Source organism: Melospiza georgiana, chromosome Z (assembly GCF_028018845.1).
Source record: "Melospiza georgiana isolate bMelGeo1 chromosome Z, bMelGeo1.pri, whole genome shotgun sequence".
Taxonomy (NCBI): Eukaryota; Metazoa; Chordata; class Aves; order Passeriformes; family Passerellidae; genus Melospiza; species Melospiza georgiana.
The window spans coordinates 72,592,788-72,794,842 of NC_080465.1; the positions used below are offsets into that span (position 1 = coordinate 72,592,788).

At 43.6% G+C, this 202,055-nt stretch overlaps 2 protein-coding genes across 3 annotated transcripts; one reads left to right on the plus strand and one right to left on the minus strand.

Annotated features, from left to right (window-relative positions):
* Nucleotides 1–17,533: 17,533 nt before the first annotated feature.
* PDZD2 (PDZ domain containing 2) lies at nucleotides 17,534–153,757 on the plus strand. 2 transcript variants are annotated; one of them, XM_058044247.1, is made up of 24 exons: nucleotides 17,534–18,012; nucleotides 86,227–86,629; nucleotides 99,967–100,109; nucleotides 100,751–100,883; nucleotides 103,005–103,172; nucleotides 115,742–115,853; nucleotides 117,779–117,927; nucleotides 118,590–118,709; nucleotides 121,221–121,335; nucleotides 123,062–123,135; nucleotides 123,303–123,522; nucleotides 124,562–124,679; nucleotides 127,102–127,234; nucleotides 130,038–130,119; nucleotides 131,060–131,163; nucleotides 131,928–132,093; nucleotides 133,233–134,023; nucleotides 135,184–135,328; nucleotides 137,368–140,941; nucleotides 141,423–141,540; nucleotides 144,565–144,666; nucleotides 147,001–147,271; nucleotides 149,184–149,318; nucleotides 150,682–153,757. In XM_058044247.1, exons 1-24 carry the CDS (start codon nucleotides 17,534–17,536, stop codon nucleotides 150,846–150,848), a joined length of 8,022 nt encoding a protein of 2,673 aa, XP_057900230.1. In that variant the 3' UTR covers nucleotides 150,849–153,757. The 2 variants fall into 2 exon arrangements, with proteins under 2 accessions (XP_057900230.1, XP_057900231.1); XM_058044248.1 differs by lacking the exons at nucleotides 99,967–100,109; nucleotides 100,751–100,883; nucleotides 103,005–103,172.
* A 10,168-nt stretch (nucleotides 153,758–163,925) lies between these two features.
* PMAIP1 (phorbol-12-myristate-13-acetate-induced protein 1) lies at nucleotides 163,926–164,531 on the minus strand. The gene is made up of 2 exons (XM_058044417.1): nucleotides 164,480–164,531; nucleotides 163,926–164,125 (listed from the first exon to the last, which is right to left on the minus strand). Exons 1-2 carry the CDS (start codon nucleotides 164,529–164,531, stop codon nucleotides 163,926–163,928), a joined length of 252 nt encoding a protein of 83 aa, XP_057900400.1.
* Nucleotides 164,532–202,055: the final 37,524 nt, after the last annotated feature.

Genomic DNA, 202,055 nt, shown 5'->3' on the forward strand with positions numbered 1-202,055 from the left:
TATGGTGTTCTAATGGGAGAAGGGAAGCTGGGAGCAACCTGCCTATCCCCAGGAGAACTGCAAGGCTGGAAACCCCAGGGATGAGTAGCTGAGATGGGTTAAACAAGGGCTTAATTTTTACTTTGAGAAACGCTATTACCTGGTGTGTCAAGTCTATTCAAAATAATCCAAAATATCTCTTGGCAGATTATGGTTTTAAGAAATCCCATTTAATTCTGCTTCTTTCCTTAATGGATTCCTGTTACGGTTTACACTTTTAGGCTTTCTGTAGAAGCAGGGCAAAATTTCTGTGTGTTTTGTCTGTGGGGAATAGAGAGTCCATAAATTAGCTATTTCTTATGGGAAAGCCTGCAGTGGCAATTCCTGTGGGACATTGTTCCTCTCAAGGGACAACATCTCCTTTTCAGGCTTGGCTCCTGCAATGCACGTTGGGCTTTTCACATCGGGCTGAGGACCGGCAGCATGAGGATGTGTGGTCATCAGCCTTGTCTGCAAGAACAGTGTCAGACACCCAAACTCTTCTGATTTTTAAGGCTGAAGGTAGAGAAAAAGGCAAAAGAAAAGAAAATATTTGGGGATTTCTTAGTATAGTGCTCTGGAACTTTCCCAGGAATTTAAATATTATATTCCAGTGAATATGTCTCTTTAAAATACTGGGTATTCCCAGTGGCGGAGAATTCCAATTTTTTACTAACTCTACTTTATTGTATTTTTAAGGTTTTCCATCTTGAGGCTGGGCATCTGAGTTCAGTTTTTGTTTTATGAAAAAAGCACTGGGACATTTAAATAATTCAAGGGAGAAATTATATGTGCTCAGCAAACAGATGTCAAAAAAAATGAAAGAAGCTTAAAATCTAGGCCTCCAAAGTCACTTCCATATATTTCCTTTTTAAAGAATGCATTTTTAATCAGCTTTTAGAAACAAAGTGCTGTGCTGACATATACATACTTAGTGTTTCATCATGGGACAGAACAAAGAAAGTGAAACCAAAGTTACAAACTACTGTATTATAATATGCTAAATAAATGCTGTGATACCAAATTGACTCACCTGACAAAGCCCAGAGTTACAAGACTGTTGTGTTGTTGTTTTCCAGATGATGTGAAGATAATTGAATGAGTTTCTATGCTTTGTAACAACAGAAGTTCATACAAGGGCTCTGATGGCTCTGGTAAAATCCAAAAGGGAATTCAAGAAGAATACCCTTTTCCAGGAAATACAGCCACTGTTGGCATTGCAATTTGTAATTACAATTTCTGATTTACAATTTTCTGACTATTTCATAGTCTCGTTCAGCACATTTTCCTAGAAATAATTTCAGTGGTGATTGTGGTGTGTCTCTGCCTCCCTGCACACAGCACAGCTGTAGGAAGGCTCCTGCCCTGGGTATCGTCTAAAATGTCAGCCAAAATATGAAGAAATGCAGTGATCTGAAGGGAGTCCTGCATGTTTTAGTAGAATAATGGATGAAAAGTAGGTGAAGACAGACAGAAGAGGACCTTGCCCTCCTGAGGTTGGCGCTGGAGGGGTCAGCCCAGCTGCTTTTGAGGCTGCTGATAAAGCTGCTGTTGCCACACGGTTTTCTCGGTGCTGCCACGTCATTAGTTTGCATTTGAGTTTGAGGGTTTCAGTCCTGGTTGAGCACCTGGGTGGAGCTCTGGACAGTCTGATCTCCAGGGGCTGCGGGTTTTCCTGGGGTGCCTGGGAGAGCAGGCACAGTGCAGGGTGTCCACTGTGCTGCTACCTCTCCCCTTGGGGAAATGCCTCCACATATCGCAGTTTCCACTGGGCTTGGAGCCAGCTGAGGAAGATCTTTGAAGATGACTGAATAATCCAGTGAGGGACAGAGGCAGGACACCTTTCACTGGCACCTCTAAGGGCGGATCACGTTCAGTGGAGCAAATCTCCTGCCACTCACTGCCATCAGTGTGAAGGTGATTTCTGTGTTTGTCACCTCTCCTCCATTTTCATTTTGGTGGAGCGGATCGCTCAGGTTTTATGGGGTCTTTTTAAAGTGGTGTGTGACACCCTGCTCCTCCTCTCTTTATCCGCCCTGCCCAAATTGAACCACGCTAGCAGTATTGCAAAAGAGATGCTGTTTATTCAGGTCCATGCTTGCTTGTTGCCAGAACAGGAGAATGAGGGACTAGCAAAGCAGAGAAGGTTGTACCTGCTTTCTCTGGCACTGGAAAGAATTACACTTTGTCATGCTCTGGCTTTCCTGGCTCCTGGGTTGTGAATGCTTGCTGACAACTCTTTGTGAGCTTTCCTGCTTGGGAAGAGTGGTTCTTTCTGCAATTTCAGAGTATTTCCTTTTCTTGGTTGTTTTTCTTTTTGGCTCTGAGTCTTCCCTGCCTGCAGGTTGCTCATAGTAAAACATTAGTCACCAGTAAAACTGATTTTTTTTCATAGATACATTGTGCAGTGATATGGCTATGAAATATATTTCCTTCCACTTTGACAGCATCTTAATATGTTGCTTGGGATGCTGTGGTGACTTTGAAGCTGAAAGTGTTTAAGAAAAGTATTTTCCAATACAAAGAGTTGGGTTGAATTTTCTAATGCTGAAATATATGCTGAATATTGATATAGGTAATAGGGTCTTTGGGAATATTCTGGTGACAACATATACCTATTTCAGCTCTTGATCCCAAGCATGTTTCTAAGCACATGAAGAAACAGATACATTGTAAGTCTGTTGATATGAGCAATATTACGTAGTTCCTTAAGTGTTTGAAGGATTAATACTTTAGTTTTTGATAACTGCACTTTTGCCTATGCTGCACTTGCTTTTTTCTTAAAAATATCCCCAAATGTGTATTTAATTTATAATATATGAGCACAATATTGTAGTAGCACTATATTTAGTTTTAAAAAGTCTGCTTGGTTTAAATAAGGCTCGCTTTGAGGCTTGAGCTTAATGGTAAATTTGGGGGAAAAACAGAGGTGTGTGGTAGTTCTGTTTTGTGTCTTTTCTTTTAGTGGCTATATCCTGTTACAGAGAATGATTATGATGAGAGCTTATGTGGGGGAGTCATCTTGTTGCATGTTCTTAATCTCTGACCTGTCTCTGAAAGCCTGCCTAGCTTCTTTCAGATATGATCTGCAGTTACACCCATCTGAACAACATAATACATGAAAGTGCAGATGATGTGTCTTTAAGTCCAGTGTGTGATTAATGCACCAATACTGTTTGGGATAGTAAAGATTATTGTGTGTGTTTGCTCTGAATGGACTCCCTCTTTTGTTCCTTCAGCCCAGTAAGAACATTGACTCAGAAACTTGAATATTTAAGATGCCTGAAGGCAAGACTTTGCTCTCCAGGCTTTGCTTCTTGTCTTTGTAGAGATGATGACTGCATATAAGCACATGATTAGATGAAGCATTGAATCATTATTTATAGAGCATAACATTTATTTATGTATTTTTAATTGGGGCTCAATTCAGCACTGAAGTCTTTTAAAGCAGCAAAGAGATACAAAAGAACTACCACGACAGCAACTTCTGTGTATGAAACCTTTGTCTCGGACTTTGTGCAGATTTAGTGAGATGGGATGTGGTGTAAATGTGTAGAAAATGAGTGTCCTGAACAATACATGGTGGTGACAGCGTTCCTGAAGACTCTGCATGTCTGGGCTGCAGTATCTGGACTCTGATGAGCACTGTGTGCAGCCTTCCAGGAAGGCAAGCGTATTCTGACTTTCTCCTGAGAGCACAGGCTCTACTGGCTGGGGGTAGGTCCTGCTCTTATGTCAGCAAATACTTCTCAATTATCAAGGTAAAATCCCCCTTATATTCTAAGAAGCTTGCTCTATCTCTAGTTGCACTCTCCTCTCCTTTTCCTTGACAGATCATTTTCATTTAGGCAAAAAACTCTGTTTGAAAGTCACTGGACCAAAGATTGCAGTGATTACCTCATCTAGTTATTTCTGGAACCAGAGTACCATCCTGGGCTTGCTTGTGTGGAACATCAGAAACAGCCATAAAATTCAGCTGCCTCCAAAAGCACAATCACACATTGCCCAAGAAAGGTCAGAAGAGGCTTGGGAGGCTTCCAGATCCATGTTCCAAGAGGTATGGGTGCAGAAGGACATTGCTGCTGTGGTCAGTACTGGGGCAGGTCCTGTGTGATATCTTAATCAATGATCTGGACAAGGGGAATCAAGTGCCCCCTCAGGCAGTTTGCAGATGGCACCAAGCTGGGTGTGAGTGCCGATCTGCTGGAGGGCAGGGGGGCTCTGCAGAGGGATCTGCCCAGGCTGGATCCATGGGCCAGGGCCAATTGTGTGAGGTTCAACCAGGCCAAGTGCTGGCTCCTGTCCCTGGGTCACAGCAGCCCCTGCAGCTCCAGCTGGGACAGTGGCTGGAAAGCTGCTGAGTGGGAAAGGCCCTGGGGGTGCTGGTCAGCAGTGGCTGAACATGAGCTGGGGGTGCCCAGGGGGCCAAGGAGGCCAAGGACATCCTGAAAGTATCAGCAATGGTGTGGGCAGCAGGAGCAGGGCAGTGACTGCCCCTCTGTGCTGGGCACTGCTCAGTTTTAAGTTCTGCGGTGCAGGAGAGACACTGAGGTGCTGAAGTTGGACTCAATGACCTTGGAGGTCTTTTCCAACCTAAATGATTCTATGATTCTATGAAAGAAATGGATGCTGTGGTCAGCATCTGCAGCATCTATTCCCTGAGAGGTGATAGCTCTTCTTCCAGTGAGCTTCTACCCGCAGGGTTAACCTTCAATTTGGGAAAGAAAAATTCAGTCTGGTATGCATGCTTTGGGAGGCTGCTGTAGGGAGTTCAGCTGGAGGTTAAGAGGACAGAGGCAGCAATGACTGTGTTATGGTTCAGTGGTCTGTGTCCTTCAGAGGTCACAGATGAACCCTTTGTGCCTCAAGAACCTCTGCATTGATCTGAGAGCATGAATGGGAACTAAATTAAAACTGCAGAAACTGAGCCTCCATCTATGGAAATCCTGCTGTTGGCTGTGGATGAAGCCTTGTCCTGGTTTTGGAGATGCATTCCCTAGAGGAGGTGATGAACAGTCAGCTTCATGTGTGTTCTTGTCTGTCGGGGCTATATGAAGGAAAGCTGAGCTCTGTTGATGTCTTCACACCAGCCCTTCATGGAGAAGGAGTGAAGTGTATGCAGTGTTGAAGGGAAGTGCAGGTATTGCCTCCAGGTAGATATTAGTGGTAGAAATGTAAACTGTTACCTGAAAGTCCTGTGGTTTTTCACCTACTGGATGAGTGGGAAGTGAAAGAGCATTGGTGCTGATGAGTAAGTGAACGGTGTTACAGGATCTGCCTGTCATTGTCTAGGGTAAATTTTGGGAGGAAACTTCTGAAGTGGTCTCTAGAAAGTAAATTCAAGCTGCCCCTCTTCGAGAATAGTGGAAAAAACTGTTTATTTAACAGGCAAAGTACTCACAAACATGAAAAAAATGAACAGCATTAAACAATGGGACCTCTCCCTGTTCTGCAGAGATGGCAGACTCAGAGAGAGGGCTTGTCATGGGCTGTAGCTCAGCTCGCTCAGTCTCTCATCCATCCCTGTGGCGCTGGAACGCAGCGTCCCAGCCCCGGTGTGAGCTCCTGGTGCCATTCTGGGTGTTCAGGCCTGAGCAGGGCTGATCAGTTCCAAAAAAAGGAGAAACCACAATCCAGGGAACTTCTCTGCCTAAGCCAGCTAAAAACTGACTAAAGGCAAAGGAGAGCTCTGTCCCCCGTCTGTCCGTGCTGCATACAACGCAGTCTGTGAGCAGGAATGCAAGAGAGTGAGTGCAGTTTCTGCAGACAAACCATGCATTTCTTCCCTCTCCTTCCCTCTCAGAACCTGTCTCAGAAGTGCAGAACTTATTGCTGGGCTAAACAGGTGAATGGGGATATGGTGAATTCAGTATCATGAAGTGATATGAGGTATCATGAAGTGGGGATATGGTGAATTCAGCATCATGAAGTCACCCCAGGACACTGCCAAAGCCAAGACAGAGAGGATCTTCTCTGAAAGTCCTTTCCTAAGCTCTACTTGGAACACTTGCTTGGGAGCACTCATAGCAGGCTGTTAATTAGTGCTCAGGTCATCAGATTAGAGATGATTAATGGATTTTGGGAATAGCGATGTGGAAATATGCCTTGTTATATCTGGTAGCAATAATAATAAAAATATTGTTTGTCTTAATTCAGACTTATGGGAAAATGGAAAACTATTTATATATATATTTATGTATTTATTTATTTATTTAAAATTTTAGCCTTTCCAGTAACATGGTGACATCCCATCAGTCCACCTTCCAAGTGTATTCATTTTGCAGTGTTGTAAGCTATTTGTTTTCTTGGTGCTTATCAGCATTTAATTTAAACAGTTTGTTGGGGACATTTGTTTATTTAATATAGAATTGCAGTATTGGAACATGAGATGTTTGTGGTTTGTTTGTAAGACTAGATGGATGACTCCTGCAGACAATGCAGTCCAAATTTAACTTGTTATTTACATTTTCGTGTTTTATGAATAAGTATTGCAGAGATCTTTCCCAAAGGAAGTTCTTAAGAAGAGTGGAAGCATTTAAAAATAATTACAGATCTACTTTTGTACCTATTTTAATATAAGTGTTTTTTTCAGAAAGATCTGGAGTGTACAGTAAATTTCTATAGAGTGCTCAAAACATTACATGGAAGGCCAGTCCCTCAGGAAGCCTTGCAGTTGAGACATTTGGGGTTTTCACTATAAAGTAATAGGTAAATAGGGGTTTGTTTCAAAGTCATACAGTAGTAGGTGACATTAGCAAGGGCCTTTAAAAACTGTGTGACTTATTAAGGTGCCTAAATGTAAATTTGAAGTTCTAACTCTGTTACTTATATCCTTATGCCTGTAGTTGTGACTAGTCTTCTATGTGAAAATTTTGTTTGTGTGTGTGTGTGTGTGTGTGTGTGTGAGAGAGAGAGAGAGAGAGAGAGAGAGAGATAGATAGAACTGTGCTATTTTCAAACTTGGAAAAGGGATGTTTCTTGGAATCTGCATACTTAAAATTAGATTTCCTCTGTGGTTACATGATTGTGGAGTAAATCCAGAAAAGCATCTCTGACTAATTATGTTACTGCAGATTTTTACTTCTATAAATTATGTCAGAAATGAATTCTGAGTACTCTGAAAATTCATAATGGTGCTTCCCAGCATCAGCTCTGAACTCTTCAGCAAGTGGAAGAGATCCAAAGGATGATTAGGCATGTTGATGTACAGAGGAGGCTGAATAATTGCAGAACTAGATGGGTACCATTCTTCAAGAAACTCTTTAAATACAGTTCTTTCATCATTGAACAAGCTTGCAATAACTTGGTTCCTTAAACATTCTTTTTTTTCTGCTATCAAACTGAATAGTCTTTAAGGGCTTAGAGGTAGATTAGTTTTAATGATCTGACAGCTAAAGAAGTCTGCTTTGATATAGGCTGGGACACTAGATCATGTGAGAATTAGGTGATTTTTACTCCTGTCTGAAGTAAGTTGTTTCATTCTGGTTTAAATGAATGCAAAAAGGCAAGCCTATCTTACTTCAATACTCAAAATTATGTTGAGAATAAGAATATTGGCAAGATTTAGAAAATCACTTAGAAATTGCAAAGCTTCTTCATTTTCCCACCTGACCTGGACTTGGAGAGGAGGCTGCTGGAGATAGTTTGTGTATAAAGAGGGTCAGGACGAAAGAGAATAATTTGATTTTGCTATAGGGCTTCTGTATCAGTATCAGAAAGAGTTTTAGATTTGATCCTCTCGTTAATAATGGATGGCCAGATGGATACATCCTCCTCTGCTGTCTCTTTTTAATTCCTCTCAATGATGGTGGAAAATGCAGCCCAGTGGTTTGAGCCCAGCTGTCTCTCCAGTTTAAAAGCCCACTGTGTCTGTCTCTGAATCTCCTCTTGCAACACAGCAGTGTTGGTATGTTGAAAAGTGCACTTGGGAGGTTTCCTTAACAAACCAAGCAGGTCAAACAACCTTGTTATTTAATACACAAAACTGTGAAGCTGTATCATTGCAGTCCTGGCTCAGCATTTTATTGCCATCTGCAACCCAACTGGCTTTGGTTATCCCTGCTTTCAGAGCAGGGCTGCCTGCATGACTGTTCACCATCCCAAAATACATCATATTTGCTGTCCCCAGAGGACACCAGCCTCTTAAACACAGGCAAGACCGCAAGGACGTGCAGTGAGGGAAGGGCTTGTGCTGCCCGAGATGGGGTGGGAACTGGAGCTTTTGGTCAACACGAGGGTTCAGTGCTTCATTGTTAACTGCTGACAGACAGCAGATGTGTTCTTCAGCTTTCATCTGTTCATTTAATTTTTAGTACTATCATTGAAATCCCACCATGTTCCTGGTCCAGTGGGAAATACTTTCTAGGATATCATGATCCCCGATTTCAGGTATAATTTCATTTGATATGTTTTGGAAATGTGTCTCTTTTTATGAGCTTGCTTATGTTGTATGGAAATAAGGGGAAGGAGGAAGTGGATGGCTTCAGAGCTCCAGAAGGAATAAGCCAAGAGGCACTGGTTGGTTTTGTGGGAACAGAGGCAGCTCCTCCTGAGCAGTGCTGCTGACAAGGACATACCCTATGGCCTTTGAGGTAACCCTGGTAGTGGAAGCTGCTGTGGACTTCACACTGTCCCTGGGCAGAGAGTGATCCAGTCCTGCAGTGCACTCACACCATCTGGAGCAAGGGTGGAAGGAATGAGGAGAGCCTCGCTCTCTTCCCGTGATGCCAGTAGTGGGGGCACATATTGTCCTTATGAAATTTTCCAGTGCCCCTGAGCCTACAGGGAAGCTTCAGATGACCATGCCTACTTTCTTGTAGCTCCATTTCCTCTTTACAAAAATGGGCACAATCTCATTTCCTTAAGGAAAGATTTTGCTAATTGCCAGTGTTATGGGTACTGTGAGAGCACCTGGAAATAAATAACTCCTCTAGAGAGCTATTTGGTGGCATGATTTTCAAAACAAATCCAAGCATATGGTTAGGTTTTTACCCAACTGTTGTGCCCCCCTTTAGAGTGTAAGATTTTCTGCAAGAATTTCGCGTTTCCATGCTTGGCTGTTTCAGTGCCCTCTTGGTGAACTGTTCTTTGTTCTCAGGGCTTGCTAGGGCTGATACTGTAAATGTCTTGGCAATTACTAGGTTTGATTTAGTAAGTCTAGATGTTTGCACAGGCCTTTTGATCTTTAATATAGTGGACATAAATACTTGAAAATCAAAGCAGTTAAGAAAGCATTGCAGGGAACCTGTCTGCAAGAATTGATACAGTTTCACCACTGTTTTTATTTAGCTATGCTATATTCGATTTTTTTCTGTGCCCAGTTTGCCTGGTTAACTGGTTTAAAGCAGATTTCATCTGATCATATTCAGATACCTCTATTTTACTTGGCCACACATTTTTTAGGCAATGGAGCAGAAAGTGCACTTGAAAGATGTCAAGCATCTAGTCTGAAAATAAAGACCTACAAGAGACCAGATAACTATTTTCTCCTTAGAGGGCCTGTTCTTCTCCTTTGGCCAGAAATTGAGCCCATGGTGACAATCTCAGATGAGGATTCAGCTGATGTTAAAGAACAAAAATCCTGGTTTTAATATTCCTGTATTCCTGTTGTTTACTTGTGGGGAGGTCAAACCTGAGGCTGTGGTTTGACTGTGCAGAAAATCCAGCTTTAGGGCTCCTACAGCTGTACTAAAAGCATTGAGGCCATGAAATATAAAATGCTGACTGCTAGAAAACTTCCTGTCAATTCAAATTTGTTCAAAATCTCTCAAAGCCTCCCAGCGTAAGATTTAAATTTTTATTGCCAGGTCAAATATCAGAAGTCTTCCTATGGCTAGCATAAAGCTGACCTGTAAATGTGCACTCTGGCTAATTCAGCAGAAACATAACTGTGTGCCTGGATCTGATTTGTACCACTGGGTAATCCAGAATAAAACTGATTTGCTGCTGTCCTGAAGGATTTCAGACCTCAGACCATGACAGAAAAACTATCTTTAAATAACAGTGTGTCTTTTAGTGAAAACCCTGATTCAGTTCCAAAGTGGTTTTCTTCCTATTGATGCTTTTTTTTCCCCTATTAGTTTCTAACTAATAAGTAGGAGCTACACTTGAATAGAAATTAGTACATTAATGTCTTTTGCTGGTAGTGGATTTATTTCTCTGGTGCTGAAGTGCCCAGATGACTTTAGGAAAACAAGTACAATGCCTTCATCTATATATATAAAAAGATTTACGGTATATGTCAAACATAACCTTTAACACAATTATAAAGTCATCTCACTCAGGGGATGAAAACAATTTTTGGAATAACTGTATGTATGTTTTTCTGGAAGTTTTGGTCAGGCTGTAAATGCCAAAGGGGTTATTCTGGAGGATTGGGTCTCAGCCATTTGCACAAATCACCTTTCAAAAATCAGTAATGGGACATTTTAATGACCCTCTACATTTCTGTTTCCCCCTATGAGACAGTGATTATAGGAGCTCTTTACATCATTCCTTCGAGGACAACATAGGAAGAAAAAGCTCAATTTGTCAGAAAAGAAAAAAGCTTATTGTTTATGCACTGAATATCCACATATGCTTTTTGACAGTTCCAGCCTCAACGTATTTAAACAAAATATTTTTATTTTTCCATAAGCAGTCATTTAAGACAGCTTTTGTGCTGCCTTAAGAAAGCCTCAAAGAAGGAGCCTCTCTTCACCTACATAACGTATGTTTAGCTTAGTATTTTGAACAAAAAGGCTGGAGATGAAGGAAGAAAGTGTATTACTTCCTGAGCCATAACTAAAAACTTTCACTGAGGAATGGAGAAGGAGATAGCCAGTTTATTTACGTGGGTGGTATTTCAGCCTTTGAGAGCACATCTTACGTGGACGTGCGGGGTGGAACAAGGGCAGGTAAGAGCTGATTTTTCTGGCTGTAAATACTCCAGGGAAGAAGGTGAGAAGAGCTGATAAACACTAAGAAGAGCAGAGGGCTGTAGAAGCTGCATGTCTGTGGGTATAAACTGATTATGAATACATTTAAGCCAAAATATAGGCCATTTCCAACTATGCAAAGTGTTGGGGCAGCTTTCCAGCAAAATATCAGAGATGTAAGTGTTCTTTACTTCTATTTGAAATTCAATGAGTTTTATTGATTAGAGTGTGAAAAAGTTGCTGTGATAGCTGGGGTCGGGATTTGATGATGATGCTCAGGAGGATCTTTGTGGCTGGTGGCACAAGGAAGGGGACTAGGCAGCTCTGCTCACCAGGTGCTGGTGTGGCACACCCTTGGGAAGAGGCATGCACCCAGGCTGCAGCCATGCAAAGTGGCTGGTTGTTTTGTGGTTGGATGGAAAGGTGTGGGACTTGGCTGTTGGCACTGCTGAGTGAGAGGGGACCACGCTTCTATCAAGGTTTTTGCAGCATCTTTTTGATCCTTTGAGAACATCTGGCCAAAAAGCTTTTCTTCTTGCAAAGAAGAGCACCTGTCTTGTGCTGTGGGTTGGCTCTGGCTTCAGTCCATGGGCTGCCACAGCAGTGGAGTGTAAGCCTGAGCCCTAAAACCAGTACTTAGCATGGTGAGAGTCTTTTAAAGATTGAATCCCATGAAAGGCTGATCCCCTTTGTGGGTCCTCCTCAAACTGAGTGGTCTTACTGTCTCTGCACCATCATTTGAATGGCATCAATTGAATAGATCCTTCTATTTGAACAGGATTAATATTGTTTCCATATCATACTCAGTATATTAATTGACATTTCCCACCCCAGTTCTTTCCCAGCTGAGATGTTCTGTGCTTGCAAATATCCTCTCTGCAAAATCTTAGTTCATTTTATCCTTGAAACTGCTAATGAAAAATCTCAACAGACCACACTACTGAGATGTAGGTAAGGTGGGAGATTTAATTACCAGAGAGTGTTAATCAGTAGTCCTCAGAGGGATTCAGAGCAACCAGGACAGAATCTCTTTGGTGGAAAGCTGTCCCCAGGAACAGGGATTCCTTTTCACAAGACAGGGGACTTTGGGCCCAGGGGGCTGCCCGTTCCTAGTTCTGCCTTTTTTTATTCCAGACAATTCCAGTGTGGGCATAAAATTAGAGTATTTTGTATATAGGTCTGTACTCGATGCAAGGCAGGTGGGGTGGTCTGGCAGATCTGTCACCTACAGCAAGTAAGCAAGGTGGTGGTGACTCCATGAAATTTTCTCACATGGGTCTTGAGTCTATTTTGTGGAAGTCAAGAGTAAAAATAAATTTCTTCTTAGCATTGAGGTTTCCATTTTTATCAGGCAGGTCTATTTTTTCCCTTGACGAACAGCTTACCACCTTTCTATTTTTTGCTTCTATGGCAATGGACACCTGAGCCGCTCTTCTCCCCAGCACAGAGGCTTTCAGCTCAGTGCTGTGTTGTCTGTTACATTTGGAAGGAGTATTTCCTATTTATGCTTGTCTGGAGTAATTTTTCCAAAGCCAGAAGGTTTTGTTTGAGAATATCAAATCCCTTGAAAGTACTGTATAATTATCTACATGATTAATTTAAGTGTCTGCCGTGGCTCTGCAGTGAGCTCAGGGGCATAGACAGGCAACCCGCAGCCTATCGATGCCCGCAGCTTTTCCTGTGGGGAGAAGGAATGGGGTTTTGAAGGCTGCCTGCCTCCGGCGGCGTGGAGGGGGCTGTCCTCCTCTATCTCTGGAGGGATGTGTGTGCATGGAGGGGGAGAGCCCTCCAGCAGTGCTGCTGAATGAATGATGGATGAGTTTTGCGTGGAATGCAGATGCCTTTGAACACCCCAGACGGCTAACTGCAGGATTGAAGCTGAAGTCAACATCAGTGCCCTTTGCCAATGCAGAGAGGAGATTTGGAGACTTGACCTACAACTCTGAGCTGCTTTCAAGGAGCCCCAAGATCTCCAGGGACCCTGGCAGTGCTTTTGATCTGGGGATAGTTGGCAAAAAACAGTCCGTAACATGTCTACCCAGTGTCAAAACTGATAAACAGCTGAGAACAAAACCTCTTAAGTTTTTAGGCAAAAGGGGCCTCAAAGAATGATCTGGTCCAATCTTCTCTAGAGCTTGAATGGTTTTCAACCCTGTATGGTCAGTGAGAGCTGTACCTTTAGCAAAGGGTGTCATTGTCACAAGGGTGTCATTGTCATAACTCATGGGATGATATCCATTAAATGACCTCTTACTGGACTTTCACTAGGACAGAAAATGATGTTGAAGGAAGTAAAAGAGGGGTTGAAATGAAGAGATCTAATGTCTCCCACAATCCAAGAGATATTGGCTCCAATCATTGTTCATGGCAGTCTCTGACCTTCTGCAGAGACCATGAGTGTTGGAGACTTCAGCACCTGAGATGGTGCTCCCCAGGGTCTTGATTTTCTTCATCCTTCTGAGTCTTACCTAACCACTACTCTAAATCTACCTGGACATGATTCACATACATTACTCCATCATGGACAAGAGGAGCAGACTGCTTTTCTCCTCATGGTCACGGTGGGGCATTGTGAAGTACATGAGGACCTTTAACTTGTGCTCTCACACCCTACCTGCAATACTTTTTTGCTTTTTAGCAGACCCTAATTTTTTCAGTATTTCCTAGTAATTCACACTTCCAAGACTGGCAAATCGTGTCAGAACTCTGTTCCAACGGGGCAGTTTTGCTGCTGAGACCTTCCCATCCCTGTGTGAGGCTACAGAAATACTTAATATGCCATGTTACCTTTGTTCCCATTGACTCAGCCTGGGACAATGACCCTCCAACAGCAGGAGATTGACAAGAATGATTCCCTATAAACCCTGGAAAATGTTCAAAGCCAAGGTGGGTGGGGCTCTGTGGTGGAAGGTGTGCCTACCCATGGCAGGGGGGCTTGGGACCACATTCCTTCCTAACCCAATCCATTCTGTGATTCTGTGAAAATGCTGCATCTCTTGACAAAGATTTGCCACATAGCCAATCCTTTCTAAGTGAGGTATTCCTTTTGTAGTACTCTGCATTTGTCCTTGATGAAGTTTACCCTAATTTTTAGATTATGTTTTTCTGATTTCTGCCAAGATATTTTAGATGCTAATCCTGTTCTCCAGTGTGTCTGCAGACACACCCAGCTTTGTGTAATCTGCAGATTTAATATGTGTACTCGCTTTCATTGTCCAGGTCACTAATGAATGTGCTGAGCAGAGCCACACTATATAGATCCAGCAGAGCTCCACTTTCAGTGTCCTTCTGTTTCACAGAATGTCATTAATAACTACTCCCTGGGTATGGATTTGTAGAAGTCTCATTTAATCATATTTCCCTAGTATATTTATGAGAAAGTTGAGACAGTGACAAAAGCTATAATAAAGACCAGATAAATGATATTCAACAACGTCTCCATTATGAAAAGAAATTAATTTGATTTCACGATTTTATTCTTGCCTCCTATGTTTGCTGCTGCTTATATTTTTGTTCTCTTCCACATACATGCAAACTCTTTCTATGTTTGATTTGGAGCTTTAAGGATGATTGAGGCTAGATTGACTGATGTCACATTTTTCTGCTGCTTCTCTTTCGACCCTTGAAGACAGCCACTGCATTTGCTGTTGTCCTTAATTTTGGCCCTTTACTTTTTTGAGTTCTCACAAGTGACCAACCCCCTTACTGTTTGAGTATTCACAAGTGACCAGCCATCTGAGATGGTTTTAGCTGGTTTTGTAGGAAATTTAAATGGTGTTTTTTCCCACTCTGCTGGACTGGAAATGCCTGAATTGAACTAATGTCCTACTCTGTTACAGGCAGAGAAGAGGATAGTGTGCCTCTGTACTGATATTGTGTCACACTGTGTACTAATCCCCTGTGCATAGTTGGTAATTTTAACAAGGACTAAAGAAAACTCAAACCAGTGTTGCCTCTTTTGGTGTCATTTTTCAATAACTTTCTCTCTGAGCAACATTTTTAAGAATTGCCTTCTTGGTATTAATATGCATATAAAGGGTAACTTTTTTTTAATCTTCTGCAAGTTTCATTTCATTTTTTTAGCCTGATGTTTCTATTATTTTTGCCTATGTGTTCACACTATTTTTTTAAACTTGGGCTCAGTAACCTTTTAGTGTTCTTTCTTCTTGTCTTTGAGGAAAATAAAAAGCTCGTGATGCTGCCAAGTCTTCTGATCCTTCTTCATTGAGATGCTATTGTGCTTGTGCCTTTTAAGCACAAAATATTGTTTCTTCGAGAAACTACAGCTCACCTTGATTTCTTTTTCCTTTCAACTCTTCTCCATGAATTCTCTCCTAGCAGGTTTTTTTTTAATGTACTGAAACCAGGAATTTCTGTTTTGCTGTTCCCAATCCCTTGGTTTTACAGGCATTCTTACATGAGTTTCTTTTCACCTTCTTACCCCCAACACATCTCTCTTTGGAGGCACTTCCCTGCTAATTCCTTGACCCCGTCCATTATGTGATAATGTTGCTCTGAAGGCACCAGGACTTTCTATTTCTTACTATTTTCCATTCCTGGTAGAATCTTATGTTTCTACTTTCCCATTACCATTGAGTCAGCTGTTATCAGGTTCTTGGTTTAGAGTTTGTTGTGCCTTCTCCTGTGTTTGTTTTGTGCTTTCTGCCTTTATTATTAACCAGATAATTTAGCAGTTCTTACTCTTCCTGCGTTCTGGACCTCAGAGCAAATATACACATCATCCTCAGTATGCCAAGACATTCTGCCTCTACTTTTTCTTTGTTGGTCCACATATAAGCTATGCATTTTTAGATCAATATTACAGATCTAGGTCTTACTACAGTAAGTTCCAGTTATGTCAATTAAATCATTGCTTTTGTCTTAAATATGAGATCTTAAATAAGACTTAAGTTCTGTGGTAAAACCTCCACATATTCACCAGTTTTGCATTAGGTATCTAAAATGTTCAGAGGATTTAACCTTGTCTCCTGATCAGTCTGTGTTTAAAACCTCTTGTTTTAGACATGTGCCTGAGCAGTTTCTCTCTTCATTCTTCCCCTTTTCTTCCCTGTTTTGCCTGCCCTGAGCCTAACTCAGAAGTCCCTCTCACTAAGCAGGGGGCCAGTTCCTCCTTTCCCAGGCTGATGTCTATCCCTGTTGAGCCATTGGTGTAACTCCAGCCTCTTGGTGAAGATGCTGGTGTCCTCCTGTACAAGCATGACGTGGAACTGAGCTGCTGTTGTCCCTGCCTGAGCTTTCTTGGGGTCACTCCTGTCCATCTAAGTATTGCCCCACAGCCAAGGAGGTGGCAGAACTTTGGATACAGCTTCTGGGCAGCAGCATTTTGCAGGAGTCTTCCTCTACCCTCATTCTTTTGGGCTTATAAGCTCTTCCTACAGCTTTTCTACCCAACACAAGCCTTTCATACACATGTGCAAGAACAGACCTACAGGCTGCTAGCTTGAAGCTGCTGCTTTCTTCAGTTTTCCTGGTGCACAGCGCACTGAGCATCATCCACTGCTTTAGAAAATAAAGCCCTGGAAGAATCTGGTCAACCAGACTTCAGTCATGTCAGGGGTTTTACTTGTTTCATAGATCCTAATGATCCTGGCAAAAAACCCTGTCTGCCCTGTTGCCTGCTAACCCCTGGCTCCCACTGACTCCTGGCTGTCTGTGTGCCTCCCTCTCCAAACTGCAGGAAACTGGGGAATTCACTTGCCCTACTCTTTTCCCAGGAAACCGGACAGTCACTTCTTTAGATGGTTTACCCACAAGGTGGCTGTGAGCCACTGCTGCCACGAAGGCAGGGACCCCATTGGCGTCTTCACCGTTCGCGTTTGCTGCTGCCCATCCCTCAGCAGCTTGGTGGGGAGCTAAGTCTGGGAAGAGACCGGTTTAAGCCTTTCCCAGCCCAAAATCACTGGCATGGACGGCAGGGCTGTCAGCTTCAGTCGCTGGTGAGGCCGGTGCCCCTCCAGCGGCCCTTGGCAGGAGCGTCTCCCCCGCTCCGGTCAGAGCCCCGGAGCTGCGGCAAGAGCATCCCCTGGGCTCTGCAGCCCGCATTTCAGCGCCAAGGTCAGGAGCTAATGGTGACCTTTTATTCCCTTGCTGCGGAGAGCAGCTGGTGCCCTCAAGTGGTAAATCGCAGGAGGAGAGCGGCCAGGCCGTGCGAGCCGGCCCTGGGCCGCCGGGCCGGGGCTGCGGGGCGCCTTCAGCGGCTCGGACACTTCTAACCACGCTGCTTTATCCTTGCAGGACGAGACGCCGTGGTGATCGTGGCGGGAAGGACGCTTTGTTCCCGACGGAGCGCGGACACCGGCGGCAGGCAGGCCTGGACAGCCAGAGACCCTCGCAAACTTGACCCACCAGCCTGTTCAAAGGGCCGGTGCAGCGCCTGGACACCACACATCCTTCCTTGACTGTGTTTTTGGTCAGCTGGAACCCCCCAGAAATCTCCGTGAGACTAGATGGGGCTTGCTTTGGGCCTGCAGCCCCACTCCGGCATGTCCCCAGGGGCTGCGGGGCGCCGCGGCGGGCGACAAGGGAGCCGAGTGGGGCCGGGGCTGAGGTCGTGAGGGGATGCCCAGGGAGGGACAGCGATGCCCATCACACAGGACAACGCGGGGGTCTTCCTCTCCCTCCTGTGCCAGTGGCTGCAGAACAGCCGGCGGGAGGGGGCCGAGGGAGCCGAGCAACAGCTCTGCCGCTCGGCCGTCCAGAAGCTGAGCGAGTACATCCAGCTCAACTTCTCCGTGGACGAGAGCAACCTGCAGCCAGGGAGCTGCGGGACTTTGGATACGGAGATCTGCACCATGTACCTGGCCCAAGAGATGCGGAAAAATGAAGTCCTGGGCTTGAGCTTTGGGAATATCCCTGCTCTGGGGGACTATGGGGAGAAGCGTCGGGGAGGAAAGAAGAGGAAGGCGCATAAGGGGCCTGTGCTCGACGTCGGGTGCATCTGGGTGACAGACTTGAAGAAGAACAGCCCGGCCGGGAAGTGCGGGAGAGTGCGCCTGAAAGACGAGATCCTTTCTCTGAACGGGCAGCTGATGGTCGGTGTGGATGTCACCGGAGCAAGGTAAGGGTGACAGAGCAGCAGCAGCTGCCTCTGGTGCCACATGGTGCAGGGCACAGTTGGTACTGACAGAAGTCAAGGAGAAGAGGTTTTGACCTTTGCTTTCCAGCCCCTGAGAGAGCCCTGGGTTCGTTCTTAAAATTTTGCAGAAAATAACTAACAAAATCAAATTGATAATTAGCCTACATGTGCTACTCACACTTCTTCTGGAAAATTTTTTGGGGTCACTGGGTCAAAAGATTGTAAGTCATAATCACCAGAGGGGCTGCACTAAAGCAGGAGCCCTCCTGGGTTTGTATAAAACTGTTTTCTTAAGCAAAAATGAACACAGATGCAGCAGCACTGGAATATTTTTACAGGTGCTCATATTTTTTGTTGAATTATTTCAGTTGAGGGAAGCGTTTTTGACAGCTAAATGTTGTCTGAGACTTTCTCAAAGCAAGACATTTTTGTGTTTTCCAGTTTGGAACAATTTCATTTTAATAAATTCCCTTTGATTCTAATGCATTGGCTCTCTTCTAATGTCTCTTGACCCAGAAAACTGGAAGTCTTTAAGAGTTCAAATCAAAAATCAGGATTCTTGCAATGCTACAAATTATTCTTGTGGCTTTTTTTTTTTTTTTTTTTTTTTTTTTAATTCAGCTATCCCGTGCTGTAAAATCAGTTATTGTCCCAGTTTTGCTCTTTGTGGGCTGGTAGACTTTCTCACATTGCCCTTTGCAAAGGCAAAACCCTTTCTCTGGTGTAGATGAGCATGTAAATGTTCATTCATACCTGAGGTTACAATGTACCTGAGGCAATGAAATCCTCCCCCTCTTGCCAAAAGGGAATTTATTTTGGGGGTGGACACTTGGGGAAACCCAGCAGGCAGGATCACTTCACTTGAATGTGTCAGGAGTTTGGGCTAACCATCACTCTCAATTCTGACACGTGGCAGAATAAAAGCAGTGACTCCTCAATCTGTGGGTGCTGGTCAGCTCAACCTTTTATGGTTTTACAGGTATGACAACGACCCTCTGTAATTCCTAGCTTGTGATTCAAAAAGTGTGTACATATTGGTACTGTGGCAGTATCAATCAGTGGCACCTCCAAATTTGAGAGGGTTTATGGCAAAAGGCAGTTAGTTTGCTGTTTCCCCTTTGTTAGATGTCACTGTTTCCAAATACAAGGGAATTGCTTGCAGTGGGCAGCAATAATGTTATCTTATTGATAATGCAAAATGAGAGACAATAGCCAATGAAGTTGGAAATATTTGGATATCTGTCCTTTTTGGCCTGTCTCTGAAGGCTTAATTTAGGGTTTGTACCTTTTGGAAAGCTCTGTTATTAAACCAGCAACCTGTGACTGCAGCTAATGGGAACCAAGTGCTCCATTTTCCTTACTTTTTTTGGCCGTTACAAAGGCAGAGTTTTGGTAGTGTGGAGCTACTGTTGTTCTTAAAATCCTGTTTTAGAATATTCAACATCCAATTTAGGCCAAAATTTAGGACATTTCCTGCTTTATTTTCAGCATCCAAAGCATCCTTGCCTAACTTGCTGTTTTCTGCTATTTGTCAAGGGTGATAGTGATGGATGACAGCTTGGGACCTTGAGGATGCTCCCAGTTTGGAGAGCTGGCTTTTTTCCTATCAGGGAGCTGGCTGGCAGCTCCTGCCCCATGTTCCCACAGTGTGCGTCTGGAATGCTTCAGGATGCTTTGAGAGTCTTTCAGGAGCTTTCCCCACTGGGGTGCTCAGAAGGGACATAATTCTGTCTAGCTTTACAAGAGGCTGAAAGACAACATCAGTTTGCCTTCTGGAAAGACTGCTTCCAAGAGGAAGCTTTCCTAGGGAATTCCATATTCCTGCTGCTATGGTAGAAGTAGCAGGGCCCTTTTCCCCTTGTTTTTTCAAGGTGTTGTTGGGGCAGGACAGTGCACTAAATAGTAGTTCTGACTCAGTTTCTGGCCCTGGCTGAGTGAGAAGCACTTCCAGGTCGATACAAGGGGCTCTGACTAGTGGTGTGATTTACTTTGTGGAGCCTGCGCATGGTCAGTGAAAGTAAAATACTGCCTGAGCTCCTCCAGCACCAGGTTGGACTGGGCAAGCAAAATCACTTCTTGTGTGTTTATTCCACACTTGCCAAGCTTGCCAGGGCAGCCCCATCTTGCCTGATGAAGGAGTTTTTTGTGCTGATACTGTGGGGAATCTTCTGATTTATTCCCTTAACAGTGGAGGATTTGGCATGGGGGTCTCACAGCTCTGCCATTTCCCACCTCTGCAGCACGGTTTGCAGAAGTGTTCTCACAGACCCTGGACTTCATGTAACCTCAGCTCTAGCTCTAGCCTGCCATCCAAACCCTCCCCTTTCCAAGGGGCTAAACTAATACGCCAGAAAACAGGAGAGAAGAGGTGAGGGCACACAGTCCCTTCTGCTGGCTGTCCTGTGTGTGGATGTGGTCAGCCTCTAGAGGATGCAGGGGCAGATGATGGGAGCTGGAACAGATTGGACAGCCCTGGACAGACAGGGCTGTTTTGGCACCTGCCTGGTGTGCCTACACATCCTCCTGTCTCAGAGTGGTGATGGGTCAGACACAGTAAGAGCAGGACAACACTTCCTGGAGGAGCCAGCTGTGAGTACCACTCATCTGTCTCTCCTTGCTAGGAAAGCTGAATATGACTTCTCTAAAGAAAAGTTATTTATTTAAATTCCACCTGATTTCCATGTAAACAGCAGAGACGGGTTGATTATTGCTGAACTTGTTTCTTTTATTATTTTTTCTTTCTTTTCATTTAGAGAAACATTATGCAGTAATAAAATCATCAAAGCTCTTTGCTTAACAGGGTATTATTACATTAGAGAGGAATAATGTAGGTGGTGTCATTTTTGGTGATGTTAGTGTTTGAGGGAAAATTATTGCTCTCTTTAGAGTTAGCAAATTGTGTGTCTATCAAACACAATTGCAGGGAAATGAGCTGTATTGGAATACTGAACAAAGGTTAGTCAAAACTCTGCCTATTTATTTATCTTCTGTCTATACAACTGTATCTCCAAAATATGTGGGTTATGTTCCCCCAGACAACAACTTCCTATGTATTTTGGATCTAGTCTACTCATTTTGGGCTATTACTCACTTATTGAACGAAGGCTGTTAGTGTTTCTACAGATGACAGATGAATCCTTCATTTCTTGAGCATAACTGAATGGAGCTTCATTGAGCAAGTCCTTGGAGCACTGCAAAAAAAATTATTTTTCCATGAATATAATTCAGTTTGAAATATTTGATTATGAATTTCATCAAGCATAGCTGCAGCGCTTGGACACAGCTACCATATACATTTAATCTTTAAAATCAGTGTTAAATAGATTTTCAAATGCATGCTTGTAAAAAGCAGAGTAAGATACATTACCAGTGTTGACAGTGTGGTAGAAACATGAGTTGTTATTACTATAATTTTGTCACTGAGAAAACCCAACCACTCCTTCAAGATATCATCTTTCTCATTGCCAAAAATTACCAAACATTGCAATATGTGGGAATACAGTCAGAGAAGTGGCTGGCTTCTTTTTAACCCACAAACTGGAATTACTTCCAAAAAAACGAAGAGAGAAATATTTTGACAGCCATACCTTTGCACAGTGCTTTCTTAGTCTCTCCTCTTCAGTCAGTGTCCAGGGGGAGTTGCTAAGGCTCCTCCTCAGAGTAGATATGGCATGCCAAATTTCAGGGAATTCAGTTTATTTTCGGAGGTGCTGAGAAATACCTTCAGGAATCAGGTCTGCAGTGGGGAGGGAGCTTCAAGTGCCACTACTGAAGGCAAATCTTTTACTTTACCTGAAGCCGAGGGTTTTCAGTAGAGCCAGGGTCTTTCCTGAATGCTTGGTGCTGCTGCACATCCTATGTTCATGCCTCCAGGATAGCTGGAACTGTGAAGATAAAGTCCTGATCCTCCTCACACGTCAGTGCCACTAGTAGGTGTGTGATGTATGAACATTCTAAGCGCAGTCCTGCCTCTCTGTAAGTGCTAGCAGCTGATTGCAGAGGACAATTCAAAATGTCCAACAAAATTGCAGGTCTCAAAATGTGCGTAGCACTCTGTGCTGCCTGCTGTGGCGGTCATTAACAGTCCTGGGCTATGCTGGGTGAAATCTTGATGTTCTTTGTCAAAACAAGGGTTCTTGCTGGTGCTGGAAACAAATCCTGCAGTTCTTGGCTGTAATTAGAGAAAGATTCTGCCCTGAACAGGGGTCTTCATGAGGGCAGTCTTCTTTGTTCCTGTGCTCTGAGCCCTGCAGACAAGGAGCAGACCTGTACCTGCAGAGCAGTGCATGTGCTGTGGGGCTGGGAGCAGTGAAGTATTTTCTGTGTCTGAGAAGAGCTGCTCAAAAATCTGAGTGTGATTTGAAAACTGTTTTGTCTGAAGACAAATGCTTTTCAAGGCACTTTTTTGTTGAGATCCCCTTTCCTCAGAAGTTTGAATGGGATTATTTTTTAACAATAAACTGCTTTGCTCCTGCAATAGGAATATTTTCTTGCTGGGAGAAATATCCTTCCCCTCCAAATGTGGTCCCTCTTTGATATTCAAGTGCTCCAATGTTGCATTTTCCATGAGGCACTGCTTCCTACCATGCTGTGTCGAGGTGCTGTCACTGCCCCAGGAGGCTGGCTGTCCTTGCCATGACTACTTGGTCCCTGTCCTGGCAGCTGCAGTTGTCTCTGGAGCATTTGCAAGATTTTGTTGCACTCTGTTACTTGTCAGTGTGTTCAAAATGCATCCATGTGCCCCTGCTGATGTGTGGGGATGGGATACTGTGGGAACCCCCTCAGCACATCAGCTGCAGCCCTCCAGGACACGTTTTGAGTAACAAATCCATACCTTAGCTGGGTTGGCTGTTGGAGTGTATGAATGCCTGTGTTATGGTGGAAGGGGGTAGTTCAGGTCTCTCTGCCTGTGATGGGATTGTGTTTCATTGGAATTTTTGGGGATTTATCTTCCCGGCAGTGCAATCTCCTTTATACATCCTTTTTGTAACAGAAAAATCACCCCAAGAAAACCACCACTGGTCATCACAGAAAGCTTTGTCTAACAGCACCCCCACCTCCCAGGCACATCAGGTTGCATGGATTGATTGCTCTGCTTTACTGTGTTTCCTCACCTCCTTCCTAAAGCAAAAGTGCTGCCAACACAAAGTGCTGCTCAGTATAAGCAGCTGCTTTTCCTGGTGTTAGTAGGGCCTTCTCTTGGTTATGTCCACAAGAAAATATTTTTGTTTTAATAGGAAAAATAATGGAAATTTATCCTGTCCCTTTGCCCTTGGCCAAGGGGCAAACATTTCTGTGTGAATTCCTTGTTAAAATATTAACAGCACTGACTACACAGCGAAAAATAAATGCAGTGGTCCTGGAGACTGCAGCCTCCAAATGCAGTCTCAGGGAATAGAGTTCTCATGACTGACCTAAAAAATACCCCCAACCTGTTGTGGAATTGAATTAGTTTCTTTTTTCATATCATATTACCGATCTTCATACTGTTAAGTGATGGATCAGGGCACAGAGGTTGAAACCTTGGCCTTGTTATCATGGACAAGGATGAGAAGCCTGTGCTGATGTGCCCTCCAAGCTGCCTGGTGGAAAATAAGCAGCACATAGGGATTTTGGCTGAGTTTTTTCTCATCCTGTTGAACTGCTGTGAGCTGGGATACAGTAAATGTGTGCTGAACCTGCACAAAATGAGAGAAAGCCTGTGGGTGTCTAACATTTGCAAGGCACAGCCTAAGTCTCACTGTGCTCCTGAAGTCTGGAGCATGCAGTCCCCTCTGAAGCATGGCTGCTGTATTTTACACTGATAGTGGATATAAATCCCCTGCTTGATAGTGGATATAAATTCCTCCCTCTCCCCTCCCTTTAAATATAGCAGGACTAAGAGACTAAGAAAGAGATGTTTTTCTTCCTTTCTTTTATGTTTCCTGGAAGGTATGAGCAGACTTAGCCACACGTGTTGAGAAATAAATTGCTCTGAAGAAATGAGCTTTATTCCAAATCCTCTCTTAAGAGCCAAAGTCTTAAATAGAAGGTCACTAATCCCCAGACTCAGCAGAGATCATTTAGCTGGTTTGTCCTCTTTGCTTTATTAATCTGAGTGTGTGTTCACTCGGTTTCCCCTCCTCACCCTCCAGTTCCTGCCGTCCCTCTCAATTTCCCCAGGCCAGGATATTCTGTGGAGGCACAACTCATTCCCTTGTAGGAGTGGCCATTAGCAACATCCCATTATCACAACTGCCTCCTTAACAGACTTTCTGAACCCCTCATCTGCCTCAAATTTTAATCTTGCTTAGCTTCTTGCTCAGACAAGTTTTATCTAAACCCCATTAAAAATGGTGGAAAGACTTCCACTGATTTAAATAGCTCACATCCTCTATGTATTTGCATGTTTGTCCAAAAATTTGGGGATCGATATGCCCATCACTGCCTCCTACATAGTGTCAGCACTGAACAACAGAGCTGGCCTCTCTCTAGAAATTGTGATTCCCCAGGAGCAAACATGTGTAACTAGACAACATCCTCAGGTTATCTGCCAAAATTGCTCCCAGCCCTGCCTCTGCATGCTTGCTTTTCAGAAACATTGCATCAGGCTTGAAAAGACTTGGACAGTGGTTGGTGGTGTTGCCTTAGGAGGTGTAAAAACTTCAGGGGTTATAGAGAGGGTTTTTTCTGTGCTTTGTTTTTGTTTTAATGAGGGGTGAAAGTTCTGATTAGAAATCTGTACTTTGCTGCCCAATGTATGGCTGTGCCTCTCCATTTAATTTGCTGTTCTGACCACGCTGTAAGTACAAGAGAACAAGCTGTAAGTACAAGAGAACAAGTTTGGGAGGGAGCTTTGCCCTCTCTGCTCTTCCCTCCCTGCTCATCCTCTGTGGGAACAGCCTGTTTTGGTGAGTCAGCCTTGTGCCTTGTCATTTACCTTGATTCCAAAGTGCCAGCAGGATCCCTTTTACATCCTGAGTGGGGTTTTCAGCCTGACACACAGCAAGCATCTCATGCTCTCAGGTCATCTGAAAGTACAGTCAGGGCGCAGCAGAACGTAGCTAATTGGCAAACTGCTGGAATGTGCAAAATACGAGTTGCTTTTTTCCACTGCTCAGCCAAGTAACAGGTGAGGCCTTCAGCCACAGCATCAGTTATTTTCACAGCCTCTCCAGCAGTGTGTTTTCTAGCACAGAACAGTGCTTTAGCCATCAATAATTAAAAATACAGATGTTCAAAGACACAAGCAAGGAACATTCCGTGCCCATTATTCCTACTCTTTCTGTAATGCTTATGCCCAAACACACCAGTTTGCCATGTGCAGTCATTCACAGCATCTTCTAAACTGTAAATGTGACTTTCTCTTCATATTCTGGGAGTCCAGAATTTTGCACAAAGCAGGCTGTGGGGTAAAGATTGGTTTTCTTGAGACAGAAGCTCTGAGCTGCTGCAAAAGTAGGAGGTGACTGGAGCCAGGCTACTGAGTGGCAGTGAGAATCCCGGGAGGTTGTTCTTTTCCGTCTGTACTGACTGATGTGCCATGAGCCCTGCAAAGGCACAGCCTCTCCAGTCCTCATTCAAATAGTTTTTCTTACAGCATGGTCTAAGTGAGCAGCATTCTCATTCTTAGATGTCTTTTGCAGCTGCTCTGCAAAGCAGGACAGGATCATACCTGCTTGGCAACCTCTGGGTGTGACTGTTGCTGTCCTGAAAGATGGACTAGAACTGAACTGTGACCCTCCAGAGCTAAAAGCATTAACAGCGATGGCAGCTTAAAACCCACTTATCCCCTGTCACTGGAAATCTGGCCTGGACTGGAAAGGACAGAAGCAGGGAGGGTTGAAAAATGGTGAACATCTTTCAGAGACAGTTCCATGGTCAGAGGCTCAACATCAGCCTCAGAGAGATGGTTTGTCAACATGAACCTGCCATCTATGGACGTAAGTGAGAGGATAAGTATAATAAACAGAGGTGAGATCAGCAAAGAGACAGGGATATAGCCACAGAGACAGCTGTTGCAGTGGATGGCTTTTGGGATGGGATTTTTTTAAACATGGAAAGCTCATTGCTTTTTTTAGCTCATGTGACACTTGCCTCCAGCTCCAAGCAGTATCACATGCTCCTTGAAACTTATTTTTCTGTCTCCTTTTTATCAAATGTGGGCTAAGAGGCAAAGGGCATATGTATCAACTGCTGACTCTGCAGTACTGCTCACTGTTCTTGCTTCTTTCTCTGGGTAAAGTGTATGTTGTTCAGCAAGATCATGTGAGCCTTGGAAGGAAAACATGTTTAACAGACCAGTAACAGGAAAAAGATAAGTTGGCAGGCACTGTGACAAGATTTGGGGCAGTTCAAGAATACTTGTACCTTCCAAAACAGACAAGAGTAAGGCAAATGGTGACTATTAGCAGCAAAATTCACCCTAGAGCATCCAAGACTCAAGAATCCCATCCAACTGAAGCCTCTCTAACAAAAAATGTGAGAAACTAGAGGTAAATGGAAAATGGATTCAGGCTTTTTCAAAATAAAACAGTATTGTTGAAACATGACTGAAAGAGGTTACTGTTACAGCTGATGCCTAAGACTCATTTCTATTGTTTAAAAAGGTGTCAAGGTCTGGTTTTAACCCTTCTCCATAGTTAGTAGTATAGATGACCAGATGATCTTAAAAAACACAAAAAAACCCAAACCAAACAAACAAACAAACAAACAACTTGCAAAATAAATACTTGATTAATGTAGTAATAACTTTGACCTATGTTTCCTATGCCATTATTTGACCATTGGAATAGGTTCAGGCTAGCAGGGTAACAATTTGATGAAACAAAAGTCAGGGAAGTCTTCCTGCCCATCCTTCTACAGTTTGACCAGTGTCTCTTTTTGCCATCATAAATAATTACTAAGTGCTTGCCAATTTTTCATAGCTGGGCTATTTTTATTCTGGTAGCAAAGAGAAAAAATCAGACATGTGGTAGCCAGTAAATTCTGTGGTACCATCTCTCTGAATATGGAGCCCTAGGCTAGAGGTTGGGGAATTCTCTCTTGAAAACTTGTGGATGACAAATGGAGCCAAACCAGTGTGTGATGTTCTCAGTGAAAATGGTTTCTAACAAACACTAATTGTTCTGCTGAAAATGACATTTCGTGTTTTCATCTCTGGAAGAGTTCTACTGAAACAGATTTTCCTCGGTTTCCTCTAGAGGGCAATGTCATATAAATATTTTAAGCAATTTCTTGGTTCTGTCAACCGGGAATTTTAGTCTGTCTTATCTAGGAATTTGCAAGACAGCAGTGAAAATTGTTTTTTTACACGCTTTTAAGATGTGTATATACGTAATGTAATCTGATTCTCAGGCTTGTAGAGTGCAGTAGCTAATCCCTTTAAGAAGCAATAAATATGTTGTGCATTTTGGGTAGATTTGGCTATTCTGGAATGTGAAGAAGGAACTGCTGATGAAGATTTGACTCTCTTCTATACCTGTGCAGCTTCAAGGACTTCTAGGAATTGCCCCTTATATGACAGTTGTAAAAAAGATTATAATCCAGTTGTCTAAGAATGAAGTTATCAGTTGTTGTAGTTTATGTCTGTAGCTGGAACTTCAGAGCAGAGGACAAATCTAAATACCAAGTCTAAGTGGTTCATAAGACCTAGGAAACAGAAAGGTATTGTGTTATTTATTTCCATAAAAATTTATGTGTATATTCCTGGGTTTACTAACTGTATTGCTTGTTTGATGGATGCTGGTAACAGCACAATTTCCAAATTATTTGTCCGCATAAACAGCTGCTAAAATTAGTATGACTCAAAGGTGGTCACTCTGGACCTTAGTAATTTAATTTAAGGGACATTTTTAGTCGCTGTAGTATAAAAATGGTAACTGTAGATAAAGGCTGTTTTCCATAAAGCTCGGGTGTAGGATTTGAAAGATATTTCCATGGGCATAAATTTATTTTCTGTCACTTGTATCATTATCTTCCTTCGTTCTCCCACACTGACATTAGGAAAAGGAAAATTTGCTCTGGAAATTGCAACATGAAAATGGCCTTTGGGAAATCTTTTTACAGTGTTGTCTCCTTTCCTGTCCTGATGGCCACTAGTCCTTTGGAGATTCACCATAATAGCTTTACAGGATTGTCTTGCAAATCCCATACATTTACTGAATTTGTGTGTTTACATTCTTGATAAAATATTTTTTCCAAAGTAGTAGCAGGCAATCTGCAGTTGTCAGGTTCTCTAAATGAATAAACCTGTTAGTTTGTTTTTCCCCAAACAGGAAACACAATTAATTGAAGTAAAACACTTATTCCCCAAAGTGCTTAATTTTGAAAACAATGGCCTGTGAATAAAAAAGCAGTATTTGCATTAGCTTCAAAGCCTGCAGGCATTAGGTACCAAAGTAAGATTTGCCGTCTACTTCTGAGTAATAGCAATTCTAAGAAAAATCTGAGGTCTTTGGTAAGTTTTAAAAGCTTAAATAGGTGAAAATTGCTTTTAAATTATTGCTGCTGGCCAGGCAGGACTTTTTCCTAAACTCTGCCTTAACAGAAGTATGATAAGCAGTTTGCAAATGTTAAGTTCCTGGAAAAATTTTTAGAGACCTGAGAGGAAAGTAAATATTCTTAGTTTCTTTTCTTCTGCTGCACGAGAAGCTTCGTGTTTGAACCTTATATTCATCACCACCTTCATTTAGGGCTTGTGTTTAGATCTCACTCTCTCTAAATTAGCTGGCAGCTTAATGCTTAATCACAGGGGGATTATTCCTTGCCTGGCTGAAGGGAGCTATGTTAGGGGCTGTGGGTGTGTGGGGAGGTTGTTCACTTTGGGCTGGGATCCCTGTTGATGGGCAGCCCAGGGAATGTCACACCTGCATGGCTGCTGTCACACCACCAAGGCTCACAGCTTCGTCCTCCCCTCGCCCCCTCTGCCTTCCTTGTGGTGAGTGCTCTGCAGTGCAGCTCTCTTGCTGCTGTGCTCAACCTCTCTGACAACTCCCTAACACCATGGGCTTTGCTGGAATGCCTTCCCACTCCAATTTGCCTTCCAAATTTCCTCCTGCCTCTGCATATCTGTCCCAGCTATACACTAAATAGTCTAATCCTCGATCTGGTATTCTGTTGTGGCCTGCATTTGGAAAGTAAGTGGTGTATACAGCAGAGCAGAAAATTATTTAGTAATCCAGTTTTATCATGGTGAGCTATGTGGTTAAAATACATCGGATTTCAATAGTTCACCAGTTATGCTGTGGAGAAAGAAATAATTGTTAAAAAAGGTGTACAGATGCCACATGGATTAGGAGTTAATAGCTGGTGTATGGAATTCTAAATCAACAAGGGTTTACTACAGGGCTGTGCCTTTAAAAGGACTCTATATTATATGGTGGATGAGAAAGGTGGAATATCAGTGCCTTATAAGAATGATTTTGTGGCTTAAATGTTTTCTCTGATGACCTGGGAAGCAAATTGTAAGCTGTGGAAATGAATTTAGGCAGTGTCCTCGCTAAGAAAAAAATCATGCAAGTTAGAGAAGTAAACATCTCTCTTCAAACAGGTAGATTTCAGATGAGGTTCAAAACAAAAGAGGTAAATGACAAGAAGGTAGAAAAAATTTAGGATGGAAGGAGGACTTAGAAATTCATTAATCCTGGCTGAATGAATAATAATCAGAAATGTTTTGTCCGATATGTAATTAAATTAGATATCATTATCTGTTAAAACCATTCAGCCAGCTCTAATAACCAAGGAAACCAATCCTGAGTCCAGGTGTTAGTTCCCACACTCCCTGAGGTTTTCCCGGCCTCAGGGATATTCTCTCATTTAATGATAGTATCAATAATAGTATTAAAGAATATGAAAAGTAATAGGCTCCCTTTTAATATAATCTTCAACATGCAGAGCAGCACACCTGGGATGCGCTGTCCATGTCCTGCATCAGGGGGAATCATGCGTGACTTTGCGAAGACAAGAGGAGATCTCCTCTAGATTAAAAATATCATATACCGTGCTGTATATGGAGTCATAAGCTGGTGTAAGAATCCAGCATGAACCCAGTGTAAAGAACTAGTTTAAATTCCATGTGAAGTTTTGACTTCTTCACATTTTAGTGGCATTTGCTATTTGCTTGTAGCTCATGCTGCTGTCTACAGTAGGGCCATGCTGATTCCATCTTCACCTTCCATTTCTCTTCCATGTGCTTCTATTTTAAATCATTGACTTGTAAGTTATGCTTTCATAAACTGTATATGACTTAGAGCTATGTATCTACCTCCTGTCAGGGTCTCACAGCCTAATGGATAGCATGTGTGGACTTAAGAAGTGTTGGGTCCTGGTCAAGCCTTTTCCCCATGCTGTGAACAAGTTATGGCCTTGGTGACAGGGAGGTGATGACAGCAGCTCACTTTCTGCAGGGGCTTGAGCTCTCGGGGCACTTTATTAAATGCTGGGTTTTATGGCAGAGAGTTTCTTTCCAGGTTCTTGCTTGTCTGGTGCAGGGTTATAAAGTCAGAGCACCTTCACAAGGGCTAAAATTCTTTGAAATACCTGTTTCTGCAGAAGTACATTTGAGCAATACCAAGAAGCTCTAGCTTAGGAGATACCTGTCTGGTTATGAATTTAGCTATTATCCAGTCTTCCCAACTATCTCCAAGAGGTGTCTGTGTACAAGAGAGAGATTTATTTACATGTAGAGTTTCCTCGAGTAATGACAGAATGGAAAAACTGAATTCTGTTTTTCCAAGGCCTTGAAGCCAAAACCCTGTTCTTTCCTATGCCTACTGCTTGCTATGTGGGGGAAAAAATCCAAAAACAAAACCAAAAAATCTCCTCAGCCTTGTTTTTGTCGCGGTGATCTAGCCAACACACAGCTTAAGTCTGATTTCCTTATACAGTATTTGAGATTTTCTGTGAACTGAGAAGGTCTGAAGCCAATCCTGCTGGAGCTGCCAGTTATCTGGTTGGAGTGCTTGCTCCAGTTTATAAAACTTTGCATATTATACTTTACAGCGTTATCTTTTAGAGCTGAAACAGTGAAAAAGTCTCAAAGGACTGAAGACTTTGGATGGGGTTTTATTAAGGAAAAAGGGGCCACTCTATAGCTTTATTGGGGAAAATGTGATTTAATAGTTTCCTGTTTAACACAACTCTTATTTTGTGAGGACTTCCTTGCAAGTATGAACAGGCTAATTGGGAAGCTGAGGAGGAACCGGTACCAAAAGGTAAGCATGCGAGAAAGAGAATAACAGGATTAAATATAACCATGTTAATTCATTGCATGGCAGACACATACTGGGAGCAGCCTGGTAATGCAGGGGCCATTCTGCAACCCCAGCTCCCAAACTTTACCCTCTCCTTCATGGTCACTTCACATGTCCCCATTGCTTTGTGGTCCCCAGTTTGCCAGTCAAGGAGCCCATGGGATATGTGCAGGAGTGATGTGGGAGTGTCAGGTGCAGACACAGGGAGGAAGTTTCTATGTAGTCCATGGGGTTTCTGGGGTTCCTCAGGCTCCTTCTCTGAGGACCAACTTGGTGAATGGAATGGGACAAAAAAGTGAACGTGAGGTTGGGCTGAGAGTTTCCTTTTTTGTCACGTTTTGCTGCACACTCTTTCAGCAGCATTCATCAAAGTAGCCTGGAAATTGTGTCCTGGAGAAATAGCTTGATTGAATATATAAGTTTTAAACTTAGCATTGCTCCTATTTTTCCCCAGGTTGCCTGCATTTGGAACTTTTAACCTTTAGATTGTGCCAATTGATCAAAATGTTCCCATATCATTACTAAAGCTTGATTTTTATTTTTCTTCTCTTTCAATTGATGGCAAAATCTGCTTCTGACTTAGGAGGAAGACTTGGAACCTTACCAAATGAAAACCTGAAGCCAAAGAAGAGCATTTGTTGTTTGAAATACCCCTTCTTTCTTAGTACAATCAAAAGGCAAACTATTTTTCATCCCTTGTAAAATGGTTACATATTCATTCAGGGGGAAGGAGGTGAATCCCAAGTGTAGGAGAGAGGGGAGCAGTTCCTGATTTTCATATGTGTAAGCATTATGGCAAGGCAGATTGATTAACTTGAGAGGTGACTCTTGGTTTATGACCATGTAAAAGGAGAATTGAACCTGCAGGATGCATTCTGAAATATGGTCAGCTATCACAGATTGGTCCATAAGAAAATATCACACCTCAAAAAAAAAAAAGCTAAGGATAAGTCATAAATCTTCAATCCAAAAAGATTAAGATATAGCCTAGGAAAAAATCCAAAAGGGATCAGAAATTCAAGAAGGATCCTGCCCATGGAGCCCATAGGCACAGTGTCTGAGATTTGCAATCAGTACCAGATGCTGCTGATACGTGATGTGGATCTTGTAACAAAGAAATGCTGGACCCATTCAGCCCAAGCAGGAAGCCTTGCAGATTAAATTTGTATTAGTTGGAGCCTGTAGATTGCTTTTGCAAGCAAAATTGAGCCTGGGTGTTAAGATGATCTGGATCAAGAAACCCAAATTAGGTTTCCTCCTTAAAGAGGAATGAGCACATTTTGGCACCAGTTTTCGTAACGGTTTTAGAAAGAAAATATTTGGAAACAGATGCAGTATGTTTCTGTATATTAAATCCAGTCTGTGAAATAAAGCTACTCTCTCTGACTGCACAGAATGGTCAGAAGACTCCTGGAACAAGATCTCCCCTAAATTTTATGTGTGTTTTAAGGAAGAATCTTTGAAACATTAATAAGTGGTGAGTGGATGGCATATTCTGATATGTGCTGGAAAGTATGCACAGATGAAATGCAGGATGGTTTGCAATGTTTAAAAAGCAGACAAGATCTGGGCTTCCACTTGGAATATCATAAGGATCACAGCATATTACATTAATGGAGGCTATTCTAGCATAAAATAAAAGCCACAATCTCTGCAGCCCTGGTCTAGGACACTGGGGTGGGTAAATAAAATAACTCCAGGGTGGAGCACAGATTGCTGGAGGGGACAGCCTCTGTTATAACCTACATTAATTTTGTAGTTAAAGAGAAGGGAAAAGTGTTGCTTTCATGGGAAATCCTAGTGAGCAAACACATCTGGGCAATGGATTGGGAACTTGGGAAAGTTAATTCCTGAACTGAGAGCTTGTGTGGCCCTACCTGCTACACAAGTCCTGCTAGCTGGGGTGCTGGCAGTGCAAGTAGAGCCTAAGCATACTACTGGGTGTTTGCAAGGGGGTAAGACACACTGTTCCCTGGTCTGCTTTGAAAACACACAGTGCAGAACTTGTGTTACTCACCTTGAGATGTGCTTGGGAGTTATGCACTCCCAGCAGCCTTCTTTAGCAGGGGTCTTGCTACCCCTGGCCCAGCATTATCCTGCAGTCAAGGTAGTGACAGGGGCTGGGAATTGGCACCAGCCCTCCTCTCCATGGCCCTTCCCTCTCTTGTCTTTATCTTATGCTTAATCTCCCTTATGCTTTTTCTGGGATGTGTGGTCATGTTCCATTTTGTGTCATGGCTAAATCACTTCCGACATTGCAAGTGAGGGAAAGCAGGGTGAGCACCTGGAGGCACCATCCTGGCACCATTCTTACACCAGATTGCCAGCAACATCTTGATGGGCTAGTTGCTGTCTTGCCCAAATCAATTTCCTCTATTAGTTTTGGAAATCCCAGTATGAGACCTGAACAGTCACAGGTGTGCAGAACCCTTCCATTCTGCAGCAGCACCTTGCTACCTCCAGATTTGGGTTAGTGGGTCTGAGGTACATTTTTCTCCTCTCTGTTGACCCCTTTGGGATTATAATGAGATGTACATCATGTTCTGTGTGTACAGAGAATATTCAGATTGCTGTTCTTGTGCAAAGGAAATAAACCACCCTGATAGCTGCATTCCCCTAGGCTCCTGAGCACCCCGTGCCACATTTTACACTCAGCAGAGCTTAGTAGAGTTAAAAATAGTTCTTGTTGTCAAAATATTTATTGGTAGTAAAAATGTCCTTAGTATACTTTGTGAAGTGGTAATCTTTGGACGTAACAGGGTAAGGAGAAATCAGAACATGGTCTTTAATGCTGAAAAAAAAAAAAGAGTTTGTCTTAATTGCACAATATGGGAGAAAGTTTAGGAGCAGAGACAAGTGCATCACCTTGGGGAGGGGAAGAATGGAATTTAAATGGAGATCTAAGGGTGAGTGTGTAATGTAAGATTCTATATCTTTGTTAAGTATTTTTTCTTCAGAGCTTGAAAGTTTATCTGGAAGAAAATGTCTGACTATGTGTAGTGGATGAAAGTCTTGCTGGGAGTCTTTGAATTCAAGGCACGGTAAAGCCTGGCTTTTCACTTTTTATTTGATTTTAGAGGGTAATGTAATTCTAAATTTGGCCTGCAAGTTATAATTTCTAAAAACAAGCTTAGATGTGTGTTTCCACCCTGGAAAAAAAAACCACTCTTAGTGATAACAGATTGTTTTAAGCAAATGCATGTTCCTGTGTAGTCTCAGAACTGGGCCATACACTGTAAAGAAGTGAATGTATTAAGTGAACAGAAATTTAAATTAAAACAGAGGACATTAGTGAGAAAAATGCATACAGTAAATAGGGATTACAATGTGACAGACAGCTTGATGATTTTTTTCATTCTAATAACTGTAGCTGGAGTTAAATGTAGCAGATAAGGTAAATTGCTTAAAGGCCGTATGATTTCTGGCTTATTGCTCTCTGTTTTACTTCAGCAATACCAGTACATTTCATTATATCTGTTTTCTGCTCTCCAACCTCAGCTATTGCTTTGTGTTTTGAAATTAAATACAGTATACTTAATGCCATGTAAATCACCATTGTTTTGAACTATGTGATATCGTATTGTTCTGGCACTACAAATTTACCTGAATTAGAGAACTGCTGAGGGAGAAAGCTTTATCTAAATTTACAGAAGCCTCTAAATAAATTCTACAAGCACATAAGGAAAATAATTAAAAAGTGAGGTCAGAGCTATATCATATAGATACATTGCATCATGGCTTGGAGTTTCGTGGAATATGCTCTAGAAGTGAGTATTTTTTAATTTATATAATTGATTTTTAAAAATAACGGCTTATAAATAAACTGCAAATGCATAAAATCAGCTCTAATATGATTGCTTACTAAATATAAATGTTTCCACAAACAGCTCTGCCCTCAGAGCTCAACCTCTGGCTAATGGAGCATATTTTGAAGATCATTTTCCAGAAAGGGGCTTGTGGGGAGCAGTGGGAGGGGGTTATCAATGCAGTCATCTTACCTTACATCACTGCAAGGAAACTAGCAAGCAAAAAAAGAAAAGAAAAAGAGTCTACTGGAGACTAGTGATCTTAAATAACATTTTAAATAACAATTAGCCTTAACATAGGAAGTCACAGTGTCAACCCTCTGGGACAAAGACCCTATGTCTGTGTTTTCATTAAAAACTACTGACTGCATTTTGAGTGCTATAAAAATAATAATTATGGACAAGTTAATAGAAAAATAAAATTGAGAGGTTCAATTTCTTGACAGCTCTCAATGGATTCCCATTCTCAGTTTCCTATGGATTGCTTTCCTTTTAGGATTTTACCTAAAAATCCCTGTGTTCTGTTGTAGAAAATGTCTCTGACTGTAGCCCATGTAAGTAAGGAGCACAGATGAAAATCTTGCTGATACAAAGAGGCAGGGCATCAGAATATCTCTCAAAAATCAGTGAAAAAGCATTTAATTTCCTACTACTTGTATGGTGGCAGGAATAAGTGAGTGTTTACAAATAATTCTAGTTTAGGTCTTGTAAAGGCCTGTCTGCCTGCAATTTGCACATAAAACCCCACTAAAGATTAAGGACTGGGTTGTTTTCAGCCAAACTTGGAGCTACTTGGATTTTTTTTGGTCATTGGAATTGTTCTGCACACCCCATGAACTTGCAGCCAGCACAAAAAGACGAGGGTGTAACTCCCAGCCGAGCTCTGGGTGGCTCCAGGGGCATGCTGGCTGTGAGCTGTGGTATTCAGCTCTCCAGGGCTGTTCATAGTAGCTGTGTGTTGGAGCTTTTAAACTTCCATTTTTTAAAAGACACAAACCAACCCAAACTACTTTTGTTTTGCTTGTGTGCAGAAGAAATGGAGAGGGAAAGGTTTTCTCTGTGGCAGTCCTCTCACAGTGTAAGAGCATGTGGTGCAGAAATGGGGCTTTCTGGAGGTGGTGGCTTCAGAGGCTCGGGAAACTCAGTGGCCTGAATGCACAGACTGGCCGAGTGAGCTGTGAGGGGAGCCACAGAGATCAGGGAAGGGATTTTTGTATTTACACTGTCACAGCTGGGAGCAGATTGTGGCTTTTGCAGTCTTTGACTCCGCCCTGGCATGCTGGATGCCCATGCAGTATTCACTCTCTTTTGTGTAATTTTTGTGGTTTTTGGCTGAGTCCTGAAGACTGTTGTTTCGTTTTAGGAAAAAAATGGAACATTGTATTGTTGTCCTGGCTTATATGTGGTCCTGGTGGATGCTTATTGTGTTTTTAAAGGAATTTCTTTTAAATATGCACATTCATTTTGATGCCCATTAGATCCAAAAGTCTTGGATCCTGGGAAGATGATGTATAATTAACTTTATCTTTGTGTGTTGTGTGTCAGGCATGGCAGACATCTAGTGTCCAGGACACAGCAATGTTGAAAGAATGCAAATGTCTATGACTGCTGTAAAGAACAAATGTTTCTGGTGCTTCCAGCTTCTGCAGATAATGCTTGAGATAAGGTAAGGCTTAAAAATAGTGCAGTTTAAGGTATTTAGGAACAGAGCTAATATTTAAGAACTTTTCTCAGTTGTTTCCTCGAAGTGTTAACTTCTTATACTCAGACATTAGTGAAACGATTTTAGTGACATTTATTTTGTGCTAATGTGGCCCTGTGGTGATTTGTGCTTTTTGTTGTTTTTCTGAATGTGAATCGAGAATTTATTTGTACAGAGACAATCATAAGGAAAGAGCCAAAAATAATGGCAGTCCCAGAAATGCCATGCAGTATTGCCACTGTGGTGTGGCATGGGGTCCAACTGCACCTTGATTAGCTAAGCACTGAAGTGGCTTTTTCTGTAGCTTTCTTTTGACTGCCTTGGGAAATGGTTTCATCAGTCCACCATCCTTAATTTTCTTAATTTTTTATTTTTGTACTCCTGAAATTCAAGCTAGAAATTAATATGATGCCCAACTCTGTGGGGCAGAAGAGAATGATCTGTGCTAAGTAGTTCTTCTTGCATATGTATGAAGCCAATTTTCTTTAGACAGATTTCTTTAGATAAATCAATGCTTTATCTTTATAGAACTGTATGACTCAAATCCTGTTTTGGCTTATAGCACAACAGATTACTTTGAAATGCACAGCTGCGTGTATGTGCGTAAAATATGTAAATGCTATCAATATTCTTTAAAATAAAAGCTAAGAAGATTTAGGGTCCTATCCCCCAAATTTCAGTGGGATGTTGGCTCCTAAACAGACCCAGAAAAGCCCTGCACAGCTGTCACCAAGCTGGGAGATGTCTGATAGTTCTAGACTTTCCTGATGCCCAAGAGGCAGTTTCTCTTCCAGGTGCTCTCTTCCAGGGTGCTTCAGTCTTGCCTGAGCCTGAGCAGCTCATCTGTCTCCTTGTGCCTTGGGGACCCTGCATGCCATTTCCCTCTCCACTGTGCCTCCTCAGGCCAGTCAGCAGGAGAAACCACCTTCCCACTCCCTGGGCTGCTTCTGCCAAGGTTTTACCAGGCAGGACTTTGCATTTTACTTTGCATTTGAATAGGAAGTTTGGGTCATATATTGTGGCCCATAGGAAAAACATTTGCTGGATCCTTCTGGACTTCCAAGTACGATAGGAGATTGCACAGAATAACTGCTGTGGTCTCTTTTCACTTTATGACTATAGCATAAATAGGTAGTGACACCAAAGGAGGCACAAAGGAGGGTGTGATTCCTACTCCAAAACTCTTTTGTATTATTATAATAACCAGGTCATGGGCAAAACGCAAACAGTTTTTGGGTGGGGATGCAGAACAACCTCTCCTCCCACATTAATGTCCTGAATTTTGGATTCTGTTTTGCACAGAGGAATACATGTAAAGAAGAGGTGATGGGGAGGCCTTAGGCAGGAGTCATCTGAGAGCTACTTATTTTCCTAGGAAAATAATGTTGGTGAACATTTCTCTCCTCCTGCACAGAGGCTATGGAATTTTCTGTCCATATCCTGGATGAATTTCCCAGCCCCTCTGCTGCTCAGAGGATGCATGCAGCCATCACAGCCTCCTCTCACTGTGCTCAAAATCTGGTCTCTGCTTTTAAAATGAAGGGGTTTATGAGGTTTTTTTGGGGTTTTTTTTTTTTTTTTTGGTTTTTTTTTTTTTTTTTTTTTTTTTTTTTCCCTCGGGAGATGTCAGGCTATGAATCATGGTGGGAAGGGAGGCATTTCCTGGTTAGCGGTGTTGAGCCCCAGAAAGTTGCACATCCCAAGGATTGAAAGCTTCCCTTTGGGTTAGCTCTAGGTATGTTAACTATTGGTATGTTTCATTTTGGCACCTATTTAACTGCCTGTGCTCTCGGGGAGCTGAGGCACTGACATCAGGCCATGCATTTTCCTCCAAGGAACACAGGTTAGAAGCTCTTCTGTCTCCTTCTGAACTCCTGTCTCCCTCTAAACTCATAGAAGGCTGAAGATCACGCTGGAAATCCTGAAAAACAGGAGGGACAGTTATTTCTCTGCAGGGTAGTACTTCGGGGAGCCAGAACTGCTGTGGGCAAAGCTAAGGTGTTAACAGATGGCTTGAGTACAGCATGGGACTCAGCGGAAGAATTTAATCCCTGTCCATCTTGATTACAGCTGTGATCTGCTCACTCCTTGGGCAAATATAGGAGCATATATATAGGGCAAATATACCTTTCCCCCCCAGTTATAGCAGCGGGTTTTCTACCTGTATATGGCCAAAACTTCTGTATCAGGAGATGGCCGTGTCCACAGCTGTATAGTTTAGATGGTAGAAGTAGAAAATATTGGCCGCTGTTAGGTCTGCCGGGAATCGGCTGCCACACACCTGGAAAATGGCCGTGAGATGTTAAATGACAGCCTGTGATAAAGACACTTGGCTTTGGCACAACAGGGCAGGCTCTGGGGAAGGAAACAGCTCCTGCTAGGTTTGTGGAAGCAGCAGTGGGGATTTTAATTTGGATGCCGGGAGTGAGAAATATTTTCAACGCGGGGGGGGTGGGGCGGGGGGCGCATACCCAGGGCACCTCTCAACAGGAGCCTGGTTTGGGTGGAGCAAGTGTGAAAAGCACAATGTCTAGAGCAGGTCCCGCCGGAGAGCGACCTGTGAAGGTGCCCGAAGGCAGCGCCAGGCTGCTCGGCGCATCCCCGCGGCGGGCGCGGCCGGGGCTGCGGGCGGGGTGGGCGCCGGGGCGAGGGCCCGGCTCTGTCCCCGGGCAGCGGGCGGGGCGGGGGGGTGGCCGTGCCCCGGGGTCACCGCTCCCACCTGCGCGGCGGGCGGGGCGGGGCGGGGCGGGGCGGTGGCTCGGGCCGTGCGTGGCCGCCTGCAGCCGCGCCCCGCGCCCGGGAGGCGGCGGCGCCGCCGAGGAAGGTGCCTCCCCGCCGGCAGCAGCGGCAGCGGGAGCGGCGGCAGCACTGCCAGCGGCAGCAGCAGCAGCAGCAGCCCCCGGCACAGGCACAGCCACCGGCACAGGCACCAGCGCAGGCACAGCCACCGGCACAGCGCGGGCACCAGCACGGGCACGGGCACCAGCACGGGCACCGCCGCCGCCGCCGGCGCGCACCGGCTCCGCGGCTCGGCGCCGGCAGGTGATGGAGCGGATGAGCTGGGGGGGCGGGTGCGGGCAGCAGCCGCGTCGCCCGCCGTAGCGGGGAGGCTGAGCCCGGCGGAAGGACGGGAGGCGAGGCGGGCAGCAGCGTGCGGCCGCAAGTTGTGCCGGCGGCCGGAGCGGGGCGGGTGTGCGGCGGCCCGGGGGGACCCGGCTGCGGCTGCCGCGGGCCGGAGGGTCCGAGCGGGCGGCGGGACTCTCCCCACCCCGTGCTGGGGGCCTCGGGCTCGGGGCTGGGCAGAAACTTCATTTGGGATCTGGCAGGAGGGTACGCGTTCCCGTGGGGACAGGACTCGGTTCAAAACCACTAAACAGTTCGTTTGGAGAAAATCTTTACAACGCCAGGCACAAACTGCTTTCCTGTAAGACACACGAGCACCAGATTTTTAAAATGAAAGCGCTGCTGAAAGCCTTGCAGAGGAGCTTCTCTTGGCAAGCCAGCGTACTGAAGGCTTTTAATAAGGAAAATACAGTCTTTCAACTGGATGCAAAAAATAGAGCTGAATTATTACTTCCTAAATCTATCATGATTCCTGGCTTTCTGTTAGGAGAGCTTTTGGTGGCGTTCAAGTGCCACAACCATCATGTTCCTTAAATATCTCCTAATCCCCGAGCAAACAAAAGTCTGTTGGTGTTTAGTGTGTTTGGTACATGTAGGTCAGAACTGTACTTCATTTTTATTTCATAGTTTGCGGTGATACAAATCCAGTGCTTCTGCTCAGCTGAGTTTTGGCAGGGTCCTCTCTTGCAGCGGAACTGGGGGACCTTCTAAATGAAGCTAACAAATAAAATATGCTTTGAAATGGAATGCAGATGGGAAGCCTCTTAAGTATTGTGTTGCACAACAGTGCGCTGTGTGTGCATTTGGCTCACGGAACTGGGGTTTGCGAGTGCATCCACAATCTGAACTGGACCCTGTGCTGTTCAGAAATATCGTGCATTAGTGTCTGAAACAGCAGCAGTTCTGATGATAAAGGTTAATTCATCTCTCTCCTGACAGTAGTTTTGGTGCCTGACACCTCTGATCAGCATGTTTCTTAGAAATTTGTCTATGTCCTATTTTCGAATTCTGAGATATTATTAAATTGTGATTAAGAGGGATAACTGGTGTTTGCAAGCTCATGTGGGTGGTGGCTCAACTTTTTAAGAGCTGTTTTGTGAGTTATGCAGCTGTCCCTTGTATTGTACAGCACCTGTGAATTGCCGTTTCATACGGACTGATAGCAATCGACTGATAGTAACACCCTCAACAATGGAAATTGAGGCTCGCTATCCCAATTTCTTTATCCCTGCATCGCACCCTTTCTTCACAGTAGGGAGTGTCCCTTTGGCTCCATCTCCTGGCTCAAAAAGAGGATCCCCCTTTTTTGAGAGGGTATGGAGAGATGGGAAGCCTGGGTGATATTGGTAAAAAGTGAGTGAAAAGGGTGATGAAGGCTTTTTCTTCATCTTGAACTGCGTGGTCTTGGGATCTGTTACATCAAGGTCCCTCCACTCTGGTGGAAGCTGGAAATTAGGTTCTCACTTTTATTTCCTGAAAAGAGAGCATGTCTCCTATGCTACTTCTTATGTCTTGGAAAGATTTTTCACTTAGTGACTAAATATTATCATGGTATTTAGAAAATCATAATTTAGAATTTCTTCCCTCTCATGGATCTGCTCTCAACAGAAGGGTTAGTCATCTTTCCTGATACATCTCTCTGTGTGATCTTTTAGTGGAAATGTGTTAATGATATATCTTTTATGTCATGATTTTTCTGCATGGTCAGGAAAGTGTCTTGCCTGCAAATTATTAATCCACTTGAAATAGAAAACCTGTGGTGCTGTGGAAGGATCTTGCTGTGATTTAGCAGATGTATGACTATGATTGACTTTGTGTGTGAGCAGAAGGAATCCTATTCTGCAAGTACAGTGAGATGGCAGGAACTTTCCTTTGTGGAGCATCTTTTGTGTGCCCTCTCTTTGGTGGAGAACAGCTTCCTTCAAATGCCAGAGACAGGAGGGAAAGAGCCTTAGCCAGACTGTAGAACCAGGGTGCTTGTCCTGCTTGTGACATCCAGATTTCTGTATCCACCCACTGTACCCTGAAGTGGAAGGGGGGGAAGGTGTTGGGCTGTTCTGTCACTGATGGATGCTTAGTGTTTGAGGTGCTCGTGGGGATAACAAAGCAATAAGGTGTAACCTCCTAGTGCTGGCCAGCTATATGAAATTGGGAAGATTTCTCTTGTTTCTGTATAGATGAGCTCTGTGTTCCAGCAGGTGCCAAACAGTGTGTCAGTGCCATGTAGTGCTTCGTTGTTATTGCCTAAAGCACGATAAATCACATGGGTTTAAGTAAGAATTTACAAAGACAGCATGGCGTGGCCCGCGTGCTGCCTGTGTTATTTTGTTTGTGGGGCACTCTCAGTAGAGGTGTTTCTAACTGTACCAATGGGCAGCAGCTCTCTCTGCCGTGGAGCAGTGTTGCCTCTCTGCTTGCTGAGGCATTCCTTCTCACACATGCAGTCTGGCAGCAGGGGCACTCGGCCAAGGGGATAGATAGCTCCCATGAGCTCCAGAGGCTCACAGCTTCTCTCTGGTCATCCAGAACCCTTCCCCTGAGGCTGGAGATTGGCGACTCTCTGAAATAATTTTTTGTCTGCAGAGTGCTCTGGGGGGGGGGGGGGAAAGATGATTCTCAGCCGATTAGCTCTGTCTATCTTTTAATGTCTGTGCTTAGCTTTTTACCAACCTTTGGGCTTGATAGGATCACAGAGCCACTAACACCGGCCCTCCAAGGCTCAGCTGAATTATTTTCTGACTTATGTATCACAAAGAGATGCATCAGCTCAAGAGATTCCAGCTGCAGAATGTGTGTGTGTGCAGCAAGCCTTGTTCAGATGTTATTTCCTTAATAAAATTGCTCATTTGGTGTGAAGGGTTGTTGGCTGGTTTGGGTGTTAGGTTTTTTTCTACACTCTCTTAGCCTTGGGATACAACAGTCAAGTTTTCTTCTCTCTGGCTGGTTCTGTAAGGTAATTTAAGGTCCACAGTGTTGGTAGAATTGTGATTGCAGGGAACTTGAGGTGGTAGCCTGTTTGACATGTGTGGGTAGGAATGGATGTTGCTGTGAGTACTGCGTGTTTGCTAGGGACTGCAGGAAGGCAGCAGCCCCTGAGGAATGCTGGCTGAAAATACTGGCTGCAAGCATCCTAGTTAGGTTTGAGTTACCTGAATATGCCCTGACTTCACACACAGACTCAGACACATGCACTTTCATTCAGTGTAGGCCGAGATTTCTTCAGAGTCTTGTAATTTTTCTTCTTCCCTCTTCCTCTTTCTCCTCCCCCCAACCTTGCCCTGTGGTAGCTCTGGTGTAGAGGCTGGGTTTGCAGCAGAGCCTGCGCTGCCTGTGAAATGGTTCACAACTTGTGGAGCTGGATTTGGTACCTCTGCTCTACCTGATGAGCAAGAAACATTTTGCTCATCATGGGAATGTTATCACTCATGGAGTAGTTGCACTCAGTGTTTTGCTAGGCTAAAGACTTGTAACAGCCTGAGACTGCTAATGAGGAATAATATATTCAGTTAAAATACACAGTGGAATTCTATTATAGGCCAAAATGTAGTAAATGATGAAGAGCTTAGTCCAGGATTCAGGCAAAATGTTGTCTTTTCTGCAGAGTGCTTTGTGAATGTTGATAGTGAACAGTGATTGAAGTCACATGAGCCACAACCTGGCACAGATCCTGGTCTGTTTTTCAGAATTGTGGAGAACTGTGTCAGAAACACACTGACTTGAGGACACAACCTCAGTGCATCTAATGTCTCAGAGGCAGATCTGCAGGACTAGTGGTTGTGGGAAGGTGGTCACAGCACTCTGTGTTATCTCAGCTCAGGTCCAGTAGATCCCTAAACCTTAGGAGAAGGTGGCTCTGCTACCCCTAGACCTGCATGGGATGCAGTGTGGCTGTGTTTGCTCAGCCCTGCACTGGAGTGAGCTGGCCCAGGTGTGCTGGCTTTGGGGCATGTCATATCCATGTCATGTTTTGTTTTTTCATATGCAAATCTCCTCCTGACAATAAGTGATTGACTAAAACTAATGTTATGTAAATCCAATGTAAATCTGAAACATAAGTTGAGCACTGCAAAGGGAAGACTGTTACTGTGGCTGCCAGCATTGCTTTCTGAAAATTTAGATCTTCACTGGTGTAGTTCACTTGTCCCACAACATCTTGGTTTGTCCCACATGTCCCAAGAGCATGAAAAAGCTCTTGGCTGCAGATGAATTCTGCAAAGAGCTGAAATTTGCAGTAATTTGCAGAATTTGACCTTTTGTCTCAAGAAACCGTGTTGTGGCTTCCAAGTACTACTGTGAGTATATACAAAATAGACAGGGAATGTATCTCCAAATCCTTGCAGCTGCTGGTGAACTGGGAAAGCATTGAGGGCAGTGTTGATGTTGCTGACACAGGAATTGTAGAGAGGAACAGGAATCTTGTCCTACTGAACAGGAAGGAAGCTTATTTTCAAGTTCTTGTCCGTAAGGATGGTCAAGAATGCTTTGGTGGGGTCAGACTTATGTGCTGTTTGTTCACAGATTATCTTGCAGTCAACTAATGATACCAGGCAAAAGACCTTTGTCCTTTGTCTTTGAACACTGACCTTCCTCTTTTGGGGCAGGATATTTTGTGATGTGGGTTGATCCAGTTATAGCTCTGGTGCTCTTTTAGGTCAAAGCTGAAAGGGGTGGGGATGCAGCAATGAAAGCAAAAAGTTATTGGGATCCCTAAACACACTGACATGTAGGAAACAGCTTTTAAAAGACCCTTTTAAAATATGAATGAACGTGAGATGTAAATGACTTGCTAAGAGGCCAGTTTCCAGAGACAGGATAACCATAGGAGACTGCTTGGCTTATCCTGTATATTCATCCTATTGGCCGAAGTTCCTGGCTTTTCCCAGATTCTTTAATGTGAAAATATTTATTGAAATTGATGTCTTGATTCTGTAGGTCTTGACCAGTGACCTAGGGAGAAGTGTGACATGCTGAACTGATACTCAGGCTTTTTGTGGTTGAGTACAAAACAGATTTGTTTATTGACCGAGTGACATCTCCGGTGTAAATTCCCCATTGCTTGGTTGATGATGAGCCAACTGGTAAGAAATTGGGGAAAGTTGCTTTCTTAAGCAAAAGGAAGTTACTTCCTGTATCTCTTCTGGGAAGAAGGCTGTGAAGGATGTAGAAATGTTTTGTGCATGAAATCACTTCAGTTTTTTCATGTTGTTCATGAAATGTAGGTGAAAAACATAAAATGCTTTTGGTAGGCACCACTCGCTTAGCAAGACCCAACAATGATGCAAGACCTAAAACTGTGCTGCACTGCTGAATTCCCTGTGCTGATGTCTGAATAGCAGAGTAGGGAGTAAAGAGTGGAAAAGGGCTTGGGAATGGAGTTCCATTCCTGTAGGGTGGTGGATACATCTGTGAGAGAAAGCAACGGAGAAGCTCTGAAAAGTGCCTGCTAGCAGTGCAAGGAAACTGAGACAGGTAGGATGTGTCTTGTTTACAGAGCAGGTGTCTGTCCTTGCAGCAGCATTTTCTGTCTGCTTGAGATATTGCTGGGCTCTTCCAAGGGAGCTCAGAAGTTATGGGGCTTCAAAGGGAAAGCTCTTTCCAGAGCACTCACTCTCCAGCTGGACTTAAATTATTTGTGATTTACCCCAATCTGTAAGAGTGTGTCTGCTCTTTCCTAGCTGTAGGCTCTGTTTTAAGCTTTGGATAAGGATAGTGTCTCATCTCTTCTCATGTCCATCTGCTGCAATCCTTTAAAAGTGTTGCTTTCACTTAAAAACCATGATGTGCCTTCCATGAAGCAGAAGTTTAGACCAGCCAAGATGGTCTTTGAGGTTATCCTCCAGCAAAGAAACTTCTAAAGAAGCTGCCACTCAGCCATGATACTTGAGCAGCCTTCCAGAAACAGCTGCTGGGGATGTAGAAAGCTAAACTTTTCATGGCTGAAAAATTAGTTTTGCCATTAAAACTAAAATTTAAGAGAGTGCAGGTGCCTGCAAAGTGCAGCAGCTGGCTTGAGCAGCCAGGCCCCTTCTGGAGGAACAGGGGTAAATAATTTTATATTGTCTTGCAGGAGCTCAGCTGCCCTGTGAAAACAGTGCAGAATTGGTCAAAGCAGTTATTTGTGTTTCAGGTGAATTGCAAGAGAGTGCTCAGGGAACATGGGAACACATACTGATAGTTTTAAGGACACTTCAAAGAATTGATTATCATTTAATTTGGAACTCAAAAGCTATGATATACAAATAGTTTCCACACTGTGTTCCCATTGCTTAGCAAAACCTCCTACTAGTGCTTGGTTAAGAGCAGGAAGTTGTTGTCTTTGGTGTTGCAATTATGACTTTCAGAATTCTGTCTAATGAAGAGAATGTTGGATCTGCCATCCCAAAGATGCAGGACAGTGAAAGTACCAGATTGTGATCTGAAGAATAGAGGGAAATTGGTAATTTCTGTTTGTACAAACTGTGTAATTGACTTATGACTAATTGTATTCTCATACATAGGGAGTTTAGGTGACCCAAAAATACCCTATGTTTTATTGTAAGGTTTGAAGCTTGAGTAGAGTACAGTAACTGCAAATATATGAAGCCCCTCTGTGGGCAGAGTATTTGGCTGTAGGAAAAAAAGTCTGAAATGAGCTAGTTGTTCTGTTTGTGTCTTTTCTAAATCTAAGGTGGTGGTGGAATGGTAAATTCACAGAAGAAAGGCTACCTTGTAGGGGTAGTTCTCCTTCCTTGCACATCTCCTGTGGCAGAGGCAGTAGGTAATGGAAGTGATGTGGAGTCTAATTTCTATCCTGCTACAGAGGCATTTTGAGATGCAGCAGAGATGCCTTCTGCAGAGATGCTACAGAAGGCGTAAACATCCACAGGTCTCTATACTGCAACATATGGAGAAGGTGTTTTTATATAAATATTTGAGAAAGATGTTTTTGTGTTGTGTGGATTTTCCAGGCACCTCCTCCCTAATCCCACTTCTGATGCAATGCTCGTGCACTCGCCTCACGCTCACTTGAGTGTCTGCAGGAACACTGTCTGGAAGGGTAATGTCAAAAGCATCAGTCATGGGTCTTTATACTGATTGACATTAATTAGCCTCTATGTTTTCCTTCTCTCACCCTTGTCCCCTTTTTAACTTCATGTTTTTCCTTTGAAATAGAGATTAATTTGGAGTAGCAAGATAGTCAATTGCCCTTATTTGAACCTGCCTGCACTCTTAATTTTGTTGGGCAGTGTTGGGGTATAGTGAGGGAGTTCAGCCATGAGGGTGAATCATTTGCTATCATAGTGATGGTTTCTAAAGCCCTCAGCCATCAACCACCTCCTTTCCTTTAGAAGTGTGTATCTTCTAACTAATTTTGAGAGACCTGCAGTGCTTTTCACCAGCCTCCCTTTGTTGACTTTTTTAAACTTGATTTGGGCATAGCCTCAAGTTTTCTGGGGAGAAGTTATCCCCTTTTCAACTCTATAGAGATTTGGGAAGCCAGAGTAACTTTGGCTACAAAGCAGTAGTGTCTGTGTCATGAGTGTGGACTCTCCATACACTTAAACACCGTGTCTCTGGGATGACAGCACAAGACCTGGGGGAAGGTGGGGGAAGGTCTGGGAGGTTCTGGGGTAGCAAAGCAGCTCCTGAACCTTGTTTGGTGAGCTCACTGGGCTGTAGGTGGTGAGGATGTTTATTATTAGGACCAACGTTGCATTTCTTGCATGGTTGGCCATGTTTTTGGCTGTCTTTAACAATCATCCTGTAGAGTTTCAAGTACTGAACAGTCAGTATCCTACCTGCCTAATAGGTTTTTCTTCTTTTTTTGCAAGCCTCTTTTCAGGTTGCAGCCTAAGCCTCTTCTTAGGTGGTTTGTACTGCTGTATCTTTCCTTTTTCCCCCTCAAAGAGTTTGCTCTAGTAGCAAAGCCATTGCCTTTGTGTCTCATGGGAGAGGTCATCCTGCTGACCTTTCCTTGCACTATTCCAGTGTCACATAACCTTTCTTGAACTCTGCAACCTGAAATTGCAACATTGTTCCAGCTGAGATCTTACTAGTGTTTTGCATATTTTCCCATTCCTCAGTGAGACCTCGAGCAACATCTGTCTTTTTTAAACTCTTGCCATGAGCCACTAAACCATCCAAATCTTTCCCTTTCTATATCACTTCCAACTGTTGAGCTTTCAAGCTGCAAAACATATTTCTTTAATCCTGAAGTGCATGACTGCTCTTGGCTTTATTACAAGCTGTACCTCCTGTCAGTTGTTTTAGTCCTCAAATGTTCTGAGTACACTTCTGCCCATCCTCTGAGTTGACAGACTTTCTCAGCTATACGTTGTCTGCAGATTTCATTCACAGTCCCCTACTTTTCCTATCAAGGGAATTAGTGGAATTGCTAGATAAGACTGGCCCAAGGCAGATCTTTTAGGAAATCTGTTTATAGTTTGTCTTTCTCACCAGAATTTCAACATCTGCACAAGCTGCCCTTCTTCTGCCTTTTGGGAGGTGGAGCTTGGTTTGGCTTTAACCCTGGTCCTAAATAGTAAACAGGATGCATTCTGGAGCTGGGCTGGTGGGGGATCCACACGCAGGCAGGCATGTGGAGTGTTGGCAGCAAGAGTACTTGTGTCAGGGCTGTGATGGTAAATATTTCCTCTTGGACAGAGAAAAATGGCTTTGTGTTCTGCTCTGTAATTATCAACACTTAGCAGTTCCTGGAGAAGGTTTATTTTCATCTTCGAAAACAAAAAAAAAAAAAAAAAAAAAAAAAAAAAAAAAAAAAACACCCCAAAAAAACCCCACACAAACTCAGAAAAATAATAGATACATGTAACCAATGATTTTAATATATAGTAGGAATGGCATTTTGAATTTATACTCTTATGAACTGTAGCAACGACCAGAGCTGAAAATATCAGTTGTGTCATCTCTAGGCATTGAAGGCATAACTGAAATAGAATTGTCACTGTCTCACTTGCTTATTTGAGTGTGTCTCTGGCAGAAATGGTCTTGAAAATCTTGATCTAGTCTTTCTTTATGGTTAGTGCCAAAAGACCAGAATAGATCATCTCTGTGAGCCTCACAGAAGCCCAGTTCAAGTTGGGAGAGGATTACTGTGGTCTCCCAGAGCTTTGAGCAAGCAGCACAGCCGTTTCTAAAAACATCAAATGCACCAAGTGGGTCATTATAGAATGGAAAAAAAAAAAAAAAGCTATATTTTGAAGCATATGTTATATACGCCTAAACTGGCCAACAATCTAAATTATTAATGGAGGACACAATCTAAGGCGTTAGCTTTATACATTTTGTGAATAGATGTGTCATAGAGAGAAGTCTGTACTTGCATGATATTCACTAAAATCAGTGTTTGAGGAAGGTGAAGTACTACAAACCCACTCTTAACTGCTATGTTTTCTTTGTTCAGTGGCTTTAAAGCACACCTGGAGAATTCTAGCACATAAAAGGAGCAAGCAGGCCATTCCTGGGCCCGGAGGGGGATTAGGAACTCTGTGACATCTGTGAGATGTTCAGCTGATGCAGTGAGAATCTGGACTACACTAGTTTGAAAATGAACAGCATTTGCTGTCCAGCCACAAAAATCCATATGTGACAACTTGCTCTCTGTGGGTGTATTTGAAGAGACAATTTAGAGTTTTGTCCTTGTATTAGTATCTGGAGGAGGACAGATCACATCCCAAACACATCTTTTTCTTTTAAAGGATTATCTAAAGGTAGGGTTAAAAAATTTATATTTTTTCAGCTCCTGTTCCAGGATGTTCCCTGCTGCTGTTCTGCACATATTTGCTCGTCAGAATGCCAGCGTTGGGTTCACAGAATCTCTGTTAAAGTAATGGAAATGTCATGTGATTGGTTGTTACTATTTAGTCAGTTGTGTGTCAGTTGTACAGTGTACGGTTTCCTTTTTTTTTTCTCTTTAATGCCTCTTGAAGCCTTTATGGGGGCTGATCCCTTTAAGTTGCATGGCAGAGGGTTTTTATCACTTAGTTCAAAAATTTTCTGCTTGAAGTTCAATTACTTTCCACAAGGTGTGGAAAGCCCCAGTTCTCTGCAGGGGTTATTTGAGGGAATGTTTGTACTTTGGGTGGCCAGTATAAGAGGCTTTGATCCTTAGATCTGCTGAACTGTGAAACTTGCGCAAAAAGTACTTTCCAAACATGAGCCAGTTTTTGTCCTACCACCTGGATACACCTGGTTTGTTAGAGGTAATGGAAGAGGAAAGGCTGCATGGGGATGACTGCAGCTGTCTGTCTGACACTTTTGGCACTGTCCTAATTTTTGGTTCTGGTGCTTTCTCCTATTGGAACAGATTTTTGAGACCTCACTACCACAGCTGTGGCGTTGCGTGGGCTGCATAGCTGCATACCAGCCCGGGAATGTTAAACAGGGTTATAATAGATTCTTATTTTCACCTCGTGATTTAAAACAAACTCTCCAACATGTGGTTGTGGCTTGTGTGTTGTCACTTTACAGCACTTGCAGTTTCAAAACAGATGACTGGAATCGCAGTGGTTTTTAAGAGCGCACTTGCTTTTTCCCCAGGGTTTTCCTCCTAGTGGCAAAGTTCCCTTCTTGCTACCTCCAGTCCAGCAGGGGCCCAGGCAATCTGTCTGGGCATGCAGTGCTTCTGTTCCCCAAAGTCTCCACTGCAGAGCTGCTGCTCAAAAATTAACTATTTCAAGTATTTATAGTGCTGCACATGAGTTGCCTCTGCTGCCAGCTCAGTGAGGCTCCTGGTCCTGTGGCAGTACATGGGGAGGAGGCAGCAAAGCTGAAGATGAGCAGCAGAAATGTTGAGTTTGCCTTATTGTGCAAAGATTTACAGTGTTTGCTGTTGTGTATCTTAGCCTCAATTAAAGTGCGCACTTAGGCATGGCTTGTTTATGTAAAGCATGCCAAATCTCCATTGCTGAATTTACAGGAGAGACACAGGGCCAAAGTCCTGTCTTAGCTACCATATAGGATTTTCCTTTAATGAGGATAGTGAAGTAATTGCTTATTGGGACTTTGGGACCAGATCCTCTCCTAGAATAAATAAAGCTAAGCTCATTTAGAGCAATTGAGCATTAATCTCTATAAGACTTTTCCAAAGATATATTGCAGTGAACATAACAAGGAAGAGAGCTCATTATTTTCCAAGAGAAGTGACAGATGAGAGTGCATTTCCACTCCACAATTATCATCGCTTCCTTTTTAATCACATCACTGGAAACATCGAGTGGCCACTGCAATGGCAGTATTTGTGAATGGAGGCTGGATGTATTCAAAACAGCATGAGTGCAGCAATTTTTCTTTCTTACAGTGTATCTTGCCAAATACCTAATTTTCAAAGATTAGAGTCCTGGAGCGCGGAGCTGAGGGTCTGATTGGCTGGAGGACATTCACGGCTCAGTAATGAAACACTGATGTATAAAATGGTAATTGATCCCTGGAGCTCCGTGAGCACTGAGCCAGATAACATTATGTGCAGATTCCAGCACGGCAACAGAAACCATGCAAATGTTGGCACAAAGGGTTAAATGTGAGATTAACTAACCATGTTCTGCAGAGATGGGGCTAAAATGAAATGCACCGTTTAAAATATTTGGGGTGGTTCATCAAAGAAGAGGTTTTCCATGCAATTCTAATCTCTGTATGTTTGTTTCACAGATGCAGTCAGAGGTGATTTCTTCTTTAGAAAGGACTGCTGCAATTTACTGCTAAGTCCAAGCCTGACCAGTCACAAAAAAGTCACTTTGGAAGCTAATGGTATTTTTTAATGCACCTGGATCTGTTGTATGTTACTTCTGCATACTTCTTTTAAGAGTATTGCTTGCTGAGGAAAACTTTTTTTTTAGTATCAGAAAGGCTGCTGCAGTACTTCAGTTCCAAAATAATTAAAAATATAATCCCCACCCTGCTGCTGTTTTTAGGCATTTGTGTTTGGCTTGTATGACTCGTCCCTCCATGCAGTCCTAACAGAACTGGTTCTGTGTGGGTAGTTAAGCAAGCAAGACATTGCAGTTGTGATGATGGATTTTGTGCCCCTGGGTACACTGGGAGGCTGAGCTGGAACTCCTCTGTGGTTTCTGATCTTCGTGGAGTAGTGGTGCTTCTGTTGTCCCCATGGGCTGCTGTAATTGCAGGTTCAGTACTTCCCATGTTTGTTGCTGTGCTTGCAGACTATCCAGACTCCTTTCTGCCGCACTGAGGGAATAAGGGTCACTTGAATAAACTCCTTCTTTCGTGTGTGGGTGGGGATAGCACCTGTGTGGTTTATGCAGAGGCATCTAAACTCTGTATGCGTGAATCCTAGTGCAGAGGCTGTTTGAGAGTGTGCTCATTGCAGGCTGGACTCCACCATACCTCTGCCGTACTCCCCATCTGGTGCGTGAGCTCACTGGTGCGTACAAAACATTTCTGCAGCCCTTCCAAGGTAATAAAAGTCATCGGCGTGGGTGGAACAAACATCCTTCCTTCATCTAAAGCTTGGAGAGGTTGAAGGTAGGATAGTAGCCAGCCCCTGGTGCAGGAGAAAAAAATTGTGCTTGGGGCAATCAGCTAATCTTTGCCAATTCTCTACACTACTTTGGACGAACTTTCTTTGCTTGCAGAGTATTTGACTGAAAGGAGTTTCCTTGTGCTGGTAATTCTGGAAAATGTGAAGGTAAATTGGTATGTGTTTAGAAGGGTAAAACTATTTGATTCCCAGAATCCTGGAGACCTCAGTCCAGCTCCCTGCCAGCCAGGGCCATGTTGTAGCCAGTTGGGTGGTAGAAATTCCTGATGGATGAAGTGACAGTCCATTTTCCAAGCTATTGGGCAGTCTCCAAGGTGGATTGCAGGATCTTCTCTTGATTTAATTCATCAGTTGCCTATTGTTTCTGAAAACAATTGTTCAGTTCTTCATTTTAACCATGGCAAGACTGTAAATTAGGTTGCATGCTTCTTTTCTTTTTGTTTGCGTTGGTTTGCTGGGGGTCTTTTGGTTGGTTGGTGATTTTTTTTGTTTGTTTGTTTTGTTTGGCTTTTTTCTTCTTTTATTTTTCCCTTTTCTTTTTTTCCTGCCTTGTTGAGTCATAAATCTGGTGGAAGTTGGTAATTCTGCCTCCCCTGTAGCTGATCTCTGGAACAGGCGCTCCAGGGTAGTGATCATGGCACCATGTCTCTCAGAGTCCAAGGAGTCACTTAATTAGTTAAAACTAAGGCAGTTTTGTGAGGAGCTTGGTGATCTGTATGGACTCCTTCCACGTTGAAATGTTCTGTGATTCTCTGTTTACTTTAACTTATGCTTGCTAGGATTTGCATGTACTTGTAGATATCTTGTGAAATTACAGGCTGGTACTTCTGTGGACTTCCTGTCTATTCAGCATAACCCACAAATAGGGCATCCTGAGCTCAAATCAGTTCAGGTAGTTAAAGTTAAGTGCTGCTACATGAGTTTCACTCTGATCTTGGGTGTTGCTTACATAATTTTGGCCTAATTTTGTGGGGAAATGGGGTTTAAGCATGCTGCAGGTAGTGCTGGTGTCCTGTTAGGCTGCCCTGTTTATGAGCCCAGGAGAAAGTCCAAGTGGAAATTGTTACAGTGGGTGCAGTGGATCTTCAGGTAACTGGTGAGCCTTCAATGAGCATAAAAGCCCATGTGCAGAGCGGGCTGTATGATGCCACAACCTAAAACCCCACTTTTGCAGGCAGGTGAAAATGCAGAAAGGCACCTGGGCAGGTTGGTAGAGCTCTCTGTTTTCCAAGCTGCTGGAGTTGCAAGAGGGCTGTCACCTCTACAAAAAAGTGCAAATGGCAAAAAATGCTTGCCTCTGTTTGATTCATAGTCCCCCTGTATTTTTCACTACAGCTGTTGCCTGTGGGGTTTTGAATTACTTGGTTTGGAGAAGAGCTGGCCACATGAGTGTCTCACTGACTCTCCCTTTCCCGTTCTGCCTCACTGTGTTGTGCTGTTGGCGTTATGAACATCCCAGGATGATGCTTAAATCCAAATAAACAGAGTTGCCATGGCAATTAAAAGAAAACTGGAGAAGCACTTTTGTCGTTCTCGTATAATGCCTTGTATGATGCCATGTTCATAGAAACTTCACCTCTGAGTAGGATAATATAGTTTTTTTAGGAGAAATCATGAAATTAGAATCTGATGGATAACCACCTTGTGGTGGTGGAATTGTTGCTCTTCGTGTTTGCAGCCTTTTGGTGCTTCACAGCCTCCCAGAGCTCTGGGTGCACTGGGCAGGGCAGGTTTTCTTTGGTTTCCTTGAACATTTGTTTTGGGTAATTTTCCCCTCCAGGCTGTGCCACTTGCTGTGATTTGTGGTGGGTCACTTCTAGTCTGCTCAGTTAAATGAGCAAAATGTCTCTGTTTTCTTCTCCTGACAGCACCATGGCCATCACCAGCTGACAGATGCTCATGAAGTTAGGTCAGTGGTGCTCCACTGCCAGATGATTGTAGTTAAAAAAATATTTGTAAGTGGCTAGAACTTTTTTTGTATTCTTTGCATATTGATTGATTGGTTTTTAGCTGAAGCCAGTACGTATTTTAGACAGATGAAAACCAGATTTTTTGTGAGCATTCTTCTTGTGTCTGTTTGCTTTAAGAATGCTTTTAATACTTGGCTCAAAGGAATTTAATCTTTTTTTTTCTTCAGAAGATGATCGTTTTATATCATGTTGACCATTAAAGCTAATACAGGTGTTCAGAGTGTATGAAAGGTTTTTTATACATACATTTTTAACACAAAAATACCTTGCATGCCAGCAATGCCATCAGCTTATTCTCTCCCTTTACCTTGTTCTCAGACCATTTCAGTTCTTTAATCTTTTACAGATGTACCTCCTTACAAGAGGATTTTAAGTCTATAATTTGTAATAAAGTTCTATTTTCTTTATATATTATCTTGGCAAAAGCACACTAAATATAAACTGGGGAAATTAAAAGTATAATAAGTAATTAATGATAATGGTTTAGTGTAGACATCATAGAAGTAACGTACATGTTAATTTTAGAATGTTTCCTAAAATTTGACCATGGGCTAATTGCTGGAAGTATTGGAAAGATTTGAGTATGAAGGAGAGTAACAGTGACTATGTAACAAAATTGGTGAAAATGTAAAATAAAAAATGGTGGGGTGATCATCATCCATTAGTAGAATACCTCTATGAGGACTATCAGGGACTTAATGCAGAAGTTGCTTGATGAAGTTTGTTGTGTGGTAGGCCAAAGGTCAGTCTCAACAATTGCAATGATCTCTCCTGGCCTCAAAGCCTTGAATTGAGTAGCTCTAGTAATGTTTCTAGCAGTATAGGACACAAAATATGGAAAGTCCTTATTCTGAAGAGTTTGCAATGCAAACAAGAGAGATATGGAATAAACAGGATGCGCCAGAGAACTCCAGAGAGGAAATGACTGGGATGTCATTGTTTGTGAAAGTGTCATCTGTGAGAAAGCACTGTGGATTTATAACTTTGGGGCATCATGTAAGAAATGAGCAGAGAGGAGGACTTGAAATGGGTGTAATTATGCATAGGAGGAAGAATGACAAAAAGCATTTTATACTTTGAGAGAAAAGGGGAATGGAAAAAACCCCATGAAAATAGGCCAGTTGCAGTCTTTGCCTGACATATGGGAGAAAACTGAACAAAGGCTGCTTGGACTTTAAATAGGGCTGACTCAGTCTGGACTTCCAAGGCAAGGCTGCTGAGTGAGAGCTTTTTGCACCAGGAAGTGTCTGTGATCCTGTGGTGTCTGGTACCCAGACTGGTGACGATGCTGAGCTTTGGTCTGCTCCGTCATTCAGCCCAGATTCTGCTGGCAGGACTGAGTTCAGACTAGGCAGGTACAGCAGTCGTCTTATGTGTTAGCAGGGGGAAAAGATGAAAGTGGTGACTGTGTGTCCTGGTGATAGAAGTGGGTGAAGGACAGGGTTGATACCTGTTTGGGCCTGAGCAGCTGAGATTGTGTCCCCAAACCTGGGCTGTGGCAGCCAACTCTAGGAATCCCCATTCAAAATAGTTACATCTTTGTCCATTTTAATATTAAACTGAGAAAAAGATGTGACCCCTTCTAAGTGTTTAAAGATCTACTATGGCAGCAGGGAAGTACAAGCAGTGCATTTGGTGTGGCATGGCTTCTGTTTCCTGCCAGCATGTGCTGCTCCAGGTATGCATGGATATGTACCTGCTTTGTAAATACAGTCACAGGTTTGTGTGCAAAGATCAGACCCATGTGTCTGCCAGGTGTGAACTTGGCCGGGATCACTTGCCTTGCTGGAACCAGGGGACAGGATTACTCTTTGTATTATAAAGACAGTTGCAGTCGGTATTGTTCTGTTTAATATATCTTTTAAATGGCAGGGATTCCACATGATAGATTCTTTTTTCTGTGTGCACTGAAAGCATTTTAAAAACCGTTTAAATATAATCCATATTAATTTGACTGTACGGACGCCTTTTTAAAAAGCACTGAGAAGAAAGAGAGAAGACTTTGGGAACATGCCATGTGCTGCCTCCCATCAGATGCCAAAATTTGTTAGCAGATGAGGCTTTTGGATATTTTCTTGGCGGTCAGGGGGTTCAGAGCAGTTTCAGTGCAGGATATGATATTCCTGAGAATCCTTTATGTTTGCAGCATGATGGATTGCTCTGACTGGAAGAGATGAGCAGTAGCACAGGCATGTCTCCCCCTCACCGCTTTCTTCCCTGGGTGTTGGAAGACCTGCATGCATGGGTGACTTGCAGGGATGGCCAGCATTTGGTGTGTGTGAACTTGGTGACCATTACTGGAGGCTGGGGAGAGCTTGGTGGGTGATGGCAGGAACAAAATTTTCAGACGTGACAATAGTGAAGATTCTGGGCCACTTAGCAAGTACACATGAGAAAGGAGTCCAAAAATCTGTGTCTGTGTGTAGACAGGCAAGTTTTGGGTGACTGTCTCCTGAGGGTGGGCTCTGAGATCTGCTTAACAGTTGCTGGTTGAGGTTTTGATCATTGTGATCAAAAAGGATTCGATTTGGCTGCTCCTCTGGCCTCTTGCTGCAGCATTTCACTGAAGAAGGGCATTGGAGCTGGTGAAGGCTCTGGAGCACAAATCTGGTAAGAAGTGACTGAGGGAGCTGGGGGTGTTTAACCTGGAGAAAGGGAGGCATCAGGGAGGAACCTGATCCCTCTCTGTAACTACCTGAGAGGAGGGTGTAGTCAGGTGGGGATTGGTCTCTTATCTCAAGTAACATGTGACAGGATAAGAGGAATCAGCCTCAAGTTGTTCCAGAAGAGGTTTAGATTGGATATTAGGAAAAAAGTTCTTCGCCAAAGGAGTTGTCAAGCACCAGCTCCCCAGGGAAGTGGTGGAGTCACCATCCCGGATGGAGGCGTTTGAAAGAAATGTAGATGCGGCACTCAGGGCTACGATTGAGTGTTGGGCTTGGCAGTCCTGGGTTAATGGTTGGACTCAGAGGGCTTTTTCAACCTAATTAATTCCACGATTCTTTATTGGCCCTGTGAGAGGAGCCCTATTCATGTAACATTTATTTGGTTCCTGGCCTATAGCAAAATTGGTTAAAATTGAAGCATTATTGATCATAAGTACTACATTATTTTCCTGGATCTTTTTCTCATCCATGCAGAAAAATGAAATGCTGCATTTTTCATTTTCCCCCCTGCATTACATGGTTGTCTAGTATCTCCTGATCTTTTGAAGTCCTGCACTCTGAAGACCTCACAGCTGAAGTGCTAATTTGGCCTTAATCCAGAATTTTGAATCAAAGTCCCATTACGTTGCTTCTTTGTTAAAGGAATGAAACCTGTGTTTCTGTGAGACCTGGGCTGGGCACATAGTGTGGATGCTGCTGCCAATGAGAGCAGGGTGGAGGGGTCCCCTTCTCCCCCAGCTGCCAGCTGCTTGGCAGAAGAAGCAGAAGTCAAGGAGTAGGCTAAAGTGGAGCCTGAAATGTCCTCAAAGCGCTGGAGAGGACTTTTGGCCTGGTTATGGCTTTTTAGCTAAAGGGAGAGTGTCTTTTTTTGGCAAGGCAAAAGTCTAATGAAACAGGTCAGATCAATCCATCTGCTTTTTTGCTAGAAAAGCAAAATTCAAATGAGACTCGTTATCTGCACAGTTTATATATTTAGGAGTTGCGTTAATTATCCTCATTAGCTTAGTTTCTTGAGAGAAATGCTCTTGATCTTACCCCTTGTGCCAGAAATACAATCTGGAACGAGTCTGTGAAAATAAATAACACATTGGTATGGTTCATGCATTGACTTCTGAGTGCCCTGCTTGGGCAGCATCTGTCATTGTGATCATTCCTGTCTCGCCTTGTTGGGACCTTTCAGATTATCTTTCCTGGACTTCAGCCGGTAGGAGCTGCCATTTAGCAAATCAGTCCACGTGGTTAAGAGGTACTGCTCTCTGATAATACTCCGTGCAGCTTACACTTGTCAGGCACTGGAATCTATTTACTGAATTCTTTTCAGACAAGTCGTTTTTGGCACTTTGCAAAGTTTCTTTCCATGTGTCCTCACTGGCTGAATGCTAATTTATTCAGAAAGGCTCAGCTCCAAATGCACGAGACAGTATTTTCAGTGTTTCCTACTGTCTGGACAGCAATGCATTTGGAGAATTCATGCCTCTTCTCTCCTTTGTGTCCTTAATTTCTTTTGCTAAATGTGTGATGATGTGACACAGACACTTCATACACTTACATTAAATGGCATTGTATTGTGATGGGAAAATCAATCTCCACTCATAGCCTCTCCATTGGGTAACACCCGATAAGCTCATTGTATCTATACAATAAATTGACTTGAAGTGCCTTTGACAAATGACATCTCTGAATTTTCTAGTCTTTACTGATTCCTCTAGCCTGGAGGATACAATGAATTAGCTGATCTAAGCTGAATTGTCCTAAATATCCTGATTATTTCTACTGTCTGAACCAGTAGTGGAAACAGAGGAAAATTGTAAGGAGAAAGGGATAGAAATTATAGGGTATGCAAAAAGAGAGATTGTCAGGTCTGAAGGACAGTTGTTTCCATTTAGTCTGACCTTGTGTATAAAAAGTAGCTGTAGACCTTCTTGAGTGATGTTTGAAACATATAATCACTTAGTCCAAGCTTTGGGATGGGGTTTTGCTCTCAGTTCCAATTCCATAAGCAGCTCAGATATCTATCTGCATGGCTCTCAACAATGCAGCACCCGATTATTCACGGTGGATTAATGAGATGCAGAAATTAAACCAAGGAAGTGCTTTTGATCTCCTTTACAATCTAGGAAATAAGGCGCAGTGTCCCCTACTCCCCTTCCCCTGGGAACTGCTTAGTTTGAGTGAGAGTCACATTTAAAACGTGTGTAAGCACCAACAAGGGCTTGTGTGCTCTGCCAGCACAGAGCTCTGTCCTGCCATGGCACCGGGTGTGCTCACAGTGACGTACCCACACGGCCTGGATTCGGGCTGTGTTTTCCAGGGCATCTGTGCAGCAGCACGTGCTCGATGCCACTGCCCTCGTGGCTGGGTCAGGAAGCTCAGTGCTGATCCTCATGCCTGGACATGCTGCGGTGACTTGTGAACTGCGTGTTCTTAGTTAGACCTAATTCCCCACAGGTCTGATCAGTGAGGTGATCTCTGGGTGTGCCAGCCAGTCATGTGCATACGCACAACGGGCACAGTGTGCAGATGAGCTCTTGTGACCGCTCTTTAATTATAAAAAAAATAGTTTAAAAGTGGTTAGAGGAGGCCACGCCTGGCTTTGTTGGGGTTGGGTCTCTGGGACTGGGGCAGTTGCTCATGGGCAATTGCATAGAAGGACCTTGTTAAAGCCTTAATCCAAATGTTTTTCTTTCATGGGGTGGATTTTGCTTTTTTGTTGGATTTTATTTTTTTTTAATGAGAGGAAAGCTAGATGCATCCTATTAATTAGCTCTGGATGTTTCATTGCATCTGATCTGACTCATGCTCCCTCAACACAAATTTCAGACCTTAGGTAAAGAGAAAATCTTATTTCTTGGGAACCGGGTCATTGACATCAGCTAGGAAAGGAAGCAAAACAAAGCTTTTGAATTTAAGGAACTCCTCCCAGTGGTGCCTTGTTCTTAACTGGGCAGTGTTTTAGCAAGGCAAGGTGTTACTAAATCTGTCTCTTGCGTTTGGAAATCTTTGTGAGATGCTACTAGTCAACCAGGTTTGAGTTTGAAGAAAAACAGGCAATTAAGTGGGGAGGCATCAGTTTCCCCTGCCTACCACAAAGAGCCGGCTGATGTCCCAGTAAATTACAGCTGTCGGGAGGTGGTGATTCATCTCTGCAAGCAGCACAACAAGTGGGAGAGCAGTTGTTTGGTGAGAGCCATGTTCAGGCCTCTTAGCACACTTACTATTTTCCTGTAGAAACTTGGGACGGATTAGCACATGATGTTCTTCCTGGTGCCTCCTGAGAACTCTTTCAGAGGGAAACAGGAATATCGTGTTTTTCCTCCCTTTCCCTTGATCACTGCCACGCTTTCTCACCCTGCCCATGTGCTGATGCCACTCTTGGCATGGGTGGATGGTCAAACAGGTCAAGGGACTAGTGCTGTTGAAAGTAAATTCTTTGTGCTTACACTCCCAGGTTGGGTTTTTATACATCAGCCCGGTCTGGAAGTGAACTTGAGACATCATCTGATCAAACGTTTTGCGGGAATAGGAGACTGGATGGGCTTTTCTATCTAGCACTCTGCATGCTCACATCCTGGAAACCTCCAGCAATACGGACTCTCCCACATCCCTGGGAGGCTGCTTTTTTAAATTGCATCATATCCCTGGTTTGCTGATGGAGCAGCTGTGTGGCTATGGCACATAGATGGGAATGCAAAAGGCACAGCACCATGGTGGCACTGATTCTGCTTGTCCTAACCTTGCTTCTGCTCTTAGCTCTGCTCTGGGTTTGCTGAGTGGTCTCAGGCAGTGGCTGTAATCCATCACAGGTTTCTCCATGACAAGTCTAATGCTAGTGACCTGTGTGAAGCAGAGGGTTGCATCCAGCTTTAGTTAATCCAGTTTAGCATGTGGACTAATAAGGGCTGAGAATTGAGCCCAGTTTGTTGGTGAAATTCTTGTTTGTTTCTTATCTCCTCATGACTCTGGGGCCATGGGTAAGCCCCATCTGTGTGGGACATACATTCACATTACATCCTATTGCAGGGTCTGATGAAAGCTGGAACAGCTTGGGCTATCAGTTATGTCCGTATAGGGGACTCAGGACATGGAATTGTGTGAATGGTGTGCAGTGATGAGAAGACATCATGGAAACCCTACCTGACTGTGAAAGTAAGTGTGGCTGCTGTGAAAATAGACCAAACAAATTGGATTACACTTGAGAGGAAAGTGCTCTTATTCACTGCTGAGTAATGAGCAAAGTGAATTTTGGGCTGTGAATATCATGATGTGATTTATTAGTAGTCACTTCCATAGTGGTTGTCATCTACAGATCTAAAGCGGCAATTAGTATGAAGGCACAAAAATATTGTTCTTACTTTATTGAGGCACAAAGCCCTCAAACGACCTGCTGCAGGGCCTTTCATGAGTCAGTGGGGTTGGGCATGATGTCTGCTTTGAGGAGGATAGTTTTCCTGTGATTGGTTTGTGTCTGCTGATGTGATTTGATTAATAATTGTGAACATGACTTGAAATTTTGTGGAGTGGGTCGGAGCATTGCCAGGACTTGCTGACAGTAGAGGCTAATTCATGCTAATCTGTAGTCTTGGTATGGTTTAATCCAATTCATCTTGAGTAACATGTTTCTCCTTTTAAATCCTGGTGCTCCTTTCTATTGCTTTAGTTAACAAATAGATAACCTGCATGTTTTAATAGAAAACACAAAAAACCCTCAAGCCTTGAGAGCTCTGTAGGTGTCCTAGCTGCTCTTAGTTTGCTGCTTTGTTGAAGTTGGAGCTGGTTTTCCTTCTTCTCCAATTAAGTCAGATAATTAAATCTCCCTTTTTTAGTCATAGCCAGCATTTTTAATCCTGTAGCTCAGCCTGTCAGAGTAAGTCCTCTACATTTCTCCACCCAGCAGATCCGTAGTAAACATGGCATTAAACCAAATCCCATGCTGCTTCTCTCTGTTAGTCTGTCTTTTCTTGACCTGTGCTTTTATGCTGTGTGTTTCCTGTGCTAATGGTTATTTTATTTAAATGCCAGATGCACTGTGATTATACTTTTAGCTCAAAGTATAGGGAGGGTTTTTTTAAGTGTTAGATTTAGTTACATGTACTTGATATTTAGAGTACAAGCACAAAGCTGTTTTGACTAAAGCTGCCTAGACCCCATTTGACAATCAAATAAAAAGCTGGAAGTTTCAACATGTCTTCAGCAATACTAATTGCTTCCCCTCTTCTGTATTCATTTCATGTCTTTGTTTGATGGTGAAAGCTTTTAAATCAGCCACTGCATCTTACCTGAAGGGTGCTTTGCAGTTGCTAAGTGTAGGTGTAGGGGATGATGATGTGACAAGGAGCCGAATTGAAGAACTTGAAGTCTCGTGGGGCTTTATGCATGATGCTTGTTGACTTCGATGTACCAAACAAAATTTGAAGGCACTACAAATAATGCTTCACTTCATGGATAAAGAAGTACAGACATCTCTTCCCACTTGGATGCTGTTCTTGTTCAGGATTTCTGAGCTGTTTCTTCTTCCATACCTTCTCCTCATGGAAGCTGCTTTTGGAACTAGATTAAATCGTTATTTACTAGCTTCATTTTCAATTAAATTTGAATTTGCTGTGTAAAAGACATGAAGATGTACACAAGAGATTACTTAAATGAAGATGTGCAAGAAAACTCAGTGCAGTATTTGGATTGCTTATGGCACTTGAAAATGAAGACTTGGGCTCTGTAGCTGCAGTAACCTGGCTCTTTGCATAGAGTGGTTGGCACAATTTTATGCTTATTTAGTAGGCCTTATTTCATAGGCCTTCTTGCGAAGCTGTGGCCTGTGGCAGCAGAATAAGTAATGGTGTGGGCAAGGCCATACACTTGTGGCTGGAGTTTACAAAGCCAGCCTGAGCACAAGTGCATCCAAGATGTCTGTATCATGATGTTCCCAGCTCCTGTTTGTGTCATCAGGGTGCCTTTTTGACAAAAGGCTGGGATGTACAGGGGTTCTGTATGTTTATTACGTCTCATTGATTACTGTCTGTTCTGAAGACAGATTAATAATTTGCAAAACAAATTGCTGGGGAGGGGGTGTGTTTGGGGAGTGGTGCTGGTGCTGTGTGTTGTGATGTGTGGAAGAGATCCAACAAGGCAGGCAGCTGTCTGCCATATAGTTAGAATGAGGTTGGGTCAGCGGGGCAGATTTAGACTTTCTTCTTGTCTAGGAAAGAAAAAAAATAAGAGTTTGGAACAAGGAGAGAAGTAAAAATAAGAAACCAAAAGAATTCTCCATTTTTGGGGACGTTGTTCCAAATGGGCAGTACTGTGAAAGTAAGAATTGGCTTCTGTGTTATGTGTATTGGGAGAGAGTTTTCAAACAACTGTCTTGGTATCTCATGCTCTTTCTTTCCAGAATTTTGCTTTTTTTTCAAAGGAATGTTTTCTTTTCCCTCTTTGCTTAATTACTGTTTTCTGTGAGGAAAACCTCAGTGAGAATCAGTAGCTCAATTTTAAAAATGAAAAAAATCTTTGAAAAACTGTAATTTTAAGGGTTTGGATGGTGGGGATTAACTTTTGCTTCCAACCTAAAGTGATTTCAGGGCTTTTGCAGGCTGGGTGTACAGCTTGGGGCTACCATGGACCTCCAGTCAGGGGAAGCCCTGATGCCTGGTTATTCAAGGATGCAGGGAAGAACACACCTGGGAGAGCCTTGCCTGTGTATGTGCCGCTGCAGTTGTGCAGCACAACTGTGCCAGGTGCTTCTAGAAATGACACTGCACTGACGGGGGATTATTTGTGCTATAGAAGGGAAAATTTCTGGGCCTGGAATGTACCGTGAAGGAGGGAGTAGACAGGGAACTCCACAGGGGCTTTTTTCTGCCCTGTATTTTCTACAAGAGAAAAGCAGACCTGAAGCGTAGCTGCGACTAATGGGATCCTGAGCTGAACTTTGCAGCTTTCCCCTGTGATCGCGGCAGACTGGCCGAAGCTCTGCTCTCGGAACTGGCTGATTTCAGGGCGTGTCATTGATTTGTTCTGGATGGTGGCAATTCCTCTGACTTCACTGCAGTTTTTAAAAAAGGAGGGGTTTGTGTTTTTCATCCAAAACAAAGCAAATCCACAGCAAAATTGTGTTAACTGCATTGTCCCTGAAATACAAATAATAAATGCCCCTGGTTTTTGTTGAGGAGAAAACCAATGAGCTTTAGTTCAGGCACTGTTAACTTGCTATCTTTTTATTCTCCACAAAAAATTATTCAGTTCTGATTTCACAGAATTGGAGGTAAAATTTTGTTCTAATTTTAGAGCTAAAATTCTACCATTTTAGTTATACAGGCACTGTTCATATCATGCTGCAAAGAAAATGTAAGAACTTGAGTGTGCCTCTGTAGTTATTAAATGTTTGCCATTGGGGATAAAATTGCAAGGAGGAGGAAAAGCCAGGCTGAGCCAGAGGGTGATCAAAAGTCCAGAAGGTCTCAGAAGCCAGTGTGCCTGGGAGAGTATAAAAATGGGACACTGATGTCAAAGCCATTTTGGTGCTTTAAGATGTGCCATCCTTGAGTTCAAGGACCCTGGAGCCAAAATGAATGGCGTGGGTTGGGAGCAGTTTATAACTTCAAATTGTCACTTAATTTTCTTGTTGTTATTGTCATGCAATTAATGTCATGGCCATTGAGCTAAAAGATGAGGGGTTTTGATTGGATTTTTGGGTCTGTAATCGCTGCTGTGATGTGGCTGCCTGGAGGCAAGGACTTGCAAACTGATCTTTCCAATAGGAGGATTATAGCTGAGGAGGGAGTGCTGGGTTTAAAGAAAGAAAAGTTTAAAGCTGTCATATAGTGGTTTCCACTCAGATGAAAAAGAAGAGGATTATAAAGCTTTTGTAAAAAATAAAAAAAGTTAAAAAATAGCATTGTTAAAGGACTCACAATGGAAAAATCGCTCTTAGGAAAAAAAAACCTCTTGGGACTTGCATTTTGAAAGCATTATTCCCCACAAGTAGAGGGTGAAGTGAGCTCCCAAAAGGTATGACAGGCAGCTCTCAGGACTGTGCATCTCCAAAATTCTGCTCCTGAGAGAATTTTTCTCATCCCAACTGGTGTCTGAGTTGCTAGTCAGGCTACTCTCAGTGATGTAGCTGCTCTAATCTGAGTCTGTGATTGGGGAGTTCAAATATTTTGTTGGTTGTCTTTCCTGTCACTGCATTTTGGACCCTCACATTTTGTGAAGAAAGATCTCTTCTTCTATCCTTGTTGAGGCTTGAAGGTATTTTTTGCATATAGAGGAGAGGTCAGGCTGCCTCCGGGAGGTTGCTGGGCATGGGGGACTCATGCCTGGGATGGAGAAGGGAGAAAATGAAATGGAGAATATGGAAACACATCCATTTGATGAATGAGGGGAAATACCTTCCTTCTTTCCATATTCCCTTGGTGCTGCCTTAAGCCATTAGGTCAGGAAAGGATTCAAATGTTCATTTCAGACCCTTGATGTGCTGTCAAGTTAGCCCAAGTAGACAGGCCACTCAGATATGTGAGATGTGTAAACCCAGATTTGTTTCCTTGCTCTTTTTGTGTGATTTACCCAGGATTACTTGTATTATTTACCTAATTTTCTAAAGATCAGTGGTATTGCAGCATCTGAAGATTTTTCACTGTAGTGCTCTATTGGGTCTCTGAGTTGCCTGTGTTTGACTTGGATCAAAGCATGAAGCAGTGTCACAGGCTTCAGTTTGCCCTGGTAAGGGCCAGTGTATTTAGTCATGACAAGTGTAAAACATCTCCATTTTGTGATTAAATTTCTTTTCTGTTCATGGTAGTATTTTAAAATACCACCTTCATGATAACAGCTTCTTTCCAGAACAAGTCTGCATCAACTGGAAGGGTAATGGCTATAATATTGTTACAGAAATCAATTTTTTTTCACATATTAGCAGAAATTAGTTAAATGAGGTAAAGCTGGGCGCCACTACTGCATAGCATGTGCAAGGCCATGCTACAATCCTTGGATAAAACACACATATCCACATTTGGTTTTAAAATGCAAAACTAGAAGTTGAATGCCTTTCTAATTGCCAATGCTAATTGAATTACTGGGGCATTGTGACAACCTGTGGAAAGACTACGTGGAAAGAAAGCAGCTTGGCTCGCGGACCTAAGCTGACTGGCATCGCAGTGGGTTGGTGCTTTTGGAGAGGCTGGAGTTGCCAAAAGTGTGCAGACCCTTTGCTAAACATGGCTAAGGAGCTAGGTTAGCATGGGAGTCCTGCCTGGCTGACAGCCACAGGGACATACAGGATGCTCCTTGAGCTAATGCGGGCCAGGTAATGGAGAAGGCTGCTAAAATCCTTGGGGCTACAGAAATGGTCAGGTCCATCCCTGCCTTCCTAATGATGGCAAGGAAGCAGAAACATTGACCCAAGCAAACTGAGCCCTCAGTTTGCTTCACACCAGGGATCACTGCTGTACAGCTGGCTGTGGTTCTTTCTCTTTGTATTTGGCTTTTAAAATTCAAATGCTTTGGCCAGAAACGTTATAGCACAAGTCTGTGTCTCAGAGGACATTAGTCTGTAGAGACACTTGGCAGGACCACAGAATATCTGGATGTGGAGTAACTTGCTTTTTCATTTTGTAAACCCTCATGTAAACATATTGTTTGGATCACTGGGAGTTGATTGTTTAACTTTTCTCTCTACAGTTAGAAAAGTAACAACAACAACAAAAAAGCCCAAAAGGAAGAAGAAACAAAACACTACTTATTTTCCTGGTGTGCCCATGTAACACTTTCCAAATGTAAAAGCCTCTTAGGATATGGAAAAGCAGCAACACTATTTATACTGCCTTTATGAAAAGACTGATCAAAGGAGCACAACTGTGCTTGGCTTTATTTAGCGTTGATGACTGCATTAAGGTCAGGGTGCTTATTATTTTATTGAATTCAAAAGTTGTGGGCTCTGCAAAGCATAAAGCCGGCTGAGGCTCTGGTGTGTGCTCGATTTATATCGTATAATGTGCTGTGCTATCTCAACATGTTTTGTGCTCTGATGGTTGCATTTCTTTGACTTGTCAGTCATTTGGAGAGTGTACCTTGTGTTTGGGGCTTGTCTGTCTCACTCTCTCCCTCTCTCTTTCTTAAATTTTTTTTCTCTTAAACCTTGCTGAAGGGTGTTGAGAATTAGGAACGTTTGACCTTGCTGGGAGCACATGAGTTTTCCTCCATGGGAGAGAGCTAATCCCAGCTGTGTTCAGCTGAGCAGCCAGTCCTCTCAGTGCACAGGTGCAGGGGGGTTAAAAGGCATGCATGTGCCCTGACTCATCCTGCCCAGCTGCTGTGGTCAAGCAGCTTTCTTGGCCGCTAGCAAGGCTCTGAAGAGATCTGTGGAGTAAAAATAGGCATACAGAAAAGCCTGAAGACATGAGATGAGGGCAGTTTCTGCTGATTTCCCATACAGACATGATACCTTGTAGCAAAATGCCCTCATGTGTTGTAGAAATATGGGGCAGAGTGTGGGGTTAGTGCCCTTCTTCCTGGGGTTAGGGAAGAGTGCTCAAATAGATAATAAAAAGGGTTAATATTAAAAGGGTGATGTGCCAACTGACTGCACAGCTGATTAAAGCTTTAAGAGGTGGATCAGATTAGATCCCAGACCAGAAATCTCACTAAAAAGCTTTGCATAGCTTTCTATGGGAGCTATTGTCAGTTCTTCTGCATACAGGGTAGTGACACAGCTTTTGTTCTGTCCTGCGGACGGTGGCTGTGAGCGGGCAGCATGGTCCAGCTCTGAATATTGCTGGCGTGGGACAGCGGCCTTTTGACATGGCATAGTTCAGTATTTTATTGTTGAGACTTCTCCTTTGTAACTGCTGGTCACATTGGTAGTGAAAGCAGTGCAGCATTTAATGCGGACAAAAGCAATTCTTATGTGCTAGGCAAGTTTGAAATTGTCAGGTTTTCCCACGTTCTCTGGACTTCAGAGTTTGGCTGTGATTACGGGCCCCCCACTCCTCCTCCAATAGCCCCATTTTTCTCACTTTATGTATCAGTTACTGTTGTTGTTACCTTCATTTAGTTGCTGGGGAAGGGGAGTCTGTTTTGTTTTTTTGCTTTCCTTTAATTGCCTTTTCCCTAGCTGTAGTTTGACCTTACCACCTGCTTGGCAGTAAAGATGATGTGTGACCCTGAAAATGGAAGGTGAATCATTCTTTCCTAGTCTGCTCTTGTACCACAGGCACGTTGAGGCATCAGTGGCCATGGTGGGCCCTTGCTGGCTGCCTGGCAGAGCTCTCCTGCTGTTGGATTTGGTGAGGGCAGAGCCCAGCTGACCCACAGCCCACCTACGTTAGCCCTGGTCAGATGAGCTGCAGGTGCTTAAGAGCTTCTCATTTTCCAAACACTGAAGACTTTGGTCGCACTAAAACTGGCAGCTACTCCAGTAACACACTTCACATAGCATGTGTGATCTGGGAGTTTTCCCCTTGATCACTTGGAAGGAGGGCTGGTAGTCAGGACCCTGACAGAGCTGCAGATGTCCCTATGTTTTTTCTGTCACATCTTTGCATCTGTGCATCTCTGCTCGTGTTCGAGACCAGAGCTGTTCACAGGGCTGTACTCACTCCTTGCCTGCCCTCCTGTGAGAAGATTGAAGGTCAGCCCTGGGTGCTGGTAGCTGCAGGTCTGCTACTGGTGCTCCTTTCATGGACAGAAGATGGAGCTGAGTTTCAGGGATGCCGGGTGTATGTGGTCCTGGCTGCTGCAGGGTGGAGCACATCCAAAAGATGGGCTTGCCCTCAGTGTCTGCAGGGGGGGGGATTCACAGCAAGTGCCTGTAGCGCTCTGGTCTTGCAGCTGTATCCTTGCACAGCTTTGGTGTTAGAGATTAATGCACTGTCAATGCTGGGAGGTCATGATTTGATTTAATTCATTTCACATTGAACTCATTAACTGCTCTCTGCCATGCATATTTGTGACCAGCAGTGAGCAAACTGTGATGTGGGTGCCAAGGATGTGTTAGCAGACATTGAATAGTGTGTAAAAGGGTATGATGGGATGGGTGGGGAGACACTTGCCAGCTCCTGACTTCCACTAAGTTTCCACTGCAGGCTTCACTGCTCATCTGGGGATGAAATGCAGGATCTGGCACTTGAGTCTGCAGGGGTGCTTGACCCATCCTGGCAGTGTCATGATATAAAGCAAGTGTTCAGCTGCAGTCATAATTTCCTTAGGTTAAGAAGCTCTGTTTTGAATTCTTTGTGACAGGATCTGTAAAGGTACAAAAGAAATTAATAAACTGAGTAAATCAATAGGTCAGTAAATCTAATAGGGATTTAAGGTCTGCCCTCCCTTCATTGAATTTGAGTAATGATTATATATGAGTTTAAACTGCCAAGTTTGGACTTGAATCCAGACTACTACTTCAAGCCTTATGTCCTGGCTTTTAGCTTCTGGTCCAGATCCAATACATTAGGATTAATATATGTATATTGGCAAGTGCAAGTAGACCTTAAAATATGGCATCTATTGGTGTGCTCTGTTCGTAGCTCTGTTTCATATATATGCATCAAGGTCTTGATTTTCTGAATAAACTGGAGGAGGTGACAGGCTTTTATGTACAGCAAATGGCTTTTGTGACCCATTTTGGAGAGAGCTGGAAGTTTTACACTAGCGGCTGCTGGGCAGTACTGGCCTCCTATCCAAAGAACTGACTTAGGAAGGTACAGAAGGAAGGTAAGTGGAATGTACTAAGCAAGTTGAAAAATGAAAGTGAAATGGCACAAAATATATAAGTGAGTTTGGTGTGGTAGCTCTCTTCTTTATAGGACTTCAACTATTAAGTAAGTCAGATGACTGTTGCTTTGCTGAAGGCAAATCTCTCTAGGTGGTAAATTGTCCTCAGTCCCTCCAAGGTTTAGATCTTTTTTTATGAAAGCAATCTCCCTTGCAAACTGAATTTTGCCTGTGGCAACTCCTCTAAGGCATCAACTTCAAGCCTGGTCCAAAGCTAATTAAATCAAAGAGTATTGATCAAATAGTTGGCCTCATGCTTTGGCTTTGCGTTCTCCTTGCTTGAGCGAGGAGCTGCCTTGAAACCCTGACATCCACTGATGTATTTAGAGCTAGGGAGGGAAAGAAGAACTTGCGCCTCTTTTCCCTTGCGGAAAACATTGAAAATGCGGGGGGGATTGAGGAGAAAAACATTTGGAGAGGAGGGCTAACCTCTAAAGTGGGAGGTAGGCTGGGATTTTCAGGGGCCAGGCGCTTGTGGAGAGCTGACAGCATCTTCCTCTGCTGTTAGCCAGCACATTTCCATAGAGTCCTTGCCAAACACTTCCCCAAAGTGAGGGACTTTAGTCATAGCCACTACAAGAAGGGCTTTGTGAGTACAGTACTGGCCCTTGTCCTCTCTTGCTTTTTGTGTCACAGGCAGCTTAGGCCAGCTCTGGTTTTGGGAACATGTAGTGACTTATATGAAAAATGCAGTAACAGCTGTAGCAGGGTGATTCTGCCTGGTCAAATGAAACAGGAGTTTGCAAACAGCATGATGAGAAGACAGAACTAGTACTGGCTCAGTGCCTTCAAGGTAGTTCAGAGCTTTCTGTTTACCTGCACGGAATATGTGTGTTTTATGTATGTACAAGAGAAGTGAAAAATCCAGTAGAATATGTCAGATTTAATCAAACTTTTGGAGTTTGCTAATCATTTTGATAACTGTAATGGTTAGGGTAACCATTTTGTTCTATTTTAAAATATCCTATAACTTTAATAATATCTATATCATTGTCCTGCATTTAATGCCAAGCATTACATCCTGTAGTATTTTAGATTTAACATGTATTGTGTTAATCATCCAGACCCCAGACTTTGAGCTGGCACTTGAGCTGCTGGTAACCAAATGAATAGCCCAGCACACTGCAGAATTTTTGTGTGGATATGTATTTCTGTATTTGATCAGTGTGAGAGCACATATCCCAGGCAAAGAAAAATTGTTCATGGGAGAGCAACTGCCACAATATTTCACAGTAAAGGCTGAAGCAGCCTAATTTTAAGATTTTACATATAACAGATGAAGCTGTTAATAGCATCTTGGCATCAAGAGAGCACCAAAGAAAAAGGAGACAATCAACAGGTGCCCCTCCTTTGGTTTTGGTATTTTCCTGTTTTTGTTTTTAATACCTCATTCCTTATGTACAATGGGGGTGGTGCCATAATTGTCATGGAAACGGGGCACAATGGCAATTAAAATGGATGTGGGTCTTTTGTTTCTGGGACCATGTGGTTGCTGAAGTGTCTCTTCTTGTGCTCTGTGGCAATTTGCTGAAATTATCTGATGTGTGTGACTTCCAGGAGCACAGCCAATGGAGATCATGTGTTTTGTTGCTTCTCATCTGAGTAGACACCAACAAATGGGACCCACAAATCGCCTTTATCATTGATCCCAGGGGCCTTGGGGAAGGGGTGGTGGTGTTGGATATTTCTATCTTCAAAGAAGTTGGTGTTGCACTGAATTGCTGGTAGGGAGGAGGTGGACCCAAAACCTCCTTGCTGCAGAAGGTTGCTATTAAGTGAGAAGAATGTGGAAGCTGGAAGTCCCTGGGGCAGTTGTTGCTGTGCTGGGTGTCAGGGCTAAGGGCTCCTGTCCTGGCTGGCAGGAAGGAGGGTCTTGTGCCTCCTGAGGAATGGGGATGTGTCTCTAAAACAAGACACTGTGCTGGTCTTTCCAAAGCTTTTCGAAAGGCTGTGAAGGTGCAGCCGTGGCTCTGAGCCATTGCTGTGCTCCCGGGAGGAAATCCTGGTTGTGTGGGGCAGGTGGCAAAATGCCAGCTGATTTTGGGGAGGGTTAGGGTTTGTCAGGGTTTTACTGCTAGAGATAGGGGTGGATGAGGACAGAGGGCAGCCTTAGGGATGCTGTAAGGTTGCAGTGAAAATACCACTGTATTGAAGTGCCCATAGCAGAGTTACTTGGCATAGACATGTACAGTCTCTGCTTTGCAGGTGGGCTGTCTTAATGCCTTCTGTGTTGCTGAAGGAGCAGAAATGTCCTGCTACAAGGATGTGGTCCAGCCCCCTGCTTGTCCAACAAAGAAATTCTTGTTGCTAAACAAAAGGCTTTCTTAAGAAATATATAGATGCCCAGAATTTGAATTTATGCTTTTCTCTGTGGGATGAGTCATTGCACTGGTTTTTAATAGAGCCCCTCTGGATTTATGTGGCTGCTGCTCAGATTAAACTCTGATCTGGTGTGTGAAATAAGATTCAGTAGTTGTTGTGCTCTGCTGCTGTCCTGACACTTGCAGAGACTTGCTGGTTAAAGTCTGCTTCTCGCTTTTTCTGTGCAGATAGCAGTTACTAAATACGTTTTGGAGCATCCTCCTTTCAGGTGACACTGGCTGTCTGCATGTGTTGCTACTTGATGTTTTTTTTTAAGCAAACATCCAATACCTGCTGGCTTGTTGGTTGTATTTTGTTTAATTGAATTCAGTCTTATGTGAGAACATGCTGACAAGTCCAATCAATACAGTCAGTGAAAGTGTAGGAAGAGGAGGGGAAGGAAATCAGCTATATGACATGTTATAAACTAATAACAAAGTTGTTGTGATGATTTGTAATGTTAATTTTTACTTCCCCCTGTCAGAACTTGCTGCTTTTTTTCTCCTCCCTGTAGTTGCTGCCAGGTTCTGCCCTGAAATTCAGAATTACGATTTGTCACACCTTTGGAGCAAGCAGTGCCGATTCCCTCGGGGAGGGGAAGTGAGCTGGAAGAGCTGATGGCAGAGCTGGGTGCTTTGGGTGGGGCAGCGAGTGGAGGAGGAGCAGAGAGGAGGGGGGATTGGGCTTGTAGGGAGTGCCGGTGGTGCTGAGCCCTCGGATGCATCCCTGCTGGTCTCTGCTGTAAGTAAACCTGCATATAAATCACATTAATGGAAGTCAGAAAAAAGGGAAATTTCTTTTCCTATGATGCTGTTGCCTTTGACTTTCTTTATTTTTTGATTTTTTTTTTTAAGAAGCAAAGGCTTATCTGCCAAGTAAACCCGCTCTTTAAGAAGCAGGGATGGGCAAGAACTCTTGGAATTAAAATTTGTGAGCCTTGCAGTCTGCTTCTCTGCCCTTTGCATATCTTGTGGGGGTTTGTAAACTTTGTTTTGCTTGACAGCCTGTCTGCATCTATGAGGGAGGGTTTGCCTCTGGCTAGTGTGCCCTTTGCATTAAATTAGGCAATCCCCATTTCTCTGTCCTGTGAAAGCTGAACTGGAACAGCTGTACAGCTCATCTGTAGTACAGCAACTAATTTTTTTTACCCTCTTTACTTTTTTTTACTGCAGCTTTGTCTTCTCTTGTGTGTCTGTCTTCCATCCCCTCGTGCTGTCACTGTTGAATATTCAAACTCTTGATCTGCACATGGGCTAAAAATCATTATTGCTTTGAACTTACAAATGAATTAAGTGAATTCCCACATCCACCGCAGGAAAGGAAAATATTCAGTTTGAAATATAATTTGGAGCCTATAGGAAAATACATCTGATGAAGCTTGTGCTAATTCTATAGCTTCAGTACCAAAGCACCAGCTCTGTTATCATCAAGAGTATTGAGTGCAAGCTCTGTATTTTCATAGTAACTCAGTATGGCTAATTAGTTTGAAGGCTCTTTGAAGAAGCCGATGTATTGACTAAATAAGCTCTTATTTTTCAAAGCAAGTAAAGGCATTCTTAATTTACAGAGCAGATAGTTGTAAAACTGCCTTCAGTTTGCATACCAGGAGCCAGTTGAAGCTGAGTGTGCTCGGATTCAGGCTTACTCCTGCTCCGTCTGCCAGGGTTGGTGTCAGTGTGCTCCAGGGAGGTTTCTGGGTCTTTGGCGCAGTAGCACAGCGTGAATGTGTGCCACTGGGCTGGATGTGCCCAGGAGGGGGATGTCATGTAATGACTGCCTCTGCATCATTGAAATCAGGGGCAGTATTACCAGTCTGTTCCCTGTTTGCAGGCAGGTTGAATCCAATAATGAAGAGCAGCTTTGGGTTTCTAACCAGATGACATGGCTAATCCTAAGGCATGTATAAAGCGGCCGTAGTTATTAGGAGATTTGTGGCTTTGAAAGTTCGGATTCCCTTAGTGCAGTTTGTTAATGGCAAGGATTTGCAGTAAGTGAATAATAGATGAAAGTCATCAAAAGGCTTACAGGGGATTTCTTGTGACGTGGTGCTGGTCTGTCTCATGCCAGAGCTGCAGATTTCTGGGTAGATTGTAAAATCTAAAAAAGAAAAGAAAAAAAAAAGGGAAAGAAAGGGGAAAGAAAAAAAGGAGGGCAGTCATTCCTGTTTTGTGTCACTTTGGATGATCAAGTTGATGGCGTGATGCATTGGGAAGCACAGCCACAGTGCAGAGTGCTGTATGCTTAATTCCCTTGGCTCTGGCATTTCCACAGGCCAGCAGTGCCCCAACAGCAAAACAGACCCTTCATAGCCCCCGGGTCTGGCAGCTGGAGGGGAAGGGATGCCCCTGGCCATCTTCCCTTCTGCACTGTGCAAGGTGAGCAGGGCTGGTGCTGCACCTCCTCACCATCTGGCACAGCTCTTCACTGGGCTCCCAGGAGTATTTCTGCCTCTGATGCCTCTGGTACAACAGCACCAAGCATTTCCTACAAGCCAGGAGCTGCTCAGACCCCACTGCAGTGGGGTCTGCAGTTCTGGGTGACGCCTCTCCTATGGGACTGTCCCCCCTGCTTAGGCAGGAGGGTGTCCCAGTGCTCGTGACAGGGACTTTGCTCAGCAGTGATGCCTGCCCGTACCTGCTTCTGTGGTCATAGATTTTGTCCTTAGCCACTGGGCTGCTGCACCTGCAGACACATTTTGCATCAGCCCCTGCTCAGAGCTCAGGCTGGGGCTGCAGGCAGCTCCTCCTGAGTCCATGAGGAGCACAGATCAATGAACAACTCTCTCTATTGTCTTGGTTTGATAGAGGTGTGAGGCAGAAAAAAGTTGGACAGAAAAGCTATGGGGTGGTATCCTGACATGGGATGAAGTGTGAGAGCTTGCTATTTCCGATTTGTTTTAATTTAAAAAATACATTTAACTCTGCTGTCATGTTCCAAGTTGCATTGCACCTGTGTTGTATTTGGCAGCATCTAATGAAGCTACAACTTGGGGCAAATCCTGATGAGTTTTGGCTGCAGAAGCAGCTGGAGAAGATTGATTTGATGCTGGGAAAAGCCAGTTATGTGAATAGCTGCAGAAAGCAGAGTGCTATCCACCCTCCTGACTGTTGAAATAATCTTCACTTACAGGGGTGTTGGTAAGGACTGTCCCAAGGCAGTTTCTGTGATTTTAGTCTGCATCGTGGCCTGCCAGAGGGATGCTTGTGTGTTTTGTAGCTGGAAGTGTGGTTACAACAGCCTGCAAGATCTGTATTAAATCCAGAAACTCGACTGTGTGCAAAGCATTTGTTGGGAAGTTGAAGTCATCTGCAGGCTCTAATCCATGGGCCCTCTGAGGAGGGCATGTCTGGCTTCTTCATGTTGCAAAACCAAATGAAAGTTGGGAAATGTTTATGGCTACTGCCATGTGTGTTCCTTAATTCTTGTCCCTTTTGGCTTCATTCAAACTCACTGTGGCAAAAACAGAAAGTGAGGATGTAATTAGAAGCTTGTTTATGTGAGGATCCATGGAAAGAGGCAAACACCCTACAGGCAGATAGGCACATGTATATCTGGCATTGTTCAATTCCTGCCTTGCAGGTTGTTTTGTGAGACCTGCTGTAGTTCCCAAAATTTACTTGAGCATTTGATTTTGGGGAGGTGCAGTGTCGGTGGAGGTTCCATCCTGGGGGCAGTTGTCACCTGAGCAGGTGTGACCTCTGGGTCAGTGACAGCCTCAGCAACTTGGTAGATGCTGCTCTTTTGTTGGTGATTTGCTTCTGGATGGGAATCCTGAGCATCCATCGGTGAAGTGCCTGAATGCAAAGCAGTGCACTTGCCTGGGCATAAGTAACCTCAGCCCCATCACTGGGCAGCTCACTGGGAAATGTTTGTTCTCATGGGGAATTGTAAAACTGAATGAGTGTCAGCACGGTTTGCTTGTTTTAGAGAGGGCGAGTCCTTTATTCTGGCCAAACAGCAGGAATATCAAAGATCTGTTTAGGTAGTGGGAGAGAGAAAGGGTTTGGTGTGACGGACGGAAACTGTTGAGCAAGAGATGATGCTTTGTGCAGGGTTATTATGGTTGGAAACCTGTCCCAGCACGCAGGGGAAGCACGGTTCAGCAAGCCCATAGTCAGCGACGAAAGCAGTTCATCCCTAGGATTTACTGTGTGCACAGCCGGTCCCCATCGCAGCGAGCAAAACAGTGAAGTTAAATAGCTAAATAAACCTCCTGTCCCTGCAGGCAATGGCCCTCAAAAGGCAAAATTATTGTTTGCAAGAGTGGGTGCAAGTGAAAGGAGACGCTGACAGGCTGGTAGGGAGGGCTGAGTCTGGGCAGCCTGTAAGCATTGTGGTCGTGGGTGACGGCATTGCCGGGCGTGTTGAGAGTCTCTCCACTTGTGGAAAATTTACTCATTTTCTTCCTTGGGCCTAGCTGTCCTGAAATCACAAAAAGTAATGTATGTATGGGTACATTTGTATGAGTTCAGGCTCTTTCCCACCTCTTAAGGTTTCTTGCAGTATTGTCGAATCATACTTTTCAACTTTTCCCCTGCTCTGATGGAGTGTTTGGTTTTCCATTTTGCTGTTAGTGAAGAGCTGTATTTCTCATCTCAAATACACATTTCTTAGCTTTGGGGAAGATCTGGGGATGCTGAATAACAGGAAAGAGGAAGCAGTTGATTTAAGTAGCTACCATTTTCAGTATTAGGAAGAATCCTTGAAAATGCTTAAAGCCAAGCAGTCTTCTGAAGGCGAGTAGCCCTTGCTGCTAGAATTGGCCCCCCTCAAATAAATCTGAGAGCTGTGAATTTGTTCCTTCCCTATCTGCCCCCCAGCAGTTGCAGGGTTATTTGAAGCCTGGCTTCTCTCTGTTAATAGGGCTCCTCTCAGGAGTTCAAGTGAGCCTGCAATAGCGTTGGAAATAAGTCTTTTCTAACCCAGCATACTGCTTCCTGCTGTAAAGTAGACTTGATTAAATTTTCTGGCTCTCATTTTCATTGCTTGCAGACATCCAAACCTTCACTTCTTAGTGGAAAGAGGTACATTGGGAATTACAACTAATGTTAAAACCTAAATAATGTGATTTGCCAAAACAATGTTGCAGAGATTGTTATTTTGTTTTGTTTCATGGTTTTTTTTATTTCTCCCCCATTTGAGATACCGTTGTAAAATTTTGCTGCTGGAATAAAAGATATTTTAGTGAGATGTGTTTGTTCTCTTACCTTTTGGGCATTTGTGATAATTTCTGCATGAGGAAAAATAGGCAAAGGGGTGATCTCACCTCCCAGAAACAGCCTGTACCTGCCACTAGCACTTCCCTGTGCTGCTGTAGCAGTGCTGGCTGGGGGCAGATTCAGACCCCATGGTCTTGCAGTCCTCCCACCAGCAAGCTTGGCATCAGGGAGTTGTCAAAATCACACATGGAAATTTTTGTGGCATCCTCCCTGGCAGCTCTGTCTGTGCAAAATTCCTGGATTATGGTGAAGAATATCGTCTGTGCTGAACTCATTCAGTTTTGAGTACAAACCATTTCTCTCCGGTTAAATCTATTCCTGGCTGTCACTGCTTCCTGGTGTGATTTGAAGCTGGGGGCAGAATTAGATAAAAGATTTGCAGGGAGGAAGAGGGAAGGATGTGAGCTGGATGCTTAGAAAGCGGTTGTTTTAGAGGGATGATCCTAAAATAGCATGGAGGAAAGGCAGGAAGCCCTGGAAATAGGGTGGCGAGGTGTAAACACAGTGGCGAGATTTGAGAATTCAGGGTGAACTGGCAGCAGCATCACACACTGGAGGTACTTTGTACCTGGGTCACACGTGGATGGCTTTTGACCCTCTTCCCTCTTCCTTCGTGTGAGGCATGTGTGCTTTCCAGCTGGGTGGTTTATTTTGGGCACTGATCTCAGGCACGTGGTGTGATTCTTGGGAGTGCGTCCTGTGCAGGACCAGGAATTGCGCTCAAGGATCCACGTTGGATCCTTTCCAGCTCAGAAAGTTGGAAATTTCCAGCTCAAGAGTGTTCTGTGATTCTGCTTCATGTTTTGCAAATGGGCTTATTTGGGCTTTCCAGTATGGAGTGAGTTTTATACCTTGGTAGGAACAATGTGTCATGCAGGAAAGAGCAGTTCCACCTCTGGGCTTCCAGAGAAAGGGAATTTGATGCCTTCTTTGTTAAAAACATAGAAGAGGTGTAAAACTCAGCCTGCCTCTTAAGTGCTCAGTGAAACATCAGGTGTACAGGGGGGCATTGGAAACCAGCAGGAGTTGCGCAGGACGATATTTGGAGCTTCCAGGATCTTGTATTCTAAAGGAAGTCATCGTGGTGGGAGAGGCTATCTGATCAGCAGTAACACAGCATAGGTCACTCAGTAAACACAGGTAATAATGCCCATATGAAACTTGGTGTCATTTTGGCCTGTTACAGCCAAGGCTTTTGTAATTTTTAAATTGATAACTAGCCGGTTTAAATTGCTTAGTGTATTGTAACTGGAAGTTATATTTGTGAATGTGGCTGCATATCCAGCAGAATGTCTGTTGGCAGCAGAGCTATGAGCTAACAAATTGGAGCCAGGATGGTTTTTGGATTAGCCCACTTCTGTTTGTACACTCTGCCACTAACCAAGAAACAAAAAGAATTTGGCTCCTTAACACCCATTAGTCTGTCTCTAGGACCCAAACCCCAAAAGCACCTTGTGTTTCTGTCTACTGTGACTTGTAAATGCAGATGTGGAAGTTGCGTGTTCACTAAGATCAGGATCTCTGTAAAGCTTAAGTCCAAAATCTCAGCAGTTGGAATGCAGCATCACTGCTCTGCCCTGCCAGCACAGCCATACATCAGCAAATCCCAAAGGATTTTATGATGCCTGCAGCTCCAAAATCTGCTAGGTTTGGGGTGTCTGTCAGAGCTTTGGGGGATCCTCAGGTGTGGAGAATTTATAAAGCTCCTCAAGTCATCCTGTTCAGTTGTTTGTTCTGGGAGGAGAGAGGGATCAGTGGCCATTCACATCATTTTTCCACGTGCACTGTAATTTGGGGGTCCCTGCTCTGCTTGTTGGTCTCCTGAAGCCCTGCATGTGCTTTTGAAGCATCTCATCAATGTTCAGGGCAGAAGTATGCGAGTTTTTTGCTGTGCCAGCATAATTGAAATGGTCTTTCTCTCCCCACCTGTGTTGGGGATGTGATTCAGCTGGGCTTCCTTGTGTGCGGAGAGGGTGGCCGTCGTTTGGGTTTTAGAACTGGGAGGTGTGGATGCCATGCAGCCAAGGCCAGACACTGCTTCTGTCTGCAAGGTGTGTGCAACTGCCTTGCCCTGGGCTGTGGCCACACACGTCTCAGCCCTGTGCAGGTGAGGGCTGTTGGTGGGAATGGAAGTGTGGTCTCCTGCCACTGCCATTCTTCTCCTGTCCCTGCCTCTGTGCCCTGCGACCAGGTGAGGGTGTGTGATCAGATGAGGGTGTCGTCTGTGTTTAAAATCCTCATCTTGAGGACTGAGTTTTTAAAAGTTTGCTGTGGCTGGGTTATTTTCAAGGTGGATCATTTCCCTCCTTGGATTCATTTGTACTGTTGCCCACGTGACTGTGCCAGCACCCGAGCAGGCAGGATATGGGGTGGGAGGAAAGCTGTAGTGCTCTTTGGTGTAGGCTGATCCCAGATACAAGTTGATTGTGAAACTGCAGTGTTTAAATCCAGTGGCTTCACCAGCTCAGACCTTACAGTAACTCTGTGGAATGCCATGTTGTTGGCCCTGTCTTTCCATGGAAAGACTTGCCTGGGCTGCTGTTAGGGATGTAGAGTACAGGAAGAGGAAAGGAATTCTGTCTTCCCAAATTCAAAGCCACATTATTGCGTGCCAGGTAGAGTGAGGTGTTTCACCAGGCTTTATCTTGGTCCTGTGTCACAATTCCATCTTCCAGAAAAAGCTGTAGACAGGCACGAAGTCCATGGAATTACAGCAGCAACCCTCCCTCCACTCCCTTTCCACCATTCCTGAGAGTTCGGGATTTCACAGTGTACAAGGAGGTCTTGCCCAAGGCCTCCTGCCAGCCTTATTAAATATACCTTGAAATTTAACTTCCAAAATTGTTTTTTTCTTCAAAATTGTGCTAAATCTAGTTGCATTCTGTGCTATAATTTTAATTGTGAAAAACATGCCATAGAGAAAACCACTGGATTCAGTTTTGTTTTTTGGAAAGCTGCCAATTAGGGTATCCTGAGAAAAACACAGTGTGCCACAGAGAGCCATGGCTGCTGAGAGACTTAGGGCTGTTGCTGCTTAACCTTGGTCACAAGCTGAGGGCTGAGGGTTGCTCATCCTGAAAAGGGAGATGGGAGCACCTTCTGTGTTGTCTGTGCTGTTTGAATGCTCCCCCTGGGTGTGATTAGTAGCTGAGCTCCATGGCTGACTTCTCTTTTGCCCTTTCTGCCTTTCCTCAAGTTTATTAAGGGAGGCAAAGAACATTGTGTCCCTTGTTTGTGCCATTGCCTGCAGAGCCTGGGGCAGGAAGGAGCTTGTTGGTGATGAGATATTGGATCAAGCTCATTCCTGGTGTGCTTCAGTTCTGTGCCCAAGACTGTTGAAGTAACAGCCAGGTTTACTAACACTTGCTTTCTGCTAAGATAAATTATGGCAGGAGAGCTTAATCCTCCAAGGAGGTCCATGAGAGGGCTGGTCATCAGGTGTCCGTCCTTGCAGCTCTCAGGAATTGGAACCTCTTGCAAGCTTCGAGTAGCAAGGTTTGCCCTGGTCTTTGTAGGTTTTTGTTCCCTTTTGCCTGCAGACATTAAGGCAAGCCCAACTCCTGGCTGAAGACCTGGCAATCTGTGGAAAGTTCCCATTGGTGCTTGCCAAAATCAGTCCTTAGTGGGACGGATGTTCTTGCACAGTGACAGCAGGGAGGTGAGGGTTTCATCAGGAACATCAGTCACTATCTGTTAGTCATTAATTTGCCTTACCTGAAAAGCAAGTTTGCTCCTTTGCAGACATCACGGAGAAATGTTAAGTTTAGCTTTTAAAATCCCCCTTGGGTCTGGAGGTTTCAGTTCTGCGAGGATCTGCACTGCCCTTCATCTTTCCAGCCTGAAGAAGATTGAGTTTCAAGACATTTTACCATGCCAAAGTCCTTTAGAGAAGAGCATAAAAATGGTCTGTCTGTCCTGCAAAGGACATTATAGGTCCCAGGAGGGCTAGGCAGGGGCTCTGAAAGTGGTTGTCTCAACTGAGGTTTCTGCTCAGTTTCTGCCTCGGTTTCTGTCTTGGTGAGCTGCATGGTGGGGTGGCTGGCAAGATGTCAATGATACTCTCTGTGTATCATTTCCAAAGCACTTTGTGATCTGTCAGGATGAAGGTTTCTAGAGAAATGATAAATAGCATTATTAGTGTAAAATAAACATACTTCAATATTTCTGACCCTAAAGTGGATCCAGATGCTTTCTTATGGCTGCTGGATCTGCTTTGATTTTTCCATGGCTCAGTGTGGCTGTCTGTATTTGTTAAAGTGAGATAGGATGTGACAGAGAGCTTGTCACAGCATGCTCTTGTCAAGTCAGAAAACCTTTATATTTATACATGCACACACTCATATATATATGTAAAAAAAGAGGACAAAATTACTGTCTTAGTCTAAGACACTATTTCTGAGTCTGACACGTCACATGTGTGCCAGGGAGGTTGGAATAAACTCAGTGAGTTTATCAGTTTTTATGATCACAGCAGTCAGTTCAGCTGTGTAGGGTAGAAATGGGATTTGCCTGAATAACTCAAAATAGTCTCCCAAGGAAGTGAATGTGTGTCTCTGTCTTTATAGCTCTGATACAAAAAGGGTATTAAATGTCCCTTGATACCAGCTACAGGTTGCATTTTCCAGTCTGTGGTTGAGCTTTGCGAGAGGTAACTTTCCAGCTTTGTTTCAAGTCTAAAACAATTTTTCTCTGGTTTTAAAGATTATTAACATTTTCGTGGTTTCTCTACTACAGAGAAGAACTAGTCTTCCCACTGCTTAAGGGTTCCATCTTATATGGGTTGGGGTTTCACCAGCACTGGTGCCAGGGTGAGATCAAAGCAGCAGGAGCTGCTGGGTGGTCCTTCCTTCTGAGCATGCCAGTGGGAAATGTTTCCAAGCCAGTATTTCAGTGATTTTTTTTTTAGATCCTGTTTGTGGAGATGATGCTGCAGTGTCTGAGGGGACTCCCAGCTGTGCCAGGGAGATTTGACACTACCTTGCAAAGTGTGGATGAGTGTTCTGCTGGTACAATGTTTTGGTTTGGTTACTGATACTGATAGATGTATGAACAGCTAGTAAAATCTCTTGCATTCTTAAAATCAGTGGTAATAGGATTTGTTATGTGTTGTGATTTGGTGGCAGCTGAAGTATCTGCTCAAGGTTTCTTAGCTGGTGTATTCAACCAAAACATATTCCATCTTCTGCAAACCAAAGTGAGAACAGAGAGTCTCATTTTCCAATAAATTTAGATAAATCAAAGCTGAATTAGGGATGCTTTTTGTCCATACACCTTCTCCATCCAAGCTGAGGTCTGTGTTCAAACTCAGTGACAATTGGGAGGTTGCTGTTGATTCCCCACATCTGTGTTGAGAGCTGTTGTGTATGCTCATCAGCTCTGATCCTGCCCTGCCTGAGACACTGTTGGTGTATTGATTGCAAAAATCTCTGCAAGTGCTCTACAGGGACCAAAGCTTTCCTGCATTGCACACTTTCAACCCCTTGAGAAGGTGGATTTGAGGTACTTTCCATATTTTTGCAGTTTTCTGCTATCCAGAAACTGTATAATTACATTTTATTAAGCCTGTCTCACTACCCCCTTCTGGCATGGGATGCTCCTGGATTGATAGAAAACAATTTAAAATATGAAGGTTCTCACTCATTTAATACAACCTTACCTGTTCTTTGCACAGTGTTGAGTGCTTGCTGTGCTTCCCTTGTGGTTTATTTTTTTGCTTTTTACTTAAACAGAAAATAAATGGTGAAGGAAAAGGAAACCAGCCAAGTAGCTGGCATGTACTTGGCAGAAATTGCAAGTGGATCAGGCTCCTTGGTTATCATCCCCATCTTGGAAGGGCAATACAATAAAATGACCACAATTTCTTAGTATATTATTTTCAACTTGTCTCCTATCTTGTATAATGAGTTTAGTGTTCTATCAGGGCTAGTTTTCCTGGTCTTTGGTTTGAAAGAAACTCTGGAGATCATGGTGCCACTTACTGCATCCCTGCTCCCAGCAGGACTTAGCCTGTCCGGAAATACCTGACATGATCCATGTATGCAGTGACTTGCTGCCATGCAAAGGTAACTGCTCACTGACCCAGAGAACACTTATTTGTGTGTGTGTGTGGAAACTTACTGTGTTCTTTGAACTGCTGAGAAGTACTCAAGACATAAGCCTGTGAGTTACTACAGGCTGCATGCCTGGAACATGCAGGCCATCTCAACATATGGAGTAAATCATCGCAGCTCTGCTGACTTCAGTGCAGCTGCATCTATAACCACTTGCTGTCACCCTGCTCCAGACTGGAGGGGTGATTGTGTATGAAGAGTGGATAGGAAAAAAACCCTCCCTTTTTTCTTACAGCTTTACACTTTATGAACAGAATAAATGGGCCATGAGTGGAGGTGAAATAGTAAATTATTTTTGCCTCTTTAGAATTACTTTATTTGGACATATGTGAAGTTCCCTCTTGTTCTCCGTACTTCCTAAATCAAGTAGTTGATATGCATGCACTTGGTTGCTGGCATTAAAAAATACATCAGTAATTAGTTCAGAGATTGGTGTTTCAAAAAGCCCCATATACGTGCACCTGCACAGAAACAAATCAGGCAGAGTTGACACTGCATAGAGACAGGGTGGGCAGCACCCACATAAGGCACACGACTATGGGAAGAGGAGCTGCTTTCCTGTTTCCATGTGCCAAGAGAAGCAGTGCTATCAGGCTTATGTGTGATGGATCAGAGTGCACTGGTATTGCTGCAAGCAAAAGTCATGAATTTTAATCAACTTTACTGGCTGCCTTGAAATTTGAGTTGAAAGATAAATGTGAAAAACAGGCAGCCCATATTGTTTCTGGAACAGAATTGCCCCTTTTCAGTTGATTAAAAGAATTCTTCTTTTAACTTGATAATCAAAAATAATTCCATGTTAGCTCAGGATTTTTTTTTCTATGCTAACCCTTCAGGTCCTGCCTGCTTCATGTGTCTCCCAGAGCCAAGTGTCACCTTGTGGCCACCCAGACAGTTGACCTTTGCTGCAGAGACTTCCCAACTGGCAGGGCTTGTTGGCTGTCTGCTTTCAGCCATTTGGAAAAAGATGGGTTTAGGGCTTTATTTAAATATTCTTTATGTCTGGGGAAGGGGAGGAAAAAAAGGATTGCCTGGTGAAAACTGAAAGGACTGTCCAGGGAGTTGAAGTTCAATTTGTATTCATTGGAAACTTTGGCACAGCAAGCATAGTTGTCCTTCCCATCTGTGGCTCCAGGGCTGCTTTTAAGGTTATTTAGTTGTGGTATTCATTTAAACATCAGTCTTCCTAATTAAATATAAGTGATTTGAATGCCAGTGTTGTCTGTGGGGGACATTGAAGCTTTGCAAAGAAGTGGAGTGAAAATACCAGTCCTTGTCCCTGGACAGAAATACACACCCATCATATTACTTCCAGCCACTGCCAGGCTGGTCTGGCTTACTTGGAGTAGTTGCGGGTGCTTTCCTCACCCCTTTGCTTCAGGGGTTATCATAGCTGCTTTTCCTGTTTTGCCATTAAGTCACCTCTGTGCAGGATGAAGTTTGAAGGATTTATTTTATGGCCAAACAACTTTTAAGAAAGGGAAATGGAAAATTAGCCTACAAGCAGCAGGGAGGCAAAAAACTTGGTGGCAGACTCCTGCGTGGTTCCTCCTCTCTCTGTGCTGTGCTGTTTTCTCTTACGATCTGTGGTTCCACTCCACACCTAGTTTCTCATCTCCTCTAAAAGCTGTAGGTTCAGCAACTGCTCTGTATTAGTAAAGAGTTCATTTCATTGCAGCTGCAGCACAGGCTTACTTAATGCTGTGGGAAATTCATGGTACCTTCACTAGTGAGAAAGGCAATATAGTTTTGGGGCCCAAATTAGTGTGAAAGGGCACATACAAACCTGCTACATACAAATTCCAGCTTGTTTGTACTCTCAGTTGGTTACACCCTTGGCTCAGAACCCAAATATTTCAAGAATTTGGGTTGAGGTATATCCTTTTCTAAAAGAAGCATGAAGTTGGATTCCCCTTTTGCATCAGTGGGTGCAGTTTCTGTAAGGTCACAGAGGGTTTGTTTGAAGCAGAAATGTTAATTCCTCCAAGGCATGTTCCGAGACTCTGGGAGGGGAAGTGATGCTTTGCTCTGGTAGGAGAACCTGGGGGCTGCTCCTTGCACAACTGAGATGACTTGGTCCCCGTTTTGATTAGAATATGCTTGTTATGAAGGAAACCTGCCTGATTTCCACGTCTCTATGAAGCATCTGGGATGCCTTGTAGTGCTGTGCCTTGCTGTACTGGAGCCATTGGTGCTGTGCCTGCTTACCCTAGTGGCTGGTTTTTTTTATTTTCCCAGCAGCCTTCAAAGCATGTACATATGCTGAAGCAGAAGATTAGTTTCATTAAGAAGGCTCATTTCAGATGCAGATGCTCTATGGGCTTCTGCACAAATGAATCCTGCCTGATTTAAAAAATTTTTTTTAGAAAGTATTTCTTTATTTTAATACTCTGCTGGGAACATTCTCTGCTCTCCTTTCCTTACTTCACCTTTACATGCTGCTGTGCTGCAGATATGGAGGTCAGGGCATGTGAACTGGTGGCATTTATCAGCTGTCATGTTGTGCTGTGGTGGGATCAGCCTGGGTGGCTGGTAGGACTGTTAATTATTCCTGGTATTTTCTTCTGATACTGAGGAAAGAGCATTTGCCAATTCCTCGCGTTATCCTAACCTGCCCATACCCCGGGTAATCAGCTGGCTGAGACAGTGCACGAACATCACGGGGCTCAGCGAGTTGGGATGTTGAGGTGGGATGTGGGCACTGCAGGGTGAGTGGTCCGTGGCTCTCACACATCTCTCATCCCTTTGCTTGCAGTTACCTGGCCGAGCAGTGCTGGAATGGCGGCTTTGTCTACCTGATCATGTTGCGCCGCATCAAGCGCAAAGCGCCTCTGCCTCCCTCCAACGGCAACAACAGCAACAGCTGCGACCCCAAAGTCAAGCCCAGCCCCGAGCCCGGAGACAGAGCTGCTCAAAATGGGAAAAGGACCAGGAAGTTCGGGGTCATCACCAGGACGCCGGGCAGCAAGGACAGCAAGGAGAAGCTGGGCTCGGAGCACGGGAACGGGCACTGCACCCCGATGGAGGTGGAGGTTGCTCAGCCAGAGACCTCTGAAGCAGAGAGCAATGGGGAGGAGCAGCACCAGGGCACCGGGGCTCCCTACCGGGGCCAGCTGTCAGATGATGGCATGCCAGACACTGGGGACCAGGCTGCCCAGGTATGTTTAATTTGATTCTTCTGGAGAAGAAAGCAGCAGGTATGCAAGCAAATTAGGTTGATTTCTTAAGTAATTCTCTCTGGTTTCAATGCTCTGACCTTGGGCTGAGCCTGTAGGTGATAAGAGAAGCTGTTCGGGCACTGAACAGCTGTGGGATGGCATCTAAAACAGCGGGGCAGGAGGACTGGAGAGTGAAATAGTAATTGTTGGAAACCTCTGTCATACTCTATCTCTGATGGTGGGTAGGTCCTTTAATCTCCTGACCTGTCAGGGTTGGCCTCAGGATTTTTTGTTGAGGCAACTGATGACCCTCTAACACTGGAGGAGGAGATGTCAGTAGAAGATGATAATTTTTGTCCTTTGGAGCTTCATGTTTAGCTCTGCCTGGACTTGATGTCACCTTGCAATTCATGTTAACATTGGGATTGAAGCTTCCCTTTTTGATGCACCAGACCACATTGCATGTATTTGTGATACGAAACTTGTTTGGCCAGTGTCTGGGAACCACATGGAAGTAATTGTGGATTTTGCTCAGAGTTGATGAGATAGACAATTTGTTAATGTTTGGGACGACAGTGGGATCGGGGCTTTCATTGCTTCTCTCTTTGCCCTAATGGAGATCTTGGGGTTTGTTGCCTGTCTGGAATTGCAGCATTGCTGGATGGAGGAAAATAACCCAAGCCTTGATCAGGTTTCAGTATGCATCTATCACCAGAAGCACTGTCTGCCAATCTTTCCAGAGGCACTGATAGTATAAACAGATGAAGGCTGCTTTGCTGGGCTTGGGGCTGGCTGCAGCAGCTGGTTTTGGTTTTAAGACTTCAAAGCTGGTAACAAAGCACTGCGAGTGGACATCTCATCACTAAATTCTGTTGAGAAAAGCAGGGAATTAAACGTGCCCTCTGAATTAGTGCTCCTCAGCACTACTCCAGGGTAGTGGTGATCATGGTTGAAAAGTTACAGTAATTTAATTTAAAGTACTTTGTAGGAGCTAAAAGCAATTTAAAAAACCTCTGGTTTTAAAAGAAGCGTAATTGCAAAAACTTGCTCTTTGCATCAGTGAGACATGTTGGATTCTATGGTGCCACAGAAAGGGTAGGGTGCTTGTGGGTGTGTTCTTGCAAGCCTCATACCTGCAGTCATTCTGAAAGAAAACATTAAAAGCTTAAAAATAAATAAATGAATCATTTGGTGTTTTGAAAGTTCTGGTCCATATAAAGGCTTCTTGAATCTGTTCTGAAGATATCTAAACACATGTTGTAAATGAAATTGATCAGACTTTTTTTTGAAGTGGAAAGCCAAAAATATATGTGTAAAAAAAGAGAAACTCTTGATCAGAGCCATCTTGTGCTAGTGCTACCTTTATGTTTTGAATCATTTTGGTCTGAGGAGTAAATTGTTAAATTCAGAACATATATGTATCAATGTGAGCAATAAATTTTTAATGCAAAGGATGGCTTCGTGAAATGTAAAAACATAGCTGAGGCACTGGAAAAATTCAAGAGCTGTAATCTGTTCAGTTGTGGTCTAGTGTCATTTAGTAAAATTGCTTCTCTATTTTTTTTTTATTTCCTTCCCCCCTAATATTTTGCTTGGAAATATGACCTCCGTCTGTGTCAGTACTAATTACATTTTCCTGACATTTGAATGAGGAGAAATGTGAATATCTGAAGCCTGAATAGTATGCCCAGCTCATCCTTTGCTTTTTAATGACAATGGGGGCTTACAGAGGCCCATCACTTACAGCATCTGTGGGGTAGCTGCTATCAGAGTAATGAGTGGCCTAATTAAGTTTCTTAAGTATTGAATAGGGGCAGTGGTGAATAAAATTTTCAAAATTATTTGTTTCCTGTTAAAATAAAGAAAAAAGGTGAGGAATGAATACACTTGAGAGCCTCAGATCTCACTTCCAGCTCCATTTTCAAAGCATGACCTGGCACTCAGGCAGGTGAGATCCAGTTGTGTCAGGAGCCTTTTGAGAACAGCATCCAGGATGTCCTGTCAGAAGTTGCAGCCTCCTTCCAGGCTTCAAAGCGCAAGCCAAACCTCCCGTAGCCTCAGGATGAGTTATCTCCTCCCTAGCAGGGACAGGGTGCATTGGCAGGGCACCCTCTCCATGGGGAAAGCAGCTCCCTCCCTGCTGCCTGCCCCGTGCTCACCATCTCCTCCACATGTTGGCTAATTGAATATCCACAGCTGTCAGCCCTGTGCCCCTGGGGAGCACTATATTTGCTTTTGGGGGAGCCCCAGCCTGCGGCAGACTAGATGGCTGCAGGTGGGAGGAAAGGCTTTGAGAAGCCACTCAGGGACCAGCATGGATGTGGGAGGACCTCCCTGGTCCCCCTCTCCTCTGCTCTTTTCCCACCCCAGGAGGCAGATTGGAGCTTTACTGAAACTGAATTGTGGAGTCCAGGAAAATTCCTTTTTTTTTTCTTCTCTGTAGGAAATTAGTTTGAAGTTGTAACCAAAATAGGGGAGAAGAGGTTGGGTTGATCTGCATGTCTTCAGCCACTGCTGTGCTGATCCCAGTGGCCAGTTCATGGCCAGTGCCTAGGGAATGTTGTGCTGAGAGAGGTTTTGAGGCATCTACTCTCCATTTCAGTGCATTTTGCTTTCAGGGTGCTTCTCCCACAAGCAAGGGGTTGTTCTGCCATTTTGTCTCCCATTTTCTCTGTGCATGCTGCTCATAACAGCAATGCTGGATCATGAGGCGACAGGCGAGATGAATACTGTTTGTCGAGTGAACCTGCCAGGAGATTCCTGCGTTACTGGTTTGTGTGCATGTGCCAGTGCCCTTCTTCAGGCTTGCTTTCATCTCTCAGATCTTGATCTGTCTCTCCTTGCACTTAGCATTGCTATCACTGTATATAAACAAATCTGCTAGGTTGTCTGCTGGTATGTTACCCTCAGTAAATATTGTACCTGTCAATTAGCAGGCAGCATTTAATGTTTACAGGTGGTTAAGTTATGCTGCAATGTTTTTAGGATGAACCTAAATGACTTTTAAAAATGTGGGGATTCAAAGCAGCAAAGCTGTGTATCTACCTGACAGGAAGATCTCTAAGATCTGGAAAGCAGACCTGACCTTGGAGAGGACCCAGGCTGGCAGCAGTGGGAGTCAAGGGCAGTGATTTAAGATTAGGCAGCCTCTGAGCTGGAGTAATGACCCATTGTATCCTGTAAAGATTGGAAGCTTAAACACAGATATCAAAGTTTATTTCTTCTATTCAGTGGCCTGAGACAGGGTGTAGTTTTGCAGGGTGATTATATAGGCATAGACGGAAGAGAAGCATGGGAAGGGGCTTCTGGGGCCCACTAAAAATTATAAAGAAAAGGAAACTGTGAACTTTCCACTCAATATACCAATCCTGTGGTTTCACTGTCTTGACTTGTAGGACAGAATCCCTCAGTTTTGTTCTCAGTTTCTCTGTCCTGGTCTTTTTAGAAGATCTGTGGACTGCTTTCTGTTGTTGTTCAGCCCCTATGGAGTGCCCAGAGATGGCCAGATACAGCTGGCATGGGCAGGGATCAGAAGTAGGACTGGGGTTTGCAAAGATCAGATTAGGAGTGTGAGGGGTGGAGTCTGGTTGTCAGAGGGGACCTAAACTGATCCAGGTTTTGCTGGCATGATGAGAAGTTTGGCTTTCAGATTTGGCCAGGTTTGGCTTTCACTGATGAAGCCAGAGGAAGCTTGGACAAAGATAAATTATACCAGAACAGACTAGCCACCTTGGCTTCCTCCGTCCTCAGCAGGATGCTCTGAAAACCCTGAAAAACCCAGCTGTTAAGAGCAAAAACAAGACACCCCCAGAGCGGCCTTGAATTCTCGTCTTTATAAGCATCCAAATTATTAAGGTCTTGAAATCAGATCCAAATTTATCAGTGACTAGTGGAAACTGTGAAAAGAACATTAGGCAGTGTGAAAATGTTTTAATGTTTAAGGGAGGCAGGTGAGAGGAGCTGGGGCTGTGCATTTCAGCATTTCTCCAGTGCCAAAGATACGTGGCACGGGAGGAGTTCAGGGTGTCCTGGGTGGTGGTAGCGCTGTGGGGTGGGGTTGTGGTGGGATGCCTTTCCAGGATGGAAACAGATTAGCATCTGATGGTTCTGCAAACTGTGCACCATGCTTTTCTGAAGTCAGCGTGCCATCTATTACAAAAGGAGAGAAAGGGGAAGGCAAGGGAATGTTAATGCTTTGCCTCCTAGGGGTTTTTGGGCAGGTCTGGGTTTTGGCAGTAGTTGAGGATCTCGGCTCCATGCTGTTAACCCCATTGCTCTGGTCTCACTCCCCAGAGCAGTGTGCCTGCCTAGCCAGCTTTGCTCTTACAGCCTGACTGAGCCCAGCTTGCATGGACCACAACTCTCTCCAGACGTGTGAGCCTGTATACAGGTGCACACAGACGTGTCTGTATGTAGAGAACCAGCCAGGACTTGCTTTTGTACTGCATGGTACATTTTATCAGCAGCTCTTTTCATTCTTTGGGCCCATTATTGCTTTCTTACTGACGTGGCTCATCTTGGGTAGGGATGAATGCTTTTGAATTGCATTTTACTTTGCAGTTAGGGAAGGCTGACAGCCATTCTACAGCAGTACTTGCCAATTAGTGTTGGTAAATGCCAGCATTACCTTGACTTTTGGTTAGTGGAAAATGTTCCTTATCTTGCCAAGCAGAAGAGGAAGGCTAATAGCACATTACAGGAATCAAAACATGACGCTTGAGATAATGCAATGGCTTTAAGCATTTTACTATTTTGTTAAACTTGATGGGAAAAAAAAAATTCTCACCCTTTTGCTGTACCAAACTGTATAACTTGCTGTGAGCAAGGTAGTCCAGTGAAGCTACTGAAGCTAAGTTGCTTTACATCTATTTTTTTTGGCAGCCTAAGCAGTAATTACAGTTTCATCAAGGCTTTTATGGGATTCTTGTGATGCATGGTTTAGACATAAATAACGCTGGGTTTAGGTGTTAATGTAGATACTTTTAGTCATGTAAAGGCCTTCCTCAGAATCTGATTCAGTTCTTAACATCTTTTTATCTGTTGTGTTTTCTTCCAACTTTCATTAACATGGATCCTGGGGCTATCTGCTGTCTTGAAGTTTTAATGTGCGCTGTGATAAGCATGTCTTTCCTCTTTGTTGTCTGTTTTGGGTTGTAAACTCTCTTAGGGACAAGGGCTGTCTTTTAATTGCAGCTGTACAGCACTGACAAAACTTGGCCTTGTTTTTGCTTGGGGTTTTAGGAAGTGCTTTGATGTAACTAGCAGTGAAATTACAGTTAATATTTTTTGCTGCCAGTTATGTTCCACCTTGCCATAAAACAACAAGCATCCCGATTTTCTGGGGTTAAGTCGCTTGCTGCCAAATTTTTTCAACTGACTTAAGATTCTGCTTGCCTTTGCTGTGTGATAGCTGCAGCTGTGTTGCTGTAGACTTTAATTTGTAATACCGACCTGTCCTTTTATCTTGTTTTTGTACTGAATTTTCCAAGGGTGCTTGGATGTAGAGATGGTCTTGTAATGGATAAGTTACAATGTGTTGGTTTTACTGTGTCACCTTGAAATGAGGTCTTCACTCTTGGAAATGAGCTATCCCCAAAGGCAGCACGGGAATGTTCGAGGTTCTGTTGCAGGAGGGCTCAGCCATACTCAGCTATCATAAACCATAGGTGAAAACCCTTTTATGAAAGCATTTCCCACCCACAGAGAAAGTGGGTCTTTGGGCCTTTTCTCTTAATATTTTGTGTGCCATAGTATAGAGACAGCAAACCCACAACTGAAATGCAAATGATTAGCTTTAGCTGAAATTCAAGTTCACACCATTTTATATTTTAATCATTGAGTGTGAATAGTTGAAACCAAGTGGACATGCCTAAAAATAGGGTATGTTGTCTGCTTAGGTGCTGCAATGTTTCAGGCATTTGTTGGAATTACAAAGCTACATACACTTAATTTTTGAGGCAGAGTGCTGAAAACACTGAGCAAATCCTAAAGATTCCTGCTGTGGACAGATGTAATACCAGTCCCTGTGAGACACCCTCTTTAGCTGACATCAGTGTGTGGTGACCTACTCTAGGCTGGGCTTTAATCTGCTGCAGGCTGCAAGGGTGTTTTCTGAGAAACTTCAGACTAAGCAACCAGCCATTCCCAAAAGCCCACCAAGAGCATGAGACTGGGTACTCAGTACCCAGTACGGTACAAACACCTGTAAAAGCCTGAGCCTCCTCAGGGGCAATTGCCAGGCAGAAACCCCCTAGGGTCAGAGACAGAGGAGAAAATCCTTTGTCTGATCTCTCAATAACGATTCAGCTGATGGCAAGAGTGGAGCAGTTCAGAGGGGTGCAATCCAGATGGTGATGGTTCAGGATGACAAATGATTCCAGCAGGTTTTTGTGAGGGGTGATGGTGTCGTTCAGGTGCTTGCACTGGCTGATAAAATGTTAAAGCCCTTGCCAAGGAAATGATGTCAACAGGCAGTCTGTCTTGGGAGATGGATCCCTGGGCGACAGTCTTGCTTGAAGTCGAGAAATTTTCATCCACTCTGCTGTGCTGCCTGTTTTGTGTATTTTAATTATGTGTTTGTGTTTGGGGGAGGGTATGTTTTTGCTTTTTACTGTTCCCCAGGCTTCATCCCCTAGGACACTTCTCTTTTCATGGGGAAAGTACTCACATTTTTGTGAAAAGATGCCAAACGTCTGGCGGCTGTTTGTCCAAACAAGGGGACTTGTGAGATCAGATATGAGCACTTGAACGATATCACAGTTGTGTCTGTGCTTCTGGCTTTGAGGACATGGAGAATTTATATTGTCAATACTGTGTGATTCCTGTTGGGTTTGGGGATTTCGCCCCCTCTTTTAAATAGTGTAGGAGACACACTGTATGGCTTGCATCACCCAGGGGCAGAAACCAAAGGCTTCAGTGGTTCAGCATTAAGAAACTTTCATAGGCGGTAAGGATGGACAAAGAACTCCTGTCTTGGAATAATTTATTGATAAAGAAATTTAAGATTATTTCCCTCCCCTGCTTTTGATTTATCTTGGAGTTGTTTAGCGTGCTTGTGCAACAAAGAAAACAAAACCCAAGGTAGCAGATGACAACAGGGGTCCTGCTTTCAGATCAACCTTAAAACTAAAATGGCTAAGATCAGATAAAAAATACACTCATTATCCACTAATGAAATAATTGTTTTGTTATGAATCTGCAAAAATCAGATTTTGGCATGATTTTCTGGTGCTGAGTCATTCACATTAATATCTGAGATGTGAAGAGTGATGGCTTTTGACTGTATCTTAAGACTGATGCATTCAAGCTGCTCACCTGGTATGTGATGGTGCCAGTTAATTCCCCAGCTACCCATCTGTCTGTCCCACCTGCCTGCTGGGGAATGAGGAATAGTGGGAGGAGGCATGATGTGATCCAAGGTGGGGCAGGGTGCTGTGAGTAGTGCTTTTAATTGATCTCACATCAGTGAAGGATCTCACATCACTGCTGGGCAGTGGTGTGTGCTGGGACCATCCCAATGTTCTCCCTGTTCATGTAGAGAGGGTTTCTTGCACTACAGGTCTAATGTAATGCATTTCTCTTTGGGGCATTTTGTGCTGCTTTTCAGCTCTTGTGATCAGCATGCTGGTTGCCAGCTGCTGTGAAGCTTCTCGAAGTAAATTTTTATAATGCACGGAACTTGGAACTTTCTGTTCAGTGTCACATTTCCAGAGCAGTTTGGTGACTGGTGAGGAAGATGCTTGCTTCTGCTGCTCCTGATGGGAGACCCTGAGAAGTTTGAAAGTGGGAACTGGTCCCTGCAGACAGACAGTAAAAATCCATGTTGAATTGAGGGCGGGAGTCATCCCATGGGCTGCATTCAGTTCCATGTCAGTCAGTTGATGTGTGCACACAGACTTTGCATGGTTATTGATAGTCATATCAGGGCTTATCTCTGTTTTTGTTTTAAAATTGTTACATATTTGCATCAGCTTCATCTGAATTGCTGCTGTGACAGAAAGTGTTTTTTCATAGACAACTATTTTACATTTTCCATTTTACTGTCTGGCTTTTTAACTACTTACGGTGTTTCTGTTTTCCATTTGTTTACACCTTGTTCCTGCCAAGCTTTTCTTTTATGAAAGATTTCAAAGCAATTTTTTTTCTTTTGTATATACAGATTTGCAGCTTCTTGAACACAGCATCATCAAAATAAGTCAAACCCCTTTTAAATCCCCTGCAATTAGCTAGTGAAGGGGAAGCGGGGGAAAGAATGGCTCCAGTGTCTTTTGCTCATTTATTTATTTATTTTCCTCAACACTCGGAGGAAAAACGTTCCTTTTTGTTTTATTAATGATGTGCTTATGAAATGGAGTGTTTGATGGTGTGCACTCGGAGCGGGCGGAAGGCAAGCTTCCCCACGTCACGCTGGCAGCACGCTCCCTTTCTGATCTGCAGCTCTCTTAGTTCATTCCAGATGTAGGCTCGCTCTCAGCAGAGGCTGCCTGATGTACAATGGCTTCATGGTGGAGAAAAAAACGGCCTGTGGGGACCCACTGGAAGCTGCCAGTTGTATTCTCTGTTCTCACTTGTGGTCGGTTACATAAGACGACCCTTCCCCTGTGGGCCCCCCACTTCGCAATTAATCCAAGTAGAATATTCATACTGTCTTTTAAAACATTTTAATTATTTGTAACCTAGGCACTTTGAAGTTGATCAGATTCAAGCGGGAGGAGGCATGGTGTTGTGGTCCAAAGGACTGCCTGCTTGAAGGAGCCAAGTTGGGAGGAAAGTTGAGTCACTAAGAGTGATGTAACTGTGGAGAATAGAAATTAGCCATTAGTCCAGCTGCAGCCTGACTTGACCATTTGTGTTTCTGCTTGCTGTGTGAGGGAAGTAAAAAAATGCAAGTCTGGAAGGGATTTCAAGAGATGACCCAATCTCATCTCATCCTCTGAGACTGACTTTGACAAATGTTGGTTCATCGTGTCCATGAAATCCTTTGCTGGGAGGAATCCATGTAGGCAGGGCTGCTGCTGCCTGGGATTACAGGCAAAGTCCATGGGGTGCATCTGGGCAGAGTCAAGGTTTATTCAAGTCCCTGACAATTTTTTGCTTCTTATTGCTTTGAAACTCTCAAAGCAAGTGTGTCTTTCTGAATGTCCATCTTCGCCAAATCTCAGATCAATTGCGTGGCATTCTTTGGATTGTCTTATACAAGTATTCATGTCATGGTGAGAAACAAAGCCCACTCCACAAAATTTGAAGGGTTTAATACAGGATAGATCAATGAAGCAAAAGTAGCAGCTCTGAGTACATGGCAGCAGCCAGAGGCTCACTCAATTTTTTTAGCCAGCAATCCTTTATACAGTTGCAGTTGCATTACTTTCTCAAGTGATTTTGCACGTTTTTGGAGCCAGTTTACTACAACTCCGCCTTCGGTTGCCACAGCATTGTGTAAGTCCACAGCTACAGTCTCCAATGGTCCATCAGGGGGACAGTCCAGGTTTGTCTTCTGATGCCACTTTAGACTCCTTTTATGGTATTTTGTTCTCTGCCTGTGCTATCTTGGTTATACATTTTTCAAGAGTGGTTGTATCTTGTGATACATCCTTTGCAAGCGGGTTTACATCTTGTGATAGCCTTGCTTTAAGCGCAGTTTTAGTTACACTGTTCACAAAAGCAATTACGATTGCACTTTATCTACAGAAGTAGTTACAATTTCTAATAATTTGCAAAAGCATATATATAGTAGCAAAAGCCAACTGTTGTGTAGCAGATGGTAACATCCAGTTATGTCATGAACCTGTCCTCAAGTGCTGCACAGGGTGCTTGTGACCTGCCTATGGCTAAGGAATATAGTTCCGTCTCCTAAGGAGTAAGCAAGGCTGGATATCACCTGGTTCCTGGCTGTGGTAGGGGCTGGTAGTGCCCCGCTCTCTGTCCTTGATGAGGATTTCTGGAGTTTGAGACTGAGCTGGCATCAGCGCATGTGTGCTTTGTGCTTCAAGCGCTTTTGCACCAAGAGCTGTGAGGTCACATGTACAGATTTCCTGTGTCTCTGGTGAACAAAGCTGGGGGGATGTTATTCTGAGTTATTTAAAAGTGAAGCTCTGAGAATTATTCTGAGAGGATGGGAAAATTCAGATCTTAATAAAAATGTGGAACTGACAGCAGCTGAGCAGCAACCGGAATCGTGCAGGTGATCAAAGAGTGGTCAGCATTTAAACTCATCCTCTGGGCAGGGATTAAGCAGGCTCCAAGGGCAGTGACATCAGACCTACAAAATGCCAAAACTAACTGCACTTGGAGTTTCCTTTGGGTATTGCAAGTCTCTGGAGTGGAGTGAATGCACCAGAATCCTAGCTTTCATTTAAACACTAAGTGAGCTGGAAGCCTTTTTGTTCATGAGGGAAAGCTTGAAAATAGGATACTTCATCATTTTCAAAAATAAACACATTCATTACTACTTTTTTTTTTTCTTCTTTTTTAAAGCATTTAAGCTTTGTGTAGTTTAACCTGGGAGTCCTCAACAAAACCAGCTTTAAATAAAATTTAAATGCATTTATAAATCCTTAGAATTGGCACAGAGCTTTACTTTTAAGGCTTTCCTGTGATGGACCCACTTAAGATGCACGTTCAAAGCAGCACCATTTTTAGCCAGCTGTGAAGTATCCCATGCTGCTCTGTACAGAGAACACAGCAGCTTCATGGGGAGGGAGAGGGGGTTCTGCTGGACACCCCCTTTCTCCAGAGGCCTCAAGGCAAGGCTGGCAGTCTGCTCTTCATACATAGCCTTCAAAACCTGGGAGTGACATCCCTCAGAGGTACGTGTGTGTTGGTGGGGGGCATTTGCTTTCAGTGCATGGTTAAGTGAAGAGCTATGAATGTTTTATGAAGGAAAGGGAAAGAACAGTGAGAGGTTCTGATTTCCAGCTGACGATGCTGAGTTGTTTATTCCCAGTGAAATCCCTGCAGCTGACCGAGGACTGAAGGGACAGCGTTTTCTTACACGGGACTTGGTGGCAGTGGCATTTGAAAATGAGTGAAAGAAATTCATGCTTGGGCATGTGCCAGATGGTTTTGTTGTCTTTGTGGATGTGTTTTTCTGCCCATGTTTGCACTGAGCAGTGCTTTACTTCTCAAGTGCTTTTGATTACTTTGCAACAGCTTTTGATTTTAGTGGGCATTCAAAAGGAATGAGATTGGTACTTGCATCAAGAGCAGTAGTCTTGCCATTTGCTATTATTAAGTGCTATGTATATGAATATTTGAGAGTTGGTCAGTTAAGAATAAATTCGGGGTTTTTTCAATAAAATATGTGATAGAGAAGAGCACTTAGGAGTCCAAGCCAGGCACATTGTGGGCCTTGGTGTAACTTATGTTCCAAAAACCTTTTCCAAGTCATTAAAGGAAATTTTATGATTGTATTGTTAAATTTTATTGGAAAGTCTGCTTCCAAACTGGATTTAACAAAGGGACATTCAAAGTGGCATCTTATGAGGAGAATGATGGTCATCCTTTCAGCCTGGGCTTGGTTGGGGGAGGTAGAGAGATTGTATTTCTCTGCTGTACTGTCTTCATTATGTGGGCAAGGACTTCACAGCAATAAAACTTCTTTGGAGCATTTTCATGCTGTAGTTCAGTTCTGTTTTTTAGCTAGATAAATATAGTTGACTCTTGCCCCTGCATTTAACACAGCGTCTCATGTGTCACTTTAATTTATTTTAAAGCATCCTCTGTCCTGACATGTCCTGTTATTCAGCTGGAGACTGGCCCTTTATAAAGGCATTGAAGATCCCAGTTAAGCCTGCTGGGATATTGCCCATCTGCAAGGTATTCAAGTTAACAAATTACCCACAGGTGTATGTTTTCAGGCTCAAACTTTTGGTCACCTCTTACAGAACCTGGTTTAGTTTTTCTGTTTCTCCTACCTGTGGTCTAAGGGCTAGGATTCATTAATATAATAGATGTTGTTAGTATTAATATTCATGTTAACATTAGTAATGTTGGTATTGATAATAATTAATTATTGTTATTTTTCACTTTATTCTTAAGATATCATTGTAGCTACTGACCTCTTTGTTCTTTTTTTTCTGGAAAAGTAATATTTTAAAAGTTTCAGGGATCAAGTGAAAAAAATCCACATTTTTTCACTTAATACTCGGATAAACAGCAGTGGCCTAAAATCTGCAGGTTGCTGCCACAGCCCTTGGGTTTGCCGATATATTTAGCAGTTCTCCTTCTCAGAAACAAGCAGCAATTTGTGCATGCTCTTCACAGTTTGCTATGAAATTTTAATCATCTTTGCTACTTGGGCGTTTGGGTAGTGCGAGAATGTTACTTGTGTGCATAACACACCCAGTCAGAAATAGCTGACCTGGTGCCTGGTGACTACAACACATGGCTTAAAAATTGCCTCTGAATTGTGCATTTTGCTGTCTTACAAGCTTGAAAACTTCCAAGGGTTTTTCATAATCCTGTAGTCTTGGTTCTTCCCCTCTCTGACAGCATCCTGGCAACTGCCTTACTTATCTTGCTTGCTTGTTTTTCTCTTTCCTTTTTTGCTCTGCTGATACTGTCACACTTGTGTTTCCTTGTGCCCAGTCCTGCCAGTAGGACTCATGGGAGCTAGTTTCTGTTTTGCATTTCATATTGCTCTGAAGTTTGTAAACTGCTTTTTGGGTAAATCTTTACAGCGATTAAAAATAAGCAAAACCAATAAAGGTGTCCTGAACATTGCTTATTATCTTGCTTATACTGAAAATTATTCTCCACAGTGGGTAAATTTATTATTTACAATCTGTGTCACAGCTGCCCAGTAAGACATACTTGATTGGCAGCCAATAATTTGAAGTTGGTGGTTTTTTTCCCATGTCTCAAATCCTGCAAACCCTTCTGGAGAGGGAAGCACTGCTGTGTGATGCAAGTCTGGTCCCTGCTGCAACAGCAGGTGCACCACCTGATGTTCAAGGTCCCCCTTGAACCACATCTTGGTCCTCTGCAGCTCTGCATGGCTCATCCTTGAGTTTTGGCGAAGGGGTTTGAGGCCACTGGTTGCTCCGGGAAGGACCAGGGCATTGAGAACAGTGCCTCTGCGTGGCTCAGGAAAGCTGCAAACACCCCTGCAAGGAAACTTCTACATGCTGACCCTGCTCTGTGCTGCCTCCTCCTTTCTGCCTCCTTCGCTTGGACCACAGCTAACATAGCAAAGCTCAGCAGAAACACCAGTATAGCCTGGGCTATACAGGTGTGTGGTGATGGGCAGCAAGGTGCTAAATAGCTCCCTCCCATACCCTCCAGCCCTCTCCTGGTGTTCCAAATCCAAATTGAAGGACTTTCTGCACGTTTTCTCTCAGCGAGAAGGTTGCCGCATATGGAAGATGCACATCCTGAAGGGGACGGACGGGCTGGGAATCCAGATCACGGGAGGCAGAGGGTCAAAGCGGTCCCCTCACAGCATCATCGTCACCCACGTGGAGGAAGGTGGCTCTGCACACAGGTGAGGTGACAGTGGTGCCTTCATGGTGGTGGGTGGGATGGGATAACCATCACTGTTATCTGGGTTCATGAGAGGAGTTCAGGGTTTTGCCCTCCCGTGGTGTGAGGGTGAGAATATGGCATTGTCAGACTAAAAATTTATTTTTGTGTTTGATCACTGAAGCTTCTTCTAGAAGGTTTTGTCCAAACTGTAGACAGGTCAAACACTTCCTTGGTGGTGGAGGGAAAACCAAGGAGCCTGATGGCTTGTTGGGCTTTTTCCCCAAGTCCATTTTTGGAAGATGTGCCTTTCCCATGGGATCAGTTGTGCAACCCAGGGTCCTTACTGACTGCCCTGCTGTTCCTCATGGGGTGGAGATGGGGCTTGCTACTGTTCCCTTACCTAATCCAGTGGGGCACAGAGAGGACTTGTGGAGTCTCAGCCCTGCAAAGAGGGTGAAATTCCCCTGGTTATAGTAATGATTTCATGTGGGCACCTTTCTTGAGCCCCTTTTTCTAGAAAATAACACTGCACTGATCAGTGCAAGCTCAGCATAGTGAGATCGTACGTTGTCCATGCCTCCGCATCCCACCACGTTCCAGCGGAGCCGGGCACTGTGGTAGGACCACCTGCAGCTCCGTGTTCCCGCTGTGTTTCTGCAGGGATGGCAGGCTGATGGCCGGCGATGAGCTCCTCATGATCAACGGGCAGTCGCTGGTGGGGCTCTCCCACCAGGACGCCGTGGCCCTCCTCCGCTCGGCCGCTGGCCTGGTGCAGCTGGTGGTCTCCAGCAAGGTACAGACATCTCCTGGGTGGGCTCACTAACGTACGTCCGCAAGTGTTTGAGCAAGTGCTGCGTGAAAAGGGCGTATTTTCCATAGGGAATCACGTGTGCACTTCTGCTGCTCTAAATTTAATGCACAGCGAGGGGAAATATATCAGTAGCTGCCATAAATCTGTGGCAAATCAGCACAGTATAGACCAAATTAATGATTTGCTTGTACTGTCACTGTCACTCACTGTGACACTGTGTGCAGATGAGCATTTATTCATGCACACGTTACCTAAGTTTCGGCCAAAACCATTTTCTTAAAATTACATGCTGAGTAGAGCCGGCTGTTCGGAGCCTCTTCTGCTTCCTGCCTGCACAGCCTGTGTACCTCTCATCTCTGTCCTATCTGCGTGCCTGAGATTTCTTGAAAATTATCTCTTGGCTTGAGTTCCTTATTTTGTCCTTGTTAATAGCATGGAATGGAGCTCTTACAGATAAAGGAACATGAAACTTCAGGGAAATGAGAGTGGAACTCATTTATCAGCTGGACTCTTCGTTCTGCCTTGATCACAGAAGAGGTTGAGGGGATATTACATAATATTTTGCTTCTGTGTTTAAGAACACCCTGCTCACCTCCATTTGCTCTTCTCCATGGAGCATATCCTGCTGCCCCTGGACCTGGGTTGCCGCAGGTGTTTGGTGCATGGCCAACCAACTCCCAAAAGCACCCAGGGATCTCAAATTAGGACCTGACTGCAACGTGGGGGTCACCAGGGCCTTTGAGGTGGTGACAGGAACATCTTGGCCCAAATGGAGCACTCATACGCCTGCATTTCCAGGGTGTCAGCATGCCACTGTGTCAGAATTTTAAATCTTTTTCTTAGCCTCACCTTCAGATTTCCCCAGCCACCCCAAAGTAGGTTTCTGTGACTTTAATGTCTTATGCTCTTAAGGCTTCCCTGAATGCTGCATGCACGTGTTTTTCAAGAAAAGTCTCTATTCCACCATATCCAAAGTGAAGAGCCTGTGACTTCTCTAACATTTCTGTTAGACATTGAAGTTCATTGCAGATCTTCTTCAGAGTCACAGTCTAGCATTAACCCCACAAGTGTTTATTCTGGAAACACCTCACTTTGTCCTGAAGTAGGTACATTTTGTGTTTCCTTTAGACAGCTGGATTCTGCCGAAGCACACGGCAGTAGACTACATTTATTTCTCCTTAAAATTAAGTGCTTGTTCCTATGGTGACCTCATCAAAATAATCATCATGCAAAAACTTAGGGCATAAAACTTCAGTTTCCTGATCAGACTGTGAATCTGCCTGTCCTGGGCTCTGTACACTTGGACAGTTTTCATATCCTTGGAAGAGGGACTTGGAAAGGCAAGCAGTAGGGAATACAGCCTGTCCTGTATTTCTGGCAGCCCCAGAAAAGGTGTAGATAGGTGAAGTGTTCCCTAGTAGCTCCCTCTGGGCATTCATTATTTGTTGGTATAGGAATGTAGCTTTGCCTTTTGGTCTGGTGATCAGTAACACAGAATTTGTTCTGAAAGCAGTGAGCCTGTCTGGCCACTGCTTTTGGCTGAGGCGCATGTGTGCCTACCAGAAAACATGGCAAACACTGGAAGCAGATGCTTGAGCATCGGGAATGAGTTGGTCGAGGATTGGTGGGTTAGTTTTCATTGTATTGTCCTAAGTAGCATTGTCAGTGTACTATTCTTTTGTCTCTAGGTAGATAAACATGTAAAGGGAACGTCTGTCCGTAGGGAGGGAACAGGAGCACAGGGTGTGATTTGGGTTTCAATGGCGTGAGTAATGAGGTCTGTCAACTCTCAGTTCACTCTCAGTGACATTTACTAAATCCAAAGTGGGGAGGAACAGGCTGCCGAAGAAGCATTTATTTTAAATTCTTCTTTATGAAATCTAAATATTCTAAGCATGAATTGGCCTACATTTATTATATATAAACTTTAAAACCAAGCCTGCTGTTTATAACCAGACCATTAAAAGTTTGAGCATGTGGAAGTGTGTAACACAGGGAGGATTACCAGGGAGCTCACACTGGGCAGGTGAGATGGGGCAGCTTTACTGTGGCACTGGTGTTTTTCTGCATGTGATGTAATATATTGTGTTGTCTCTCGGGTAGGAATCTTCTGAAGGGGATCTTCTGAAGTATCCATCTACCAGTTTGCCAGACTTGCTTAGCACTTGCTCAGTCCAAGACTCTGTCTCTTGCACTGACAATAAGGAAAATGAAGAGCCGGAAGAGGAAGATGTGAAAGGAGTGAATGTGTCTCCTGAAAAACTGGTTGCTGTAAGTGTGGTTTTGGTGTGACATTCTTACTCTGTCTCTCAAAGCCCGTTTGCAACTGTCACATTCTTCTACAGCCTGACAAGGAGCACGTCCTTGGGACCAGGCAATCCCACCCCACCCAGCCCTTCTCTGCACGGGATGTGGGGGAGAAGCTGGAAAGGGGATGGCATTTACCACAGCCCCTGCCACCTCTGAGCTGCAGCAAGGCAGCAGCACAGGGAACAGGAGCTCTCGAGGCCTCCAGCCTATGTTGCAATCATGGTTTTGTTTTTCTCTTCGATTGTTTTCCACCCACTTCCACTGCTTTTGTTGGATCTAATGCAAAGTCTCTTGCCATGCTTACGCAGTTACATGCTCTTCTTTCCCCTCCTTTTGTAACAAAAGTTCTTTAACAGTTTATGATCCAAGTCTTGAAGTTTGTATTTGCTCTGTCAAAGCCAACAGACATTTTGGAGGAGGGATAGGAATTTCTGGCGGTGAACCATAGTTGAAGTTCTGAATAAATGCTGCTGGTTGATAATCTCACTTGCATTCCCTTCAGGGCTGCATTAAGAAGAAATTAAGAGGGTTATTGTTATTTATTTGTAATGCAGCAGCTCTATGAAACTTCATAGGTCTTCTGGGCCTTTTTTGTATGGTGCAGACAAAAAATAAAATTATGTTTCTAATCTAAAGAGCTTGTGGACTGGTTTTCCGACAAGGGAAGGCAGGTGGATTCACTTGAAGATTTTATCTATTTCTTATTTTCCCTTCTTGTCTTCCCCTCACACTCTTTTCTGTTAAAATAAATCAGTTAAACCTTTTGATGGCTCAGATATGATACTGGTTTGGTGATTTGTTTTGATTTTATATTTTTACACTTACACCTGAGCAAAAAGGCTGTTCCCAGGATGAGTCTCATGATGCTGGTGTTTACTTCCTACATGCCTGTCATCTCTGACTTACTTTGAGTCAATGTTTATAACACTCTCACACATCTTAATACTCAGACAAATTTTGTTATTTCTTCACTGTCTTCTCTTCTATGTGCCTTTTTTGGGGGATGAAGGGAAAAACAAATAAATGTGGGACGCTTAGCATGCTGATGTTGGTGTAGTGTTTGTGTGCGAACTTGCATTCTTTCGACTATCAAAATACTTTGAATTCTTCTTCATATCATGCTTTCTATTCTGGTAATTTCTAATAAGGCTATGGCTTGGCAGCACTTAAATATAAAAATCAATTTAGACAAAATTTAATTATGTGTGGCTTTAGGATTAAGCTCCCTGGCATTCCACTGACTCTTTCAGCACACACTGGGAGTTATCTGTCACTTGGTTTGCTCATGTCTATTCCAGCAAGGCTCTGCCAGTGATGGCTTTTTCATGAAGTGTTTCCTTTCCAGATTAATGTTGAGCTCAGGGAGGCTCAGGATGGTTGAGGTGCTCGTGACCATGAGGACACAGCTGCATGAGCCTCCCAGAGCCCTTCTGCTTGGACTTGAGTTGAGAGCCTGCCCTGAGGTCCATCGCAGTGCCACTGCAGCTGGCAGTGGTGGTGGCCACTAACTCAGAGCCAGCTGGATTTGCCTGCCTGTCGGGCGCTCTCACCCCTGATGGCAATAGCTCTTGGCTTTCAGAACGCATCACTGGAAGGTTGAGGGGAAATCACAGAAATATGGGTACAATAAACACTTTAGAAGTGTAGCAGCAGGGTTTTTTTTTCATTGTCTTCTCTGCTTCTAGTAATTTCTTTTGTTGAAAGGATGTAATTTAAAGAAATGTAGTAAGTTATTGGTGACTTTCAGGACCTCTTCTGTTTTTGCTTGATCTGCAGATGAAGTCATTGCTTTTCTGATCCAAAGCACAGAATGTGGTTGTGTTCCCCTTGCAATTGCTGTGTCAGCCTCAGAGTGCAGACAGGCCTCTCTGCAGCCTGGGGTGGGCAGAGTCTGTAGTGTGTAAACCTCTCATTTTTACCTTTATCCTCATCCATCCCACTCAGGTCTGGGCAGCCTGGGCTGGGCTGTGCAAATACTGCATACCACAGAGGAAGGTAAATGTATGGAAAAGATAAAATTCATGTGGCTTTTTTCCTCCTGGCAAGACTGGGAGGATTTTTCATAGCAAAGCTTAGAAGATGATTTCAAGGCCAGTATGAAATCAAAGCATCACAAAATTTTATTTTTAAATTTATATGAATGTATAGTCCAATTTATTATTGCACAATTGCTCTGGAAATCACTGCTCTGTGCTGCTCTCATGCTTTTGATGATATTCATGTGTCTTCTCTTTCTCTCACATATATTCTATTATATCTGTACTGTAGATAAGGGATGACAGTGTGGCTGAGGATTAAAGCAGGAGCTAAGCTGGGCTATTTTTAATCAGCGCAAGTGTAATTGTATTGGACTTTCAGGATGGGTGGTACTCAAGGTCTGCACTAGGTAAGTGAGACTGTGATCTCAGCCTAAGAGTCAGTCTTAGATTTGAAGCTGACTCTCAACTCAGCCCTGTCCAGGAGTTAACCTTTCTCACCTCTGACAAGTGGTTAATGCATTTTCTTGTTCACTCTGCAGGGCTCTGGAGGGACTTAAAGGGGTGCTGTCAGGTGCTTATGTCATAATGAGTAATTCAGAGTGTTTTATTGTCAGCTGAGGCTTCACTGTCCCTTTTCTGACCCAGAACAATGTCTATCTAATTCTTTAAAAAGTCTAGAAGATACTAAAAACTTGCAGGAGCGTCTAGGTTTGTCAGAGATATTGTGTCATTAACTTCTCTGTGAGTACAATCCACTGCTGAGCGTTCAGAGCCATAATTAATAGACCTGATGGACTTGTGTTTTAGCACCTGATTGCCTAAAGGCTGAACCAGGCAGAAAAAACAATCACTTGGAATGAAGGTTTGTATTCAAATATTCATCCTTGTAGCTACTTAGAACTCAGCTGGACCAGGCTCTTAAGGAAAGTGTCGTAAGTTGTCACTGTTTTGAAATGGGACACCACCCCAAGGTCTCTTCCAACCTGGCTTATTTTAGAAATCTGTGGGAAAAAATAGTTAAAATTAAAGTTATCTTTTCTAGATGCTGGTCGTGAAAAAATTTCCCCATGAGCAGTTGTTTTCAAGTCTTTTAAGTTCTGCTCCAGCATTTTTGGACAGGAAAATAGAGTCTGAGCTAGTCAGCTTCTGGAGAACACAGCAGAAGAGTTTAGTGACATTTGAAAACTGTAATTTAAGAGAAGTATCACTTTAAGTCTTACTTGAAAGTCCACTTGTTAAGTTTCATTAATAAAAATTGCATAATACAATTTAAATGGAATTCTGCTTTTACAGTCTTCTTATGTAAAGCCCTGTTTAACATGAAACATGCCTTAAAGTTTTAACTTCATTAAGACTTGTGCTGCCAGGCAGAAAAAGGATTACAATAATGTCCTTAAAGTGCTAAGTTTGTCCAAAATGTTCCTTAACTTCAGACATGAAGCACTGGCCAGAGAGTTGCGTTATCCTAAACGGTCCTGAGACATTTCAGGGATTTTTAACTCCTCCACCCCAATCCATATTTTGCCATGTGCAGTTGATACTGCTGTTCTAAAATGTCACTATTTATGTCCAAGTGCAAAATAGGATAATATGATAGTATTTGCCTTGCATGATTTATTTTTAATTCTAGTTCACTTTTACTAATGTTTCTGTTGCTTGAAATTGAACCTGCCATTGCATTGCTGGCTGGTGGATGAACCTGGGAAGTGAACTCTAAAGAGAAGGCTCACCTGCCAAGAATTTACAAAGTGTCCAATGAATTTGGGGATTTTTGCTCCCTAGACAGAAGCATGTGCCATTCGTAGTTCCTTCAGAAGTTACTTGCCTTTGTGCAGTTCAATATCTGATGGTCTGAATATTTTTTAAATGTTCAGCTTCAGTGACCAGCTTTATATTAATGGCTTGAAATTTCTAGAGGTTTGTAAAACACAGCAAGAGGGTGTCTGCCTCAGAAGGTTTGGATCTGTAGTTGCTGGAGGCAGGGATGGAAGGTTGGGGACTGCTCCTCTGTACTTAAATCTTGTGTTCTTCCCAGATTCCTAAATCTGCTATTGCTGATGCTGGAGGCAGGACCCTGAGCTGAGTCTATTCCATGCAGAATAGAACTGTAAAAAGAGAAAAGGAGCTCACCCTCATATCTTCCTTTTGAGGGGGTGCTGGGAAGGGAATTTGCCTCACTGGGCCCAGGCTCACCATGCAGGCAAGTCCTGGGGACACCACCTCTGGCAGCAGCCCCAGCTGCGTGACCCTCTGCTGTGGGGTGTCAGGGCCTTTCTACTCATATTTAATCATTTTGAGATGACGTGAAGTGTGGGATGTGTGCCTTCACGTCAGTGCCAGGCGTGTTGCATGCAGAGACATCCATGACCCTGCAAGGTCTTCACCCTCCTACCAGCAGCAGAAACAGGATGGCTGCTGCTAAAGGTTCCCTGTGTGATCCACGTTACCTGATCCCTGCCAAAGCCCACTTGTGGTTTTCATGCAAGACATGTAGCTGAAAGGGGATAAATAAACCTGTTTGGTGAATGTGAAGAATTGCATTTGTTTAACTCTGCTCCCTCTCAGTTCATATTTTGTTTTTCTGTGCTGCAGGACTGACTAGTTGTTTTCTGCCGTGAGCCTTTCTGTCTTACCAGGGAATCCACACATAATTACCTGTAGCCATGCAAGCCTAATGAAGAACAGGATAACAATGCCATAAGTTTAAAAACAGTCTTGGGGTCAAAAGTTCTTCTGGAAACACTGAGAGAGAATTTCAGAGAAAGCATTAGCATTGAGAAGGAACAGGAAGCATAACTCAACAATTAAATGTGTTCAGGGCGTGGAGAGGGGCCCTCGTTACTTGGAGTACTGGAGTGTTTGTTCCCATTAGGGCACTGCAGTCTCAACACAGGCTGCAGAAACACAGCTCACTCCTCAAACAGTGCTGCATGGCTGGGAGAAAAGCAAGAAAAATATTTTCCTGGCAGAAATTTGCTTAGCAATGAGAGGCTTTACTTAGGGATGAGGGGAAGGGGAAGAAATTGAAGAGCCTGGTGTGGGGCTTTTTTATGTACTGGGAAGGGTTCAACAACTCTTCTCCTCTTTGTGGTGATGACTGGCAATGTTTGCAGATCCTGCCCTGTGCCCCATCTCTCTTGGAAGGGGCAGGCAAGGGCAGGGTCCAGCTGTACCTTGGCGTGGCTCACAGCTGCTGCTCAACTGTAAATGCTGAATTTGTTGGAAGTCTGGCTGTACTGTACCTTTCTGAGGTACAGTATATGTCCAGCATATCGATGGGGTCTGTGCCCGTGCAGTGCCCTTCCCTCATGCTGTGGTTGATGAGACACACTGGGTCCTTCAGTGACACCAGAAGCAAGTTTTCAGAGTAAATGTAATTAGGAATTTGGGCAACAGAAAATGACAAAATGCTTGGAGACAAAATCTTGTTCACACAGTGTTAGGGCTTCTAGTGTTTCTATAAGCCCTATCACATTAAAATAGGCAATTGCAGTTGGACTTGTTGTGGGGGGTTGCTCAGCAGTGGGCTGGTTGTGGTGGTGTGACGCTGGTCAGGGCTGGGGGAAGGTGTCACTTGAGCTGGGGGAGCCGGAAGAGTGCTGAAAGGCCTCCAGGGGTGCAGCATCTCTGGATTACTGTTTTTCACACATTGTAAAATTCACCTGTCAAGGAGACATTAACATGAGTGCGTTCTTCGTGTCAGGAGGGAGTTCCTCAGAGCACTCCTGTCATTCCCATTGCCTGGCTCTCAGCCTTTCTGGGCCTTTTCCTACTGCTTCCATCCTAAAGGCAGAGACCAGAGAAAACTCTTTCACCCAGGGTCCAGTACTTGAAGGGTTCTCTGTAGATGTGATGCTGTCTCCAAATCATGAATGCCTCCTGTTGCTTGGGCTGGTGGAACATATTCTTTTTTACTTGACCATAAATAACAGTGTGGACAATGCCTAGAGTTACAGTTTTTGCTCTTCCCATGTGATGAAAGCCGAGTCAGCAGAGTTATAGAAACACAAGTTTATCTATGGTACAGGTTCTGCATGGTCTTTGTTTTTGTGAATGAGGGCTTTTCCCATAAAGCATCAGATACAGTACAGCCTGTCTCTCGTTTGGCTGTTTGGATAACTGCCCGGTTTTGAAGGAGATGAACTGCCTTTAACAAGCTAAAAATAACACCCTCATGGCACTGGAACAAGAGAAATGCTGTCACAGCCATGCAGTTCACATACATTAGCAGAAGTATGATACACACTCGAGAATTTTTGAGTTAGTGTGAATGTCTCAGAGCCACATCTGCAAATTTTTGGCTGTGTGCACTGTCCAGTCTTGGCTGGAATCAGGTAAAAATAATTTAAGATGTGCTGTGTAGCATCCATAATGTACGAGATTTCAGATCCTTGAAGATGCAGGTAAGAAAGACACGTCATCCAGGTATGAAAAACAATTCTTACATATTCCATATCTTCTTGTATACTTAGGATGCTATAAAATGCCAGTTTGCAGCTGAAATCCAAAGCTCCCACCAGTGGTGTCATGGGAACACTCTCTGCAGCTGTTGGTTGACGTCGGTATATTAAGAAGGTCTTGTTTCATTCTCAGGAGAGCTATTTATTTTGAGGAGTGATTATTGCATATTTTGTCCTTCAGTGGGAATTAAAAGATTGTCATTAAAAAAAATAAAAAGAAAGAAAAAAAGATAAGCTATTTATTGTTTGTTATGATGTAAAGGCTCCAGATTTGTGGTAAGCCATGAACTGAGCGTGTATTAAACAAAATAATGGAGTAGCTGAACCAGCTTTCACACTGCTTGAGTTCCATGTTTGTCATACACTCATGGAATCCCTTAGGTCTCTGCTGTTTACTGAGACTGGTCTTCTGGGATCTCTCTGCAGCACATAGAGACATCTCGTGGGCAGTGACTAAACTGCATGGAAAGCATGTGTCCTGCTTTTTTTTTATGTTTTGGGGAAGGAAAAGGGATAAAGCATAAAAAAGAGAACAGCAGGGATCTGTTTGTGTGCATTTGATTTCCTTTAGCTCAAAAGCTGTTTCTGGTGGAAAATCATAATATACTGCAGAAGAAGAGTAATCTTGTCCAAAAAGGATTGGGAACTGTTTTGCTGGGAGCATCTTACTGTTTCCAAGGCATGTGTTGTCTGCGATATGTGTTTCTTGGAAAACGTAGCTGCGTTAGCCGTTTCCTGCTTTTCTTCATATTTAAAAGGATATTTTTTAGAAATTTTTTCTCTTTGAAAATTATTATGAATAATTTTAGTGACTCTTTGGATATCTGAAAATGGAGTGTGCTTTGCTTAGCTGCAGCTCTGACCAGTGATTCATTGGAGCCAGCACAGCTGGGACCCTGCTTCATCAAGAAAGAACCTGCCAGCATCCTCTGAGCAGTGGTCAACACATGGTGGCTCCTGGTGTCAAACACATTCAAGAGGGTTTTGGAGAGTCTCCTAAAAAATAAATACAGCATTACTGAAGATGAGAGTAGCTCAGCTCTGCCACAGTGCATTTCCAGTCTGTTTACAGAGTGGGCATAGGCAGATATTGCTGCTGTCTTTGTGCTGATTAATGACAGGTTTTGTTTCTTGTGCAAGTTTGTGTATGACTCTGAATCTACTCTTGTGTATCTACTCTGTAGATTTTGAGAGGAGACAGAAAAATAACTGCTGGGAGTTTGTGCCTACTGGAGTGAATAGCAATTCCCTGTCTAGCAACTACTGCATTGTACTGAAGGCTTAGGGTTACTTTTGAGTGCAGGCATTTAGTTAAGTGGCAGACTAGACACCACTTTAAAAGCTTTTGTTTTATTTATTTGGCATTTCCACCTATTCAGAAAGCTGGGCAGCTCCAGTTCTTGACTGTTTATCAGATTTCCTGATCTCCTGCTGCACATGAACCAAGAGTTTTCCAACACTTTCTTTAAAATTAAGTAAAGGAGGGCTTGGGTTCCCGTTCCCTTTGGCTGGGCAGGAGGAAGTATGGGTTGCTCCTGGTGTTACCAGCATGTGTATTTCTCAGGTGAGCTTCTGGGGAAGGTGGTGGAGGCTTTATTTCACCAGTGCTGCCAAAAACAGCCCAAATCTCTGCCCTCCCGAGGCCTCTCTGGTAAATGTACAGAACTACTGTCTGCCTTGTCAGCTTTGCACCAGGGAAGCAACCAGGGCACTGTTTTTTATAGAGGTGCCAGTTCAAGACTCTGAATTAGTGCTGACCTGAAGGTGATGTTCCTTCTCTTTTCCCCCATCCCTGTCTCCAAGTGGTTCTCTGCTTCTGTGTCATGAAAGAGAGGGAGCAGCAATGCAAGTGCCCTTTGGAAGAGGGGAGCTTCTTTCTTTGGAAGAGGGGAGCAAGCTAGTCCTCTAGCTTGCACCAAAAATTGCTACATCTGGATTTAGTTTGGACTTCTTGTGAGCCCCGTGGTTCAGTTCAGGGAGCTCCCTGGGCTTTGGGATGTACTGTGTTTTGGAAAAATGTCCCTGGGTACTGCAGCCCCTGATGCAGTGTGTCCCTGCTCATCAGCCTCCTTCTAGGATCTGTGCAGATTTGTACATGCCCTCAAACAGAGCAGTAAGGCGTGGGAAACTCAGTGCTGTCCAAGATTAGAAAATCCATGTCCTCTGCATCACTTGCAATGTTAATTCTCGTAAATTATAGTGCTGCAGTTTGTAATTTGTCTGTGAGATGGATTCATTTAAAGTGAAAAAGAGCTAATTTAAAAGTGAAGGTATTTTACTTTCTGTGCAAGGCAAAGGGGCATGTGGCGTTCCCTGCCTAGCAGAAACATTTAAGGCTTAAAGCATGCTGTGCCCCATAAAGCAATAAGTAATTGCACAAATAACTGAAACAGCTAGAATTATACCAGATCATAGAAAAAAAATCTTGAAAATTTTTTGAAAGGTTGAAGCCTTTAAGGCATCAGCTTGTCTTCAGGGACTAGGAAGAAAGACTTTGTGCAGGGAACAGGTGAATGTTTGCATTGGGTGTTTGGGGCATTGCTCTGAAGAGTCTGTGCTGGTTCCTCGTGGAGGCCTCTTGGGTTCCTCCTGATGGCTGCCCCACAGACAGTGGTGTTGGGGCAATTAATGGTTAAATGTTTGGGGTAGTGCTGCTTGAGGAAAAGACCAGGACAGAGTGAATGGGACCAGAGAAGATGTGGAGTTTTCCCATTGAGCTTGTGCTGGTGCGCAGCCGTTCCTCTTTCACGTGGCTGTTCTGAAGATGGGCGCTAGTCTTGCTGGTGGACTTGCTTTGCCAGTGCAGGTAGGACAGAATTTGTCATGCTGCAGACTTCTCAGCCTGGTTCTCACTGCTTCATTCCCAAGCCACCAGGATAAGCAGGTCTACATGCTGCTAGCACTCCTTGGCAGAGCCAGCCAGGCTGTGCCATGGGGAATTGGGTGGGCTCGCTGATGGGGGAAGGCAGCAACTGAGGAGCTCTGCAAGGGCAGCAGAAAAGCAGTTTGCTTATTAAATTGTATCAACCTCTGTGTGCTGCCTTGTTTTTGTAGATCAGCAAGGGATTGCCAAGCTGTTTGCAGTTAAACAGTGCAGACTGTCATAATCCTGCTCCTCATCTCGCCTAATTAAGAGCCTGGTCACGCTGGAGCTTGGCCGAGGCGAGGACTCCGAGGGCAGTTGTTCGCTCTGGTGCAGTGCCAGGACCGCCTGTCCCTGATAGTGCAGTTTCCTTCGAAATCAATTGAGATGTCACCGTCACTTGATCCCAGAGCTACTTAATGAACTGGCAAAATGGGCTCTATTTTTAGATCTCCCTTTAAACTACTGTGCGTGTTAAAGCTCCCCTTGTCCTTAGCACTGGGACAGCATTGGGAGGAATTTATTGGTTTAGTTTAATAAGAGACCTACAGGACTGAAATAATAAGCTTCATTTCCTTGAAAGTGAGGAAAATTAAAATGGCATGCTTAAATCTGGGCAGCTACCTCAAGATGGTAAAGCGATATGTTCATGGCCAGAAGGATAAGGTGGAGCTGGGTTTTGCTTCTTGTCTAGGTTATGAGAGAGCCAAAAATTACAGACACATGCCTTTGGGGAGTTCTTGCAAGCTTTGTAGATCAGATTTCTAAGTGTTTTCTGAATAGGATAAAACTCCTGGTGATTTATTAGGCAAGATCAACAACTTAAAGAATATCTGCTTCATTGCAAATGTTAGTATCTTCCCCTATGTGTTTATAATTAGTGTCAGAAAAATACTTCTGCTAAAATAAAAAAGAAAACCCAAACACAGATAATTTAAATGTTTTTAATGACACAGATAATTTACATGGTTTTGCTTCCTAAATGTAGTCTGAAGCCTAGTTGGATAAACTGTAATTTCAGGAAGCTGTTGAGAATGTCTTGAGGCTTTCCCTGGCATTGGTGTTTGCACACATGTGACCTTCTGTGGGTCATACATGGGGTCTGGGGGTTTGCTATCTGTAGGCTCACAGGCTCCAGGATTGCCACGAGGGGAAGGTGGCTTGGGGTGCGGTTTCAATACAAGTGGAAATTGTGTCCTGTTTTTCTTCCCACCCCACTGGATGAAAATGTATGCACTGGTACTTTTCTCCTGTGGCACAGTCAAAATAAAGTAATGAAAAATCCCATCAACAAAAAACCAAACTCAAACCCCATGTAGTAGAGGCATAAGATGTGCTGAATAGATCACTCTTGAGCCTGAGCTCTGGGTGGAAATTGGCCCTGGCAGAGATGATTTCAGCATCTCTTTGTAAAATACTACAAACTAAGTAATTTTTTTTTCTCCCCTCCTGTGAGCTGGAGGAAGTGGTCCAGCTTTGGACTGGGAGCTGTGTGGTCTTACCAGCTACAGCTGCCCATATCCATGCAGACTACAAAAACCGAACGGCTCTAGAGCTCCAGACTTGATCTGTGTTGTGCTCAGCTCCAGAGAGTCAGATTGGACCCATCCCCATCTGTTGGATGCCCAAAGCATGCCAGCAAAACTGGCTGCTTTAGGGAAACATTCGTATTGTTTTTCTTCATCTCTGTGCTTCGCGTATTTTCCCACCACAGAGTTAGCACTGGCCCTGTGCAGCAATTGATTTGTACACCTGTAAGACCACCATGTGATTTTTTGTGTCTGTGCAAATAATTTCTACCCTTCTACAGGGGAGGCACCCTCACTTCTTTAAGAGTGTTCCCACTGGTATGGCAAATTGCAATGTATCTTTGTGAGATCCATGAGGTCCTGTCTCGTTTCCTTGTGCTTCTGCTGTCTTCTGGGTATCCCAGAAGTCTCTTGGAAGGAGAACTTGGGATACTTTGGCTGAGGTCTAATTGCTGATGGTTTGGGTTTCTTAGGTGGGGTTTTGAATCTGATGTCTTACATGTCTTCTGGAATCAGGCCCTTTTCAGGGTGACCAAATCACAAGTGCTGTTTTTTTTTCAGACTGATGAATGAATTGGATGGTTCTAAATTTACATGGAGCTGTGAGCTGCAAAGCATTTGGTGCTGGAAGTGGACTCTAAAGTAGTTGCTGCAGTGCCTTGAAAGATGAACAACTACTAGCTGGGATGTACAAACCCTGTGTAAATTAAATGTAGCTGTTCGTGTTGAAGGGGAAGGAATAAAAAGCAGTTCCCATTCCAGCTTCCTGTTTCTGCCAGTTTTATGTTTTCCTGAAGTTTCTACTGTTCAAACTAAAATCACAAAGTCTAGACTTTGCACAAAAGATAAACTTTGGCTTTGTTGGCTTGGGTAGAAGAGGGACTGGGGGATGGGAGGCAGGTTGTGGGAAAGACTGACGTTTTTAAGATTGAATAGCAGAAGCAGAAATTATTTTTACAGGAAAGCGTTTGGCTACTTGGGTGGGGTTTTTTTAAAACTGACTTCCAGCAGTTCACCAGCACCTTCCAAAATGCAGGGGCTGGGCAGAGCCTGCCCGTGGGCAGCTCTGGTGTTCCCTGAGCACAGGAGAGCAGGAGGCAGAGGACATGTGGCCGTGCTGCTTACCTTGTTACTTGGCGTCCGGGCAAGCACCGTCGGTAAAGAGACTCCTCCTGTCCTGGTGCATTTACTCAGGGTTGTGGGGTTGTGATTCCACCTGTAAACTTTAATTGCTCATTTCCAGGCTTTTAAAGTGCTTAGCTGTAATAACTTCCTGTTAAATAAGCTTTTCATCCTCAAGCTTTGCATTGGTGCTCAGCAGACACTAACAGTAAAATAATGCTTTTTAAAAGTAATTTTCTCTGTAAAGATGTGATGTCTCTGGAAGCCTGCAGAGCAGGACAAATGGAAATAAAAGCTAGAATTTTGTTCAAATACATGAAGAAGCAACTAAGTGAGGTGCCACAGAGTGCTGGATGCATTCTGGAGGTATTAGTGTGGTGTCTTGCAGAGGATGCATGACCATAATGTCTGAAGGCATTACAAAAAGTTACTTACAGAAAATGCTTAATACAATGACATGTTTTGGAAGCAAAGATGACATGCAGTGGAATTTTCTGTCCCATAAGGACAATGAAAAAAATGTCATCAACATCTCTGGTTTACAAGAACTTTTTTTTTTTTTTTTAATGTCTTTTAGGTGATGGAAACTGAGAAGGCTCAAGATCCAGCTTGTGCAGAAGTGTCCAAAGGAAACAATCAGAGTTCAACTCTGGCAAGTGGCATACTGAAATACAGAAGTCGATCTCAAGGTAAAGCTGTACTGATAGAAGATAGTAATTGTAGATTTTTTTATTGTAGTGCATTTATTTTAACTCTCTGAAAGTGAGATAGGATTTCTTTGAAATCATATTAGTTTATTTTGGAAGAAAAATTCCATCTGTAGGATAGTTGCATTCTGCCTCCTGAGCTGAGCTATTGTAAGAACAGAAATATTATGCAAATTTTAGAAGTGTCTTGTTTGTTTGTGCATTTCTTTCCTTTTTTTTTTTATTTTTACTGTTAGCATTGTCTGTATATTTCAGTGTGTCCTGATCAAAATGCCAATTACAGTGACCAATCCCCAGATTTTCTGTTGCTTTGTCCCCAAGTCATAACAGTAACCTATGTGCAGAGCTTGATCATGTTCTTAACCCTAATGTTTTCTGAGGCTCCCTTCCTCCTGTGTTCACCCTAATTTCCATTTACTGAGGTCTTAGGATACCTCAGGGGGGTCCTCTGCCTGTGGTTCCTGAGGCTGTGAGTTGGTGGTCGCTGGGGATCCAGACCCTGTTGCTGTGAGTGCTGATGCCCCTGGGCTGTGGGTGAGCCTGGAGCATCCGCCAGCCAGGACTGCAGCATGAGAAAGGAAGATGCATTTGGAGATGGGCAGAAAATACAGAATCACAACTGTTCTCCTGAAGAGAGGGAGAGCTGATGGGAAAGGGTTAGTTGTAGGTGCCAGGGAATGAAAGAATGCCAGGATGGTGGTCCTGCCAAGATTGCTATCCTGTCTGTGTGCAGCAGCAGCAGCCTGTGTGCCAGGGGAAGGGGAGTTGAAAAGCAGAGATTCCAATTTCAGATCCCAAAGCAGGGAGCAGGTTTAAATTGCACTCTGGTTAGTGGGCACAAATTCTGCCTATGGATGCATCAGCAGAATTGCTTTCATGCTGAGTGAAAAAACGCAGCTGCCCCAGCTCTGTGCTCCATCCCTCCCTGGCACTGTCAGCAATGCTCACACAGCCTCCAGGCAGGAAGGAGGTGGCAGAAAATATGTTTGGGGCTCTCCTGGGCAAATTTTCAGTGCATCTACCTCAGACCATGACTCCCTGTTCCTGGGGTACAGACAGTGAGGATGACAGGAAATCAGAGCTGTTGCTCTCTGTAGCAGCTCCAACATAAGGCTGGTTTAAAGTAATCTGAAATCCTCGTCATGAAATCCAGCTTGTGCAAATTTGGCTTGTGTCTTGGGTTTTCATCTGTACAATAGGGGTTAATGTCCCTTCCCTGTGTGGTGTGGAAATGACAAGGATAAATGTGCGGGAACTGCTGTGACTGGGGATTCTGCAGGGACCTTGGAGAAAATGAGAATTGGAGGAGCCCTGTTGCGAGGAGTAGGGTACTCTGTGGCTAATTACAGGATGTCCTTCAAGACAAATAATTCTGTTTCTTACATGAACTCTGCACTCCTCTCTTTAAGACAAATCTACAGAAGAAACCTAGAATTGTTGCCAGAAGGAAAGAAAATAGCATTTTTTGGCACATTTTTACTTTTTCCATTCCAGAAAAAAATTCCCTCAAAGTAACATGACACCTCCAGAAATGAATACTGCTGCAGTGTCAGGTCTTTTAATTTTAAATACATGAAGTCTGAGAGCTTAGTGCACTGGCAAGTGCCATTGGGTGTGAACAGATGAATTTCTTTCCTGTCCCTGAGCTACCGACTCAATTATCTTCTGCTTTTCCTTAATACCATGAGTTCAGTATCAATGAAAGATTGCAGAAAACCTATGACAGCAGGAAAAGTTCTTGGTTGAGTGTGATCAAAACTGGTTTCCAACTGCCTTGCTGGGAACTGCATAGTATTGTTTTAAGGCACTTTAATTTGGGATTTGCAGGAGGTGGTTATTGCCTGCTGGTGAGAGAGGCTAAAGCAGCTCTCAGATGTTGAAGGATGTGTTTCTGTGGTTTTTCTTAGGTGCCGGATCCCGCTTGGAGTCTGTGGGAGAAGACGATGAGCTGATGGTGGAAAATGGTGAATCAAATTATGAAATAGCAGTGAAATATTCCCGGGGTGGAAGAAAGCACTCTCTGCCCCAGCAGCTGGAGTCAGCAGGAGCCAGACAGGTGAGCGGGAAGGCAGAGCTGGCTGTGAGCGCCTCATGGCGCTCAGTCCTGTGGCATCTGCCTGAAGCTCATAGAAATGGGCAAGGGTCATGAAACAGGATCACACAGGTACATCATGGGACTGAAACCAGGCCTGGACACCAACCTGGGATGTGTTGGCCACCTGTGAAGAGCTTCTTTGAGTCTTGTGAAGGAGAGTACTGCTTGCTTGTGGCCGCAAGGTCCTAAGGCTGTTTGTTTTAGGAGTTGCAGTTCTAGATATCTGAGGACTTAAAAAAAATTTTAAAAATCCCTAATGCTCTTTATTTTAATTATTTTATAATGTAGGCCTTTTCCTTCTCCTTTCCTTTCTCCTTTTTTTTTTTTTTTTTTTTTTTAGCAAATAAGGACTTGATTATATCATGAGGTTATCTTTAATCCTTTTAATTTAAATTGTGACTGATACATTTCAAAATGATTCTACTGTGTGAAATGTGGGAAAATTACTGTGGCAAGATTCACTTTGATTGTAGTAAGCTGGGGTTTCATCCCTTGAACATTTGTCTGAATATATCTCTAAGATACTGCATCCCTCTTCCCTGACACATGCAATTTTCCCAGTATGACATCTGCAGTATCTTTGTCAAGCAATCAGAGCAATTATCCTTGTTTGTTGATGTTAGGACTACCATATAGTGAAGAAATCCACCCGTTCCTTCAGTGCTGCCCAGGTGGAATCTCCATGGAGACTGACCCAGCCGTCCATCATTTCCAACATTGTCCTGATGAAAGGGCAAGGCAAGGTGAGGATTTCTGCATGTTTCTCACATGTAGTGAGAGCTGGCATTTGAGAGGTGTCTCCTGTGCTTCCAGCTGCTCTCAAGGTAGCTGGTAATTGTGCTAATGATAAACAAATCCCATTTCCAAACATAAATGCCAAAGTAACACCTGCAAAATACAGGGGATGTGATGTTCGTGTTGTCCACTTGACACAGGGTGGCTTTCATTCTGGTTTGGTGCATCTCGCCATTACTGAGATATCAAATATTTATAATGGATCTCTAAATATGTATGTTTATGCAAAGTCAGTGCAGCTACAGAACAATACCTGTTCACATGTATATTTATGGACAAGCATATTTTCCCTCTGTGGAATCTGGATGCATTTTTAAAAAAAATAAATGACTGCAAATTAAGCATTAAACCTGAAGACAGGTTACTGGCTGACTGCTTCTCAGAGAGCACTGAATTCCATGGGTCAAAGAGTCATCCTGTCTCCCTCAATAATGTGTTTACACACTTGCTAGATACCAGCTGGCTGAATGCTAAGAAAAAATAGATAAGCATTAACCCAGGTATACATTGTTTTCCCTAATCAAATCCACACTAGTATTGGAGCTGTCATTTAAATATGCTAAAAATATGCATGTCCTTTTGTGAAATAGTCTTCAAAGTCATCAGATGGATTTGTTTTGGACTAAGAAGATTTGTTTTGACTTTCAAGCTCAAATGCAAAACCAATTCCTTGCTGTGCTTTATGCTAGAAAAGGAGTTAGAAATAGTTACTTCTATGGGTAGACTGGCGCACAGTCTTTACTTTAACTTCCCTTGGTTTAGGAGCTGTGGGTCTTTTATGATGAGCAAATATTTCTTCATTTCTCTTATTTTTTTACTCTGTTTTTCTCATTAAATTGGATTATTTCTCCCCCTGGGATAAGCCACCCTCTCCTGCCTTTTTGCATTTAGCTCCAAGGTTTTAGGAAGCAGCTGGGAGAATGCAGACCCTAGAGATCATGAACCACCTAAGGCAGCTGCCATTCTGTGTGCCTTCCATCCGCCTCATGATCTCCTCTGTTAGGGATGGCACCTTGTACAGTTTGTGCAATAGTGCTCAGTTTATTATCCCTGTGCAGACCTGGGACTTGAAATATTTCTCTGCAGAGTTGCAGTGTTGGTGGCAGGGAGCCAAGGCTTTGCCTTTAGGTTTGCATCCAGATCTGCAAGGGGTGGTTTCCTGCTGTGTAGTGGCAGGCTTGTCTGGGAACATGGGCTAGTGTAGGAACTGCTGTACTTTGCAGATATATTTCTCCCACCCCTCCCATGGAGCTGTGGGGAGACCTCCTGTGTCCAGGCATGGGAGTGCCAGGAGCCTCCTGCCTTCTGCAGGTTGATTTGCAGTTGATAATTGCACAGGGTTGAGCGCTTACTGGAGTTATTTTGTTCTGCACAAGGGAGCTAAGTTGCTGCCTGTCCAGAAATCAGTAATGTCATACCAAGTTACTGGACTTGGTAAGTTACTAGACTTGTGGTGGCCTGCTCTTTGTTCATGTAGTAAAACAGAAGATCTGATTGTGTTGGATTGTGAACTCGGTGCTTGCCCTGGCAGCATCCCTCAGCTGGAGAGTGCTGCCCAAGGCAATAATAATGTCCATGGCTTCAGATCATTAAAGCACAACAGTTCCCCACATCCTCTCTCCACCTGGTCGGTGACTTTTCCCTTTATTCTGTAAAATGCATGAACAGCAGTGACAAGAGGGGAAATATGGGAAAGGGTTGTGGACCAAGGAAGCGATTTGTGTAGGAAATAACTCAGCAGAAGGGGGAGAGGTTCATTCTGCTGTGTTCATCAGTTCTTAGGTCAGCTTTGTAAGATGGTCCCATAGCCTGCTGGGGTAGCGCAGGGGTAACAGCTAATGGATGGAGCCCTGGGGAGTCTATTGGTCTAGATTTATTTAAATACAACATGATATATGTCTCCAGAATAATTAAAAATGTACATGTGAGTGGTAGCCCCCACATGCCATTCTCCTTTCAGCTACATTCCTTACATTGCAGCACTGACCTTATGTCATGTTCTGAAGCTTTTCTTCTTCCTGAGGAAATGTAGGTTCTGTGACATAAGAGAAACGTGTAGTTAATCCTGGATATAAATCTCGGGGTTAGGAATTGACTGTCTGTTAATTCAGAATGAATCTGTTACCGTTTCTAAAATGGGAAATCTATTGACCCCATGTTTTGACAAAACACAAAATATTCTCGGAGTTTTTGCTATGTCAGCTTAGGGTGCCTGCTGCTATATTTTGGGCTGATGAGTGTGTTGATAATGGAGTGAAAGTAAATGAGAAATGGGATGAGAGAGTAAGTTGGCCAAACAATTCATCAGAAGATTTTAGGTTTTCATCTTTCCCTTGTCTTGTACATTACTGGCAGACTTTCTCACACAGATGATAACTGACTAAGGAGCCAGCTGTGTGTCTTCTCCTCTCTTTTCTGTAGGAAAAGAGAAAATCACTTCAAATCTCTTCTTTCTGTAGGGTCTTGGATTCAGCATTGTGGGAGGTCAGGATTCTGCTCGTGGACGCATGGGGATTTTTGTGAAGACTATATTCCCAAATGGAGCAGCGGCTGCTGATGGAAGGCTTAAAGAAGGTATGGTAGAGAGAATCCAACCTCACATAAACGACCACAGTGGGATATTATTTCAGTCCAGGAGGAAAATTCAAGTACAGATATGTTTAGGCACCTGGCCAGCAGCAAGAGGCTATGGAAAATGTAAAATTCCCTGTTTGTTCATACTGTGGAAGATCATTCATGGCAATTAACCTGACTGTATTTCATATTGAGAAGGGGGAGCTACAGAATAGTGGTGGCTGCTTTGTTTTACCCTTTCTCTTTCATGAACTTTATTTGCCCAAACAGCAAGCTGCAATTCTCTCTCAAAGTTGGAGGGGGTCAGTGACAGCAGGAAAACATAGATAGCCAACAGCACCTAGCTTAAAGATGCTGGACTGAGAAGGCATTATATAAAGGGACATGGAGTCTGGAGAGGCTCTTTTGAGCCCTTGTACTCTCTTAAGTCTCCTGGTATGATTCTGACAGGACAAGAATCAACCAAAGGAAAAAAAAAAAAAAGATGGGATTGGCAGTAAGATCACTCTAGTTAGGGAAGGAGATATAGCCAGATTTTATTACTGCTTTTCCAATCTTAGTATCTGACCTGAATGCATAACCTGCTCTGTGTGTGCTGCACCATGGTCTTGAGTGCTGTGACACAGCATTCTGACAGACAGATTCTTTAGTGTTGAAAGTACAAAGTGACCATGAGTTCAGACTGGTGGTTTACAGCCCTTCTACAGGGGTTGTGCTACTTTGCTTCTATGGAAAGCTGCTCCTGTGCGAGTTCTCTCAAGCTGCTCCTGTGTTACTTCTCTCCTCATATCATCATTCCCCTCTTTCTGTCTTATCACACTTGTATTTGAGGCTGCTTTTGGTGCCAACTCTCACACTTGCTGCCAGAGGGAAGCTCGCATCCCTGCATCATAGGTTGTGCACTTGCCGTGGGAAGCCAATAAGTAGCAGCTGTCCCGTAAACCCAGGAATCATTTGCAGGCTGTTCATAGCTTGAAAATTCTTCATTTCTTTTTTCTTGACTGAAGCTAGAAAAGAAGAGGAGGGGTAGACTTAGCTGACAGTATTGCCCCATGTCATTTTGCACAGATGCAAGTAAAATTGCAGGAAGTGGATCTGGATCATGCTGACTGTCTTTTTAATAAAATGAAGGTAGATAGCTCAGCTGGATGTAAGTAGTAAGACCTAGAGCCTGGAAGCTGGTAGAAATCTGACAGGACATGTTCCTTGAGGTGAAAAAGACATTTGTTGTCACAGCGTGTGGGCTACTACATGGTTCTCTGTCTGCAGGCATTTAGTAAGGGAAGGCATTTGCTTTCTGCACGTGGATGCAAGGTTCGTTTTCTCGGACAGGCTTTGAAGTGATGTGCTGTAGTATTTCACTTAGTTCCTCATTTCTCCTGTTAAAGCTTACAAAAGAAAGGCAGTTTTATAGTACCTTTGGACTTCATGTCATAATAATTTTCAGACTTCAGTTAAAATCCACAGCATTTGCAGCTTGTTTTTGGGAATGGGAATGCCAAGTTCAGAATCTCTGCTGGAGAACAGTTTTTACTTTGGTAATCCATCACTAGTAACTTGTAGAGACATTAGTACAAGTGGAAATAAATTGAGAACAATAAAAGGCTTTTTATTGGATAGTTAACTGAAATCCTTATAGTAGTAGATTACCTCATGTTCAGGAAGGATGTTTTAAATCTTTGTAGTCTTTACATTTCTGACCTCATTTTTTGTATCTATTTACCAGGGGATGAAATCCTGGAAGTTAATGGAGAGTCTCTGCAAGGACTGACCCATCAGGAGGCCATCCAGAGGTTTAAGGTAACACAGATATAGCACTGAAGAGCTTCACGCTCCTCTTCACTCATTGCCACCTCCTACCCTCAGCTTGACACTCCTGCGCTGTCACGAGTTGCCGTGAGCAGGTTTGGTGAGAAGTGTACAAAGGTTGGTCCCCTCACGGTGGTGGTTCTGTGCTGTCTCTGCAGCAACTCAAGAAGGGCGTGGTGACGCTGACGGTGCGCACGCGGCTGCGCAGCCCCAGCCTCACGCCCTGCGTCACCCCCACCCTGCTGAGCCGCTCCAGCTCCCCCAGCGCCAGCGGCACCACACCCGTCCCCGGCCTCGAGGAGCCCGAGGGCTCCTCCTCCAGCCGCAAAGGACCCGGCCCCAAGGACAGGATCGTCATGGATGTGACACTCAATAAAGGTGAGCGTCCATCGAAACGGGCCGGGAGAACAAATCTCTGCTTCTTTGGGGAGCTTTTGGGAATAGGTTAGAGATTCCCATGCCTGGTATACCCAAGTATGCCCATTTGACATGGAACCACAGGATGAGGGGGGGAAAGTACCTTCTAATGCAAAAACTTCTGAAGAGTTCCCCTTCCTGCATTTTGCTTTCCCAGAATCAGAAGCCTCTTATGGATAGCAGTGAGTGTCTATGCTGCTGAAAGAAGAGGGCTGTGAGATAGCAGGCAAAATGTAAATCAGCTTCCTGGCAGCCCAAGAGGCTGTGCCTTTCTCTTAAAGAGCGTCTCCAGGGAAGGCAAAGCTGAACAGTGTTGAAAAGCTCCCCGATAATCTGTTTGAACTCCTCCATGAGGGTTGCTCTCGTTAATAATTGCTCATTATAAACTTAAAGCATATGTTATATGTGGTAGACAAAGATGCCTATTTTTAAGACTTATAATACAGTGATATTAAATGTTGGATTCAAAATTTTGAGAGAGAATGTAAGATGTCCAGTGATCCCTAAAACAGGGATGTCGTTACCTGAAGGAAAGCAGAGGTGAAAGTGGACAGAGGTGACCATTGAACCAGAGATAATGCCTCACCTTCCTTTGTGCTTCTTTGCTGAGGAATGCCATACAGATATTTAACAAAAGAGAGCAATACAATTGGTAGCATCTTCTGTGCTCATGTTTTCTGCAGTAGTTTTAGATGACATCTTGATTGGATTGCTGCCTCTCCTCCTTTGTGCCTTGGACCAGATCAGACCTTTCCAAGAGGTTCCCACGGTGCACAGAGTATTTTCTGAGATACATCTATCTCAGAAAACAGCCAGGATCAGCTATTTTCAGTCCTGATTTCCACTTGTTGGTCTTAGCTTCCTGACTGACTGCACCTAAGGCCAGCCCTGAAACAATGACACGAGTCCTGAACTCAGATGGTATGTGGGAACACAAACACTTGTGTGTCCTTTGCGATTACAATCTGCCACATTTCTTTGTGCCTCTTGTTTTTTACAGAGCCAGGGGTCGGGCTCGGCATTGGTGCCTGTTGTCTCACACTGGAAAACAGTTCACCCGGGATTTACATTCACAGCCTGGCCCCAGGATCAGTGGCTAAAATGGATGGCAGATTAAGGTTGGTTAAAGCAGAAACATGCTAGAGTGGTTTTACAATAAAATCGATTGAGATTTTGTTTTCACCTATTGGTTCATGTAGCAGGGAGGAAATTTATACTTAAGAGTTCATCAAAAAGAAAACATTTATGTTAAGACATTCCAAAGTAGTATTAAATGCCCAGGAAACATTATTCTTTGTTCTGGAAACAGCATAATCATTAAGGTCTGGGTTGTTTGGTTGGTTTTTTTTTAAATTCTCTATACAGAAAGCTGAGCCTAATAGCACCCTTTGAAAAGGGGAGCAGCAAGAAGTGCAGCCTCATGCTTTTTTGTGAGAGCTGCAGCCAGAGACCCCAGACTGGGAGGAAATTTGCAGAGCACTGCTAAAAGCTCAGTTACCTGAAACTCTCCTCAAAAGAGCTGGGATAAATGTTCCTGCTGCTGCCTGTGCCCATGGCTCAGGCTCTTACTCTCAGTCTGGAAGGATTGCTGCAGGCTGACCAGCAGCACTCTGTCATGGAGATGGGATGTGTCTAAGAAGCAGTCATTCCCAGGATTCACTTGTGCCTACACTGGATTAAGTGACAAAAACTTGCTTTTCCTCTTGTGGAGGCTTCATTTTTGAAAACCATTGGAGAAAGCCTTGCCACTTTCTGCGTTCCTCCATAAATGCTGGTGGGTGCTGGGAGCGTGGCTCCAGAGGGGAGACTGTGCTGAAGAGGTGCTGGGACTGTGTGATCCTTTTTGAGTGTGTGATGTGAGCACTGGTGCAGAGAGGCTGAGCAAATGCCTTGCAAGAGAGTGCCTTCTGTTTCCTGGCTCGCCAGGAAAACTGCAATAGAAATTTGATTTCTTGGAATAAGGGAAGAAGATAATTTTATGGTGGCATTGCTGCCAAAACCCTTGAAAGTTCCTATAGTATAGAAATGTCTACAGGAGACAGCATTTAATGGTAACTTGCTTTCTTGAAGGCCCCTTTGGAAAACATTGCAGTGCTGGTTATGACTGTATGTAACAGCTGCATTGTTTATTAGGTTTATGTGATTGATTATATCCAGGCATGCTTCCCAAATTTTTAGCTTGCTTCTTTGAGACGTTGCTTCTGTTGTCCCATCAGCGATTTATGGCTTCATAGGCCAAGACTTACAGGGTGATTTTGATTTTTGGAAAACATTGTTAATCAAATGTTGGCTTTGCAATGCCAGGGGAGGTTTGAATCCAGCTCTTCTGTATCTGAGCTCCCTCTCTCAGTCATGTGGCTGTGTAAGTGACTCCATTTGTGCAAGTCTAAAGGAATAAGCAGAGCAGTGAAATGATTGCACAACTGATAAGTCACTCTTTACTTTCCTCAGCCTGTACAAGAAGTGCAGGTTACTGAATTGCAATTGTTATTTTGCGTTTGGTGTATGTACTCATAGTGTCACACACCACAGTGTCATTGTCACAAGTAGCCCAACACAAGCTGGCAGTAGTAGATTCCTTGAGAGGGTCTGTTCAAAGCGAATGTTTCAGGAATTATGGAGAATGCTTTTAATGATATCCCTAATTGATGATATTTTCTTTTGAATAGTTCCAGATGTCTGAGCACCATAAGCAAGAGTTACAAAACTGAGAAAACAGAGCTAAACAATTGTAGAATCATAAAATGGTTTGGGTTGGAAGGGATGTTAAAGATCGTCTTGTTTCAAATCCCCTGCCATGGGAAGGGATCTTCCACTAGGTCAGCTTACTCAAAGCTCCATCCATCCTGATCTCAAACACTTCCAGAGCTTCTCTGGGCAACCTGTTCCAGTGCCTCTCCACCCTGACAGTAAAGAATTTCTTCCTAACACCTGCTCTAATCCTACCCTCTTTCAGTCTGAAGCTATACTCCCTTGTCATATCACTACATGCCCTTTTAAATCACACAGTGTGGTTTTCTTTCAGGAGAGTTTTGTTTTGTTTTTTCTTTTTCCTTTTTAATGGGTTCTCTGTGATAATTTTTAACATATACGGGCTTACCAGGCTCAATCTTTTCCTGGAGTAATTTCATAACCTCATATCTAAATAATGAATTTCTTATCAGTGTTTCTGCTAAGTAATTCAGTATGGCATGAAGGAACAGCCCATCTTAATCCCATTTTTCCTCTTCTGTGCTCAGTAAATAGCTGAATGCAGAACTGGAACTGAAGCTTGCTTTCACCCTGATCCGAATGCAGTTTTCTTGGTTGATTCAATAGAGATTTTTTGCACTGACAGTAACTGCAGAAGGGATCTCTGAGCCTCCATTGTGAACTCAAGAGGACTTAAACCATTCACGTCACTGGTAGCAGCACCTTCTTTGAAAGTCACGTCTTTTCCAGAACACTTATGTCTTTGAAAAATCTTGGCCATCAGTTGAAAGCACAGGTTTTTTTGTGTGGAAGGTGGCTGTGATTAGGTGACTCTGTGTCTCTGTGCAGCCGGGGTGACCAGATTCTGGAGGCGGATTCTGTGAGCCTGCGTCACGCAGCGCTAAGCGAAGCCTACGCAATCCTCAGTGAGTGTGGACCAGGACCAGTCAGCCTAATCATTAGTCGTCATCCTAACCCAAAGGTGAGGAGAAAATGAGTAAGTGTATCTGGATTGTTTTCATCTGGCACTGTAATTTGAGTCTTGCTGTCAGAAAAGCGAAAAATGAAGAAAATGGCTTTTTCTTGCTATGGCATGTATTGTGCAACATGTCAGGATTGTAATGATGCTTCCCAGTTTTGTAAGTCATAGCAATGTTGGACTGTTCCTGGTGCTTTTCACTTAGTCACCCACTGATCAGTTGCATTTTCCTGGAACTGCTTGAATGAAGTGTTCCCATCTTTCTTGGTACTTGGATGAAGTAGCAACACAAATACAGCACAAGACCTCTTCCTCCTAAAACTTATTTTGTAGTTAATTTGTCTCTGAGTAGAATATAATTTAGGGCCAGGAATATATGTATCAACAGCTTGAATTGATCAACTGTAATAAAGTAAAATCTATCCAAAGATCAAAGTTTTCCTTCAGGAATTAAAACATGAGAATATGGAGCACACTGCTACTGAATCCGTGCAAGGTCATTTTGGAAATAAGGCTGTATTTATAAAGTAAGTGTTCTCAAGCATTTTTTAAAAATTGATGATAGAAGATGAAAGCCTATTAGGCAAGCTATAGGGAATAACAGCTTCTTTTATTTCAGTATTTCAAAGAATTTCATGAGTGTACGAAACCTTCCTGTTTAAACAGGAATGAAGCTGTAAAAATATTTGCATTAGTGGGTCCAGAAAGCTCTGACTTTTGAACTCATAACTACAAATGGCCTTAAGAAAGCCATATCTAGGAGAACTCAGGTTTCTTATTTTGTAATTAATAGTGTATTTTCTGCTAAATCAAACATATAGTCAACAAACAGGGGCCTGCTTTCCAGAGTTTATTATCTTTGTTGGAAGGCCTTGTGCTGCTGGAAAGAAAGAGGTGAGGGTAAGAACTGGGCTTATAGCCTAAGATAACAGTATTTCTGGTGAGTCTATGTACTCTGCTGAACCAAAACAATGGTTCAATGTGATTGCATTATTAAGGCTTACAGACTTTTTGGATTGTCTGTAGGAAGCATGAAATAAAAATGCCATGCCGTAGAGCCTGCCCTTTCTCATCTGTCCCTCTTCTTGCTGTGGTGGGGTCTTGAAAGCTGATGAGTGACCTAACCTGGTGTCTGCTGAAAGGATGAACTGAGTTAAGCTAATTGCTTGATATTACTCAGTAACACAGGGAAACTATTAAGTGGCTCCTATTACTGTTTTCCATAAGTGATATTTAAGATGACAACAAATCCTTTGCCAAGAAATGTATGAAAAGCTAAAAGTTTAGCTGGAGAGACCCTAAAGCATTTTTCCAGTACTGAATCCATAATCCTGGCAATATTGAATCCATAAGCTCTCATGGCTGGATCTCTGGAGGAGCATCCCTATAGGAACCCATATTTATTGTTGTTACTGTCACCCATTTTCTGAAAGCACTGGGGGATCGATAAATAAGTGTGGGTATTTTGTTTTATTGTTTTCATTTGCTTATAATAGTACGCCAGCATGCAGATTGGAGTTAGGAATTAACTTGTCCCTTTCCATTTCGAACTGCCTGAGCAGAAAGGATGCTAAACATCAAAGCTGGCAGAGTTTGCAGAAGCATGGATTTCTGGTTAACTTAAAAAATGCACTGCGTTGTGCCTGGGACCTGTTTTAGTTCTTGGGATATGTTTTACTAAAAGTTTGTGTTAACCATGGAGCATAGTCTAAGGATCTGGTCCATGTTCTGCAGGAACTCCCTGTGCCCCAGAAGCTCAGGGACTTTTGGTTTGCTGTAAGGTCATGACACAGGCTGGAAACAGAGATGTGTTTTTACAAAGGTTCATGTTGTTTCGAACATTTTTATACTTAATTTCTTGTTTTATAACACAAAAGATCCACAGTACATTTTGCTGCTGAGTATGTTTGCTTTGGTGTTTTCATGTACTTCCAAAAGAAATACCACAAAATTTTCTTTCTGCTTGTTATTCTGACTGAATATGGCATTTATGCTTTGTTTAAACTGCTGAGTTTGCTTCAGAATCTCTCAAATCTTCATGGTTCAGGAAGACTCAAGTCTGTAGTCTCTATTTATGCTGAATTTTAATTCATGTAAATCAATGTGCATAGAAAGTATTTTTGACAGAATTAATTTGCTTTCTGTTCTTAAATATATATTCCTGCAGACTAGTTGTTCCTGTATAAAATCATATGTTTTCCAGTAATAAGAATTAAATGTATGGTAGTAATTATGGGCTAAATTAGCAAATATGGTAAACCAGTATTTATTCTTAAACCAGAGAAACATTAATTTCCAATTACTGATTTAAGTTTTCTTTTTAAAAGCAAGGAGAAAAGAAAATTAAAAAGACAGCTAATATTATGGGAAGTCTGGTATTCTTCCGGTGGGTTAAGTGTAGAATAGCTTAAGTTTCTGATGTGTGCTTGCACAAAGCAGTCTTTGTCTATTTTAAAGTCGCATTTTCTCAACAAATCAATGGACAGCTTTTAATTGAGTTAGAACTGTGCTCTAATAGCTTCATTTGATTTCTTTAAGTCTGGGACTGTTTTATTTGTTTATATTTTGTGTCACTTGGAAGCAGTCTTCTTGCAGATGGCAGGCTTCTGCTTCCAGGTTTTTGCAGGAAAGTGGCATTGAGAGAGTCTGAGTCAGGGCACAAGGGCTTAGGAGCACTCAACTAGGTCTTCTTTATTGCATCTTTAAAAATAGTGGCTTATTTGATGCATCATACACTTGAGATAAGTGATAAGACTCTTGTAGTTTCTTGTACCCTGTTTGAGCTTTGTCTTCCACCCCACTTCAGGTTTCAGAGCAGGAGATGGATGAAGCAATTGCACGTACTACCCACCGAGAGAGCAAGGACTCCAGCTCCTCTCACGTCACAGGTAGCAACATGTTCTCTTCTCTAGTGCCTGTTCTCTCACAGATGCAGGAGCATTTAAGGGCATGCTCTGAAGTTCCCCAGCATTATTATTTTGAGAGCCCTCAAGACAGCAGAACAGTGTAGGGAGTATCATCACTCTGTCCACTGCAGAAATTTTAGCATCCAGTTCAGATGGATCAGCTCTGCAGCTTATGTAACTTGCTTTTGTTCACTGGGCTGCCATGACCTGAAAGTAGGGTTATCAAGAGGTGGTGGTTCTGAACTTTTTTCAAGATGAGAGGAACCACAATGTTCCAGTAGGGAAAGAGCAGGAGGGGTCTACTCCATCCATGTATGCTTGACCTTAATGGCAAAAAAACTCCAAAAAGTATTTTGACCATTTGAAAAAGTCCAGGTGTTCCACGCTGGACTACATGTTTTAACACCATTTTGATCTTTCAAGTCATGTCAAGATGTGTACTCTGGCATCTCTGTGATGTGTTTGAACTCCAGCATTTCCCAAAGTCTCACAGATGAAAGCAAACTTTTGGCAATGGCAGAGTGACCAATAAGGTGATGTTCAGACAGAAATGTTAGATCTGTTATGATCCCCTTTTTATGTGTGTCAGCTAAGATCTGCTTTCAAGTTGACCGTGTCAGTGGCTGCTGATTTGTCTTCTGAGGCTGCCCCTGGTCAGCAGCATGCTCCAACAGATGGGGAAGACCATCTCCTGCTCCTCTCTTGTTCATAGCACTGCCCTGGGCCTGGCTAGTGTAACATTCCATCTCATTTGAGGGAGAACTTGTGAAATGCTGAATAAATCTCACTTTAGGAAAGCAATTTAGATACTAAGTAAATGGGATTAAATGCAGCCACCAGCTCAGAAAACTAATGGGAAGCCTGTTTTATTATATGGACTGCAACTTTAATTTTTGGCATATAACTAATTTGTGTTTAACAGGAGCTGTGCAAAAAAGTCCATCTCCTAGTGTGAAGGCCAAACAAGGAGAGACCTCATCTCCCCTTAGCTGGACTATGAAACGCTTCTTGGAGCCAGCAAGCCGGGTAAAAGGATTAGATGCAATAAAAATAGAGCCTGCTTCAAATTCAGCTTTTACTGAAGCTCTTACTTGGTCAAGGGGTTCAAAACCAAACCTGCAGGCTCCTTCCCTGTCACATGAGCTCCATGAACGGGTTTGTTTCTTGTGTCACACATTTAAATTGTGACAGCAGCAAACTTCTCTTTTTCTCTGTGACTGTAGCCTTTGGGAGTGATGTGCAGAGCATGGCAGAGAAGGATATGGGGTCCCACCTTTTGCCATGTCCAAGGTACCCCTGCTCTGTGGAACACAAAGTTAGCAGGAGGGATCTGAGCCTGTGGGCAGAAGGCTGAGACTAAGTCCCCTTATATAGCCATTGCAGGGAAGAATCTGTTTTTCCTGGTAAAGCCATGGAAGCCATTGACACTGTGTCTGGAGGTACAAAGCCTTCCCTCAGTGTAGAACAAACTTCTCTCAGTGTAGAACAAAGGGAGCTGCAAAATTGAATCGTTTCATCCCTTGTTTCTGCATTGAACCACCCCTGTAAAGCAGTGGGATTTGGAATCCTTTTTTATTTATTGTATTGGCTAAAAATGTGTTGGTGTGCAGTGTTTCAGACATCCAGTTTCAACAGTTTGGCTCTCAGTATACTGACAAGTCCTCTATTTTAAAAATAGGGTTTAAATTTTATTGACACAGCAATACAAATGGTCTGTGTGGGGCTCACATGCAGGCAGGGACTTTATACATCGAGGACAGCAGGTCACCAGGGTCACTTCTCTTCAGCAGGGATCCGTCAGCTCTGAGGCAGAGCTTTCCCAGTACTTCTCCCACGATGGTTCGAGCCATCTCCCCTTCTCTGATGCTGTCCCTGGCTCGTGTGATGAGGAGCAGCTCCGTCAGAAGAACAGGAACAGCTGGCTGGATGATGGCTCTCTTCTCCCTGGCAGCCTGAGTAAGTGATGCAAATGTGTCTGGTCATTGGGCTGGTGGGGCAGAGTCACTGAGGGCTGGGTTCCTGTACAGGAGAGCTGTGGTGGTCCCTGTGCTGGGAAGAAATGCCAGGCAGTGTATTATAAGCCATTGTTGATCGCATGAAGTTCTGGAAAATTGAAGGAATTTACAACAATCCATAGAAATGCCTGTTTCCATGATATTTTGTTCAAGACACTGTTCTGATAGTGTGGAAATGACTTTGATTGGTTTGGATGAAACTAGATTTGATAGTGTTGCAGAGTTTGGGGTTTTTTTTCAAATCATCTTATTACATTTGTGGAGACTGTTCATAGCTATCTCAGAAACTTTGAGAGGGTCAATATATGTATAAAAACAAACAAATGTGCAATTTTACATCAGATATTTTGCTTGTGTATATTTCTCCCCATGATAAGTTACTGAAAGAAGCCTGTGTGTCCTTACTCATGTGCACCTCATCACAAATTCAAAGGAGTAATTTGTTCTCCCTTTCCTGTAATTTCAGTAAAGTAATTTCAAGTAATTTCTTTGTCTCATTTTCTGTGGAAATTATTTAATGTTTTAAAGTATTTTTGCATTTCTAACTAGCCACCAAAAAAGGCAAAACAAATTAACTTCCCACAAAGTGAGATGCAGTTCTTTCTAAGGAGAACGTGGGAAGGGTTCTTGGGTTTGCTGCTTGCTAATTTGAAATTGATTGTTGTATTTCAGTCTTGGTTCAAGAAAGCAAACTTTACTCTCTGTGAGTTAATGCAGGAGTCCTGAGCTTAGATTCAGGGAAAATGTGATAGAAAATCTGTTGTTTAAACTAAAATACACATTTGAATTTGCATCCCTTTCTTCTTTGAGTTGTAGTCATAATTTAGAAGTAAACTGAAAATAGAACTAGACGTGCTAATGAACTGATTTTGGGAATTACCCATAAATTGTAGTGCTATCTGCTGTCCTCTTGATGTTTACTGTAGTTAGAGGGAGGACATGAAAAGCCTGCTTTTTGCTTTGTGAGGAAGAGTTAAGCTTTCTCTGTAAACAGACACACATGTATTCTGCTGCAGTGAGATGCGCGGTGTTAAAGATCATCTGTAAGTACAATTAAAGTATAACTCTTTTTTTCCCCAGCTGCTAGAGATGCAGGAGTGACAAAAGCAAATGGTTTGGCTTCTCCAGCTAGTGGGAGGTCATCTGGCCATCACAACAAGCTTGTGGAGTCTGTCCGACCTGGCATCCTCAGCGACAGCCCCAAATCTGCCCGCAGCCCCTTTCACCGACAGAGGCGGGTTGTTTTCTATGATGGTGATGCCAGTGATGACGATGAAAGTTCCCACTTGCACAGAAGCCAGAGGGCCAAGAGCCAGGAGGATGCTGGCATTGTCATTACAACCTCGTCTGTAGAAATCGATGATGAGAGCCAGGACAGTGAGTCATCGAGATACAGTGGCATGGAGACATCTTCCTCTGTCTTCAGCAACTCTGTAGAGTCTGCAGACAGCACGCTGGAGCAAGTTGAATCTTCTTTTTTCCCAATCATAGCATTTGATTACTCAAGTGTGCCTGAAGTTCGTCTTGGCAGCCTGAGTTTGAGGGAGCTCCGGGAAGCACAGCTTGAATCCAAGAGATCGCCAAAACTTGAGCACAGAGCAGTCACCAGAGTGAAGAGCATGATGAGCACTGAGTGCCGAAGCCTTCAGAGACACAGGACGGAGGAGCATGGCTCTTACAACAAGCCTGTTGCCAGGATGCTCCCTCACAGCAGGAAGTGTGAAGCCCCTGATGTGGGCGGGCAGGGCCAGGTTGAAGTCGTCACTCTGGTTCGCAATGAGCACGAGTCATTTGGCCTGGATCTGGAAATCCAAGCCATGCCCTTAAAGGTTGTCGTCACAGGGATGCGGCCAGGGGGGCCAGCAGAAATGGTAATTTGTAATTTGAGTGCCTTATAGTGATGTGCTTTCCCATTGTGGGGCTGATTGTTATTATTTTCATGGTTATTTTATTAAGCAAGTGGTCTGTTGAGAGTAAACACAACTGAGGTGTTTGTCATTGCTGGGCAAAATGTCCCACCCCATGTTGTTCTGGAGCTGCTGCTAAATAATTTGTTTCTGATTCAGAGGTGCACCCAGGCTAATTTGAAACTAAAAAAGGCAGGACACAGATCCACTGAGATGGCCTCATCCCTTCTTGTAATTACAATTTTGAGGGAATGCGATTTTTGTATTTGTTTTCTAAGTATTTTCAAAGACAAAATAAGTAAATCCTGGTGGCAGAGGATGGTGGTAACAAATGTATATTATGCTTTACTATTTTATATGTGCATGTCCCCGTATTACAGGAATCTGGAACCATGAGGCTTTAGGTGCTGGCCAGGTTTGCCAAGGGCTGGAGTAGAACCAGTAACACGTTGCTCTTCTGCATCTCATACATGCCCATACCAGTATGGATATGTGCTTCACGTTGTTTGTGGAATTGCTAGGTGCAGAAGTCCAGAAAGAAGAATAATGCTCTGGTGTACAAACCTGGCTGTAGCATTTTTAATCTCATTAGCGGCCGCTGGTGTAAGAGGGGTTATGGCATAGCAGTTTGAATAGGGCTGTGAGACCTGGGGATTTGGTTTTGTTCCTGCCTTTTTCTCAGATTTCTTTTGCAGTATTTAGAAACAAACATTTACCTTAAGAGCTCAGATCATGTCTGTTCACTAGTTTAAGAGAATTTCACCTGAGAAGTAGTTCGTGCATGGAATTAAAAAAATGACACACAGTGTTCCAGTCCTGAAGAAGCTAGGGCTGATCCATCCCATTTCATTTAACTAAGAGGGCTGTGTCCTCCATCATGATACTCCCGGGAAAAAAGGCAGATCTTTTGACCTTCCTGTTTTAGATTGATCTTTAATTCTCCTCCTGGCAGAAACACAGTCTGTTCTTTATTTATGTGCTGGCAAACTGACAACAGTGGTACCTGTGCTCTGCAGTGACGTGAAACAGAGGATGTTGCTCATAAGCTATTAATTGCTTCCCTGCAATCTCTGCAGGGCTTCTGATGTGTATTTATAATTTCCTTGAATCTCTCTGTGCATCAGGGATCAATGGGCAAGATGGCTGTAGGAGATGAGATTACCACTATCAACAGCATCCCCGTCAGCAAGATGATGTATGAGGAAATCTGTTTGCTTATGCAGTGTCTTCCCACATCCGTAACCCTGGAGATCCAGAAGGCAGCGTCAGGTGAGAAAGCAGTTTTGCTTTTGTACCATTTATTCTGGGTCCAAGTGAACAAAACGTCCTTGGATCTGCTGGGCCTGACCTTCTGCTGTCCTGGCTTTCCACATGGATTCAGAGAAGAGGACGGGGGGACATTGTGTCTGCATTGGTGAGCCAAGCAAAGCACTTCATCACCGAGTCAAGCTTCAGGGTCCTCTCTGGCACCATGATAAGTGGAGAAAACCTACTCCTGTGTGAAGTATTCAAAGTTCCCACATAGAGTAGGTCCCTCCTGCCAGTGTTTGCAGAGGTCTGAGTCATTTGATGCAGTCCAGTAACTAAAATGGCAGTGACTCTTGTCCTGACAAATCATGTTATTGCTGTGCCTGTTCATTAAATATATAGGCCCCTTATAATCAAATCTGTCTCTCTTAAATCTGAAGTTCTAGTAATGTTTTTATGAATGGACAATAAGACACTAAAACACTCTTTTCTTTCTTTTTTTCTTTCCTTCCCTTTTATTATATCAGAATTCTCTGAAGTGCAGGAAGATGAAACAGAAAACTAAAATCTTACAAAAACATTTATTTTCATGTTGCATTACAGAAAGTTTTCTAGTGTGAGTTGAAATACTTGATACCTTCTTGCTTTCTGCTAAGGACTGATTTATGCTTCTACAGCAATATATGAGTCCCCACAGACTGTACAAATTATGTGGTGTGGAAATGAGTGTTTGAAAAAGAAAAGTATACTTTTCAAATTCAGGAAGAACATAATATTTTGCTTTGTTCTAGCTTATGATCCTCTCTGTGTACCTTTGTGTACCTGGGAACCTAAAGTGCTTCCAGATGTTTGACTTCCAGTTGTTCTTTAAGGAATTCCAGGCTTGGCAGGATCTTGTTCTTGTTTCCTTAGACTGCTGTGGCTTTTCAAACCAATAGCATTGGGGCAAGGACACATTGGCAGCACTTTGTAAGGCACTTCACCCTTCCCCTTGTCCTATCCCACTGGCAAAAAAGGTGGTAATCCACCATGCTGAAGCAGGGGAGTACTGAGTACTTCAAATTCTAATCTGCCTGCTTGAGATTGCCCTCCTGAGGTGTTTATCCCTTGTTGACTCCAGGAGGAATCAGTACTTCTTAACATGGATTCCTAAGTTAAATAATGTGGATGATCCTGCAGGTTTGTGTGAGAAGTACAGAGATGTTCAGGCATCTTTAAATGAGCAGGAAAGGACACTGACACTGAATAGCCTCTCCTTCTCCATACACTTTCTGGGCTCCATGTCATAGTTACTGGCCTCTGGAAGGCAGCTTGAGTGGGGATGCCTGTCTCAGAAGCAGTGTAGAGAGGTGGAATCTGGTGCATAGAGTGAAGTGCTGGAAGCTGAACATGTGGAGAAATGGGTGAGCAGGAATGTGTCAGAGTGCAGCAGTGACAGGGAGCTCGGTATGCTGCCCAGGAGTGGGTTAAACATGTTCTGGAAGCCAGGAGAGGTCTGTGCCAGAAATGCAGTAAAGCCCATGTGCTTAATGTGTGCATAACGTCACCCATGCATGTCACATTGAACACCTGCAAAAGTGCTGAGGGGTCAGAGCCAAGTTATTTATGCACAAACTGTCACTGTGGTATCTGGTCACCTTTGCTATGTCAGGGCTTTCTGTGCTCCCTGGGGTCTCTGTTGGAGACTTCAGAGATGAAACAAGTGATGAGAAGCAGTGCTGCTCAGCGTGACTTACTGCATGCTGACACTTTGGTAGTTGGCTGCTTGACTGCTGCAATTTCAAAGATGAGAGTTAAACAGATCATGACTGCTCACCTTGGATAAGTGGATTGCTCCCTTCTGTGCACTACTCAAATACACATGGTTATGATTAATTTGAGTTGTTGTAAACATCATTACAGAGGAGGAGGAGTGCAGATCAAAATGAAAACATGTAGTCTATGTGGGTGTCTATTTTTGTAATAAAACCTGGTGTTTTCTATATCACTTCTTATATTTATTTGACAGGATTTTGCCTTTTTTTTTCTTTTTTGCTTTTTTTTTTTAAATCATGATGCAGCTGTCAGCAGATTTACAAACCTCATCCTGTCTCCAGGGATAGACACTCAAAATCAGGCCAATGTCAACAGCATCCTCACAGCAGAGGAAGAGCAGAGCTCTGGGAAGCGAGAAAGAGCAGGTCTGCAGGCTGCTGTCGGCGGCTGCGTGGCGGAGAGAGCAACACTGCCGCCCGATGCCCCGAGCAGGGACGTGCACAGAGGCAGCCCGAGGGCCGCCCGTGAGGAGGACTGCGCTGCCATCCCTGTCACTGACATCGATGACCTGCTCAGCCAGATGGGTGCCCCCGAGGGCAGGGCCTCGCGCACCCCGTCGCGCGCAGAGAGTCCCCTCCGGGACGAGTACACCACCATGTGCTGCTGTGGCACTGACGAAGGCTGTCCCGGCTCTGAGCCACGAGCGCCCAAGGAGGAGCTGCTGGAAAAAACTGTGAATTGTGGAGCTAGTGCACAAGGGGTTTTGGGGCTGTCTGTGTTGGACTCCATCAACACAGGCAAACTTTTTACTGTGAATAAAAACTCTTTAAATAACTATTCTAGGAATTTTAGCAGTTTAAATGAGGATGAGTTGCCTGCTGCAAACTCTCTGGAAAGGAAGAGAAGTGACCCATTTCCAAAGTCAATGTATGGGGCTGCAGAGGATTCTCACTCGGATGCAGAGTCTGTCACAGAAGCCTTTGACAGTGCTAGTGAGGTGTTGCTTGGGCAATGTGCTGCTGCTAATGCCCCCGCAGGCTCTACTGTAACCGAGTCAGATGAGGAGCAAATTGAGATTTGTTGCACGAATGATGAGCTGCAGAAGCCTGCACAGGAACAGCGTTGCACCTCTGGAACAAGCTCATCCTCACTGTCCCCGCTGCACACTTACAGTGGCAAAGCTTTGCAGAGTGAGGGCTGTACAATGTGTGGGTCACTGGAGACAAGCATCAACAAACTAGGTTTGGAAGATCATGGTGGTCCCACTCCATGTCCTTCACAGTGTCCAGATGTGTCCTCTGCATCCTTGTGTTCTCCTTCCTCAGTTCTCCTGCCAGAAGAAGACATCCTAAAGAATTCAGTCAGTATCCCTGAAGTTTACTCTTTCTGTAACAATGGTGCCTTACGTACAGAAGAACAGATAGATTTGGGGAACAGTAATGAACATAAGAAATGCTATGAATCCATTGAAGAGAAAGGATCTCTGCACTGCAAAAAGACAAGCTTTTGCTCTGCTAGAAATGTCAATGTCTTGGAGAACAGCTTGTTTGAGAAGGAAGGATGTCATGATGAGCAGAGATCCAAATCTGAAAGTGAAATGGCAGTTGATGACTGTAATCATGCTGTTGATTATTGCTTGGTGAAGAAAGAAACCAACAGTTTGTCCACCATGTCTAAAACAGACAGCAATCATGTGAATGCATCATCAACAAGAGGAATATCACTCAGGTCACCCTTTCCCACTAGATCTAAAGATCCAAAGGCAAATGCAATTCATGAATTGCCAGGAAAAAATGAGAAAATTAACTCTGTGACTTCAGGAAGGACTTCAAATGGAAAAGTCCAAAGCTCAGGCACAAATCACTGCAAAGGAGCTGCAGTACCGCACAGCCCATCCTCACAGAAAAAATCCTGTCAGGAGTCTAAGGCAATGGCACAAAAAAGTATAATGGACACCCTTTTAAGTAATCAGAAATCTAAAGCAGGACCAAAGCTAAAAGGGTTCACCATCAAAAGCAAAGCAAAGACAAATTCAGATTCTTCTGGCACTACTCCTACCAAAGTCAATGGAGCTGATCAGAAAAGGGCTTCTGTTTCTCCACAACTATCCCCCAAACTCCTGGGAAAGAAAGCACCATTGTCCCGTAACTCACCTACAAACTCAGATCCTGGAAAGAGCATTTCAGCAGCCTCAAAGACTCTGAAATCAGAGCTAGAAAATAAATCATCTCTGGTAATTTCTGAAGATTCACTTCTGCCTCTCCTGAATGGCAGGAGTGGTGAAGTGAAATGTGGCTGTGGGGAGCTATCATGGGGAAAGCCAAAAGAGAAGCAAGTTTCCATGCAGGCTGTGGTGTGTCAGGGTAAGGATGCTAAGGTGGATGAGTTCAGAGCCAGAGATAGTCAGTCCATAGTCACTTCACCTCCTCAGGGGATACCAAAAGCTGAATATGTAAAAGGGAGGACTGATAACCCCAGAGGAGACCTGAACACAATCAAAAGCATCCATAGTGCAGATGACCTTAGGCAATTAGATCTGCAAAATGTAGGAATGGCTGCTGGAGTCTGCTCTTCTTCATTAGGGTCCCCCTCAGTTCAGCAGGAGCAGCTGGAAGGGCAGGAGATCCAACGCACTTTCATTGAGGTGAAGCTTTCCTCCTCCTCATCCCCTTCCTCCTCCTCCTCTGCCTCCTCCTCACCAGCATCATTTTTGCGGCTGCCATTGCTGGAGAAAGCAGAAGAGGTGAATGCAGAAGTGCCTCGGCTGACTGAGGAGATGGGGACTATGCAGTATTTCTCAAGAGGACATACTGCTGGAGACAGACGTCTCTGTGGCTTGTCAAAACCTGTGATGAGGACCTACTCGATGCCATCCCAGTTATCAGGTCACTTGAGGGAGGACTGCCATGTTACAGAGCTTCACCCTGTGCAAGGCCCTCAGGGCCAAACTGCAGAGGAGAAATACCCACAGGCAGCAACAGGGATGTTAAAGATGGTTCACCTGAATCTGCCTAACAGCCAGAGTGGAAAGGAGCAGGCTTACACGTCCAAAAGTGTCCAGAAGGTTCATGACGCATCCCCCTCAGCCAGTGACATTAGCTACCCCACTGCTGATAAACTGAGAAGCTTCAGGCGGAATTACTATTACTATGAGCTGAACTGGCCCCATGAGCCGATTTCATCCTTCTCTGTCAAACAGAGGATCAAATCATTTGAAAACCTGGCAAATTTTGACCGGCCCTTTGTGAAGGCCATTGATATATGCTCGGCTGCAAGGTTGCCCCTTGCCAGGAGGTCGTGTGGTGGCTTGGCCACCACATCCAGCTCCACTGACTCACCATGGGCACTGCGGCGCAGCTTGAGCTCCTACTGTGGCAGTCCCAGCCCAGCCAGCACCGTGGTCAAGTCTTCCCTTGGCACAGAGCCTGTGTGTGTGACCGAGGGTGGCAAAGGGGATGGAAAGCTCCAGAGAAGCGAGGAGGACGGCGCTGGGGCAGACATGGCCGCCTTCCCCAGCTCGGCCTCGCCGGTGCGCCGCAGCCGGGGCCTGGGGCGGCCGCTGCTGTCCCGCTCCAGGCTGCGGGAGCTGAGAGCCCTCAGCATGCCTGACCTGGACAAGCTGTGTGGAGAGGGCTTCTCGGAGCCCCCACAGCCCGCCTGCTTCAAGACAGAGCTGGAAATCACACCCCGCAGAGTCCTTGGCACACCTGCCCAGAGCGGGGCAGCTCCAGCAGCCCGCTGCAGCCCAGCGGAGCTGGGTGGGATGGGAATGAGAGCCTGCAGCCCCCGGGACAGCGGCTCAGGGACACCGGGTTCTGCCTCAGATGATGACATGCCCCATGGCAGATCTCTGGATGGGGGAAACAGCTGGTCTATCAGGTTGGTGTCAGCTTTGTTGTGTCTTGGCTTCAGTACAGAATTAAACATTTTATCCTGGAATGGCAGGGCTCCTTTTCTGTGGCCCCTCTAGCTGGTTTTGGTCAGTTTTTGGCCATGTTACAGCGCAGCAGTAGTGGTGGAGAGGAGGCTGCACAGCACTGCCTGCCAGCGCAGCCTGTGGTGACAAGTGAGCTTGTTGTCCTGCCAGAAGTAGTCTTCAGATGTAGCTGTCTCCTGTTAATGTCTGTTGCTAAAACCATTAAGGAAACATGAGGGGAACAGAACAGGGACTGACTTCCAGAGTTATTCTTAAATAATCTTCTCTGCCCCTTCCTATTCTCCCAGCATACACCATTTCTTACCAGTTTTCGAGATTCCTTCTTTGTCATTTATCCTAATAAAGTCTATACTGTATACATGGAATGTATCTCTACAAAATTGAGAAATATAGAGCTCTTCTGTCTTTTTATGTTTATTTTAGCTTGGATCAGCTGCTCATCTCAAGCCTGGACCAGCAAAAACTGCAATCTGTTTTGTCAGTGGTAGTACCAAAATGTGATGTTGCTGCTATGCTCCAAGAAGTCAAAGCACAAGTAAAGGTAAAAACCACAAGATAAAACTGGGTTATTGGTGGATTTATGAGGGTTTTCTTAAAGGCAGATAAAATCTTTTCCAAACTGTTTCAGGGCTCCTCCAGTAGGCACATGACAGGCTTTTACTATCAACTGCAGCTGATGTTAATTTTACCAATGCTGTTTTTAAGTGCCTGCTATAAACCTATGATAATTTTGAATGGCTTTTTGTATAAGGAAGTTCAAAAGCAGTTGTGAGTCACAATAAATAGACCTATTTTAAGTGGAAAAGTGTTCCTCCATCTGGGCTCCCCAGTAACTGCATGTCAGAATTTAGCTTTCCACCAGCCATCTGGGTCAGACTCAGTTTCCCCAATGTGCAGGGGAAACTGAATCTGCTCTTCTTTGTGTCTGGTGCCTTTTGCTAGAAGCTACAATCAAGAAATTGAATTTATTTTGTTCAATGCTGAACTTGAACAGCAGAATGCAGCTGCTGAAGGGTTTATAAGAGACTTCTGTTACCTTTCTTGTTCTCTTGTGGAAACTGGTTTTTGTATCAAGATAACCTGCTTCATTATGTAGGTGTTTGAAGAAGGCTTCCAAAGTAAAGTGCCTGCCAGAGCATTACTTCCCTGCTTTTGGTGTTTCTGTTTGTGGGATACATCCACATCCTTTTTAAATCAGAACAGAAGTTGATAAAATAATGACGGTGCTGGAAGGGAAATTGCCATCTGGTCTGCATAACTGCTGGCTGAGCTGCATCTAGAGTGTTCTTGAGTTTTGTTCACAAAGATTGCAATTTCAAACATAGAACAGGCTGGGGGGAAAAGGACCTCCCCAAAATATCCAGCTTTATCTCCTTTCAGGGGACAGCATAGCTAAAGAATGCAAGTCTCAAAAGTTTGGTGAGCCAAGAGGGCTAGCTAGGTTTACTGATAAAATTAGTTGGATTGCACAACTGGACAGAGGTAATTGAGTGTTCTCTAAAGTATTTTGCATGTGTTTTTGGAGAGATTATTTATTTATGCCACTTTTCAAAGCCTGAGAGCTCAAATATTTATAAAGCTGAATGCTTTTTGGAATGCACTCCTTGTCTGCATAGTTTCTTATCCATAGTTAAGCCCAGTGTGGCACATTCTCTGGAAAATTTTATGCTATTCAAATTGTGGATTTTGAATGTACAATAGAACAGTTCTTCATAGTTATCCAGTTGCTGAAAAATGAGATGGACTGCCTGATTTGGACTGAGAGCTTCTCTGGGAAGAGTTTATCACCATCCTTTGCATTAAACAGTGCTGAATTTACTGTTACTAGCATTTAATAAATGCTACTAGTATTAATTTAAAAACAGTAATTTTATTTAGATCTCTATGACTGGTATCTTTGGCTAAGAGTCTAAACAGAGGTGATTACTGGAGGCCTGGTGTGTCCTTTGTGTATCCAAGTAAAGCAGTAAGCATCTACAGCCAGGTCTCTGCCCAATATTCTGTCTGCTGGCAAGGAGCAGCTTTGAGGGCTGGAGAGGGAGGGAATGCACCTTGGGAATGGGAAGCCAGTATCCAGACTGTGTTGTTGACTGGTCCAACACATCTGATCCTTGGATAACTCTTTTAACATCTGAACTTCTGACTTTATTCCCTTGCTTCACCAGTATAAATAAATTAAGTTGAGATATCATGGGTTGGGAAGAGCCTGATCTCTTGAAGAAAAAGGATTTCTGCAGTACTTAACAGTCAAAGATGTGTGTGTTTCCATTGCTTGGAAAGGGGCTAGTCTAGTTACTTAACTGATTTTATTATTTCTAGCCAGACATAACGCTGTTCTCACTTGAGTACAGGTGAGCCAGGTCTTAGCATTTACAAAACACTGTGGACAAAGATATTCTGCCCTCACTGCTCCTCTCTCCTTGAGTGCTGATGGATCAGTGATGTGGAGCAGGATGACATCAGTTTCTGACATTGCAGGAATGCCTCTAGTGTAGGAAATCTTGCACAGACTCTATGTGGCAGAGAAACATGCTGTGAGACCAAGAATTTGACTGTTGTTTCACCACAAAATCTAATGATCTGTGGCTCCTTGTGCTGTCTCAAACAAAAGGCAAATGCTGAATTAATATGTTTAGCGAACTAAATATGTCATTTAACACTAAATAGATTAAGAGATTGGATTCTAATGATTTGCTATTACTTTGAGTATTGGCAATTTCTGGAAATAACTGGTATTAGATGGGATCCTGGGGAAAAGCTGAGAAACCTGCTTTCTACTTCCCACATCTGATGCTCTGCCCCACAAATAAGTACTATGTGCCTGCTCCACCAAATTCCTTTCTATAGGTCCCCTTACACCACAAAATGTGATCTCTGTGACAGTGTCAGACTTGTTGGATGCAAACCTGCGCCAATCTTTTTCCTGTGCAGGATGCTCCCATTTCTGCAACAGCACAGCTCAGTCATGTTTAGGTCACTAACAGGCTCCTTACTTTCATCTCCCAAGAGAAACAGTTTTTTCTGCTGTCGTGTCTGACCTTCCCAATCTTCAGTAGTGTAGCTGCTTTCCCTTGCAGGATTGTCCAGCCTTACTGAGAAGATTGTGATGCAACTGCCCTGCATTGCATCTATGTTACTGCTTCAAAGAAGATGAAATTGGATAACAAAAGTGTTTATAATACACTGAAGAGTACGGTGCTTGGTCCAGAAAGGTGTATGGAAATACTGAATTTTGACTGCAAAATGTTGAACAATGCAAAACTGACTACAGCCTGTAAAAATTAGGTTGCCCAAGGTTTAATGCCATTTCACTACCTAATTTTGACTTTGTTTGCTAGCCTTGGACTGACTGAAGAAACCTTTCTTGTTACCTAAGTTCTCCTAGATGGCTGCTTCATCTGTAACTTGAAGGGAAATGCATTTAATATCTCAGTTTTGATTCCTTGAGTTGTCTCTTTTCACCTGCCATAATTTGTGAGTACTGGGAATTTGTCATTTATGTGGGTACTTGGTCTTAATCTTTGGTTTTGTGTTTCTTCTTCCCCTTCCTCCATTTTTCTGCTAGAGCAAAGAGGACACATACTTTGTAGTCTTGCACAAAGAAGAAGGAGCTGGCCTGGGATTTAGTGTTGCTGGAGGAATAGACTTGGAACAGAAATCAGTCACAGTAAGTGATGGCTGCAAGTCATTTTTCTACAAAGCTCACTTTAAAGTAGGCTGGTGATTAGATCAAGTGCTCATTTATCAAGACTCACTGCAAGTCATTCACAGTGTCTCTCAGAAGCAGCAGTTTACCATCTGCTACTGAAATCAGAGTGTCTGGGAAGTGTAATTTTTATTATTGGAGATGGATAACAATTATGCTTTCAGGCTTTAAAAATCTATTACTGGATGGGGTGGGCTAGATCTAAATCCTATGTATTCATGTAAATAAAATTCTGCATGCAGCTGCAGTGCACACAGCCTTTTAGGGGAGACTTTAATTTCCAGCCCTTGAAAGGAAACTCTTGTGCAGCAAAGATTTTGAAGGATTTTTCAGATCACAAGACTAATTGTTGCAGACCTCAGCAAATATTATGGATTTCGTGTCACAAGTTTGTTTTGAGTTACTAAGATGTGTGGGTGGTCAGTAAATGAGGGTTGTTGCCTGGTTAGGGTTTTTTTTAAGTCTTAAGCAGCATTCTGAACCAAAGATAGTGACCTATTAAGATACTGGTATGTAAAAAGTGGCTGTTCAAAAACAGATCAGTGAGACAGAAAAATCCAAGAAAACTCATGTCCTCTGTGATGGTTTTTTTTACACAAAATATACATTTAAATTCTGCCCTGAAAGAGAGAGATCCATTAAATGCTAAGGTTAGAAGAAGGGTATGTCCTCAGTTTTGGGGCCTTAAGAAGCCCTTGCAGGAATCTTCTGGGTTCTGCATTTAGACATGACCTATATAAATAAATGCATTTTATATTAAAGTGTCATTAAGTTAGAATATGGTCAAAGTCTAGAGTGCAGACCTCTACTTCTCTCAGTATAGAAGTTGTTCCCTGTCACTGCCCCAAACAGTGGCAGCTCTGAGCAAGAGGAAGGCTCAACAGCCTCCCCCCAAGAGAGTTCCTTAGAGAATTCCTTACCTTAGTCCTTAGAGACTGTGACTCTACCTAAAAAATAAGATCTTGAGCTCTCTCAGACCAAGGAACTGATGACGTCCTTTTCCTGAATTCTGTTAGCCATGGGACCAAATGAGTGTCAGTTCCTGCTCTTTCTTGATGCTTTTTGTTCAGAGGGTGTAAAGGGATTTTAATCATGTTCTTAAACTACTGGGATTCTGGGTCCTAGCTAGATTTAAGGGTGCTGAGCTGCTTAGATGGGCTGTTATATCCACACTTGGGTGAAGAAATGGAAATGCCTAGTGAGCTTCAACGTACTGAGGAGGTGAGCAACTGAGGGAAGGCAGCAGATTTTTGGACATGACCCCTGTATTCCACTTGCATTTGCTTGCCTTCATCTGTTATTGAGGCTATTATTCCAGCTTTGGATGCTGGCTTAGACTGGCTGGAAATTTTTCTCATTGGATCTGTGGGGTTGTAGCAGGTGCCCATCTCAGCATGGCCCTGCAAGGAGATGGAATAGGAGCCAAAAGGCTTCTGATGGCTTGCTGCTCATCTGGGTATTAGAATAAATTCCTAAAGATAATGCAGAAATGTGTCCACAGATTTGCTGCCTTGAACATTTGCTTGGCAGACCTAGTACCGTCTCCATGGGAAACCATATTCTGGCTGCTAAAATTAGAGTGCCTAATAGGCAAGTCCTTAAATACTGGGTCTTTGAGTGTTTTAGTCTCTTCTTTTTTGTAAATGATACACATCTAAACTTGATGGAAGTTTTCTCAAAGTTTAATACACCCTGAGTAGAGTATTTTTTTTCTCAAGAAAAATGCATTTCAAGCCACTAAATCATCCCATTCCATCTATTTGCATGGTATTTGATCAGCCATATTGAGGCAAACAATTAAATACTTGTACAGCTGCAGTAAGTCAGAGCCTTTCTGTGCACAGATGTTTAGAAATGTGCATTTGAAAACAGCACAGGATGCATGTCCCAGCCAGTGGGAACTGGGGGAGTGGGTGTTGCACACCACAGTGTTCTTGGGGGTTACTGTGGCAGGGACGTGGATTTAACCTCTGTGTCATTTGAAATATGTTAACTGAAGGCCTGTGAGGAGTTTAGTGAAATCATAAGTGATTTGTGATATTACATTCCCTAGCTGGTTTTGGTCATCTTTGTCTTAGAAATGACCATTCAGTAACAGCATCTCTGAATTCCCCCATCCCCAGATGGAGATCTGTCTAGTCACTTTGAGGGTGTTCACTGGAGGAAATGCTGTGTGCTTGGTAACCAGGTAGTGGGCTCTGGCTGCAAGTTTTGGTAGAGTGTCTCTGTTCGGTGTGGCCTGTAGAATGCTGTGTGTGCTTGAGATTAAAACATCTTTGTTAAAATTTCTTGTAGGTCCACAGAGTGTTTTCAAAGGGAGTGGCATCTCAAGAAGGGACTATCCATCGAGGAGATCTTGTTCTGTCAATCAATGGCAAATCTCTGGCAAGCTCAGTCCATGGCGATGTCCTGAATACTCTTCATCAGGCAAGGCTGTACAAATATGCAGTCATTGTCATCCAGAAGGAAAAAGACAAAACAAACAATTCCTCCAGACTTGAGATATCAGCTACTGGCAGAAAATGTGTGGGGTCTGGAAAGGATGTTTCCATGGAAATAGGAACAGGTATGATCTTTGTCTCAGAATAGTCGGAAGGATTCCTTTGCAGAGCAGACCGAAGGCAAAAATATCAATGTGTTTTAGATTAAGAGTGTCTCTGCCTTATGTGATTGAAGGGAGAAAATGAAATTACCTTTAAATTTTATTTGTTCTCTTTGGAACCTAAATACAGTTTGGGATTTGGTTGTTTGTGTTGGTCTTTTTTTTAATTATTGTAACAAGGCACAAACCTGGAAGACCTAATTTAGGGCTGAATCCAATTTCTACTTAGGTAAGTGGTCCCACATATTCTTCCAATCCAGGATAAACTCTTTTTAAGTAATAACAGTAGTCAATGCAAGACAGAAAACAACCAGAAATAATTTTAAAAAATGTTAAAAAGAAAGTCCCATGCCCTGCCATTGATTAAGTGTAGGGACTGAGCTTGTTCTTTGTAAAAGCAGATTTCATACTGTTTCTACTAGAAACACAGAAAAAATATGTTGCAGTAAATGGAAGCCTGTTGAAGTCAGCCATCTCATAGGAAAGTAGGGACAAATGATTTAAGTGGAAATGTTTTAGTGGAATATTAGGTTCCTGTTTGGGAACAAGACAGCATTTGGTGTAAAGGCTGCACCTGGGGTGTTAGGAAGAGACCTCTGAAATTTTTTTGAGATTTAAGACCCAAACCCCTTCAGCACCTCTCTGGATGGTGCTGCTTGGCAGCAGGGGATGACCAGGGGCTTCCCCCTTCCCCCTCCAGGGCAACACCAGGCACTCAGCTCTGTCCTCCCCAAAACAAGGGCACGGAGTTGCCACTCAGTTCTTTTTAATCTGTTGGATGTAATCATTGCTGTTCTCACTGGGATTTTTTTTCTGTAGCAGTTTCTTTTGTTTTGTGCTTACACTGGGTTTTATGATGCGACTTTGTAACACAGCTTATTAAAAAAAAAAAAAAAGAGAAAAAAAAGCACTCTGTTAATTAATGGATCAGCCTTTCTGGAATTGCTCCCATGGATATAATCTGTGTAATTACTTCAGAATCCCTCTCTGCCCTAAACTCCCTACATCCTGCACCCTGACAAATGCAGAATATCTGCTGAGTCCAGGCACTAGGGGGCAACATTATCTCATAAACAGAATAGTGTTGGGTTATTCAGAAATTTTTTCCACCCTTCCAGGTGAAGGACATCACCAGATGTTTTAGATAACGTTTAAAGTTGTCCGAGATAACAGTAGCAGTAATTTGTGATAACACAGACTACATAATTATTACATTCACACAAGGCAAAGAGGATCCTGTTTTCCAAAACTGCAGATTTATTTCCTCCTAAGCAAAATCATGTTTTAAGTCAGCTACAGCAATATTTCACTTCAGAAATATCTGCTATGTAGGAGGCATGGTACAACTACAGTTAATTATAATTAAATACATAGATAGGAGACAAGAAACAATTTTTCTCCCTAGTAAGTGATTACAGATTTTTGCTTAAGAGAATGTAACGTTTGCTTAATTAAACATTTCATTCATTCCTGTTACTTAAAAAGATATAGTTCATTAAATAAGCAAAGGAAGCAAATGAAAGAAAAATAAATGCTCTCCACTCCCTATTTTTGTAATTTTTCAGTTATTTTGTTGATATTTAGAGCATTTGCTAAATTTGCTAGCTATAATTTCGCCAACAAAAAGATACCTTGGCAGGTTTTTGTTGAACATGTAAAATGAAAATGTCCCTGTGTGTAAATGCATTTTGTACTGTCTTCCATTCACAGCTACAACAGAGTACATTCCCTTCTGAGAAACTTGGTGGCATCTCCTCGTTCTGACTAACTGAACTCTCAATTGTCCTGTCACGGCACCAAAAGCAAAAACCAGCCAAACACAACTTGCTATTTACTGTTATCTGCATAACAAGATACTGTGCTTGTTCAATTGCAGATCCAAACCTGGACATGAATGATGTCATCTGCGTTGAATTATTGAAAACCTCTGCTGGTTTGGGATTCAGTCTCGATGGCGGAAAAGCTTCCATTGCTGGAGATAAGCCCTTGCTTGTAAAAAGGATATTTAAAGGTACTACATGCATGCAGTGGATGTTATCCCAGTTTTCCTTTTGTCTGTGCATTGTACAGACATTTCAATTACTGTGCTCAGCACTTTTTTGAAGCAAGAGTGGATTTTGTGGCTTTCATTTATTGCCACTTACTAGGCCAAAGTGGTCATTAAAAGAAAAATACTCCTGGGAATGGCTAGGGATTGCATCTGCTAGTAAATGTGGAGCAATCTGCTTTGCTAAGTATGGGTCTGTCCACTATTCTAGACATGAAACTACAGCAGCAATCATCTATACAGTGGTCTGAGACATTCACGCCTTATCCAGTTCTCTTTTCTAAGAAATGCATAGTGTATATAATCGGTGTGGTACTAAAGCACCACCCTGCATTATGCCCAGTTATGAATTTTACCATATTTCTGTATTTTTGTTTTCTTTTTAAGCGTTATTATTAGGTTTTGCTAAGAATATGGGATATTTGTAGTCAAAAACTGCCAGTCGTGGGTGCTTTGTTTGTCAGCAAGTAGTTACATGAACCACACATAGAAAGAAAACAAATCCCAGAACTATGCTGTGACTTTCATATGTCATGTGTCAGTTTAGTGAAAAACAAGGCCCTTTCTGAAGGTGGGTGAAACTCTGGATGAAACTATATGTGCACAGCATTTTTACAGAATTACTTTTCAGTGATTTATTCCCTCATCAAGATAAAAAAGTCAAACATGTATTTACTGAATTACTTATCAGTTTGTGTGTGTGTTTTTCCCCTCTGTAGAAAGTGCTTCTTAGGGTAAAGGGCATGTTTATTTTTTGAGCTCATTCATTTACATCCTTACACACAGTCCTTTTCCCCCTCCCTGTGATGGCTCATGCTAGTTTAATTATCATTACAGAAAGCATACTTCCATCAGCAGTGAAGGGTATGCCTCTCTCTAGAAGTTTTCTGTGAGTGGTGTTTGTCCAAAGTTTGCTATCAGGGTTTGGTTTGTTCATCCCAAGTTTTACAGTCTGCTGCATTATTTGCCTATTATCCTGTTAAAGCTGAGAAGGTGCATCCATGCCACATATAACCTTCATGGTTGTTTGATCAACCAGGTTTTCTTACAACTACAGTGATAACATTCAGCATATTTCATACACTTATGTTGTTTCTTTCAAAACCAGACATCTTTTCTGAGAACAAGCCTTTATCTTGGTTAAAATAACCTTTTCTGTGGGATGCAGCATGAATTAGCTTGCTAGAGCTGGCGTGAACATTATTGACTTGTATTGAAATTGAATGAAGTTGGAAAAAATTGTTTATTTCATCATAGTGGAAAGCAGATTTTTGTGGGCTCACTTCTTTTTCTTTTAACACTGACTTTTCCCCACTTTTGCTTCTAGGTGGTGCTGCAGAGCAATCTGGAAACATAGAAACTGGAGATGAAATTCTTGCTGTTAGTGGGAAGTCATTAATTGGGCTCATGCATTACGATGCCTGGAACATCATTAAATCTGTGCCGGAGGGACCTGTTCAATTGCTAATCAGAAAACACAGAACTGCAGTATGATGGAAGCACTCCGTCTAATCACACTTGCTAAGACAAACCATTTATAACTGTCTAAAAGCTGTCTTTGTTTATAAAGCCACACAGAAGTGTCTTAATGCTTTACAGAGAGGTGCTAAGAGCCTTGGAGAACCACTGAGCAAGCGTGTGATGAGCTTCAAAGATCTCACCTAATGATTGGGGATGAAGGAAGCCAAAAGTTAGAGACAATTTTGTATTATATGGCAGTTTTATTGGAACTTCAAGACCTCTCCTGGGTTTGATTTAAAGTATTTTGACTGAGATAAATAACACTGTGCCTGTCCCTGATATTTTTAGTATCTTGCAGAGTGTTGGTAGTAGAACTTGTTGGTTGCCATCCTGTTGACAAGGGTGGGTTTTAGACTGTACTATATCACTTAGCTGTAATAAGACTTAAGGACACTTCTTAGGGTCTGGTCCTTTTTTTTGTTGTAATAAGAGAATGTCTGGAACAATCTCACTTTATTCTTCTAAGTGCAGTTTTGCTAAAAGTGCATGACAAAAGAGTATAATTTTGCACAACTTGTATGCCTAAAATACAAGCATTTTATTGCAAAGCTGAAAAATCCTCTTAAAATTAATGAACTAACTCAGCATCCACCACAACTGAATCTACTTCTAGGTGCAAATTGTATCTGAAGGCACTTGGTGTTAATGCGGTAGAAATCTGTAAGAAAATCATGTCCATATAATAGGTGATTGTCCACCAAGGTGTATACTGAGTTGTTAGTTATGATTAATATGGGGGCGATAAAAAACTGGGGTCTGAATTTTCAAATTTAGGCTTCTAATGTTAGGCACCTTTAAAATATATATATTTTTAAAAGGGGGATAATTTCAGGTGCTGAGCACTTAGAGATCCCACAGGCTTCAGTGACCGCTAAGAACGTCTGCAAGTTGGGCTGCTTTTATTTATCTTCAAGAGGTTTAAGGCTGCCCAACTTGAAAGACCCAAGCTGAAAAGTGGCGATCTAAAAATGGGGATTATAACAGATTAAATCTGAGCTGGCCATATTTGTGGTGGCTTTTAATTGGTCTTCTTTGTTTTCTCCTGTCCAGTATTTATTTTTGCTTGTGTGAGAATGGGTTGAGGATATGTGTGTGGATGATGCAAGTACACCCAACTGCGTCAGGACTGGGCTGATACTGAGGGTTCTGGGTGGTGAAACTGAAAACTGTTTATGTAGATGGGAGAAACCACGGTGTTGGGCACAGCAAAAGAGAAAGGGTTGCAATGCCACAGGCGCTTAGTTTGGATTTTCTCACCTCTACTCACAGAAGAGGTATCAGTAGTGGGCCATGCTGCTTAGTCTGCTGTGCTGGGAGGAGGGTGTATGGGTGAAAGAGATTAGACTCTGTTATTTCTCTTCCTACATCTGGGATAGCTAAACAACATAAAATGCATACAGGAGGAAATGGGCCAGTGTCCTTATCAGCTGAGAACAAGTTGTTTGTTCCACAGTGCTCAGGTTGTACATCACATTAGGCTGGAGACTGCTGCAGCCAACATCCCCAGGGTGAAGAGTCCTCGGCCTGGAACCAGTCCAAGTCTGAAGTGCTGCCTCTGTTTTCAGTGAGCCAAGACACTGCGTAGCTGTTACAAAAAGGTCTGGGCTTGTCACTTGGCCCTTCCCCAAGATCATACTGTAGTTCAGTTTATTTACATTTATTCAGCAGTGCTTGAAGCAATTGCTTCCAGGTTAGTGGAGCATTCGCTTGAGTTCATCTCTTTGACAGCTTCATTACACTTCAGCTCATAATGAGCAGAAGAAAATTCAGTTCTGCAAGTCAACCTGAGACCAGATGAATAGAAAAGCTGTGCAATGTTTGCCTAAAAATGAATAAATAGGTTTCATTCTTTTTCAGTGACGTATTAGCATGTGAATCCTGGGAGAGATGCAGCTTTTGGTTACAGGAAAGGCAATACTGTATGTAGTCCTACAGCTCCTTTGCCTGCAGGATTTCTGCTGAAACTAATTCAGGTTCAGTGCTGTGAGATGCCTGTGGAGTTGGGTCCCCTGTGAACCCAAAGCTCAGCCACTCTGTCGGGACTGGTCCATGCCTCCAGTCACCTCTGTGGTGTGAGAGGCTTCAGGAGGATGCAGCTCTTAGGGCTGGAGGACCACACAGATTCCAGGCCTGTGATGGGATAGAAGAGGTTACCCCTGCATATTTGCTGAAAAACAGGGAGAAGACAATTCAGCAGGGACAGCTGAATGGTGAGGCCTTGTTCAGGAATGACCAAAATCCGACTGTAATAGAGTGTATAATAGATACATTAAATGCATGTGGAATTTAATGCAGCGTAGTGAATGCATACCTGTATACGTATAATACGTGCAGTGCAGTGCTGACTTTTTGCTACTTTAATGTGGTAAATCACAGTTGTGTTTTAGGCAATGGCATTTTTTTCAGTCCACAGTCTAGAATTCCGAAGGTTCCATTGCTGGGAGGCATGTCTCCCTCACTCCTAAACCAGTGTGAGCTCAAAGGTAGTTTTCATTTTGTAAATTAAAGTTAATTTGAGGTGTCTTAAGATGATACGTGGTGGTATTTTCAGATGCTTATTTGCAGGTACTGTTCATTGTGAGTGATTTAGAAGGCTTTTTTTTCAGTAATCAGATACTGTTCAGTATTTTATTTTACATGCACGTAGATAAGTGTTGGCTGAGTAACAGCAAACAGAAATGGGGATTTTTGTGTGTGATTCAGTAGTAGCTATAATTTAAAAGATAGGTTTAATGTTCTAAATCTGATAATAGTTACTATGGGTAGAAAGATAACACTTCTCTACTAACATTAGAGCAAGCAGAAGAATTGTATTTAACCCTGATAGTTTCTGTTCCTGAAAATACCTTTTTTTTTCCTTGTGGAAGAACAACATCTTCACTGATGTTACACTTCACTGATGATTACAGTAGCATTTCCTGACATCTCTCTTAGGGTGACATGCCCTGAAAAAGCTCCAGGATTTATGCAGTATGGGTGTCTGTTTTATTGCAGACAAGATGGTTAGACCAAGCAGATGTAGTAAATTTTTGGTTACACACCTGGCAAAGTAAATGTTCTTTTTCTGAGAGCCTGGTTGCACTAAAATGATGGAGGACGTTGCATTAGTTCATCAGTATTCAGTAGGATCACAACCATTTTTGGCCTTGCTGTTTGCATATCAGTCCCCATGGTGATCCTTCACCCTGCTGGAGTGTTGGCCAAACTCTAGGAGAGCAGAGACTTGGCAGCTGCATCCTAGAAGACCAAAAAATCAAGATGAAATTATGCACTTCTTCACCAGGGAGCTGAAGGCATTCCAGACAAGGGGAGTTTGCTCCTAGATGGAAAAGGTTTAGGGGTTTGGTGCATCCAGGCCTGGGGCAGCTGAAGGGGCACATCATGGATATGAGAGCAGCGAGAGACTGCTATTGCATATTCTGCAACCTTTTGTACCTGGAAGCTCTTTCCAGCTTCTCTAGGGACTGCATCTGTATTGAAAGCTCTGAGATTAGGGAGGGAAAAACATTTGATCATTTTCTCGCTAAAAAAAAAATAATAGAAGGACAGATAAATATTAAGAAACTGTTAAGTGATTCATATTTCCTAATGACCCTCACTTAAAATTAACCCTGATAAATGTTCTGCAGTGGTTCTTGTCAAATTCTGAAGGAAGTGTTCCCAGATGGGAATGTTTACCTGTTTCTATGTTTAGGTTATGTAAATGTACAAGTGAAAATATTGATGAAGAGTAGACTAGCTCATGAGAGAAATGGGGATCCCACTGTAGGTAGGTTTTGTGTGTTAGTCTGATACACTTATTGTATAATATTGTATATTTACACTTTTATTTATATAAATAAAACTTCTTTTAATTAAAACTGTTTAATATGCCTTGTATATTATAAAAACGTCAGTGCAATAACATGAAATAGATTGTACATTTTTTGATTTCTGTCCCTTCTATGTCAATCTGTATTGCCATAAACTGTTTTCTTGGGTTTTCAGTGATTTTGAAAATAAATTGTATCGTTAGTACTCCTCTAGATATTTAATTTGTTATGCCAGAGTCTGTCTGGTCCACAGTTGGAACTGGCATCACAGGGACGAGCATGTCAGGGAGAGCAAAGACTATGTAAATGCTATCCAGGTGTGCATCTAAGCTAGAACAAAAATAGTACCCTCTTGAAAACTGCCTCTTCTGTGTGAAGAGGACTCAAGCATTTAAGGAGTGGTATGAGATACTTTATAAAACTTGCTTCGGTATCTTGTTTTTTTCCTGCCCCTGTTCCAGGAAAATGTGGAACTTTCATCAAAGCAGCAGTCCCTGGAGCAGGCTGCCTATGAACTGTACCTCCTGCCCAGACCCTGGGCTGTAGGGGAATGGATTGTATGTCTAGGGAATGATTTTATAAAGCTAGGCCTAACCTGGAATTTTTTCTAGTTTCCCACCGACTCTGGGGATAAAATTCCCTTCAAAGCCACAGTGAGCTGGTGGAATAGGCTGGGCTGGAGACACTCTGTGGATGGAGTGGAGCTGAAGTGGAGCTCATAGTGGGAGGTGGAGACACAGCCTCCAAACTGGGGAGGTTTGCGCCAAGTGGGCCTCTCTTAGACACAGTCACTGCACAGCCGGCCGAAGCAAGCCTTCCTCACGAAAGATGAGCCAGCCCAGGGAGTTCTCCTCTCAGCCGCCCTGATGTGTGGAATGCCGGAGGTGCCCAAAGTGGTTACGCTGCCTGGCAGCACACGGACACGTCAGCTGGTGGCTGCGGGGAAGGCTGAGCTGGAGGAAGGGCCTGGAGCTGCAGGCCCGTGTGCATTGCTCTGTGTTTGCCTGCTGGGTTGGGCGCTGGCAGCAGTGCTCCCACATGGCACAGGGCACTCCTGACCTTTCCCTGCTGTACCCATGGCACTCGCCTGCGCCTTGTGCCAGGCCTGGCAAGCCTCACCATTTCCTGCTCTGCACGGTGCTGCCTGGAAGGGCCAGGTGGGGTTTTGTGTGAGGGGAAGGAAGACATTTGCCCTCCTATGCCAGTGGTGCAGAGGGCATTTCCTTCGTGCCCAGGTTTGTGCCCCAGAAGCCGCAGCATTTGCTTTCGGTTTCCTTCTCTGGGTGCCACGCTGCAAGGGTGCAAGCAAGCAAGAACCTCGTGAGGAGGGATAAGCCCAAGCTTCTGCTGACTCATCCTGTGGGAAAGGCCAGAGTGGCTGGCTCCCAGCCTGCCCTCTGGGCACGTGGACTCTTTCCTGGGCTGGAGGGGAAGAGGAGGAGCTTTGTGGTATACCAGTTTTCCATCTGCCTTGGGACCCTTTTTTCCCTATCCCTCTCCCTTGCACACAGCCATGATGCTGAGGGATGCTGCAGAGTCTGTGCCGTTGTGTAGTGAAACTGCAAGGCATAAAACCAGCAGGTTGGGAAGGAGATGGATGGGAAGCTGTGGGATGGTGTCCCCTCAAGCTTGGTTCAGCACATCTGTCCACAGCTGGAGCCTGGCTTCTCCCCCCAGGGCTGCATGGTGAAAAGGAAGAAGATATTTTCAGTCATGATTTCCTCTGCCTTTCCACTCCCCCTGCTGTCACCAGTGCTGGGCCAGCCCAGCTCCTCTCCTCTCTTTCACTGACTCCCCCTTATCCATCTCCCTGTCTGTCTGACCTCTCCAACACATGGCCTGAGCTGGGGTCAAACCTCCAAGCAGCCTGGCTCATGTAAGATTAGTCTTTAATATCTTTAATTGAAATCTAAATTGCCACAGTCAGTAGCTAAGTAAAGAGGAATACAAAAGCAAGAAGACACAATGAACTTACTTGTAAATGGATTAGTACATGTGACTTCATTTATCCACCAAGACTTGAGAAGTACTAGAAAATTTTTACTTCTCTCAATTGTGAAAGCCTTAGGGCACAGGAAAATGAGGAACTTGAAACATGGTTCTACCTAAAAAGTTACATCTCATTTCTCTTTTTTTTTTTTTTTTTTTACAGCTTTGCTGCTCTGCTGCTCCCTGTTAGCATCACTGAATGCAATCTGAATAGGGTCTGTGATTCTGGTGTATCTGTTCCTTCATCTCTATTTCCAGGAATGTATCAAAAATGCCACTTTGCCACATTTGGCCAGATGCTAATGGTCACTGTCCCCAAGCTGGGATGTTATAAAGGAGGAGGTTCCCACAGGCCACCCCGGAGTCTGTGGCTGGGCAGGAGCAGGGCAGGCGGTGGCTGGTATGACACCCATGAACACAGGGAAGTGATGCCACAGGGCAGCACATCACTGCAATGACAACAAGAAGTAAAACCTTCCCAGGCCATGGTGCTGGCCTGACTTTGTGGTGCCCATGGCCATGCAGCATCAGCACAGAGCCAGCCATAGCTGCACAGATGGCATGTCCCCCCTGCTGCCTCTGTGCTGCCAGTCCCTGGCCCATGCCTTCTTGCCTGGTGCTGGGACATTTTTGGTCCAGCATTTGGGTGCTTGATTTTTTCCTTTCTATGCAATACTGAGTTGCATAACTGCTTTTACTGTCCCTTCTTCCTGTGTCCAGGAGCCTCCTACCAATAGATGCCTGCAGAGCAAATGATCTCCCTTATCTAGGACTGATTCCCCACCGCTTCTGTTAAATGAGGTGTTTCTTCTTCCCAGGAGCATGGCTGAAACCAGACTGTCTCCATCAGCCTTTAGTAAAAGCCTGTTTTGGACTCTGCTTATAGGGAAAGCCAGTCATTACTTCCTCTTTCATGTAGCCATGTTTACTAAAGCACCTGACCCAGCTAAAAGACTTCAGGAATTAATAATGATTGCAATAATTAAGTTCTTTTCCTTTACAAACCCCCTCGCTTTTAATGATGATATGAAAGAACATTTCATGCAAATAAACATCATTCCCTAAAACAAGGAGTTGCCCTTCCATCCCATAGACTGTAAAGCTGTGACTAAAAGGATATTTTGTGTCAGTCAGGGTATTTTGTGAAGTTAGTCAATATTAAATGCAGAATTTCCTGCATTTTCACTGATAGTTGCATATGTGCTGGCCTCACCCCTCTGTACAGCTGAATCAGTCTGATACCATTGCACTGAGCAAACAAGTTACCTGGTTCTGAAATTCCTTGGATTTTTCCCTACATGCCAAAGCCATTTCCTTGTGTGATGTGCTACAGTGGTGCTGGATAATGTCCAGTGTCCAGCTGCTCTTGTCAAAAATTTCCTCCCTAATTCCTGATCCCAAGCAGGGCAGACATGACTGTGGCCTCCTGCCTTTGTTGCAGCTTTGTCACATCCCTGTCAGGAGCAAAAGGGAAAGGTGGAAGCAGGATGCTATCCCTTAATTTCTGCCATACCGTAGGGGACTGGAATCCCTGCTTGGACCCAGGAGCTCAGGGAGGTAGTGCCAGCATATTGGAAAAAAAGCTCCCAATATTACCAGTTAGATTGTGCCTGGGCCAGACTGACCCTCGCTGCTGGGCCAAAGGCAGCAAGACTCACTCAGCATGGGGCATGGGGGAAGGGAGAGACGTATAGGCACACCTGGGAAAGTGACCTGGAAGGCCAAAATGGGACATTACAGCACACCACAACACCAGCATCCTATTATTGGCCTTATTCAGGGGTGCTGCTGAAAGTAATTTTTTTCCCCTAAGATTTGTGAGCTGGCCTGTCCACTACAAAAAGGTTCCTTGCCCCTTCAAGTGATGACCATGTCATGAGGGAGCTGAGCTTCTGAACCTCATGGTGCTCCCACCATCCTTCCGTGGGGATGAGGGAATGACACCAAAGCCCCTGAAGATGAAATGGCTGAAACGGTTTTATTTGTGGTCACTGCCATTTCATGGGATATCTCCTGTTGCTGAAGGAGTGACAGCAATCTCCACGCTTTCAGGGGGCTGGTGAGAATTGCATTTTAAAGAGCCCATGCTTGAGAAGGCAGGGCAGCCTTGGTGTGGCCTTTTTTTTACACAGGCCAGACAATGTCCTGACGCACTTGGGTGAGGACCCTTGTTTACAGCCGTAACAGATTTTGGGACTATTGCTCATTGACAGTTCCACCATCAGACAGTCACCTGCTTCAGGGGAAACCCTGCCAGACTGAAAGGCAATGCATTATATCCCCAGCTCTTCCTGCCCGGCCTCCTTACGCCTCTGTGGATGCACATCATGCCCTCACACCCTCTTGTGTTGATGGGAGGAAAGTGATTCAACTTAGTCCCATCCAGCAGTGTCTACTTGACGATTTTTATGGTTTCTCTTCTCGGCTGATTTAGGTTGATTTATGCTTGTCGGTTTTTTGTTTTTCTCGGCTGTTTTATGTCTGGGGATAGTTCAGGGACGCTACTTGCTCGGTTTCTCGGCTGTTTAGGTGTTCTGGAAAGGCTCAGAGTGGCTTTGGGCAGCTCGGCGCTTTAAAGGACGAGGAGAGACTTTTGATCTTGTTTCGGTCTCGGTGTTTATTAATTGTTTATCTAAAAGATTTTCTTTCAGCCCGACAGAGGTCTGCACAGCAAGTCAGCCATGGGCACACTCCCCAGCCCCTGGGGCGGTCACTTATCTTTATACCCGAAGTTACGTGTACAATATTTATAATTTTTCTCTAATACTTTCTACCCTTATTAACCAGTGCACTTCTAGTAAAAACTAATCCCAAAGTGCTACCATCACCACAGAAGATAAAAGCCAAGAAGAAGAAGAAGAAAGACAAGACACGCCTCAATTCCTCCATCTTACTTCTCTAGACCCCCCTGTACAGAAATCCTAAACCCTGTGTTTTATACTCTAACTAACTTATCTCTTCACCATTCACTCAGTAAAATCTTCCTAGTCCTCATACAAGTGTCATCTCTTGTGTAAGATCAAAGTCCAGCCACCAGACACTTCTAGCAACATTCTAAAACTCCCGAGCCCGCCAAGGGTGGTCTCAGTCACTCTGCACTTTCATCCTGAAGTGCTGAGATCCCACATCTACTAAAAATAATGAGCAGCATATGAGACATTGTTTTTCAGCTGATTTGCAAAAACATCTCATGAGCGGAAGAGGAAGTATCTCCTTGTCTGGCACTTTGTTTGGGAAATACCACTTGTGCATCCAGTCTCAGGTGTGAAGGCATGAGCTGGCCGAGGGGGCCAGGCTGGTTTTCCCTTGGAGGACCACAGTGCAAACACAACCCAGCCCTGCACTCCAGGCAGGTGCTTTGGTAAATGGAGAGCGTTATAGGGTGGCAACTCTGTCAGTTCGCTTCGCCGGGTGGGTTTGTTTTGCTTTTTTGATATCAGATGCTTGTGAATGAGTCAAGTGGATTTAGATTGCAATGCCAGTGATAGGAGTGATATGATTTTTTTTCCCCCTGCCCTTTAGGGAGGAGCAGGTCACAAGCATCATGGTGTGTAGGTGACTGGACACTGCTCTGGTGGGCTGGAGAGGGGCCAGACTCCATTGGGAAGCAGTGAGAGTGTCTGAATGTTTTCACAAGTCTGATCAGTCATGCAAGTATGATTTGCTGGTGAAACTTTGCAAAACCAGACCTCTGTGCAGCACCTACGGTAGCACTTTTCACCAGACTGATGCCCTCCAAAGTAAAAGTCTTCCTGGCTTCTGCTGGTGACTAAGTGGGAAAGAACAGGGAGTTGCATCTCTTTGTTTTTTTTCCTGGTTATTAGAAACAAGTCTTTTTGGCCCAGAAGTTATTAATCCTCCTTGCATTGGGAACGTGAGCTACAGGGATGGTGCCTGTGAAGCTGGGAAAAAACATCAGGGTGAGTGAGCAGGGAGCCCGCTGATGTGCTTGGCATAACAGGGGAGGACCTCGAGCACTCATCTGCACAGGCACAGCTTTGGGTCCCAGAAGTAGGGAAGAAAAATGTGCTCTGCACTATCCCCCTGCCATTCCCTTGTGATAAGCAGCATCACTTTCCTCTCTTCCCAATCTCCAGCTTCAAACTGTGGAGAAAGTAATGGTTTATACAGCATTTTGTCAACCTTGCCTGACAAAATGCTGTATTCCTTTCTGCCTGCATCTTGGACAAAACCCTTAACTTGGATGTCTATCCTTTACAAGGAACACTCCTTTACAAAGCTGCAGCTACTCTGGTAGAAGTAATGGGCCCCCAGTGCCACCCAAATACTCTGCAGCCATTAGTTAACAAAAAACACTAGAATACGTGTCTCATTTTGAAGTTCAAGGTCATGGTTATGTTTTATTTTTCTTTTTAAAGGCAGAAGGCAAAGCCTAATCTACCAAAGCATACCTGCTGGCACTTTGCTCTTGCCCTCCTGCTTTTGCCTGCGGACATGGAAGCATGGAAGGAATTTGCATAATAAAGCCATGCTTTCGCAATCCACAAAAGAAAACCCAAGTGACAGAAACCTTTGTGACTCATTTTTCTTGTAAACACTTTGTATTTATTATCTTAGCAAGAACTCAAGACATACATGTGTGAGGCGTACAGCAGCACATCTGGCACGCATCCAGAAGAGGCCTTAAGGAAAACAAACTCATGTTGATAAAGTCAAAAGCAGATCCTTTGCAGAAGTAACAAAAGAAATCTAGGGTGGACATCAGCAAGCACTTGGTTATATACTGGCACTGACCTCTTGCATCTGTGCCTTTTTCCTGAGTTCCTGTTGAACACTGCCATTCCTGACAATGCACAGAAAAACCTAAAACATTTCAAAAAAAAGCAAATAGCCTTTGCATAACCAGGCAGACAAATACTGTGCTAACAGTAAACTTGGATATCCCCATGACAATGCATTTATGAGTATAATTTTTTTGGTAATATTTATATGTGCTACAGATGAAGAACAGGGTAGGTTCTGCAACTCCACTCCTCGTTTCCTGTTGACTTTGCAAGCAGCATGCATTGAACAGAACAGTTTTATTCACATACTTTTCAGCTACTAATGTGCATGCTAGTACTGAATTCTTCTGAGAGTTCCAGACAGGCGTGGTCATTGTCCAGTGTCCTTAATGAAGATTCCAAGACTCCACCAAGCAGGATATACAACAGCAACCCTTCTTATGAAGCTGGACCTGTCTTTGATGAAGTTTTGCCCAGCTGGATGCAGTGCTAGCCTGGGAGCTGGTGTTCTGCTGGTCTGAAACTCTTTGCCTTTATTTTTTAGTACCTGAAAAGCTGACCTATGTACATGTCAGTAAAACGCACTGCTTTGCAGTATAAGATAAATAACAACTATTTTTGAAATATTGTGTTCTCCCTGAAAAGGTACTGACTAGCTTAGAGAGGAAGGGAACCATGCACGTGGCTCAAGCCAAGAGCAAAGCTCCCTGAAATGCCACTGGGATGGATGGGGTTAAGTCTTCCACGTGGAAAGAAGGCAAAGTCAGTCAGCTTCTGCTCAGTGACAGAAGTCAGTGTCAATACATAACAGCCCCTGCACAGCTGGTTGTGAGAGTGACCAGAGTTACAAAATGACAACTTTGCAAAGGCAGATTAGAAAGATGTAACGGAAAAATAAATTATAAATACAAACAAGAATTCACCGCAAGACAGGAGAAGACGTAATTTGAATAGACACAAATAACAAAGTGTAACTATGCAGCCTTAAAAATTCAAATGTGCTTATATACAAGGGTAGTTAAGAGAAGGAACTCTCACCAGTGACCTTAGAGGTAGCTATGAAACAGCTTCAGCCTTTTTCTTGCTATCTTGGACCCATGAAAAGTACTGTTTAAGATGGAGCATGACATGAATGGAGTAGCAAAGTTACTGTTTGCCTCCACAGCAATGAACATGTTTAATTCAGCTCCTCTGAAGCCAGGCAAAAGTAATATCCCCTCAGTGAGATGGGTCAATCCCACGTAAGCCCTCAGTGGTGATGATGCTTCACCATCCACTGGATGTGCTGCCACAGGTCCACCATTCTGGAACTGAGATGAGGAGGCCATGAAATAACATGGAAAGAAAGTACAAGGTAAGAACCTTTATCCATAAGTATAATTAAACATTCAAAAATCTAAGGCTACTTTCTTGTACCACGGAAATGCTCAATTCTATTGATATTATTTCTTCAAAGAGAGGTAGTTGCTTTCTTTGAATAAATAACATTCTCAGCAAAACTTGAGATTCAACTTTAGGATCTACTTCTATTGAAGTTATTTTGTTACTTATAAAGACACAGCAGAATTGTACTGTTATCAAAAAATTCTTTGTAATATTGAAAGAATCCTTCCACAATTACCTATGTATCTCTATATGTGTAATATATATTCAGATACATATCTTATGCAAAGTATGCTTCCCTCTCTGAAGCATGACTTATTTCCTTTATCATCAGAAAATATTATTCTTTTTTTTGTTTATATAATACCATTTTATATTTAGTTTTGTAATGTTTTGAACATTTTTTCATACTGTGTTTTGAGATTAAACCAACAGCTTTTGATGAATAGTTCTATTAAATATTCATTACATGCACTAGCAGTGCACACATTTATATTTTATGTATACATACTATATATATAAACTTATACTATATACTTATACTATAGACTAGAACTATGCAACACTGTATTAATTCATAGAATTACAACTTCTGGTCTGCAAAACAACATCCTGTAGCAATAACTTTCCAATAAAGATAGTGGTTGTCTTTAACAAATTTTAATAAACACCGCTAGATCCCTGTCCAGCAGGATCCAAACTTTAGAGAGGAGGAGCAGTCAAAGGTCAGCAACTGGCTTCTTATTCTGCGTGGTATGTGATCCCAAGTTCCAACAGACTGACACTTTTTTTTTGCTTCATCCTGTAGGTGGGCTGAGCTCCTCGGTGAAACGTGGCTATGGGACATGAGGACCAGAGGGTGGCTGGGGAAACCAGGTTCCTGAAAGCGTTCTCAGACCATGGTGAAGGGCAAGTTCAGTCTTGTCCCAAATCTCCCCAGGTCACGAGCTCGCCCCAAGTCACCAATGCACAGTTTAGGGGCTCAGCCCATCATTATCTTTTTTCCCCACCTGGCATTCATACGCCAGAATTGCTGTAACATTCTTCAAAGAAAACATGTGATAGCCATCCTCCAGCAGCTGCAGTCACCCAAATACAACACAGCGAGATTTGAGGTTTCTTCATCTCCCAATGTCTGTGGAGCCTCTTCTTCCGAACCCACAAAGCCAAGGTGCTCTTCCGTTCCGCTCGCCGTGTCTGCGGGCAGCCCAAGTTCCGGGGCAGAAGATCTTGGCGAGCAGGTTCAGGAGCCTCTGCCGCAGGTCCCACCTGTCGCCGATGCGGGTCAGCTCCAGGGCGCACTCCACCGCCGCCTCTCGCCCTGCGGAAACGCGCCTGCTTAGCGCCTTCATGAGATCCCCACAGCACGGTACCTTTCTGCCCGATTTTTTACTTTTTCCTCTCACGAAGCACACCCCACCCCGCACCCTTTCTGCCCCCCACTCGCTGGGAGCAGCCGCTGGATCCCTCTCGCCTCCACACGGGCTCCCGCAGCGCTCCAGGCGCTGGCCGCCCACGCGGTGCTGGAGCCGGGCAGCAGCGCCCGGGCGCAGGACGGTGTGTCCCTGCTCTGTCCCATCCCTGTCCCTGCTCTGTCCCATCCCTGTCCCTGCTCTGTCCCATCCGTGCCCCATGCCAGGCCGTCCCGTCCCCTCTTTCCTTCACCCCGCGGTACCTGCAGGAGCGGCAGGCGGCGCGGCTTTGCGCAGGGTCCGGCCAGGCATCATCGCGGCGGCGGGACGGGGCTCGGCGGGGCGCGGAGCTCCGGGGGCTCGGCGAGGTTTCGGCACGGGGCGCCCAGGCTCGGTTCGGCGGGGCGCGGGGCGCCCAGGCTCGGCGGGGCACGGAGGGCCCGGGCTCGGTTCGGCGGGGCACGGGGCGCTCGAGGTGCGCTCGGGCCGGCGGCAGCAGCGTTCTGCCGGCTCGGGGGCGGAGCGCGGCGCTAAAAGCGCGGCTGCGAGTCCAGCGGGGATTTCCCTCGGCCCTGACGTAGCGAAAAGGCGCGGGGATCCCTCCCCCCGCGCCCGGCGGGCAGGCGGCGGCGTGCCCGGGCGGAGCGGGGCCACGGCCCGGACACCGCCCACGCCGCCCGCCCGGAGAGGACTGGAGGGATGCGCTGTGCGGGGCAGGAGGAGACGGGAGGATGGGATGAGCGCGGGGCAGGCGAGGTGCAGGGATGCGGAGTGCTAAGGGAAAAGGGGATGGAGGTGTGGGGTGGGCTTGTGGTGGGTCAAGGGAGATGAACGGTGGGGTTTGCATCGTCTGGGTAAGAAGAGGAGAGGGGCGAGGTGGCCTTGCTCTAGGCAAAGAGAGATGGGAGGGTGGGCTGTGCTTGTGGTGGTTCTGGAAAGATGGACAGGGTTGCAATGATGATGCTGAGGAAGAAGAGGTGGGAAGGATGGAGAGTGCTTGAACAAGCAGAAGAAACAGATAGGGTGTGTTGTTATCACAGAAGTTTAGAATAGCTTTATTTGGAAGGGATTTCTTAAAGGTTGTCTAGATCAGCCCCATTGTATTTTGTTGCTTGTAGCCACAAAGACAGAAAGATCTTCAACTAGATCAGGTTGCTCTAAGCTCCACTCAACCTAACCCTCGATGTTTCCCAGGATGGAACATCCACCACCTCTCTGGGCAACCTGTGCTGGTATTTCACCATACAAATGCAAAACTTCTTCCTTATAGTTAATCTAATCAATGCACTACTAGTTTAAATCATTACCCTTTGTCCTATTGCAAAAGGCCCTTCTAAAATATCTGTCCCAGATTTTCTTATAGGCCTCCTCCAGGTACTGGAAGGCTGCCATAAAGAATCCCCAGAGCCTCCTTTTCACCAGGCTGGGCAACCCCAATTCTCTAAACCTTCTTTCTCTTCAAAGTGATGGTGACCTTGCCCTCAAACCAAGCATGGGGAAACAAGATAGCCCATACTCATGTGCCATTTGAAGCAGCTTGGGGCCACCCCCCCACTGCTGGATCTTCCCTGTGGCAGTGCAGGGTCTGCATGGCATGGCTCTGGCTGACACATGCCCGGGCACACTTACCTGCGCTGGCTGTAATTTTAGATGCTCTTGCTTTTCGCAAGAAGCAAGAGCTGGAAAAAAGTCACCCTCATGTCTTTGTGATTGCTGCACCATGTTGGGAGAGCTGCCAGTGGATCTCTCATCTGCCTCCCCTCTCTCAGAGAGTTGATATTTCATGTTATGACACATGCAATGGACTTCTGCTTTTAGGGGAAAATTAAAACTGCTTGATGTAAAGAAAGCACAGATGGGTCAGACATAACAAAGGACTGATTTGTGGCTGAAAGTCAGTAAATTACTACCTCTCCCATCAAAACACAACTTAAAATGTCATAGTGTAATACAGACCCACAACAGGATGTTGGGAGACTCCATTCTATGGGATAGGAGCCTGTGTCAAGTGTCTAGAAATGCTAATGACTTTGAAGTTCCGTTAAAAGGGAATCGTCACCAGCTCAGTGCAGACAGCCTTTCCCCTGCTATTTCCCAAGAATGATGGCACACTTGGAACATGGCCGATTTCTCTCCCTGTGAAGGAAACCTCAGCCCCCTTGGTGCCCGACAGGAGGCAGCTGGCACAGTGGTGCTGCAGGGGTGGCATGTGCGAGGGGCAGTGGTGCGAGCTCACAGAGAGGGCATTCTCAGGGTGAGATGTCTACACGAAAGCTATGGCTGGATGAAGCTTTTGCAAGGCCAAAACAGTAAACTGGCTCTGTCAGCACCACACAGTGCACCCTGCCAGATTGTGACCTGGTGTCAGAGCAGCTCAGGTTGGCCACAGAGAAGTTTCTAATGTTTTTGAGGATGCATTGCCTTTGTCTCACAGCTGGCATAAAACCTATATGGCACGTGGGCTAATTTCCTTGACCCGAAGTGCTTGGGGTCCCTTCAGCTGTAAGAACACTGCTGTTAGTAACTCAGCCCTGTTCAGGCAGAGCTGGCCTTTGACAGTCATTTCTCTTATATAAGAAACTGTGTCTTCAAAACAAGTTTGTTGGGTTTTAGGAGATGGCAAGGCAGGTAAACAGGTCAGGAGGATGTTTGCATGATGCGTCATCCCTCGTGGAGGAGGTGTGGTGGTCCGCAGCATGCGATGCCCGGGGCTGTGTGTCACAGCCACAGCCCAACAGCTGCTCCACAAATCATGGAAGCCTCTCCAGAATTTGGAGAGGGGCCTTATTGAGACTGCCCCCTTACTAGGGGGCCCACATGCCCCTCCTGTCCTACTCAGTGCCCGGCAGTGCCCAGTGCAGGTGAAGCACCCACAGACTCAAGCCATGAGGTCATGCTGGTCTCTTGTGCTGCTGGCACGTGTGTGTGACTTTGCACATTTATTTTGCATGTTTAGACAGAGCCAGGTATGACCTGAGGCTTGTTCTTCTTTGTGAATCTGGAGACAGATTAAATCCTTGGGCAAATTATTTAAATTGCTCTTCCTCTAGTGAAGCCAAAACCAAATTAACCTCAATCCTGTCCTGCTCAGCAACACTTCCTCACCCTGAAGGCAGATAAGCTTAAAGGGCAGCTTGTCTCTATACCCCTGCAGCCACACAAAGAGATGGGCCCTTCTTTTGGGTGTATGTGGGAGAGATTCTTTCCTAGCAGGACAGCTGGGCACAAATCAGTGGGATAGTTGAGAGGATTAATTTATTTTCTTTGTTTTGTTTTAAAGTAGTGTTAAAAATGGGATAATAGGTAATAAAGGATACAACGTAATACAGAAGGATAAAATGTAATAAAAAAGGGCACACTTCAGCCTGCAAAATTGGTTAATACACCAACCTGTGAGTCTGAGTCCCTCAAGTTTTCTTATCTCCCTCTTGCTGCAGTCAGAGCCATGTGTCTGAGTGCAGTGGTGTAATGCACGGAGACACACTGCTGTTTAGAGGGGAATTGCCTCAATTTCCAGATCTGGCCCACATCCTCACAGGGTTTTCCTGGTGTATGAGGGAGCTACTGATGTGTAAATCACAGCCCATTTTGGTGGGAACAGCGCACGGTGGGGCTGCTGCTAATTATAGGATTGTGCAATAGGGCTGAGCGAAAAGAAGTAGATTGTGGTTTCAAAAGCCACTGGCAAGGTCTGATGTTTTCTTGTTTCGATTCCTCTAAATAAAGAAGTGTAAATGTGGAAAGCACAGACCCCTGGGAATCTTCTCTACCAGCAGCCACAAAAGTTGTTTTTTGCTGGGGCCACACTTAGCAGGACCACAGGTCACCAGCTGGGCACAGCCATGGCAGGGAGCAAAGCAGCAGCCCAAGGAGCACTGCCCAGCTGGAGCTTCTGTTCAGTTTATTTCTGCTTAGTACCATTCAAAGTTATTGCAATTACACAGCTGAGAAGAGAAAATTATCTTTAGATAATGTGGCCCAAGCTGCACTGGTGTGGGTGATGTGGTTTTATCAGGAACGTGTCCATAAAAGACAGCATGTGACATACTCTCACCACACACAACAACAGTGGGCAGGCATGCTGGAAGGAAATCGAATGTTGCAGAAACGAAATCAAGAGTGGGGGAGAAAGGAAACTAGGTTTTTTTTCTCTGAACTCAGTTATTTGTGCTGAATCACTTTCAAGCTCTTTCTGCGCCTTACTCTAAGATCTTAAATAAATCTCTGATACTGCTTCATCACTGGAGTTTATCTTTTCATCTTCTCAAGACTGGTGTTGACAGTTCTTGTGTTAACCGAGAGGCTGTTTGTTTTTCTGTCTCCCTTTTCCCATTTGTGCAGACTGCAGAGTCGGCAGTTCCTGTTGATCCGTGTGTGTCTCTGCACCGATCAGGAAACTTGGCTCTATTGTCAGGAGTACAAACCAAGGTCATTTCAGGAAAGTGCAGTGGCATGTGGCCATGGGCCATGCTGAGAGGGTGATGAGAGCCATGGGCAAGTTTTTGTTTGTTTGTTTTTGTGGTGTTTTTGGTTGGCTTGTGTTTTTGGTTTTGGGGTTTTTTTTGCCAGGGTTTTTTTCATAAATCATTCTAATTCTCTGGTTTGCTCTTCTCAGGCACCTTTCCTCCAGGGATCTCTTACTGTTACAAGTAAAGCTTCCTAAATCCTCCAGCCTTAGGCATTAATCCCAACTTCTCTTTTCAGAGAAATGGCCTTGCTCTCTGTTAATAATATTCTGATGGCAACTGCAGTAAAACTTTGGCCTCCAGCAGCTACTGCTGCCGACACCTCAGCTGTGGTGAGGGAAAAGGTTAATGCAGCTTTCAGTAGTTGAGTGAAATACTCCAGCTAATTTGACTTTGATTTGACAATGTGATTCCATACCACCCAGGAAAAGAAACTAAGAAGAACAGCACATCCACTGCTGGGATATAACCCTACTTGCGCAGATCTCATGCGCTGTTTAAATGTTACCTAATGCCCCACAATTTAATCTTAGACTCTCCCTCCTATGCTGTTCTCTCTTGCCTGCTTCCCTTGAAAGTTTAAATGCATAATTTTCTTAGTAAAAAGTTAACTATATAGTTGCTCATGTATCACACTGCTCTGTCATTGCTGGATGGTTAAACACACATCTTTTCCTCTGTGACTACCTCTGTGCAAAGCAGGCAGCAGTAATCCATTACTTGCAAAATGCTACTGAAGAATTACTCATATGTGTCTGATCTGGTGCCCATCCAAGACAGAATGGGCCAGCGAGCACTCCTGCTGAGAGCAGTAACATTTTTTTGAGGATGAGGTTGAATAGCAGAGACTCCTTGATATAGCTGGAGTGTAAGAAAGTTTGTATTTTATGCTCTTTAATCAAGAAGTATTTTTAAGGAACCTTTGTTGACATAATTTTCCTGGTCTTAGGCTAAGATCAGTTTTAAATTAGGTGGAGCAGATTATCTGGTGAACGGAATATTCTGTAAAAGAAGAAAGCAGAGCTCCTGCAGGTGGCTCCTTGTAAAGTCATTCCCAATTCATCCTCTTAGTAGTCACCAAAAGGTTTCTAGATTTCTAAAAAGGTTGTAAGAGATGGAAAGATTCGCAAGGTACTTTGTTAAGTGGGTTTTAGCACCTGTGAAGTTGACAACACCCTCATAAAAGCCAGTCTTTGCGACTGCTATCCAGAGGTAGGAGTTAGTAAAGTAAATATTGGCGTTGATCGCTGTTTATAAGGCTGGTATTTGCTGAAGACCTCTCCTCCATGTGTGTAGGTGTCTGTGCAAACGCCAGGCATAGTGTTAGCACAGCTGTGCCATTACTGCTGGGTTTTTGCAGAGGTCCTCCCTTGGACAGTGACTGCGGCTGTTTTCTGTCTTGCTATCTTTGCTCAGAATGTGAATGTGCTCCATTTCTGAAATTCTTTATTGCTTCCTGCTCTGCCAGATCTTTTTCGGGTGCTGGCTCCCTTGTTCTTCTGGTTCCCTTGTTTCCTGCACCTCCCCCGCATTTTGTCATAATTTTTGTGTATAGTCAATGCAGCAGGCGTGGGGTTGAAAAAAAGGGAAATCTCATTTGTGAGACAGTTGCTGCTTTGCTGGGATGCCACTGCCTTGCAGCTGAGGCAGCAACCTGGTAACTCCCACAGGGCTCATTATTGGTGACTTGCAGTGAATCTAGAGTGAAGTCTAACAGGAGATTAGAGAATCCAAGCAACCTTTTCTGGGCACCAGCATGGTGATCTGGGATTCCCAGTATAACACAGCGCCAGTGCCTCAGTGCTGCAGTGTCTTGCCTGTCCCTTTCCAAAGCTCTCCAGGTGGGACAGGTGCTATTTTGCATGGGCAGATTTTCAGACTATTGTGAACAATGATTTCTTTGAGCTGGGTGAGCTGGGTTTTGGAAGTGCCTCTTTTGAACAATCTCTGTTTGGATAAAGACCTCCTTAGTGTGCCTAAATCCCACAAAACAGACATGAAGTGGAAAAGGTTTTAAATGGAACACCTCTCCTCTGAGGAAAGGCTGAGAGAGATGGAAGTGTTCAGTGTGGTGCAAAGAAGGCTTAGGAGTGACCTAACTTTGACCTTCCAGTAGCTGAAGGGAGCTGACAAGAACAACCAAGAGTGACTTTTTATAAGGGCATGTAGCAACAGGACAAGGGGGAATGGCTTCAAACTGAAGGAGAGTGGGTTTGGATGAGATATTAGGAAGAAATTCTTTACTGTGAGGGTGGTGAGGAACTAGAACAGGCTGCCCAGAGAAGCTGTGGATGCCCCATCCCTGGAAGTGCTCAAGACCAGCTTGAATGGGATTCTGAGCAATCTGGTCTGCTGGGAGTGTTCCTGTCCATGGCAGAGGGATTGGAACAAGATCTTTAAGGTCCCTTCCAACCCAAGCCTTTCTATGATTCTGTGAACTTAGAGCAAAAGAGTAAAAGATTTAACAAGAGAATGCAGGGACTGAACCAAGGTGGAATATATTATCTTTTGTGAAGCAAAATTCCCTTGAAATTTTTTAGAGCTTTAAAAAGTGTTTTGGTATTTCATTCACTCTAAAGATTAGAACTATACATTTGAATAAGTAGGTGGTATGTTCAATATAGTAAGTATAGAATCTCCTCTACTATTTGAATTGTCTGTGATTTATGTGAATAAGCCATTAGGTGTGTTTGGTGCATCCTGAGGCCATGTCCTTGCTATAGTAAAGAAAAAAAAAGAGAATATGATTTAGGTTTCCCTTCAAAATGTCTATTTAGGAAAAAAAAAAGGCACAATGAAAAGTATGAGACTTTATTTTGAGCGGATCATCACAGCCCAGACCTCAGGACTTGGCAGGACCATAGGAGCAGGTTTTTTCCCTACTCCAAACACACACACACACACTGTTGTTATGTATCCATCCATTTTAGGGGGTTGCAGTGAATTCTAGCAGCATCCTGCCACCAGAACATTGCTGGGGGACGCTGGACCATTTCCATTTCAGGATCTGCATGCTGCCTTGTGGCAGTGTGAAGCCTCTACACGAGAGGTCCCTTTGTGGGTTGTGCTGGTAGAGAAGCGGCACAGGCTGAAACTGTGTCTTGGTGAAAGCTGACAGGGTGGCAACCAACTGTGAAGGCAGAGGGACCACTTGAATCATCACTAGTCTGACAACACATTCAATTATGAGAGTGCTGACAACATCCCATGTTGTGAGATAGTTTCACTTTTAAACTTCATGACTGATAGCACTGAAATGAGCTCATTTCCGTTTCTAGTTTTGATTTGCAGACACACACAGAGGAGAAGAAGAGGCTGACTTTTGCTGCCTTTTCTGAAGGGGAGACAAAAGCCTCCCAGGAGATGGGAAGTTCCCTGCAGCTGCTCTGCAGACAAGCCCAGGAGCCTTGGGCATGAGGGGCTGCAAGAAAAAATGTGTTGATGGTGATGACCTTGCACAGAAATGGAAGGAAGCTTGTTCCTTCCTGTCAGAAAGGAGTCCCTTTGGGCTCCCAGCGCTTTCTCTGCCCCCAGAGAAGAGGAGGAGATGGCGGATGTGGTTGGACAGGGTGGTCAGATGCAGAGAGGAGTGCTGTCCTCCCTGAGCTCCTGTTACCATGCTGACCTAGCCATTGGATGCATCCACATCTTGGCTTCAGGAGTGCCCTGCTATGGGGGAGCAGCTCCATGCACCATCAGCTGCAGATCATAATCCCCTCTTTGCTAAGTGTACCCCACATTTGAGATCCTGCTTCATGTTTTTTTCCAGGTGGCATCATGGAATGCAAAACCAGCACAGAGCTGGTTTTCCATATCCATGCTGGCTCTGAACATGGAGATGAACTTCTGTCAAGCATCCATAACTTTATGTTGTGGGAGGTGTGTCTCCTCACAGCGTGAACACTTTGGCTGTGGTTGTGCTGCTGAGGGATGTTGGTTACTGGTGTGAGAGGCAAAGCTGGGAGGATGACCTTTGGCATTAAGAGTGCAAACAAAAAAGTGAGAAATAACAAGTCTCCCTTCAAGGGTAAGGACACCGTGTTCTTCCTCACCAGAGACCTCTCTGCAGATGCACCAGCTGACTCCAAAGAGAATAAAGGAGAAGTAAATAGGGGAAACAGAAAAAAGAGGGTTGCACTTAATAACAAACTATTTTTTTGTACTTTACAACCTGTTTCTATTCTCTGAACCCCATGTGCTATGGGAAAAACCTATGCCAGCTGCTCCATGCCTCCCTCATGGGTGTGGGTGCTGTGTGCGTGCCCTGTGCCCTGTCAGGGCTGTCACCATTCCCACCTGTTCCACGTGTGCAGGTGAGGAGTGGAGGAGTGTGGGTGTCCAGAAGGAGAAAACAGAAGGGAGACAGTCTGACCAAGGGTGGGGGTTGTGTCCCACAGGTGCAGGTGTAGGAGCTGACCTCACGTGACAGCATCTTGGGCTGCATCCTGTTTTGTGGTCATGATGCCATCCACCCTGCCTATTTCATCATCTTGTGGTGGGCTATGGTGTGTGCAACTGCAGAAAAGTGCACACAGGCTCTGAATCTGGAAGGAGCTCTCAATCTGCAAAGGCACAGGAAGTCAGAATTTCTTTTGTTGTTTCTATTTTGTTTGGTTGTTTTAAGGTTTTCTGGGGTTTTTTTCTTTTCTTTTTTTCTTTTTTGGGTTTTTTGTTGGTTTTTTGTTTGTTTGGTTTTTTTGTTTAATTTGGGTTTTTGTTTGTTTTTGTGGGGGTGTTTTTTGGGGTTTTTGTTTTGGTTTTGTTTTTGTTTCTTTATTCTGTGAGCTGTTTTGGTTTTAACATGGCAATTTTCTTGTCAGGTGTTTTCAGTTGTCCAGCAGGGGAGAAGCTGCTGTGGTTATGGGCAGAGCATGGTGATGAAAAGGAAGAGGTGAGGGAAATTCTGTGCTGAGGAGGAGACAAAGGACCTTGGGGAAGGGGTGAGAGGTGGAGAAGCCTACCTGAAGTCCCTGGGTGTGGGACCTGGCAATGTATCATTGCCCCCTGAGCTGCATGTTCCTGCTGCCCAGCAGAGGCCACATGAGGCAGAAATCACACTATATGTAGCAATTGTGGCATCTGGGTCTCCACCCAGGAGTTCACAGGCTCAGGGAATTGCAGATCTGGCTAAAAAAATTGGCAGTGATAGTATCAAGTCTAAAAACCCAGGAGGCTCAGATGAGAAATACCCACAGAAGTTTGGATGCTCAGTCAGATTAAATAACGTAAACTTTCAGTTTTGGCTAAGGGCTGACTCACTGCGAAAACCACCTTTTTTGTGGTATCTCAGTGATTGTCAAAAATTGGAAAATGACATCATACCTCAAAACAACAAGTGAAATACCTTGTCAGGCTTTTAAAAGCCTCTGTTAAAAATGTCTTCACATTGTATACGTGAAAACAGACTCACAAGAGCCATCAGTCAATGACTAATTTCAGTTCTGGGTAGCACAGAGAAACTCTAGAAGCCCTCTTTGTGAATTTATCCCCCAAATGATGAAGCATGTACAGTAAGCAACACACTGAATTGGCATCTCTAAAAATCATTGCATCTATCCATGGTATTTTTCACAGTGCCTGTTTCTGATATTTTACTTCAGAAGAAGTTTTTATTTTCTTTTTTTAAGATTGTTTTTTTAATTTGTAATGTGTTTTGGCAGTAGTTCTGGGTTTTGAACAGCAGTTTGTCTCTTTCTTCTGAATCATGTCCCAAAAATCAACTGCATCCAAAAATTAAAGCAAAAAATTACATTTAAGCACTTCTGGTAAACAGTAACCATACTGATCTTCAAATTTTTTGGTTGTTATTTTTTGTCTAGCTATCTTTGGTTGTAAGATATTTGAGGTGAAGGTTATTGGTTCATGACATCAAATTGACATCATTATTATTATTATTATTATTATTATTATTATTATTATTATTATTATTGAGTTCATTAATGTGTGAAAAATTGCATTACTAATTTACAGATAATTTATAGCATAATGTTTGGAAATGTGTGGTATACATGTAGTTGGAGCAATCACCCAATTGATACATTTCACTTGGTACTTACAAGAGCTTAGAGGAAAATCGCATTTTTTCAGAGATGCATAGGCAAAGTGACCTGTAAGCTGAAAACCTCTAAGGCCCAGCTTCCCCTTAAAACCAGAGCAACAGCATTACTTGTCTTTCATCAGTACAGGGTTCATTACTAGAAACAGATTGCAAACATCCTTAACTGTGTTTTCCTATATTCATTCTAAACTGACCCCACCTGGAATGCTGTATCCAGTTTTGGGACCTGCAACACAATAAGGACACGGACCTGTTGGAACAGTCCAGAGGAGGTCAGGAAGATGGCTCTGTGAAAACAGCTTGAGAAAGTTGGGGTTCTTCACCCTGGAGAAAAGAGATCTCTGGGGAGATCTTCTAGCACGTTCCAGTACCTAAATGGGCTACAAGAGAGCTGGAGAGGGACTTTTTACAAGGGTATGTAGTGATGAGACCGGGGATGATGCCTTTAAACTGAAAGAAAATAGATTAGAGTAGACATTAGAAAGAAATTCTTTCTGTGAGGGTGGTGAGGCACTGGCAAAGGTTGCCCAGAGAAGCTGTGGGTGCCCCATCCCTGACAGTGCTCAAGGCAAGGCTGGATGGGGGTCTCAGCAACCTGATAGAAGGTGTCCCTGCCAATGGCAGGGAATTCAGAATAAGACAATCTTTAAAGTCCCTTCCAACCCAAACCATTCTATGATTTAATTTTTCAATTATTTTTTACATTTTACCAGCAGAATAGGACCCTATAAATTCAACAGGTTGTAAACCTAGTTAATGGGAAAAATGCAAACTGAGAAATGGAGCCACTGGCAGCCAGGAAATGGGGTCTGTTCAGTGACCTCCCATGATATCAAGATACCAAGACCTTGATGGTTACAGACTTCTCCCAGGAGCAGAACATGGTGTGCTGTCTATAGAGTAAGAAAATTGGCAAGTTTCATAAAAGCAAAACCTCTAGGCATTGCAGTCATCATACAAAAAGGTATTTTCTACCTGCCATATTATTTTTGTCTACTTAGCTCTCATCCACAGCCCCAGGGGTTTGGTGCTAAGGCATGTTTCAGAACAGAGTTTTTGGAGGGAGTGCTCAAGGCAGCCTGCTGCTGAAACACTATGCTCTCAGCCATGAAGGGAGAGGCTTTCTGGTGCCCTTCTCTCAATAGCTAAGGTCATTCCAGCTGGATGCATCTGGCTGCTCTTCCATCCCCCAACAACCAGTGTATGGTCACACCCAGTGGCAAGGCCTTCAGCACTGTGGCTCACAACATCCTCATAGAGAAACTCAGGCAGGGTGGACTGGATGAGTGACACAGTGGCACAGTGACACAGATTGAGAACTGGCTGAGTGGCAGATCCCAAAGGGTCATAATCAGTGGCACAGGGTCTAGCTGCAGGCCTGTCACTAGTGGTGTCACCCAAGGCTCACTACTGGGCCCAGTATTGTTTACTCTACTCCTCAGAGACTTGGAGGAAGGGGCAGAGGCCTCCTCCGGGTGTTCACTGATGACACAAAGCTGAGGAGTGGCTGACACCCCAGAGGGCTCTGCAGCCCTTCAGAGGGACCTGGACAGGCTGGAGAGATGGGCAGAGAGGAAATGTCTCAAGTTCAACAAAGGCAAGTGCAGCATCCCGCACCTGGGGCGGAACAACCCCTGGCACCGGTACAGGCTGGGCCCAACCTGCTGGAAAGCAGAAGGACGAGAACCTGGGGCTCCTGGTGGACAACAAGCTGTCCATGAGCCAGCAGTGCCCTTGTGGCCAGGAGGGCCAAGGTTGTCCTGGGGTGCATTGGGAAGAGCATTGGCAGCAGGCCAGGGGAGGAGATCCTGCCCCTGTGCTCAGCCCCGGTGAGGCCTTGTCTGGAGAGCTGTGCCCAGTTCTGGGCTCCTCAGTAAAAAAATCATGGAGCTCCTGGAGTGGGTCCAGCCAAGAGCTACAAAGGTGATCAAGGGACTGGAGAACCTCTCTTGTGAGGAAAGGCTGAGAGGGCTGGGCATGTTCAGCCTCTAAAGAGGTGACTGTGAGGGGACCTCATCAATGTCTGTCAGTGTCTGCAGGGAGGGGTCAGAGCAGGGACCAGGCTCTGCAACAAGGCAAGAGACAATGGGCAGGAACTGAGGCATGGAAAGTTCCACCTAAACATGAGGAAGAACCACTGTGGGAGTTACAACATTTTGGAACAGATACCCAGAGAGGCTGTGGAGTTTCCCTCACTGGAGATATTGAAGAACCCTCTGGATGCAATCCTTGCCTGTGTGTCCTAGAAGGGCCCTGCTTGAGCAGGGAAGTTGGACCCTATGGGCCTGTGTGTTCCTTTCCAACCTAACCCATTCTGTGAAATGTGATGGAAGAAAATTCTCAAAGTAAGTCAAGGAGTATTTGAGAATAATGTTACTGGTGTGGAGGGTCAAAGTCACTGTTTTCTCTGGGATAGTTGGGTCAGTACATTTTCCTGTAGTTGCAAAGTATTTAAGTACATGCTGTAGGCTTGAGAGAGAATCAGCACAACACATTAAGTATTGCCAGGCAGGGGCAGCTCAAAAGTGCTGGTAGTGGTGGCTATGGGACATCTTAGAAAGAAGATGTTTGGACCACTGAAAACAAAATGGGCATGAAGTAATATTTCTCTTATTTTATTCTACCGGTTTCTTGTAATTTAGAAAAGTGGGGACTCCTTTATTCAGATAGTATATTTAAGAGCTACCTATTAAATAAATATAATGATATTGAATCCTACAAGAGGAAATTTCCTTCTGAACCCATTTGCACTTTTGACTTGGACTCTACTGTTTGGTAGTGTGGATAAATTCTGCACAGGAGTTAGCAACCTGCAACCTGGTTACCCTAGCTCTGATTTATCACCTAATTGTTTTCCTCTAGCTCTGCCAGTATTACTCATTTGTGATTTACATCATTTGCAAGACACGTGAGCTGGATAACTATAGTAAACTTTCAGAAATCCAGGAATGATGAGACATGTTCACAAAAATAAACCTAGGCCAAGCCTGCTTTGTCTCTGAGGATGTTTGGTTAGTCTGTTTCATTTATGTCCATTGGCATGAAAAATCAGCTGATGGGAGGGCCTCTTTAAGAACAAAACTGAGAAAAACTGTTTTGCAAAGGAGGAAAGCAGTCATCAAAACTTGTCTATGTAATTATGGACTGTACAGATCTTATATTTACTGAAACAGAGGAAATGGAACAACTTTAAACTACATGTTTAAAACTTGCTTCAGACAGTACTCAACACAATTAAAATATATTAATTTCTCTTTGTTTTAGCCTTAATTTATGTTTCCACACTTCAGTAATCTCTGGTAGAGAGAAAAGGGTAAGAGGCCTACCCATAATCCCTTTTTATAGTGTTTCTCTGATTGTTTAGCACTGAATTATCAGGATTTTTTACTTCTGTGTGTAGACTAGCTGAAGGCAATGTTAGTGACTGGGAAAAGGGACCATTTTAAAAGAATAAATTTAAAGTTTTAGAGGGAGGACAATCTTTACATATTTACAGTTGACGAAGCATATATATGAACAAGACGTGGGGAAAGCTGCACTCAATTAAGACCTTTAAATTGTGTTCCCAGAGAGTCTTAAAATGTAAAACCTGGGGGGGAAAAAGGGAAAGAAGAAAAGGCCTCCAAGGATTCCTTATGGGAATCATTATATTTTCCTCTCTCCCTCCTACAGACACCAGAGGAGGAGTAGCCACTTCTTGTTGTGTGGGGTCAGAAGCTCTGCTCATTGCTAAATTGGTAGATAGCATGCTGGAAGGTTAGTCTTTGTTTAATGTTGATACTTTCTACTCTTGATTGTGTCATGGAGCTTTGGCCTAACCACAGCCACTCAGTGGAAATCCCCCACAGGTAATATTTTCTCATTCTTTTATTCCTTTGGCATTTATTTTACAAAATACATATGGGAGTTTTGGGGTTTTTTCAAGCTATTGGTGCAGAAGACAAAAATTGAAGGAGAGGCCACCCCAGGGAAGGACATAATCATCAGATAAATAATTGTACCCTTTCCCTAAGTTCTTATCTTTGGCCCACAGAGCTGGTAACTGAGCCAGGCTCATGGCATTGCGACAAGAATGCATGAAGAGGGAATGGCATAAATCATCTTCTCCTTTGTTGCCTCAGTATAACAAACCCAAATACCCAGTTTAACACTTGCATCATTTGATTACCATCCTTTCCCCCAGTGCTCTCCCTGGTTTTAAAATACTGGTGCATATCCTCAAAGAGCTGCTCCAGTGGGCCACCTGCATGACCACAGCAATTTGGCCCTCTTGCAACATCTCCTCTTCCTCTGCTGCTGGCTTGCAGATACCTGTATCCCCATCTGAATTTCTGGGACAACAGGCACTGGAGTGAAGTTGCCCTGAGAGATCCCGTGTGTGTGTGTGTGTGTGTGTGTGTGTGTGTGTGTGTCTGTGTCTGTCTCTGTGTCTCTGTGTGTGCGTGCATGCCCGGAGGGGTGGGGTGATAAACACTGCTGCTTGCTCAGAGAAGTGAATTCCCCTCTGTGGCGGCTTCTGCCACCAGCCGCAAGAAAGTGAAATAATCACAGGAACTCTCAGTGGTGTTGCAACTCTCTGTGTTGCAGTTTCATGAGCAATAGACTTTGCTATACAGCCAGTTTGATTTCTTCCGTTCTTCATTTTTTTCCTCCTTCTTTCTCTCTTCCTTACTTTTTTTCTTTTTTCTCCCCCTTTCTCTTCATTTTCTTCTTTTGGGAGATGACATATTTGTATACTACCTTTTAAAACCTCATAATTTTGCATTGTAGGACTGCTCAGATATCTACAAAAAATGTTACTGTGGCTCAGGACGGGGGAGTTGCAGATGACAGCTTTTGGCAAAATTTCAATAATTTGCTCACTGAGGTGGCCTGAAAAGCCTGATATTCAGGTTTACTCAAAGAGGACCTGAAATAACTCATGGTCCATATTTGACCCCATGTTTGAGGAAGATGCCCTCATGACTGTGAACAACCTGTTCAACAGGGCGGAAAAGGCACTGTAAGTAAGGAGCACTTTGAAAAAGGCTTTAAAATTCTGTGTTTTTGTCTCAGCATGGTAAAACTAATTTAATCATTTTCCTTCCTTGTACTAGCTAGACCATAATAATTATCATGACTTCATAAAAGCATTATGAAGTCATGCTTACGTAAAAGCATTTATTTTAAAAAAGGGAAATTAACAAGAGGCAGAAAACAGCTTGATTTTCAGAGGAACGTGAGCAGACTTTGCATAGACAAATGCTGATGCAGTGATGTTGGTGCAACAAGTTTCCAAACAGCCTTTGTTTATATAGTTTCCAGATGAAGGAAGGGAGACAAGTGGTCTCTATTTAACTTGAGCATAATCCCTCAAAATGCCTTCTCACCATTCAAAATCGATGGAGAATGGGTGCTTACTCAGGCTGTTTTTCAGTTCAGTCCCGAGAAACCCGTGAATATGCCATGTAGCACCTCCATTGTTATGCTGCCTGCGTAGGTTTCCTGGGCACTTAGGAGTGAAAGACGCCATGAAGAAGGATTCAGGTAGGGTAGGGTGGTGATCGAGAAAGTTTTGAAGTTACCAGAGCCTTTCAAGCTGCTTCGGGATGAAGGAAGAAAAAACAATAAGTGAAAGGGAAAGGTACAGGAGATGGTAAAGAATAAAAGTGTGGGCTAAAATGGTAAAGGATAAAAGTGTTTACATGTGTCGGGGTCAGTGCCCATGGAAGCAGTAACAGAAATATGAAAACCTGAATGGTCTCTTACTTTCTTACAGCTGGTAAAGCAGAATCTGTAGGAGATGCACAGAGCTCAGTGCAACAGCAGGAAGCTGTTACCAAAGATTTTCCCAGGAAAGGGCTGTTCCGTGTTCTTGGAATGGAGACACGGACCTATTCTGCAGAAAGGAAATTTAATGGAAACAAAAACCCAAGCATTACAAAAATCCTGTGAAAATGAAGGCTTTAAAGTAGACAATTCAGAGGGAGTGTGTAAAACCTAGAAAACTGGTATTGCATCATTTCAGCAGGGGGTTAATTTATTATTCCGCATGAGTGGGCTCATCACTGCCAGGCAGAAGTCACCCAGCAGAGCAGTGAGTCATCCCCTCAAGCAGCCCTCAGCTGGGTAAAAGTCATGTCCTTTTTCCAGCTTTGCTTGAGTTGTGTATCCAGTTGCCCTCATTTTACAAACCAAACCCTAAGTTACTGATTCAAAACCATACAAAAAAAAAGCACACAGTCTTTCAAGTCTGGGTGAAAATTAATATTGAAATTTTTGGACTATGTGATGAGTTTTCAGATATTACTTGCTGGTTGAAAGGCTTAATCCTGAAAAGTCTCTGCTTTTGCCAAAGCACAGTGAGATGGGTCAGCCTGGTTATATCATGCTTCTGTAAATACATATCTTGAAAGGTTCCCAAAGCCCAGTACATAAATCTTTTCTATTTATAACTTTGTGAAAAACCTCACCTTGAAGCCTTCCCATAGTAGGTATCTTTTTGAATTAAATGTGATTGCTGATGTCTGAGGTTTTCTTCACCTTGTAGTTCAGCCCTGTCTGACTGGTGATAAATCTGTTTTCTCAGACCAGCTACACTAACAGATCCCTCTGGGTACAGTGGGCTGAGCAGTTCCTTTCCGTAGTTATTGTGTGCTGTAATCAAAGATCTCTGCAGTCTGATTACGAAGGCCTTTGCTGTCAGGATTGTATGAGACTGAACGAGCTGCTGAAAAGAAGCGCTGTCCTTTGCCTGGATCTCTCCAGATGTCTTTTACCTTGCTTTATCATTGCTGGCAGGTTGAAAAAGCAATGAGTACGTGAGTGTTGCCTGCCTCAGGACCCAGGCTTTTACATAATGGCAGCTATTGAGAAAAAAAGTGCTCTGAAAGAGGGGGCTCCAAGCCAGTTATGAGAAAGCAGCAGGTTCCTTCAGAAGCTTAGCACATTTCTTGGAGTCTGAGCAACATGACTTGAGGGGCTGGATCCCACCTTGGAAAACTGAGCTCCATTGTGACTGTGTGAGGTCTTCAGATTCAGCTCGCCCCTTCACAGAAGTATTTCCTGATGGATAATTTGATATTACATTTTCAAAACTCACACTGTAGCACAAATTCCTTCAGTTTGGAGGAAAGCGCAACACCCTATTAGACAGGCAAAGAAAAATTCCGGTCAGCAGTTTGCAAACAGCTGCATTTTATCTCTGCAAGAGAAGAAAGGAGCAACAGCAGCCTTTAATGGTTTGAATTTCAAAAACTGATTTCAGAGTAGAATTTTGTATTTAGGGATACTTCCTGACCAGAGAAACTGGTTAAGTCTATCAAAATTATATTTTCTGGCTGCTTCCCTGTTGCCTAGCATAAAATGATGGCTCATGGCTAGAGTGGGCTCATGGAAGAGGGCATTAATTTTAGTCAGATATTCTTTAGTAAGAGAAATCATTTCAATTATTGGAGAATAATAAATAAAATTTTTGCTTTTGATGCCATCTCTTTGTAGAGAGGCTGGGGACAGCTGTGGGGAGCTGGAGACACCTGTTTTGTTTTGCATGAAAGCAACACTGCTGCAAGTTCTGCTTCAACATCGTGAAGATGCCTAAGTGGAAATTTCAGATGTGAGGTTATAGTTTGCAGCTTCCTCAGGGACAAATTTTCTGACTTCACCAAAAAGGACAGTAGATGCAAAATGGCCTTTTTTGGGGGGGTCATTTGCCCTTGCTTAAGTAATTCACAGCATCAGGGTGAAGTTTTCACAGCTGTGGTGTTCCAAGCAGGCTGAGAGGAGGAACAGGCCTGGCACCTGTGTGTTGGCACAGTCCCCGTGGCAGCCAAGCCCCAGCTCTGGCCCCAGCCGCCCACGAGAAGCAGATGGGTTCAGCTCTCCTGGCCCCACACAGCTGCAGCTCTGCGGCTGCTGCCGATTTAATCTCGTGTCTGGGCTTCACGCCATCTGTGCACCTCATGGGAGGCAGCAAGGAGTTCTCCTGCACGTGGGTGCTGATTCCCACATGTCTGTGTGTGTCCTCCCTTGGGATCAGGGAGCAGCAGCAGCTGCTGTGTCCGTCTGGCAGAGGTTACCATTGGGTCAGCCAAAAGGGCAAAGGTGGGCTCATGTGTGCCTGGAGCTCCAGCATCTCCAGCCAGTGCTGAGACCCCCAGTCTAGGTTTCAATGGCAGCCAGTGCCAGACTTGGCTCTAAAGTGTCCCTGGGGAAACATGTGTTTCCTTAGCTCACTGTCCTGTGGGATGGAAGTTTCCTGAATGTGGACAAAGGGAACAATTAATAGAAGTTAAAAAATTATGAAATTAGTAAAATATCTTATGCTTTCCCTCAGTAAGCCATGCCAGATTTTGCATGTCAAGGCTGTTGACCTGATGCTTGCGTGATGATAGAGATTGGTGCTTGATGTCCTGTTCCAGATGTTTGTGCAATACAGAAATGGCATATCTGACAGACAGGAAACCATTTTTGGCTGGTTCACTCCAATTCCTGGCAGCCATGGCCTAACTTCTCTGTGCACAAGTTTATCTTTCAGTGCTTTATGATTTTCTTTGTAGCCAGGGAAAGAGGTAACACATTTTTCACCAGAAATTCCTGTAGATCGTCTGTATATCTCATATCCCAGCAGTGCAGGGAAAGGTACCAAGAGGGTTTGCTGTGGCTTACCATGGCTGAGGATATGTAGAAATGAGAAGGACAGGGTCATAGTAATTTCAAAATGCCAAACCCTGCAGAACGGGACTTCAAGCAAAATCTGGACCCGCCTGTCCAGGTTTTAGTACAATCTAGAAATAATCAGGCATCAAACTGATTCTGAGCATTCTTGTTCAGCCTGGAGGTCAAACACATCATTTCTGCACATGCCATAGTTTTCTCTCCAAAACAGGAAAGCAATGATACCGCTGACTGCCATTAACCTTTAGTAAAGCAAGCAAGGGTAGACAGGAATGACACCTACTGGACACATCTGGGTACCATCTACAGCAGATGTACAGATCTGAAAACAGGTCTTTTAAAGAAAATTACTGCAATGACTGTGCTATTTTGGGGACTTGAGAGCCCAAGTACTTCTGTTCTCTAATAGGGTTGTGGGACAGTGTTGTATTTATAGCAAAGTGAGTTCAAACTCAGGACATCTAAGGGCAAGGCTAACATTTCTCAGGAAAATATTGCACTGTTTCTGTGATTCAGTTCCCTTGACCATAAATTGTGGAAGTCCCGTGGTTTCTTCCCTGCTGCATCAAGACCGTATTGTTTAGTACTTGAATTGTGTTTAGAGCTGAAGAATTATTAAAACTCCTTGTTGTTTAAAACTCCTAATTACACCATTATGGCAAGTATTTTAAAAAGGGTAGAAAGGAGCAACTTGGTAACTACCACCCCGTCAGCTTCACCCCTCTGCCTGGGAATATCATGGAGCAGATCCTCCTAGAAGCTTTGCTAAAGCACATGAAGGACAAAGAGGTGATTTGAAACAACCAGCAAGGTTTCACCAAGGACAAGTCTGGCTTGATAAATCCAGTGGCCTTCTATTACAGAGTGAAAACATCAGTGGACAAGGGTTGCAGATTTCATTTGTCTGGACTTCTGTGAAGCCTTTGACATGGTCCCCAACAACATCCTTGTCTTTCAATTGGAGAGACGTGAATTTGATGGATGGACTATTTGCTGGACAAGAAATTGGCTGGATGATTGCATCCAGAGCGTTTTGGTCACTGGCTTAATGTCCAGATGGAGGTCAGTGACAGGCGGTCCCTCATCACTCATCACCCTCAGGTGTCTGTACTAGGACTACTCATCAATGACATAGTCAGTGAGATCAACTGCACCCTCACCAAGTTTGCAGATGACACCAAGCTGAGGTGGTTTGACACACCTGAAGGACAGGATGTCATCCAGAGGGACCCAGACAAGCTTGAGGAGAGGTTCATGAGAAAATTCATGAGTTTGAAAGCCAAGTGCTGGTGCTGCACCTTAGTCAGGGCAATCCCAAGCATCAGCACAGGCTGGGCATGAGCAGCCCCAGAGCAGCCCTGCCCAGAGCAGCCTCTCACCCGCCACCTTGGGGGTGCTGTGGGTGAGAGGCTGCGCATGGCCCAGCCATGGCACTCCCAGCCCAGAGAGCCAAACGTGTCCTGGGCTGCACCCAGAGCCCCGTGGGCAGCAGGGCAGGGAGGGGATTCTGCCCCTCTGCTCTGCTCTGCTGAGACCCACCTGGAGCCCTGCATCCAGCCCTGGGCTCCCAGCACAGGAGGGACAGGCACCTGCTGTAATGAGCCCAGAGGGGGCCACCAAGGTGATCAGAGGGATTAAGCAGCTCTGCTGTGACTGAGAGAGCTGGGATTTTTCAGCCTGGGAAAGAGAAGGTTCTGGGTAGAACTTATTGTGGTTTTTCAATTATTATTATTTAATAAAAAAGACAGGAACAGATTTTTTTTATCAGGACCTCTTGTAATAGGACAAGGGGTAATGGTTTTAAAGTAAAAGAGAGTAGATTCAGATAGTTAAAAGGAAGAAAAGTTTTATAATGAGGGTAGTGAAACACTAGATAGAACAAGTTATTGGGAGAGTTGGTAAATGCCCCATCCCTGGAAACACTCAAGGTCGGGCTCATGGGGTTTTGTCCCACCTGGTGGAGTTGAAAATGGCTCTGCTCATAACCTTTAAAGCTTCCTTTCAATCCAAACTTTTCAAATGTTCTGTGATTCTGTGGATTAAAATTTAAGAGGTGGAGGCGGAAAAGGCAGGATGTCTATTTCTGTACAGGCACAAGTTTATCATCCCAAACTATTCTAATACAAAAGCAACTTGATCTGACAGAGGGTACATAAATGTTAACTTTTTACCCTAACAGATGTTGGTTCTGGGGCCCAAACTAACAAGGCACAAAGATGCTGTCCTGCTGTAGGTGGCCTTTGGGCTGAAAGTCCTGAAGGTCACCATACAGGTGACTATGTGAAGGCCAACACCACTTGGGCTATGCAGGGTGTGCAAGAATGCCACTGCCTTTAATACAGTACGTGGCTCTTCAGGTTGAGTTGTTGGGTTTAAGGCCTCTTTTTGGTCTTCACAACAGACTCCTGCTGAGGACGCTCAGCCAGGCTCAGATAGGAATGACTCTGCTCACCTACTGAAGAGCAGAGGATTTGCTGGTGTTAGAGGGGGTGCTGATAGAAGAGGGTTATACCTTCTGTGTTTTCATAGTTCTCGTGGGGCTCTTAGGCTGAAACTGAAGGCATATTCACTATTTAGGGGAACTTGGCTTTTTTAGAAAGTACTGTGTAGGGTCAAAGAGAGGATAATTGTCTGGGGAACTGTTTTGGCCATCTGAGACAGACTCTGAATTTTTTCTGAGGGGATTCATTCCCCTCCCCAAGTCTACTCCTTTATAGTTGCCTGTCTTTTAATTAAATCTGCCATGTCATTGCTTTTCAGTGCTGCAAGATTATCCAGAAGTTTTTTGCAACACAGTGTAGTGGTAATAAGGCTGTTCCACAAATCATCCTGCCCTATGAGTACCAGTGATTGTGAGTTTATGACGCGATATTCCCGTGTCTGAGAGGTGTGACCAAGGCTAGGATAGGGTCAAGGTCAGCACCACATGAGGACAGATTCACAGGAGAGTTCCATGGCTTGCTGCCTGGTAAAGGGAATCTGGAGCTGGGTTAGAGCGACCACAGAAAGGAAAAGTTTTTGATGTTGCTGCAGTGCCTTAAAATACTGGGATTTATATACAACCCATAGAACAAAACATGTTGACGAAAGGAAAAAATCCTTAAAAATAAAAATCTGAAAAATAAAAAAATCCTAAAAATAAAATAAATGCCTGAAAAAATGGAAGAATCAGAGAGATGCAGTCAGATACATTGCTGACTGCCAGCTGTGTATTCAGGAGGTGTTTGAGTTGGAAGTGAGGACCTCACCACACTGGAACTTCTACAGTGGATAATTGGAGATTCAGGCCTGTGAACTCACCATGGTATATACCCTATTTTCCAGCCATGAGATATTTTCTAGTAGCTTGGCTCCCTCTGCTGTGTGTGTGTGAGCTGGTCTGAGACAGGAGGATTTGGATGGGCTTTTCAGGGAATCAAAGGGGACTCTCAGTTAATAAAAATTACAGGAGATCTTGTGTCAGAATGTGCCTGGCTTTTATTTATTTGCTGTATTTCTGCTGGTGGTGTCCAAGCCCCCAGCAGCTTCACCAGCACAAGCCATGCAAGGCAGGGGTCAGAGACACCGCCGCCAACATTGACAGTAACTCAGTTTCTTCACGGGAGATTGACATTTCTAGTTTCTTATGGAAAGATTTTAATTTTCTTCCCACTGCTTAAACAGCAGCGGGATATAAAATTAAAGAACAATGTAAATTTGCACTTCTTATTGCTAGGAGAGTTGTTTGCTCCTGACAGATACTTAGCCTACGTATTAACATTTTCTTGCTAGTTTCCTTATCAGCCTTGCTGGTTTTCTGTTTTCATTCAGGAATGGCTTTCCCTTCTCATGATCACGTTGTACTTCCCACTACAGGCTGAAAACAAACTACTGATGACTGTGTAGCAGTAGGTATCTTATCAAAGGCACCTCCAGGGCATTTGAAGTGAGTTGGTTTATTAGCCTCACTTCTGCTGTGGATGAATTGGAACAATCTGTATTTCAGAGCCACTTTAAGTGAACTCTGTTCACTAAGTTAAGATTACAAAATAATTAAACCGATTTGGGGCTGGATGGTCTCTGCCAATTTCAGCTGGAACAACCAAGAGGTCAGTCAGCACAAATTTTCAGGCTGCTGGTTGCTGGCAAAAACGAGCTATCAGCAGAAAAATCTTGAAATCCTGTTGGGTTGTGTGCAAAATACACTCTCAGGTACTTTCTGGTTGTACTGTAATAAGATCAAAACTTACTAAGAATTTCCCCTGCCCCAGAACAAGACCAGCTGTCTGAAGTCCAACATAGATTATGTTTGTCAGAGAAGCTGTGGATGCCCCATCCCTGGGGCCAAGTTGGATGGGCCTCTGAGCAACCTGATGTGCTGAAAGTTGTCCCTGTCCATAGCAGTGTGGTTGGAACCAGATGATCTTTGAGGTCACTTTCAACCATCCTGTGATTCTATGATCAAGACTCAAATCCTTCATTAGGTGCTAAACAAAGGACACATTTATTTGCTCCTCCTTTTTTTTTTAATAGCAGCCCCATTAGAAACGTAGAGCTTGCATCCATATGAAAGCTTAAAGTAGCTAATGTGAGTCTTTCTATAAGCTCAAGGAGTTTGGGATCAGGATGTAAGTGAAGCAAAAGGAAAACTTTTGACAGCAATTAGCAATGGCCTTTGCAAAAGTTCTGGTTTTTCTTCAGGAGCTGCTGTTTTAGCAGTGCAGGATATTTAGAAATTTCCTGTCCAGGTACAGCTATGTAGGTGGGAGAGACCATGAAAAAAGCTGTGCCAACTTTATTGTGTATACCTGAACTCTTTGCTATTTCCTTCCTATGTTGTGGTCATCTAGACTGGTTTAACAGAAAAACATTTTTCTAGTCTTTGAATATTTACTTTTCATTTGGATTCCTATTAGATACACTCATAGGGAGGCTAATATACTCATTTCAGCCAAGTTTTAATTGCAAAGATGGCTGTTGATTAGCCAAACTATGACCCTGAAAAACCACTGAGAGATGCATTGGAACAGATGAATTGAGAAAGATAAAAGTGTACAAGACTTTTTATCTACATTTATATCAGTTTTGTTGAGACTGATAGCATTTGAGCCCAGGCAATAGACACATCAAGTTTATGATGGTGTCTGCACTCCCTGGTGCTTTATCTTTAGTGTTACTCCTGTGGAATCAGGATCCTCAGCTTAATCAGAGAAAAGTAACACAAAATAATGGATATTAGAATCATTCATTCTAATTGAGATTAGAATTCTAATGACAAGTAGCTAAGGAAAGTTACTGGATAGTTATGCTTTGATTTTGAAAAGTCTTGCAAATTAATATTAATTTGATTTAAATATACTAAATGTAATTCAAAGATACTGAAGCACATAATAAATCAGAATGTAGATGGTTGTGAGTATATCTTTAAATATGACTGACTACTTCCCTTTCTACCAGTGCAGAGCTCAAGACACACAGTCATAGTCCAAGAAAACATGAGTCAACCTATAATTGTTTTTCATCTCAGAGTTCAGGGACAGCAGAAACCTGCTCTACATCATCAGACAGCTGCAGGTGCATTTATTTATTGATCTTTAAGTGGTTTAGTTCTGGTGTCACAGGCATTGGGACTGTGGAATGAGATTTACAAGAGAGTGTAAAGGAAAGGTTAATCCCTGAAATAAAGCAGATTCTGCTGAATTCTGAGCAAAATACTTTCCTTTCTGGAACTGGTTTGAATTTACACCGTTAAAGAGGTGCATCTGTTCTGCTTTACCCCTGATTAGGAGAGCCTCACCTTTGCTGCTGTTGCTAGCCCTGAAGGCAAACAGGAGGATCACAGCCCAGCTGGAGGAACTCAATAAAGTCAGATTGATTTATCAGAGCTGGAAGGCAAAGGGGAATTTGGTGGGCGACTGAAGACTGTGTTAGAGCACTTACTTCAAACCATGGCAGTTTTTTGGGTTGTAACTGATATCACCACTAAAGGAAGTGAACACCCAGGGTTTCAGGATGAACCTTGACTGAACAGTGAATTTGAGCCTTTACTTTAAATGCATAAGTGTTGTCATATCCCTCCTAGCACGTCAGATTCTTACTGCCTTGCCCCCCCAAAACTTCCCAGTATTTCTTCCTCTCCAAAGTGCGCCACCAGCCCCAGACAGGCAACTATGTCTCGATTGTTTCCAAGAGCTGGGTTTATAAGCACTGCCCCTTTGCACTTGATTAGTTCATGTTTGAAGGCCAGTTTGGGAAGGGTAAAGGATTGGTATGTTAATCCATGTTCAGAGCTGAAAAGTCTGTGTGCTGTGAGCCGTACTACCACCTGCTTTGTTGAGGTCAGAGCTGGGTGGAGATTGAATTCCTTGCTACCCAGTTATCTTATCTGAAAGGCATTGAGTTAGGAGAAGTAGTACTCAGGTGGTGTGTGTTTGGATGAGAGGATGACTCCTCACCCCAGTGGTTTGCGGGATCCTCTCTTCCCCAGGCAATGGTTACTGCAGATGAAATATGAGTACAGTTAAGGCACACAAGGTTTTTTGGGGGGATACGTCAGCGTTCTGCAGAGGCATCGCTGTGCTGCTGACCTGAAATCACAGCATTGCGCCGGGAACCAAAAGGTGGTGCTGTTACTGCAAGAAAGAGGAGAAAAAAGTGCATCCCGATATCTTCAAGGTTGTTGTTGATCAGCTAGGGAGCAGGGGGAGAGCTAAGGGCTCTCCTGTTTTTTGCAGGAAATGGCTTTCATAATGCATAGAACAACTGGTGCTGGTGGGTAGAGCTTAGGAAAGCAATAATACACAACGCAAAAACAGGCACCTGAGTGGAGGAGAAGGAAGAAAAAAGCCTGAAGTCACAGGACTTCACCTTGTGAGGTATCAGATAGGAGGTGAGACTAGAGAGGGATGGCAGCTGATACTGGGCTGGGCTCAGCAAGGCACACAGCCCATCATGTGCTCTGCCAGGAGGCAGCCACAGAGCGACCGCTCCAGTTAGACATAAATCAGGAAATGGAAGCATTAAAGATCCTCAGAAGTAAAGGAAAAACAGTGGGAGAGTGTGGAGACCCTTAGTGTGGAAGCTCTGTAACCGATGTAACAGGAACCCTCCTAAGATGGTGTTTGCCTCTGTCTTGATCTCTGGAAAGACATATGTTGAGTGAGACATTGAGCTACTCAAACCCAGTCAAATCACATTTGGATTATCACAGGAGCAATATCTAGGAGCTATGCAGGTGGATTAGGGAGCTAGTGATCCTGTAGAAAAAAGTGTTGTCCCCTGTTACCCCTCTTTCTTCCCATGACAATCACCATCATGTCAGTGAAGAAGTCCATGTCCAACTTCTGCTTCTCAAAATGTCTTGATATTGTGGTGCAGCCTAAGAGACACTTGATATGTACTGGATTCTGTCCTTTGGGGCAGAAATTGTCCCCAGTCACTGTGGGGAGATTGAGATTTACAAAAATAAGAGATTTCAAATTCAGCCCTGAAGGGGTCCCTCAGGGTTCACTTGTACAGGATGAAGTTCAATTGCACAGCCTTGGCTGATGGAAAGTTGGTGTATCAAGTCATTTGAGGAAGTATCAAGACAGCCAAACTGTACAACCACTGTTCTCAGGCCATAACATGCAGCAGTGACCATCTGAGGTACAGGACATGACATTCTGCATCCTTTGCTCTTCTAGGACACAGGTACAGCCCCACTGCAAAAACCTGCAGAGTCTGAACTGATATTCCTCCTCTCTCCCTGTGACTATCAGCCTCACTGAATGAATTCAATTTGTTAAATGAATGGGAAACATTGCTTGGGAATGGGCTGAGCTGTGCAGGACACCACCCACACCTAATTTTTGTGATTGCAGGTTAATAGAAGCAGGTGTAAGTGCCTGCTGTGTTGTTCAACTCATGCATGTTCTTTGGAGCAGAAAGATCCCTTACTCTTGCAGCCTTGCCTGGCTCATCCTTCGGGACCTCTTTCCTATCTGAAAATGAAGGAAAACAACTCTGTGAGGAGCACTGGATGACAAAGGAAAAACAGAAGGGGGTTAAAAATGTAGAACCAGAAGCCTCAATGGGGACCTCCAGCATCCAGGTCTCCCTGGAAATGCTTTGTCTTAGCTCTGCCACTAATTTCTGGTTTGTGTTCCTGTGCTTTGATGCCTCTCTGGGGCTGTGTCCAGTCAGAGCCTGAACTCTGCACACTGCTGTACGATCTCAACTGTTAGACCTACTAGAAAGCAGCTGCTGTGAAAACTTTTATATCCCCCAGGAGATAAAAATTGGAAATGCACTGTATTTGGTCTCTACTTGAGGATGTTCAGCACTGATTAATGCCAAGAGGAGTTAATGAGAAGCCTTGACTAGAGTGCAGCAGTGTAGATCTGTAATCAAAATCTTTGTATAATCAGAAACATGATAAATACTAAATGTATGTGTCAGACTATCCCTATGACATAAGTGTATTGTACCTGAACATGAGATAAGTGGGAATAAACAGCAAATATTTGGAAGAATAGTTGCTGTGTTTCTGTTTGCTGAGGAGCTGTGTACATGTAGCTCAGGGGTTTTGCTGTGCAGTGATATTCGTGTTTGTACTGGATGTTTTCACTTCTTATCACCAATGTCTTAAAGCTTGTTTGTTGAACTCTGGGTCAGTTTATTCAGGTTTAATGACTCTTCCACCGCATGTTTTCATTTCAAGCACATTTTTGCGGGGGGAACATTTTGTGTGCTGTTGTGTGGCTATTTCAGGAGGTTGATCTTGGGTCATTCATTGAACTAGTAGATGGATGATAGGAATGACTCTTATGGTCTTCCTTTATTTTTATTTTTTTTAACATGTGTTCTTCATTTGTGTCTTATATTCCTTTTTCTGCTTCTGTAGAGGGTTGTTGGTGAGGACAAAAAAGAATGTGGTTTCTAGAGGGTAGCCTTAGCCTACATCAGAGCTTGTGTCCCAGAAAGAAAGATGTTCTTGTGGTTTGTGAATAAATGTGTGGAATTTAATAACCCATGCTTTTTTTCTTGGTGTTACAATAATCTTTTCAAGAAATCACGACAGGGAATTCAATTCTAGGATACTTTTGTGGTAACACAAAAAGATTGTGTCTTCATTAGAAAGTAGATTGGGATGCCCTGCCTTAATTTCTGTTTATGTAGGAGACCTCGGTGAGTGCAAGAGATTAACATGTGTGTTTTCTGGAGGATACTCTCTGACTGGGGGATATCAAGTTGTAATAAATCTGAGTTTCTGAGTAGTTCCCACACTGTCGTCTCATGCTTTCACAATCACAGTGAGCAGCTTCCAAAAGCCTCTGTATCAGACACTTACAGAGCTTGGGCTGGCAGGTTGGGCTGTGTTTCTAAATGCACATCTGGAACACAGAGGCACTGACCTCTTAGCTAACCAGCAGCTTACAGATGTGTCTGTTCATCAGTGAAAGAGAGAGCTGTGGAAGCTGTCATGTAAGCTGCTTCCTGTGTGTCAGGACGTGGCGACAAATCATCCAGGCTTCAGACAGACAGGGAGGGCTTCACTGGAGAAAGTTTGAACTTTCTCACTGAGAGAAAGACACTGGTAGTTTTCTCATCCACCTGACAGATATTCTAAATATTCATCTGAATAATTTTAATGCATGTTGTCTTAGTGGGACAACACCATGTGTGCAGTCACATCTCCAGACACTGATGCCCATGGCTTATTTTGCATAACATGCAAAGAGAATTCTGCTATTTTGTAGATAGGAGTGACTGAAATTGAACCTTTGCCTTGAAGATATCGTGGGTGCTCCTTGAGCATGCCCTGTCCTGTACTCTTGCTCACAGTGGGGAATCTGAACTTAAGATATGAGTCCCTGAGTGAAGAACTGGAGCTGCCAGAGACACAAAGTTCCTACTTTGTCTTTCACAAGGCCTTTCACCACTTTGTAATTTAAAAAGCATGACTGTATAATTGTGATGTATTATTTTTGTTTTCCAATTAAGAAGTAAACAAAGAGGCTGGTGTCTAATTTAAACCTGAATTACCATGAAAAATGTACAGGGAAAGGAAAGGAAAGGAAAGGAAAGGAAAGGAAAGGAAAGGAAAGGAAAGGAAAGGAAAGGAAAGGGCTAAAAAACGACCAATGGGGAGAGTGACCTGTCTTTTTGTTATGCGATATAACATTTTCAGCCCTCTGCAATGTGGCTTTTCAGTGAAAAGTTGCAACTTTTTTCTGTTCCATACCTATAGATAACTCCCTTTATATTAAATATCTCTGCTCTTCAACACCAGTTCTAGAAGTAGTATCTTCTCAGGAGTATCAAATGCAAACCAAGTCTACATAGAATATGTAGATCTCAGGAGTATCAAATGCAAACCAAGTCTACATAGAATAATCTAGATTCGTATGAATTTTTCTGATATGAAAAGGTTCTCAAAAACTCAGTGAGATGTTTTGAGTCCTTACAATGTTGCTTCTTATCCTGAAATAATTTTATAGTCCTGCATAAGAGCTGAAAAGATATTCAATACTTGCATCTGCTAGAGTCTTTGTGTGGCACTGATTGGGTCATTTCCTCCTTTTTTCTAATTTGCCCCTCTGAAGAAGAATACCAATAAATCATTTCCTCATCATGTTTTCATGGTGATAAATTATATATCTGGGGATGTAGGGGGGATTAATTTCTACACTGCCAAAAGCCAGATTTTGCTATTCTCTCCTCTAATAATTGTTGGGTTTTTAAAAATATCATTGCTGTTAATTTCTGTTGGGATATAAGAGTCAAAGATTGACTTGCAATCACTGATGAGCACTTTGATGTTGATTTGATGGTCATTACAAGCACAACCAATTGCAGATGGAGAGTTCTTGGAGTGATTTGGTGCAGCTAGATCAAGGTTAGGGTAATTGTTCATCTTAAATGATCTCTGTACCTTTCTTAAATTCGGGGGAGAGACTTAGTTTTGATCCCATCATTTGGGACTGCTCCATAGCTTGGGCATGGATCAAGCTTAGTGCCTCAAATAAGTACAAAGCCAGGGCTGGATTTGTATTGAGAAATCTTTCCCATATGGAACAGCAGTTCTAGCCTAGGAGTTATTTTTGGTCTGATGTTAAAAATCTACATAATGAGATAATCTGCAATAAGAAATTTTCCCCAGTTTTTGTGCATGGGCAAACCACATTGACTGAGAAATGTTGCCAAACTTGTCTGCAGCATACAAAGCAGTAATGCAGTTCTGTGAAAAGAACTGCGTGTAATGACTGACATCTGTCTCCTTCACAATATCTGCTATCTCCATGGCAGTAATTGCCACATTTAAGTGAGCAAAATGTTTGATTCTAATGTCTGATTTATCAGTGACAAGCTGCATAGTGTATGTTACAGATTAACGTAGCTGATGCTGAAAGATTTTACAATAACTTGAAAAAGCACAGTAGCTGTTCTACTATATGAGAACAGAATAAATTTGTTTAAAACAAGAAATCAATATGAAACTCTTCAGAGTTCTGAATGTGTATGTGCAAAAGCTATTTTCATGTAAAAATCAAATTCATGGGAATGAAATGGGATCACTCTTGCTTGCTTGCAAGAGCACTCCCATGGCAGCTGTGTGCCTTTGACTGTCTCGGGGTTGTAATGGCTTATGTGGATTTAAAATACTTGTATGACTGTGGGATTGCAGCTGTATGTGTGTTGTGTGCTTGAGGTCTGTTCAGTGAATAAAGATCTTCTGGAGATCTGTATGCCAGTACGCAGAAAATATTCTTTTTTTGGGGCACTGGGAGAAGAGCATTTCCTGTACTGATTTCATAAAACTGTGACTGCATGTCTACTTTACTTTTAGCCCCCTCCTTTCCACTTCCACAAAGATTCCTAAGACTTTCTACACCCAAGTATTCCTGGTCATATCTGGCCAATTCCTTTGTACATGCTCTTTCTATTCTCTGAGGCTTCCTCATGGCTGTTCAGCCCAAATATGACATTATTACTTATTTCAGCTGGCCAAAAAGGCATAACTCTAGGAGACGATGAACTCCTGAGGGGCACCCTTTTTTTTGTCCTGATCCTTTCAGCACACTCACACTAAAAAGTAATTCTTGTTTTCTTGATGCCACTTTGACAACCTGCCAAAATTTCAAATCTCAGTCTATGTCTCAGTCAATACGTCATGCTTTTTACATGGGTTTTCTAAGCAATACTGATCAGGAGAATAATACTGGTGCCATTTAAATTGATGCTAGACTTTGTGTGTCCTGCAAATGGTCTGGACACCAGAGATATAAAAATGCTGACTGGGGCTGATGGCGTCATAGCGGGAGTCTGTGTGCTTCCAGTGGTGTTCACATGTAGTGTTGGTTTTGGTTGAGGACTTCTTTGGCAAGTTGAGACTTAAAAGGTAATTTTTTTGGCCAAAATGAGTACTTCCACCTCTGAGATACCAACCACCACACAAATAATAATTACCGTCTGATCAAGAATGGGATGCTCGACACAACTTTCTACTGCAGAAACATGTCTCTCTTCCCTGTATCTGGCAAATTATAAAACTTCTAAGAATGATTTCTCAACACATTCCTGCAAGTCTATTAGTCTGAGTGATTCTGTTAACCAGCAAATATTACACCACTTAATCATAATGGTTTTAGAAAATGTAGCATCAAGAGAGAAAGGAATACCCCTTTTCTGTCTTCTGACCTTTACTCTAATATTTTGTTCATTTTCTGGCTTGGCAAGGCTGTATGTGTTAAATGTTGGAAGGTGACTAATTTCTTAGTGCCAATTTCTTAGTGCTTAATTTCTTAGAAGTGCTTTATTTTTTCTTTTTCCTTTTGAATCTTTCCCCCTCTCTTTCAGTGACCTTTGTTCTAACAAGAGAACAAAGGTCACTGAAAGAGACCTTTTTTTTTTCCTAGAGAAAACCAGGATATGCATTTTTATAGGGGCAAAAATTAGCTAAAAAAAGAGGCCTAGATCAAGTGGGAGTCATGTATGTTGAAACAACCAGGGGAATTTAAAATGGAGCACAACTGGTATGTCAACAAGTTCTCCTGGAAAACACTTTGACACTTGCCAGAAATAAGAAATTTTGGCAGTGGGTGTGCTTTAGAGGAAGTTAAGGAGGGAAATTAGAGAAGTGAAGTATTTTAAAGTGAAACCAGTTATGCAAAAGTCCCCATGATCACTCTATTTTTCTGTTGAGTTCCAGTCACAGCCCCAGTGTGTTATTTTTTTCTCAAAAATAAACATTATCTGCTAGCTTCAGGCTAAAGCCTGACATAGAAAAATAGCCCCAACCCAGAAGGATGAACGGGCTAGAGCTCTTCCTTTTCTTTTTGATGAACTCAAGTAACTGACATGTGCTGGTGGATCTTGGTCTTATAGGCTGTGTAAATTTGTACCCACAGATGCATGTCTCAAAGCAACTTTTCCAAATTACTTGCTTCTGGAATCCCTTTTATCTGATGACCAAAGATTCTCATCTGGATCTGAGAACTTTTGTCAAAACTGTTAGAGTTTTGTGATGGGTTTAAATTTTAGCTAGTCAGCATTTCCTAACAGGAAAAAAAAATCTTATTTCAGAGAGTTCCCATCTGGTAGTGCTCAGATCACAATATCTTGTGTCTCTCTGAAATTAAAACAGATGGACTATCTTAGAGCATTTCATCCTGCTCTTCTCATTTCAGATCATTTGCCTTCAGGAGGTGGGTCCTTGAGAAACACTAAATCTGATAAGTTGAATAAGAAACTGTAAAAGTTGGAAGCACTGAGGGAGACCATTCTGGGAAGTTCCTTAAGTTTCATCCCTTAGATCTATAACTGATTAATCTTCAGTAGTCTTCAGTTTAACAGTCTGACTGCAATGGTTCTTCATGTGATCAACTCATAAACAGCTAAGATGTCACATTTGTTGTTCTTCCTTGTTTGTTTCTTCTTAGTTGTTTGGGGTTTTTGTTTTTCTTTTGGATTTTTTGGTTTTGTTTTGGTTTTCTGTTTTGTTTTTATTTTATTTTTTGTTTGAGTTTTATGGGATTTTTTCTTCTTGTTTGGCAAAGTTCACTTGCTGCTGTCAAGGAGGCTAGAGTAGCTGGTGAGTGTCTCTGCTGTCCATGCAGCAAAGAACAAGGTGGATGTACCCAACTCCTTCATGTCTCCATTCCCCATGGAAAGGGAGCAGACAGAAGATACTATATTGATCAGACGGAGAGAACCTCTCAGAAGAGGCCACTGTTAGTGTATCTGTATCACATCAAGTAAAGAGTCTAAACTTACTCGGGACTTCTGACTCTGTGTGTTGCTAATTTTGGACAAGGCAAGGCTTCCTGCTGCAGTGGTATCTGGGGAAAGGGTGGGAGAATTTTCTCTTCCACTTTGGTCTCTGACTGAAGTTTTTTTCCTAGAATAGAGTTGTTTTCTGACAACCTTGCATTGATGTTGAGCTGAGATCACTAGGCAGTGACTTCCCATTTCTTAGTCAATTCTATTCCAGGATTAGCAAATATGTGTAAAGAAAATGTTACATTTACAACACAAAGCTGTGTCAGAGCATGTTTAGGTTGTTCATTTTGGGGCTGTCCTGGCCCTAAACAGGACACCCCAAGAGTCTCATCATGGGCCCAAGAGCATTGCCCAAACACTTCTTGAGCTCTGCCCAGGCTGGCGCTGTGACCACTTCCCTAGGGAGCAGTGCCCAGCCACCCTCTGGGGGAAAAACCTTTTGCTGATACCTAGCCTAAACCTCCCCTAACATAACTTCAGGCCATTCCCTCTGTCACTGTCACTGTCCCCACAGAGCAGAGATCAGTGCCTGCCCCTTTGCTTCCACTTGTGAGGGTGTTGAGGGCCACAGTGACGCCTCCCTCAGTCTCCTCCTGGCTGAACAGACCAAATAACCTCAGCCACTCCTCACATGGCTTCCCCTCCAGGCCCTTCACTATCCTTATGGCCCTCCTTTGGACACTGTCTTACAGGTTAATACCTTTTTTATATTGTGGCACCCAAAACTGCTCCCAGCACTCGAGGTGAAGTCATGCCAGTGCAGAGCAGAGTAGAACAATCCCTTCCCTTGCCTGGCTGGTGATGCTGTGCCTGCTGCCCCCAGGACAGGGCTGACTCAGTACTGGTAGCCATGCGTGCCACGTGTAACCCTAACTCACAGTAAAACAGCACACTGGTGGCCTATAACACAGCCTTGTTAGGCTGTGTTCAGATGCTTACATTCAGATGCTTAAGTGACCCTCCTTTTTATCCACCTTTCTCTTCCCACTCCGAAGTACCCCAGCCAGTTTAGAGCAAGTGGTTTAGAGCAAGTGGAATATCATATGTTTCCCAAAGGAAAGCAACTGCTCAGAAATCAACATGTCAATCTGCTTCAGAGAGGGCTAGTCCCAAGATGTGTGAACATAAGTGCCTCCAGACCACTTGGCAGAGCCTGTGATTCTTCACTTGCTTTCAAAGCTGTGCAAAGACAGAGTTGTCAAACAGTGCTGAGCACAGGAGTGTAGGTGGGCTGCTCTCTCGGAGTTGCTCTTTTTGCAGCTGTTCTGCAAAACAGAAAGAAAGTAAAATATACTGTCTTCTTCATCCTTGGACCAGGTGGAGATGGAAGGTACTGCAAGACATGATGCTGTCAGAAGGCCAGATCTGTAGGCAGGCACAGGACATGTTTTCTTTGAATTATCTCAGACTCAGTATAATGTGGAAGTAACTTTCTGGAAAAGACCTAAAAATGAAGCCCCAAGGAATTTTTTTAAACTTTGGTTTTCTGCAGCAATGGCTGAACCAGCCTTTGTTTTCTGTTGCCTCCTCAGTACTGGTATCTGATGTCCTCAGATATGCTGTGTTTTACCGCACCAGGTACTGTATGTGGTCATGTGTCTGACCTGGTGTTCATGCAAGGGGCTCTTAAACAACAACAACAACAAAAAGGGGTGGTGGTTTGGGAGCAAAGGAGGAAAAAGGCTTTTTTTTTACAATGTCGTTGTTGCCAAAAGAAATACATGTCTCACTGTCAAACTACATATCTGGTAGCTCTATTTCTTGGCACATTTGTCTTTAACCCTGTGCCCTCACAAATGTTATGGCACAAATCTAAACTGCAGATCATCGTATTCTTAGCTTTAAGTCCATTCCTTCAATGTGTTAATAAAACGAAAAATCTGTCTGCTTACAGCCTAGTATATTTCCATAACATCAATAACTAAATTAAGGAATAAATCCATGCTCCAAAGACTGTACTCCTTTAAGCCCCCCTTCTTCCAGTCTCTTAAGTCCCCTCTCCCTGGAAATTGGGCAAGGGTTTCTTTGTGCTGGCAGTTGAAAGGAGGCAGATCTCCAGGTCAATACCAGCACATGAGTGAAGAGAAAGCAGGGCCAAGATTCACTCCTTCAAGTCCAGAGGTCTTAACTTTTGTTTCCCCTTGCTTTTGAGCTGTGCACAGCATTGGAAGGTTTTTTATGTAAGACCATACAGCAAAATAAGGCACTGGATTTGGAAATCTGTTTTTACATAGAAATCTGGCATACAGAAGTTCTTTCCTTTGACAGGACTTTACTTCTGTGAGGCTTCCACATGCAATATTTAAGAGATTAGGCAGTACAAAATGCCAAGTCATCAGCATTTTCCTTCAGTACTCATGGTCTCTACAGCCTTGATGCAGTTTGATGTTTTCCAAGTAGAAGCAGTGTTGTTTTTGTGAATATTTACCCATGCTACTTGCTGGGCAAATGCTGAGAGAAGTTTGCCAAAAGATTTTGCTTACAAAAGAGCAATTAAGGTTCTGAGTTTCACAGAGCACAGTTTGCATCAGTACGTATCAAAATAGCATCTCTGACATTTGCATGTCACCTGATGTTAGAAGATATGTTTATTGTGTAAACTGAAAATAATAAACCCAAGATATGAAGATCTGTTTAAAAAGAGCAAATAATGGATCATTAGAATGGGGGTTAATTTCTCCAACAGAAAAGCTGAGTCCATAAGAACTTGCCATTTCCATCAGCCCCTCAGAAGATTGTATTCCTGAGAACAAGACTCACTCCTTCGGAATTTCTGCGCAGTGTTTCAGCTCAATCTTTTTTGTTAAAAAAATGAAATAAATGCACAATGTGGAGCAACTCGTCAGCTGGGGACAGCTCTGACAACAGTGCTTGAGACTGCACATTTAAGGCATCAGTAACATCTTCCAGTCGTGCTGGCAGGAGAAAGAAGAGAGCACTAATTCTTATTTGTTTATGCTAGTTTGGGCTGTTTTGAATTATTGATATGTCCCTTGAAACTGTCTCTGATCATTTCCCATTGAGCACAGAGGCATGTGGTGGTAAGTAGAGACCTGGCCTAGCTGCTGGACTTTCTCCTGCTGAACTCAGCATCTGAGCTGCTCATAACAACAACAGATGTTTCTGCTTTTTAAGGTCTGTGGGAACCTCACTTAACATTTTTTTCCCCCTTCTTCCTTGCAGGAACAAATGCCAGCGTAGCCGAAATCCAAAAATCTTGACCTCAGCTTTATGTTATTATTGGATGTTATTGCGACTGGATATCCTATTGTCCATTCTCAAGTAATAAGCTGATAGCTTTTAATGCTGTATTTGCTTTTTCACGCATACTTTCTGCGTATTTGTTATTCAGATGCTTCCTGGCAATAAATTAGGGAACACATAATCACTGTTGCCTTCAACACAAGTGGGTCTGGGAGATTCATGTTGTTTCAAAAGCGCTGGGCAAGCGCAGGAACAAGCCCACCAAGAACTAAAACAAATCATTCCCTTTGCCTTCTCAGTGTTCTAAGCAGTCACCTGGTACATTACATTGCAGGGATCCATGTCAACACGGCGCATAAGGCCTGACTCAGTCCTGAATACCCAGACGCAGATATCTCAGAGTGCTGGGTAGTGCGTGTTAAGCTTAAAAGTTTCCGAATGGATCCATATACTTACAATATTACATATTACTTACAATGTAAGTATATGAGTCCATATACTTACAATACTATTACTTATAAAAAAAAGGAGGGGGAAATAAAGCATTTAAATCCAAGCCTGGCTTAATTTACTATATGTCAACAATATCTGCTTTTGCCAAGGAGACCCTTGCTAGGCAGGAGATTTGCTTTCAAGAAAAGATGGGCTTTATGCCATGTTTCCGCAGGTAGCTCCTTTGTGTGAATTAACAGCTTTAATTGCCTGCAGGAGGACCTAAGAAGGATTCTTGGCAGTACTTGATCAGGGGATGTGCCAAATTCAAGCATCCCTTGGCCTCCCTACCCGTACCAACATTTTCAAGATGTCAAGGCTCTGTGGAGGGTCTCAGCACTGCCTTTTCTCTGGAAGAGAGCTGGACCTTGGTGAGTGGCTGGACATGAGCCATAGGGCAAAGCTGTGGCTGAGCAGTGTATGAAATATGTCTTTGCTTTTGCAGCATAGGCTCTGCCTTCCCTTCTCTCTGCAGCAGCCATCAGGAGCTCATAAAATGAGCCAACTGGCTACATCTCTTGCACAGGGCTGGGAAATGGGAATGACATCCTGGGATTTTATTGGGCATGTGCAGTTCCTGGAGAGCAAGGGTGACAGGAAGCAGTTTTCAGAATCACAGAATCATTTAGAACAGACCTCTGAAATCACTGAGTCCAACCTTTGACTGAACACTACCCTGTCAAGTAGACCATGGCACTGACTGCCCCAGCTGGTGGTTTCTTG

Excerpts from the sequence above, each read along its gene's own strand:
- PMAIP1 (XM_058044417.1), bottom strand. The coding sequence starts at position 164,531 with ATGATGCCTGGCCGGACCCTGCGCAAAGCCGCGCCGCCTGCCGCTCCT. Across the intron at positions 164,126-164,479 it reads GCCGCCTGCCGCTCCTGCAG|GGCGAGAGGCGGCGGTGGAG; the intron begins GTACCGCGGGGT and ends GCGTTTCCGCAG.
- PDZD2 (XM_058044247.1), top strand. The coding sequence starts at position 17,534 with ATGCCCATCACACAGGACAACGCGGGGGTCTTCCTCTCCCTCCTGTGC. Across the intron at positions 86,630-99,966 it reads CTGGGGACCAGGCTGCCCAG|CGAGAAGGTTGCCGCATATG; the intron begins GTATGTTTAATT and ends GTTTTCTCTCAG. Across the intron at positions 141,541-144,564 it reads AAGTCAAAGCACAAGTAAAG|AGCAAAGAGGACACATACTT; the intron begins GTAAAAACCACA and ends TTTTTCTGCTAG.